Source organism: Neodiprion fabricii, chromosome 7 (genome assembly GCF_021155785.1).
Source record: "Neodiprion fabricii isolate iyNeoFabr1 chromosome 7, iyNeoFabr1.1, whole genome shotgun sequence".
In the NCBI taxonomy this organism is placed as follows: domain Eukaryota; kingdom Metazoa; phylum Arthropoda; class Insecta; order Hymenoptera; family Diprionidae; genus Neodiprion; species Neodiprion fabricii.
Genome location: NC_060245.1, coordinates 15,685,329 through 15,929,121, shown reverse-complemented (window position 1 = coordinate 15,929,121; position 243,793 = coordinate 15,685,329). Strand labels below are relative to the sequence as shown.

At 36.1% G+C, this 243,793-nt stretch overlaps 14 protein-coding genes and 5 long non-coding RNA genes across 43 annotated transcripts; 12 read left to right on the top strand and 7 right to left on the bottom strand.

Annotated features, from left to right (window-relative positions):
- Positions 1–12,894: 12,894 nt before the first annotated feature.
- Positions 12,895–16,212, top strand: LOC124185956 (microsomal glutathione S-transferase 1-like). Its single transcript, XM_046577213.1, has 2 exons — positions 12,895–13,111; positions 14,522–16,212. Exons 1-2 carry the CDS (start codon positions 12,995–12,997, stop codon positions 14,852–14,854), a joined length of 450 nt encoding a protein of 149 aa, XP_046433169.1. The 5' UTR covers positions 12,895–12,994; the 3' UTR covers positions 14,855–16,212.
- A 1,872-nt stretch (positions 16,213–18,084) lies between these two features.
- LOC124185957 (microsomal glutathione S-transferase 1-like) lies at positions 18,085–21,731 on the bottom strand. The gene is made up of 2 exons (XM_046577214.1): positions 21,516–21,731; positions 18,085–19,193 (listed from the first exon to the last, which is right to left on the bottom strand). The coding sequence occupies exons 1-2, from the start codon at positions 21,630–21,632 to the stop codon at positions 18,864–18,866; spliced, it is 447 nt and encodes a 148-aa protein (XP_046433170.1). The 5' UTR covers positions 21,633–21,731; the 3' UTR covers positions 18,085–18,863.
- Positions 21,732–25,646: 3,915 nt separating this feature from the next.
- Positions 25,647–36,734, bottom strand: LOC124186375 (probable cytochrome P450 6a13). 2 transcript variants are annotated; one of them, XM_046578018.1, is made up of 5 exons: positions 36,601–36,734; positions 28,478–29,485; positions 27,984–28,205; positions 26,354–26,605; positions 25,647–25,923 (listed from the first exon to the last, which is right to left on the bottom strand). In XM_046578018.1, the coding sequence occupies exons 2-5, from the start codon at positions 29,340–29,342 to the stop codon at positions 25,757–25,759; spliced, it is 1,506 nt and encodes a 501-aa protein (XP_046433974.1). In that variant the 5' UTR covers positions 29,343–29,485; positions 36,601–36,734; the 3' UTR covers positions 25,647–25,756. The 2 variants fall into 2 exon arrangements, with proteins under 2 accessions (XP_046433974.1, XP_046433973.1); XM_046578017.1 differs by lacking the exon at positions 36,601–36,734 and adding an exon at positions 32,341–32,475.
- Positions 36,735–37,939: 1,205 nt separating this feature from the next.
- Positions 37,940–102,164, top strand: LOC124187051 (probable serine/threonine-protein kinase kinX). The gene is made up of 4 exons (XM_046579298.1): positions 37,940–38,283; positions 96,897–97,809; positions 98,351–100,390; positions 101,940–102,164. Exons 2-4 carry the CDS (start codon positions 97,510–97,512, stop codon positions 102,162–102,164), a joined length of 2,565 nt encoding a protein of 854 aa, XP_046435254.1. The 5' UTR covers positions 37,940–38,283; positions 96,897–97,509.
- LOC124186752 lies at positions 63,375–96,155 on the top strand. 3 transcript variants are annotated; one of them, XM_046578703.1, is made up of 7 exons: positions 63,375–70,687; positions 76,225–76,460; positions 76,684–76,923; positions 84,110–84,456; positions 84,620–84,822; positions 85,039–86,971; positions 88,799–96,155. In XM_046578703.1, exons 1-7 carry the CDS (start codon positions 63,857–63,859, stop codon positions 95,092–95,094), a joined length of 16,086 nt encoding a protein of 5,361 aa, XP_046434659.1. In that variant the 5' UTR covers positions 63,375–63,856; the 3' UTR covers positions 95,095–96,155. The 3 variants fall into 3 exon arrangements, with proteins under 3 accessions (XP_046434659.1, XP_046434658.1, XP_046434657.1); XM_046578702.1 differs by having other exon boundaries at positions 85,039–87,667; XM_046578701.1 differs by having other exon boundaries at positions 85,039–88,189.
- A 1,698-nt stretch (positions 102,165–103,862) lies between the features above and the next one.
- Positions 103,863–106,592, top strand: LOC124186079. The gene is made up of 3 exons (XR_006871545.1): positions 103,863–104,106; positions 105,967–106,001; positions 106,438–106,592. It is a non-coding gene; the product is annotated as an uncharacterized LOC124186079 (long non-coding RNA).
- Positions 105,266–105,885, top strand: LOC124186080. The gene is made up of 2 exons (XR_006871546.1): positions 105,266–105,298; positions 105,651–105,885. It is a non-coding gene; the product is annotated as an uncharacterized LOC124186080 (long non-coding RNA).
- A 5,025-nt stretch (positions 106,593–111,617) lies between the features above and the next one.
- Positions 111,618–170,456, bottom strand: LOC124187207 (CREB-regulated transcription coactivator 1-like). Of its 10 annotated transcripts, none has more exons than XM_046579570.1 (15): positions 170,211–170,456; positions 155,954–156,409; positions 130,521–130,833; positions 129,456–129,558; positions 128,120–128,270; positions 126,240–126,338; positions 124,833–124,880; positions 124,028–124,162; positions 123,816–123,920; positions 121,520–121,678; positions 120,829–120,834; positions 119,063–119,125; positions 117,787–117,861; positions 117,507–117,657; positions 111,618–115,961 (listed from the first exon to the last, which is right to left on the bottom strand). In XM_046579570.1, exons 1-15 carry the CDS (start codon positions 170,322–170,324, stop codon positions 115,771–115,773), a joined length of 2,169 nt encoding a protein of 722 aa, XP_046435526.1. In that variant the 5' UTR covers positions 170,325–170,456; the 3' UTR covers positions 111,618–115,770. The 10 variants fall into 10 exon arrangements, with proteins under 10 accessions (XP_046435526.1, XP_046435530.1, XP_046435528.1 ...); XM_046579574.1 differs by having other exon boundaries at positions 123,861–123,920; XM_046579572.1 differs by having other exon boundaries at positions 130,533–130,833.
- LOC124187211 lies at positions 169,142–170,217 on the top strand. The gene is made up of 3 exons (XR_006871788.1): positions 169,142–169,279; positions 169,361–169,718; positions 169,789–170,217. It is a non-coding gene; the product is annotated as an uncharacterized LOC124187211 (long non-coding RNA).
- Positions 170,457–171,963: 1,507 nt separating the features above from the next.
- Positions 171,964–176,408, top strand: LOC124187209 (mucosa-associated lymphoid tissue lymphoma translocation protein 1-like). Its single transcript, XM_046579581.1, has 9 exons — positions 171,964–172,507; positions 172,635–172,792; positions 173,198–173,378; positions 173,541–173,802; positions 173,899–173,994; positions 175,024–175,249; positions 175,316–175,499; positions 175,613–175,818; positions 175,909–176,408. Exons 1-9 carry the CDS (start codon positions 172,359–172,361, stop codon positions 176,016–176,018), a joined length of 1,572 nt encoding a protein of 523 aa, XP_046435537.1. The 5' UTR covers positions 171,964–172,358; the 3' UTR covers positions 176,019–176,408.
- Positions 176,409–176,457: 49 nt separating this feature from the next.
- Positions 176,458–181,341, bottom strand: LOC124187210. Of its 3 annotated transcripts, XM_046579582.1 has the most exons (4): positions 180,927–181,341; positions 180,747–180,811; positions 180,482–180,671; positions 176,458–179,556 (listed from the first exon to the last, which is right to left on the bottom strand). In XM_046579582.1, exons 1-4 carry the CDS (start codon positions 181,219–181,221, stop codon positions 179,294–179,296), a joined length of 813 nt encoding a protein of 270 aa, XP_046435538.1. In that variant the 5' UTR covers positions 181,222–181,341; the 3' UTR covers positions 176,458–179,293. The 3 variants fall into 3 exon arrangements, with proteins under 3 accessions (XP_046435538.1, XP_046435540.1, XP_046435539.1); XM_046579584.1 differs by lacking the exon at positions 180,747–180,811 and having other exon boundaries at positions 180,482–180,688; positions 180,927–181,340; XM_046579583.1 differs by lacking the exon at positions 180,747–180,811 and having other exon boundaries at positions 180,868–181,338.
- A 2,772-nt stretch (positions 181,342–184,113) lies between these two features.
- Positions 184,114–189,717, top strand: LOC124187001 (alpha-endosulfine). The gene is made up of 3 exons (XM_046579239.1): positions 184,114–184,544; positions 184,694–184,813; positions 188,278–189,717. The coding sequence occupies exons 1-3, from the start codon at positions 184,491–184,493 to the stop codon at positions 188,446–188,448; spliced, it is 345 nt and encodes a 114-aa protein (XP_046435195.1). The 5' UTR covers positions 184,114–184,490; the 3' UTR covers positions 188,449–189,717.
- A 376-nt stretch (positions 189,718–190,093) lies between these two features.
- LOC124187000 (very long-chain-fatty-acid--CoA ligase bubblegum) lies at positions 190,094–215,477 on the bottom strand. 3 transcript variants are annotated; one of them, XM_046579237.1, is made up of 13 exons: positions 215,320–215,477; positions 210,524–210,594; positions 203,364–203,430; positions 201,070–201,277; positions 199,625–199,759; positions 198,973–199,168; positions 198,544–198,645; positions 198,154–198,300; positions 194,708–195,183; positions 193,790–194,004; positions 193,364–193,515; positions 191,948–192,073; positions 190,094–191,593 (listed from the first exon to the last, which is right to left on the bottom strand). In XM_046579237.1, the coding sequence occupies exons 2-13, from the start codon at positions 210,587–210,589 to the stop codon at positions 191,399–191,401; spliced, it is 2,085 nt and encodes a 694-aa protein (XP_046435193.1). In that variant the 5' UTR covers positions 210,590–210,594; positions 215,320–215,477; the 3' UTR covers positions 190,094–191,398. The 3 variants fall into 3 exon arrangements, with proteins under 3 accessions (XP_046435193.1, XP_046435192.1, XP_046435194.1); XM_046579236.1 differs by lacking the exon at positions 215,320–215,477 and adding an exon at positions 213,243–213,386; XM_046579238.1 differs by lacking the exons at positions 210,524–210,594; positions 215,320–215,477 and adding an exon at positions 207,860–207,986.
- On the top strand, positions 197,730–198,192 carry LOC124187003. Its single transcript, XR_006871763.1, has 2 exons — positions 197,730–197,954; positions 198,104–198,192. It is a non-coding gene; the product is annotated as an uncharacterized LOC124187003 (long non-coding RNA).
- Positions 215,478–223,885: 8,408 nt separating the features above from the next.
- Positions 223,886–225,738, bottom strand: LOC124187002 (U6 snRNA-associated Sm-like protein LSm6). The gene is made up of 3 exons (XM_046579240.1): positions 225,582–225,738; positions 225,139–225,229; positions 223,886–224,689 (listed from the first exon to the last, which is right to left on the bottom strand). Exons 2-3 carry the CDS (start codon positions 225,227–225,229, stop codon positions 224,541–224,543), a joined length of 240 nt encoding a protein of 79 aa, XP_046435196.1. The 5' UTR covers positions 225,582–225,738; the 3' UTR covers positions 223,886–224,540.
- A 1,243-nt stretch (positions 225,739–226,981) lies between these two features.
- LOC124186503 lies at positions 226,982–228,291 on the bottom strand. Its single transcript, XM_046578264.1, has 3 exons — positions 228,080–228,291; positions 227,779–227,943; positions 226,982–227,683 (listed from the first exon to the last, which is right to left on the bottom strand). Exons 1-3 carry the CDS (start codon positions 228,214–228,216, stop codon positions 227,356–227,358), a joined length of 630 nt encoding a protein of 209 aa, XP_046434220.1. The 5' UTR covers positions 228,217–228,291; the 3' UTR covers positions 226,982–227,355.
- Positions 228,292–228,390: 99 nt separating this feature from the next.
- Positions 228,391–230,056, top strand: LOC124186518. 2 transcript variants are annotated; one of them, XR_006871682.1, is made up of 2 exons: positions 228,391–228,820; positions 228,917–230,056. It is a non-coding gene; the product is annotated as an uncharacterized LOC124186518 (long non-coding RNA). The 2 variants fall into 2 exon arrangements; XR_006871683.1 differs by having other exon boundaries at positions 228,897–230,056.
- A 1,255-nt stretch (positions 230,057–231,311) lies between these two features.
- On the top strand, positions 231,312–236,645 carry LOC124186329. Of its 8 annotated transcripts, XM_046577948.1 has the most exons (7): positions 231,453–231,689; positions 232,135–232,323; positions 232,555–232,638; positions 232,738–232,998; positions 233,262–233,315; positions 233,397–233,523; positions 234,228–235,949. In XM_046577948.1, the coding sequence occupies exons 1-7, from the start codon at positions 231,625–231,627 to the stop codon at positions 234,264–234,266; spliced, it is 819 nt and encodes a 272-aa protein (XP_046433904.1). In that variant the 5' UTR covers positions 231,453–231,624; the 3' UTR covers positions 234,267–235,949. The 8 variants fall into 8 exon arrangements, 7 of the variants coding, with proteins under 7 accessions (XP_046433902.1, XP_046433904.1, XP_046433905.1 ...); XM_046577946.1 differs by lacking the exon at positions 231,453–231,689 and adding an exon at positions 231,312–231,446 and having other exon boundaries at positions 233,262–233,523; XR_006871628.1 differs by lacking the exon at positions 234,228–235,949 and adding an exon at positions 233,778–233,856 and having other exon boundaries at positions 233,262–233,628.
- A 358-nt stretch (positions 236,646–237,003) lies between these two features.
- On the top strand, positions 237,004–238,603 carry LOC124186326. Its single transcript, XM_046577939.1, has one exon. It carries the CDS (start codon positions 237,017–237,019, stop codon positions 238,130–238,132), a length of 1,116 nt encoding a protein of 371 aa, XP_046433895.1. The 5' UTR covers positions 237,004–237,016; the 3' UTR covers positions 238,133–238,603.
- Positions 238,604–243,793: the final 5,190 nt, after the last annotated feature.

Genomic DNA, 243,793 nt, shown 5'->3' with positions numbered 1-243,793 from the left:
GTTGAACGTCCAGAAGCGCTGCAGTGCTTATGACGTAACGAAATGTATACATATGACAAGCCAGTTCGGCGGCCCCTGAATTACGGCAATTGCTGACAATGAGTTCAATTCTTGGACCGTGATGCAAAGTGAGTACATGAGGCAAGCGTGCGTACTTCACGTTGGCGTGGAAAGGTTCAACTTCACCTTCATCGACGAAAATGATAAGGGAAAGTTTGAAGCCGCGACGAGGGAACAATCCGGTCACAGGCGTAAGTTCGCCGCTTCGGAAGACTCGATAAACTTCTGCAAGTAAAACGTTTCAGCTCTGGTTCAGCTTTTGGTTTCAGGCGCAGCCGGACCATCTGTCGCCTTTATCGAGATCCCAGCACCCTTCCGTTCCCTCGGGCAAATCGCTCCCACCCACAAAACCGCCCAGCTTTAACCCCGAAGGAAAATCTTCAGAGAGATCTCACAGCCTCGGAAAAAGAGCGATATCCTCTGGAGGCTGAATTTGTCGGAGAACCCGTAAGATCTGATAAAAAATCGTTCGTTTACACAGCGAGCCATTCTGTCAACATTCCAAAATGCACGGATGTTTTCAAATGTCGTTAATAGAAGGTTAAGTTCGGCTAGGCAACATCTACCTCGGATCGATCGTTCGAAACGTACGATTCTTCCAAGGATTTTCATAAAATATGTGCAACTAACTCCTACGTCTTGGCGGGAAAAACTTCTGGCCATCTTTGTTTAACTGGAGCTCAAAATTAGGATACAATTTTATTACTACGAGGTATAGTCGTACGAATAACTTTTCAACATTTAGATACCGTCGGTTACTTTCGGTCTTTTGGGAATACGAAGAGATTGAAAAAGTTGTTCGAATTTTCGAGAACATATTTATATTATCGAACGGTTTCAGTGCACAGCTTATCGATTGAGATCATCCTTTGACACAAGGATAATTAAAAGCTGGCGGTATCATCCTAATATCGGAATTATATGTTCAATTGATTTCTCTAATTCACGATTACGGCTGTCAGATAAAAATAAAAAAATTAACTTTGAATAGGTTGCAGATTGCAATAATTGCTTGATTGTTTGCTAATAAAATTTTGATAATTTGCTATAAATGTTTTTCATGGAATAAATCATAGGTTTATATATGGAGTATTTCTGTCTACCAATTTTTAGTATATAATACCAGAATTTTAATGTTAAGGATAGTGCTAGTCGGAATTTACGAATTATAACGATCACTTTATCCCATAACCAATCCAAAATTCATCGTGAATTCTTCTTTATTCGTCACCAAGAAAACCCATTACGATGTTTTTTCTGTACGTTGTAAATAATCGATGAACACAATCTGATAAGTTTTAGAAAACTGTTAACCCTGTCTGGGGTACATTTTTCATTTGTACGAATCATAAAAATCATCAGTGAGATTGAGGTTTCGGAGGTCACTGGTTTTTTTTCTGCAGTTAGAATTGAAAAATTTCAAATGGTAGTTTCAATATTGCGACTGTTTTTATTGATACCAGATTCGGATTCGACGCGTCTAAAACCTTAGAATACCGCGGAGGTAACGACTTGTTGGATCGACACGTCAATTCTAAGGTTATATTCGACGGTCATCGGTTATGTTATGTTTGTTGAGATTGAGTTAGTTTCCCGGTCAGCTGACTATGGCGCTGTAGATTTCTCTGTGTTGCCAATATAAATGTCTAGTGGAAAAAATTAGCCGTCTCAGATTCATTGCCCCAAGTGTACATACATCATCGATTTACTGCAGCTGAACAGCAAATTCGGCCATGAAATATGAAAATTGTCAAACATGACTAAATCCACCGAGTAGTTGGGCACGACGGTTAGGGGTTGAAGAGGGGGTGGCTGGAGCCAGCAATCTGTGGCAACTAGTCCTCGCAACCACAAATCACTCCGCGTTGTCCGGTTTATTCTCCCCCTCACTTCCCCCGTAACCAACACCTCCTCTCTCTCTCTCTCTCCCTCTTTTTCACTCTCTCTTCGGTTCCCGTTTTTCAATTTTATTTAATACTAGCTGCCCGTTGCGGCTTCGCCCGCATCCAAATTTAATATGATAAAATGAAGATTCTATTCAGTTAAAAGATCTTTCTTACAGTTCCCAACAATCGGAAAAGAATAGAAACGGATTAAGAATTTCAATACGACCTATCCCGACTTCTTTATCCAAACGGATGTTTCGTACTCTCTGAAAAGAATTGATAATTGCCATCCCTTATTCTCAATAAATAATTGAAACGAACAAGCTATTAGTGGTGGCATTGTCGCAAATATGACGGGATAGGAAAGAACAGATAAAATCGAATAGAAACGAATAAACAGATTAGAACGAACAGTGTCTCATTGGAATAACTCATGCTTAATTCGGAAACTCAAAGAAATGGATTTCATAATTCTGCTAATCGTTCCGTTTCTAGTCTTTTCCGATTGTTGGGTTAAGAATATTTGAGTGAAGACTGAGAATATCTAACCTAACCTATGACCGAACATAACCTCTATCTGTAAGAGATTAGTCAGCGTTCGCTTAAGTATGTTTTCTCGTACTGACTTCGCTTACAAGTATCCTTTCTTGTCCTAAACTATTTATCTCATTGTAACGAAATATATGCCTACAACGTGGTCAGACTTTGTAGCTATTCACAGGAAAAAACATCAAAATCGGTTTAGTCGTTCCGGAATCGACATGAAACGACTCACGTGCCACCTACTGTGAAATGGTTGTAATAATTCATAAGCCTTCGCTGTGGTGAGGGAACGCACACAGAAAAGACGGACATTTATTTTTATATAGCTTTCGACTCTGTAGCAATTTACCGCCGCTTGTTACTTTGTTTCAAGGGAGTGATGTCCCAGACCGTCAATGAATTCTTTTCCGCAATTCTACTCTGTCCCTCCCACTCACTCTCTATTTCCGGATGAAACGCGCACGAAATGCCAACCGTTCCGCTTTCAAATGAAGGACGATTATCGGCTGGCCATTCGCTCGCCAGCTCTGTCTACTCGTTCCGCGATTTTATCCGTGACGTTTCCAGCTTCCAATTTGATTTATATCTTTCGGGAAACCACGCAGGTAACACGATTGCTATACGTGATCTACTTCGGGTCATCGGTCCAGTAAATTCAATTATATGAGATCTCTTCGCTACGTCACTTCATTTTGTATAATCCAATCCTAACCTAACCAAACCAAACCAAACCAAACCAAACCAAACCAGACCAAACCAAACCTAACCAAACCTAACCAAACCTAACCTAACCCAACCCAACCAAGTTTTGTGCAGTCAATGCATTTTGCTGCTTATATCAACTCCATCCTGGCCCAAAATAACTATCTTCATGCAGTGAAATCGATCGATCATTATTCCTCGTACGTGGAGGTACGTGGTGCCCAGGGTGAACGTTTCAACGTCTTTTTCTGGAATTATCTTGAGTATTATCATTTTTACCTCAATTAAAGTATATTGTTCTTAATTCAATCACAAATTCGATCACAATTTTCGCCAAAACTCTAGGAGAAGACGTTGATACTGTCCACCCTGGGCACCAGGTACCTTGGAGACGGTTGCCGTATCGATATTCGTATTCAGTGACCCCAAAAACCCCCAAGCAACGAGTTTCGACAAATTCGATCACAATTTTCGCCAAAACTCTAGGAGAAGACGTTGATACTGTCCACCCTGGGCACCAGGTACCTCGGAGACGGTTGCCGTGGCGATATTCGTGTTCAGCGACCCCAAAAACCCCCGAGTAGCAAATTTTTTATTTAGTGTCTCTTGGAAGTGCACTTGCAAAATGCATATTATTAATGCCATAATGCATTTTCAAAAAATTAATTAAGCAATTTAGTTCACAAAGTTTGTAGGCGCTCTTACGAAGCGAATGCAAAAAACCGCATTAAAATCCGTCTTACTGCTCAAAAAATCGACAGTCCATTGCTTTATTTCCTCGACTACCTGCTCACAACCTGCGGGCAAAATGAAAAACTTATAAGGGCAAGACGGAATCCACAGGGTAAATCTACATTTTACATTTGGCACAACGAAACAACCATCTTCTATATCGGTACACAGCTCGTGTGTCTATAAGTGGTTCCGTATATTGTTCGCAATAAAATAGACAAAACACGTCATCTTGCCAGTGCTGCTCCGGATGTTGCAAAATTTTATCGTCTTAGAAGCTTATTGTTGTCGTTTTAACTTCATCCATCGCTTTCTGCATCGTTTCTTCGGTTCAAGATCCCGTTTTACTATTCCATTTTGCCCTAAGATGCGATTTTCCATCTTTCCCATATGCCTATTGCCAATAATAATATCAAAACTACTCGAGCTTCATGTCACGTGGTTCCGTTTTACAGGTAGTTTCCATCTTGTCCTCCCTTTCCCTGCTTACAATTGGTGAATTTTGACAGTATAACTAAGGGAGACGCGTGTAGAAGATTTACAAAATGGACATTATTATTTCCAATTCACTGTTAGGGCAATTTATCAAAATAAAAATCCGACTATTAGTTACTGCCATTGGGCTGTCATATTAAATTTTTTTCATTAAGAAATATTGAGTGAATGGGCTGAAACAAATTTGCAAAGAATATTCAAAACTTTGGGTTTTCAAATCGCTCCATGATGGAACCGGTCTAGAAATATTCGAGGTGATAAATCAAAGTTTTGTAAATTTAAAAAAAAAAATTTCAGATCGTTTGAACAACGTTTTAGTTAATCAAGAGAATTAAAAGTAGTAAAAAAATGTTGTAAGACAACCGCCCATCATGGTCTCGGTCTTAAAATGTCAACCTGACAAAAAAACTGCTTTTGGTTGAGAATTTTAGCGCATGCGCGTTTTCTTAAAGGAATGCTGAATTACCGACCGACTAAAACAATCGCGGTTCACGGTTTTGCCTTTCTGAGAAAACAAATCGTTCTCAACTTTGGGAAACTACAATAATTGTGCTTCTGTCGGCATTGGATGATGATCGGAAAATTGTCGGAAATACAATGTATACACTTTCAGCCGATTCTAACTTGCTTTCAGGTTATCGCAGCTGAATCCCACATCTTTTTTGTGTTATTTCATGAATTATCCAAGCTTCCTTTGATTATCACACAAGCACTATCATAAACCTTATCATGATTTACCTACTGAAACTTGAAGCTTTCGTATCCGCTGAACGTCTCCCAAATGAAAAATGGTCAAAGAACGTCGACCTTCAACGTCGCTTTGACTTTCAGGCTTCAATCCGGGCCAAAAGCGGCGCTCAGCTTGTAATGACAATGCGAGTCTGTCTAAAACTGCTCACTAATTGCTTGGAGCTTTCACGGCCAGTCGAAAACTCTCACGAAACAATACAGAGGCTAGAAAGAGAAGTAAAAGTTGTGGGTGTAGTTCAGAATCATTCCTCTTCCTCCCCGTCGATCCGAGCTCTTCCATTGTCCATTATTCCTTCCAAATCATTTCGGGAACTTCACTTTAGGAGTGAAATCATGCACATCTAACCGAGTTTCGCTTTGACCAAATTCTTCAGTTCACTTCAGTATCCATATATTTTTGGGGCAGGGTTGAAATTTCGAATTTGAAAAGCTCCGAATGCGCCGTATTCCGAATTTTTTGGTGCGGGAACTTAAAGTAAAAAAATCAAGCGTTCGTGAAAAGTCAAAGTTTTCAATGTTTCGAAACCAAACGCTCAAAGTTACGAAAAAGCAAAGTTCCCAAAGTGCAAAACGAGAAAACTTTTAAATCCGATGCATCGAAATTCCGAATGATCTAAGCTTTTCAGTTCTGTGAATTTCTGAGTTGGGATAATTTCACCACTTTGATTTTTCTTGGATTTGGATTTTCGATATTTTTACGCTCGGAATCCTGGTCATTCTGAATCTCGGTTTTTTCGACTTTTTACACCTGCTCGTTCAGTAAACTACGCTGTGTGAGTATATTTAACTTTCGGAATTTTACTCTATCGAAACTTTATTCTTCGGAATTCTGCTCCATCGAAACTTTACTTTTTGGAACTTTGCTCCATGGTAACCTGAATTATCGGAAAGTTTACTTCGAAACGTTGAGCCGTCGGGTTTCCGACCATTCGAAACATTGTTGTTTCGTAAAAATTTGACTTCACCACTTCAAATTTTGCCAAAAAATAATTCGGAATTAAGCGCTTTCCGATCTTTTCAAATCGGAACTTCGACCCTGTCCCACCTTTTTTATATCATATTACATAGTTTCTCTTTGGAGTGTCGTGGGTACTATTCGCGGCTCTTGTGTAGCCGAAAGCGCTCGCAGAGGACTTCCTCAAATGACGTTTAATGTTTAGTCTGCTCTGTTTCACTATTTCACGTTGTAGGTAGGTACAGAGGAAAGGTCGAGTCAGTGCAAACTTGTTACCAACCTCGCACTCGCTGTCAAGTGACTCTTAAAAGCGTGAAAAATTTCCATTCACAAAATCCGGCCGCGAGGATGTAATTTGTTGGAAAGCTGATCGAAATTACTCGCAATTCATAGTTATCAAAATTATCAAATAAATATCTCCTTTGTATCGAAGTCGAATCGTTATCTTCGAACTTTTACGCGGTTAGATTTATAAGGGATTCTCCGTGAACCTCAGCCACTACTTGCAATCCTCAAGAACATTATTCACGCGAGGTACGAACCAGAATATGAATTCTGTTCCATTCAAAACTTTGTAACAAAACGATACCATTTTTTGTCCCACTATACCCCTTGCTAGGATGGACAAAATATTTAAAAAAGTACACACACATTAAATGTACTTGAGAGTGGTACCAAAATCTGGTCAAATGTGCAAAATATTGTGAAGGGGTGAGAAATGGTGGCAGAATTCGTGGAGAATCTCTCTTATGTATGAGTGGAGCATTTCATGTATCGTGGCAGCGTATTGTACTGTTAATTATTACATTTTATACAAGACTGTACTATGTATAATATGGACACAAATAAGTCTCAACGCAGCTTGTCGTATCAGTTTGCACCCTTATAGCCTACAATTGGACAAATTTTTTAAAACCCTATAACTCAAGTGATAGAAAGATCGTTGAGTACAGCTCGAGAATTTTTAAACTGAATTAAAAATTAGAAATAGAGAAGAAAACCATTTAAAATTCTCCAGCAACGCAATTTGCGTTAATAATAACGAACACGAATAAAACAATTTTCTTTCTGTATGATGGAAATAAATCTGCCCAAATTCGAATAACGCAATCTAAAATATCGATAATTCTAGAAAAAAATAATTATAATTGAAACCTTAAAATTCATTAAACCTCGATACATTTTATTCGGTTCTGATGTTTTTGGGTCTATTTTGTTTACCATCGAGATCTCCAGCCACAACCTAGAAAAAAATTTACATAGAAATTTCTCCGGAATGAACGAAAATATATTTGTTCAAATTTAATCATTTTGAACGTTGTACTTGAGAAACCTTTTCACAAATTATTAATATCTGAGCTTATGTTAATTGAATTTGTTGAAATTTATGTTTATTATACAATAGGGATGTTGTGTTTCCGATGTTTATCATTAGTGGTGGATATAAAGTTGCTGAGATATTTATAAACGGCTTATTTTCTTTCCCAATCTCTGATTCAAACGGTGGGAAGCATTTATCCTTAAAGGGGAGCTTATGCTGTAAATGTACCAAGACGTAATGCCCGTAGAAGCTTGCCAATTTTTTTCAGAACGATGTTCAACCAACCAAATAACATACATCATAGCCCAAGAAAAAGAAATTGTAGTTTGGTCGATTGACCAAGATTGAGAAAAAATTACATATCAAATACCTGATACGCTTAATTTTCAGAACAGTTCACTGGATATATATTTATACTCCGAATTTTAGCCAAAAGCATCGAGAATTGTAGAATTTATTCACCTTGAGTAGGTAAAATTAAGGAAAAAATAAATCTAACAAATGAAATATGCAAGGAAACCGTAATTAAATGTATTTTCCTAATCTAATTTCCTAAAGTCTAATTTAGAGCGTAATCTAATAACCGTCGAATCAGCAATAGTGTTAGTCTCGCTATCACTTACATCAATTTCAGTTTTCAATCGTTTATGGAGTAGACGGCGGTAATAATTAGATTTTTTCCCTCCAGCATTATTTGGCTTCTTCAAGTTTTCACAACAAATAATTAACTGAATAATGAAAAAGAATTATCTACTCCATAACCTCCATAAATATAGAAAAATATAAACGACGCTTATACGTGTTAAGAAAGAATAAAGTTTGTTGTAGGACTTATCTTTATAAATTTACATATGGTGAGTGCAGTTTTTCCCAATTTCGACTTGCATGAACATATTTTGAAAAAATTGCACCCGTCCAAAGTGAACAAGTTCTGCAATTTTCAATGTATTAATTAGCCGAAATTTGTTGTATAAATTCCGTGCGCCGTACTGAACAATGAACAATATCAGATTTTCGAAACCTAATTTTTGAAAATAGTCATGTATTAATTTATAAAACGTTATGACTGAAATTCACTGTAATTTATTACACGATAAATTATATACCTATACAAATTACATTATCAATGACAAAAGCACGAATCATCAGACATACTATATCCAAAATCGTGTAAAAATTATACAGTTCAAACTTTCAAAGTTCACCACATGATTTTCGATGTGGTATATCTGATGATTCGTGCTTTTGAAATTTATAGTGTGGATTTAAAAATATTTTATTCAATTCACAAGATAAATTATATAATAAATTACACATGAATTTCGGTAATGATATTTTATAATTTAACACATCATCATTTTCAGTACGAAGGACAGTATTAATGAAAAATTAGACAAGCATCTTCTTACACCCTTACTTCTCAAATGTACTTTCATACCGTAAGCCCCCAACCTGAACTGCAAGTGAACAGCGTTTTATTCCTCTTTTCTCGGTCAAGTCTGGGATCCTATAGCGGAAATTTCACCTCCTTACATAGGATATGAACAATATGCATCACTCAGCCTCTCAAATGAAGAGAGAATCTCGGGAGAGTATTGGAATATTTTTGAGTGCCCGGCTTTCGAGTGACAGATAACTGCACTGCAAGACTCTTTGAAGATTTAGACCGTTCACAATCAGACCGAAGCCTACTTGACCTGAAGAAATTCGGAATCGATCTGCCATACGTGCTGGAGTAGCGTCGGATTAGTTTTACGAAACTAGAGAGTAAAAAAAAAAAAAACCTGCTTTAAAACGAACTTACATTATTAATTAATCTTTTCGTTAAAACAATAAATTGTGAGTAATAATTAGGAGAATGAAAAATGAATCTCGAGGATGGAAATGTGTATAAACAAAAGAAGTGATCAAGTTGAACAAATGAACTGACAATAACAACAAAATTTTTCATCAAGCACCAATTTTCATTTTCATTTATCGTTAATGAAATTTGTTCGTATCAAACAATTAGCAAACTTAGAAATTCGGACTCGAATGAACTTAATTTACTTCACTTTTCATTGTACTCCCAATTACCTACCTTGAAGTTTCACATATTTTATGAGATCACTTTACCACAGCACAATATTGTGTAATGCCGATGTATAGAAATAAAACTAAATACCTACAAATTAACAAAATCGGTGTTCAATGATCTGAAAAAATGAATCAACAAAATTTTATTACCGCTTACTTTGTACAATCCGCTAATTCCTGGTCGCTATGAACGCACGTCCAACGATCGATTCTTCACACAAGAGAGGAAAATAATTTATGAAAACAGGAAACGGTTCAAAGTATAAGGACTCCGTAAGCAAGCAACTACAGCATCGCTTTAAATCGAATTGTGTTGAAAAGTTAGTATGAAAGGAATTCGTGGAGGAAATTTTCCTCATCTTGAAACAGGATTCGTAAACTTTGTGAAAATTTTATCAGCAGTTTATTCGGGCTTCCTGGAAATCTCGTCACAATTTTTTCAGGAATTACTTGTCGTAGCGTTTATGCAATTTATATGACTAAAAATTATTCGTATTTTTGCTAGCGGTTCTTCCGAAGTTATTTACAGACTGGCCCACTTCGCGATACATTGTAATTTGTCAACTTAACAATAAGCGCAGTTGTTCAGTGGGAGGAGAACGAATGAATACAAGAATCCGAAATACCTTTCAATATAAAAATCTCTGCAATTCAATTCAGATGAGCTCCGGAAAGGTTTTCAGTTACACAAAAAAGTTGTAAGGCTTTTGTGGCAGTGTACGGTAAAAGGATGGTCATTTCCATTAATATTGAGGGCAATCTGTTCGTTTTGAATTGAATGTGGTTGTCAATTTGCACAGCCAAAGGAGAAGAACGATAACCGATAAGAAAACGAACCCTCTCCATTACCAATTGTGTCGCATTTCTTTGCCAGTTTAAGTTCGTGTCGTCGATTATGCTGAACCTAAATCTCAGGAACAACGACGCATACATTGAAACAAATTTTAGTCTTTCCGAAATTTTTCATTACATTTACAGTAAAATATATAAAGATTATCTAACTGAAATAACACTATACGTATCAAAATATTACTAATTGAAACTAGTTATTGATAAACAATAATTAATCTCTTGGTGATATTTAATGAGAATGCCAGGGAAATAAATATTAAAATGATTTGAAGGAAACATTTGTTAGAAAGAAACAACGATTTGATGAATGTAAAAAAATTCACTCGCTATTTATAAATGTAAGATGTTTTTTCAGTCGCCTTGGCTGAAATATTTCAATTAAGTTGAAGAGTCTTGATGAAAAATCAAAAAATCCACGCCTAAAATGTCTAGTACTGAAATATTATTTCAATAATTATCGATAGCGAGATTCTTATCTTCTTCTTACAGGAGAAACCTGTGAGTTGATACTCACGTCTTCGAAATCAAATCAAAAAGAAGTCTTTGCTTCAACAAACAAGCAATTTCTCTGAAAATTCTTAGAAAGAAATTAACGAGAATAAAACTGAAATCTAGTAATAAATAAAACTTGAGAAAAACAAATTCACGTAATTACTCTATCCACTACAACACAAGATACTTCCGAACTTTAAGAACGTTTAAAGTTTACAACAAACTCCAATTAAATTGCGAATATTGTGTTCAATAATCTTATGTCTATTTAATCAAAATGATTTCGGCAAACTGTTACTTTCCGAGAAAATCTGTTTCAATGATGTTGATGTTACAAAACAACATGTTATAAAACTACTGCTCAATTTCTCCTGAGGAATACAGTAAATTTTCAAACCGCAATATTGGGCCAATTTCAATGTAATCACACCGCATCTGGATCGTAAATGAATTAAATACATTTAATCACCCCAGATTAATTTTTCCAAACCTAACTACTCAGTTTCCTGGTCTATTTCTCTACAATAACAACTGAATATCCTTAATTCGGACTCTCGATTTTACAATTTTTCTTTTAATTGAGGAGAGATTTGCTCTCGTCAAATTCACCTCGATTACCTTTTATTTCATGTTGTGAACGAGAATGGTTCGAATTCCAAATAGCTCGAATTTCAAATTTCTGTAACGCGGATACGAATTTCCCTGAAAATTGCACGTGTCGAATTTAATAAAATACAAATCTCGCACTTTTGAAATGATTAAATTGATGAGGAGTCTAAATACGTATCGTAAAAAAGACCCTAAATGAAAATGTGAGGGTGAGCAATGCTTTACTTTACCGGCGCCGTTGAGACCGCCTAAAAAGATAAAAGACGTGACCAATAAACATGTCGTTAAAAATCTCGTGAAAAAAATAATCCAAATCCGGATTTCGCAAAGCGGTCGCAAAACTAAGAGGAAAAGAAAAAAAAAAGAACAATCGTAAGAATTAGCTCGGTACTTTTCGTCATTTTCCTATAATTATGTACCACGTTAGTAGTTGAGAATTATTTTCTACTTTCGTACGAAGATGCCAGTTGTGTAAAATTTTTAAAGCTGATCTGTTGGAATAGTTTTAAGCTCCTATTTTACTGATTGCAATCTTTTGATTCGGCGGCTAATTTTTGTAAAAATCAAGCAGAATGTCGGTAATTTTTTGAATCCATTGAAGATTATTTACTTACCGTTTTCCTGTTTCCGGAGAAATAAAAGGGCAAGGGAGCTTATCGTAACCACGTTTTGAGGTCAAGACTATCCTCTTCGATCATTTTCAAGTGGACATCGCATGTTTGATACATTTTTTTTCCGGTAATATTTCGAACACTCGTCGACTTAGAACTGATAAGATTTTCTATTCGATCAGCCGAGTAGTTCTCCACTTGTTTAAATAGCAATTTAAACAAAGTATCAACGAATAATGTTTTCTGAGCTCAAAATTTTCTTCGACAAAATTAGCAAGACATTATTTCTTCCATGCCTTTTGAATTATAATTCTAAATATCATAACGAGAAACAGAACCATACAATGAAATATTATTCATTACATTGACCAACATGACGAATATTTGCTCATTTGTGCAAATTAAATCGACCGCAAGTCTTACTATTCGACGCGAATCACTTATTCTCCTTGTCTTGAATTTCTTTATCCAACAATACTACACAGTTTCACAACGATTATAATCCACACAACAGCGATCTGCATTACCGGCGTTAACGCAGTGACTCCTCTAAAAAAATCTACCCAACGTCTGATCAAGTGTAAACCTAACGCGATTTGTGATTTATCAAACGCAAAGAATACCGTGAGCAAATAAGGTAGACTTCTCTACATTACATCTACAGTCGGTAATGTTGCCACTAGAGTGAATGAAGATTTTTCCGTGTCGCATTCATAGTTGGTATTATTGCCACCAGAGTGAGTGACTATCGGTACTGATTTGTAGCGTCATCTTACACGAAATATGCATGTAGCAGGGTATTATCAACTTGATAATATTTTACAAACATCACGCATGACTCGTCAACTTTGTCGACTAGTTTGAAATATCATTTCATACCAGTGAGCTGTGTGATCTAAACAACGACAAAATGTCTCTGAACGTAAATCCCGAAATTGTATCAATTTTTAGTTTTTGGGGCGGTATCTTGGCTCTGAAAATTTTGGCCATGTCATTACTTACTGCACGTCAACGATTCCGAAAACAGGTGAGTTCGAATTTTGTTTACCGGGTCACTCTAATCATAGGACAGGCTAAGGCTAACACCTCTTATTTCTGAGTCCGAAAACCGGTTTCGTGTTCTCTCCTCGTTCGCTTGCTTTTGTTTTTTCTTCTTTCTCGGATCGCGTACAAAACGGAGAATCACGTTACTCGAAACAATTTATAGAAAAAAATAAGAATATTAAAATGTACGAGGTGACCGCAAATTATCAGTCACTATGGGAATTCTTGTCGGGAAAAGTCTGTAATCAAACTAATTCCCCAATTCTGATCCCCTATCGAGACCTTGAGATACCGTTTATTTTTGAAATGTTTCACCATTTTTTTTTTGTTCCAGTCTCGATAATATTGTTGTGTAAGACGGATTATATAACGATTAATTCGTGTTAAGTACTGTTCATATCTTACATGGACTGACCAGTGAATTTCAAAATTATAAAAAAATAGACCTTGGATAATATTGTGTTTTATTTCGAGTCAAACGATTCCTTTACAATGCAGAGCAAAATTATGTATTATATATATTGGAAAAAACGTCATTCACTGCAGTATAATATATTGAATTGCTGAAATTCTCTTCACTTCTTTGTATCTTGAAAAAAAAAATTCAGTTGGAACTAATCAAGAATTACAAATGTATATCTGTGTTATCTACAATTTCTCATTTGACTTTTGCACTTTTCTCCCAATCAACCGACGTTAATCATCACTATCAAATCTGAATCGCAAAACATCCCACAGACATCCCACAAAATCCCTCTTGCGTATAAAAAGTTCTTAAACCATTAAACTTCAACTATGAAAACCTCGTTGTTAAGAACACCATGGAAATCGCATTATTCTACTACTTTCTTCACTTAAAAAATCATGTATTTTCTCTGATTCTAATAAAAAGCAGCTCATTTTGTTAGAAATTAGGAAGAAATACATTGTTCTTGTCCACAATTTTATCTCACAGACAATTTGTGAAGAATTTATTAACGACTAAAATTAGATATTGTTTATTGGAATTGAACAAGGTACCTATATGTATAATGGATTTTTCTGTGAAAAAGTAACGGAATAGTGTTATTTCTGTGACGCTGTTCGATGCGATGTTTACAGAACATCTTCGTCGTCAGTGTCTTCAACAAATTTTCTTATATCATGGGAACTTATTTAGTTAGATCTCACTAGATAGGTTCAAAGATACTTTCACAATCTTTTGTCTTATCACGTTTGTGAGACAACACATTTTTGAACCAACTGCACGTCCCACAACATCAGCAAACTTTCTTGAATTATAAAAACTGCTAGGAAATTTTTGTTCCAAGGTCTGAAAGTAAAGAGAAAATTACAGTGTAAATAGCTTGGCGCTATACGCTGCTTTGCTAAATAAAAATGAAACTAATTGCAGGTCTTCGCAAATCCGGAGGACACATCACTCGCAAGTAAAAAATCAAAGGTCGTCTTTGACGACCCAGATGTCGAACGAGTCCGCAGAGCACACTTGAACGACCTTGAAAATGTTGTGCCATGGTTCATCGTCACTTCGCTTTGGATAGGAACTGATCCATCAACATGGCTGGCCAGTTTGTTGATCCGAACTTTCGTCATCACGAGGATAATCCACACCATCGTCTACGCAATCGTACCGTTTCCACAACCTGCAAGAGGCCTCAGTTTTGGCGTAGGATTTTTGACCACCGGCTACATGGCGGTTTCAACAATAATGCACTACTCATCTTAGAGAAAAAAATTTTTCATTTCCCTACACGAAGGGAAAGGATTATTTCAGTCAAGTGATATTCGTTTGATTCAACGAAATGATTTAACGCAGCGAACGCAATACTTACTTAGTTCAACGAAATACTTGTGTCAACATACTACAGAAGTGAATCGAACCTTTGAACGATCATGCTGACTGTCAATTTATTCAAGATAACACGGGGCAAGTTCTTTGCGATAATGCGACCTCTTTATCAAGAAAATCCGTAATTGGTATGATTGAAAATTTGAGTGAATGCACCGTAATTGTTTTGTTTCAAAAATACGACATTTTTGTATCGTTTTGCATTGACTGAACCTTACTGTTATTCAAGCGCACATAATGTGTTTTCCGAAATGATATCGTTTATAATTGCGTCGACTACAAAGCTTGTGGGATTTAGACCCGAAAACTTATTGTTATGTACGTACCAACTATGAATTGAACAAGTGCCAACAGCCTTTGTTTATTTACAGTCATCATCAATTTCGGTGATTTTAAACTCGTCATTATACTTCATTTCCTTGCAGGAAGTCTAGTGGTAAATTTACCTCACCCGATCTGTATCTGATTTCGTACCCGACTATTCGATTTTATAACCATCTCTAAAGCTACTTCCGTAGCGCGAAGGTTCACCGCCTAGTGGCCGTTTATGGTACTAGTATACTGATGCTTACGTCGAATATATACTCTACTTTCTTCAAAGCATGTAGCGTTTCTTTTTACTTTGTAAACAAGTAATGCTACTAATTTAACCAGTTATGCCAAACAAGCTCCGATTAGATCAACAAATTATGGAACTCGATCGATGTAAATTTTTCGTAGGCTAGATTCGTGTACTTATTTTATTTGAAGTACCCAATTGTTTCTGTCAACGAGCATGCGACTTGGAGAAACAAAATACATAAGCGTTAAATGAAATAACATTTAGTTGACTCAATTTCGGAAACACATGAAACTGAGTGAGGTTCACTCGAATCAATTACTTAGATCGTGACAGAAAAGACTTTCGTTGAATCAAGGTATTAGCTTGACTAAATCATTTTGCCAAACTAACTAAATAGAAAATGTTGAATTGAAATCATCATATTTGGAACAAACAAGGGATACCAGATTGAAGTGAATGCACTCCAACAAAATCTATTTTGCCTGTTCAAGAATTCCTTTCCCTCTATGTACGGACTTACAGCACTGAGTGCAATTTCCCTAGGATTTTGCTTCTGCTATCGGTTTGAAAATGGGTAAATCGCACTCAATACGTAACAATGATATGAATTCCAGCTACCTTTGTAATACATGCTGTTATTAATAATAAAATCGGTGACGAGATTAATGCATCATTTGTTTAGCATATTTGTGCAGATAATTGCATGATTTTACACTAACCTACGCACTTGATGTAACGCCAAGTAAAGGCACGGAAAAATTAAACCACTCAAAAGATCATTAGAAGATGCAGTTGGTCAGAAATCACGTCTCATTAAAACTTTCCAATTTTTTTTCTAATTATCGTAGTCTTTCGTTGATGTAAAAATTATAAAATAATAATTAAAAATAGCTGCAGTCTGTATTGTGACACTCTGGCGACATGAACTTTGTACAAAAATTATGGTCGTTGGGCGCCAATTGCTTTCTGAAATAACAATTGAGTACGAAGCGGAAATACAGAAGCGGAGAGTGACAAGATCCTACTCCGGACGTTTGGACTGTATATATACCACGAGCTATGAATAGATCTCGAGTTAGATAAATGATCGTAGGCAAGAAATTGACCAGACAAGACAGAAAATTTGTACGTGATGAAAAATCGAGGTGTTTATTCAAACAATTAACGGGATAAGAGGAATACATATGATGGGTTTGGAGTAAGAATGTTGGATGTTTAAAAGTTAGCACAATTTTAAGTGTATTTCGGATGGGTGAGTATTTAGGATAATTCCACTTCCGCTAGTGGATAACTGGACATGTAAGTATAATACTGAACCTCTAATATTGGAAAATTGTACACAGGAACAGATTGGTAATTGATAATAAAACCTCCGCTATCGGATGGTTAGAGAATAAATAATGCTTCCGCTTTCGGTTTGTTCCTGTTTATCGTTATGAGGACCTACAGACTAACTTTGTAATTGAAATTACAAAGGTAACAAGATGTCTTTCACTCTTGATTAAATGTAGCGCGACAAAACGTCGTTCCGGAAGTTATACGTACATTTCATTTTACTCGATCGAATAACACGAAGCCAGGACATGAATTAAATATTAAGATCTGCCGCTTTTAAAAATCAATAGTTTAGCGAGCAGAAGTACCGAAATCAATCCGGACGTACGACTGCTGATTTAACTCGTGATATCAGAGTGAGAAGAGTTCACTAATTCAAATTCAAACGTTGAAGGCAAATTCAAACGATATTCAAAGGCAAAAGGACCGAAGTATAATCCGCGATGCGTCGAATTGACGCCTTGAGTATCAAAAGCGAAACGTTATTAAAAATATTGGGTTTTGACAGGCAGAAAAACTGAAATACGATCCGCGATGCGCCATCTCAATATGTATGAGCCACATTGAAAATGTATAAAACTATAAAACATAGAAGAACGAATAGTACGAGTTTTACATATTTATGATAAAAAGTGAATTTTCAATTTTGCCTTTACTCTTCGATTCTTGGCCCATACAGTTTGTGTTTTTTTTTTTTTTTTGTCAAAACAATAGTACATGTATCTTTTGTAGACGCTCTTCTTGATTACCTGGCTTCTTTGGTTGCTTGCTTAGGGAAATCAGCTCTAGCGCTCTGTTCAAACCATTGTAACTCGGCATGATTCTTCTTCTCTGAGCTTACAACATTTGAATTCATTCGATAAAGTTTCCTATACTTTTTCTATGAACAGTACCGAATCGACCATCACAATTGAATTACAATTTCCAGCTAATCTTCATCAGTCTCACAGCTTTATAAATACGTTTGTTATGGTTCTCCAAATAAAATAATGGAATAGAAAATAATTTCAATTCCACGACTTTCAATAATTCAGAGAGTACATTCATTCGACGAATAATTTCGTTAAAATACACCCACGTACGTGATGAATCCTCCGCCTCTCTTCATATTTGCACTTCCTTTCAGGTGCTATAATTTTTACGTTTTTATGTACCTAAGAAAAAATCAAGATATCACATGTGGGTAAGTGTAAATGAATGATACAACCACTTCATTTCCAAATATATTTTCTGAACAGTAATAAATCACATAATAATAATAGCTATGGTACAAACATAACGTAATAAAATGATGATTTTGAAATGCAATATATTTTTACGAGGCTGAAGTTACCCTTGTAACGGGAAAACCCCCAACTTTTTTGGGCTAGTTTCCAAAGTTGCGGATAACCCCCCGAAATTCTGAACGTGTAGCGCGAATCTTTTTTTCAAAATGTAATTCTTCATCCAACCGTATTCGAGGGTGAACCCTCACGTTTGAGAATAATTACGCAACATTTCGGGGTCAACCGTCAACAATGGGGGTAAATTCGTTTCCCCCGCCACTTTGTTTGTATAGGTCGATCCCACGGTCTTCAAGTTGGGGTTGCGAATTTATCTCAAAAGTTGAGAGTAGATTTTAAAATAAATTGTGAGGTTTTCTCCCGTCAAGGCATAGTGACGATAACGCAAAGAAATATTTGTAACAAATCTCTAAACTCTGTGATTTTAGAATGACTTGAATTTATTCAAGTTTGCAAAATACACAAGTGTGTTTTGCATTGTAACAGCTTACAGAATTTTCCACTATCCCACAAAAGTTGCAAAATCTCGATTCTTCGTGAAAACGCATCGTCGCATATAAAGTTTACAAATTTCAGCCTCATATTTATTCGACACGAGTGTATTATAGTTTATACAGCATCACTTGAACTTGACACTTAGTGCGTTATAAAAGTTTACCCTGAATCAATTCAATTGAAAGACAGATGTAAAAAAATTATAACCGACTCAGTAAGAGTAATACAATATCGTTGAGGCTGCCATGTATAAAGTGACGAAATATCCTAGGAAAAAAGCAATTGCCCTGGAAGGCTGGGGGAGAGGTACAACTGCATATACGACGGTATGAAGAATCCTGGACAGGACGAAAACTCGGATCAACAAGCCGGCCAGCCACGTCGATGGACCCGTTCCTAGCCAGATCCAAGTGGCTATGAACCATGGCACAACGTTCTCAAGGTCATTCAAGTGGGCCCGACGAACTCGTTCCACGTCTGGATCATCGAATGCGATTTTTGCCTTCTTGTCCCTCGCGGCGTCTTCCGGATTCGCGAAAACCTGCAAACACAATTGATCACGGAATCATGACGAAGTGTGCGATTCTCATGCTGATTAGAGGTGTAACTTTGACCCTTCGGGGCACAGAGTCTCATATATGAAACACCTTTATTGATTCGGTTATTCAAGATTTATATTCAGTTTCTGAGATATCGCTCTCACTTTTGGTTGTTCTATTTTTGCATAATTTAACTTCTAATATGTTAATTTTGATGTTTTAAGAGGGATTATGATGATTCCGCGAATATGGTGAACTCTATAAATACAGAAAGTGTTCAAAATGCCTGTTTTCACAGAATAAATGTAATTGTCGGAAGGTTATGGGGACTAAAAAGGTGGAACTCGGTAATCTTGAGTTTTTGGGGTCGCTGAAAATGAATCCGACGACAAAAATTCAAAATTCAAAATAGCGGATCTAATACGGTGGACTGATGATATAAAAATTGATCCCATTCGTTCGTATTAGATCCGCCATTTTGAATTTGGAAAATTTCTCAGATCTAACCCCATTTTTAAAATCAGTGACCTCGACAACACTTATATACCCAGTTTCAAGGAATTTGACTGCGAGAAAAATGTATACTTAATTCAAAGCATTAATTGCCTACTAGGCGCAATTGAACGCTGGTATTCCGTGTTATGCGGTAACGCACAGTCTTATATGCAACCGAAGCTTTGTCAGATGGTGATTATAAGGTCGTATAACAACGTATATTTCAATTTGGTAAAAACATCAATACTCATTTCATTTCGAGGCATTTAGAGTTAAAAAAAAGCGTTATACTATCCAGAATTCCGGACTTGAAGAAGAATCGTATTTAGCCGACAATATTCGGAAGTATAGAGTATTATGAAAAACAATATTGTACAATCTTCTGATATTCATGGATAGTCGTTATAAAAGTCTTGTAAACGTGAGATCAAAGTAAAAAACACAGACAGGTTTTATTTCAAGGTAAACTAGGATGATATAATTGCCAACCGTTTGTTAAGGAGGTTCGACCGGATCTTACGTAAAAAATAATTTCCAACTTTGTGCTTAGAAATTAAGTATACATATAAATGAATACGTAATTTATCATATCCTAAAATTTGAAAATGATTCACCGTTTAGTTATTTGGATATTAAATTTCAAAAATTACACTTAATCTCTCCTTATACACGGGCTCTTATGGCAGACAAACTTTTGTCGAGACTATTTTTATTTTTTTCAATATGAACCTCCCAACTTTAACGAATAAAAAACTATACACAAGAAACTTGAACTATTGTAAAATATAAAAAAAATATAAAAATATTACATTACCGATATAATTTTGGAAATATTTAAAGTTGAATTTTATTTTTTTAACTCTTTTATCGACGGCTATTTACTCGAATAAAGATTTGGCAACGCCGCGTCAACGGCTGAGAAAAAATAAAAGGATAGAAACATAGTTACAGAGAGAGAAAATACAGAAAATGACATAATGTTTTTACTAAATTTTCCCTGGTAACGACAATGCATTTTTTTTATTCAAATGTCTCACTTACACACTCATGCACGTCTCCGTAATGGATATAATCAAACGCGCTGTTGCCAAATCTGCTTATTCAATTCGGCGAGTAATAAATACGAGTCATTTTATTACTTTATTTTATTGAATAAATAAAAATTATTAATTATCAAATTTTTTCAATAATTTTAAATTAAATTAATGAATTTTAAGAAATATTAGGATAACTGAAAGTTAAAAAAAAATTTAAACATTATTTTGACTCATAAGTTGCGGTCGAACCTCCTTAATAGCTCCGATAGTTGCGTCGATTCACCGAAACGCCGGTTGGCGTGTACATAATTTGTGAAATAATCAGTCATGAAAAAAAAATTAGATCGCTAATAGCTGAAAAATATAAGGTTTATCGTCTTATCGAGAAATTATCTCACATTATATAAGCTCCGACATCGTCACCGTCTGGAATGATTAATTATTCCACAATTCCGTAGGCGATGCGCCAAAAAGTCATTAATTAAATAGATAATTGAGAAGGTTCTAGCTGGGGTGCCAAAGTAAGGCGTAAGGCAAGAAACGAGGCTGAAGTTAGTAACGTTACTCTGTCGAAACTTTGAAATAAAAATTGCTATTTAGCACCTTTAGAATAATTGAAAAAGTTGAATTTATAAAAGGTTTGTTAAATTTCAGGTAATCCTAAAGTTCCAAGATCCCAAGTTCATCTGACATGTATCTTTGATTTTATAATTTTCTATCCCTGCGTGTAATTATTATGCTCACGGAATAGAGCTCCACGCAACAATTAGCTCGGACAAAATTCGAACTCACCTTTTTCCGCATCCGCTGACGGCCCGTAAGCACCGCCATAGCCAGGATTTTTAGGACTAATATACTGCCCCAAAAACCAAAAATTTTAAACGTCTCCGCATCTATGCTCGGTGCCATTTTGCTGTCACGCCGGTACGCGCCGATCTCAGTCGTGTTTACAACTGAACCTTCTATGACCGGCTGAAATGTAACCAGGCGATCCTAGCGATGTGCCGAGTCATGTATCGAAAGCGATGAAGCCACCGTTTCACACGCATGCCGGTGATACCCTTGAATCATTTCAGCCGGTGGCTCTAGCTAACGACAGAAGTGCAGACTATTTAAGCTGATGTAGGATTTCTACTTGACCGACTAAATTTAGCACATTCACAGTTTTTCCGAATTCTCTCTAGCCCTTTCATGCATGTATTTTTCCTTGAATGCGATTCACTTGAAACTTTGTATACGTGGGCGTCGACTGATGATACATAAAGACTGACAACCCTGGATTATTTTTCGTAACGGTTTGCCGGGTTAGGCCGGGTTTGGGGGCCTTACCAGTTTCACCAATTATCAACCGAGCAACTGACCACGCCGGTAAAAGAGGTTCTTTATGACCAACAACTATCGCGTGCAAAACGTTGGGAACATACCATCGTCATCGTGATATTGACAAGTTGAGAAAGTCCCGTACAAGAAATATGTACGACGAAATAACACAACTTTGAGCTGCAGATATTTTGGAAAAATTTTGAAAGGCTCCGTTTTTAGTTCCAATCATTTCAAGAATGTTCATATGAAGGATTTTTGTTTGGTTTGTTGAGCACTTTTAAAATGATGAGATGAAAATTTGGATATCTCAAGTTTTGAAAACATCCAATAAATTATGAAACTCTTTTCTCTATGCTTAGAAGCACGTTAAAGATATGTAGAAAAATCAACGTATTTTATGAGTTTTTCTTAGAATTTGGAAGCGGCAATCGGGTTTTAATTAAGAAAACTTACGAAAGTTCTTGAATAAATATAAAAATGAATAATGAAAATGGATCTATCATGAGGTTCGTTGCAAATTAACTAGACGACTTATAGATTTACATATAGATACTATAGAAGACTTGTGGATTTATTTGAAATTTTGGTAAGCTGCTAAAATTGTCTTTCAGTAATACATTTTTTTAGAAACGTGACGAAGAACAGCTGAAATATTTATTTCACTTTCTGTATAATATTAATGCACTTATGAAAGCATATTTTTCGTCTCAACTGTTGAAATGCTAAATATTGCAATGCAATTAGTAATTTTTCAAAGCCGTAGAAAAGATGGGAAAAATCACTTTCTCACAGGGCAAATTTTGAAATATTCAGAATTACATAAATAGCAATACTGAAAAATCAGCGATTGTTTTTCAGTAACTGATTTTCAATCCGATGACTTTCAAATCATTCAATCCTGTTTCCAACGCAACATTATCCGTCAAGTCAATTTTTGTCCTGTCATTTATACGTACAACCGTTTTTTTTCCCGCTCTTCGGTCACTCGGAGAAAATGACCAAGAACTTAACGCGCGCACAATAAATCGGCGTCCACGATGTACCCTGGACCTAAAACAATATCGCGAAATTTGTTGGGCGCCTGGCGTGATTAACACGCCTCGAAATCGGTAATGCGAAATACCGCGACCATATACTCGATAGCTCAGTACCGCGGAGAGGGGAGGGGTAATTTTTAGGTAGAGAAAGATACAACACACGTACGCCAACGCGTGGTTTGGCCAAATCACTATAAAATTCCAATAATATATTTCTAGCCAGCGATAACACAAAAAAAAATAAAAATAATAATAATACTGCGAAAGTCGTTCTCCGCGATTCCAAATACAAATGCTTAGATTTAACCAAAAAAAAAAGAGAACAAACAAAATAATGAAAAAAATGAATAGATCTAGGAGACCTCTACGTCCTACGTGCGCTAGTCGCTGTCTTAATAATACCCCAACTCACAAAAAACTAAAAACAAAATTTTGACTCGATGCGCTGCCCGCGATCGTCCTCTACTAACTACGACGCTAATCGTCACTTAACCATGAACCGCTAGACAAAAACGTAATCGAGATCATAATCGACGCGCTAATCGCGATCGTTATTAAATCTAGGTGATATCTTACTTCTGCGTGCGCTAGTCGCCACCTTACTGATACACAATAATTCATAAACTAAACCAAAAGGACGTGACTCGACGCGCCAACCGCGACCAAATTAATAAATCTAGGAAGCTTTTCTTTTCGTGCTTGTGTGTAGCGTATTATGACGCATCCGAGCTCCAGTCGTAGTCACTATTTCCACAAAGTTCGCAACCCGTCCCGCTAAACCGAGCATCTACGCACAGTGATACGCGACCCACACGAGAGGTGACACTTTTTACATACGCAGACTCGACGAGACCCCGTGCAGCGGAATTTGGCCACACTCAATTTCGAACCGAAATTGTTCCCCACTCGAAACCGTGACTTTACGCGAGACTTTACAGGGATCAACTTGACTCTACGCGTTATCGCGAAAACTCAGGCTACGGTCATCATAAAGGAGATCGGCAAACAAATTTCGAGCGCTGCTCTAACTCAATAAATAAGTGGGCCGACCGTTTACCAGTGCGCCAATCTAACTTGTGCTCGAAATATGTTCGCAAAGAATTACAAGCGCTGACCGCTTTGCATCCACACGAGGAATTCTCCGACACCGGTCTCCGCCATGTCGCACACAATTTTTTTTCAACTTTTGCTTGATTCAATCGTAACCACCGCGAAACGTCGCCAGGACTCAAGTGACGAGCTCTGCAAATTCGAACATGCCTCGAACATAGGCGCTATCCGTAGTCAAAATTCTCCCGATCTAGTTGGGGTTCTCGTTACGAAATTCTTACAGCCCAGCTTATCGCTATCGTTGAATTCCGCTGTCGCGGGGTGTTGATTGGCTGGCCAGTCTCTGGTACCCCGTAACTCGACAGTGGCGTGGTGACGACTTCGCGAGGGTAGCCTCGTGTGAGGCCCTCTTTTCGTCGCGATCCGCCGCGATTGCCATCCGGTAACGTCGTTCGAATTTGCTGCCGATCTCCTGTCTGAGGCCGCATTTACTCGCCACCCAAAAAAAAAATAAACGAAAATCCTGAAAAGTCGTATTCGCTAGACCGACAAGGGTCCCCTCTCAGAGTCTCGGATGCGTGACCGTTGTCCTGGCGCTCTTTTTCGAAATGAGCCGCGGTCTAATCCGCGGGCTCCGTAATTTTGGGTTCCGTCTAGGGTTCGGAGAGCCGTGTGGAACGCGCAGTAAAAATGCCACGTTACAACTCTTATACATTCCCGCACGCTCACCACATTCCCGCACGCTCAGCTACATCCCCGTTCGCTCAGTTGCATTCCCGCACGCTCTCGTCAACGTGTGGGAAAGTGGTACTTTGCGAACGCAAATGCATGCGCAAAATCGAACTTTGCGCACGATAATAGGAAAAAATAATTAAAGTAGGGAATGTTAGGTGTCGGTGATTTTAATAGTACATTATACGAGAGTATTGTAGCGAGAGTCAGATGAACGTGCACGGGCTATAATGTACACTTGTGGACAATGAATCTGAGACAGCTAATTTTTCACACTAGACAGTTAAGTTGGCAGCACAGGAAACCTACAGCGCCACAGTCGGCCGAACGCGAAACAAACTCAATCTCAATAAACATAACACAACACATGACCGTCGAATCTAATCTTAGAATACGTGTCAATCACGGTGTCAATTAATACAACAAGTCATCATTCCCGCGGTATTCGGTATTCAATAAATGTGACCAAATTTGATTAACACAAGCTAAGGCATCAGCAATTTCATGAAAGTTTTATACCTACAACGTTTAATATGATTTAACTTTAATACCTTTTATTCGATCCTGAAGTTTTTGGGTTTATTTTGGTCACAATACAGAGATCCTCGGAGATTGCTCGAAAGATATTTTACATATAGTTACCTCCAGAGTCGATTAAAATACTACCACTTTCGAAATGCCTTTTGCAATGACTTACATAGTTTTTGGATTGGCTGGACCAAATTATTCCTCGACGTTTAAGAAATTCGGTTTCGACGGGAAACGATTCATAAAGACTAGAACTTTGTGCGAGTCCAGTTTTATTTTCTCTGATATTATTGTTTACTCGTTACTCTATTATTCATTAAGTATTATGTGACTTATTGTTAGTGATATTCTAGTAGAAATATTTCATGAAAGGTTCGTAAAGTTTAAATAAATACCATCACGAGCGGACAGCACAAAAGTTGTCGGATCAATATCATACGGAACTTTCGTCTTCGAACATAGTGACACTTTGAAGTTTTTTAGTATCTGAATGATACCCATCTTCGTCTGGTAAACCGCAAATCGGGCGCCTGAAAATATATAAATATCATTGCTTTGTAAATCTCTGATGTTTAAACAACTGCGAATAATTGACGATTATATAATGACGCTCGAGGTGCCTGAAAAGAAATAGAAAGTTTCCCGTAACGACAAAGCTACCAGTACTAACCATGAAAACAGAGTTCTCAAAATGGCTAGGCTAAATTTCACGTACAACTGTTACATACTTAGATATATCTTTAGCTTCATATTCGGCTCAGAATTTTTGCTCGTCGCTTTAATGATTCGTTGCAAAATCCTCTGGTAAGTCAACAGAAGCAATTCTTCATTTATTGAAAAATTTGTCCTGAATTTCAAAAGCTCAGTACGAAGGAAAATCGCACTTTTACCGAGATGCGACTGATTAATTCGACATTAATTATTAATGATCGATTTTCTAACGGATATCGCTTGTCTTACCAATGCAGATTCGCGGCCCTTCTCCAAATGGCAAGTACGCCATCTGAGGCCTTTTTTGAACCGCTTCAGCCGCAAATCGTTCGGGATCAAACACTTCAGGGTCTGGATAATACTGCGGATCGTGGTGAAGACCCAAAATCGGTATAAAGATTTTTGTACCACTCGGAATATGGACCGTTGTGTCAGGTATCGTGTAATCTTTGACTGATCTTCGCGATAGAAACGAAAGGGGCGGATGTTTTCTCAATGTTTCTAGAATCACGAAAACAATGATTACCGATGTTTGTTAGATTACTCTTTTGGTAGCACAAGTATTTTTGGTCCTACCCACGGTCTTACATACAGGTCTTGCGACTCAATAGAATTCCAATGGTAGAGAGTGGCTGCTCTGTTGAAGAAAAATCCAGATGGAGCTGCGATCGAGGGATGCATCAACATAACCTACAATGTTTGACTAAGCCTTGACGACTGATTCCACGCCCATGTGACGCGCGAGCGCGACTATCGTCATCCTTGTCGCACCGGGCATCCCTCGATCGCAGCGACGCTAGCGGCTTGACACGTTAAGCGTCCCACGTCGAAACTCAGAGTCGCAAGACCTGTATGTAAGACCGTGGCCCTACCTGAAAAATTTATTGTACTTTTGGAGACAATGAATCTGAGACAGCTAATTTTTGACACTGGACAGTTATGTTGGCAACACAAGGAAACCTACAGCGCCACAATCGACCGAGCGCGAAACTAACGCAATCTCAATAAACATAGCATAATCCATTACCGTCGAATCTAACCATAGAATACCGTGAGGGATAATAACTCGTTGAATTGACACGTCAATTCTAATGTTAGATTCGACAGCAATGGGTTATGTTATGTTCATTGAGATTGAGTTAGTTTCGCGCTTGGCCGGCTATGGCGCTGTAGGCTTCTCTGTGTTACCAACATAACTGTCTAGTGTCAAAAATTAACCGTCTCAGGTTCATTGTCCCCAAGTGTACATAGCAACGAAGAATCCTAATAGGAGGACGTCTCTGAAATTCAATTTTGAGAGATCTTCCGCGGAATTCAAAGTTTTCTCATTTAAATAACACAGGGAATATATCTTTTTTTTTAAGGTACCAGGCAGGCACGTTTTATATTATGGACTTGAGCCTGAAGGGAGTTATATTCTGAATACACGTTTGTCACGTGAATTTTTACTGTAAGATCAATAATTTATCAACTAAAGACGTTTCGGTATAAATTTTTTAACTGAATTGCCTTTGGAGCCAAGGCTTATAACTTCTGAAGCGTTTGAGCTACGGATTTGGGGTGACAGTGGTAACAATTAAAAGAGTAATGACAGGTTCCCCATGTTATCTCAATACGAGAAGTTGTAATTCCAAGAGTAACTATTCAAAATTAGATTTGAGAGATATTCTTTTGAGAAGAGGACTTTTTTTTCCATAGTTATTAGTGCATAACAAATTTTTCAGGTGGAAATGGAATAAGAAACTTGCGTTTATATAAAAAACGCGCGAATGTTTATTCTTCGAGGTGTATCTATGTAGGAATTATAGGTAACAGACAACAAGGAAAAAGATATGATTAGCCTACAAGTTACCACGATTATAATACACGGTAGTTGTACCTTGAAAGACTTTGTCCAAATACTTCAGCTCCTTGATCACTTCGAAGGGTAGACTCCCGTTGTGAGTTTTCAGAGCACTTTGGATTTCATCACGCAGTTTTTCTTGAATACTTTCATTCTGCGCTAGTTCGTAAAGAGCGAAAGATATTGTTGTGGCCGAAGTCTCGAATCCAGCCAAGAAGAAGATGAAAACTTGAGCAGCCACCAGTTCGTCCGTCCATTCTGAACATCAAAAGATTTTTTCACACGTGAAAATGATGTACTCTCAGATTTGTTCGTTGGAACAATACAATTGCATAAGTTGAAGAAGTCTGTCATACGGAATCGTAGCTATCCCATTTTTAATTATAGATAGCTACGGGTCAGTTACTTATAAGTACGAATGAAGTTAAATTAGGGTAGGATCGTTCAGATGCTTTGCTCAATGTCCTCCCAAAAGACAATAAAAGCATCAGTATAATGAACTGACAGATCCAAGTAAGTCCATAACGTACCAAAGTCAGTTGGATCCGCATCTTTCCGAAGTTCCATCAACAAGTGGATAAAGTCGGGCCGAACAATATCGTGTTTGATTCTGTACGCAATGGTCTCTGCTGTACTGTTGACGAAGAATTCGGTCATCTCGCGAGAAAAGACTCTTATCTTTAAGAATTTGAATAGGACTGGCAGACTGTCCCTCATTGTTCTTACTACGCTGTCTCTGACCGACGGATCAAAAACCTTCTTCCCCATCTTTCTAAACTCGCTATTCTCGCTGGTTAGAGCGTTCATGTTGAGTCCGAAGGCGCAGGAACCGATAACGTCGGTGGTGAACTTAGCTGTGATCTCTTTACACTCGATTGGATCGCCCTTGGCGGCAAGGTCAATGACGTACTTTTCAAAGTGATCCGCGCATTCGGACAGAAGATGGTACATCTGCTTGAGTTTCCCGGATGTGAAGACTGGCGACAGCTTGCTTCTGAGCCTTCTCCACCGATGACCCCCGGTACTGAACAAGTTGTTGGACAAGGGGTCAACATCCTCGTTAACGAGAAGTCCTCGGTCGGTGAACGTTGTGAAATCCTTTACGAAGACGTGCTTCAACAGCGTGAGATCACTAATCATCACAACCGGGACTGTTCCGTGGAACAATCCGATGAACGGTTTGTGCTTCCAAACTTGGTAGAAATCGCGAAGCTTTTCGGCAAGCGATGTCTTCATAAGAGCAACGTCCAAGAAATTACCGTATATCGGCAGTGGCTTTGGGCCTTCCACATTCTTCCCCGTCCAATAGGAGTGTTTCGTGATACTGTAGTAGTATAAAAGTGTCAGAATGGTCACACAGCTTATGACGATTTCAAGAAAGGTGAATTGCCACATATTTTCAAGCCGCTCTAAAGACGGCAATCGGTCCAAATGCTTTGTGAGCGATTTCACTCCTTTCAATACACGAGATGCCAAAATCGAATTCGAGCAAGGTTTGTCGTGCCGTTCGATTTGTTGCTTGTATTACTTCTTCAAGACTGAAATAATTAAAGACTTTTTAATTTTCATTGCAAATTCAAATTGGATTCATGCTGCAAACGGCAATCGAAATTACTGGTGTGCAATACGAATAATGAGAAATGAATGTAGCGTCACACGTCGACACCGTCTTCATGTGGCTAATTCCAAAAGGGATAGCTTTGTAACGATTTTAGGTTGTGCTAAAATCTACGAAACGAAATCAAATAATCACAGAAAGACAGGAAATCAAACACCAAAAGAAATGGAGTATTTTATATAATTTTGGAACTTCTGTTTTTTTTTCCTTTTATTTATCCACTGTCAATTAAATTCGTTCTTTTCTTTTACAGTATAAAAGGTACTTTACGCGTCGCACGACCAAAAAACCTAGCCTGTTAGTTTAACCACACACATAAATAAATAATGAAGTACACATACCGGTATAAATAAAAATATAAAACGATGAGCGAGAATATGATTCAAAATGATAAATGACAAAGTCGATGGTTTATCTTAGAAAATTGAAGGATCTGACCGTTTGCGTAGATTGTGAGAGGAGAAAGTTGTCAGTGAAATAAAATTAATACGAGCTAAGACTTTGGTGATCTGTATAGCTACATATATATGTATGTACATACTTATGTGTGGTATTCACGTGAAATCGAACGGTCGGTTTCCCTGATCCATTTTAATCCGATTGCCCTTTCACATAGTCAAAGTACATATTGGAAGGATGAACTTTGAATTTTTTCAGATCCTTTCGACACATGATTTTTTCACGACAAGTCATCAAATGAATTAATGTCAACAATGTTCTGATTTTTTGCGCCTACGTAGTTTACAACCTGGACGACATATGAAAAAAGTTCCTTTACAAAAATCTTAGGTTTTCTTGTGAACTTCTCAAGAGTATTTTCTTCGGATTTTTCATACTCCGTTTCAGTGTAGTTTTGATACAAAATGCGCACAAATTATTCGTAACTGCATAGCGCCCTAATCGAACGGGCTACAATTTATACACAGCATGCCTTCTTCAATGCAAAAGGTTGTCTGAAAATTTCATAGTGTGCGATGCAGTGGTTCGGAAGATGTATCAACAAATATTCACACAGTAACGAGAATTCGGTTCAAACTTCGCGGCGTGGCAAACTATTTGCTTACGCTGCGCGTGACGCTGCTGCGCACTTGAGCGCGATCGTCAATTGTTACGCGTGTTGTTTACAATCTCGGTTGACGACTTTGTCTTCAGGAGTATATAATTCAGTCTTAACAGTTTGTTAGACAGGTGAATTTATTTATGCTGATTTGATGACAGGTCTGCAACTGTTGATCGGTTGTTTCCGATCAACCCGAAATTGCTATTGGCTCCCTATGCAGGTCTGCTCAGATTGTTTTCGTAAACGAATCCACTCACATGTACAAAACCCCCGATGCCATGCATCCCCAATTGCATTAGGCGACTTATTTTGCTATAGTTATTATTTTCCCGATAGTAGAAGAAATTCATAGCTTCGCTATAAGTAGAATTTCTATGGCTTCAGGCAATTAAAAACTCGTTATGATATTCGAGCCAGGGATATAAAATTCAATCCCGGAGATTCTGTCTGGCTCTTTCAACCTCGAAGACAGAAAGACGATGTCCGAAACTACAAAGAAACTGGGAAGGCCCTTACTTAGCGGTTCACCGGATCAAGGATTTACAGGATCCGAAAAAACCTATTTTTTCTCTGATATAACTCTCCTCGAGTTCTGTTCCATTACTTCTGCTGACATGTTTGCCAGTATGATACATTTGAAACGATACTCAGTCTCACCTCTGCGTGTCGATTTAGAGTGCCGTATACACAATACGCCAGCGCGCGAAAAAGACAATTTCCGTCGGGAATCATCTTGATAATTTTCGTTTGCATGTTTGTTTTTTGTGCGCCAGAAACAGATACCTATAAAGATATGTGTCAAAGACTGTCATAAACAGCCGATGACAGCTGTGAAAAGAAGTTTTGTTTGCTAGATGGTTTTCGTTTTGTTTTCGGCATCTCACTCCACCGCCAACTTCATGCGTATACTATTGTTATTATAATCTTTTTCACCTGTTGCTACTTCTTTTTCAATTGTTCAGAATTTTTTTATTAGATGTTTATTTTTTGTGTCTCAGAAACAGATACCTATAAAGATATTTGTCAAAGACTGTCATAAACAGCCGATGACAGCTGTGAAATTCATGCGTATACTATTGTTATTATAATCTTTTTTATACTATTGTTATCATAATCTTTTTCACCTGTTGCTACTTCTTTTTCATTTGTTCAGAACTTTTTTATTAGATAGAGAGATTCCTGACATGATATGTGAGTTCCGTAGCGCCGAACAATATTTTTTAAGCATATTCATCCGAGGTATCGCAATACCGACTGCATAACTTTCACTATTCATACCGCCACATTACAATACTTATGGATAAGAAATTTCACAGTTTCATGTAAACTACTACTTGTAACTTTTCAACTACTTTTCCGCTCACTACGAAACTTATAGAGAATCTTTGGTGTTGCAAAAGACATGCTGTGTAAAAATTTCAGCTAATTCGATTACGGCACTATTTTGTTACAGAAGATTTTCGAAGATTTTTTTCTCAAAACTATACTTTAACGGGGCAAGAAAAATCACACAAAATTATGTTTAAAAATTTCATACAAAGATGCGAAACTCTTGTGTAAGAATTTTTTTCATATGTCATCTGAATTTCAAGCTATGTTAACTTGAAATATGTATATATAAGTATATACATGATGGTGAAGATGTTTAAAAATGGATAAAAGTTTGCTAGTGAAGTCCTTTTCTCTCTGTACTATGTTCCGTTTAAAATATTTACCTGATCAAGATTCACGCGTCAACTCACTTCAAACACGTCTTATCATATTGAGGTACGTGGATCTACTGACAATGAGCCTTCGTTCTTCTTGACCTAAGCTCGTCGCTCTCTCCCTCTCTGTCTCTTAACTTATTTTAAATATAAATCGTCACAGCTGTTTAAAAATGAATTACTTGCACCAATGTTGGGAAATTAAAATTTATTGGGTAAGGTATGAGCGGGGAAGCAATAGAGGAAAACTGCAAAAGTCAACGTACAACTGTTGTAAAAAAGATTGAAAATTTCCAACTTCACGAGTGCATATTTGGTTTCCAAATATGCAGCTCTAAAGTGCAGAGAATTAATTCAATGGGTTGGAAACTGAAATGAAAACTACCGACTGCTACTAAACAAACCACAATTCGAAGAACTGACAATGGAATAAAATGAGGCGAACAAGCAGTGCAGAAACGAAAAGTCATCATCGACAAGCGCGAAAATGTTCACGTGGACAGGATAAACCACATCTAGGAGGGGCAATACAACAAAAGAAGAATGTAAAACTATGATGGAAGAACACGGAAACAAAATCAGAAAATGCAAAATACACGCGCAAAACGCAAAAACTCAAACGGTAGTATACCATAGATGAAATAAACTCAATTCTTAACTATTCGGGCAAATGCCAGCACCTTCTTTACTGTCCCTAATGGTAATTGTGCTGTGTTGATACATGCATGTATGAACTAATATACTTCTCGCAAAAATTAAGGGAACAACAAAATTTTCGCAATTTTTTGGTGATTTTCAACAGGCTGTATTTCAGTGAAAAATGGTCGTGCAAGAAATAAAAAAACAAAGCTTTTGAAGCTTGAAGACTCTAGTTTTTGAATTTTTTGGTTAAAAATTTTTCGAAGCACTATTAGCCATGTAATCCTTGGATAAAGCACGAAGAAAAAATTTTCAAAATTTTTTACATTTTTTTTTTCGCTCTACGGGCATGGAAAAATTTTTCCGAGCTAAACCAATACATAGATCGCATAGCCTGTTTATTCAGCTTTAAGATGCTTTTTTTTAAACCTCGATACGACCATTTGTCTTCGAGATATCGAATTTTGAATGCCAAAGGATCCTTTTTCACTCAACTGCCGATATCTCTGGAACTACTGGTCGCACAGCGAGCCGAAGGGCAGTTTCTTTTTCTGCAGAAAATTTCCTACAAAAATCTATCAAGGTTGATGTCAAAAAAATTTTTTTTCCACTTGTAGCGTTAACGTGAAAAAAGAGCAAAAAAATGCCATTTTGCCTTTTTTTGGATAATCGACTGTATCTTCGTCAATATTGGGGGAAGAGCTTAGATTAGAAGAAAATTTTACAGCCTAATGTACCCCAAAGGTCCCTCTAAATCGGTAGATCGATCGGTTCAGCGGTTTTCCTGGACCGATTGATTGAAATTTTGACAAAATTAAGATTTCTTGCACGACCATTTTTCACTGAAATACAGCCTGTTGAAAATCACCAAAAAATTGCAAAAATTTTGTTGTTCCCTTAATTTTTGCGAGAAGTGTATAATGTTGAAGAAGTAACAAAAACACTATTCATCTATTACGTACGTTGCATGGAACATGACACGCAACAATATGTAACACTAAGATGAGACAAAAAATTGTCTAGGAACGAGGCTTCAGATCGATCAAGCATTTTTTATTTACTTGGTACACAACTCTTTCCAACGTGTCGTTATAGGTCAACGGGTACTCTTTTTACAGATAAGAAGTCAACGTTCTTTGACCTAAATCAGGAGTGATACGTCGTATAATTATAACATGAAATTCAAATACTATGGTCCCCCTACATAATATAGTCAAGATGAAAGTGACAACACTTATTTCTCGGCAAGATACATCAATGAAGAGGATTCTACGTAATCTTAAATTGTTACACATAATTAAAAATTCATACCTGTGTATTGAGTCGTTCACTTTTTGCAGATAGGAGCCAAACGAATTGGAGTTAAAATGTGGAGTACATATAATTTATCACGTGTTTTTTTTTTCGACTGAGTTCTTAAAATGATTGAAGCTGCTTGATGAGTATTCTTTCCCCACTATGCATTTCCGCATCAGGCTACGTTAGTAGCGCAGAAATGAGCCTGTGGCCTTAAAGTTGTTTATCCGGGAGTCAATATCATTATGAAAATAATAGTGACACAGCTCTCCGAATAGAAGTTTTCCACGAATAATACGGGATCATTATTATTAAGGTATAATTAACATTCTGCTTGTTCACTTCGAGAAAATGTTTGACCTATTTAAAAAATCAGCTTGTATATGAATTTTGTTGAAATTTTTCACGTAAGAAAACAATGTATTATCGCAAATGCGAAATATAATCAAACAACTGTTTAACAATTTCAAAAAAATTTAATCGAACAAAATATTGCGGTAAATACAAAATCTTGATTTTGATTGAGTAAATTCAATGAAATGGTACTTTACGTATGTATATATATAAATATTCGTGTGCAAAATGTTTGGATGAATTTTTCGGTTTCTCCGACAAAACCTTTGGTGAATTGGATACCAACTTTGTAATTTATTCACAGATAAAAAATTTCGGAAGTAAAAACTGAACATTTTTCTGAGAGTGTGTAAAAATTCTCAGTATGAAGGTCACATGAATGGAAAGTCAAGATTTGACGTTTCGGCTTTGAGGGGGGCGCTCCTCAGAAAACTGCAAATGTTTTTGTTATTAAATAAGGGTTACATGGCTAACGTTAGAGTGAGATATCCGTGACAAAACATAGATTAGACGTTGGTCATAATATTAATTTTGACATTCTTTGCCGCCAAAAAAGATTACAAAAGAAGACTAGTCCTGGAATTGTGCAACATTGTTGATGTAAAAATCCTTCGTCCAATCACGAGCTGTACTCACCTGCTAACAGAAAATATTCGGTTTTTTGATTTCTGATAATGCTATCATGAGCTATCCTGACCACTCTGCGAGGATACTTCTTTCTAAGCGATCTCCGCAAACCAGTACTCAACAGTCGAATTATCAAAATTATTGTATGAAAATTTTATAAAACATTGTTCAAGTATTGTTCTTTTATAAGCTCAAGGTTTGAATAATATAATTTTTTGATTACATCTTTTAAAAATTAAAAGAGAATGCTTTTTTCACCTTCAAAAACCTGTGTAACCTGTCAAACGTCTTTTAGGCGACCTCAAGTTTTGTGCTGCCTAGGTGATAGTGCAATTTAATGGACTAATAAGTCATAAAATCAGTAACGGTGACGATTCGATTTTCTCATCATTAACCCAAATTGTGTATCAAGAGACGAAGAGAGAAGAGAGTGTACTACAGATGAAAATGTTTACAACAACGGATCAAGGTACGTCCCGATAAGACGATGTTTACAATGCAATAATAACTAATAATCAAGCTGCAGTACTATAATATCTTACCACGACATGTAAGATAACACAGAGCTACGCCGCATGGCGAATCTTAGAATATAAAAATCACACGTACCGACACTACGCAATGTCAAACAAACATAACGAGTTACCGAGTAGTTGTTCAAATTTTCCCGCTTAATAATTTAAATTAATCGAATAGGGTAGTTCCCGCTCAAATTCTTCTAGGCAAATACTCGTGACAGGGAAAGGGAATCGAATTTAATAAATTCACGTTATTTGAACAAAAACTTAAACAGTATTTAAGATCTCTATTTATATGGCGATGTTTTTTCAACCCATGTACCGACATCGTGTACCATAAATAACGATTGACAAAAATTTGTCGTAAATGTACGAATTTTTAGATACAAATAAAAGGATACGATGTACCTATGAATATTCAATTATCTTAAGGTGTCATCAAGATTCGAAAACGTCAAATGATAATAGTTTAACGTGGATTACGTGGAAATATAACGATAAATAAGTTCGATTCGATGCAAAGTGAATCCCGCTCTTTTAACTGCCTAAGTGAAACTACTGTGGAAAGGTTGTCATGGATTCTAACAAATTTAAAGAAAAAGCCTGAAATGTAAAATCTGAGAATCATCGCAAGTATAAGAATTTATACAGACACACTATAACGGTACGCATAAAAAAGTACCAAACAAACAACTTATACAAACATCTAGCAAATACTTTAGATAGATATGAGGAAAAGATTTCAAATATTTAAAAATGAGCTGGTACATACTCGTTTACAGCCAACGATAGACGATTTTAGTAAGGAAATACTTGTCATCGACAAATTGATTACCTTAAGAAAATACTAAAAGCGAAGACAACGAGAAGAAGAGCTTTCGATTTGATTTTGTCACAAAGAACCGGTCAACACACTAGATACGGTGGATATTAGAGGCATCGATGATCGCACTGCACTGAACTCGTTTGATATAGACCACTCTAAGCTTCAACAGAGATCGAAGAGATAACTCATGTAAATGCGATGTAAGAATTGCAGTTATCTAAGAAAAGTTACAATAATACACGTTCACCCATGATGGAAGTTTCAGCAAATAGTTGATGTCAAGTATGTGTCATTGACTCTGAGCAAATTACAGCGAGTTTGCTAGCCAACATTACGTTATCGGGTGATGTAGCCATTTCTACTTTATCTAGTGAAATTGCCTTAATTCACGGTGATTGTGAGACGCTGAGTTTCCCAACTTTTTTTTTTGCAGTTTTTTATTTATTAAACTATACTTATTTGATAACAACTGCTGAGTTTTTTCGGTTCCACGTGGTCCCGAAATGTTTCTGAGCCTAGGAAAAAAAAAAAAATTTTTTTTATTTGTTTGTTCATCGCAAAAATAGCAAATGTAAACAATCGGTCGAAATTCGTTCTGTTGCACGAGAAAAAGCAGTTTCTCCTAATCTACCATGAAAATCCGAATGGCAATTTCCACACAAGCTTTACTACTCCGTGTTCGCTGGCAACGTTTGGTTTACCGGTCGGACATCCTACCTACCGCGCCAAACTACTTTATGGGAAACCATGACTTTATTTGATTGATAATATAACGTTCGGTCCACGCGGGCATGACAGATACTACGGTCACTGGAAACTAATCGATAAGATTATACTTTCAGACTTCGTACTCACGATACAATTTGAAATAAATTTACACGAGCATTTATTTTTCGAATTCGGAAAATTTTTCGACAGTTAGTACATTTGCAGTGTAATTATTTGAAATAAAAAATTTGGCTACTAATTAATTCTTTGGGCTTAACTGAAATCTGACACTGTCAATTATTTCGTTTAAAATTTATACACGCAAAACTTCATTAGATTCACAAGAAAAACTCCGGAATTTCCAAAAACTTTTCAGAGTGGAGCGATACACTGTCGTAATTTGAACCCTGTCCGTTCGTTTTGTTTATTTAATATAGGAAGAAATAGTGTCAGGTTTCCTCGGTCGGTAAGGGTGGGAGTTCTACACGACCTTAAGGTTTGGAACAATTCGCGACGTCGCCAGCTTTTGTTTGAGACAAGGTAGTCATGGCAGCTGTTTCCAACGCGGGAACATATGGCCAGTTGCGAAGGTTTACCTGACGGTGTAAAGAACAACGTCAATCGTCGACGTAACCTCGCGCAGTGTACGTCAACCGTCACGTCAAACCCGTCAACGGTGGACGCGATACCCAGATTTTATTTCCACACAAAACTCTGTCCTTGTTTTCTTACTCCAACATCGACGTCGTTCTTCGGGTTCATCGTGCAACGTTCAATCAAGCCGACGGAGTCGCTCTCAGGCTTGCCAACATATGCCGGTCGCGTTCAATTTAAGTACTCGTTCAAATACTAACGTTAAACTTGCTTCCGTGGTCGCTTTAAACCAAACGCGATTCAAGAATCTCCGATAGGCAAACTTTCCGTCCTGTATTACTCGTTCATCGGCATCACTTGCCGAAGATCAAGATCGTGATTTGATACCTCGTAAGTACATACAAGTATCTTCACTTTTACTGGAACAAAATTTTGTGCTTTATTTGAACGTTAAACCGCGTGGCAGTTTCACTTCACTCACGCAAACGCAAGGCGAAAACTTACTCGCGTGAGAATCGAGCTAATTCGAATCAATATATCGTTATATTCTAACCGAGCGACGCTGTGCAGTTCGTGTTTTATATATAAGCTGCAGTGTAACGGTATGAAGCTCCCTTCAAGAGCCACATCATGTACACGATGTCTAACACCGTTTTATTGAACGTGCATGCGATGACTTTGTAACCCTATCATCTATTCACAGCACTATTATGACCTGGAAATCATTATAAAGAGTCATCACTGCAGGATTGGGATGAAATTCAGCTTGTCTATTAGTGATACGATTCACTTTCGAAATTATCCCTAGAATGGTACACTTGTATTTTTATTTTTTCAAATTTTTGTGTTTTTATGAGGAAATCGACGGTACCGTTTAAAAATTTTGGAAAATTTGAAAAATGTGTCAAAATTTGGTCTGAAGAAGAAAAAAAATTGTAAATTATCAAAATCGAGTAGATTTTATTAATTAACATATATTATTCAACAGTTGTACCATTTCGATACAATTTTTATAACATTCAACTTTTTAGAAAACAGCAAGGCAGATTAATAACTACGTTGAAGAATTTCTCGACCTTATCTTGAATTATCTGCAGATTTTCTCGGTGTTGAAGGTCAGCAAAGAGGAAGAAGTCAACATTTTTTTACATTTCCTCCAAAAACTAAAAAATTATTTACAGTAATTATGTATTATAATATTATAATTACTGTAAATAATTTGTTACAGGTATATATGATCGTAAATCAATTTCGAATTTTCGACGGAGACAAAAAGTTAGTTATCTCCGCCAAAAAAGGGGTAAGTGGATGTTCCGGGTCGCATTTAAAAGTAGAAAGAACTAATTTCATTAATTTTTTTGTAAAATGTCCACGACTTTCTCAGCACTCACTCACTGATTTTGAACATATTTTGTTTTTGTGATTTTCGTACTCTATGAAAGTCGTGCGTAATTTCTTGTGGAATAGCTATAGAAATTTATTTAGAAAGACTTTGAAAGCCACAAGGGTCAGCTTTAATTTCTTTTTTCGACATTTTTTTTTTTATCTTACTTGTAAATTTATTCAACTTTGGGTACAGTAGTTCAGTTTTTAGAAAATCTGTCGTGACTCGTGGACTATGTGGTTTAATCGAGGGACTGCTCACTTAGGAAATCATTGAATCATTTTACAAAAAATCAGATAGGCAATCGCTAGGAATTGCTGGAAATCATGCGAGTCGCACGATTCCGCATTTTCTCATAATTTTTCCAAATATACAGGAAATCGCAGGGAATCGCCAAGAAATCACGAGATTTTCGGAATCGCTGGGAATCGCTGATCCCCTCTCCATGCAAACAAGCCTTTGTCCAACGTTTATGCATAAAACGTTTATCGTGAATTTTTTATACATATGAATAAAATAATATTTTATATTTATGAATTTCTCATTTTCAATCTAGAAATCGGTGATTCTTGAAATTTAGGAATCATTCGTAATGTTAGAAGTCAGGAAAAATCGCATGAAATCGCGAGTAATTTCATTGATTCAGGCGTTACGAAAATCGCAATCGAAATCACGAGAAATCGATTCCTTTCGGAAATCGATGAACCACGGAATAAGCGAGTGAGCAGCCCCTCGGATTTAATATTAAACGTCAAGAAGGGGAAAAAGTTGCATTATTACATTTCAAACGTGTCAAAATTTTTTTACAATTTTGTTTACGAGCTTCTTTGTGGTCATAAAGAAATTTTCTTCAGTTCGAGAACGATGAAATTTAAAATCAAAAGTTGGGAGGAAATAAAGTTGCATTACTTTATTTCGAACCGAACAGAATTTTTTTTCGAATCAAATTTAAAAGAAATTGTATGGCTGCAAAGAAATTTTTAAACAAAATTCCGACACCTCCAAAATAAAATAATGCAGCTTTTTTCTCTCCCGAGTTTTGATGGATTTTAAAAAAACGGAACTACTGCTGAAAGATATATATTTTTTTTGTGAGAAAAAATTACAAACGTTTTTTCAAAAAACAAAATTAAAGGGGAATCTCGACCCTTCAAAATCTTTGTGAGAAGAAATTTCTATTACTATATCTCCAAAAATTACGCATGACTTCATGGAAGTACGAAAATCTAATACAAAAAAATTATAAAGAATTTTCCAGGGTGAAATAATGAAGCTGATGCTTTCTTCTTTCAAATGCGACCTTGAACATTCATTTGGGTCTTTTTTTGGCCGAGATATCCAAATTTGTGTTCCGTTTGAAAATTTAAAAGGGAATCCCAAACTTATCGACGGTGCTGCATATGCAGGGTAAGCTTCCGAGAAAGCACTACAGTATGTTGGGTTGCCTATCACGCAGGTGCACACGTACCGGTAAAACAGACCTACCGAATTATCGGTAAGTAACGCGTTTAAGGTCCTCGTGAGTGAGCTGGAACCACTGAATCAGTGCACTGAACTACTGAGCAAGTCTATCGATTCTAGAAGTCGGATCTGGCCTCACTACCTCAGATTTTTTCACAATTTTTCTAACCAAAATTCCTCATTGAAAAAGAGTATCCCGAATTTTCTCAGATTTTTTTTTCGTTTTACTTTCGGAGTTATTGTACAGAGCATTCCATATGGATTTATATTTTTTGTTTTGTTAATTATTTTTCTTTTCTGTGCTCTATTGCCACTATAAAAAATTTGAAAAGCTGTTTTTTTTTTCTACCGTCGCCCAAATTGGGAACATTTTTGCAATATTCTTTTCGGAAAGCTGAGAAGATTTTACCAAATATTCCTATTCTTCAAGGTGGCATCTCCATAAACACACAAAAATAGAATTTATGAACGAAAATTGACGAATATTTCCGATTCATTTTCAGTTGAGAATGAATTGAATGACATGATTTTATAGCGGTTGAAATGTTTAAAAAAAAAAACAAAAACCTATAACATTTTGTGATAAGTCTAGTATTTTCGCTGTTGATCTCGAAGAAAAGTGAATTTTTACACGATTCAACTTTATCCTTGAATAACTTCTGAAAGAGTTTGGTTCTCAGGAAATTACAAGAGACCTTTTTTGTAGAGCACTAAATTCCCTAAAAAAATATCTATCAGACGTATATGTAGAATGCTACGTCACTGAGCGACAAAATTCAAAAATAACTAAAATTATTTTCTCGTGTTAGTTAAATGGAAAATGGAAGATTTCGTTCAGGAACCACTAAATATTAACATTAATTGCTCAAGTTATGTCAGGCGTCTGATTTCCTCGTTCTACAACTATTAAACGTGTGACTTTGAAAACAAAACAGATTTTTTTGCATCACCCTAATATACAATATACACATGAATTGTAATGAATTTTAAAACAAATCACCATATTCGGCTTCCAACGATCCGTGCAAATAAATTTTCAGTAATTTACGTAACCATGCTCGTAACCATTTAAACCAAACTTGGCATCGTTGCAATGCGCTTTCGGATATCTACCGCATTGGTATCGGTTAGTGCTTGTTGCCTGGTCACGCGACTACTCGCAACAATTCACGATATTTCCTATGCAATTTTCTAAACTGAATTCTCGCCCAATTACGCGTTCTTATTTCATTCTCACGTTTCAGCTCATCGTCAAACTTTGGAATAAACTGTGCTCATCTCATTGTCAGCAAAGTTCTGCTGTCTTACAGATGAATTTTGTCGTCAAAACAAGGCCTTCAAATAATGTTTTTCCAACACAAAAGACTGTATTGAAAATCAAACTTTCCACATTTTTTTCTGTATACTTTCTCCAACATAGACTAAATGCATCTCGAGGTGCAGGGTACTCTAAAGTCTGATGCGATCCTAAGGTTAGGCATACATTTGGGAATTATCGTTAAACATTTCTGTCCGAAGTTGGAGAATTCTGGGATAGTCACAACCTACGGCTCGTGTCAGACAGAAGTTTCAAGCAATACGTGTTGAACACAAAGATAAATGGAGAATTGGAATGCCTCATATTGTAAGATTATTCCAACGTTTGACACTTATCTCTTGACGCGTTTCTGTACGACAAAGAATGCTGACTGTTCATGATCCACACGCTACCAGTTGTGTACTCGACTGTCTGAATATTGTGAAAAAATAATGAGTAGTAAGTGCAAAGTGTCAAATGTAAGGCTAGCTTAACCCATGATCTTGGAAAGTCAAGTTCGAAACTATCGTTTCGCCTTTTATTGACGCGTAATTACGTATATGTATCACGCGCCGTATGGTTCGTAGGCGTATAATTGCTGTGGGAAGCACTCATTCAATAATAATATAACTAATTCTTTGCCAGTGTAGAAGTAAGCATCGCGTCGTTCTTTCAGCTTCTCATATGCCGCTGTTGTATGGTATTGGAAATAATTCATTCTCAGCCAAGAAGTAGAAAATCGAGTGAGCCATGCAGATACGTAGTAAAGATCTCTCCGTTGTAAAAAACAATGACATTCGAAAATCCATTTTCCATTTTATAACCCATTTCAAATACCTATTTTTCATTTTACATTTCAAATGATGTTAAGGAAATCATTTCCATTTCATACTCAAAATACACTTTGAAAACCATTTTCCATTTCAAGTGGACCCGAAATACTATTTTACCCAGACCTGAAACCAACGACTAAATGTACTACATCCCAGGGGTTAATCGCTGTTCTTATCTGGTGTACATATGCCCGATAATCTGATGTAATTCTTGTTATCGCTTTTAATCTGATATGAACCTTGTAATCATTGTAATCCGTTGTCATCTCTCGTAGTCTCTCGCAATCTCTTTGTATTTTTTATGTTATCTTTGTAATTCTTGTAACCATTTATAATATTTTTCAACCGATTCTATTCTCGGTGTTATTTATGTGCAATCTTTGTAATATTTTTAATCAATTGTAATCCATTGTGTTCTTTTTGTACTCTGCATGTTTTTATTGAGATTTTTGTAATCACTTGCAATATTTGTGTTCCCATGCGAATTCTTACAATTCTTTGCAATCCCTTTCCCTACAGTAACTTGTAATCTTTGTATTTTTACATATTGAATCTCTTATAATCATCGTAATATCTTTGTATTCTTTATGTTGTCTTTGTAGTTCTTGTAACCACTTATAATATTTGTCATCCGTTTCTGTTCTCAATGCCATCTGTGTGGAATCCTTGTAATATTTGTGATCCATTGTAATCGATAGTAATCCACTGTGTTCCTTTTATACTCTGCATATTTTTATTGTGATCCCTGAAATCCTAATGATTTTTGCAATCAATTGCAATCTTTGTGATCCCTTGCGAATTTTTGTAATTCCTTTCAATCTCTTTCCCTATAATGAACTTGTAACCATTGTATTTCTACATATTGAATCTCTTACAGTTATCGTAATTTCTTTGTACTCTTTTCGTTATCTTTGTAATTCTTGTAACCACCTATAATATTTGTCATCCTTTTCCGTTCTTAGTGTCATCTACGTGGAATCCTTGTAGCATTTGTAATCCATTGTAATCGATTGTAATCCATTGTGTTCTTTTTGTACTCTAAATTTTTTTATCGTGATCCTTTACGAACTCTATAGTAATTCTCTGCAATCCATTTCCCTGTAATCAAGTTCTAATCTTTGTAATCGTGATGCGTGCATTCCATTTTTACACATCGAATAGTCCCTCGACTTCACGCTTATTGTCAACGTTCGCAGACAGAATTGAAACATAACGACGTAGTAATACACCGTCTAACTGGCTGTAATGGCACTCAAAGCAAATCTCTATCAGTCCAGTCTGTGATCGTCGTAAGTCGTAGATTTTGACTTCTTATAGAATTACCGCCTTCGTTCTATTCCGTTCCAACATTAAATCCTGTATGCAGGAAGCACGAATTGCAAAAGGCTTTACATTTTATGGAGGTATGATTGACTGCAATTTTCTATATGAAGTCAGCGCGCACGACTTGAAGAGCGAAGCAATCACTGCGAATTAAAGGAGGTCGTACATTTTCAAGGGTAATACCAACTCCGTTAAAAATTTACCGACCGAGTTAAGCGCGAGCACCTCCGCTTAAATGGTGACGTCCTCTCAATTTCAACTCATCATAAACATTACCGAGAACGTAGGTATAACTTTGCGACAGGATGTTACGCTGTAATATTTTTTAATGCCAGCTAAACACTGGCAGACACCTTCAACTGCCGATTATGTTCCCAAGGTTTACCTTTCCCACGCATCGTACATTGCCGTCTTTGAAAAATGGCCTTAAGAAACTAAGAATGAGGTGAAAGCAGTTCCTTGAAATCCTTCCTTAGTCTCCTTATGGGGAAATCGGCGCGTCGATAATATGACAACTTTGGAAATATCTGTAATAAGAGAAATTACAATAAGAGAGGTAACGGAGACTTTGTTACAGGTAACACAAGTCTATAAAAGAACATTTTATTTGAACCGCATGGAGTGTTTTTCGTAAACATTATGCTTTCGAGTATAATGAATCCATTATACTCAAACAGTAAAAAAACCTGTGTAGTTTTCTGGTTGCAGATTTGTGCGATCCAACAAATTACACCGGTTAACATGAACTTTGAGTTTGGGTTCTAGATTTGAAATTTTGATTTCTTATCTACGTCACTAATAAATTCAAAAAAACATTTATTAGATATTTGTTGATATTTGAAATTACAAACATAAAACGGCAACGTTTCAAAATATATGCGTTGTAAAAATAGGACATGATTAATCTCATCACAGGATTCACGAAAATTAACCTTTCAAAAGAAAAATTGTCGAACCGTTGACTTTTTTTAAATTCGATATACTCGTTTTTCTACCGAAGCTGTTTGAAGAATTTTAAACAATATTGATTGGGATTAGGACTCCTTGAAATACTCGAAAACGTGATGTGCACCGTAATTACACCTTACTTACAAAAATTTTCGTAAACTACTCTATTTTATACAATCTTTGCAAACTCATTTAGATAACGGCTAAACTGTATTTAAATGTAATAATGCACACATATTAGTTCATCCTTTCTTCAAAAAACCTTTAAACGCATAAAGTCCGTCTCCGACCGGACGGCTTAAAGATTCAAAGTAGAATGCCAAAAGTTTGCTAGCCATATTTTTTATTTATACGTAAAGAATCTTTTATTCCGCTGGTAAAAGAAAACTGTCTCTGCATAAAGCCGATTATTGTTATCAATTTTTTTTGTATTAATTCTTCACGTTTACTGATCGTTACTACGTGTGAATTATGGTCCTGTGTTGATAACTTGGATTAGTTCGTAATTTTCTGGCCGTCAGTATTTTAAAGTGGAAAATGACAAAATTAATATTGAACGATTGAATATAATCTTGGTGCTTTGTGAATTTTAAGATCAGTTAAATGCTTTCAATGAAATCATCTTGTACAACAATTGCAGCACGAAATTCTACGAAATCCAAAGTTCTGGAAACAGTTTCCAAATTTTTATTAAGCGTTATTTTCACCTTTTCACCGACGAATGACGTCACCAGAACTTAAAATGAATCGAATGAGCTTGAAACGTTTCAATTTTAGAAAAATCAAAATATCGAAAATCTGTCTGCGCTAGTGATTTTTCAAAGTATATTCTCCTGAAGAATATGCAAAAACTGAGTAAGCCTTGGTACAAAAAGAAATATGGACCGAAATTCATTTTGAGATTTTGATATTAGAAAAGAAAAAAAAAAAAAAAAACGAAGAAATTCAGGCATCACTTACAAATGTAAATTACAGGTAATAATGTGTACAGGAAAAGTACATGGAAGTAAATTCATAATCTGTCGACAGTTTTCCTAGGCTTTTTGGCTTCCAGATTATTTTCAACATCATTGAATTAGTTTTAAAAAAAAAACAAAAAATTCAAATATTCGTAACATAATCATTTTTGTAATTTAAAAAAAAAATACTCTGTCGGTAATATCTATTTCTGGGATTATTGCAATATTACCATGTAGAGTAGGTATGCAAAATTCTGAAAATTAGGCGTTTGTTTCGATGCTTCTAACGTGGGTCCGCTTATTTACACCGAACCGTAAAATGTGTGTGTCGGAATGTGACTTTTCCCCATTAGCGTAATTATATTACATGTATATATTACCTAATCGGGCTTTCCCAGATCGGCTTTTTCGTATCCGGAATCACTAATTATAGCTCGCTCTCGTAAAGCTGCGTAATAATAATATTGTAAAACGTGCAAAGGGCGTGGCCTTATTCAGCAATTGCTAAGGTAGGCCGGCCTCGTTTGACGATCACTGCACTGTCTACCAAAACAGGGTTTACAATTAGTGTCATGGTCATCAGCGACGAGAGACGAGAAATCGTTGTTGCAGGTTTTTCGGAGTTCCTGCACGCAAAGATCAAGATCACAAGAACGGCCAGAAATAATCGATTTTCGATTTTCGATTGAATCGATTATTTTTTCCCCGTCAATCGAGTATCATCGATTATTTTTCAAACTCGATTATTTTTCCTCGTAATGATTTTTTTTTTTTCACTCCCACGAACGATGCAATCCAATATCAATTGATATGATTAAAGTATCAATTATTATCATTGTCTTACTTACTAAGTACCTGTTTGATATAATAAGTGAAAGATCAATGAATATTTTTACCTGACATTCAAAATATTTTGAATGAAACTATAAATCATCAAAAAACTTTTACGCCATTAAGACTGCATGCTGGAATTTACGAAATTTTGTTTTCAAATGCACCGTTTCAAAAAAATGCGAATTATTCAATCAATTTTCACCAATTCAGTCGAGTCGTGTTCGATTATTTTTTTGGACTCGACTAATCGATGGGTCGATTATTTTTAGCTTAGTGGCCATCGCCTATTCATTGCCTTTGTCATTGGAACAAATTAATAAGAGTCAATGGCCTTATGTTTGGTGAATAAACCTTTTCAGCACCAAAATATATTTTAATCTGTTACATTTAAAAATGGTTTAAAGTCGTATCCGCCATTTTTGTGTTTTCTTCGCAAACGCTTTAAAAAACCTTTGACACGTAAGTAAGAATCAGAATTTTTTTATTTTTTCAAAAAACTATATAAACGTAACTGTTCAAGGCTGTAACCGACATTTTTTAGTTGACAACGCTTTAAACCCCTTTGAAACGTAAAGATTTATCGATTCGAAGATTTTTGCATGGTTACTTGAAAGAAAAAACGGTGCGGATGCGACCTTGTAGAGCATCATTTACCGTTAATTAACAATTTTATTCTTATAAAAAAAAAAAAAAATGTTTTTGAACGTATTCTTATCCTTTTGCGTACAGATATACAAAGGGGAAAAAATATACCCATTTACCTCTACGCGTGGTAAATGGTCGTGTAATGGAGCAAACGAATTTTTATCATCAGACTCGCGAAATATTTCAGTTTCCGCTTGTTCTTCAAGTCGGTGTTATGCTTCTTTAAAAGAAGAACTGCATGCGGAATCTCAACTTTAACTGCACGCGTACAGACTGTATCTGTTATAACGATGACATCACTGGCTGCAAATGCCCCCATGCATCTCTTTCGATCAGTTTGCACAAGGTTCTCCATGCGTGTTCTGTTCATTTATCACAAAGTGAATAAATCACGCGTATTATCTACAGAGCTGGATAAAATTCTTTCACAAATGCGTTAAAAAATGAAAATGGAAAATGCTTCTAAAGATATAATTTAAACAGATAAATCGAAACGTATTTTGCCTCAGTTCTATTTTGCTTGAAACGTAAAATATAACCACTTCAAATGAATTATAAAATATATAGAATTATGATATTTATATATATATATATATATATATTTTTTATAAAAATTGAGATACGTTTTGTTCTCTGTCACTTTATATTCTACGTGCAATATTCTTCCTAACCGGAAAATGTAGTTCTTTCAATTTATATATAGTGTCTTTATAGGGTAAGGTGGGGCATGACGGACCCCCTGAACCGCTAATTATTTTTTATGATTTTTAAGCACCGGCTACAATTTATTTAAATTCATCATTGTGTTGCCATGATTTCAAGAAAAAAACAAAAATGTCGGGGCCGGCGAACCCCCTCCAAAAATTGATTAAAAAAAATACTCTTGTTTTTGTTAAGACTTTTGAAGTTTTTCATTTCACCCAAAATACTCTATCTTGTTTGTAAATCGCTTATAAGCTCTCAATTATAAAACTGTTGAACAAAAAAGTTTTGTTTTTTTATATGTGTATTTTTTTTCAAATTTTTCGGGGGTTCGTTGTGCCACACATTCCCATATAATTTTTTTAAATCCAGAACAAGATTTTAATCACAGAAAACTACAGTTTTGATAGATCTAGCTAGTCGTGTTTACTGGAAAAAATATTGCAAAGCACTCATGCAGTCACAAGCTGTTTATTTGCGGAATATCATTCAAAACGCTCTCCCACTCTCTCTCTCTCTCTCTCTCTCTCTCTCTCTAGAAAGAGAGGCTGTACAGGCAGACACGTTTGTTCTTCAGGCGCACAACACAATCAGGATATACATCCAAATCACTTCTTCATCCGAACGAAAGAATTAACGCATTGTTTGAAATATTTTCATCGAGTTAAAAATTAAGTGATGACCTGTAAATTTTATCGTAATTTATTCCAGTCGCAGAGAATTATACTGAAACATGAAATTCATGAAATTCTGGGAAAAGTGCAAAATCAATTTGAATAAAAAATAAGACGTTTGAAAAATGAGAAATATACTTATATAAAGTGCACAAAAATAATGCGTAATAAGTGAATGCATTTTACTATTTCAATTACAAAATACAAAATGTAATTTCAGATATTACTCAGCCGATTACTTACATCATTTAACGATTGTGTCTCGCACGGAATTGAGAATGATTCAATATTCTGCAACGATAAAAGCATGAACAAATAAACGCAATGTAAACAAATAGAGTCGATGTAAGTACGTCAGACAAGGTCACCTGCAGTAATGCCGACTGTTTTCAACGGAATCCGTGACGTCATCTCAACAGTCGAGATACTTGACATGGGGTGTCGCGTTATATTGCATCAGCAGTTTTTCGTCGTAACCGGCAGTTCTAAAAATCGAATACAATTTAAAGTTTCAATCTATTCAGATTCCATATTACCGGCAGAAATTATACACGACGTCACGTAGTACTCCTACCCTTACCGATCGAGCAAATTCTAAAGTCGAATCCTTTCCGTTCGTTTGTTTATTCAATACAGGAAGAAATAGGGCGAGATCGCTCGGTCGGTAAGTGTAGGAGCACTACATGATTTTAAGGACAAAAAATTCGATCTAGAAATCGATGAGTCCGGTACATTTCCGCAGGCACATTGCAGTTACGCATTATAGTTATTCTAATGTTTATATATACGTGTGTATACACTTGCGGATCGTGAAATCGGGGCCGTCGAGCGAGTCTGCGAATGACCATACACGGTTTTAATGACTGATGACTTCACGCAGCGAGAATAGCTTGGAGGTCTGCGATCAGCCGACCAGCGGTTCTCATTCACAATTGCAAGTACACTTTGAAACTCTACAGGCAGCACTGAGCCGACGCCGGATTCTTTGTATCTTTGGACAACGATCTGTGGGCACATAGCAAAATCGAACACGGTACGTGAACTCCGTGTAAAAACCAACTACGATTCATGAATCGCACGTAATCGATCTCGGCAAGGATTTTATCCAAAGATGGCATCCTCGTGTCGTCAGGAACACATTTGTAATGTTTAGAAAAAAATATTTTATTCATTATCATCCGTTACAACATCGCTTTATTATACAAGCAAGTATCATTGCGATTGATTTGTAAGATGATTGTTATACAGACAAAATATTTTTCATGATTGTTACTCTTATTTATCACTTTCGTTCTTTTTATTATCATAACACCGGCAAGTCGTGAAGAAATTATAGCTTTGACGTATCGATTAATACACAATCTCCCAATTTCGTTTAATCTTAATCTCAAGTTTTATTTACTCAGATATCCAGGCGGCCTGATTTCCAGTGTTAAGATATCCTAAAGGTACCCTACCTTAGCTTGTTCTATAACTTCGCGTACAATATGTTTCACGATTATCCCCGAATTGCATATTTTTACACTTAAAGTGTACAAAGGCTTTATTAATATACCCTATAGTATATTAGAATGGTTCTTATTTTGGTCATGTCGGAATTTCTTCGCGTTTATCCGTCAAAAAGTAATCAACTTATATGATAAAAAGAATTGCCCACAACCCTGAATTGGTACGATAACTTAAACACGCCCCGCTAAGCAGTCGAATTTTTAAATAAAAAAATACATGCATTTCAAGTAAAAAAAAAAAATATATTGATTACCGTAAAACTGTAAATTATAAAAAATAGTGCCTATGGCTACCTTTTAGGAAATTTAATGCTCTACAAAAAAGATCTGTCGTAAAATTTTCTTAAATCTAATATTTATCGCGTTATCAGCGAAGAACCGTCTTCGTTTTTCCGCTGCGTAAAATATTCATTCGGATAATATTCATAACTCGAAAAAATCTACTCGTATACAACAAGTGGTGAAATTTCTCAGATAAACGCTGCAATGCGTAACCTAATTTTTTCGAATCGACAGTCTTAGGGTTGTTTATTTTTCACCATTTATGGAATATGTGGATTGAATCGCACTTTCTCCGAGTTTTCCATTATTTATTCAGGTATCGACGATCTGTCGGCCAACATTCGTCTCGCCGTTTCAATTCACCTGAATCATGAAGTAGCCGATGCATGTATATGCATAGGATCGCCGCTGCATTCGTTTCCTTATTTGTCGCTACTCTCCATACTTGCCGAGTTGGACCACCTCGCAGTTCTGCAATACTACGCGGAATGAATAAAAAGTTTCCAGATCTCCGGTCTCATTCCGCATGTAGATCGCTCTGCCTACGTGATCGTTTAATATATATAATTGGATAAAAATCAGGTCAGGTCAACGATAATTAAATAAATATCGAGGCTTATTTTTTCAGAACTCATCACGATATACTACCATACAATCTTGATTCTCGAAAGTTCTCTTCTTACCTTTGAAAATTCATAACGAAAAATGTAGAAAAGGTTTTTTTGAACTTTTTTTTATGTCATTTATAAATCGAGCTTTGCAGCGGAGGATGTTTTTTTCTTTTTTGAAATTGAAAATTATGCATTCTTAAATTTTATGCAAAAATACCTTATTGTTGTTTTTGAAAACTCGATATCGTTAACGAAATAAAAATTCATAAAAGACTTCTCCAACGTAGTCTTTGAATTTTTCTGCGAAATATCTATTACTTTATAATATGATTAATACTGAATGCTTTGAGCGTGACGTTTTTTTGAAATGAAAGTTCAAAGAACTTGCGTAGTAATTGACAACGAATTTCTAATTCTAGTGGAATGTTACTTTGTTTCATTATTTTAACACTGCCGCTTTAGCATATAACAAGATTGTTGCTATTTATTCATATTTGAATAATCAAACCCTCATTGTTATTACTATTATTAATTTGTTATTATTTTATTTTGTCATATTTTGACCTAAACCTTGAGATATATTTTGAACTCCAAATCTTGGTTCTCATCCATGTTAAATGTAATGAATAATAAATTTTCTCGGGAACTTGGACAGAATTGATCAGATTCAATTTATCAAAATTTGCAACGTTTCGTTGGTTTTATTTATTTTCCAACTTCATCAGGCAAGTTTTGAGGTTAAATCGTCGTTAAAATCCTCTGGTCCATAACATCCAGTCAAAATTATGTTTAAATAAGACTAGACAGATATATACATTTTTGTTTTTTTGATAAAATTATAAACTCATTGTGCCAATAAATTAATTTGAATAAAATAAAATGGACAATTAATTTATTTTATTCAAATTAATTTATTGGCACAATGAGTTTATAATTTTATCAAAAAAACAAAAATGTATATATCTGTCTAGTCTTATTTAAACATAATTTTGACTGGATGTTATGGACCAGAGGATTTTAACGACGATTTAACCTCAAAACTTGCCTGATGAAGTTGGAAAATAAATAAAACCAACGAAACGTTGCAAATTTTGATAAATTGAATCTGATCAATTCTGTCCAAGTTCCCGAGAAAATTTATTATTCATTATATTTTGAACTTCGTCCAGTCTATTTTCGACATTTCCTTCCGGAGTTATTATATCTATATATGGTAGGTATGTCGAAAAGATACGAATTGATCGAAGAAATAAAAATTGGTTTGCATTTTACCAGCAGACTCAAAACCCACGTTGTAAAATTTATAGGGGAGACATTTTCCTCTGACGGTACAAAAAAAAAAAAAATTGTTCGTATCACCATGCAACGAATATGTCTCGTCGTATCCGCATCATAACGGCACATTTATGTTCTAAAACAATATACGTTTTACTCCGCGTAATACATTCGCATAGCTATTCGTTTGTTTCGTATTGGTACTTCAAATTTGAACAAATGAACGAGAAAATGAGTTAGTGAGGTTAGCTACAGGAGGGGCAGATATTATTTGAATTAATGCATTTTTGAACCCCAAAAGAGTACATAATGATTATAAATTCAATTGGTTATCCAAGAAAAGTCATTTGGAAACTATTTGATTGACCTGAACCATAGCAAGTCTTCTAATTTTCGTGGATATTGAAATCATATATCTTTTTATACCATTGGATGTTCCAATGTTTTGTTTTTCATGAAATTTAGAATCCTCATTAGACACGATATAAGTCGTATTTTTTGATGATACCTATTTTTCAGAACTACGTTCATTACTCACCACGATTCTATCGATAAGATTTCTCCTATTAGATCCTGGATCATAAAATCAAACATTCGAAATTTTTTTTTTTGTTTTTTTTTGGTATTTTTTGGTCGGTTACTTGGTGCAAGGTTTTGCTTATGAAGAGACAAAATCATCATCAGTTTCAATCATATTTGATAATATTAATATGTTCCACATTCAATGAATTTGTTACGTTACTGCTTGCCTATAAACAATAAGTGTTGAAACTTGAACTTTATTCATCGTGTAATCCGTGCGCCATGACATAGAGTTAGCCAGTATAGTTAGACGTATGTGAGTGGTGCCAGACTAAAGCTCCGTACTGTATACTCATAGTTTTAGTTCAACCACTTTTTCCTTCTTCTCTCGGTACAAAATGTGGTATGCGCACCTTATCACAATTACAATAAAAGTCTATTATCTGTGTCCAATAGTGAGACGTCCCGTTCAAATTACCTCCAAACGCTTAAAACCCGTAAATAAGAACAGTAACACTCGTGATGTAGGATTTCTTTCTGCCTCTTCCATTGTCTCCGCAGACAGAGCGAGGGACGAGTTAAAGGATAAGTCGTAAAAATAACCGATTCGCGCGTTGGCGTGTCCAGGTCACACGACGTGACACAAAAGCCTCGCCCCTCGGAGTCAGAGCGAATCTTACGGCGCGAGTCGACCGGTTCGCCTACTGGAAATCGTCATGTTAACCAAATACGGGGCGCCAGGGACTTGGACGTAGTCGGCTGAGGACACGTACGTTCGTACCGACATATACACCTATTTAGGCATGTGTGCACGCCGGCATATCGCCGAGGCACCCATACCGGTATAACTCGAGTAGGCATTTGTGCCTACACGTCGCCGATCACGCACGAAACTGTAACTTTATAATGTCAAGTATAGCATGAAAGTACGTCAAAACGAACATGGCGGATATAGGCGATGTGAACCCCGTGTCACGGAAGGAAAGGAATTCTTGAACCAACAAGACAGATTTTTATTGGAGTCCATTCACTTAGATCCAGTAACCCTTTTTTGCTCCAAATACGACGACTTAAATTCAACGATTTCTATTTAATCAGTTTGTCAAAATGATTTGGTCAAATATCATTTCATTCGATGCTCATTTATTGTTGCCAAGCCGCATGCTCGTTGACAAAAACAATTCGGTACTTCAATTGAAATAAGTTGATGAATCTAGCCAACAAAAAATTTACACAGATCGAATACCATACTTTCCTGATCTAAGCGGAGCTTGTTTGGCGGAACTGGTTGAATCAGTCGCACTTATTTAATTACGAGGTAAAAGAAACCCCACACACTTTGAAACAAGTAGAGAATACGTTCATCGTAAGCGTCAGTATATTAGTACTATAAACGGCCACTAGGCGGTGAACTTTCTCGGTACGGAAGTAGCTTCAGAGATATTTATAAAACCGGGTAGTCGGCTAGGAAGTCAGATTCGGACAACGTAAGACGAAATTGTCATCAGACCCATAACAATTGGAGAAAGTATAATACTGAGTTCCGAACTCCCGAAATTGTTGTGAAAGAACAATAAACAGAAACTGTCACACACAAACACATCTTTATTTTATACTTGTACATATACAGCAATAAGGTCTCGTATTTGACCCATTATGGAGTATCGAGTAAATCCCGCAAAATTTTGAGACAACAGAAATTGCAACGATACCATTCGAAGAATACCGTTTTGTGCTTTTGAATAACTAATACCCAGTCAATGCGAAAGACTTTTATAACAACAAATTTCATCACCTTCGTTAACCACTGCACGTTTTTCTTGACTCGACAGAACATGAATTACAACAAGCTTGATTTGTTTTATTACAGCAATTTCATATTTTTAAAACAAGATGATCTAAAAACATAATATTTAGTAATTCCAATCTTGAATTCTTGAATATCTTGAATAAATCCACAGTCAGCATTATCATTCAAAGGCTTGATTCAGTTCTATAATAAGTTGTCAGAAGTATTTCGTCCGACAAAGGTATTTTTTTCGATTAAGTAAGTATTGTGTTCGCCGCATTTGACTATAGCATTTAGTTGAATCAAACGAATATCACTTGACTCACACAGTCCTTTCCCTCCGTGTACCATTTAGAGTTTATTATCAGATAAAGTCTAAAAAATAATATTCATCCCAGTTTCTTCGTGGCATCTTCCAAAGTAACCTTGAAGTTCACGGTCCAACAGTTGTTTTTCTTTTTCTAGTCTTTTTCTAGACCTTGCCAGGTCCGTTTCAGTCTGCCATTTTGAACGAATGGTGCAAAAAGTCCTGATATCATCAATACCTGATTTCTAGTTGCGCCAACGTATAAAAAAGTCACTATCAAGTTTAGAAATAATTTGTTATCTCCACTATCACACTCGTATAAGTGTCCCATAGTCTTGATTATTTTCAAAAATTCCGCAAAGAAACTGGAACAACTGTTTTTTGTTTTATTTTTTTCTTACACGATATGCAAATAAGGAAAAGTCACACGGTGTGAGTCGCCTTGCAGACTTTGCGTAAAAATTCTTCGCTTCGGGAGAATTATTTCTACGGTTAAAATTAATGTTTAGACCTTTTTTAGAATGACCAAAAATTGCCCCAATTTGAAATAGTGTTATATACAACATGCATCGACTTAGAAATATAAAGAACACTCACTTTAGCTCATTTTAACGCCTCTTTCCACTCATTATTTGGGTAATCCTGGTGGTATAATATTTCTGACATTTTTTAACAAATTCTGGAATTTTTCGAAAAAAATTTTGTGAAAAATTAGATTAAACTTTGTTTATTTCTCATGATCGTCGATATGTTTATTATTCTCATGTAATTCGTACAGTTTTAGAGATTTCATGAAGATTTTATTATTAAAAAAATTAAAAATTAGCACGCATGAATTTCACAAAAACTACAGGGATATTGCAACGTTTTAAAAATTTCAGTAATTTCTTCCAATGTGTCTCGAGGTTCTTTTATAAAATTTCTGAAACGCTACCGCCGCGCATTATTTCGAGCCCGGTCAATTAATTTTCCAGAAATATCGATTTTAATTTCTTCATAAAATTAACCTTAAGTTTCGATTTTTTATTTGGAATTCTGAAATCCATCTGAAAACTATCTGTAAAATCTGTACCAAAGTATTGAAACGTATTGAAATTATGCGAAAGTGATCAGAACAAGATCAGAAGTGAACAGAGTTGAGAACAAATTAGCCTGAAATTTTTAAATAATGATTAAAAAATATTCCTCCAGAAAACTTTGATTTTCAGAGCTTCGTAATCTCCATTTTAAATAAAACAATTAATTTATTTAAACAGAAAACAAAAGAAATCTCACGTTTCAACTGACAATGAATCGAGTTTTGTTCTTTATCTCGCTAATTGCATATTAATTAAAAATCCTAAAAAATCAGATTTATTCCTATACACAAAAATTGTTCGATCGAAGACCCTATGAAAAATACAAATTTACCCGCATTTTCATGATCCTAGGTTCGCCGAAGTTTCGGAAACACCTGATTTCAAGACTGTCAACTTTATGTGAAACTTTATTTTCTAATTGAATTTATTAAAAGTCATTTTCCTGGTGCATCGCTAGAAGGGAAAACATAATTAAATGTGTACGCACCAAATAATTATTTCAACTGATTCTTTCTCTTATATCAACAACCTCGAAACAAAAATCACTGAACGACACGAGGAATTAGAAAAATGTGTAGTTGAAAATAAAATATCGTCTCTTCGAATGTATCAAGTACAGATTTATTGGAGTGAAATTTGTACTTCTTTTATAAAATGAAATTTTTTAAAAGTATAGCACCTTTTTATCAACTTTTTTGTTACTTTTTCTCAGTAGTGGGTATCTTAGAATTTGGGGTATGAAAAATGTAGAATCTAAAAGAACTCCGTAAGACGAATTTGACATATTGAATCTGAAACCACTTGTCACAATTTTAATTCACTGGATTTGATGTAGCATTATTAATCTTACAACTTTAATTTTGGGTTGAAATGAAATGAAAAATTCTTAAACCACCGAGAGCAAAATTAAGCAAATTAGTAACGAAATTCTGCCATCAGACAGAATCTTCATAACACTCTTTAATACACATTTTAATGCATGTATTACAAGAATGTGTTTCTCAATTTATTGTTTGATAGCCATTAAACATAGTTTCGGCTGCAGCTTTCTAACAGCTGTTTCGAAAAAACTTAATGATAATTAAATTACGTAATCCTATTAAACATCCTTTGCTACATTACCAGTCCAACAATCGGCTCAAATACTCTGTAAAATATGTTTGAAAAAATTGCTATAATATTCTTAACATATTTACTTATCATTTTTTGAAGAAAAAAAAATTGGTTTTTGAAGACTTGAATCCCCTTAAGGGTGGAAATAGGTTTAAAACTACGTTTTTAAACTGATTTTCGTAAATTTTTTTATCAAAAAAGAAATGTATATAATTTATTGAAACTTTGAGAACATTTTATACATTATATATTAAAATATATATCGTAAGTTTTTTGAAATATTTCATGTGAAAACATGGAAGATATAACCTGCCACCCATCCCAGGTCATCATCAAACTTTGCACATTCTGGAAGCGACAGTTTTCATTTAAAATCATTAGGTTTTCAAATTTAGTTTAAGGACATGTCTTCCTTCTATACGAACCTAACTTCCCTAAAAAAAATTAAAAATCGCACTTTTTAGCGGCGTTTAAACAAGTGAGCATTACTTGTTTTCATTTTTGAAAAACTCTTTTCGCAATAAAAAAAATACTTTAAACAATGATATTGCTCCAAATTTAGGTTCCCCCCTTATCGACACCGATTTGAGCCCAATTGGACCCGAACCCAACATCTGATACCATAGACCTCGTCCTCTTTGACAGACCCTGTACAGCTTTCGAGCGAATGTAAGAATGTAATGAAAATCGCGAATCATACACAGTTCGTGGGAAATAATGTTGCATGGCGAGAGAAAACCGCAGGCCGCAAACGTATACCTACCTCCACGTAAATGAAGCCCACGCCTTCAGTCTGGTATCGCTTTTTCTGGAACTGACAGGCGAATAAGTAGTCGCGAGGAGAGTTTCACTCCGGACCATAAAAGATCTACCACATTTATTATGCGTCATTGCGCATCGTCAGACATACGAGCAGCAAGAGTAAGCTGAAATATACCGTATTCAACACGCATGCTGCGGCATTACAATATCGACTCGTATCGATCATGATCCTTTTTACGTGCCATGTATTATTGATACGCCGCCCGTTCGCTTTGCATTGATACAAGGTATATATTTAATACCGGCAGGATAACACGACTTTTTATAGAAATCCGACCTACCGATATATGTACTTGTACCGATCAAAAGTCTCGCACCATATAAGATTCGCGGTGGTGAGATAATTTGTGTCACTGCGGTTCGACGAAATGTGTGTACACCAATAATGCATCATACATACGAGGCATTCCAATGACTTCGCCGTTTTTAACTCTTGGAAGCATATATTTTTCCTTGCAGTCTAATTCCTCGAAACTGGATATCTAAGAGTTGTCGAGATCGATTATTTCAAAATTACGGATCTGATATGTGCGAAGAGGATCAATTTTTATATTTCCAATTCGCCATATTGGATCCGCCATCTTGAATTTTGAAATTCCTATGCCGAATTCATTTTCAGCGACTCTGAAAACCCTGCGAATAACCAATTTCAAGCGGATCGGATCAATTTTTATATTTTGAGTAGCACCATCTTGGATTAGCTATTTTGAATTTTGAAATTTTTACGTCGGATTCGTTTTTAACTACGGCAAAAAATCAAGATCACCGAGTTACACTTTTCTAGTCCCCCATGACCTTCCCACAATTATATTTATTCTGTAAAAACCGGCACTTTCAACACTTTGTTCATTTATAGCGCTGACTGTATTCGCGGAATCATCATAACTCCTTTTAAAACATCAACGTTGACATCTGAAAAGTCTAATTATGCAAAGAAAATGACAACGATATCTCAAAAATTCAAAGTAAATCATGGATAACCGATTAAAAAAGGGTATCACCAATATGAGACGCTGTGCCGGAAAGGGTTATTTGATAGCTTTGAAACCCGAATTGAAAATAAAGAAATTTCTGTGCAACAGTTTCAGAGTTGCAAAGTTTGAAGCCTTTCCGTAATTCTTCGCACCCGTTTAGAATTTCCGGATTTCATTCTGTGTTCTGATCATTTCAAGATCAGTTCTACAACGAATTCATTTTGTTTTTACTTCCATATTCTTCTTAGCTTACCAAAAATTTAAATAATAATCAATTTCACCGAATACTTCATTTACAAGCATATACGTTGAAGTGTCGATTAAATTTGGACATTCCATCAAAATTTGCAAAATATTCAAACTATCATTTTTGTGATTCTAAAACTTAGAGAGTGATGTAAATTTTGATTTTTTTTTCTTTTTTTTACCGACTCATCTTAAAATGATAGAGACAACAGATAAAATTTTGGAGAATTTTTACCTTTAAAGGTGCTACCTGAAAAAGTTTCAACCCAATCAAAATCCTAATGTTACACTTGGTCAAGTTGGCATGAAATAACCCGTACATACGTATTGACTGCGATTATGAAATGATTGCTATTAATAATATTTATTTATTTTTACAACAGCAGTCATACATTGAGAAATGGGTATTACAAGTTGGTAATAAGTTTTTCCGCAAATTCATTGAATATGAAGTTCATCTATATATATATACATTTCATAACAATTTCTCACTAATGGAAAATCAAGAATCGTTACACATTACAAATGAGGAGGACGTAATTCTGGCAGGGGAATATTTTCCATGTTCGCTTTAACCACGTCGGCGATAGCAATTCACGGTAATCAGATTCCGCAATGGTAACATGCACGTCATATAGCCACGGATGGACGTCCTAGGAATGAGAAGGACAAGCCCCTGAATGCATGCATCTGCGGTGTTACAAATATTGTCCGCAAGGAAACGCCGAACCAATTAACGGTTAGATGAAGCTCTATTGATACGAAATTGATAAGATCGGTCAGCAAAAAATTTTCTTTTTTTTTGAGTTTCTATTGAGACAGATAAATTTCGATTCTGTAAATCGAATAGTAACCAAAATCTTTATTTATTGCTTATAAAGTTTGTCCTTGTCGTTTTTACATTGATAAATCAGTGTTAAAGATTTTGGTTGGTAGCTAATATGGGCGCCTATTCAGAAAAAAAAGGATAACGCTTTCACCAAGATGTGATGGACTTTATCGTTATTCACGTTATCAGGAACAGTATAATGAGAGTATGATGAACTTTTACTCACTGAAACCGAGAAAAATACTGCAAAAATTCCATCACGACAGATTTTTTCTTGAACTTGTGTTTACAGTTTCATTTAGAGTAAAACTCCCGTTTAAATGGAAATCCGGTATCCGATTCTTGATTCTAAAAATCCTATGCAAAAATGATTTCTTACTTTCATTTTAACATGTAATAAAGTCAGAGCCAAGAATAAATACAAAGAAATCTTTGGTTTAATTTTGTGCAAAATATTGTTTGCTTCATTGTAATGAAATGGTTATTTTTTTCATTATTGGCATGCTTTTTTTTATGCAACCACCTTGTACTTTTCGCAAATACTGTACGTGACGGAGGAAAATAGTAGTCATTTTTGGGTTCAGCCGACTCGAAAACATGATCGGTATTTACCAAAAACATCCCATGAAGCTGAAATAAAATATTTTATTGCAGACCTGTGTTATAAAGTTGAATGGCACTTAATCTTCTGGTAATATTCTGTATGAATCAGATGATAAGAAATAATTATGTTCACGCTACCAACGTATAACGACGAATGACGAGTCGAGTCGTGAAACTGGTCATTACGGCAACTACGCAGACGTCTCGATCCGAGCTTCTGAAAGTATTTCTCCTCAGGTATAAAGAACCACCGCGCACCGCCTCGAAGCAAGATGACGTAACATAGTTTACACTCGTTGGCTGACTCTGACAATGAGATTTACTGTTACCCGCCAGTGTATTATACTCCACATGTAGGTACTTTAATGCTGTAGAAGAACAATGAGCCGGTTGAGGTTTAATTGCCGAAAAGTACCCAAGTGGATGAAAAGATAAGTAGATATCGTACCCGCAAGACAGAACAAGGAATGTAAGAAACCTCCGCGAGTCTTGACGTCTTGCGCAATAACGAGAAGGAACGGAGGCCAAGGCGGAGCGCCGATAAACAGGTCGAGAATCTAAAAATCGCAATAACGATATTTTTTCGGTGTCGTAGGACCATCAAAAACCAAAGTCTCATTTACGTACGTTTCGACCTTTTAAGAGAGAACTCTAATTAGTTTATTTACAATCACAAAAATCGAATTAACAATTGTAACCGTAGTAATAATAATTTTATCGCGTCATTAAAATAAATGGCAACACCGTAATTGGCGAGGAGTTTAGCATTTGACATATTGGAAGGTTTAAATTACAAAGGTATACATACTTATTTATTATTGAGGATATAATGTACTAGCATGATAGCATCTCTTTCTATGAAGTAAAAATTAATAACTTATCTTTGAAACAACTTTAATATAACCGTCGAGAGAAATAATTTAAAAAAAAAACTTTGAAAACAAAAAAAAAAAACAACTAATCATCCTATACTCGCATTAAGCATACGTGAAATAAGGACTGAAAATAAATGATTCGAAACACAGCTTTCAGAAATCAATCATTTTCGGGCGAGAATAGAGCTAAGCCGTCACCTACAATTTTGAAAGAATCAGGTTAGGTTTACCGTTCCTGTCAACATGCATCCGTCCACCAAAGAAGGTCTTGAATTTTTTTTGTTCGAAATATCCTTACCGGAGTAAAAGACTCCCAACTATTCACATATCTGGGTCTTTCGGCAATATGTTAAGATGTCCGCTTGAACAAGGGTCAGAGCACTCAACGTTGTGCAGTCATTATGTTCGAAAAAAAGGCAAAAAAAACGCGAATGAACCGAAAAAGCTGATTTTTAAATACTGTGCAGGGGAGGGGGACTAGAAAAGCTTGACGGTATCGGTCGATATCTCAACATCGATCAACGGTAGGTGAAAAATTCATATGATCTAAGTTGTAGAGTGTAAAAAAATTAACAATAAATTATAAAATCGCAATTTTCGCATCACGACGGTGACTCGAGTTATCGCAAAAGGAGAAGATGGCATAGAAAACTCATATGAAATCTTGGTCGACAATTGCAAGTTCAGCTTTTCTAAGTACCCCCCTCCCTACACAACATCTAAAAATCAGCCTTCTCGGTTTATTTGCGTTTTCAAATGTATACGCAGAATGACTGGACTAACGTCACCGTAGAGAAAGGAAGGGAGCGAGGAGAAACGCAATTTGACTCGAACGGCAAACCTTGTATAGACTAAAACATGGCGTTTGTTCAACGACATCATCATCGCGCCCACAATCCAAGTATCGAAAGCCGTAATATCCGAGACGGTTCAAATATTCTCATTAATAAAAACAAGAATAATAAACTAGCGGTTCTAACTCGATGTCACGCCTCGTTAACCGCTATGTCGACCAGCGATCACTTCTGTTTACGATAAATGCTAAGCTGCAGCTGAAGTATTTATGACAAAAAAGGCGAGAAAGAGACTGCAGAGCGAAAGATAGTTCTATTGAAAAAATTAAAGGTATAAATATACTCATTCTGTAATCCTGTCGCTCGGTATTTCAGTTACCTAATACGTCAAATGATTATTACATAATACTCCCATCCTCCCGTTGTTGTGAAAAAAAAAAAAATATCTAACCAGCCAATAATATTTCGAAAAGGCTTATCACCGTTTTTGATCGGCGTATAATGCATGGGTCTGCGGCCAGTTACATAGTTTATTCGCCATCATCTTGGGCCTTATATTTATCGTTAAACCGGTTTTCGCAAAGGTGTCCTTATTCCGCCGCTCTCCGTGCGTGGTGCCCACATTTACGTTAGTGTTAGTCCAACATTGATACCACCAGAAGACGTAAGTGTTCGCTGGTGTTTGCTATCTCAGGCGCCTCCTACGGTCTTTTACTGATGCGAGGTGTACGGAGCACCGGAGTGGGGATTACGGCCAGCTTCGCGTTCACCAGTTCGTGAAACTATAGCTAGTACAGAAGAGGCCGGTCCGGTAGATTTGACGCGTCGCGGTGCCGACCATACGGACGAGCGATACGTAGCTGACACGACGTGTTTTTTACCTCTTGCCGCGATATTTTTACGAAAGAGTGAATTAGTGAATGCGAACGGTATTGATACGGGCTGAGAATTAAGGCCAGGAAAAAAGCGTTATCCAAAATTTTTTTATTTATATTTTATTATCGTATACGTTTCGAGTGAGACCGGTGTTGTTTCCTTTTCACTTTGTGCAAATTTTTTAAACAGTTGGACTGAATTTTTCAAGGTTTTTTATAACGCTGGATTATAGTTGGTTACATAAACGACAGTATTTTTAAATAAATTAAAACTACTACGGTTGTGGAAGTTAAACTTGGAAACGACCGGTAACAAAGTATCGCTTTACGTATAGTGTCCGAAACCTTTTTTTATATAAATAATATTATCAAACGGTCAGTGGTAAAAAGAGTGTCAACATGACGATTCACAAAAAAGGAACAGCAAATAAGACGAAAACTAAAGGCTCCGATAAGAATGTGACTGAAGTTGCCAGTACCTCGTCTAGCTCTACAGCTGACGTGTCACAATCCAGCTCAAAAAATGCGACAGTTGCCTCGACAGAAATTGTCTCAACGTCGAGTGTAGTTCAAGAAGCATCGAAAGTCATGAAGAGCGAATCTCGAAGCAGTGTTGTCGAGGTGAGCAGTTCCAGTCGTGAGGTAATAATGGATTCGAAGGGAAATGTTGTCAAGGTAATTGAGCATGCCCCAAAAACAGCCAAACATTCGTCGTCAACGTCAAAGGCCGCGCAGAGTTCAACAGATTTTATTGCCGGAGAGCAAAGAGAGCAAATAAGGCAAACGAAGAAAGAGATCAGTGATGAAAAACGAAGAACAAATGCAGGTAAAAGTCTAAAACAGATCCAAGACGGGGGACATGGTACAACTGTACGGTCGACTAAAGGTGAAAGTACTGATCAGATTAGCTCTTCTCATTTTGAAAGCAGTCAAAAAGCATCTTCCTCTTCAAGTACCGTCGTGGAATCTTCATCATCCGTGCAGGCCCACCTTGAGCAATCGTCTTCAGTGACAAGTTCCGATCAAATTCCTAGTCATTCTAATCCTACGATTCAAACATCTTCAAAATCGTTCGAATCGGCGAGGTCAAGTCAACTGGTGGAGCAAGGTGTAACCAAAGATGGTCAAACGGTCAAATCAAAAACGGAAATACACAAGGCTGGACACAGACTAAACGACAACGGAAAAGTCACGTCATCGAAGACGGAAAGCGTCGACAGTGAGACAAGTGTACTACCAGCTGATGGTAAGGATGGTAATAAAACCTTGCATACTTCCCAAAACGTTAAAGTTATTGGCGAGCGGGCGAGCCCAGACAAAACAACAGGCAATGTAACAATTCGTACGACAGTAACAGATAGTACTGGCAAAAGTGTGACGACGACTGAGCAGATAGGAAATGACGGTACGGCACATAATACCAAGCCCGGTGCATCTACGTGGGACGGAAAGTTTGTCCTCGAAAAATCAGTGAAACAAAATCCGAGGAACACGTCAAGTTCGAGCGCGTTTCGTCAACTCGCACAAGATTCTCCGTCACCAAAAAAGTCTAAGGATAAACGTACTAATGTATCTCGAACAGTCGCTGGAGACAATAAATCTGTAACACAAATACAACAGGGATCTTCGAAAACCACCGAAGTTCGCGGCTCGACTAACATCGATAAGAAACAATCTTCCAGTACTGTAATTCAAGATCATGACTCCACCGTTCAAAGCTATACTTTGGAAACTGTAAACACGTACGATTCTACTGGAAAGCTCATTAGCAGTGTCACTCGCCGTGTGCCTTCGGAAACTAGCGCGTTTACGGATAGTGAAGGTAGATCTATAGATCAACAGACGTCAACAATTGTTCACGAAACTGATTCCAGTGATCAAAACACGCGCTACTCAAAGCCCGGAGATTCTGCTTGGGATGGAAAATTTGTTTATGAAAAACCTTCTCCTACCCAAAAGTGGAACACATCTGATGCTTCAATATTTCAGCATCCTGGCCAAGGTGGCGTAATCGAATCCACGAAACGTATTGACTCGAGAGAATCGAATCTAGATGGTTCCTACAATAAAGAATCTACCACCAACGTACACACCGCTCGAGGATCTACGGAATCATCGGAATTCTTGACGCGCGAACGCGTAGATGTCAGCAAGGAATCTTATGTCTATTCGGACGATGGCAAGACCCCACGAACTGTTGCAGGTCCACCAGAAGGTACCCGAATCAACAAGCCTGGTCAATCGAATCCAAACGGTCAGTTTGTGCGAGAAAATCCGCAAGATGATAGGTCCAAACAATCAACCGATGCTACAGTGGTAAGAAGAACTAAGCCGAGAAATGATTCCGTAGAGGTACAAGACATAACCGAAGAAGTTAACGTCAGTAACGTCTCCGAATCGGTCTCATCTTCCTATATAGTTGAACATTCTTCAAGCAGCGATATAAAAAGCATCGATAAGGTTACTTCTGTGTCGGAAACAATCATCGAAGAAGAGCCTTCTGGAAGAGGAACTATTGGTCATACTCCTCACAATCGTCCTGAAAGCCCTGATAAATCACGAGGACATCCCAGAGACGGTGCACCTGTAAGCTATAAGCCTGGCCAATCAACCTGGGACGGACACTTTATTTATGAAAAACCACAAACACCAATTTCCGACCGGCGCCGCCCACCTAACGGTAGCCCTGTAGATTCTTCGACCAGAAGGACTAACAGGCGAAGCAACATAATCGACATTTCTGACGTCACGGAGGATAACTCCATCAATGAAGTCGATACTGTGTCAACTTCGTATATTGTTGAGCACTCCTCAAGTCAGCAAAGTTTTACAGACTCGAAAGACCATGTAAGTATTTCTTCAATTACGTCAGAAAGAACTGTTTACGATGATCAGCAAGGTAGTCGTCCCGGTAGTGCTCAGAGGAAACATCCATTAGATGGGCATCCAACTCCTTCAGAACGTCTTGGCAGTCCAGACAAGACTACAAGACCCACAAAACCAGGATCTTCGACATGGGACGGTTCGTTTTTATATGAAAACGTACCGGATCAAAAGAAACCGGCTGACTCGAAAAGACAACCTGTTACCGGTGATGGCAAAAAAACAAGTGACAGTAGACAAAGACCCACCACTGAGAATAAAAGACTCATCAGCGGTAGCCCAAGTGAACAAAACCGGAAAAATTTACGCCACGTCAGTGATACTACCTTGAATATGGACAGTACTGTAGAAGATGAAGTCATTTCGAGTTCTATCATTGTAGAACAATCCAATATCCAAGAGAGTTTTACCGACTCAAAGAATCTAGACTTCTCCACGACGGTAACGGAGACGGTAATAATTCGCGATGGCAAACCTGTCGAAAAACAAATGATTCGGTCCATAACTGATGAACATTATCCCGATAGTCCTGAGAAGAGAGGGCCAAGTTCGCCAGATAAACTCATCAATACACCTGGAAGCCCACACAAGAAGACCGCTCATCCTGATGACGCGAGTATTCGACCCACGAAACCCGGCTCTTCGACATGGGATGGTTCCTTCGTTGTTGAAAAGAGACCAACTGCACAGAAGCCCGCTGATATTCGGCAAGAACCCCGTGTGAATGATAAAAGGAAACCGATTGATGGAAGGCAACAACCGATTGACGATGGTAAGAAATCAACGACCAGAAGACCTTCAGATGGCAAGCCAAGCGATGTGGAGCGTAGAACATCGAAACATGTAAGTGACAGTACTTTGAGCGTCGGTAACACAACCAAAGATGTTTCTAGTACTTCCGAAGTCGTCACGAGCTCCTTCGTCGTGGAGCGATCTGACATCCAAGCGAGTTACACTGACTCGCAGAATGTAGATTTCTCTACGTCGTCAACGGTAGTCATTCGCGATGGTAAGCCAGTCGAAAGACACACGGTTTATTCCTCTACCGATCAGTATCGGCCTGGTAGCCCTGATAAGAGAACATCGACTCCGAGAGACAAAACTGATGGGCAAAGAAGCCCAGACAATAAAACAGGCTTACCTGATGAAAAAACTGCTCGTCCAACAAAGCCCGGTTCTTCGACGTGGGATGGGTCATTCGTTATTGAAAAAACACAAGGGCAAAGAAAGCCCGGGGATTTGCGGAAAGAACCCGTTGTCGATGATCAGAGAAAGCCGACTGATGGAAAACGGCAACCGAACGATGGAAATAAGAGACCCTCCACCACAAAGCACGTGAGCGATAGTACTTTAACTCTCGGCAATACGACTAAAGATGTATCGAGTACGTCTGATGTAGTTACCAGCAGCTCTTTTGTGGTAGAACAGTCCAGCGCCCATGAAAGTTACAGAGATTCGAAGGACGTGAACTTTTCGACCACGTCTACTGAAACATTGCTGATACGCGACGGAAAACCTGTTGACAGACATGTGACTCATTCAAAAACCGGGCAGCGTCGACCTGGCAGCCCTGAAAAAAGAATTCCTCTTTCAGGAGAAAATATTATCGATAGACCAGAGAGTCCAACTAAAAAGGGATCTACTCCAGAAGACAAAAACATCCGACCCACAAAGCCAGGATCGTCAACTTGGGATGGATCTTTCGTTTACGAAAAGCCCCAAGAATCTACTCCAAAACTTAGCCAAAAGAAAACACCAACTGATGACAAAAAACGGCCAACTGACGTACGTTCCAAGGACGAGAAATTGGTTGACACGACAAGCCAAATATCAACTACGACTTCCACGGATCTCCGAAAAACTTCAGAAGATATCAGGGATACGTCCGATATAACGACTAGTACTTATGTTACCAAACAGACTTCCATAAGAGACTCGAAGAAATTTGGTTCAACAAGTGTGGCTGAAACAATAGTGCACGAAGAGTCTGAAAATAAGCAATCAAGGGATGACTCCAGAAAATCGAAGCGGCCGGAAGGTCTCGAAAAATCACCTGAAAGGCGACCTGGTCAACCTGGACGTCGACCAGATGGAAAAACGTCCCCCGAACAAAGGCCTGGAGAGCCAGAGAATCCTGAAGACAGGTCAACTCGGCCAAATAAGCCTGGTTCATCTACGTGGAACGGTGCATTTGTCTACGAGCATCCCAAAGAACCAACCAGTAAGCAGCCTGGTCAGAAGAAAGAGCCAACGGGTGATAAAAGACGACCATCTGATGATCAGAAAAAACTGACCGATGGGCGGCCGGAAAACCGAAAGCCCACTGACACAGTAACTCGAAAATCATCTACCACATCCGTCGATACTAAAAACATTTCTAAAGATATTACTGATGTGGTGCTGACGTCTGTGAGTGACTCGAAGAAATTTGGTTCAACGGTTGTTTCCGAAACAATAGTATATGAAGGATCACCAGACAATAAACCAAGGGACGATGGTGGTCAGCCGAAGAAACCTGATGGTGACAAAATGCCTCAACATAAACCAGGTGAGCCTAAAAGGCGTCCCGATGGAAAACCGCTTCCCGACCAAAAGCCCAAAAGGGAAGAAAGCCCCGAAGACAGGTCGACCCGTCCTACCAAACTTGGCTCTTCTACATGGAGTGGTGCTTTCGTTTATGAACAGCCTAAAACACCAACCCCTACCGGCAACAAACCTGGCCAGCAAAAAGAGCCGACCGATGGCAAAAAACGTCCATTAGGAGACAAGAAAAAACCATCCGATGAACGCCCAAAAGATCAGAAAATTACTGACACAGTTGTTCGAAAATTATCCACAACCTCCACTGATACTCGGGATATTACTGAAGACGTTACTGATGTAACAATAAATACTTACGTCAGCGAACAAACGTCTGTGAGTGACTCGAAGAAATTTGGTTCAACGGTTATTTCCGAAACAATAGTATATGAAGGATCACCAGACAATAAACCAAGGGACGATGGTGGTCAGCCGAAGAAACCTAATGGTGACAAAATGCCTCAACATAAACCAGGTGAGCCTAAAAGGCGTCCTGATGGAAAACCGCTTCCCGACCAAAAGCCCAAAAGGGAAGAAAGCCCCGAAGACAGGTCGAGCCGTCCTACCAAACTTGGCTCTTCTACATGGAGTGGTGCTTTCGTTTATGAACAGCCTAAAACACCAACCCCTACCGGCAAGAAACCTGGCCAGCAAAAAGAGCCGACTGATGGCAAAAAACGTCCATTAGAAGACAAGAAAAAACCATCCGATGAACGCCCAAAAGATCAGAAAATTACTGACACAGTTGTTCGAAAATTATCCACAACCTCCACTGATACTCGGGATATTACTGAAGACGTTACTGATGTAACAATAAATACTTACGTCAGCGAACAAACGTCTGTGAGTGACTCGAAGAAATTTGGTTCAACAGTTATTTCCGAAACAATAGTATATGAAGGATCACCAGACAATAAACCAAGGGACGATGGTGGTCAGCCGAAGAAACCTGATGGTGACAAAATGCCTCAACATAAACCAGGTGAGCCTAAAAGGCGTCCCGATGGAAAACCGCTTCCCGACCAAAAGCCCAAAAGGGAAGAAAGCCCCGAAGACAGGTCGACCCGTCCTACCAAACCAGGTTCCTCTACGTGGAATGGCGCCTTCGTCTACGAACAGCCTAAAGAACCGACCAGTAAGAAGCCCGAGCCAAAAACGGGACCAACTGCTGATAAAAAACAGCCCACTGACAGTAAAAAGAAACCAGGCGACAAACACCCTACTGATTCGGAGGTTCAAAAATCTTCTACTCCAATCAACGCCCCAACTGATAAGAGGCCTGAACAGAAAAAGCCTGGAGAGAGTACCGAGAAGCCTGAAAAGTCGAAAAATCGTTCTGAAAAACCTGGAAGTCCTTCTGAGCGTCCTGATGGAAAACGAGAACCCGAAGACCGAAGACCAGAGAGTCCCACAGATAAATCCGACAGACCAACTAAACCCGGTTCCTCGACCTGGGATGGTTCTTTCGTTTACGAAAAACCGAAACCTACAGAAAAGCCAGAGAAGCCAGCTGACGGGAAGAAACCAAAACATCCGAGTTCGCCGAAGGACGTCGTTCCAAGACGTCACCCTTCAGAGCAAAGCCCAGACGAAGTTACCAAAATTACCTTCAGTCAGTCCACCATTGATCTGCAGGACGTAACTGATATCCAGAAATCTTCATACGTCATCGAGCACTCATCGAGTTACACCAGTGTCAAGGACGTGCGCGACATCACCGAGGAATACATCACCACCGATTACACAACGGAAGAACGTCATGACTTGGTGAGTGACCATATAGAAAGGCCGAAAATTCTCGATCAGAACTAACCCGTTGCTATACATATATTTCATTAACATGCTGCATCAAAATAACCGGCGATGATACGTGCCTTAAATCTACTGGTACTGAGCTCTACTTTCACCTGGTTAGAACTGTGTCGGTTCGTTGTACGCGTAACGTAACATGCACGAGTATGCATATAGGTACATATATATACATGTAATAGGTATATGCGTACAGTGGAAATAATACATGCGCACGTGAACTGTTCACGGCTAAAAATATCCATGATTCGCTTAGACCTCACTTGTTCAACTGCGAGAATTACTTAATACCTCAATGAATGTCTAAACTGCATTTGACTTTGATACAACAACGTACATTAGCAAATGAAGTTCTCATCACGAGTGATATATGGTACAGGTACTCACATAAATAATTATATAGTAGAACGTGAGTTTGAAAAATGTTCGTGCGTGGTTCTTTTATCCAAATCCAAACTAAATCAACATTGAACGACCTTTCGATTAAAGTTTGATCATAATTGTATAAAATATTTCGGTAGACAACGTTTGAATGGTACTCGAACATGAAATTCAACGGGAAGTATACAAATGGCTGAATTAGCTACCGAGATTTTTTCCGAGCTTTAACCTCAATCTTTCGAATCTTACCTCGACTCTGCTTATCTGTGCACAAATGAGCCGCTGTGTTACCATATGAGTGTGTGAAATACCTCACACAAGCCTCTTCAAGATCAACGTGTAATGAAACGCAGCACATTTTATGAGTATTTCTTTACGTCATACTTCAAACACGGAACACCGGTTCGAAAAATTCTACGCCTCGCTGTTTTTCGTATGAAAATAAAAACGTTTCCAGTAGTTTAGCAACGACACGGTCAATCCACGAAAATGTCAAAATTACGTGGGAGTGTCCGATTCTTTTTTCCAAATCGAGATAATTTATTATTATACGTCACAAGATATTTTAACTCGAAACACTTTACCTGACTTATATAACGACCACGTTTACGTGATTTTACTCACGATTCTTATCGTAATCTCATCGAATCGAGCGGACCGGTTTAATTCCAAATGAATTTATTTTATTGGCACGTTCATCTTGTGGGTTTCCATGAAACGGAGAAATAAACGTATTGAAAAATTTGCCGTTTAAATAAAGTTGCACTGTAAGATTATATTTTCGTAGCAGCGTTTCGATTTCGCAACAAGGAAATTTATGCCGAGCTCCAATGAACGCGATAAGGCTGCGGATTAGATTAGTAATTGATACAGCTGTTTTCACAATTTTTGTATAATAATCACATCAGTCTAAAAATAATCGAAATAAATAATGTACAATTTTCTATATTTTGTGCACAAAGGCGTAGCATTTTTAAGCAAGTATGATTAATTCAATGCTAAATCAACGAGCCTTTCCACACAGCCGCATCCAATTTCACGGAATTTTTTATGGATGACTCCTTAGACAACTTTCCGCTGTCTCGTGAAATTATTATTTGTTCTATTTTTTTTTTTTTTCCTTACAATGAAACGCATTTAGGAAAAAAATTTCAATTCATTCTCGCTGAATTATTAAATCATCAAACTCATTTTCACATTGTCCAATTTTTCTTAAAAAATTCCTGAACCAATTGAAAAATTTTCTTTTCTATCATTAATCTTTCGTGATATTCAAGAATATCCTGTTATACGTGATATTTTATAAACATTCAATGCTTTAAGTAATACTTTCTACCGACCTTTACAAAGCGCACAATCTATGGGCGTTATTCGTTGGATACAATACGTATATTTCATTTATACATATAGAAGAAACAAAATTGCTGTCACGAAAAACAAAAATAATCTTGAAACATATAGGTGTCAGACTAAGATTCTTAGACATTATCAACTTGGTGCCATAGCGTCGGTTTGAAAAAAAACCTTGACTAGATAAGGAGAGGAGATGTAAAAGCTATGTAAACCTAATGCAAATTTCACTTGAAAAAATCGATCAAGTTACTTATAATGAATATCAAACTCCCTAATATTCGATAACAGTATATTGAAAAAGGACCTTATTTATTCCACATCATTTAACGTTGATGGAAAACAGTGCGTAATTTAAATGTGAAAGTTGAAAAATATTGGTTAAGATTAAATTTATGCACGATATTTCCTATGTATGTGTGCGCTAGATCGTGAAAAATTACAATCTATTACAATAAATAATTACAATTGCAATGCGTAAATAGCAATTGAAATTAGGGCAAGATTAAAATACCATTAAATACCACGTATAATTAAGTGTACCGATAAATTTCTTAGCATTTATCGGTTAAGGTTCTTGTGAGTAAGACGTTGCATGCGGGTTATTATAATGCAGCTTTATAGTTAATATGAACTCTTGGAATTGAGTTCACGATATCGAGGTTACGGAGCCAATGTTGAGCATTAACAAGCAAACCTCATAAGACAACAAAACACTGAGAAGTTTGACGTACCTTATTGTTATACATTGAACTTTGTCCTAGATCTGCCAGGCCTTAATTGATCTGCACAGGTATCTTCTTCAGAAGCAACGGAAAATCTAGTGCGATCTTTATCAATTTGATCATTATCAATTTTTGTTGCTGCAGAATCTATTTTAGTCCGGTGTTCGTGTTAAAATCTCTCAAGACGTTATTTTTTATATTAAACCTCCGTTCTTTCGTTATAGAGAATAGTGAGTGACGTACTATATTCATAAAACTTTCAGCATGACTTTTTTATTCACCATATTAATCAAAGATAAAATCGACAATACTGTAACACCTTATAGTCACAGGAAATTTCTCTTCAAATAATCATCACAGCTCAATGAAAATCAAAATTTTTTCCGTGATTTTTGGTGTTTCAGAACGTAGAATTTACGAATAAAATCATGATTATATTAGATTGGTTCTAGTTTTGAGGATATTTTTTTTTTTTTTTTTTTGCGAGGAGGGGGGATGTTTTGTAATATAATCATGATTTTAGTTGTAAATTCTGCATTCTCAAACACCAAAATTCACGGAAAAAGTCAGGGCACTACAAAATTTTTTTTGTGCCAAGCTGTGCAGTATTTTTTTGATAAACATTGGATATTACAAAAAAAAACGAATTTTTCATCCAACTATTCCTTTTTTGAGTCATGTATGAAAATGTCGATAAGATAAGTAACTGGAGCCACTTTCGAAAAACTACGCTTACTCCTAGGGTCATTGACACCAAATACTACTAATACCACTTGAATATCAATAGTAACAAAACCACTGTTGGCCAGTGTTATTCCAATGCAGTAAGTTGAGCCTAATCGGCCAAGTAGCAAGCATAACGATGTCGTCTGTCAGTTAATTAAATAAATTCAAAGGCTTAAATATGCAACGTATGTTCGTTGTACGTGTATTTAGACTTTGTGCAATAAGCCTGAGATAAACGATAGAAAAATACGACTTGTTAACCGAAATGGTGATTTTAAAAATCCATTATACCATATCACTAACAATCAGTAGCGGCTAATTATTGAGGTTATAAACAACCCGCAGGTTAGACTCGGTTTCCTAGGATTTTTAACGCGCTTCAGAGGGCATATAACCTCCAAATACACTTAAGGTTCTCTTTAATCTTGAAGTGCCTGAAGATCACGGCGACGGGGCATTTCTTGTCTATGTTTAGCCTTCTGGCACGTGAATTCCGCTGTAGCCACACTTGAAAGATCCCCGGCACCAGCCTACTTTGACTCACGAGTTGAGAAACGGAGGTTCAACGAGCTGCAGCCGATGCTTGTGTACCCACGTTGTTCGAGAAAGGGATTTGCGCTTATATTTAGAAATTTCGAATACCTCATGACATATTTCGCGCGATGTTTCGACGCGCAGAGTTCCATGAACAGTAAACTATCGAAGCTGTACATATACAGTAGTCGACTGCTTTTTAATCATCCGCCAGATTCCAAGAACCGCTTCGAGTCATTTGCATCATCCTCATACTTTTCTGAGGATTGTTCTCGCTCTTCGAATTCTACATAAACCTACTTCAACACTATATTTAGATTACAAGGCATTGGTATACAGTAATTTGCTGCGTAAGCTAATTGTGAACCGTCAGCTACATCAACGTGTCTAAATTAATCCTTTGAAGCATACCTTTCTCCTTGCAGTCAAATTCTTTGAAACGAGATAGCTGATTTGAAAAATGGGAAAAAATGATCTGAGAAATTTTCGAAATTCAAAATGGCGTATCTAATATGGCGGACTGAAAATGTGAAAGTGGTCGGAATGACTCGAAAATGCACACTCGGGCGTTTTTTCGGTCACCAAATACGACCCCGAAAACTCCCGAGTAACAAATTTCAAACGAATAATACCAATTTTTATATTTTCAGTCCGCCATATTGGATCCGCTGTTTCGAATTTTGAAATTTTGACGTTGGATTCGTTTTGAATCACCCCAATACCCAGGTCTAGTCCCCATAACCTTCCCACATTTACATTTATTCTATAAAAACAGGCAACGAGACTTTGTTTATTTATAGTTTAGCGCTCACTATATTCGCGGAATATTTTAAAATATCAACATTGACATCTTAGAATTCCAATTATACAAAAGATGACAACGATATCTCAAAAATTGAATGTCAAGCTTGAGTTATTGATTCAAAAAAGTGTCTCATATGAGACGCTATGCCGCAAAAAGTTAATTTTACAATATTATGCTAAATTTTCTTCGGTGTCACAGGTCATTGATTGAAACTCGTCAATTCATTTCCTCCTCAAAGCTGAAATTTTATTGACATGAAAAAATTATTCAGTCTATCAGCAACGGTATGAAAATAACCGCCAAAAAGAGGAAGAAAAGAAATTATTCCCTTGTAGTAAAAATTAGTACTTACATAATTAATACACGTTACGGAAGAAAAAGATAGGAGACAAAAAACAAGAATCGATCATGTCCGGGTCATCGCTAACAGTCGTCAACTACCAACGACAGTTAGGTTAGAAGAATTGTCACAAGCTTTACAATTTGTCATGAGAAAAGTGGTTGAAAAAAACTATACTGAAGAAGAAGAGCTAGCAATTTTCTAATTGTCCTGGTTCTTGAGTACCATTGCAGGTGTTTATGAACCCCATTTTTTTAAACAAATCAGGCGGAGTGAAATTCCACTCAACTATTGTCCGTTGATGAATGGCGGGAAGAGACAAGCTAATTATAAGACAATTTGTAGAGAGAGTGACATCTCAACTAAAATCTGAAAAAATCATGGCGTCAACTGTCTATGATACGACACTATGATTAAATGTTACTAATACGTAATTTATACTTTCTCAGAGTTATGAGTGTTTCGTTATGGTCTTATGCTCGTAGAATGCACGCAGTCATTGTTCTTTGAAAAAATATTCTAGATACCGTAAATATTATGGTTTAGAATAAAAAAATTAGTAACTTGATTACTAAGGCTGATTATCACTCTAATTAATTCCAACTAACAAATGCTTTTGCGGTCTCATTTGCAGAGAGATGTTACTGAGTCAACGACAGAGTTTATCGGCCATGAACAGGTGACTAGCATGGTATCCAGAGACGTTGTGGATGATAAGAAATTTGAAAAAATCACAACGGCCAAAGGGCCAAAAGATACGCCAACACCAAAGCCAATTCCTGCTGCTGGTAAGCCCAGCCGTCCACAACGCCGTGATGAATCTCCGAAAAAGCCTGGCGACGATGCTGACAAGCCTAAAAAACCGAAAAAGTATGTTAATCATGCACTTAGAAGAGTGTCCATTGGTAAAGTTTTTTCAAACATCGAAAGTTTTTGGAAGATCAGTATTACTCAACTTTTGATAAAAATATTAAATATTTTGTTCCGTCATCTTGCTCCAAACTGTATTAAGAAATATTTGTTTTCGTTGTTCTATGTTCGCTAATTTTATGCGTTGCGACCTTTTCTGATAATTCTTTAATTCGTTACACAGACCTTCCGATCGTCGATCTGTTTCTCCGGAGAAACCTGGTGACCAAAAAGCACCAGACAGCAAGCCAAAGCCTGCTGCTGGAAAGCCCAGTCGCCCGGACGAAAAGCCACGACGTGGTGATCAAACGCCAGATTCCTTGGATGAGGAAGAACCGCAGCCGAAAAATATACTGGAGCCTGCTGATGTCCTGGCTAAAATACCACTGAAGGAACAGTGTATTTGCGAGCTATGCACCTGCGGGTAAGTGACCTTAACCTCAATCGTTATGAAGCTAAATTAGTAAAAATTATATTTAAGGGATCAACCTAGTCTAACGGTTTGAAAAATAGCTGATTTTCACGATCAAGTTTTCGACGATTGAAATAGGCTAATCAGCCTGATTTTTTTATGACAAATCGAAGCAATTATGAAGAATAGAAAATAAATTTTTAAACGTTAATTTTAGTTTTTTACATTTTTTTTTACGGTAGAAGACATCTTCGAAAAAATGAAGTACTCGCGGTGTACACGGTTGTGACCGTAACTATTATCTCATGCAAAATTTGTAAAAAGTTTATTAATCAGTAAGAAAGCTTGCTATGGAGTTTTTTTTTTTTTTTTTGACTAAAATTGACAAAATGACGGCAGTTAGAAAAAAAGTATCGAATTCAGCGTATTTTCTCGACAGTTTTACGTTAAAAAAATAGAAAGATTACAAAAACACCATAACAACATAAAGAATGACGTTAAAAATGTTGTATCCAAATTTGAGACGGGTAGCTTGAAAACTCTTCCTTTGAGAGTGTACATCGTTTTTGAAAACCACGTTTCGAGAAAAATGTATTCTAGGGAGAAGACCACTGTGACGGCCGTAAAAGTAACTAATTTTCAAGAATTTTTCCACAGGGATAACTAATTAATAAAGGGATCGGATTGTTGGTATTTTATTAAGTGTATATTATACTCGTTTTGTATAAATTTTTATTAACAAAGATACGAGCCTTGACTTGACGACTAATGAAAAAACTACGCTTTCATCGTGGCATTGATATCTCGGTGAAAGAAAAAACAAAATTTTATCAATATCTATACAAATGTAGCTATCGTTGTACATGATCGTTTTTTTCTTTTTTTTTTTATAATTTACAAAGTGGCGACGGCTTGAATAAAAAAGAGCCTTGAAAATAAGAAAAATTTTAGTCTGTCGCCATTTTGAAAATAATTGAATAAAAAAACAATACAGCCACGTGCAACGATAGCTACATTTGTATAGATATTGATAAAATTTAATTTTTTTATTTCCAGATAACCCTTCATCGAGATATCAATGCCACGATGGAAGGGAAATTTTTTTATTATCCGTCAAGTCAAGGCCCATATCTTTATTTATTTTCAATATTTTTTAATAAATACTTACACAAAAAAAGTTTAATATACACTCAATAAAATACCAGCAATCCGATCTCTTTATTAATTAGTTATACCTGTGAAAAATATTCTTAAAAATTGGTTATTTTTTCGGTCGTCACAGTTGCCTTCCCCCTTAAAGTTTCAAGCGCGGAATTTCCGTACAAATTGTCTACTTACGATCAATCAGTGATCTCAGGTCCATGCAATACCCCGTCTATATTATCGCATAGTAAAAAGAAAAAGAAAAGTTTTGAAAATTTTACACTGGAATGATCCCTTAATGCAATACGTAAGTCAAAGGAAAGGTTTCGGTCGTTGATTGCCAACTGAGAGCGTCTGAGGTGAGAAATTTTATAATGATATTAGTTGAAATTAAAAACAATATATGTATGTGTATACAGGCTGTTTTCTTTGTGATAACTAAAGCATGAACTACACGTTAAAAAGATTACAATCAAACCTGTGATTAGACGTGATTAAAAATGTCAACAATAAGTGTCACGCGATGTAAAAATAATGAGATAGGGCGTTGAGAAAATAAACGAGATGAAAAACCAGTTCGTTTGTAATGACCGCATGCCTCAGGAATGCTTTCGTTCGAATTATAGCTTTATATCAGTGATTACGCAAAGCGGCGATACCGCGATTAGAGCAGGCATAAAAATTTTACACCACACGAACTCGAACTTATACCGATAAATAATAACTAAATCGAACACTTGACATAGAATTAGAAAAGCAAGAGTATCTGTGTACAACTAGGTACCGCAACTTTTTACTATATCACCCTGAACAACCTCGCAACATTATAAGATTTATGAACAACGAAATGTGTAGAATGAAATTCTATCGTACCCCGCACCTAATTTAAAACAGTTCAAAAAACAATTAGTTATTAATCGCACCGTTGGGCTTAATTCACACCACAACATATCCGCGTTGCATACACATTTTAAATTCCCCATTCTTCGTATTCTCGAATCCTCTGTATTCTCTCCTCTGCTGACTTTTCAAACCATTGGGTTCAAAGTTTGTATTTCGGATACATAACGTAGTCTTCAATGTAAATACTTGTGGTTATGTAACCTTTTCGGTTTCGTATCTATCGATTGCATAATTGACTGCACTTACGATGCACTTGTTCTTACCTTTTACATCTGTACTTTTCGCGTATAACTGTAACGCATGTCGTTTTTATTATTTTACTTATTGTTAGCTTTTCTTTTATCACGTCGAGTACTCTCTATTGAATGCAACCTCTTCTGCTGACCTCAAGCGACCTTGGTCCCAGGGCATTAATGCACGTCTCTCCCCCCCCCCCCCCCTCTCTCACTCTCTCTCTCTCACTTCCCCTGACATTCTTCATCGCCGATCCCACAACGCACTACGGTACTAAATAACAATGAGACGTTTGGCAGCGAGTTCGGAATAAAAATTTCGACGAGGCATCCGCTTCGCGGGGCAACAAACATCTTTATACCCATATCAATCGATCAATATGTCCTCCAACGAATGAGCCTCGGATATATTACCAAGCCTGTGTTTATATATTGTTTGAAAAATTCTTACAACAACGCGTTCAAATTTAATGATGACATTTTCGAAGCCGCTTGACCAGACACCGAAATATGTATTCCTCTTATCGTGTTCATTACGTAATTCGTAGAACGATCTAAAAACTGGTGCTTCAGGTCTGCAGAGTGCCTGTATATCGTGATAGATACACGGGACTACCATTAAATACATGTGAAATCTCCATGCTAGCAATGCTGTGACGCGCGATTCCCGTCACTAACAATGACGTAATCGGGGCCATCTACTCGTACTGTTCAGCCCACACTTGTTACAACAACTGAATATCGTTATGGTAAAATTGTCGATCCGGTTTGGTTAAGGCGCCGCGTTGCGGCGAGTGAGGAAATGTCACTGATAATTCTGTATTGGAAAAAATTGTTGGCCAAAATGATGACCCATCAATAAGGATAATACGACCAATGTTTCTGTAGCTTGATATGGTAAATTACAATCGCTTGTAATTTACTATAATTTTAATTTCACTTAGACTGAATAGATAAACTCTATGGGTGATTGTTTTTTGTTTTGTAAGTAACAACAATCGTAATGAGAAATCAGATGTGCATGCGCATCTCTGTCGAATGAGTTTCAGCGAAGGTCGTAATATGTAAGTAATCCTCCTCGAATTAATGACGAATCAATTTTCACTCACGTACAAATATGGATAATAGGATAAATACAAATTCTTGCAGTATTTATGAGACTCTGTTACGGGTAATATACACTACCGAATTATTAGATACACTACGTTTTTTTTCCTGCACAAGACGGAAAAAAGTCAAGGCTGATTATCTTGCACGGTAATATGCGAATCAAATTATAGGTAAGACCATAAAGGCGACCGCCTTGCTTCTCAACTCCTTGTTAAATCATACAGAACCGAATGTTCGCAGATACGTACTATACATACGTATGTATGTATCGCATAAATTCGTTTTCTAATGGATGCAGGCAACAGAATTATAATATGTATCTAGTTTTTCTGCCGTCACGTCGGGAAGTTAGAAAAAACAAATTGGTAACACGGCGCACGGTCAGAGCACACCCGACAATAGCGTTAATAACGTCAACCTTAATTTTTCACTACAAAGCAATCTTTCAATTCAATGACACGCCGCGCCGTCGCGTCGCCTCAAGCGGGCCAAATATTTTTTTACTTTCGCAGATAACTAGACGAAACTGGGCCGAACCATAGCGATAAAATTAGCAATTTTATTATCGTTGTCAACATATGATTTGGTCCTCGTGCTCCCACGAAACGAAGCAAAATAACCAAGTTAGGTTAGGTTAGGTTAGGTTAAGTTAGGTTAAGTTACGTTGCGTTCCGTTAGGTTAGGTTATGTTAGGTTAGGCTAGGGCCGTTTTAAACCCTACGAAATCCTAGGGCTTAATCATGAAAGTTGAATTTTTCGGGACCTAGCAACAGCCATGCTTAGTGAATAACGCGAGCCTCACTGTCACGGAATTTTTGTCGGCGTCGGAAGATTCGAAACTGCAGCTTTCTCTTTCAACCGGTTCGTCACTTATGGGTTCTATACCGCACGATCGACTACCATAACGAACAATTACTCCCTGACAAAGAACTTTGTTGCGGCTAAACAAAAGGCGGAACGCGAAATTTTGGGTGTCCATGTTTCACAAAAGAAAGGTGACTCTGACTGCGGAAGTATAAAACGTGTATTATACATAAGATTCAACCATACTTGCGGTTACTGAAACACCGGCAAACATCACTGACATCTATAATGTATAATAAGCATTGAGAACTCGAAAAACATGAAAGTGCTAATCAAAATTCAAACTCACGCCGAGCAAAGTTTTGATGACAACTACCTACTGAAGCATTTTTATTAGCAAATTTAGCGTTTTTTGTTTGCTAGTATAGCGAAATCTTCAATGTTTCTTCCAAACACTGGTAGAACTATTTCATCTTCACACTCGTACAAATTTTCAATAGAGATGCAGCAAACTTGTTGCCAAGAGTTAGCTACTCCGCTTCTATCGCAGCTACTGTTAAATTCTTACATCGGTCTTCAGCTCAGATTAAATGAGATAAAATGACACGGTAGTATAGAGAATGTTCAAAGTATAGCCATTACTACTCACCAATGTACAAAGCGTTTAGTATTTATTTGACGACTGCTTACGGTTGCGTCATTTGAGGTACCCAGGTATGTAAAGTATGTCATTGACACCTGAAGTTCCTTATCCAAAGAGGTGAACCAGCCGATGAAACCAGCTAACATTAACATTAATAGTATCGATGTCGCTAGGTATACAAGCATACCTTCATTCGAAATTCTGTTCGTTCTTTGATGACTGGATCAGCGTTGCTTATGGCGGTTATTATTGATTTATCGTTGAGTTGACCCGTACGCAACATTCAGAAAACAATTGAAATGACTGAACACGTTGGTAGCAAAGAAATGGTTAACCTGCTAAAAGCTGTGTCACGTCTGAACGTAATCCACGAGTCCTATGGAAACGCTGACAAATCGTAAGGGCTTGAATTCCGGTGAAACAAAGGTCTGCTACTATATATAATATAGTTAAATTGAAACGCTTGGTTGAACAACTAAATAGCTACATAACATCACAGAAGCAAAATCATTGTCAACGTTGTGCTATGTAGTTGAAGACTAGTTGAACCACGTTTGGCAGTAGTTCTCCGTAATGTGCTGCAATTTACTTGTGGAAATTTCAGGGGCAAACTGTGTTTGACTGAATCAAACACAGGCTGATTTTAAATCTCTGTAACCCTTTGTGTGTACGTATTACGAACCTGAGTCCGCTGGAGTAAAAGACTGAAGGGGTTACCCTACTTAGACGAGCGCCGAAACAGGCTAATTTTCAGAAATTAACTTCGGAAAAAGTGCTGATGCAATATTAATAATTTTTTCAATATTTTTGGCTCAAAAACACGTTTTATTATTATTAATAATTACTGAACAACAATTTAAAACAATAAAATTGTAAATCAGCCGAAAAGCACTATTCCTGTGAATATGTGTACCAAATTTCAAATCAAATCATCGATTACAGCTCGAAATATCGTGTACATTGTTTTAAAAAACATGGTTTTGACAAAAACGCCGTTAACGTTTAAACACTAGTATCTCGAGTGATAAAATTACCGTCTAAAAAATGCTCTAACTCAAAAATCATTTGAAACATCAACATAAAACTTATCGGAAATATAATATTAACCGTTTAAACTATTTTTTAAAGGAAAAAAAAAATTTAAGTTTTACACCAGTGTAACCCCTTAAGGCATGCGGGGGCCGCAGAGCCAATCACCAGCTGAGAAGCTAAGTAATTCTCTTTAGAGGCAGCTCCTTCTATGGTGCAGTGCAAGAGTTGAACGGGGCTAATCCGAGTCTGCTTTTACTATGTCGTGGTCGTTCCATATGCGGCAATGCCTTGAGAGGAGATTACGCTTTCAATGTATATCATTCTAACGGGGCAACATTTTAACGGATGTAATGCATAAATTGAAGAAAAATATAGTATTTCACGTTCAAATATGATATTACAATTCATTAAGACCATCGTTATGGCTTTCTTCACAGATTAGTTTAGGCGACAAATTTGTACTATAATTAAAATTATGAATAGAAACTTGTCTAATAAGTTCTTTTTTTTTTTTAAACCAATCCTCACAATTTTAATTTAGCTCGTAGTAATGTTAAAGACTCCCTGACATTTAACTGCTGCACAGGCGATTTCGTACAAAGTATCCAAGGACAGCTGCGATCGTGAAATCTGAATCCAGAGACTAGTGTAGCTAATTATTTAGAATCACTTCATTGTAGACTCAAGAAACTAATCCACAAAATACGCATAACACCATGATTTGTAATATCTTAATAGTTTTCGAGAGTCCAAAAACAGCCGTTAATATTCAAAATGGCTGTCAATAAGTAACGTAGGATTTAATATCTCGCGGTTATATATAATTATAGTCAATTCTTTGAATGAGTTGATTGCGAAAATCGCGTGGTCGCAAGAGAATTAATAATAGACCAGCATAAGCCAAATAAGAAAGTGTAATAGTGTGAGCGTAGGACACAGTCAGTATAAATCTGGCAGGAATTGAACTAAAAAAGACAGTGCGCGTGTAAGTAATGATGCATAACTAATAACTATACGGTTAGAAGCACCCACGTGGATAGCCTCCTCTGCCACCTGACTCATTGCATGACTGATGTATCGAATGCCTACTGCCAAGTTATTATAATAATACTGAATCAACGCTAAATGTATCCTTGAAACTCAGACCAGCTACCGTGAAAAAAAACTAATTATAGTTCCATTGCTCTTGTGAGATTAGAAAAACCGAAAATTTACAACACATGCAAACCGATAGAAAAATGAAAGTTCTTGGGAATATTATTAATTGTTCTACCTCAATACTGTAAAATAATGCGACAACAATTAATTGGCGGTGTACGAATTATTTCAGACGGCACCGATGTCCTCACAACGTTGGCCAGGACAATTTTGAATCACCTCACGAGCCTATAGACAGCGTAACGTCTTACCGCCACGAATATGATGAAAAACACGTAGATAGACAAGTGATAGTTCACCATGAAGACCACCTGCACCTGGAGGGTGAATTCATTGGAGAACGACGTACTGACTACGTCGTCACCCACGGAGACCGAGCTCCGGTTCGAAAACCTCAGGATAATCTACATCCTGAAGGAGATTTCTACGGACGTCCCAAGGAAGAAGCGCCCACCAAAGGCGAACGAGCGCCTGTTAGGCGCCCCCAAGATAATTTGAGGCCCGAGGGTGATTTCGATGGTAAAATATTATTCCCATTTGTTACAAGTGTGTGAACTACATTACCACTATATGCAACTGTTTGAAGGTCTTATCACAGTATAGTTCGATGGTAGATCTGCATCGCAATGACGTTAGTGATAAAATAATTATATTTATGGTTTTTGTTCTCCATTTCTTTCAGGCGTGACAACAAAAGAGCTGGCCTTCCCCGGGCTACCCGGCGAACGACCAAGCCCTGTGCGTCGCAACACCTACACAAAAGTAGAAGGTGAATTTATAGACGAAACAACGAGCCGAACTGAGTATATCGATCATCGAACTGTAGAGCGAGCGGAAGTAATTAGACGTACAGATAATTTGATCATTGGCGAAGGAGAATTTACGGTGAGTAATTCTAGTTCCAACTTTTCAATTCCCGAAATTCTTCAAGACCGTAGGCTGCATCTTCGTGATTTAGTTCATGATAAGGCGAAAATTCGGGGCTTTCAGATCTTGTATGATGATTTCAAGACTTCAGCATTAAAAAACTTGGAATTACTAGATTTTTTGGTGGATAAGAATGAAATTGTATTAATCAATCTTCTTCTATTCCATTTCTAGGGAATCTCTCACGTCAAAGAAGACTTTCCAACTTACGAAATTGTTGAGCACGACGGACCCACCCGTCACAAAACAACAACGGACGAAGTCGACCGATATTATGGCAGGACGGACATTATCGAGAACTTTACAACCACCAATGAAGAGTACCATAACTTTGATCAAACTGATTACGTGTCTACAACAATCATCAGACGCGATGACAATCTGAAGCCAGAAGGTCCTTTCGAAGGAACACCTAAGTCGAGGGATGATTACGTGCCAATGCTTACCGAAAGACGAGAACCGCATAAACCGAAGGACAATCTGAAGCCCGAAGGAACTTTCGAAGGACGTCCCAAAGACGATTTCAAACCAACCACGGGAGATCGTGCGCCAGTTAAAAAGCCTCAGGACAACCTTAAGACGGAAGGGCCGTTTGAAGGGCGTCCTAAGGATGATTTCTCTCCGAAACAAGGTGAACGTCCCGAAGTTAAGAAGCCCAAGGATAATCTTCGCCCAGAAGGAACCTTCGAAGATCGGCCGAAAGACAAATTTACACCGGCTGAACGACGCACACCCATTAAACATGCAGACAATTTGAAACCTGAAGGAGAATTTGAGAGACCTGTCCAAGAACCGTATGGCCCAGGTGAAAGAGCACCAATCGTTCGCCACCCTGACAATCTGTTCCCCAAGGGCGATTTCCCCGATAGAGAGCGTCAACCATTTGAACCTGCTGAACGCAGGACCCCGATAAAGCCTGGAGATAATCTACGTCCTGAAGGAGACTTCGATGGCCGTCCTAAAAATGACTATGGACCGAAATATGTCGAAAAACCTGATGTCAAACGACCCCAAGATAACCTCAAGCCTGAAGGACCATTCGAGGGTCGACCAAAGGACAAATATACTCCTGGAGAACGTCGCCAGCCGATCAGACATCCTGACAATCTTCATCCCGAAGGTGATTTCGAAAGACCTGAGGAGGAACCCTTTGGGCCCGGTGACAGAGCTGACATTGTTCGTCATCCAGATAATTTATTCCCGTCGGGAGAATTCTTGAAAAGAGAACGTAAGCCCTTTGAACCCGCAGAGAGAAGAACGCCAATCAAGCATCCAGATAATTTAAAACCAGAAGGTAACTTCGAACGTCCAGAGCACGAAAAGTTCCGCCCTGCTGAAAGGCCTAAGGTCACAAAGCCTCAAGATAATCTTAAGCCAGAAGGCGATTTCGAACGACCAGAACCAACTAAAGTGGGTCCGAGTGAAAAACGAACACCAATTAAACATCCGGATAACCTGAAACCAGAAGGTGATTTTATTGGCAAACCAAAAGATGATTTCAAGCCCACGCACGGAGAACGTGCTGACGTTAAACGGCCAGAAGATAATTTGAAACCGGAAGGTATATTTGAAGGCAGGCCTAGGGACGATTATAAACATGTAACAGTTGACCGTGTCGATATTGTCAAGCATTCTGACAACCTGCATATGGAAGGTGAAATTTCAACTTATAGATCACGAGACGAGTATACTGACTTCTTGGTTAGAGAACGAGTTGAAGTGACGAAACATCGGGATAACCTGCGGCCGGAAGGACCATTCGAAGGTCGACCTAAGGACGATTACTCGCCAAAAACTGCTGAAAGACCAGAAGTTAGAAAGCCTAAGGACAATTTGCGACCTGAAGGAGAATTTGAAAGACCGCAAAAAACACCATATGGCCCTGCTGAAAAACGAACACCAATCAAACATGACGATAATCTTCGACCTGAAGGAGAATTCGAAAGACCTGAGCATGAAAAGTACCGCCCTGCTGAAAGACCCGAAGTTAAGAAGCCGAAAGACAACCTCCGACCTGAGGGAGAATTCGAGAGACCAGAAAAAACGCCTTATGGTCCGGCTGAAAAACGGACGCCCATCAAGCATGATGACAACCTTCGACCTGAAGGTGAATTCGAAAGACCTGAGCATGAAAAGTACCGCCCTGCTGAGAGACCTGAAGTCAAACGGCCAAAGGACAATTTACGACCTGAAGGAGAATTCGAGAGACCCGAAAAGACACCTTACGGGCCTGCTGAAAAACGGACGCCGATCAAGCACGACGATAATCTTCGACCCGAAGGTGAATTTGAAAGACCCGAGCATCAAAAATACCGCCCTGCTGAAAGACCCGAAGTTAAGAAGCCGAAAGACAACCTCCGACCGGAGGGTGAGTTTGAAAGACCAGAAAAAACTCCGTACGGTCCGGCTGAAAAACGAACACCAATCAAACATGATGATAACCTTCGACCTGAAGGTGAATTCGAAAGACCTGAGCATAAAAAGTACCGCCCTGCTGAAAGACCCGAAGTTAAAAAGCCGAAAGACAACCTCCGACCTGAGGGAGAATTCGAGAGACCCGAAAAGACGCCTTACGGACCTGCTGAAAAACGAACACCGATCAAACATGATGACAACCTTCGACCTGAAGGTGAATTCGAAAGACCTGAGCATGAAAAGTACCGCCCTGCTGAGAGACCTGAAGTCAAAAGGCCGAAGGACAATTTGCGACCTGAAGGAGAATTCGAAAGACCCGAAAAGACGCCTTACGGGCCTGCTGAAAAACGAACGCCGATCAAGCACGACGATAATCTTCGACCTGAAGGTGAATTCGAAAGACCTGAACATGAAAAATACCGCCCTGCTGAGAGACCTGAAGTCAAAAGGCCGAAGGACAATTTGCGACCTGAAGGAGAATTCGAAAGACCCGAAAAGACACCTTACGGGCCTGCTGAAAAACGAACGCCGATCAAGCACGACGATAATCTTCGACCTGAAGGTGAATTTGAAAGACCTGAGCATGAAAAATACCGCCCTGCTGAGAGACCTGAAGTCAAAAAGCCAAAGGACAATTTACGACCTGAAGGAGAATTCGAAAGACCCGAAAAGACACCTTACGGGCCTGCTGAAAAACGAACGCCGATCAAGCATGATGATAATCTTCGACCTGAAGGTGAATTTGAAAGACCAGAGCATGAAAAATACCGCCCTGCTGAGAGACCTGAAGTCAAAAGGCCAAAGGACAATTTACGACCTGAAGGAGAATTCGAGAGACCCGAAAAGACACCTTACGGGCCTGCTGAAAAACGAACGCCGATCAAGCATGATGATAACCTTCGACCTGAAGGTGAATTCGAAAGACCTGAACATGAAAAATACCGCCCTGCTGAGAGACCTGAAGTCAAACGGCCAAAGGACAATTTACGACCTGAAGGAGAATTCGAGAGACCCGAAAAGACACCTTACGGGCCTGCTGAAAAACGAACGCCGATCAAGCATGATGATAACCTTCGACCTGAAGGTGAATTCGAAAGACCTGAACATGAAAAATACCGCCCTGCTGAGAGACCTGAAGTCAAAAGACCAAAGGACAATTTACGACCTGAAGGAGAATTCGAGAGACCCGAAAAGACACCTTACGGTCCTGCCGAAAAACGGACGCCGATCAAGCACGACGATAATCTTCGACCCGAAGGTGAATTTGAAAGACCCGAGCATCAAAAATACCGCCCTGCTGAAAGACCCGAAGTTAAGAAGCCGAAAGACAACCTCCGACCGGAGGGTGAGTTTGAAAGACCAGAAAAAACTCCGTACGGTCCGGCTGAAAAACGAACACCCATCAAACACGATGATAATCTTCGACCTGAAGGTGAATTCGAAAGACCTAAGCATGAAAAGTACCGCCCCGCTGAGAGACCTGAAGTCAAAAGGCCGAAAGACAATTTGCGACCTGAAGGTGAATTCGAAAGACCTGAACATGAAAAGTACCGCCCTGCTGAAAGACCCGAAGTTAAGAAGCCGAAAGACAACCTCCGACCGGAGGGTGAGTTTGAAAGACCAGAAAAAACTCCGTACGGTCCGGCTGAAAAACGGACGCCGATCAAGCATGATGACAACCTTCGACCTGAAGGTGAATTCGAAAGACCTGAGCATGAAAAGTACCGCCCTGCTGAGAGACCTGAAGTCAAAAAGCCAAAGGATAATCTGCGACCTGAAGGAGAATTCGAGAGACCCGAAAAGACACCTTACGGTCCGGCTGAAAAACGAACACCAATCAAACATGATGACAACCTTCGACCTGAAGGTGAATTCGAAAGACCTGAGCATGAAAAGTACCGCCCTGCTGAGAGACCTGAAGTCAAACGGCCAAAGGACAATTTACGACCTGAAGGAGAATTCGAGAGACCCGAAAAGACACCTTACGGGCCTGCTGAAAAACGGACGCCGATCAAGCACGACGATAATCTTCGACCAGAGGGTGAATTCGAAAGACCTGAACACGAGCGATATCGTCCTGCTGAAAGACCAGAAGTCAAGAAGCCTAAAGATAACCTTCGGCCAGAGGGCGAGTTTGAAAGACCAGAAAAGACTTCTTATGGTCCTGCTGAAAAACGAACACCAATCAAACATAATGACAACCTTCGACCTGAAGGTGAATTCGAAAGACCTGAGCATGAAAAGTACCGCCCCGCTGAGAGACCTGAAGTCAAACGGCCAAAGGACAATTTACGACCTGAAGGAGAATTCGAGAGACCCGAAAAGACACCTTACGGGCCTGCTGAAAAACGGACGCCGATCAAGCACGACGATAATCTTCGACCAGAGGGTGAATTCGAAAGACCTGAACACGAGCGATATCGTCCTGCTGAAAGACCAGAAGTCAAGAAGCCTAAAGATAACCTTCGGCCAGAGGGCGAGTTTGAAAGACCAGAAAAGACTTCTTATGGTCCTGCTGAAAAACGAACACCAATCAAACATAATGACAACCTTCGACCTGAAGGTGAATTCGAAAGACCTGAGCATGAAAAGTACCGCCCCGCTGAGAGACCTGAAGTCAAACGGCCAAAGGACAATTTACGACCTGAAGGAGAATTCGAGAGACCCGAAAAGACACCTTACGGGCCTGCTGAAAAACGGACGCCGATCAAGCACGACGATAATCTTCGACCAGAGGGTGAATTCGAAAGACCTGAACACGAGCGATATCGTCCTGCTGAAAGACCAGAAGTCAAGAAGCCTAAAGATAACCTTCGGCCAGAGGGCGAGTTTGAAAGACCAGAAAAGACTTCTTATGGTCCTGCTGAAAAACGAACACCAATCAAACATAATGACAACCTTCGACCTGAAGGTGAATTCGAAAGACCTGAGCATGAAAAGTACCGCCCCGCTGAGAGACCTGAAGTCAAACGGCCAAAGGACAATTTACGACCTGAAGGAGAATTCGAGAGACCCGAAAAGACACCTTACGGGCCTGCTGAAAAACGGACGCCGATCAAGCACGACGATAATCTTCGACCAGAGGGTGAATTCGAAAGACCTGAACACGAGCGATATCGTCCTGCTGAAAGACCAGAAGTCAAGAAGCCTAAAGATAACCTTCGGCCAGAGGGCGAGTTTGAAAGACCAGAAAAGACTTCTTATGGTCCTGCTGAAAAACGAACACCAATCAAACATAATGACAACCTTCGACCTGAAGGTGAATTCGAAAGACCTGAGCATGAAAAGTACCGCCCCGCTGAGAGACCTGAAGTCAAACGGCCAAAGGACAATTTACGACCTGAAGGAGAATTCGAGAGACCCGAAAAGACACCTTACGGGCCTGCTGAAAAACGGACGCCGATCAAGCACGACGATAATCTTCGACCAGAGGGTGAATTCGAAAGACCTGAACACGAGCGATATCGTCCTGCTGAAAGACCAGAAGTCAAGAAGCCTAAAGATAACCTTCGGCCAGAGGGCGAGTTTGAAAGACCAGAAAAGACTTCTTATGGTCCTGCTGAAAAACGAACGCCAATCAAACACGGCGATAATCTTCGACCGGAAGGTGAATTTGAAAGACCGGAACATGAAAAGTATCGTCCTGCAGAAAGACCCGAAGTCAAGAAGCCAAAGGATAACCTCCGACCAGAGGGAGAGTTTGAGAGACCTGAGAAAACATCGGTTGGACCTGCTGAAAGACGAACACCCATTAAACATTCTGACAATCTGAAGCCTGAGGGTGATTTTGTTGGCAGAGTGAGAGATGACTACAAGATAATTAAAGGCGAACGTGTTGACGTAATCAAACATACTGATAATCTTCGAATGGAAGGTGACATACAAACTTATCGATCCCGTGACGATTACACAGATTTTCTGCTTAGAGAACGTGTCGAGGTTACTAAATATGAAGATAATTTACGTATGGAAGGAGAATTCATCGATATGAGAACGCGCGATGATTATAAAGTAGTTAAAGGAGAACGAGCTGAAGTCAAGAAACCCAAGGACAATCTTAAACCAGAGGGAGACTTTGAAAGGCCGGACAAGAAACCCGTCGGGCCGGCGGAGCGGCGTACACCAATCAAACACGCTGACAATCTAAAACCGGAAGGGGACTTTACGGATCGCCAGCTAGAAGAAGCTCCGAAAAAAGGAGAACGAGCGGAAATAAAGAAACCCAAAGATAACCTTCGTCCTGAGGGTGAATTCGATAGGCCTGAAAAAACATCTTACGGCCCAGCAGAGAAAAGAACACCCATCAAACACGCTGACAATCTTAAACCCGAAGGTGATTTCACTGGGCGTCCAAAGGAAGAGACTCCAAAACGTGGCGACCGAGCTGACATCAAGAAACCAAAAGATAATTTACGTCCGGAAGGAAATTTCGAGCGTCCCGACAAAGCAATCGTTGGACCAGCTGAGCGCAGGACACCCATACGCCATGAAGACAATCTTCATCCGGAGGGAGAGTTTACTGGGCGTCCCAAAGATGATTTCACTCCGAAACGCGTAGAACGTCCAGTGCAGAAGAAACCTCAAGATAACCTCAAACCAGAAGGTGAATTCACTGGCAGGCCAAGAGAGGATTATGTTCGAAAGATTGGGGAGAGATCCGAAATTGTTGTGCACAAGGATAATCTGAGAATGGAAGGTGAAATTGATGTGCACAGATCCAGAGACGATTACACCATTTCGAGAACCGAGCGTGTTGACGTTGTCAGACATGAAGATAACCTGAAGATCGAAGGAGAATTTATTGACGTGCGTAGACGTGATGACTACAATATAACACGTGGTGAACGCACTGAGATTATTAGGCACGAAGACAATCTTCGTCCAGAAGGTGACTTTGAACGTCCAGAAAAAGCTCCGGTGGGTCCAGCTGAACGCAGATCACCGATAAAACATCCAGACAATCTGAAACCAGAGGGAGACTTCATTCGTCGACCAAAAGATGCTGCGCCAACCAAAGGAGATCGAGCTGTTGTCAAGAAACCTAAAGACAACCTTAGACCAGAAGGTGACTTTGAAAGGCCAGATAAATCACCCGTTGGTCCAGGTGAAAGGCGGACACCCATCCGTCATGCAGATAACCTCAAACCAGAGGGTGATTTCGAGAGACGGTCTCCAAGTAAAGTGGGACCAGGTGAAAGACGTACCCCGATTCGCCATGAGGACAACCTGAAGCCTGAGGGTGATTTCGAGAGACGGGCTCCAAGTAAAGTGGGACCAGGTGAAAGACGTACCCCGATTCGCCATGAGGACAACCTGAAACCTGAGGGTGATTTCGAGAGACGGGCTCCAAGTAAAGTGGGACCAGGTGAAAGACGTACCCCGATTCGCCATGAGGACAACCTGAAGCCTGAGGGCGATTTCGAGAAACGGACTCCAAGTAAAGTGGGACCTGGTGAAAGACGTACCCCGATTCGCCACGAAGACAATCTTCATCCGGAAGGTGACTTCTACGGGATGCCGAAAAATGAATCGACGCCGAAGAAGGGTGATCGCGCAATTATCAAACGCCCGCAAGATAATCTGCGATCTGAGGGTGAGATGCAAATGACACAAACTTCTAAAGATGATTATAGAGTTGTAAAAGGCGATCGCTTTGAAGTGCGTCGCCGCGAAGACCATCTTCGAATGGAAGGAGAGATTGATGTGCGTAGGTCAAGAGACGACTACAAAAAGATCACGAAGGTCGAAAGAGTGGATGTTGTGAGACACGAAGATAATCTTAGAATTGAGGGTGAATTCGTTGATGTCCGTAGGAGAGATGATTACACCACACATGTTGGTGGTGAAAGAACCTTTATTCAGAGACAGTCTGACAACTTAAGACCTGAAGGTGACTTTGAAAGACCAGAGAAGAGTCACGTTGGTCCCGGTGAGAGAAGATCTCCAATCAAGCATCCAGATAATCTTAAACCTGAAGGCGATTTTGAGCAAAGAATACCGCAACAAGTTGGACCTGGTGAACGTAGAACACCTATTCGTCATGGAGATAACTTGAAATCGGAAGGTGAATTTGACGGTCGACCAAGGGACGACTACTCTCAGAAAAGAGCAGAGAGAACAGAAATAGTTAGAAGAGAGGATAACTTGAAAATGACTGGTGATTTCCGGGATACGACTTCACAGAAATCGGCATACAAAGTTATCCGTGGCGAACGCGTAGAAGTCAAACGCCACGAGGGCAACCTGAAAATCAGTACCGATGCAATGGAATCTAAGACAACTTCAAGAGATACATTTACACCAACCAGGAAGGATTCAGCTGGCATCGTATCCTACGATCGGCCAGTAAATCGCCAAACACACATGGAGTCCTCAATTTCACTTGGTGAAGACACAAGCACAATGTCGACAACAAATCAGCGCAACTACAACACATACACGCGTAAAACTGGCCGTGAAGTAGCTACTAAACTGGACGATGTGCAATCAGATGTTAAACGAGCTGCAACAACGGAAACTAAAACTATGCCTGACGGTTCAGTAGTAACAGTAATTAGGGAAACGACAACAAAACACACGGGGCAAAAGTTAGTTGGTCAAACATCTCACCAACAACATGCACATCATACAAATGTATCGGAGCGTCACGCCACTCGAGTTATCGATAATTCAGTAATTGGTGGTGGTCCCAGCGGTCCAAGAGGAGACTCATCCGTTAGTAGCATAGTCCAAGACAATGACATTTCCCGAAGGTCAACTACAGCCGTGGATAACCAGCGACATGTTAACGAACAACATCACCGTACAAACAACGAACAACGTCTGAGATCCGAAAATGTGTCACAAACCCGTTACGTGGTCGATGACAGATCAATAACTGATGTGAATAGGCATGCTCGTAACCAAATCACACGAGACATATCATCAAATACGCGTCACTTGGCAGACAATAGGTCGACCAGCATTCAAGATATTCAGAAACAACAACAAATTGAACGACATCAACGACAGCAGCAGCAACACCAGCAACAGCAACAGCACGAAATTTCCCGGCGTGATTACGTGAATACCGAATTAGTTGACAACAGGCAAACAAACTCAGCACGTCATCATCACAGCTCGATGCATACTCAGCATACCGTTGCCAGCCAAGCACGTTACAACACAAATCAATCGAGCAGCAACGACTTCAAACAAATCATTGGAGGATATTCAGGACAATCAGCGGTGGATTCTTCTACCAAGACCAGTCATCACAGAAAAAATATCATCTCTTCATCGTCCGCAGATGTCAGCAATTCAGTACTGCATCGCAGAGGAGTAACCTCATCGACTGAGGCACTTCACACGATTTCGTCAACTGCCGCGGCTCAACGAAAGAGCATATCGAACCTTGCTGACTCTGGGCAGTATATCAGTAATTCGAGTCAGAGCAGCGATCGTCGCAGTCTGACCTCCTTACACCGCAGTACCAAGGATGGCAACCCTTGGGCATCGGCGACATACGAAAGGCCACAACGCGTCGTTCATCGCGATAACCTTACGATTGGAGGAAAATTCTACTCTCAACGCGAAGCCAACAGTTACGGTAACTTTACTACGCAGAAGACCGAGCGCGTTCAAAGACGCTCAAACGTATCGCACATCGCTCTTGGCGATGGGAGCGCAACTACATCAACATCCTACAAGAAGGAGTTCGTTCCGAAACAACAGGGTCCATGTCCAGCTGCACTATTGGAAGCTAAGAAGGCGCCCTTCAAGCACACAAGAGACACGCCAAAACACAAGTTCTACATGCCACTGATTTCCAATTAATCAATTAGGTTACCAGTCCTCAAGGTCGTACACAAAAGCTGTAACTTTTATCGCACTTACTTCACTTGGTGTTACTTCAAGTAAGCCTAAGTCGGCGAAATTCCTTTACGACACTCTAGAACTGTGATAAGAATTCAGAATTTTACTATTCTATATGTTATATTGATGTGATCATCTGACTATACTATACGGTTACATTTTTTGCAAAAATATTATATATTATATATACACAATGATATTTTATCTATACTGTGATAAATTATTGTTGAATATTATTTCCCGACAAACTTATATCTGCTAAAATCTGCATTAATTACATACGATGAAATTTATCTCGTTATTGATATACACAATATACACGTATACTATATACATGTTATATTTACATAATATAAATATTATAAATCATCGCATATAGGCCTGTTATAACATGAAAGCAAGTAGAAATAAACGTGACTGATAGCAAAAGTGTATTGCAAAACAAAAACTATAGAGCTTAGAAAGGAGAAAAAGTTGAGCAGATTAAAATCAAAAAACTATCGAAGTTGTCCAATCGTCGATCTCAACATGGACCTAAGGTCAAAATAATGTTATTCTAGGAAGCATTCCAAAATTAGAATTGATTTTGAGCCTTTGACAATCAATTTACAAATTGATTTACATACTATCTTTCGCAAATAATTGTTAAAATATCTTAAATAATAATTCCACTGGAGTCCTTATTTAGTAACGGTTCGCGTTTGTTTCTCAGTTGGTAGAATAGCAATAACTCACATCAGGGGATCGTGGGGCACAACGGCCGCCCTGAAATATTTGTCAAAACAAAGTTCTGTTCAATAGTTTTATAATTGCGAGTTTATAAGCGATTTGTAAACCGAATAGAGTATTTCGGATGAGATGGAATACTTTAAAAGTTTTAAAAAATAAAAGTATTTTTTTAATCATTTTTTTGGCGGGTATCCGTCATGCCATGTAAATTTTTTTTGTTGAAATTATGGCAATATGATGATGAATTTGTTCAAGATGGATCAAAGCAACTTGTACCCGGTGTTTCAAAGCCACAAAAAATAATTAGCGTCTTAAGGGGTCCGTCGTGCCCCACATTCCCCTATATCACTATCACTACTTTGCTATCATCGTTATTATAATTATCGTGCTACTTGTTATTCTTATTATTGCCTTCATTTTCATTGTTATTATTTTTTGGCGTAATTTATTTTATCCGTATCGTAGATACATGATATTTGATTTATTTACACAGTTGTACTTTCATAAAATAAAAATGCTTTTATTACTTGAGTAAGACTACTATGATTATTATTACCATCACCACTTACCTCATCATCGTATAGCGTAAGCGAAAATTGTCCGGTACATAGGGTCCCTATAAATCCCCACAAAAATCTATGAAACAACCCTTCAAATTTGAAGGCTTTCTGAAATCCATAGATTCGAGATCTCCATATCTGATGGTATCATATTTCTCATTATTGATTCTACTTTCCATGAAATTCTCTTAGTGAATTCTTCTGGTTGTGCAGTTCTGAAAATTTATCTGGTTATGAAATGGTTGACTTGCATTTCTAGGTGCATCTTTCACCTTTTCACATACACAGCATGCGTGAGTAAGAATTGAACTAAATCGAGTGTAAACGAGATACGTAGGAGAAATATCTCCGATCGTCACGTGTACGTGAAATCTGTGTTGTTTCCTATAGCTAGCCAGCTATTGTTTTGTGTTTAATATTTATTCCTGAAATGCGTTGGAAAATAAATAATTATGTTTGTTCAATAACTTGAAGACGCAACCTAAATCGGTAATCCCATTCGTGAGACCTTCCAACATCTCTGCAGGTGGGATTATAATACTTGGTGATGGTACAATCACAACGCCTATTATGAGAAAAGAAGTACTGCTTAACTACCTGTATTTCTGTGCCCTGTCAATATTATCTCAATCAGCTAGCTGTCTAACTCACACATTGGATTCAGCCACCAGGTAAATATGGTCCTGAGAAATTGATCACAGAATATTAATTTTAGATTTTACTGGACTTCAAGAAAACATTAGCAGATCGATTATTAGTAAATGACATTCAAAAACGTACATCAACGTTTCACTCCAGTGTAGTTCCTTTTTAATAACTGAAGCCGTCTCAAGAAAATGTCGATTTGTAATTCTTGAGATGTTTAATCTTGAACATTTTATCAATTTAATCTTTGATATGAACGTAAATTTCACATTTACTTGTACTGTATTCCAGTAACGATACTAACGCGGTGTACAATAAAAGTTCGTAATCAAATAACGATACCTTAAATCATTCCGATGATACTTGTAATATTAAATTCGTTTGAAGCTCCTCTGGCAGTCAGGTCTACCATAACTTGAAACTAAAAGAAAACACGAGACGGATGAGCGATGAAACGGATCAAAACATTGAATATGGTCAGCTAACCAACAAGCAAGACATTAGCAATGTTAACGCAGTACCGATTCGTCGAAAGCGGGCAATTCGAGACGCGGGGAGTGCCGTCCCTCTTGGTGGGTCGTCAAATCCTTCCCGCAAGGCAGGGCTGATTTCCGGAAAGCAACGATTCAAGAAGGCCAATCATCCAATTGATGGCAATGCTGGAAAGCTGTTAAACGACAAAGGGGATCTGAAAAGGAATTCTCCCGCGAAATTCGATGGTTCGGGAGATCGTGCTGATCAGGTACATTAATTGGCATAACTATACCATTTACAATTGCATACCGAGAGAAGACTGTGAAAATTAACAGAAACTTGTATACTGAGTAAGTGACTGCGTATAAAATCTTTTGGATCGCGAGATAATACCGCGGCAAAACTTTTACCTGCGAAACAAAGGGAGCCAACCAATCGACATGTAGCACGAGATGTCAAATTCTTCTACTTCAAATTGCCATTTGAAACTACGTTGTTGTAATGACTCGAAGCAAGTCATCAGTCATCACCCAATTGAAAATGAAGGCTTGCCACGCCTTCCCAAATTACTATAATCATTATTAGAGATCTCCTGGGCCTGAAAAAATTTGCATCACTTATATAAACTCCATAACACTTGTTTGGCAGCTTAAACTTGAGGAGACTAACCTGCGTGAAAACATGACAATACTTGCGCATGTGTAGTTAGATGCTCAACCTGTGAACTTTCACAGCTTTTTCTCGGTATAAATTTCATAAAGGATAACTCATTTTATTTCCCTTAACTTCTCGATTTTGTCCTTTGTAAGGATAAGAGAGATCTTCGCAAGCAACAAACCACATCTTCGGAATTGTCGCAATCCAGGGAGGAGGATAAAGTAAAGTCCAGTAAAAAGGAAGGGAAGAGAAATTCCTATTCAATGAAAACAATGAAGCCGAAATCCAGGGCAATTAAGCAGAGTGATCTCATGACTCGGAGCTCTCTTGCAAAGGTGAGAGGCCTCGTACACGACAAAGGTGGTTATTCTGCTGTAAAAGATGACGCAAAATTGCACGAGTCGGAGTTTGACAGCAAAAACCTCGGGGATGAAGCCGACCTTGAACAAAAATCTACAGAGTATGAAGAAACGGGTGATGATGAAGACTTAGAAGCACCGATTGGCTACAAAGAAAATGCACCGGAAGTTTCGCAGAACAGTGAAGAGTCTGAAAAAGTTGATCTCCCTCAGAATTCAGCGGAAGATGATGATTTTTATAATCAAGAAGTCGATAAAAGAGAAGCAGAAGTCTTAGAAGAAGAATACGAGGGTGTCGATGATCAAGACGAACCGTACGGGGATACCGACGAAACGGATGATTCTAACGTCCAGGGCGCAAAGATTAGACCAGAAACGTCACTTTCAGAAAAGGCCGAAAAATCCGATAGCCGGGTGAAGAGACACGACACCGAAGCCAATGGAGGTAGTTCTGAAAAAAATGACACAACTAACCTGAGCGACGATGCAAAAAGACCTCTGGAGCGTCTTGGAAACCTGGGTGAGGAATCTCTTGATAATTTGAAACGGGAAACAGATGAAAATTCAGTCGCGGTATCATCGAGTTCCAGCCACGAAGCACAAGAAGACACTCTGAAAGGCCGGGAAGAAACAAATGAAAGCTTAAAACAAGAATCGATGAATGTTGATACAAAATCCGACGCAAGCGTGGACTGGGATGCGAAAAGAACCGGGGACTCTTTTAGTGATGATATGAAGAAGGAATCTAAAAACTTCGCTAATGATGACCTGGACACTGATTACGAGAAAAGAGTCGAGCAACAGATCCAACAGAGGATAGACTCAATAAAAGAAGAAATCAAACGGGGTGTAGAAGAGAAGCAAAAAATACGCGAAATCGAAGTGAACAATGCAAAGTATGATGCAATGCAGAGCGAGGATGAAGAGGACGAGGTTGAGAATAATCAAAGTTTAGATGCACCAAGCGAGCGGAAAAGTGTTTCAAAACGATCAATCATCGACGGGATTCGAAGGCCACACCAAAAGGCTAAACGACATATTTTAAAAAGAGTAAAACGCTCGAGCACCGCAGATGAAAGACAATTGCGTGCTATCGAAGGTGTCGAAACCCTGGATCCCGACGTCCTTGTGAAGGCTAAGCTGCGCCACGAAAGCATACGCAAACGGTCTGCGCCAACTTACGGCGCAACTGACGAGGACGCTTCCAAAATGTCGAGATTCCCAATCAAAAAAAGCATCGTCCCACGCCAAGTTTACCTCGTCAAGAGTGAGCCGCAAATATCATCAAGAACGAACAACCGAGAAATCAGGAATCCGATAATCATACCCGAACAAGCACAGGCTAATATCGATGATGAACTGCCACCAGGTGTATCATTGGACCAGAGTTTACTCGAGGACACTTCTTCTGCTGTTAATAATAGACTCAAACGTAGTCCAGAACGGTTTGCGCGGCGCAGACGTGCTAGCGCAGTTATTCCTGAAAGCGGAGTCGCCTTCCTTGGATACAGACCACAGGACGACGACGAGATTGACGAAGGAAGTGAGTTTGATGATGACAGCTTCGAGGACGGAAGTCCGCACCTTGCAGAGGACAGATCAAGCTACGCCGAACCCTACGCTATTCGTGCCCAGTACCGTGGTGACGAAGCCAGAAATGAAAGCCCATCTGAGTTCCTTTTCACTGGTGGCGAGGATGAGCAAACTGACTTTCGGATGCGGCGCAAGCGCGGTGAAATTGACGAAGATGAGCAACCAGTTCGACTTCATGGAGGTGGAGCTCTTGCCAGACGGCAAGCGAAGGCGAAGTCAAATCAGATGCAATCATCACGGGTAAATAGTATATATCTGGGGGAAAAATGACTGGATCAAATTGGTACATCAAACCTGGACCAATCCAATTGGACCTAGTTAAATATAATTGTAGATTGCTTGGATCTGGTTAGATATGTTGTCAGACCTATCTATACATATTGCAATAATGGCGGATGCAATTATAGTAATAGTTGGATCTGATCAGACCACGGGCCTGATTCTGTGACTTGTATCATCGACGACAGGGGTGATAAAAGTCATTCTGACTTTGAAATCTGACACTGACGTGAAATCAGTGATAAAAGTCGTTAAGATGAATCACGAAGCAGCTGTAACCAGAAAATTTCCTTGTCTTCGTGGAAAGAAGTACAGATTCAAACAGCAACTCTAAGCGGATAGAGTTTCAACAACAGGGATGCATTTATCCGACGCGATATAATTATATCTGAACCGTTTGACATCTTGTATGAAATTTTACAATATCAGGTTAAAATTAAGCAAATATAACCTCGTATTCTGCTAACTTCAACAATCCATTTTCTTATGTACCTATGATGTTTAAATCAGATTGTCGATAAAGACAAAATTTAGATCCAATCATATCTGGTGGCTTCAATCAGGACAATCTAGATCTACTCATCTTTTCACGGGATTACCATAAATAAAACGAGAGTAAACAGCGTAGGTGATGTCATTGAATAATTTTTTGTCCTGAATATAAAAATACTTATCAAAGTCAAATTCTTGGTGGTGCAAACACGGGAAGTCATCGCATTCTACATCTGCGGCAAAAATGTAAAATGTCGATGTCAAGCGACTTCAGTATTCCATGTTGGGATTCCATCGCACGAGTTCTTCAAATTTTTGCATTGCTCTAACCTGAATAACCACCCCACGTGGATACATTTAATGCAATGGGAATATTACTCGGGGCGTAGCGAAGTAACGATAAATATAAAACAAAAATTCATCTGTGAACATTTTAACCTGACATTTATACCCGAACATCCATTTGACTGTATAAGATGATAATCACTTCATCCATAGAGACCAAAATAACATAGTTTTCGCGTGAATTTTGCAACTGTCAATGAATTCATATAGTATCATATTGACTAAAAGATTTATTTAAATGACTGTTCCTGGGTAGCTATTTCGAGACGATCATTTTCAAAGATGTGATACAGTTCAGGGCATGCAATATCTGGTATACATCATTAATCATCTTCCAGCATCTGAATTACACAATTTAGCGAACGAAAAATTGGTGGGAAAAGTATTTGGTTCGAGTTTGAGGTCATATTAATCTGACACTAAAAATTTGAAATTTTAAATCTGCACGCTGTTAAAATGATTTTAATGTGAAAGCATGGCGTGATTGATCACATCACTATCGTATTACACGTAATAATACAACTTTCTTCATACAGTTTGTACGTTCGGTTCAAGCGACTTTCAAAGACCTCAGTACTCGTATTCTTTAATAAAATTCATTGATATAGTTGTGATATTTTAATACTCGTAGTATATGGCTAAAGTATCATACTTTTTTCACCAATGGATACAGATCACGTCAAGAAAGAACGTGATGGAAAGAGATAAGCGGCACTCGGTAAACATGATTGACGAAACAAAGTCTGATTCCGTGGCATCTTTGGTGGGCAGCTCACAGGAATTGAGCCCTCGACTGGCGTCCGAATATCGAGAAGCCTTCGGCGGCCTGCAAAGTGATCCTGGCGGGGGGCTTGCCAGATTTAAACGTGTCAAGCGTGCTGTTCTTCGCAGCTCCTAGTTTAGACTTTTACTATTTAAACATTAAGACTATTATACCTTATACTGTATAAGTCGCATCAGCTCAACTATACATATCTATGTATGAAATAAACCGATATACAGAGACAGAATTAAAATAATACAAGCAATATACATTCGAATAAGATTTATTTTTGAACAAAAAGCCAAATCATTGTACGAACAGATTATGAAAACTTATCCTGCTGTGATCGGCTGCGTATGGGAAAAATAATTAAATCTTTCGTCTGCAAAGCAGGGGAGCGAAGTTATTCAAACTGAAGAATGAGGTATCAAAATCAAACGTGTCAATTGCCAAACTGAAATTATGTTGTTACAACTCTATGAATGGCAAAGGTAAGAAGGACTATCTCCGTGTATATAAAGTGTCCGTAAAGTAGAGGGAAACTAAGATGGCGCTGCTGCAGCAAAAGGTCCACACAGCGTTAATCAGATTAAACTCGATTGAACCCTGATTGCTAAACGCCGATCAGATTGTTTCCCTTATTATTTAAGAGCGCCATTTGTGGTAACTTGTTGAACGACTACTGCTTTTTGGTGGACACTTTTCGATGAAAAATCCATATCAGATACTTCTCCTTACCTTTACCCTCCATAGACAACTCATAGCAGTACTCATTCAATTACGAATAAAACGTTGCCAAACTCTCCCAAATCACTACATTGACTGTTTGATATCTACTATTACGATTATAAAAAAAATACATAACCTAAAATATAACCTACAGCTTGATATGACCGGCTTGCATGGAAATCCGAGAAGGCTTTCACCGTTTCGTCGTAGTACATACGATATTCTTCTGCACGACAGTATGATTAGTGTCAAGGACGTATTACATCACGAATCCCCGTGAAATCACTCATGGAAGAAGGGCTGCATCGCGGAACATTCAACTCTTCTCTGTAGCATCATTAGAAAAAAATATCTAGTAGTAGGTGTATGTTGTTAGTGGGAATTTCGGATTTTCAAACGCAAAACTATAGGTTTAATCTTCCAATTTCAAGTAAAAAAAGTGTCGGAAAATCGGTCGACGGGTTTGGATTTCATTCATGTTTTAAATCTGTTCAGTTTTTTTGGCCCACCCGGTATATTTATTCTCGTTAACCATTCAACATGCATGCGTCTTCTGATCCGATTGGCACGAACATCGACCTTTGATGACATCGCATAGTGAATGCATGAATCCAGCATAGTCGAAGAGTACAAAATTTTGCCAAATTCATGTCAATTCCCTTGGGGTTTTCTGGCTATTAGTTCTGAACATTTGATTTACGAAAATCCAATACTATGTAAATATTAACTCCAGTCTACTACACCAAGTAAAAATTCCAGTGGTGGTAACTATTAAACAGTCGTTAACTGTTTAACTTTTTCGCCCTAACCGAAAAATTACATGGTTTTCGATACAAAATGAAGACGAATTTTGTAGCCAAGACCATGTGAAGCACTTAGCATTAGTCAGTCGCCCAATGCTGGATTTTACGGGCGTCAAATTGACGCGGAAGCGCCACGCCGTCGGCGGTAAAAAGTGTTAATATTTTTAGCGGATGGAATATACCATGAGGACAAAAAACAGATATTCACCCGAGTCAATTTTACTCATAACTTTATTGCATGCATGATACCAAAAACGGAATTAAAGACAGAGTTGCATACGTCACTTACGCCGTCCGCCATATTGTTACACTTTAATTCAAATATGCGATCTATTACTAATGTTTGCTACATTCCGTTGACTGAAGAATATAAAGACTGTTGCCCTAATGGGCTTTGATGTGACAACCGAAAATCGTCGTACGCTTGCGCCTCCTGAGATGTTCCAACGGTAGAGTTGAGAACTTATTGCGGAAACTCAGAGAGTTACCGATTTTGACGTGATGCTGGCTGCATTCACCTTCCGAGTAACACAGTCTTCGCAATGGTAAGCCCAAGCCAGTACTTAACCTGTGCGTGCTTACCGACTTGTCGGCGATACAAGAAATTTTTAATGAGAATAAAATTCTTCCAAAATTCGTAGCAAAACAGTAATTTAATTAAAGTATAGGTACCCGAGAGAAGCATGTATACACAGATTACAAATAATAATAGATCAAATGTAATAGTGATGCAAACACCAAAATGTATATATGTATATGCGGTCCATGTACGATATTGATATATATGATACATTTAGGATTAATACGTGATGCATACTATAAATTTTATAATTTTCCAGGAGACAAACTAGATTATCTACAATAATACGGCTATAATATGAAAGGAGAAGAATTATTCACTTGGAAATGGGATTCTATTCCACACGCGCTCGATGTATTCCATAACATAAGTATTCAGAATTATTCCAAAAACTTTTCATTTATTCTCTCGATCTTGAATTTTCGTAAGCATAGAATCGAGACGCTGCTTTAGCTAGTCGCAAGTGAAGTATCTACGTTGGGCAGAGAAGCAGAATTTTTTTTCGAAAATTGTTCGGATGGAAAAAAATTCAGAGTAACTGTAATACATCACGGATGCGCTAATTTTGATCGAGATGAAATGGATGCTCCGTATATGAGACAGTATTTAACGTAGTGCAGTGATTTAAAGACCTAATAAGGTGATAGGGACAGAAAGAATGAAGCTTCTTAAAATTTCAAGTGTATTTTAACACACATTTGAAAGGTACGAGCAAGATTTTTTATCATCCAACTGTCGCAGAACGGCAGCGTTATTAGCTGACCCGTTAACTGAAAAATATATCTCTAGTCAACGACTGACTATCGAAGGGTTTGGCCGCTTGCGTCTGGAATCGGCAGGAAGGATGAAGTGCGTATTTCTTGTATGAAATGTGAAAACCAAAATCATTATACATCATATCATATCATATCATATCATCATACATCATACATCATCACACACAGTATTAAAGTTCGAAACCAAAGTTTGGATGTTCTGATGTTCAGAAAGTGACGTCACCCAAATTTTTTTTTCTCTTGACGTCATCGATCTGCTTGAAAATCTGCTAGCCGAATTCCTCAGTCTGGAAACCACCACGCAGTAGAGCGGACGGATAAGAATCACGTTCCGCAGATTTCGAGTACCGGGTTCTCTACCTCCTGGATCCTGCGCTCCGGGTCCGCTTCCTGATGCAACTCGACTTCAGGGACAAGCGCTCCGTAGTTTCCGCGCTCCGGGTCCACTACCTGGTGAAACTCAACTTCCAGGACAAGTGCTCCGTAGTTTCTGCGCTCCGGGTCCACTACGTGGTAAAACTCGACGTCCAGAACAGGCGCTCCGTAGTTCTTGCTATCCAGGTCCTTGACCTGGTGACTTTTGACCTTTAGGACTAATTTTCCGTAGATCTGGCTATTCAGGTTCTCCACCTGGTGGATCTTGACATCTAGGAACAGCACTCCGTAGTTCTGGCTGTCCAAGTTCTTAATGTGATGACTTTTGACCAAGCGCTCCGTGGTTTCTGCGCTCAAGGTACGCTACCTAGTGGAACTTGACTTTCAAGACAAGCGCTCCGTGGTTCCTGCGCTCCAGGTTCGCTACCTGGTGGAGTTCGACTTCCAGGACAAGCGCTCCGGGGTTCCTGTTTCATGTTTACCATAGATTATTTCAATTCATTTTTCGCGCAAGCCCAAATTCAGTAGCTGTCAGTGCGTTAATAAAATTTCTACAATTTTTCATAATTTTCTCATAATCTTCTTGGTAAAATTTGTCAATAAAAAAATTGTATTAATCCTTACACAATATTTTTGATATGTTGTAATACTGAAAACATTTATTACTATTCAAGGTATAACCCGAGGTGGGAAGCGGTGGTTGTTGGAGGTGGTTGCAGGTGGCCGGAGGTGGTTAGGGGTAGTTGCGGGTGATCGAGGTGGACGAGGAAAAGGACTAGGAGGAGGAGGAGGAGGACGAGGATTTGTGCACGGTGAATACAACATTTTTATAATATTTAATGGCAATTGCAATTATACTGTATTAAAAATTTTTCAAACCTATCATGTTTACAATAAATTATTTCAATTCATCTTTCGCCCAAGCACAAATTCAGTAGCTATAAATGCGCTAGTAAAATTTATTATATTATTAATTATATTAATCCTTACACAATATTTTTGAAGTGTTCTTATACTGAAACTATGTATTACTGTTCAAGGTATAGCCCGAGGTGGTTATCGGTGGTTGTTGGAGGTCGTCGGCAGTGGTTGGCAGTGGTTGGCAGTAGCTGAAGGTGATTTGAACTAGTGGGAGGTCGTTAGAGGTAGTTGGCGGTGGTAGGAGGTACACGGCGGTGGTCGAGAATGAAAAGGAGGACAAGGAGGAGGAGGGGGGAGAAGGATGAGGTGGACAAGAAGGATGGAGGTAGTCGCAGGTGATTGGAGGTGGTAAGGTAGTCTGGGATGTTGGGATAGTGTAGTGTTGTGGTGTTGGGGTGTTGGGTTGGTGTAGTGTTGGGGTGTAAGGTGTTAAGGTGTTGGGGAGGTAGGTGGAGGTAGGAGGCGGCAGGGGGTGGTAGGATGTGTTTGAAGGTTGCAGAAGGTGGCAGGCGGGGTTAGGCGGAGGTTGGCGGGGGCAGGAAGTGTTTGGTGGGGGTTGGAGATGATCGGTGGTGGTCGAGGATGATGATGACGACGAGGAGGACGGGGGGGGGGGGGGGAGGGAGGCGGGGGCAGGAGGAGGAAGAAGACGGCGACGAGGTGGACGAAGAGGATGGAGGTGGGTGGAAGTGGTTGACGTTGGTTGGAGGTGCTCGGTGGTAGTTGGGGTGGTTGGCGGTGGGCGCGGTTACGTGTCTCCTCATGGGGATCATCGAGCTCATGAACATTTCTAAGTCGCAGTCGACAAATAGTCTTACGGACTCACTTTGTGCCGACTCAATCTCAAGCTTCCATACCGACTCTACTTTGGCTGCTAGGAATGACGGTGAGAGCCCGTTAGGTAGAGTCGATAGAGAAGAACCCTCCGACGCTCCCAGGCCCACCTGGGCCAACTTGCCCGCCGAAAACTGGACGCAAAAATTTACGCAGGGATATTCGTCTTTATATTCTTAAGTCAACGTACATTCCAACAAAAAGACACTCATGAAAATGGGTATCGACGCAACGGCAAAATGCCGCTAGTCTAAACCACGTGGTTGAAGCAGTGGTTCTCAGTTACGTTTTTATCCAAAGAATTGAAAAATATAGAATTGTTATTTGAAAGTGTGTAAACAAATGGAGAAACGAAGAATCGAGAAGAAAATCGAATATAACGGTAGCATTTTTTCGAGGCAAGAAAGTAATCTGATTCATTCTCATTATTCCTGAATCGTGAACTCGTGTATACTTATGCATTTTAATACGCTTATTACCGCATTGTCTATACTGGAAATATTGCGGTGCGTCCAGAGCCTTTCTTCTGAACAATAAACAATACCAAAGATATGAATATAGAATACACTGCGAACAACGTATCAAGAGTTACCACGAAAAATCCAAGATTTCGTTCGTAATTCCCCTGCTGTTGGTCCTACGCTCGTTTGGATGCCTTGGTCATATTCCTGAGGGTCCAATTACTGGACAAAAGTCCTGATGAACAATTCTAAAACAAAAAGTTTCCAGCTTCTGATAATCGCAAGAACTCGTAAGGCTGTAAGACTGGTTTTTTTCAGGCGAAGCTTAACCGATTTCAAGGAATAGGTGAATCATATCTTTGATGCACTATATCGAGGTCATTTTTACGCTGTAAACAACGGATCAAGACTTATAGCCAAAAAACGAAAGACTTTTGCCATTTCTCGGCTGCTGGTCTGGTCTTCGTAATTTCTCTGCCGTTGGTTCTACGCTCCTTTTGGTGCGCTTTCTGCGTTTCTGAGGATTGAATTAATCAAAACAGAATCATTCGAATCGATTGAGTCAACCGATTTTGAGCTAGGAAAAAAAGTAAGGCTAACGTTTCTATGTTTCTACTTTAATCTATTTTTTATTCCATTTGTTTTATTTTCTAACATCGTCTTTGCCGTCTTTCACTCTTCCAATTTTTGCATCCTTCTATCTCTATATTTCTACTCCTGTCTATGTCGTAGTTCTCTGTCTTTATTCTGTGCTCCTCTTTACACTAGATATCAAACTAGGTTAAGATTTTGGATTTGAGACTCTGAATATAGCTCAACTTTGTATACCTTTCTTGTTATTTCCCAACATTGCCATGGGAAAGATCTCAATAAACCATCAAACCATCAAACCCCTTTAAACTTTTAGTAAAAATTTTGACGACTTTCAAAAGTGCTGGAAACAATTCTTTGATGCACTATATCGACGTAATTTTTCGAGAGGAATCAATAGCGCATATTCCAAATATACTGCGAGCAATGGAGCAAGAGTTACAGCCAAAAAAGCTTTTATAAATTTCAGTATTTGGTAATGATTTCGACGTTACCGACAAATTTTAATAACACGCTCTGAGAGATTTCCGAAAACCACGTCTCGTCTTCGTCACCTCACATCAGCCTTCCTCAATTACATATTGATAGTAACATATCTTTTTTTTTTTTAATTATTGTTAGACTTATGACAAAAAGCATGCATATATATATACATGTATATTAACTATAGTAAATAGTTACATCGTCTTTCTGCAATGCAAATAGCGTATTAGTAGAGTCAACAGATCTTACAATTAGACAATGTAGATGACTTGGAATATTGTACGTACGCATATTTAAAATCTGTAGAAGACTTTTTGAATACCGAAGGATGCTATGATGAAAATGATGAGAACTGTGTTTACACGTATTATGCATGACATCATATTCCTAATGATGTCTCTACGTGATACACTTGATTTGGTGTGACTGAAATAGATTTATTTATCAAAAATCGATGTCTTGAGAAATGGTGTTCACAATAATTATTCATAATTATAGTATAATACATATACAACATTATACATATTTCATTATTACTAATAGTTATTAACCACAATAAACACTTTCTATTTACAGATATTAACAATTCTTTGAAAATGAAATAACAAATGCTAGTACAACAGTTTTAACTTTACTATCGTTCGAAATTTTTTTTTTTTTTTTTTACACATACATACGATATAAAAAAATTTTCCGCAAAATTTAATTGATTGTGCGTGTAATTATGCGCATTGATTGATAAACCGTTAAAAAAAACGCGTGAAATAAAAAATTATAGCACCAAGGATTGAAAATTTTTTGAACAAAAAAATTTTGAACCGAAAGTAGCGTGTTTTAAAAAAAGATTTTTATTATGACTAATAGATTATTGCAGAGAATGTCGATTTATTTTATAACGAAACAACATTGTATCATTTGAAAGATTAATGGATTGAAGTGAGTTGTTATTAATATTATTGTTACAATATTGTGAATATAATGTGTATTTATTCATATTAATCGACGTTATTTTGCGCTTATTCTGAAAAATATGGATGAAATAAGAAAACCTGAATGATTCATTTCTTTGATTTATTCCTTGATGGAAATACCGTAATTCTAAATATTTAAGTACTACACAGAGAACGGTCATAATTTTTTTATATATTGAACTGTCTTTTATACATCTAACAAAGACGTGTTTTTATGTTTTTCAATTTTTTTAATTTTTTTTTTTTTTACTCATCATTTTTATGCTCATATGGGATGGGGCACTGTATCTCAGTCAAAGTTACTATAGTAAATTGACATCTCAAAGTGCACGACTTAATTTAGCAATAATAGATACACTTTTGGCACTTCTTAATAAAGATAGTCATATTATAATATTTTTTTCTTCTTATTTGTTTTTCTTGTTGGTTTTTTTTTTTTTTTTTTTGTTTGTTTTTTTTTTCTTCTTCTCACGTTGCTATATCATACGACAATTGTAAGAAAAGTTGCAAAATATTAATCTACTTCAGTAACCTGCCAAGGTATATTAAGTAAATAAAGTATTAAAAATTTGTGAGAGACAAGGTACCACAAATTCTATGATAATTTATAATAATGCATTATTATATGCATCCTGAAACTGCATTTTTTCGCTTCTTTATTACTCTCGATTAATTGAGATTTTGAATGATCTTGAAAAATCTGATCTAAATACTTACTTGCCGATAAAAAAAAATACAATATGTATATGTACATACACCAGAAACCCTTCGTCGAGGATTTCTAATATACACCACTAACATGCATAAAAATTTCTTACATATTAAAAGACTAAGTTTAAAAAAAATTATTATTATTATTCATATTATAACTTATAAATAAATAACGATCTATTCTAACGACTATAAAAATTATTAACAATATAATTATTATTATAATTATTATTATACTATCTTAAACAAAATATCGCTCGATCAGCAACAATAATAATATTCGTAACAATGGATAAATAAAATTTTGTCAATGGCAAAAACCTTTTATACACTCCAATGTGACGATAGGGTCACCAATAATTTTGATTAATAAAAAATAACCAGGTATGTGCATTCAATGCAAGCATACATGTACCTGTACGTGTTTAAAATAATTTTTGAAAAATCATCATTTTTCGAATTTCCATGGAGCACTTCTTTGTTTTCAATGTATGTATGTATGTGCAATGGTACATTGAAGAAAGATAACCACAAATTGCTTTCATTGCTAGTGAAGTAGAGAAAGAAGTATTGTGATGACTACGCAAATTATATAAAGTAGTAGTAGCACAAGCTTCGTACAGGAGACAATATAAATACATATACCACGTACCTATATATAATCCATTTATCTGCCCGTCCATTGAAATTATCGTAATACATTGAGATTCGAAACTGAGAAATAATAGTATTACGAAAAACAGTATATTCAAGGTACATAAAAAAAAAACAAAAAAAACTGTTAGAAATAGAAATCTACTTCATGGTCTAATTCTATCTTGATTATAGATTATAAATGGACAATGTTAAGATATTTTTTTTCACGTATTGTATAGAATATGTATGAAGCTTTCCATGTCAACTCGACAAACAATTTTCCCTCGCCATTTTTTCCGATTCTCCTATCTTAAAAAAGCACTCCTGAATTTATTCAGATTTTTACCTACAACAATCAATTTTTAATGATTATTCAGACCCATCTCAAAATTGGCCTTTTTCAGAAAACTCTAAAATCGTAGTTTTCACACCGATCACTCTGACACCCGACCAATGATGGGAAGATTTCTAGTCTTTGTGACCACTTTTGATTTTTTTCGTCAGTTAAAACATTGTGCAAACGATCTGAGAATTCCCGAAAAATTCTCAAAACCTCTATTTTTTAAATCGCTTCACGATAGAACCGATCAGAGTGAAAAACATATTATTGCAGAACTTTTTGAGAATCTTCAGACCTTTTAAACAAAGTTTTAGTTGACCAAAAACATAGGAAATGCTATCAAAAAAAAAAAAGAAATCGTTCCATCCTGGAACTTGTATCAAAATGATCGGAGATTTAAAAAAAAAACGATTGTGATACGCGTCTGAACAAATCTGAAACAGTTTGAAAAAATTCAGAAATACCTTTTTGAGATAAGAGAATCGGAAAGAAATCGTGGAGCGAATCAAAAAAAGTGAAGTAAAACCATCGTTTGAGTTGACATGGAAAGCCCCGTGCATAATATATCGTGCAGATGTATTTTTTTCTTGTCGTATACTACTTATTATTGTATGAATGTGTTTTTTTGTATCTGTATGTGTTAAGGAGTGTACACATTTTACTAAATAATCTCCGTCAAAGCAGAACAACTTTCAAAACTAATTATAAGTGATGTGTTTAACCATGTTTGACACAGTTAACTCTGTTTTGGAATATTAAGTAGTGTCTCAAGCACAACTACTGGAGGATAATTCGTATTCATTTCCCAGGGACCGTGCATGCTAGCACAGATTTTAATGACTCTTTACAACTTTCCAAAATGTCGCATCTGGTTTATATTATACAATAACACAACAATTGCCACTAGAACCTGAGATCAAAAGTGACAGATGAAAAATTCGATTTTGCAAACAAATGTATATTTGAGAAATCACTCACTGGAAAATTTTCAAAACGTACATAAGTGAGGTCTTCTCAAAAAATTCACCAATTAAACTAAGAATAAAGATTAGAAATATTAATTTTCAAAAGTGCCTGCTCTGCTGGAGAAACTCTCCAATTATGCTTCGCATATTGTTTACTGATGAATTTAAGATTCTCCAATAAACACATTTACCCAGTGTTCACAGAAGATATCATATTTACTCAATACATGCGCGTCCAGCGCGCTGTTTTCTGAAAACAAAAAAAAAAACAAGAAACAACTAGAAACAATGCATAACGACTCAAGTAAAATAATTCTTTAAAAAACACATCATGAATATGGTTTCTTAACAGATACTTTGCAATTTTGTTCATTAGAAGAAAAGTGATAATTGAAAAATTGCAAGAATCATGTTAACAATAAAACTTTACCAACTGATACTTTGTGTGAAAAACAATATTCCAATTTTCGCATGTTCACAAAGTAGAGAAGCCTAAGATGATTCATTCGTATTTTTTCTTATCCATTGAAAAAGGTCATTATCAATGCAAATGGCAATTAAATTTTACTTGTAATTATCGGGTTTGCATCGGGTCGGGTTTTTTGGCAATGCCAAAATCTCTGGATAGTTTGAAATCTCCGAGTACCCGAAATTTTCACTGAGCCAAAAGTAATCAATTTTACCCGACCTGACCCAGAAAATTTCAGTACCAGCACACCCTATTGGTCGATAATAAAATTATTTCACGGAGATGTGCTAATGAAGCAGATATGAAAGAATTCGAGGGTATATTTTTCGGTGAGCCTCTAGTCTGATTTTTTGAGAATAGAACCTGCAGAACTCATAATTCCAGACGGCTATTAAATTGTCCTTCAGATTGTCCGGAATTTCGAAAACGACACAAGTCCGAAATTTTGGAAAATCTGTTCACTCTAGAAATCCCGGTATTTTTGGAGAAGCGAAAACAGGAGTGACCAGATTTCAAAAACTCCGCAATTTTTCGGCAAACCCGAGATTTTCGAGGAACTCGGGTTTTTTGAGTAACTCGAAATTTTCGGATGTCCGAAATTTTAGATTAATCCGAAATTTTTGGGTACGCGATCCGAAAGTCATCCATTTTATCCGATCCGATCCAACCCGCAGAATTTCAGTACCGCAAACCCCTATTTGTAATGTATCGTTATCGATAGATTAACATGATCGAAGTCATGTTTTTTAAACACAGGCATTATCGCAATAATTGTTCAATTAGAAGAACAAAAAAAGCGAAATAATTACCTTAGGTTTCTTCACTTTACGTACATAAAAATTTCCAATATATATATATATATATATATATATATATATCCAATTGTGGTACAAAGTATTATAAATCAGCTTAAATACGCTTTCACCTTATCAGCGCTTGATAAAAACCATCAATTTTTCCCGGAATTATATTAATCAGTTATTCATGCGATTACATTAAAATTTTTTAAAATTTTAACTCTTTTGTTGTTGATCGAAAAATTTGTAAATCAGAAGAGTTATACAATAGTGAGCAGAAATTGGTATCCACCCCAGTCTTTCTTGTATTTGAAATTTTTTAGAGCATAACTCTCAGATGAGCTTCGCACTTGATTATGAATCGAAGAATGTCAATCGAACGATTGAAGTAATTTTGAGTCTAAAAAGAAATCAAATACGTAACATTGTTCTCATCTGTTCAAATCTTACGACTGTGAATAAATTGCTTTGAAATGTGTACGTTTAGTCTTTTATGTACCTGCTCCTGGGAAAGAGATAACAATTACCTCAATTTTACAACGGAGTCGGTGACTTTAATATTTGCCAAGAATTTTAAAACGTTCATAAATAAAATAGAGAATATAAAACAAAGAACCTGTGGTGACGATTGACTTGACGCTAAAATCAGCGTTAGCTCAAATTGTTGACTGTGAAGTAGAGCTAAATATACCTGAGGTATGAAAATTTGTTTAACCGTGACCTTGAATTGGGTATATATTCTATAGCTAAACGTGATATTAAACGTGTTAATATTTTTTTTTCTACCTAATAATGACCATATCATTCAACCTTAAACTTATTTCTATAAGTGTATACAAAATGTGCCCAGAAAATAATAATGAATTCAGAAATCACGATCAATTTTTTCAACATCGTATCCGTCCCATTAAAAACACACGGGTAATGTGTTTTATATTTTTAACAGTGTGTCTTTATGCATTTAGTGCTTCAGTTCCAAAGAACCTGCACCATATATATGTATATATGTATATATGTAGATTTGTTTTCATATATATATACACATATACTCATGCTTGTTTGGAGACTTCCACGTGAAATAGACGAGTCGAAAAACTCCTTACTATCCGAGTTTCGATCGAAGATTTTTTGTGTGATAATACTCTCAGACTTTTCTTTCCATCCTCTGTCAATATTTCTTACTTCAACATTGCACTGACGTAAGTGATACGCAATAAGATGTTAATACAGAGAATAATAAAATATTGTTAATAAAAGATTGTGACATGTATGTTGTATTACAAAATAAAAAATTGTCACTCAGAAAAATGGTTCAATTGTTAATGTTTGTTCTTTTCATCAGTATAAAAAACAGAAGGTCTTACCAATGTCAATTTTGATGACAGAATTATTTAACATTTTATAAAGACTATCGGTAAGGGCGTAATTTTGAACTGGAAAAAATTCATAAATCGCACGCGATTTTAATAAAAAATCTAAAAAAGTCAGGAAAGTATTTCAGAGGGTGTAAGACTATACAAAAAATCACCCGCTAAAACTGAAATGCCGCGGATTTTCGAAATGTCGATTTCACATGGAAAACCCCGTGTATATATATGTATATATGTGTATATACGTATATATTATATATATTATGTATACATTTGATAGTAGTTTACTATAATTTGCGTATGACAAAAGCATGTATAAATCAGTTAACGGTTTCTTTTGTGCATCCTTAGAGATCATACATAGTACAATATACAAAGTAGTATAAAATGAAAGAAAAAAAAAAAAATAATAAAGTTGATCAAGATTTATGTTACTTAATCTTTAATTAACGATTTATCACGAACGGGTTTTGAGATCCTGTTACAAGTTCTGGTAACTTTGTTGCAAAAATTCCATTATGCTATTGAGTAAATGAAAATCACTGATCAAAACTTACACGTATCATGCTTTGAACATTATGAACTTTTTGAGCGGGTACCAATAATCGATAAACTACAAGAATTAGACGGTCAATGGAGAGCGAAAGAGAGAAAGAGAGTGAGACGGAGGGAGGGAGGGGGGGGGGGGGGGGGGATAGATAGATAAAGAGAGAGAGAGAGGTATTGAAGCCTGTAAAATTCAAATTTAGTCTTCTAGACGAAAATGTTTATAGTATAGTATTGCATTCGTCAAGTTACTAGAACTGTGAACAATATTCAAAATACCCCATTAGCTCAAGTGTCTTAAGTCATAACACATCAAGTCGTCGTTATTTCATCCTATGATAACGCAATCGCACAAATTAGTCACAGTATTTTCAATCTTAAAGTCAATCTAATCTAAAGTGATGTTCGGCAGCTGGATCAGATAACACAGTGCTCGAATCAGTGAGCATTTGCAAATCACCAAAATCCAGCGGTTCCAAACCATGCTTAAGCACGTCGTCTTCGGAGAATAAATTTGGATCAAAGTCATCTCTTGGAAAGTCTGGAGTTGACAAGCCATGATTTGCTGAAAAATCTGTCACAAAACAACGTGCAATACATTAAACCTCTTGTAACGATAGTTCATGCATTTCTTGAAAATATCTAGAAAACCACTTTTACCATCAAAATTTCATTGTTTGGTGTAATCAAAACTGAATTTCCAACAAAGGCTCAAAAATTGAGTCATGTTTTACTAGATTTTTCTGAATTTATTCATATTCCAGGAAACGGGCGTTTTGCAAATAGCAAATTAAATCATATCTGAAATGTGAGTGGTTATAAATATTTGGAAAAAGGCACTGTTTTTTGTCCAGTATTTTCATTTGAAAAATCTTAGGGAATATCTAAAGTCTCAACATCCGATCTTGATAGATACCTTATAGAATACTTGACTAATATGACATATTTAAGGTTTGGAAAGAAGAAAAACTTCAATTTTGGATACGTTTATAGTTACAGCCGATTGAGCGTATTTTTATTCTTGTCTCAAAATTCAACAAATCAAATATTTAAATAATTTACCGCAATTAACAAAGGAATGCCTTACACGAAAACTTCTTGAAACCACATAAAATGACCTGAAACCCTGTGTATTTCTCATACAAATAACTACGAAAATTTTCAGAACTGTACTAGATTTCTTAGAATTCTTATCAAACATGTTGAGAATCCCGTAAAAATTCTGAAAATTCCGTGAAATTCTGACTTTCACCCCTACAAAAATTCCAAGTAGTGGATTTAAAGAACCGAGCATTCAAAATTTTCAAATTTTTACTTCAGATCCATAATCAGTAGCTTCTAAAATCTCTGCGTACTTAAATTAACTTGAATGCAAAACAAATAACTTCTTTAATTTTTAACTACCACGTTGAAGCCACCATTTTAAAAATGGCTTTCGATAACTTATATGTACCAGCAAAGTTTTTATAGCCCAAGAAATAAATTGAAAGGTAATACTTTTTAGAAATGGATCCGAAAAAACTTGATCTAAGAGTAATTCAATAACGCTGAATCGAATGGTGATACGAAGAAAAACATAGGATACTTTTTTACGTTTTTTTTTTTTTTTTTTGTCCGCAACAACTTTTGTCTGACATAGTTATTAATAAATTTATTAGGTTCGGAATGAAACGATCTAACCTTGTTGTTTATAGTGATCTCTGGGATTAATTGCAAAATTATTATCGCAATTCCATTGAGCGTCATAGAATTACCCTTAAATCAAGTTTACAGATTCATACCAAAAAGTACTACCTTTCATGCTTATTTACTGGTCTATTAAGCCCACTCCTGAGCAAGGATGTATATTAGAGGACTGACAACTCCCGGCAATATTTGTAAATCGTACGTATTATGAAGTTTGTTTCGTTTGTTTACACTTCGACCAGGCGAAGTGACTGCCAGCACACCACAGTCAAAACTACGGTACAACACAGAGCTAGCCAACAATAAGGGAGACCGATTGTAAGACGGCTCGCATAGGGAAGATGCCAGTCCTCTAATATACTTCCGTAATCTTTAGATGAGGTGATGCTTGAGAAGACATTCAAGAACTGAAGAAATGAAATTTCATAAATACCGGTGAGTATAATCCTAGGTGTATTTGGTGTTTGAGGTGTTAATTGTTGAGTCGACGTTGGTGTCCGAGGTTGATACACCAATTGCGGACTAGTACTAAAATATCCGGCGTCTCCACTGCCCAATTCTCCACTGACATTGATCATGTCGCTCTGAGGGTAAAAATATAATGTGAGAAACTGATTGTTTCGAAAATCTCATACAAGACCTGAACCTAATTCTTTTTTTTACTATTACGTGAAATTCATTTTTCCATTTGCGATAGCATCGGGTCAACTTACTTGAGTATAATTGGTAGTGTGATTCGGAGAGCTGATATAAGTAGCCAATGTCGTCGTTGCCACAGGTGAGTCCATCTAAATATAATAAATATTCCGATATAATTCAGAGCGTAGCAAACGTCGAAGTAAAACTTCATACATCTGTTTTACTTCGAATTGGTTAATTTCTTTCATTGTTGCTTGAACTTGGAAAGTACTGAACTTAAATTATCGTAAGACATTATTCACTAGATATGCATATTGATGAAAAGATCACACGTCTAGTCGAACATAGTTAAGAAATAAAATACGTTCTTTAACAATAGCTCAATTCTCATACTAATTGACTAATGTTCGCGAAAAACTAAAATACTAATCATGAAACAACTTTTGCGACATATTGCAAATACTTTCCACCAGGCCATATGTGGTAACTTTATAATGCCTTGTCGTATGTCTGCTAAAATTTATAAACAATTTATAATTATAATCTACGTGGCATAAGGTTGTATATTTATTACAATGTGCATATTTAGGTTCAACGTAAAAGACAAAAAGCGGTGACATACGAAATGTATATACAACAATGTTTTCAATTTGAACGTGCAAAAGCATGTGTTTACAGAAAATGATGATATGTGAATAGAAGTCACAAAATGTAAGCAATCGTTTGTGAATTTTTGCTCTTTACTATAAATTCTTGGTCATAAAATTACAACGACTTTAATCAAATTTCCAAGACTTTTTTCAAAAGCTGAACATTGCTTACAAAATTTTTAACAAATGTTGTTATACTCGTATTTGAAACAAGGGCAACTAGCGGTGAATTTTTTTTTTTTTCATTTATCTCGTATTTCATTTTACCATTTTTACTACAAATCACCTATACACCTATCAATTTTTCATTCACTACGTAAGATTTTTTATATCAAGTAAATGTGACGACAGCCTGTGTAATAGCGATTGATTTAGGCTTTTTTTTTTCGTAGATTAATTAAATGTTCACCCAACAATATTGTAAAATTCATGTATTAGATAGACCAGAATTATAAAAAATGAACAAGATTTAATATTAAAATATAAGATAAATCGTGCAGAAAACTTTTTACTCGTTCGATCAAGGATTCATTTCAATTTCATTACTTTGCTAAAATTAGACAAGTCAAATATAAGGTGAACTGATAACCCTAGAAAAGGTATAAAAATAATAACAACGATATCACGTATAGAAAACCTAAAAGCGACACACGGAATGGTATTTTTTCAGGTTCTGAAAAAATTCTTTGGATCTTGTCACCTCTAGCTGTGTGGTCCATGTGCAGCCAGATTCCGCTAGATGCTGGGCTATTTGCGCCCATTCCTAACAGGGCAAGCAGGTAACATATCAAGGATAACTGGTTTAAAGATTTTCAATTAGAGATCATGTACAAAATTAAAATGTACGTAAGCACCCGACTTTATTACTCGGTAGTTAATACCTGATATTTAATATTTGAAATTGAATACATCTCTTTCAACCTATGTCTGTTGATCGAATCGAAGTTACTTACACACGAACTATCTCTTAAAGCACTAACGTTATGTGAGAAATACATAATGAGATACAAGAACGACACGCACACGGTTACAAATAGGCAAAAGACAGAAGAAATATAAGTGGAATTATGGTTTAGGATTTAATAATGAATCGGTCAAACCGCCTGAATCAAAAGTATGAGTGAATTTAAAACCGTTTACAAAATTTTCAAGCAGTTGTATTTGCACGAAAGATAACGGACACGAATGAAACAACATCTCTACAATGGAAGAGAAATAAATGTGAGAAAATGCGAATAACACAAACTATGACATTAACAACTTGAGAAAAAGTTTCACGATTCGAATTTTTTTAATTATTCAACTTTGGTGTTTTTAATTCAATTCTACTTTTTTGCTAATTTTATTTGCTGACTAGTTGCCGCAAATTGTCCGGAAGACAATCAATAAATCTTGCATTATTTTATAGTTAAAACACGCAACTGTGATTGTTGACGAACATCTGTCGCACAATACTGATACAAATCTATTTTTATTCACTCTGGAAATCTCTTCGACTCGCTCTACGGTGAATAAAAAAAGCCCAAACCATTAGAATTTGATTAAAAACACCGGAATCCAAACATTCTAAAGGTTCTAACGGCAAAACCTTTGCTTGTACATTTGATATTTTAGATTGTGTTCTTCTAATTCGCTCAGATTCATTTTTATTATAGAGTAAAGATATTATTTTACTCTTGTCCGTTATCATAGGTCCAAGGAACACGGTCGAATATTCTCTGAACGGCTTCTTTTGCGTTTTCACTTTTGATTCAGATGATTTGACCGATTCATCTTCAAAGCGCTAAATGTCCAAAGAGCCAAATTAACTCCGTAAACTCTGTATGAACGTAACGCAAGAAATCTGCTTCCAAAACAGTATGAATATAAGTTTACGAAGTCGTCACATCTCGATTCAACTGGAGAAAAAAGAATTTCCATATTCCTTCCACATACATTTGCTTAGAATAGAATGATTAATACTGATCATTGAAGTATGACTCATTTAACATGTATGACGAGTGATAAATGTAACACATCAGATCTAAGTAATTTGCACGCCTACACTGATAGAGAAATAGTTTTCGATTACAAACAGATCAACTATTTGTACAAATATTCCCTCCACATTGAATCTGTTTCTTTTGGTTTATATTCTCTTCCCGGCGAAAGTACGTACATTGTTCATATATAATGTATTTGTGCATTGACATATGCATAATAATTTGCATCGCAATAATTCATTGCTAAAGATGTTGGTACAGGCAACAATAAGATGTGCCTAATTAAATTCTAACGGTAAATTTCAGACACGTATTCAAGATTGGAATTTATGCTCAAATTCGGAAAAGTTCCGAACGCACAGTCGAAATATCTTTGTATTAGTCTCCTGGGAACAATAAATATTCTCTTCAGTAGCAAAATCTACGTCTGCTTAATTCATTTGTATCATTTAGTTTGGGTAGTGATTTTCTGTGTCATACTTACCACTCCCTTGATATGCACAAAATCAAAAGTATAGCATGATTAAAAGTGAACTAATGAAGGTACTATAAGGGTTACATTTTTAACTCTTTAGAGACAAGGTCGCCCATAAACTTCAAACTCTATTTGAAAATCTTTGTAATAACACATAACAAAACAGGGCTTTCAACTGGTGTGTTCCCCTGAAATAACCCTAGATTTCCGACCCGTACAGTTAGAACTCTAATTTCGTTCGTAGGAAGACTGTGAAAGTAAATATAGCAACGGCATCTTCAGAATCTTCTTTTTAATCTAAGGTAGATTTGCATTCTAGGGAGTAACTCAATTTTATTTCAAACAAAACATATTTTTCCATTCACGATTTCATAATCCGGTCTCTAAAGTGTTAATTACGTCAAACAAACTATTCATAAAAATTTACATTGCTAGCTGTAATGTTTGTTTCGAAACTGCAAAAAAGCACTCGTTTTTCGCGAATTTAGTATTAAAAATGAAAACATACATCATCGACTAGCTCTGTGGTATTATTTATGGAGATAACGAGTACAATTTTGCAGTAAAATTTTTTCTTATCAATCACGTAATTATAATTAAGGAAATGACGAACATACTCAATAGATTCAGTGTAAAATGACAGTAAAAGGTATGAAATTTCGAGATCATAGTTTGATTGAGGAAACATTGATTTACTTACCATGGTGAAATGCTCGAAATGCTGTTGAAGTGCCGCTGCCTGCGTTTGATCAGGCAAATAAGTATTTTGATCTATACTGTTTGTGGGAAAGTTCGGTTGACCCAAGTGTCCTGTCGGGCTGGGTGGTGCTGATGGATTGTTACTATAACTTAACGGGCTCTGTAAAAATAAAATATATTTTATTGCCTAACGGAATGGAGAATAGAGGAACAAAGCAAATATGTCAAGTGTCACAGTTCCAAGTAAAGTGTTAAATACAGCACAAAAAATGTTTTTTATGTCAATGTACTTGCAGATTTTCCATGAATTACGAGTCAACTAAAAACTGAATAAAGTGGGGAGTTCGTGAATCTTGTAATGAAACTGAAATTCAATTATGAAAACCGTCTTAGCCCATTTTTCTAACAATACTTAGTGATTGTGCTCTTTTATACAGTGATCGATATATGTATAAAAAAAAAAATTTCCTGCAAGTAGCAGAAGCAAAGTCTTAGGAAACCGAGTGCAGCCATTGAATCATCGAGTAAGTGGCAAATTCACATAATGTTGTTACGATGACTCGTAGTAGACGTCAATCATCAACCACTTTACACTAAAAGTTTACAGACTCTTTCCAAATCACTTCATATAAGGCTCATCTACAATGAAGTCCTTAATCATGTACATTACCGTAAACTTTACCATAATCGTAACTGTGTCACTTTACTTTAGAGTCCATCTACGATTGGTCCGTAGTTGAATACCATCCCGATAGACTTTTGTCATATAATAGGGAACTTGCATGTTTTTTAATTTTAATTTTATTCGAAAGTAGAATGAAAAATAATGATTCCCCAAGACAGTTTTGTTTTACGAGCCATATTAACGCCAGAAAATAATTTTTAATCCTCTAAATTTTCTCGGCAAATTTGAATCGGCAGCTATTTTGCTGGACCCCTCTATCAGCGCCGCCAGGTGTCACGTTTGGGAACTATGCTCGGCTTTAAACACTATCTGCTTTGAGCAAGCCGGAATCCTAACTTTATTATACACCATGTAAATGTAGTTTGCATCGCACCAAGCCTTTCGTTTTAATACATTATTTGGCACTCGGATAAATATCTTTTCTGGAGTTGAACTTGTTATATTTTTACAAGATGGTACAAAACAATACATGTACCAATCTAAATTTGGTTGCGGAGCTGGTGGATCCATTGTTGTCTTTTTATTTTAACCAAACTAAAAGTTATTTACTGAGATAAATACAATTTTGACAACGCCAACTATGCTTCAGAGCTTCAAATATTAATATTGCAGGTTAGGATTCCGGCTTGTTCGAAGCAGACGGTGTTTACAGCCGATCATAGTGCCCGACCGTGTCACCTGGCGGCACTGATAGAGGGGTCCAGCAAAATGGTTGCCGGTTCAAATTTACCGAGCAAAATTAGTGTAAAAGAAAAAATTATTGCAGCGTTAATGTTGCTCGAAAAAAAGAAACTGTCTTGGGAAATTCATTATTTTTCATCCTACTTTAGAGTCCAATAGAGGAATATAGAGATTTCAGATGCATGCAGGTTCCCTATTGGCATTGTTTTCCAACAGCGCTCATGAAATCAAAATTGAATCTCTCTAGTTCAGAATTCATTGCAGATCAAAGTTTTTACCACCAATAAATCAAATAATAACTGTGACGTGGAGTCACTCCACAAACTGGCATGGATACTCTAGTCACTTTTGTCAATACTATCGTTAAAATTGAAATATTCCAACTTTCAAATAATCTATAACAACCGCCTCGCTATTGTAGGCAATTGTATGCCAAGCCTATTCCCCAACATCCTACGTTTATGGTTACAGTCAAACGTATGGCAACGTACATGATTATTTGACAGGTGAAGCTTAAGATGGCCAGTCTATGTAAAAAGAGGACAAATCTCGCGAATGCGCAGTTGCTAAGTTTCGTATAAAAAATATCTAGTGACTACAAAATTTATTACTTTCATTGATCTTTCTATGCCGGACTCTTTGCAGTTATCTGCTCTTGTTGCAATTTTGAAATGAATATTATGTTTCAAAATTCAGTCATTTCTTTGATTCCAAAGTTTAATATGATAGATTCCATTCATTTATGAATTTTTTCAATTTCCTTGGGATGTTATAAAAACAAAAAATAGGGATATTCAGAGTGTTGGGGGAAAGGTCTGCAGTAATTCACATTACCCTTAAGCGTGAGAAGATTGAAAATCCAGAGATTTCACCTGTACGTAATTTGAACCACCCATTAGTGTTTTTTCAATCTAGTAATTTCAATACTGACCCGAACGGTGAGACTTGGCGACGACTGAGGTGACGGCCTACTCACAGTTTGAGGAGTTCGGTATGACCCCAAAGAATTCACTGGTTGATGTGACTGCGACGACTTCTGTAAGAAAATAATTTAAAAAGAATACGATAATCGCACGATGCGCAAGATCAAATTAAACAATCTTGCTTGTTAAACTATCTTGAATTACATTTGTAAATACTTACCGGACTTTGTGGTTGCACCGGACTATGCGGCTGTTGGTAAATAAAGTGTTGAGGGCTGTGAGCAGGCGGTGGTGGTTGCGTATAAGAGTGAAGATCTTGTTGTGAAGTACTTGTGCTGTTGTCCAGTGCAACACCCTGCTTTGAACACATTTGAATTAGTCTTGTCACGAAACGAGATAAATAAAATTTATGGTTGGGAAAGAGATATCTAACTTTTCCAGTATTTTAGCTACTTCAGATACAAAATGAACTAAAGGAAAGAAGATACCTAATTCTAGCTTTAAGAGGATGCTCTAATCTATCTTTACCGACCGAGTAAAGCATCAGTTATTTCATCTATTATGAGTCTACACATCACTAATATGAAAATGCTGCACATAGCGCAATTCCACATGCAATGCCGAACAAGAATATCTAAAAGAAAATGATGAGCTATAACAACTCATGTACAAAACTAATAATAATTCATGTATATTGGTTGTTTAGGCTAATACTAATTTATACACATATTTCTTTAACTATCGAAATTGTACATACAAAATAATGTTACAATTGTATGAAATGTGGAGTGAAGAAAACACACCTACCTGTCCAGACCTAACAAAAATATGTAACGTACTGCGAATATTAAGTGAAGCAGCCCTCGCCATTTATATTTTGGATTCACTCCACCCATTATTCACATTATGTATATTTTCATTTATATTGGAGAAGGGTGAGTGCGAAATGATTGAGGCAAAGATGTTAGTAAAAAAGACTGTTTTAAAAAAAATTTACAAATATATAGAAAAGAACAGCTACTGACCTTGCACGTATGGAGAAACCTAGAGTTAACAGGCACTGATAAATGGTTCTGGAAAATAACAAAAAACGAGAAACCACTACAACAGAGGCAAAAAATAAAATAAAACGTAAATTAAAATAAGCACAACTAAATACAGCTACTGAAAAATAAATGCTATGAAATTTCAGAAATACAATATTTTTCATGCAGAAGAAAAAACGATTATTGAAACGGACAAATATACGTGAAAATTAGAGTATGTGTTGAAACCTGAATAAAATATTTCTTAATAATTCGTTGAGAAATTATCTACTTTCCACACTTATCGCATAATAGTACATTGTGTTACAAGGGTGGAAGGTAGGCCATTTTCAACGAGTGTGATATGACGGCACGAGCCGAATGTGATCCTAAATATCGATACTTCATCTGAAATCACTTCATAATGCTCAAACACCCAGTAGGTTTCATCTATTTCACTGTACGATTGTTCATTTTATGCAGAAGATTGTTTTCTACAAATTCGGTTTTTTTAATCACGTTGGCATCGTTCACTAAGTCATTTTATAACATTGCAGTGACGATCGGATCTACCAGATTTTGAACCATTTGGAAGCGATTTGAAAATAAGCATCAACATTGAAGCCTTTACATATAAAAGCAGTATTTTTTATTTTTGTATATTCAAAAAAGATCTTTGTAGCTTACCAATATAGTAATTTGATAAATAATAAATATAAGACTATGACTATCTCGTGATAAAATCGCTACAATTGACCCCAATGTTTACACATATTGCATATATGCCTCCAAGCACTATAGTTGAATCTTATTGCTCTCCAAACTTAAATTTCACAGCCAAAGGTAAAATTGTCGATCCAACTAGTAATGAGTATTCAACAATGTTGCAACGAATTTCACAAGGTCGCAAGAACCCATTAAAAGAGATATGCCTGTACGATGTCAAGATGAATTTTCTAGTACCACGCAGAGAAAGAAAACCATTTAAGCTGATCGTAAGCCTGAACTGAGCGAAGAGGAAAAGCTTTGATTAGACTGCATGAAAAGCTGTGCAGCTAGGAAGTATATGACGTAGCGCTATATTGATTTGGAATGGAATATACATGACGGACGTTTAGTTGTCGGAAGTAATAGTCGAGTAAAAATGGTGTAATTCAACATACATACCCAAAGTGAAGTTTCTGCCAGAAATAGATTAGAAGTGACGAAAGAGGAATTGTTTCAACTAATCTATTGCACAAATAATAATGCTCGATTCGTTACTAGACGAATTGAAATGTTGAAGAAGAAAAACTACATAAACGCAGTAGAAAAATAAGTACCAAGACATATTTAAAATAAGAAAATACAGTAAAAATGAGGCACAATAACTATATTATCATTCTAAGATGTCTTGAATATATTTACTTGGGCATGTGCCGGACTATGATCTTGTGAAAAAGATAGCCTTCGAGCTTGTTGTAAGCTGGTTGGCGATAAAGTCGTAGGACTGCTCGTTTGAGGACTCTGAAATCCATGCACAATAAATTTTAGACTGTGGAGGCGATTTCGACTTACACAAAAGATGTATGAAATAGATTTCCGATAACAAGCAACAGCAATTTTATGAAATTTGATTGATAAAACTTGCATAAGAAATGCATTGTTAATTGGATTAAAGTAAACAAACTGTCAACAATACTATCATCGTACTTTGAAAAAATATGATTGAATATTGCCAATAATAGATAGTGTTTTCTTTTACTTTTTATTTCACTTTTTAGAACTAAGCATGTTGTGTTAGTCTGCAATTGACGCTCTCAAAATTTTAGCTCGAGATCCATTTCATTAACAATAAGATAAGAAGTAAAAAGCGCATTATATGGGCAAGCATAGGCTGCTTTCATGAGACTGAAGTTTATAACGTTAATGTGAAGATGAAATTTTAGGAAAATACGTTGATTCACAACTTTAAGACTGACCAAAATTTAGAAAATCTTACTACAACGTTGACACACTCAAATTTCTAATACTTGACTATTTCAAAATCATTCCAAAGCTGAAAGATTGTGATTTTTCATTCAATTTTTCGTTAAGTTAAAGTTACTAACTCAACATCATGTACTTTTCTACCTGTTGGATTATTAGATTGAAACTACAGCCTAAGATTTCTTGAATGTTTCTCAAAATGAGCCAAAACATTAGAATCAGATCAAAAACATGGGGTTAAATATCACTTAAAGCTCGACAGTGTCAATCGTTCATCTTCCAGCATGAAAGTCGTGAAACCACATTAACCAATGGAACAAACTGTAATTATAGAGTGTTAGTTTGGTCACTCATACAAGCGGAAACAATAGCTGACGCCAGAATATCTAGAGCTGAAATTGTGCGAGAGAACTTTTTCGACTTCCTTAAAATGGATGATGCAACAGAAAATACGCACTGCCACCTCACTTTTGTCAAGTTCATTCACAAAGACATTTTCATGAAAACAAAACCTTGAAACAAACATTTGGCACGATCATTTAAAGCGTATCTCCCTTACATTTTCAGTTGCACGTCATAAATTAACTACTCATATTATAATGATGTTTCTTTTTTTTTTTACGTATATGAACATTTTCATTACATTCAATTAACATTGTGCATAAGTGAGTACTTCGTGCCTGTTCTGTATTAATATATTGTAATAAAAGTAAAAAATATAACAACGGCTGTACAATAACATTAAAATTTAGAATTAACAAAGTAAGGGAAACAATTCTTGAATAATCATGCAAAAGCTTATTTCAAAGTTTGATTACTAATAAAACGTTTTAACTACCGCTATGACGATCATTTTCACGACTAAAACAACAAAGAGTAACAAATGATTCGAATCAATTATAATCTCAGACATCAAATACACAACCATGCTAAGAAGTACAACGAAAATGTTACTGTATTTTGTCTCGCGAGACCAAGATAACACACTTTTTTAAATCAATGTGCGGTAGGTAGATGGATGATTCTCTGGAAAGAATTTAATTAGCGAAAAGTTTTTGACAGTTTCCATTCAGAATTAGAAACAAAACAGGTTTGAGGATTTCAAGAGCAGAAAAATACCACCTACTTTCATTTTAAACACCCCGCAGCATATCTATAGACAGTCGATTTACAATTAGTATTATAACAATACTGATCCAGAAGCTTACGATACCACTATTGGCACATATGATGTGGCGTTTCTTGTCTTCTGACAGTCATCGTAGATGAGAACTTTACAACTAAGGACAAAAACATAAAAATGAACAAGTTCAACTTACGGTACTGTATGGCGTGCTACTCGAATGATCCTCTTGATCAAGAGGGGCTTGTAGCGGTGGCGGAAAATGAACGTTGCTTAAATCAGGTAAGGATCCGGTGTTATTACCAATCGGTATCTGTTGCCCAGGTGGTTGAGAACTTGGATAAATACTGAAATAATAAACAGGAGTACGTTAATATTGACAATCAGAAGCCTCTATACTCCGATTGTATTTTAATTAAAAATATTATCTTCAACCCAAACCCTAACCGGGGTGGCCACTAATTTCGATGGCGAGAATCTTTGACTTTGATAGGTTTTCCAAATACAAAATTGTTATTTTCCGGATGTCTTTTCTCTATAAAAATTAACATGATCAGTAAGGAAATTTAATCTAGGATTACAAATTATATTTCAAATATTTTAAAGTTTTGGTAGTTCACTCGTTCGAAAAATCATGGAAAAGTCATGATGTTTTTCCTAAGTGTTTCATTAAAACTTGTAATAGTTGGAACAATAGGAAAGTTTAAATTTCAACTTTAAATTTTTCCAGTAATTCGACAAAACGACATGTCTTTTCCATGATTTTTCCAGGTAAACCGAAACTCCTAACTATTTCAAGTTTTATAGGTTTTCAAAAACAGTGACCTAACTCCTAGTGACATTAATAACTATATGGTAAATATTAGAGCTGTGCAATCAATTGATGGATCAAGCTTTATTTACATATTTTTTTCTAAGAATCAATTAATACAAAGTATTGTTGTTGAGAATAAAGTCAACCGTTTCGCTCGATCAGACTTTTGCAATGCCCATGTTATCTAAAAAAAAACGGCTCAACTAATTCACTTCAAACTTAGAGATAGTTTTTTTGGATAATTTGGCTTTGCTGCTAGAGTTCGAATTTTTTTTCTCAATAAATTAGTGACCATATCAAGTTGAAATTGGATTTTTCATAAAAAAAACTCACAACTTTTGTTTATTTAACTAACAACGATGATGTAGTGATTTGAAAATGTGGGATTGTTTTAAGAAGGATAAACTACCCAAAAATATTGTTGCCTTTGAAATCGGTTGAGCTGTGTTTGAGATATCGTGAGCACTACAAGACATGTCACCGAGCGAAATGATTGACGTTATTATCGATAACAATCTTTTCTATTAATTGATTCTGATAAACAAAAAGATGCAATCGACCCAACCGAAATAACTAATTGCTTGTTGAGGTATAAATTCATAAAATTCACTAACTCTATTAAAAGATTAATAAAAAAAATAATTAATTGAAGTAGTCCGAATTAATCTATTGATCGCAGAGTCTAAATAATTATTGATACATGATTAGAGTTATATACTTTATTCCAGGTACTCTGGGCATTTCACAGGAAGATCTCGGCCTCTCCATGAAGCCACGATGCGATTCTCTGTGCTCGGAACCCATGCCTCCCATATGCGGATCTACAGATAACATTGCAAAGGAGCTTTATCGTTAGTGAATATATTGTGGATTCATGTAGTACAGAAAAGGACACAAGACAAAATGATATTATGATAAATAAAATCGAACTTTGTTCTTTCAATTTTAGTTCAGCAAAGAAGGTTATTTTAAAAAGAAAAACTTCATCAGATTACAGCTGCAGTGTTGTACGTTTTCTAAATGATTCCATTTAAGATAATTGTCTTGTTGTTAGATAAATTCGCCTCATCTTTTATATCACAGAAATAATTGTATTAAGTTCATCTTTCATCTTTATCTTGATGAATCAGTTGTTCATCTTCACCTTTTTTATGGTATAAAGATAAGATGAACCGCTTACTGAAACATAGGCGATGTCATTTAAAGTCAAGAATGTAAATTCATTTTGGGAAAATATATCGTGCAATGAAAAAGTCATTCTGAAAGAAACTCTTGCGTTGATACACCATTGCTAAAAAATTTCAGGCAACAAAGTTCTTCACAATCTACTACGGTGAAAATAAAAAAGAATCGTTTGAGACAATTCACCACCTACCAAATTACATGTAGTGCTTGAATTAAATTATACTTGATATCGCAAAATCTTTCGTTGTTTCGAAAAAATTAAACCGTCCAGTAGATCGGACCAAATTTTTCGTTGCCTAAGCGAAAAAAAAATGTCCGCCACCCACAAAGAAATATTTTTTTCACCCAACAATTCTTTTCTCACTTTTTCATTATCTAGATGAGATAATTGGGATAAGATTATGGTTTATATGTAAATATAATTGCATGACACGCGATCCGGTTATTTGCTATAGATGAAGTTACATGCATAATCTCATCTTCATCTAGATAACGATCCTCGTAATTATCTTGTACAACACTGACTATACAGAGTATAGTACACGTATACGCAGCAAAGGAATTGAATTAAAAATGAAAAAAAAATATAGAAACCGACACGCATCGCTACCTCGCCGGTGAGGCATGGAGGAAGGCATCTGGCAGGAATCGTTCACACTTTGATGAAGGGCAGAGTCTGAATTGGTTCTGCGCCAAGTATCTGGGGGAGGGGACAACAAATAAGGTACACCACTGTAGGGCGAGGTGTCATGTCTCTTCTCCGCAGGACGCGACCTCATTGGACCAACCATAGATCGACCACGTTCCATACTCTGGTCCATGTTTCGGTCCATGCTTCGGTTCATACTTCGATCCATACTTTGGTACATCGTTGAATTTGCTTGACTCTCCTCGGCATTGTTCAGTGTAGGCTGGAAAAAATAATTCTCGTTAAGATCCGACATGAACCCTGTGCGATTTTAACCAAACAAAAATGACCAGCTTCGATCAAAAACTATATAGCGAGTTTGGGTGACGTAAAGGCGAGGGGTGATCACCCCTGAAGTTGGGTGCACACCTGACTTCTAAACTTTAAAAGGTTTCATGTCTTCAACCTACAAGTTTACATGATTTCAGGTTAGGTCACATAACTACACACAACTTCACCCGACATCACGTGATTCCATGTAACTCCATGACTTGGGAATGACTTTACGAGACTCCAAGTGACTTTACATCATTCCAAGTTACTCTATGACTTGGGAGTGACTTTACGTGACTCTAAGTGACTTTACGTCTTTCCAAGTGACTACATGACTTGAAGTGACTTTAGGTGACTCGGAGTCATTTTACGTATCTCTGAGTGACTTCATGTGACTTTACGTGACTCTAAGTGATTATATGTGACTTTAAGTGATTTCACGTGACTTGAAGTGACTTTACGTGATTACGAGTAACGTAACCAGACTTTGTTTATGCTGCAAACTTAACTTCAGGAGGGCATCGTTCCCTTGCATAATGGTAATTCGGTTCAATAACGGTAAATAAATTGCTATTAAACATATAAATTTTTTTTAGGATTTGCTTCAAGCGAAACAGTGTGGTAGCACTATTACAAAGTCAATGAAATAATTCATCGAGCTCTAATCAGTCGAGCATCTGATTACGGAACTTCTGTCAATCACAATTCTGGAGTTTCCAGAAAAGATGATATTTCATTTAAAGTGTAACTGACATATTGATACAATATTTCAACTCAATCGTTCTTACGGACATTGAATTATTTCTAACGCATTTAGTTTGTCTCGACTGAAATGCTTTTGCAGCAATCTTTGAAACATTAGATGCTGCATGGGATCGTTTGATGAGTATCTTGACTATTTTTTTTTTTTGCTATTTAGTTTCAACGATAGCATTGCATTATTTCTTCTGAAATTTTGACTACAGATTGAATTTGAAATATTCGAAGAAAAAATGCAATAACGGAAATGAACATATGTGCACCAGATTGCAATTTGTTTCAACTTCATTTCACAGTATAGCAACGTTATCGCACTTTTTAAGATAAGAAATGCTGATTTGTAATTGAATGCAGTTATACGAACGAATCAACATGGTTTTATAAGAGATTAGCATAATTTTAACAGCTTGATATAAACTAATTTTTTGCATAAATTAAGCAATAAACTGAGCGTCAAAAGCATATCAATAATATTCACACAACTTTTTACGGTATTGAAATATTATGACTAAGAAAAAAGGTACCACGTCAAAATATTAGATGAAGATATAAATGAACGACGTTCATTTTACCGTTACAACATACAGAAGCATGTACAACAAATTCACAGTACATTTTTTTTAAGATACTAGAGTCGTAAATTTTGTACATTATTTACAAAATTTCATTTACAATAAATACTTTCAGTATTACAGTCATAAAACGTTATGACCAAATTTTTATACCGTTATAAAAACAAGGAATTGTGATTATGAACGGTAATATAAATACATAATTGCGCAGAATTGGTTAATAATTGGATAATAAAGTCATTGTGTGTGATAACATCACACACGTTCGTATTTACACTGATATGCAACTATTTGTAATATAATCTCTTACCCGGCAAATAAGAGAACAATAATAACAACAACAATAACAATAATAATAACAATAATAATAAGCAATTGCACCTTTGTGTTTTCGTTCTAATTAGAAAATTACTTTTACTTACAGTGCTTGTTATTTCAATACAAGCAGTCAAATATGTGATAAGTCATCAGTTTTACAGCGTGTAATAATAATATTTAAACGCTTTGTACCTATTGAGCATGCTCTATGTTACATTTCACACTTGTTTCCAAACAAAACGCCTATCTATGATTACTCAACAAACATGCACTACTTTCAGTTCACGTTAGGTTTACTATTTACTTGCTCTTGAAAAAAGGACATGTAAATATATGTATAATGTACCAATAATTGAACAACGTCAGATGAATAATTTTGTTAATTATAATCTAGAGATTAGTTTAGAAAACGGTGACGATATTATTGAAAATAATCAGTATAACATCGTAAAGTTGTCGCAAGAATTTCAAGAGATTCGGGAAGCTCATCGTTCAGAAGTGAAAATGGTTTGAAAAAAAAAAAATCCATGAAATTTTCATTCAACAGGGAATATTTTCATCGAATACATTGGAAATTATTTTGGATTTTAATTACACGTGCACACGAGGTTTCTGAATGACATGAAATATTTATACATCGAAGTCTTTCGTCGAGAGAAATTAGACGTGGAAGAATTTTCTTTAAGAAGAATTTGTAAGTAATAGCCGATAGTTTAAACTTCTAGGCTTAAAAAAAGATGTTTTCAACCAAGTATAATGAAGATTTTTCAGTCCGGAAAATCAATGCAACAAACGGAGTTGCGAAAACAACGAAAATAAAGAAAAATTAAATAAAAAATACATCGCAATAAATTCATAGTGGCAAATTTTTAATCCAATCCCAAATAATGATATAAATTTACCGTCTGCCGGGCCAAAGTTCAAGGAAAACTTGCGGCGACTTGCGTTATATTTGTTATAGACATATTATTGTACTTGTAAAATCAAACATGAGCGAAATGTACGATTTTATGCCTGTAGGTACGTTGTTAGATTTTTTACGACGCAAGAATCGATAATTATATAAAAATCAGATGCAACAAGTAGAATTTTTCATGAAACTGTGCGATGAATCAATTACATAGCAGACTTCGATTAATTGAATTATTGATTATTGCTTCTAAGAGCAGATTAATCGATTAATTGAAAAAACCGAGAAATCAAAAGGGCTGATTAATCAATCAATCGAAAAGTCGATTAATTGATCAATTCAAAATACAAATAACCAAAGTCAAAGATTAATAGCACAGCCCTGATTTTTAATAATCTATCACAAATATTATAGCGATGTTATTGTTTGTTTGACCCGCGTTGATGCTTGTAATGACTGGCATGTTTTAAATGATACAAACCGGTTTCCTAAATTTGTTATACAAAGTCTTTTCTGTCGCCTACAAATATATATACATATATGGGGCATTCCACGTCAAAGCAACGGGTCATCGGCCTGATTCCCTGGGATTCTCATGACCAATGGGTTTTTTGTTCAAAACAAAATTTCAAGAAAAAAAAGTATTAAAAAAATTTATTAACAATACATTCCTTGATTCAAAAAAAAAAAAAAAAATTCATGAATTTTAAAAATGTCGATTTTTATGTCGAGCGTATTTCCTCACTTCGCCACGCTTTTACAAAATCCTGGAAAAATTTCAAAAAATTACAGGTATTATTTTTGACCGAAACAAAGAAAACAATCCATTGGGTACCAGAATCCCAGGGTTGGGTCGATGAACCATTGGTTTGACGTGGAATGCCCCATATACATCTCTGAGTAAGGAATCCGTATGGGATACGTATAATAATAATGTAAATAAAAAGTGCAGCCGATGTTTTGTAATAACGAATTCGATATAATCCGATATGTATTAAAAGAATACAATATAAACAGTACTTGCGTATAAACTTAAACTCGTTTAAGTGATAAAGCGGCGTGTCTAATAAGACTCCATTTTATTTATCTACGAAAATTTTCATTATATTAAATTTCTTCCAACTGACAAATATTGAAACCATCTCAAACTTCCACCCGTTCAAAACTGATGAAAAAATACTGTTGAAAAATTTATTTTCTGTTCCAATCATTCCGAAATTCGTCCCATTATGGAATAATTTTATCTTTCAATTCTTTTCAGCAATGTAAAAAATTACATCTATGAAAACCTAATATAGCTTGTGTGTCTTTAAAATTTTGTAAAAAATCAAAAATATTCCCTTCACCTTCCAAGTAATTGTATTAACGTGCTTTTCACACAGCGAAAGATGTTGCAGAATTTTCGGGATATTTTCGAAATCTTAATCGTTTCAAAGTTTCCAAAGAACCGAAGAAAAAAAAAAAAAAACTAACAACCAAATTATTCCATCTTGGAACAAGAAATAGAATTTTAAAGAAGTTGTCGAGAATTTTACAAAATGTGAATCTTTGATAAGTGTAGAATATTTATAACTAAAAATCGACTACACGGAAAAAATAATAGTTAGCGTGCTTTAAAGATGCTTGTATCTCCTAATAAAAATTCCACAAAATCAAAAATGTTAAGGTCCGAAATTGTTCGATTTGCCACGGAATGTACCATATATTCTCCGAGTAATTTTTTTAAATTAACGGATCTATATTTCACTCCATCTAAACGCAAGCCACCACGTTGCACAGTAAAATCTGATATCACGAGCGCATTGCTCACGATACTAATTCGTATTTAATTGTTCGTTAACAATAAGTTGTAAAATCTGCGAGATTGACCGAGGTCGTGTTGATAGCGTGTATGTTGGACCAATTTGCGAAACCTTCTCTGATTCCAAATGTTTTACGACTTTTGAAAATTGTTAAACGGAGTTAGATAACGATTAACGTCAATTCCTTCATTAAGATAGAGAATTATGTTAAAAAATTTGAAAAACATCTTCTCTAAATAAATACGAATTTGGTACAACGTTCTATCGCTTATTTGCGAATTTGATTTACTATTTTATTGAACAGATTAATTATCGATCTACAATAAAGGATGGGATTCGAAAACAGTACGATAATTTTCAAATATCATTGCAATATTTGGAATAATATTTTGGAACTTTGAAACATTAGTAAGAATGGACGAAAGTTTTATTAGCATAATTGCTAATTTTCCGAGTCCCGGGGAATCTGAAAAGATATACTTCGAAATCGAAACACGAGATTTCGGAATGCGTGTAACGTTTGAAAAAGAGAAAAAAATCTGTTAAGGCTCGTTTTTAATTGAGATCGTTTAGATCATTACACGTAAGGTACTTCACGTGAAGTCAACGCGAAGTTTCTAATATTTCCCACGTCGAAAACAAACTCAACTTTTTTCCCATAAAAAACATAGATAATTTTTTCATCAGCAGATCAAATTTTTTGTGTACGTTTTGAAAATGATTTAAACAACTTATCAAGGAACTGACTTCTCGGATGAATTAAAGTTTATTGTCAATTAACGTATTCGAAAATATTGAGAACTACTTTTTTCGATACTTGGTAATTTGTCAAACAAACCATTGGATTAACTTTGACATGTCAGAGGTGAAAGTCGCCTTATGACGTGAGAATTTTCGAAATTTCATACCTTTTGAAACTTGAAATTCCGAACGGACAAAATGCCGTAAGGGCATAACTCCGAAAAGTCGAAGTTCCGAAAGTGTAAGAATGAGAAAATTTTAAAAATTTGAAACGTCGAAATTGCGAAAGATCGAAGATTTTCAATTCTGTGAATTTCTGGCTTGGTGAAATTTCACCACTTGACCTTCCTTTGTTTTGAATTTTCGATATTTTTACGTTCGGAGTCCTGGTCATTCCAGTTTTAGATTTTTATGATACTTTTACACCCACTCGTTGAGTAAACTACACTGTGTGAGTATATTTTAATTATCGAAATTTTACTATATCGAAACTTTATTTTTCGGAATTTTGCTTTATCGTAAGTTGAATTCACGGAATCTTGCATTTCGGAACGTTGAGCCTTCGTATTTCCGACCATTCGAAACTTTGTTGTTTCGTAAAAGTATGATTTCTGTAATTCGAGTTTCGCCACCAAATAATTCGAAACATTCGCGTCTTCGGGATTTTTCAAATTCGGAACCTAAACCACACCCCTTAAAAAACAAATAAAAATTTCAACACGACTGTAACTTATCCTAAAAACGGATACAGTATTTTCATATGGAAAGAGGAGTACGTGTAACACATTTTACTTTATACATGTTACCATTGACCATTACAATGTTGATAGTCATAAATTTTTGTAATATTACGCAGTTCATAAATAGGATAAATAGTTGAACAACTGGTTGTCTACTGGATTTCATTCCCCGTGCCTATATCGGATTGCTTCTACACCATGCATACTGAGCTCTCTACATCTTTCAGACTTCTGGGAAATTCTCACCTTTTATGCAGTTCCAAAAGCCAAAACTCTTAAATAGTTCGAAATAACTGATTTCATAGAAGCGAAAGACAAAAATTGTTACATGAAGAAATACTTACGATTATATATAATCATCGGGACGATGAATTTCATCCATGATCATAACTTCGATCATCAAAGATCTCGTATAAATAGGACACCCCATACCAAATCAATGAATTTAGACCTTGACGATTTTTAATTTTCTTGAAACTTTTTTAGGTGACAATATTATTTCTATGAACTGAAAATTATTCATTTAAATTTTTTCATGCAATCACTTTTGACTTACAAATAATGAAATCTTCTGAAGGATCCACCTTTTTTTAAATTTTCGAAAATTTTATCTCTTATGTTTCCATTGTTTTGAGATTAATCATACGATGGCATCTTTTTTATTCTAGACTTTCGTCGCGGGAAAGATCTTAAAATAATCGGGACGAAAGATGAAATTTTAGAAAATTTTAAATATGATTTTTTTTGAAGATACTATCATCACTTTAAAACGTTTCAACGGAATCAAAACTAAAGTTATGCTGAAAATCTGTTAGCTTGGCATAGAATACGCCAAATATACGTACACCTCTATTATATTTATCTACATAGAGAATTGTTTATTTGTCCGACTGAGCAAAATCTTGATGAATGAAAAGGATTCTTATTTCTCTTTTTCCCTGCAATACGGAAACTTCCCGTAGTGATGTCAGAATTGATGTACGTCGTAATTATAATATATAACGACGAGTAAATACTCACATCTATTTGTATTGCCATACACATACCGGTACTAAACCCACAATCGCAAGATTTCGGAACGAGTCCATAGTTCAAATGGGTGTACATAAACAGCGTGGACATGAGGCGAATTTATATACGCGTTGGCAGACGCGCAAATTTACAGGAGAAAGAATTTCATTCATAATTTTTACGTCGGCCGCAAGATTGTCCCCCTCGCTAAACGGCTAAAAATACCGTCGTATAATCAGAAATAACTCCAGAGGTTGTTAAAAAAGATATTACAGGGAACACCAGAATTAGATACGCTACAAAATGCTCCCAAGATCGAGTCTACGCAATAATTAAACGCGGATGAGCGGCAGCAATTGATAAAAGTAAAACTAAGTTTGCCCCGTATTGCTTATGAATTCGAGCTCCGAAAGCGACTGTCTAAAATTGAGAAAAAAATTTCGCTTCCAAATAAAACATTCTTCTGTCTACACAACTGGCCGCCACTACGTTTAATCCAATCTTAAACAGCTGACACGTGTTTGTTTACAAACAACAATATACACCACAAGGTCTTCGCGATAAAGCTGTTTTTATTTATTCTCTTTGTAAGCGACCCAATCACTCTTATAGGCCAGACAAAATAGATGTGAATTAAAGATATTCGGGATACGGTTGCATTTTTATGTACAGGGGATTTCGACGTTCAGGAACTCGAGTCTGAAGTCATTTTTTAGCTGCATAGCCGAATTTTCGAGCAAACAGCAATATTTGACGTTTTTTTCCGTTTGCCCCAAAAACTGCTATGGATAGATGAAAAATGACTCGATCATCGTGTAGAGCGGAAAATTCTACACCGAATTATGTCCTCATATGTCCGAAACGGAGTCGGATTAACAAATTAAGTAAAACGAATTTCATCAAAATTCCCTAGATGCCGTCGATAAGTAGAATTTCTGTTTTCTTAATAAAGATATTATTTCACCGAAATTCCCCAGATACCGTCGATAAGTAGAATTTCTTTTTTCCTAATTTGTTAATCCGACTCCATTTTCGACATACGAGGACATAATTCGATATAGAATTTTCCGTTCTACTCGATGGTCGAGTCATTTTTCTTTAGTCGACATCCGTTTATATATAAATTGTACATATTTTCACTTATATATATATACATATATATATATAGTGACTCTCAGCGCAGTATTTTCTCTTCTTTTTCTCATTCACCAAACCCAATGCGCATATGCGATGACTTTGCACTATTTGCTACGAATTATCTTTATTACAGTTGCGGTTTCGTATAATAAATAGAGCATATAGGTACATACTATACATACGAAACAACAGGAAGCTTATTGTGCATATAAAATACCTACTTAAATAAAATGCGACACACATAAGGGTATGAAAAAAGGAAACGTCAATAAAAGCTGACGTTTCACGGTTTGTTACCCCCTCAAAGTTTTCCCCGTCCAATTTATTACCCTATCAACTACAAAGTCCATGGTTTAGTCTAATTGTAAATTTCCGGTAGAGGTTTTCACAAAATACGCACATAATCAAAGTATTTTCAAACAAGGTGTTGGAATTTTTCTAAATATTTTAGTTTTTTTTATTTAATCAATTCATTTTTCGTCAAACATTTTTAGTATCGTATTTCCATTTTTATATTGATTTATTGCTCGGTTTTTACCTCAATTTATTACCCTAATTCGTACCTAACATTGACATTGCATGAAAAAATTCATTTTCATAATTTAGTACGAAATCTTTTATGCAAAGGACAGTCGCGTCATTTCAGTAAATAGTACAGAGTCTCATTATACTTCATTGGCAGATTTAATCGCTGATTTTATTCATAACTCAAATTCTAAAACGCTTCAATGAATTTTTTCAAACTTTTTCAACCGTTCTAAAATTGAAAAAAGACCATCAAGTAAAGCACATTTTTCAAAATCTGAATAGGAGTATCTAAAACTATCGAAGTAGAAAATCCGGTAAATGAAAATATGATAAACTTTCAATCTGAAGTTTGTACGAGAATTGTCTGAATCAAAAACCAAATAATTTCATTTATGGTTTTTGAAAATCGATTGGAACGGTTTTAGGAGGCATTTTATTTTAGAGAAGTTTTCAGAAATTGTACCATTACAGGAAAAATTCCTGACGACAAAAAAAGTTGGCATACTCGATCAATTCGTGGTTTCTGCATAGTATTGATTGTATTCCATTGACATAAGACTGTGCGAATAATCGAACAATCGTAGATTTCGATGAGTTGTTTTTCCACCGATCGATTAGTTAAAAAAAAACAATCAATCGAAGTCTGATATAAATCGATTAATCGCAGAGCCTCAATTTAGAATTTCTATGAAATCGAGTTTCCAATTATCCTGCACCCGTGATCGAGTTGAAAACGTAAAATTTTTTTGATTTTTCGCCAAAGTTCTTCTGATTAATCAATTATTCGGGTATTCCGATCAATAGTTTTTCCGAATAATCGATAAATCGGTCTTTCGAACCGGGCATTTTTTCGATCAATCGATTAATTGGCAAAACAATTAACTATCACACAGTCCCAGTTTGTTACTTTGAGATGATCGGATTTCCAATTTTGCTGCAACGTGCGTTGATTTGACGAGAAAGAATTTTTTCACAAGGCAGGAATAACGTACCTCTACCTACACAATGTATCTATATAGGTATACAATATACAGGTTTATGGACAAACGTTTGACGATTGACGGATAAATATAAATATAAATATAAATATATATATATATATATATATATATATATATATACGCGACACACAGACCTACTTGCCAAGCGCCTTGCCACGAGACATTATTCTTGCCCCGCGCGTGTCTCGCGTCGTTGTTTGTTCTCTTAATCTAGTTATTTATTTTTCTTTGAGCTCCAAATCTGTAAACGCCCGGGATATCATCGTTTGCTTGCTGCACCAACGGTTTAAGTCACATACCGAGAGGTTCTCTTGAAAGGACCTGCTCAACAATCGTTAATCGTTTATCCGCGTAGCCAACTTCGTAAAAATGTAACATGTTGAAGTTAGTAAAGTTATCGTAACGATTCGTGCTGAGGAAGAACCGTTATTCAACGATTTGTGAACTGTGTGAAATTCGGTAAACCGTAATAAAAGAAAACTTACTTATATTTCGAAATCTTAGTTCCTTGAAAATCACTGTAAAAACGAGAAAATAGTGATTTTTTTCCAAATGTTTCGTTACTGTAACGTTACTAACTTCAACCTCGGAAAAATTTTACTAGCATGATAAGCCGATGCGTAGTGGATCGCGTCGCAGCCTTGACCCAGCGATTCTTAATACGTGAGAGGTTATGGTTGACTGTCACTTGTCGACCAGTCGATTCTAGGGAATTTATTCTTCTCATCGAAGGTTTGCTTCAGGCTGGCATGATCCAATCTGTCAGCCAATCAAAATGAAGCTGGTTGAATCGCGCGCTTTACGAGGAGGTCCTTTCAAGAAAACCTCTCGGTATGCACGCATAGAGATAAAAATATACGTGTAACCTACACACACGTGTGCATGTATAACACCTAACTTCTGTTCCTATTTATATAAAAGTGGGTCCAAAAATAGAGGGCAGACGGTCTTCTTGGTTAACTATAAAACGAGGCGATTCAAACTTGGACACAAAGGTTTTCGACCCAGTGGCTACAGCCTACAGGTCACCCGTCACTCAAGGTCGTCACCATTTCCGGTTGGCCATCTGTGTCATCCGCGTTATACGTGCAGCGCAACAAACGTACCGAGATTCAACTTTTTCACTGATTTTCACTTTTTCACATACTAACCAGATGCGGTATGGTGTAGACACTAAGAATGACCAAAAATAATCGATTTAATCGAAAATCGATTAATCGACGAATAAATTATCAAAACCCTTTGCCGCTAATAAGAAATTTTTAGCGACTTAATCGAATTCGATTTTTTTTTTTTTTTTTTCCTCGATTCATCGATGCACCGATTATTTTTAGCTTACGATTAGTGGCCATCGCTGAATCAGACACTACAGACAATCTTGTGGACTATCAGAAGCTATGTTGCTTGTCGTCAGTTTGTCAAATACAGTATGACGAGTCATCCGAAATCGTATATGTTATATGTGGCTCAACATACCTGAGTGGAATAATTTTCTGTGCGACGCTTGGCTAACGGATAGAATAAAAAAAAAAGTATTTATAATACACTTCAAATATCATAGGATGCTTTCGAAGGATTACGCTGATCAAATTTTGAAAATTCATCAAATTTTTCTATCTATAAATTGCCATAAGAATTTCGATCGATGCAATGTTTAACAACATCCATTTGGAACACTCGCCTTTGGAACGAATATATCTTAAGTCAACGTACAGATAAATCATTCACATTTCATATTTTCAACTTTTTTCTACACCAGTTTCGTAGTAAGTACGATTAAAACTTCACTAAAATTCGAGACAAATAATTTTTCAAATATTATCTGCTTTCAATGCAGTTTCCATCTTTTCCCGCGATACTGTTTCGATTATTATTTGAATTTCCCGTGACATTTGACAAATCAACTACGAGCAATATGGCCGCCTCATAGCTTCAATTCATCACAAGAAAATAACACGGAATACCGATAATAAACGGATGACCTGATTCCATCATGACGACTTATGTCTGTATTATATTGTATTTCTGACCAAAAGATTGCCGCAAACTTGGCGTCGAATAAAATTTTACTCTCTCTCTCTCTCTCTCTATGCTCAAACACTCACGTGCGTGATTTTATTTTTCCAACCCTTCGCTATCTTCTCAAGTCGTTAAAAAAATGAACTCGATACATTTTTCTTCCACCAATTGGGCATTTACTCCAACGTATAATTCGCTGTTACAAATTGTAGCAATTCAACAACAACACGGACGAAGATTCAACGGTGTGAAAATGACTTGAGACTTCGTTACGAAATCTTGATGCACCGGAGACAATTGAAGGTGAAGGAATACGACAATGATTTGCGTTAAGATTGTTTATGGAAAGGGTGGGTTGAATTTCGGATTTTTTCCAAGTCCGAGTAAAATTGGGTTTGATTCACATGCTTGTCATGCGTTAATCAATGCATATTTGTTTAGTATCACTGAACATGGAATCGGTGAGATAATCCAATTGTTTTTTTTTTTTTTTATTAAATATTAATCAATATTTTAGTGTATAAATGAAACGACACTGTAAACAATTTTTGCTTTCCGCGAGTGCTCTACCATAGTTTTCATCTAGTAGGCGTTCATGATATACCGCGAACGAGTTCGCGCTCATGTTTATTACTTCAAGCCATAGAACTTACTATATGGTATTATTGTAAGATAAATCGATAATTTTTACGTTTTCTCACGTTGTAACCTGAATACCAAATAGTTAGACTAAGGTCCGATGAACAAGTTAGACACATGTGTGTACGAGACGTCCTCTCTAAACGGCCAATCTTCTATGGCCGACAACGCCAACCGGCGTTAGTTCGTAATGTGAAGAAATGTAAAAGCCTGTTACTCGTAAATAAATGTTATTCGTTGTAATACGAAATCCCGTGGGATTTTATTTGAACCATACGGACGAGTAACCTCTTAAAATATAGCATCCTCAATACTTAAGATACACGCATAACCTGAAAATATGCAATATACGCTTTTCACCATTCTTGAAAAAACACTATTAAAAGAGAAAAATAAGAGTTTTTTTTTTTTCACCGAGTTTTTTCAGGTTAAACCCAGTCGGTAATTTGGGGCGGGAGATATCGGTCCCATCCTGTTTATGGGTAATAAAAATGGTTTCTATCTTGACTGAAATTTTCAACGATTTCTTCAACCGTGTGACGATGTACCATAGTATCATGTACCGTGTATAGATATGATGCAACATACGCAGGTTAGACATCAAGGCGTACAAACGAAACAAGTGACCAGGATGGGGCTGCACAGGTGGGAATAGAGGTGGACGAGGTCGTCCAACACTTTCCTAGCTGCGGCAGAACGAACGGCGATCAATACTTCGTATGCAACACAAGTCGTACAACCACGTGTTTTGCGTTTCATATAGACGATATCCGTTCGCGCTAACCGGTGTCCGGACTAGAGCTGCACCCACGAAAAAGGATCGACAATCGCATGATTTAAAGATGAATGGGCCACGCCGTCCGAATCGAGAGTCAGGAGAGGATGAAAATGGGTGGGGGTGAAAATATGGAAAGATGAAAAAATTGAGAGGTCAAAATATAGAATTTTCGAAATTAAAAATTTTGAAATCAGGACAATCGAGGAGTAAAAGAATAGAAAAGGTCAGAACGTAGAATGCCAAAATGTAGAATCGTCAGAATTCCTCTCGACAATATAGAATCGCATGGTCGTTCTATGTTTTGAACTTTCTATAATTTGTCATTCTGTACTTCAACTTTCTATTGTTATTATTTTCTGTACTTGGACGTTTCACGTTTTTAAATTTTATGAACAAGATTTTGGCGTCTATTACAATTCGATATTACGGTACTTCTATGTTTAAATAAATAAATTTTGATTCTATACATCGAATAATAACAAAAATTTTCATTTATTGCTTATAGAGTTTGCCTTTGTCTTTTTCACGTTGATAAATTATCACCGGTCACCGCGAATTTTGAGTCTGGATTCTCGATGTCAAATTTTGATTTATTCTACGTAACTGATGAAAGGAAAAATAGTTTTATTGGACAAAGTCTGCTTTTGTAGAAACCAGAACGATATTTCGGATTTTAAGAAAAATTACCTATTTTATGAAACGTTTGTTGTGAACAACAATCGAACAAGCTTCGGTTTCGCATTAAAATTTTTCGATTAAAAATGATTGAAAGGCGGAACTGAAGTTTGTTCGAAACCATAGAGAAAAGGTTTTACGATCAGATCGTTCAGAATTATCAAACTCGGGTGTTTTGGTACCAATTTTAATGTTTTTGGGATTATTTTGCTTATGGTTGAGAAGTCCAGAGATCGCCTGAAAAAAACTTAAAATACTCATCTCCAAAGTGGATGATAATAGATTGCATAAGTAGGGTACAATTACTGATGTTCGTTACAACGATAACAATGTAAGATTTCTCGTCCGTTTTCAGATAATTCAGATCTGAATCATCTGGCTGACAAAACATCAACCCAAAACTTTAGAAACTAATGTAAACACCGAAGTTCCCCAAGCTAATTATCCAAAACCTTTTCGCAAATATTTAATATCTTAGATTGCGTTGTTCGAATATCGTCAAATTCATGTTTTGGATTTTGTTTCAATTGCACGAATCTATTTTGTTAATTTGGTTAATCCAACTCCGTTTCCGACATATGAGGAGATAATTCGATCGAGAATTTTCTGCTCCAGACGATGATTGAATCATTTTTCATCTATGTATAGCAGTTTTTGAGGAAAACGCAAAAGCATCAAATATTAATGTTTTCTCGAAACGCCGGCTATGCAGCTCAAAAATGACTTCAAATTTGAGTTCCCGAGTGTCTAAAACCCCTGTACACAAAAATGCATCCATATCCAGAATATTTTTAATTCAAACCTGTTTTGACTGAGCTAATATTTTTAAATAATACAACGAAAACGTAGACAAGCGTTTCCTCGTTTCTTCTTAAAAATCCGTCGTTCCTCAGGGATTCGGGCAAAAATAGATATGAATATATAATTAGATGGATTATTCAAAAACGGATTTAAAATTCACCCAGAACAGTTTCGCAGAGCTGAGAGCGTAACGTCATTTGCTTGACCGCAAAAGCGCTGTGTTTCCACAATTATAAGCACAATTCTCAAGGATACTTTCTGCGTCGATCAAGTTCGTTTTCTGCTGTTACATACTCAAGTCAAGTTAACTGTGAAACACGGTTTCCCTGTGACGACACTATTTTTCCTTATACATCGTATGAGGAATATAATCAGTTCGCGTCATTCGTAATAACCAAGATAATCTCGGGAATTTGTACGGATTAGATTCTATTCTGAGAACCCCGAAAATGAACACGTCTAGATATTTATCTTACGAATTGAAAAACTTTCGAGAAATTTTTTATTTTGTTGGTTTCCATTTTCCGTTTTATACCCATTTTTGTTCGTATATATATACATGAGAAAAAAATTGTACGCAATCTTTTTTTTAAGTAACCAAAAAAAAAAGTAGGATTTGTAGACTTTTGTGCGCAACAATCACTTGGGGAGACCAAACTTAAGGAGAGGCAATTTCACTGTAGAACAAAAAAAAAACTAAAAAGTTACAATTTTTATAAAAGAATATTCTTTCGTTCAAGCTCGAAAATTAATATGATTTCACGGTTTTTTCTCGGGTTTTTTTATTTCATCGATAATAAAATTATACGTCGATTAAAAGCAATTTTGATTTTTACATCTCAGACAAGAATTACGCACTCCTTCTTTCCCGCCAATTCGAGACTTCTCAAGAGAATTTTCAAGTTTCTGTCAACGTTTAAATAAAAATAGGAATGAAACATTGTCAAAGATTGTTAATTTATGTGATTGTGGAATAAAAATCATTGTGAACTTCGGAATTCACAGAACTCAGAACAATTTCAATATCGTCAAGGATTTCGCTGGGAATCATTTATTACTGGTTAAACTAAAAATAGCCGAAAACTGGTTTGAGACTACAGTCACGATTGATATATTCGAAAATAATTTTTGGTTTTTAAATTACTGTAACTCATACAGTCGATCATTGTATAATAACTTGAAATCGGTTAAATCATCGATAATCAATAAACCTCATATACTTGTGCATTGTAGTGTTTTTTATTGCAAGTGAAATAAAGCGGCGAAAATTATTCTATCCCTAAAATGTGATTTTTAATGTTTTTTTTTTTTTGAAGTCATCTAACGTGATTCAAAGTCGTAAATAAAAGTAAAAGTTATTTAATCCTCTTGAGAGCTCCAAACACTGCGCGAATAATATGGGCGGTCGAATTTTGTAAATACGTTTTTACTTTATTTTCTCCCCCAACGATTATTTTCCATAATCGTGCGACTTATCGGCTGTTTCTTGCGAACATGCTTAAACTATATCTATGGGGAGAATTTCGAACTTCGATAATAAATTCGTTAAATGCCTCTGCATTTCATGTTCGTAGTATCATCATCTATTATCATCTATGGAATGTCTAACTCAAGTATAATTTGATGCGTATACAAAGATTAATCAAACTATCGTTCTAATAAATTCGGACATCTGGATTTAAAGTTCAATAAAAGCTGTCGAATAAAAATACTATTAACTAACTGAGAAAGCGTTGAGAAAAATTAGAATTTCCCGCATTCGAGTTTCTCGTCAGAAATCGCTGTGTTGGTGTATGTTTTTCATCCTTCAGCATCATCTGGCCAATTTTTGAAGATAATATGCAAAACGATGTTGATATTGATATAAAAAGTGATCCCATGGTTTGTATAGCGTGAAAAATCTGACAAATTTATATCGGAAATTAAATAATACCGAATCCAATCGATGAGTTGAAAGAAGTCTAAGAGACGCGAACAAAGCAGAGAATGAGAATGGTCTGAAATGACGAGAATGAAGTTAGGAACGTTACTGAAACAATTCGCACTTTTAGGATTGTCTGAAATTTCGTAAACCATGATAACACTAAAACTTACTCATATACATACATGTATTTCGAAAAACCAATTTAATTCCTTGAAAGTCGTTCTCAAATTGCTCAATAATGATATTTTCCCTGATGTTCCGTTACGTTAACGTCACCGACTTCAACCACGTCTGCAAAAAAAACGATCATGCACGTATACGCATATCAGCGATCTGATCGTGGAACAAGTACTTACATCCTCTTTGTGTCACTTTCAAATACAACCACTATAGAGGAAACTGTTCTATATATAAATAACTCAGTTAAGACGTAACGAGGATCTGTTATTAACAAGCAACTGCGTACGTACCTATTATATGTATATGCGTAGGTATAGCTATCAAATTCATAATCCGAATGGCTATATCGATCCACAATTATTGCCCACAACAGCCTCCGGTTCATGGGAGTGGAAGAGAAATTTATTAGTCGACGCGATTGATAATCTCTGATGTACATAAATGTGTATGTAATTTTATACATTTTTTTTCCTTTCAACTACGGTGCATTCTCTGATGGACATGGACACCCGAAAAACAAGTGCAAAACATTTGAAGGGAAGAATATTTTTGTTACAAAGATTTTATAAATTGAAAAAGATTTCGTTGTGTTCCAACGATTATGATTATTATCTATTGGATATTGACATATTATATTAATTTAGTAAAATTGAATCAGTGAATGGTTTCCGCTTCCACCTCAGATTTCGTTCAATCACTTACGCTGATCGTACGTAAAGTTTGAATAACAGACCGGTTTTAACATCGTGAGATATTAAAGTGCAGACTTTCTAAACGCGAGAGCGAAACTTGTTTGTAAATTTTTTCATTCCGATATTTTAAGATGATGTCTCAAGCTTCGAAATATAACCAAATCAAATGAAATTCTATACAATTTACCACGGAGATTTAAGACCTCGAAATTCTCGAAGCTCATTTTTAATAAAGACACAAGCAGAGTGTGAAGATCCTCTTTGGAAAAGCTAAGAGACGATCCGCTGTTTCAGCTTTAGGAATTTGCCAAAAAACAAAAGTACAAGCCGAATTGTTTCCCATCAGGAGAAAAAATATCTAGGCGTCAAGCGTAATGATTTTTACAAACAAAATCAAAATCTCGCAGTAAAATTTCCTGGATGCATCCACAAAGCGTCCGGGTATTATATTTTTATCATATCTTTATTTCGCACGATAAATTGCAATTTGAATCGGCAGAAAATGGACTTCTCATAAAATTTTTTGACAGGCTATCACTCGAGATGAAAAAGTGCTCACAATATAGGCTGCAAACATCGAACAACGTTTTGTCAGCCTTATTGTCGTAGTACATATAGTCCATGTTCGACAGGTTGACTGAAGATTGATAAGGACAGCAAGACATGGGAATGCTTTTGAAACAGGCGAAAAGGCATCGAAGACGCGAAGGTAATAGTAGCACCCTACATTTACCAATATGCTGATAAGGATTACGATGTCAATTGAGTCGGTAACAGTCGGAAATTTCTATACCAAAGCTTATAAGGATTACGATGTTTATTGAGTCGGTAACAGCAGGTAATTTCTATACCGAAGCTTATAAGGATTACGATGTTAATTGAGTCGGTAACAGTAGGAAATTTCTATACCGAAGTTTATAAGGATTACAATCTTAATTGAATCGGTAACAGTCGGAAATTTCTATACCAAAGCTTATAAGGATTACGATGTTAATTGAGTTGGTAACAGTAGGAAATTTCTATACCGAAGTTTATAAGGATTACAATCTTAATTGAGTCGGTAACAGTCGGAAATTTCTATACCAAAGCTTATAAGGATTACGATGTTTATTGAGTCGGTAACAGCAGGTAATTTCTATACCGAAGCTTATAAGGATTACGATGTTAATTGAGTCGGTAACAGTAGGAAATTTCTATACCGAAGTTTATAAGGATTACAATCTTAATTGAATCGGTAACAGTCGGAAATTTCTATACCAAAGCTTATAAGGATTACGATGTTAATTGAGTTGGTAACAGTAGGAAATTTCTATACCGAAGTTTATAAGGATTACAATCTTAATTGAGTCGGTAACAGTCGGAAATTTCTATACCAAAGTTTATAAGGATTACGATGTTCATTGAGTCGGTAATAGTAGGAAATTTCTATACCGAAGTTTATAAGGAATACGATGTTAATTGAGTCGGTATCAGTAGGAAATTTCTATACCGAAGTTTATAAGGAATACGATGTTAATTGAGTCGGTAACAGTAGGAAATTTCTATACCAAAGCTTATAAGGATTACAATGTTAATTGAGTCGGTAACAGTAGGAAATTTCTATACCGAAGCTTGTAAGGATTACAATGTTAATTGAGTCGGTAACAGTAGGAAATTTCTGTACCGAAGCTTATAAGGATTGCAATGTTAATAGAGTCGGTAACGGTAGGAAATTTCTATACCGAAGCTTATAAGGATTACGATGTTTATTGAGTCGGTAACAGTAGGAAATTTCTATACCGAAGCTTTCAAAACACCCCATTTAGCTGACTGCTTTTAGCAATCTCCAGTCGATGTTCATGTGCATGTTCAAAGAAGAGTAAAAGCTGACAGTCTCTTTTGACAAAGGCTTATTCGGAAACTGAATGTGTCAAAGCGTTCGCCACAACAGTAGTGAAAACGTAGCTTGATGTTTTGTGCTTTCTTTGAAATCTCTAGCACAGTCCGTCCACAGGAAACACTGCTAAAACATCTAGGATAGTTTCCACTGATTTATACGATACATAGGGATCTGTAAATATATGTACAGATTAATGGTAGTTTCATTATCCTAAAATACGAAATCTGTGATGTTTAATTTCATCTCATAGGTTTATCATTAGTTGATAAGTGAAACGCCGTAAAGAATGCGAGCGAAAGAAGGAAAAGAAAAGTGAAACCTGCCGATGGCCTTCAAGATTTATGCATCTGCATAAATGAAGTTTAGCAAACTGTAACTTCGAGACGATCATTCCGAAGACAAAGTTTTTGTATCGTACTGGATTATCTAATGGCGATATTTTTCATTTCATTTTCATTTCAATTGAGAATTGTTTATTGGCATGTCGAAGTTCCATTTGCGAATTTTCTTTCAACTTGTCAAATAACGTAATCTGAATAACTCTTACTCAAATACAGTGTTGTCCATATAATTAGCGTCGCGTATGTAAACTGAAGTTTCTTTTTTTACGTATCACCTTCTTGTAAGTTGAGAAGATAGAGCCTTGTTGTTTGCAATCAGAATCACTAAATTCCGTTCTTTACATCGCAAAATGTTATCTCTTGAATTTTTTGTCGTAAGTGATGGTCTAGACCTGAGAACGTGTGGATCTAATGAAAACTCAACATTTAACTTTCGAGGAGATTGTAACAACTGTTCTTATTTTGTTTTCGTTGAAAACCGGAATGTTGAAAAACTACACAATGTCATTTCATAAGATACCTGGCATTGGACTGTGTAATCTGATACGGTCCATCTCCATTGCCTATAACTAGCCTTTTGCTTTTTTGGTATAAGAAAAAGATGGGTGTCGGTCAAAAATCATATTTTCTAATTTCAACGATCAACAATATTTTTATATATTTCTTATTTCTCATTAAAAAAAAAACTTTCAAATTTGTTTTTATACATCTTGTTCTTTGTACCGGTAAACCTATACTTTTATTCTTTTTTATGAATAGTATCGCGAAAAAAACTGTTTTTCCGGCTTCTGTTTCTTATAGTTAATTACATTTAAATCGCAATAAGCATTCCTACGTAGTATGTCAACTTATCTATGCCCAGAACGATGAGGTTGTCAAGTGATCAAGGGATTAATCGACTGATGCACTTCGGGATTCCCCACACATGAAGTGTCATTCTAAAACGGTTCCCATCCGGAATGTCAATTCTCAAAATTCCCCCGGACAAGATCCCCCCTCCACGAAATTCCCCCGGATAAAATTTCCCTCCCCCAATATTATTACACGTTTATTAATATTCGTACAATTATTTATTTGGGGAAATTTTACCTGGACGAATTTTGTCGACGAGATTTTATCCGGTGATATTTCGTTGCAGGAGAATTCTGAACGGCCACGGTCACTAGGTTTAAAAACCCTACTAAGAAAAAAAGAATTTTTTTTTAAACATAAACGCAGGCACAATAAATAGTTTTGCCGATAAACAGATAAGATTGTTGTGTCAGTATCCGCAAAGTATGCGATACTAAATCATAGATAGGTTGGACGCTTTTACGAACTCATGCATCTCTAATTAGCAGAAGTCACATAAAAACTGGTAAAACAACTGTAAGAAATTAGAAGTATATAAATGGACAAATTAATTACACATACAAATTTGCATTAATAAGGTATGTTTTAGAGCTATCTCATATCATAAAATCTATTATACACAATTTTTTTCAGACATACGTCTTAGTTGTTAGGCATTTTTCCTTATTGTATATTTACGGAGTAAAAGAAAAAAAAAACTAAGCGTGTACGATTTATTTTATTTTTACGTTAGTGTTTGCGAATATTATTTTCGACCGGTCTTAGTTCAACGACGTTGTATCATAATGGTATGTAAAAATCTAACTAATTCTAAGAAGATGCCATGGAGAAAAAAACTCTATCGCGGAATACAATTTTTTTTCTTTTTTTCACTTGTTGAACGAATATCATTATACGGAAAGAACGTAATAAAAATTTACGGTTTTGGAGATTGAGAAAGGAATCGCAAACGTTATCAAAAATTTCAAAATGTATTCGGTGAAACTGAGATGATAAAAAAAAAAAATAAATAACGTGGCAACAAGCAGATAGAAGATAAATTCTGGTACTTGTATGATTTATAATACACGGAAGATGGGTAACGGAGGATAGTAAGAAGAAAAAAGTATACCGCCGTAAACACCGCTGTGATTTATTTATTATTCTTACGTTGGTAGGTATATCGGGTCTCTAATGGCACAAGTTTGTAAACTCCATTCTGCGACCTTTTGCTGTTGAAACAAAGCAAAAAAAGTGTGTCCTTTATTTTTTTTTAATTATATCTAAGCTTAAAACATGAAAATATGTTCAGAAACGTTGAATCTGTTCGTTGATACGAACTTACGCTACTGATTCGTCTAATTCCGCAAGGTCGTATGTGCGAAAAATAATTTTATTCACTTTTCTTGGGCTCAAGGATAAAAATTCATCAACCAAAGCTATTATTCTTATTCCTATCATTGCATTAATTGAGGCTCAATTAGCGTTAAAAAATGCCTTATCAGAAGGCCATTTTTTGCGCGACGCGTTTACATATTCGTTTAATAATGTGGCGGTAATTTTAGTGGAAGCCGTGACCGCTCATCGAAGACCTTTGAAATTTGGCATATAACGAGTAATCTACCGCTTATGTATTATTATGGAAACGATGGGACAGAATTTCCTTACATTGTTGTTCAGGAAATAGAATTTTATAGAATTCGACGAGAAGTTTTCTCAAACTATCCATATATATATAATTATTATGTAATTATGCTAAATTGATATAATTTCAATATTTGTAATATGGGAAATATTTCGGACGGTGTTTTGGAATTCAAAGTAATACGTTGCAAGATCGGTTCGACATAACGATAAAAATTTATCCGTAACGATTTTCAAGACACTTGTGAAAATTTGAATTCTCTTAATCTTGAATATGAAAAAAAGAATTACCACTTATAACAATGTGGTTTGTATATTATATCTTAACTTATCCCGTAAAAAAATTCAGAATTCCCTGACGTTTTCCCACGAAACTTAGGTAATGTTGACTAGTTTTTATGAAAAAAAAAAGTTGGAGAAGTTGTCCACCTTGAACGTATAATTTTAGATTTAAAAAAAAACATAGTATTGCATCGCCTCATACACACATAGTTAGAAATTGAACAATACCATTTCCGAAAGTTAGCTTAAACGAATTTACGAAGCATAGCTGAAGTTTGAAAACTATTTATAAAAAAAAGTACGTCTTTCCCTATTGTCCATCATAATTCCGTGACTTTTTCCGGTAGACGAAGTTCCCAGACCATTTCCGGTTTTCCCGGTTTTTCCGGTCTGTCGTCGTCCCGTTACATCTTATACTTTCGAATCATTCACGAGTGATCGAATACCTATAAATAAACACCGTATCTCCACTTCCCGATTGGGGAAACCCCAGCGCATCGGTTAACTTTATACGAAAAGTCCTACCAGCACGTCACGCGAGAGGTAGGAAATGGATATCGTACATGGTTTGGAAGACTTGTCTTGCAACTCGTGTGATCGAACGTAGTAACGTTACCGTATGGAGGCATGTCCAAGAAAAATCTTTGCCTCGGACCAATAGAATTGTCTAAAATTTAATAAACCATACCGAACCAATGATACCCATATTTTTCAAAAACCAACTTCTTGAAGGTGATTCTAAAATTGCATAGTAATGAATTTCTTCCGGATGTTTCATGGCGTTAAAGCTACTCGATTCAGGCTCTCTGCATTTCTTCCACATTTCTTCGAACTTGGTTAAAATATCCGATATATAATGTATCAGATGCTTCGCAAGTTTATTTTGACTACAGACTATCGGTAACATCACAAAAGGACGTTGTTCTACAACAGTAAACATTTTTATATTAAAACATCATTATCAATATCGTAGTTTGGAGAAGCTGCAGTCCGGCCATTTCTACATATTGCAAACAAAAGCGATGTCTTTGATATCACAGTTGTTCCGGATAAGAGTGGTGACAACGCGAATGAAAATTTTTATCGAACCTCTTTGATTTAGTGCTAATTTTAAACTTTGGAACGAAATCTTACACACGCGTGGAAAACAACTTTTATTTGTCGATGTCTGATTCAAACCTGTTTTTCCATGTCGGTGTACTTTACGTCTGTACATATCGGAACGGCGGACGGTGACCCGAAAAAGTTCTAGTCGTTTTATAGGTTAATGTTCTGCCGCTAAGCGTATCCCAAGTAAGGAAATGTCATCCAGTAGAATCTGGCAACTCTTAGCGCCGAACCAACGTAAAACTTTTTCGGTCCAATGTAGACGAGGTTGATGTTAGCAACGTTATTGTAACGAAAAATTGGGAAACAATCACTATTTTCTTATTTTTACAATGATTTTGGAAGAACTGAGATGGCAAAATATCAGTGTGTTTCGTTTTATTACGGTTTACTCAATATCAAACAGTTCCAAAATCACGACACAACGGTTTTTCCTCAGCATGAATCGTTACGGTAACGTTACTTATTTCAACATGATCAATATACGGTGTTTTCCACGTCAAACCAGACAGTTAATTTTCTCAATCCCGCGCAATTTAATTTTTCTACCCTTCTGCAGAATTGAATTATGTGTGGAACGGATCAGTTATGAATTTTTTTTTTTTTCAGATTCCTTTATGCCAAGAATTCTTCGTGACACCCGTGCGAAAAACAATCGAACTTCAATAATCAGTCGATTTTTTAGATCAACGTAGATTGGGATCTGAGTTGTTCGTAAAAAAAAGTTGTGCAGCTTCGTACGAAATTTTCTTCGGTTCAATTTGTTTTCAACTGACAATATTCTTCACCTTGAAAGTGCGGTTTTTCGGAAAAACTACACAATCCATTTGCAGCACAAACGAGCCCTGTAATAGAATTCACTTAAATATATGCACCGCATCTGTTTTCACTCCCAAAGATTGTCCAGAAATTGGTGGTTTTGTAAGTATGTACCGTAAGCCGCAATACGATATTGAATCAGTGCCAAAGATTATTACTCGTAATCCGTAAACTACTGGACAACGTTTGGGATTTGAAAAGACAACATGCTCTGTATGAATTTCAGGGAAATCGATAAGCACGCTTATATATTACAAATGACTTTCACCGATTTTCCGTAAAAACTGCGCTTTGAAGGTCAAGAGAAAATTTTTTTTTTTTGTCTTTTTTAACACAGGAATCGAAAATATCACACAAAGTTGCCCAAGTTTTTATCAGATTTTTTTCATGTATCGATCGCTCGGATTTGATGCTACAATGATTCATCTGAGAAAAAAAAACGGCGAATAATTGTAATTAAATTTTGCCGCCTGAGCGTCGTAAAAAACCTTTGATTTGTGAAATCTGAGAAAAAGATTTGGCCGAACCTTTACCAACGCATACTTGAATTGTGTGAAATGAGAATGAGAAACGGTCAATGCAAATGGTGAGACAAAAAACTTGCATTTCTACGTTCGATTTGGTACGGAATTACGTAAAGGTGTAATAATCCACAACATCCATCTACCAGCTATCCTCTACCTCTTGACATTGAGAATTTTAAGAAAATGGATAATTAAACAGAACGCCACTCTAGCTACACCACTACAAGCAACAAGAGGAGGCAAGCAAAGCGCGGAATGAATGTGTGAATGAATAAATGAAGGGATGAACGAATGCGAATGAATGAATGAATGAATGAATGAATGAGAAAGGTGTTACTAATTATCTAAATATCTTAAGTGCAGAAGAATTAAAAGCGAAAACAGCCAAGGAAGTTTTTTCACGGATCAATGAATACCTTTATAAGATCAACGGAGTAGAGACCTGCGGGGAAAATATCTGCAGTTTCTTTGCCCGTAGAGTCTGTGGGGTTCTGAGGTTGAAGATGGTCTTCGTCTTCGTCGACGTTGTCACGGTCGTTGTTGTCGTCGTCGTTGTCGTCGTCGTCTTTGTTGTTGTCAGAGTCGTCGTTGTTGTTGTTGGCGATGTTGTTGCCGTTGCCGTGCCCGTTCCCGTTCTTGTTATTCGAAGCTTCGACGCCTCGGCTACGATTGTTGTTTCTGTTGTTGTTAACATTGGGCAAGGAACCGCCAGCCTTGAACTGATTCCCAAGGTTTATTCGGAGGTGCTTTCCGCTGGACTGAAGCGGAGGACTCGCCCCGGCGCTCTTCACCGACGGAGTTACTTCACCGGGTGCCCCGCAGCCCGTTGGACTTGCTACGACCGAGTTACTGGCAGACGCCACTCCAGCCACCTAAGCATTTCATCAGATACCCACACCGTTTCATTCCAATTGCAAAGCCCCAACCACCGTTTCATGTACGCTTGGGAACAACGAATCTGAGACAGCTAATTTTTTACACTAGACAGTTACGTTGGTAACACGGAGAAACCTACAGCGCCACAGTCGGCCGCGCGCGAAACTAACTCAATCTCAATAGACGTAACATAACCCGTGACCGTCGAATCTAACCTTAGAATACGCGTCAATCCAACAAGTCATTATCCCCGCGGTATTCTAAGGTTAGATTCGACGGTCATGGGTCATGTTATGCTTATTGAGATTGAGTTTGTTTCGCACTCGGCCGACTATGGCGCTGTAGGTTTCTCAGTGTTGCCAACTTAATTCTCTAGTGTAAAAAATTATCCGTCTCAGATTCATTGTCCCCAAGTGTGCATGTTCCCGCTACGCTCGTGTTAGCAAAATTCAGGGTCATTCGCGATTTTCGACTCCCCACGAAACTCCTTCTCTTCATCCGCCAACATCAGTTAATTGCTCAAGGTTTCTACTTCGAGGGATTAACCCTTTGAGTCAAACATTATTGAACTGAATATTTTAGCCTGAATTTTCTTACTCGAGGGTTTTTGTTATCGCTGATCACTAATCCGAAGTCAGAATTTCATAATTTCTAAATACAAAATGGCGGATATAATATCGAAAAAAACCATGAAAATTTGATGATTCTGGCAGGAATTACATTTTTCCATAGGTTAACAGTCAAACGAAGTAACAAAGATTACTTAAAGTTGTGAATAAATTTAAATTTATGCGGGACGCCGAGCATCTGACTGTGACTGAAAGGGTTAATTACAGGAAAGGTAGATGGCCCGTTTTTTGCCAATTTCAGAGTCATTACACCTCGTGAACTTTAAGCATCACCCAGTTTTTACACTTTCAAATTACAGTTTGACAATGATGTGCGAAAGGTGGGCTCCGAATGAATTTGGTTTCACGCCATTTTTTCTTTAGCTAGTATTCCAATGTTCGTCGACCTTCTGCAGTTTCTAGTGTAACACGATTTGCACTATTTTTGGCGTGATGATGGATCTAAGTTACACGTTGATAAATATAGGATTGGGGTAAGAATGTAGAACTATCTGAATATAAAAGGGTGGTCATTAATAATATTTAATTTTCAAATAAGCAAAAACCTGTTTCGTAGAAATACGAAATGTGTATATAAAAACGTGCGAAGCCAACAACTCACTCTCACCATTTTTGATTTTGTTAAAAGTTTTTTCTGCAATTCACCCAACTTTGAAACACTACCCTGAATTGTTTTTAGATTATTTATTCAACTGGTTAATTATTTATGAATATTGAGTGATTATGAAAAGGACCTTTTTTACAATTCTCAAAAACTGTATTCTCTTTTCGAATCATTTCAAGACTGGGCACACGATGGGCCGATTTTGTTCAGCCCTTTCAATTATTTGATTCGATAAAACATTCTTCTACAATTCCCAAAAAAATTCTAAAATTTGTTCTAATGAAATGTTAAGAAAAGAAAACACAAGTTTTAAGAATTTTATAGAAAGGTCCATTTCAAAATTACTCTCAATATTGGTAAACAATTAATCAGTTGATTGAAAATTCTGAGAAAAAATTCAGAGAACTGTTTCAGATTTGGAACAATTGCAGAAAAATGTTGAACAAAATTAGAAACGGTGAGGATCAGCCGTTTGTTGGGTTTGCATGGAATTCCACGTATAAAGCCAAAATACAGAATCGTCAGCGAAACGAATAAGAACGTATAAGCAAACCAAAATATATAGAATCGTCAAAATTCGAACGGTTTTGGCTTTCTAGCACTTCACCATTCTACATTTGGACTTTTTCATATTTCGACTTCATATACATTTCAACATTCCATAAAACATACTATCGCGTTGCTGAAACTTCGATACTATGACTTGTGTTTTCTGATCTTTCTACATTTTTACCCATATCCAAAATATTTGATTCGTTGCAGTCATTACAGAAAAATATAGTAGAATCGGTATCGTTACGAAAAGGGTTTAAAAACTGTTCAAATTACGATAAAATGTGGTGCAAGTCATTATTTGGTGTGATTATAGCTATCGATACTAGATTTTTTAGTTATAGTAATTTGAAACTTGTTTCTTTAGTTTACTATATTTTTTCATTTAAGTAAGGCCTCAATATCAATTTATTGTTGTACCAACGTCAAATTATCTCAATAGTTATACGAGAAAATATCGTACTAACGACTAAGAAAACTAACACTAATAGATTTTCAGGTTACAGCTGTAACGAAACTCATTTTTAATCAGTATTCAGAAAACTGGATTGTATAATATCCACATTTATAATCACTTCTCGGTGAATCATCAAATTTAGATTCAAAAAAGAAGAAAATTTGTCGAAACCTTTTCCTAAAAGTAAACCTATAATGGCAAAAGTCAAGTCGTAGCTGACTATTCATTTTCCGTAGAATTACCACAGAGATAGTTGAGAAATTCGCTGATACAGTGAATTTCCTCGTTCTACATCATTCCCGAGCTTCCCGGTAGTAATATGGCTGAACCGGCGAATTTCGACAAGGAGTTTCAAGGAAGTTTCCATAATAGTATAATAGCAGTGGAAACAGGACCACCAAGTTGCGTTGCGCAACAATGCACAAAGCAATAGAAAGATAACGATCGAAGCCAATCGCTCGTCCCAAAATCCATCAAAATAACTCTCGAGCCTTCTTTAAGGTCATGCAGTAGTCCTACCATTACCGACCGAGCAAACTCACCCTTTTTATTCCTAAATTAGTCTCACGATGGCTCATTTTACTCCTCATTCTTTCTGGAATTGCGAAGTATCTCAGCTATGCACTTTTTGGCCGCTGAAATGCGGGAAATGTGGGAAAAGTAAGACGAGTCAAAAAATTCGCACATTTTCTTGACGACTTTCGGAATACGAGTAACTTGCCTGAATTGTGTTAGAAAAGAGCGATGCACCGTAGAAATTTAAACCCTTTCCGTTCGTTTGTTTATTCAAAATAGGGAGGAAACGGGTGAGTTTGCTCGGTCGGTAAAGGTAGGAATATTACATGACCTTAAGTTTCGGCATTACCAACAGGCCAATATTTCAACCTGCCCAACAGATGCGTCGGATTTTTTAACGAGCGACTTTAATTAAACATGTTCGTATATGTACTATATATAAAAGCTGATACATATTTTCGATAAGCATTATGGTGAACATTAGTCAGATGAGTAGGTAAATTATTTATCGTTATTGTTTTTATACTGGGACTGAACGCAGAGCTGATTGACGGGGAACATACATCTTTTCGCAAATCGTCACTAGATCATTCCTGATCCTGGCGGACGAAATATCTTCGAGTTATCAATGAGATAACAAATTGAAACACCGGAAGTTGAACTGACTCTCAGGTCACTTTTTTAACATTCCACATTTCCTACAGCCGCCAAAAAACGCTGTTGGATATTAAAATTTCTATCGCATCCGATGATCCTATTTCATGTTATCGTGAGTATCTAATGAAAAAAATACTTGTGGAAGTAGGTATTAATATGTGTGTTCAGCTTGCCATCCGTCCTCCGCCAATGTAGACATGGGACAAACGGCGAAATAAAAATTAACGAGGTTCTCTCTCGACCATAACTGACACAACTGCCGATTTTTTCCGATACGACTAATAGGGGGACGATGGTAAACAAGGGACCTGGTATTTTTTTTCTTTATTTTTGCTACCAACGGTTCAACGGAGTTATTTTTTACCATTTTTCCGAAACAGAATAAGTACACAAAATTATATCCGGTAAATTTAAATAAATGTTCTATGATACTTCATCCCGTGAATACACAAACAACGGTTATCGATAATATTTACACAACATACTCAGCAGAGAATGAGAAAGAGTTCTTAATAGAATAATTATAATCTGGTCTAAAACTACAGAGAAAAAAGATTCAAGAATTTAAAATACTAAAGATAAAATGATACGTGTAGACATTTTTTACGGTTACAAGTATTGCAACAATGTCAGGAATGCTTTTGCAGCAAGAACTCTATTTGCACAGAGAAATATATGCAATCCGAATTTTTTCTTGAAACGGATTGAAACGGTTCTTGTAAGAAAATTCTTCATTAAATCGTGAGGCATCGACTTGTGTAACCGAATAGAGAAAAAAAATGGCAACCGATTAAGTCAGGATTGCTGTAGAAAGGTATGTACACTTTAGATTGAACTGCCTTAATCGAGAGGTATTCACTTATAGATAGGGTGACAAACGATTAAAATGATATCAACCAATTTCAAGGGATTTCATTCGATTCCAGATGATTTCAAAGCAATTTTAAGTGATATCAAGTGATTTCAAACGATTTTAAAGTGAACGATTTCCAAAGTCGTTTGCGATTTCGACGAATTTCATACTATTTCACGTGATTTCAAGTGATTTCGAATGATGTCAAGTGATTTCAAGCAATCTTAAAGTCACTGCTTTTGAAAGTAGTTTGCGATTTCAACAAGTGAATACACGCACGTTTTCACGCGATTTCAAGGGATCTCATACGATTCTATGCAATTTCGAGTAATTTCAAACGATTTTCAAGTGACTAATTTCCAAAGTAGTTTGCGATTTTAACAAGTGAATAACCCCTCGGCCCTAATATTAGAATAACGATCGTAAGTATATGAACATAAATAAAATTTTGCCTACTTCCAGCTTAATAAAGGTACAAAATGAATACCTATCAAATTAATAAAACTTGGTCGATCGGTGGAAAAGTTTAGAAATTAACCAACCATAATTACAGAGTGACGGTAACGACCTCGAAAGAAGCATTCGTTACTGATAGATCGTTATTTAATTTGACAGTACGTGTGCATATATGTTTGTCATTTATTACCGCGTTAAAAAGCGCGGAGAATTCGGCCTAACTAACATACGGGTTATTTTACGTTTGATTGGAAGTAAAATTTTTACTCATGAATAATTTCTGTCATTTACAATTATAATAATGACACAGTATATAATAAAATAATAAAACAGATTCTACAGTCGGCCGCAAAGTGCGCAGGAAAGTTTGGCGTTCTCATAAAGAGAACACTGCCTCAAGGTCCCTTGCGTGCTGAAGTCCGGCTAATGATTGAATTCGCGAAATGATTCGACATCAGATTCCATAATCGAACACTCGCATATTCATTGTTATTCGCGAGGTTCTTTTATGCTTGTATCCGATACAATGCTACATGTACATTGTACCGGTATGATGACGAAAAGATCCAGAGTTAGTAATCGTTTGGTTCAATGATCATGTCGTATGGATATTGGATGTGAAACTTGCTATTTGTTTCACACTCAATATGTTTAGGTAAATTTTAATGGGCTACTGTCAATCAATTAATCACTTATTGAAATAAAGATTAAACTGGTCATCAAACTATTGTTTTCAATTTGAATTTTGGGATTTGAAAAACTGATTAAGCCGGATTCAAATGTTGCGTATCGTTTTGAATTGTTTTCAATTTCGTTTGGTTGACAAGAGTATTTTATTATTTATTATTCTTTATTATTTCACAAGCTGATCGATGACTATGGATTTTTTTATTCGTACATGATCGGTCTCGCTGCATGTTGAACAACCTTTTACTTTACCATATTTATTATGTGTGCTTGTTTCAGTCGATTGATAAATGCATCGTTTGGTGTACAATTCCATGTTTCTAACTATGTGAAAGTTCAGAACGTTGACTCGACGAAAGCTTTTTGAACTGCAGAATTTTTCGTTCTACATTATCACAATATCGTGTGGATGTGTTTGCCTATTTATTCGTATTTAAGGAAACAAAGTTGTAACGAAAAATTTCTTCAACTATATTTATATCCATGTTTTGTTTTATCAAAATACAACATAATTAGCTGATAGCTGCCAAAAAAGTGGAGCGTATACGAATTCGAATTATCTGTCTAAACCCTATTTTTCTGCACCATACATTAATTATCCACGGATCTATGTGATATGTATTTTAATACCTTACACACGCGGCTGGATACAATAAAGAGCAAATATACTAGGATGCTATTATATGCGGCGCTATGAGCGAGGTACGAAAAAGCAACATTTACTAAAGTGTGTTCCGATTAATAAAGTAGATAAATATTTTTATACGTAATATGAATCATGAATGCAGCTTTAGTATATCATTAACTAACATAAGGTGAACGTACGTCTGAATATAATTAATTAACGACCGGGTTTTATCACGAGGTTTATACTGGAATGAGTGCGATTCAATCGCGAGATACGAAAGCCATCTGGTGAGTGTATTACTAACATAACGCCGCCTCGCCGGCAATGCCATCTAGCAGGCTTAAGCTGCACTACCTGGCTGTTTGGCTAGGATGGTAAGGCAGGCGAGACCAGAGCCGCCATCTCGCGGTGACGGTCATAATTTCCAAGCGCATAGTGTACATTCAGTGTCAAAAGTCGACGTATTTCTCATATTTTTATCATTTTTTCAACTAATGAAACCCATTTTGCAAAACTTATATAGCCTAGGTCACTTTCTGGCCCATAAACTAACTCTACGCGAAAAATCGCGTCGATCCGTTGCTCCGTTGCTGCGTGAAAAAAGGACAAACCAATAAACACACCTTTGCATTTATGATATCAGAAGGGATTTTGATCAACACCATATAACCCGAAACATTTGAAAATCTAAAAGGCATTACGTTTCGGCAATTTGACCACAAGCATTCCTAGACGTTGTTCGAATTTCACACATATATTTGGTAATTTGTGAACATAAAAATTCTTTCTCCTGATTTCCATTTATCGTTGAAATACATGATAAGAGACATCAGCGCGCCCATGAACGCTGCTGCCTTAGGTCAATGCGGAAATGGAAACCTTTAACCGACTATCTCAGTCTCTACAGCAACAACGGAGCTTAAAAATAATCTACTCGACGACCGTAGGTTATGACGTATGGGAATCTGCCGGGAATTCTCAAATCCGTGGAATAACTTTATACTGACGTACGACTTTCGCGAAATTTACAGTACTGTAGAAATATTTTTCTCACGCTTTAGTAATCTCGACTTAGAATAATCTGGCCAAAGTTATCTGAAAATTTATTCTTAAATATTATAACCGCAACGCGCTTGAGGTCAAGAACTTGTTGTTCGAAATCTTGTGGAGTTTTTTTTTTTTTATCAAAGAGTGTAAATTAATCTCCATAACAAACTGGTTTTAGCTAACTTTCTTGTGCAAAGACGTACAATATTTTTACGATGAATGATGAATACGTTTCAGCTTTCAAATAAAAATAGAGAAAAACCATAATGCAGGAACTAATTTCACGTTCGTTATCTCAAAGCCATTAATAAATTTGCACGAGAATCGAATAGGGCTACATACAAAGCGTGTAAAAAAAATGTTGTAATAAAATACTTGGGTTGAGCTTCGAGAAGAAGTTGCAGTTTTTGAAATCCCAAAACCGAGTGTATACTGGAGAAGCAGGATTACGAAATTAAAACAGGGAATTTCTTTTATAAGAAAGTATCACTTTAAGAATATTGCGAAAAATAATAAAACTCAAGTATTATTTCTTTTAATATACTGCGTCACAATAGCAAAGAGCTAAAGACCTAAAGAAATGCTTTTTCTAAGACACTTACGACCGTAGAAATGTTATGCGATAGCAAGATTTATCATTACCAAGTACTAACCAACCGGAAGTACGTTAGGTACATATTGTTGAGAAATCGATAGTTAATCGTGTCACTATCGCGGAGCGGTATGCATAATCGTTGTATAATACATTAATAAAAAAAAATGCTAACAAAAAAATTAATCATATATTTTTCGGTATACGTCTTTTAATCTTTTTTCAATTATTTTATAGAAAAGAAGACAAAAAAAAAAAAAAAAAACCGGCACCCTTTAGTAACTTGAGCATTGAAACTTTGATGATCTTTTTCTTTTGATTCAAGTTTAACTTATATGATTTTTCAACTTGTGGCATAAGAATTTTTCTGAACGGTCCGGCCCGTCTAATTTACGTACGTACTCGCATTACCAGTTTCCTCGATACAGACCAAAAGAAATAGGGTGGTGAACTACCGTGTTAGTACTTCCCCATTATTAACCTGCCGCCTCCAGCCGGGTTTGTACATCGCCATAATTACTAAGCTAGAGGGATTCCTCAACGCGTCAAGGCGAAAGCGTCTTCCGAACTAATTGGTAATTAAACGTTTCGCAATTATCGCTTTTGGCGATTCCCAATCAATGCTCGTTCATTTGAAACCACCGAATTGGGAAAAAATTATTTTATATACCACTGGCATGTTTTCCTAGCTTTTAGATGCCTCCGAACAGGGAGTAAAGTAGTACTTTTAAGTCCTAGGGAGTAAAAACGACTTTTACTCCCTTGGTGCACAATCTACTATCCTAGACGAGGGAGAAACGTTCTAGTAAATGCAATTGTGTCTGGTATGAAATTTTATTTGCTGATGCGACTAGAATTTCGCAACAATAGTATAGCACATGGTTTTCCTAATTCAACAAATCCTCTAATTGTACTGAAAAAAAATATCTCACTGTACTGTAACAAATGTTTTCTATAACCGTTCTTATTATTAATACCTATTTCTCTTTTTGGTCTAACAAATTTTGTTTCCACTGTAGTTTATTCGGAAAAAATGTTGTAAATTATGTGTGCGTGTTTTTTTTAAATTTTAAACAAAATCGAAAAATGTTTTGTCTTTTTTCTATAATTGATCGTGAAAATTGTATGATTTTAAATAACAACATGAATATGATTAAGTAAACGTCGCTATTATTCGCCTCGTGAATCGAATGACCTACATAAACAATATGACAATCTGTGACTGGTAAACGAAAGCAAAATATGAAATGTTTTGTTGGAAACTTTGGTTCTTCACCATCCATCGCAAATGATTCCGTTAAGTTTATTCGTTCCGATAAGATAAGCTGCTAATGCTACTGTAGCTATTAGTTATTTCACGTGAATAATTAGAAACTCACGGTCAACTATAAATGATCGATGAACCGTTTAGCCTCCACGTGGTGCAACAGCCGAAGAATATTTACCAAATTAACGATCGATGGCAGGAATAATCTGATTAAATTCTCGATTAATTATTAATGAACACAATGCAACTAATATAATTTTGCTCGTGGGGAAAAAAAAAAAAAAAAAAAAAATCACAGACATTTGCAAAAAATCGATAAGCAGCAACTGATTTTTATTTTCATCAAAATTTTTCATGTCGATATTATGAATGCAAATAATGTGACGTGAATTGAAAATTTCAATGAAATTATGTAGGGTCAATATTTTTGAACTTAAAGGAAAACAATCTAAATTATCTGAGAAAAAAAAAACAAATGTCCTGAACGGTAAATTTTACGAAGAAGAAGTGAGTTAAGAGTTTAACGTTACCGTAACGAAACATTAGTAGGGGGAAAAAATCACTATTTTCTTAATTTTACAATGATTTTTAAAGAGCTAAGATTGAGAAATATGAGTGTGTTTTGTTTTATTACGGTCTAATGAATTTCAGACAATTCCAAAATCGTGAAATAACGGTTTTACCTCAACATGATTCGTTACGATGACGTTAACAACTTCAATACGATGGAACTACCGCTGACTCGAAGTCTATCAAGCAGATATCATTACGGATATAAGAATGAATGTTGAATCTATCGCGAGCCAATATCATCGGTTAATAAGTTACCGACAGCGTTTAAGTGAGGTGGGAAAAAGTTGTACGCGGATATGCGAAAAAAAATAATTATAGGCGTACGTAAATACAGGTAGTATTGTATTACGACCATTAATTACACATCTCTACAAGATAAAAACTTTTCTTTCTTGCCCTGATTTTTTTCGGTAAATTCTGGTTTTTGAGAACGTAAGATTTACGAATATAATTATGATTACATTAGATTGGCTTTAGTTTTCATGTTATTGTAGTATTGTATTCGACATGACTAAATGTTTAGTCAAATATCTCTTGCAAAATCGGTTAGAGTTAGAAAAATTCTGTCTCACAATCAGTAATTTTGTACAGAGCGTGGAATTTCCTACAAGAATCTGTATTTAGATATTTTACAAGTCAATTCGTTTACGAGAAAAAAAGAAATTCAAAAAATTTTCCGATTTTATTCAGGTGTTATTTGAATGGGAAATGAAAAAAAAAATCAACATTACGAGCTCGTATTTGGCTGAGATATTCTATTTGAGATGCTCTACCGAAATGTTGATGCGCGTTAGGGAAAAAAATTTTTTTTTTTTTATCTCGGAACGACTTACAGGCTCTCTTTTTCATGGTGAGAACAACAAAATATTATATTTTCTACAATTTTTTCACTTTTGTCTAAATAACTTTTTGTTTGTAACTACAAACCAAAGCTACAGACGGTATTTTTATTTTTTATTTTTTTTTTGATCAAACTAGGATATTATAAAGAAAAGAAATCGAATTTTTCATCCAAATATTGCTTTTTCGAGTCATGAATGAAAATGTCGATAAAATAAATAACTAGAGCCAATTTTGAAAAACTACGCGTACTTTTAGGGTCATTGACATCAAATCTTTCTAAGACCGGTCAAATATCAAGGGCAACAAAACCACTGTTGACCAGCGTTATCTTTGTACAATAACGATGTTTGGTGCTACGGTAAGAAAAAAATTCTTCGACTTTGGATGCACTTGATTCAACGCAACGGCAAACTTCCAACTAATCTTTGTTACTAAAAAAAGAAATGTTTACTTCCAAGTATCAAATGATGAACTATTCAAAAGTATTTAAAAAATTGCAGTTAATCCAATAAAATTAATTCATTACTGGCTGTTGATGAAATATTTAGTCGATTTTACACCTCCCAATATATATTCAACTACGTTCGTCAAGTTAGCACAACCACTTACAAATATCGAAATGAAGTCTTAGTCTGCCGGACTATCGACTTTTTCGAAAATTCTGACCCACGGTAAAATTATCCAAAAGACTGCATTTCGATATTTGTAAGTGGTTGTGTTAACGAACGTCGTTCAACTCACAGAATATATACACTTGGCTTTGACGAGTGTCAATTGCTTGAAATCAATTTCTAACTCTTCGATAAAATTCATAATTTTTTCCCTGTAAAATATTCTGTTGTCAACCCGTTGAAATCTATTTTTGCGAATCATAGAAAATGTTCTTAATTCAACAAAATAATTCGTAATATTTTAACTACGAGAAAAAGCGATTTCACCAAGTCAAACAATACTTGTGATAGTTGTAAAAGTGTCAGATTTATCATTACCAAGCAAATAAATAAAAAATGATTATTGCCGCAAGTCTAGCAAACGTTTTTTCTCAATGTATAATCATAATATTCTATACGGCAATACATTACGTTGTATTTTCATGTACACGTATATGTATTCATAAACTTGAATAATTTTCCCCCATACCACGAACAGTTGAGTAATTGACTAAAAATTACTTCATCTAATAGATGTCTGTGCCAAAATTTTTTAACACACATTACAATTTGTGACGGTAAAACGAAAAAAAAAAAAAAACCCAACGTATGATACAGATGTTCCCACAACTGGGTTGCTTACGAGTTACGAACGGAAATGTATAATCTATTGTCTTCGCGAAAAGTGATTGAACGTCTTAATTCGTGATGAATCCACATGCCTACGCATTCCCATGGAGTATACCCGTATAATTCATGCATAATACAATAAATTATTGCGGTTTTTAAATTATCTCATTTCATTTCATTTCTCATACGTAGCTGTCTCTCATATTCAGCGATGAAATTTTTGTTTGTTTACAGACGACAATTCTTGACGGAAATCTATCTTCGTTACGCATATTTCGCAGACAATCACGCAATGGTAACATCATTTATATAATAACAATTTTATGTCCGTCCGATTTTTTTTTATGGGTTGGGGCGGAGGGGGGAGGAATTTCAACGCAACGACGTTGTGTAAAATGAAAAATAAACATCGTATCACCGACCAATAACGACATATTATTCAATAGAATAAAAAGCTGAAGAATCCTGACGTAAACATAAAAGTAGATACAATAAATAAATCTATACTGATAGTGTATACATACATATATATATATATATATATATATATATAAGCAATGTATAAATACACGGGCCTCGACACGACAGCACGATTTAAGGTGACGGAAGAGGAAGAGGAAGAGAAAGAGAGCGAGCGAGAGAGAGAGAGAGAGAGAGAGAGAAAGACCGATAAAAACAAAATAAAATAAAACTTGAAAAAAATCAAAACGAAACAAACAACGAAATCAAACCAATTAAAAAATAATATAAATTGATATGAGCAAGATCTTTTGACAGCATATATAACATAATAAAAGATTGTGTGAAAAAGGTTTAAGAAAAAAAAGCACTAATCGCAATGAATAAACATCATTAAATAAAGCTTACATAATAGAGTAGTACTATTATAGATGCAATGCGAAATCGCAATAAATAATGTCCACAGACGTTTGTTGCGAACGTGTTGGGTCAAGTTATGCGGCATTGTCGGAGTACTATTTTGACATTTGTGTAAATAATGAAATGTGCCTCTCGGAGTGTTTATCGGATTATGAGGTACGATATGTATCTACCGTATATATACATATCTGTCTGCTGCCTGCACACAAATACGTACACACTGCTAATGCACAAACCTGTCGCGTGCACTGTGTGAACACGTGTGTTGTATTGTGCGCTGATCTACATGTATAGGTGTACGCATGCATTCGTTGGTAAACGGAGGGAGAAGCGGACGCGTGTGTTGGTAAGTACGTCTCCTGCTCGTGTGATGCTATACGTGCGTCTTTACGTATGTATACGCGTGTACGATACGTCGCATTTGCAGAGGCCTCGAACGAAGCGAAAATGAGAGAGACACGCAATCACGCGGCAGATGTCACATTACGTTTACCGCCGATTGTCAATTGTCACAAGTGGGAAGATCGAACGAACGTTTTTCGAATGCAACGTAGGAGGTACATTCTCGTTTCAGGCGCCGACGGTGGTTGGCGATGGGGTCGAGTCCGAACCGTGAAACATACCCATAGCAAGATACATGTAACCGGAAGAAGTGGGGGGAGAGAGAGAGAGAGAGAGAGAGAGAAAGAGAGAGAAAAAGAAGGAGAGATAAAGGAGCAAAAACATACACATGGGAGCTGGGCGCGAGCTCTCGCAGAAGCAGACGTAATCGTCGCGTGAAAAAGGTGTGGAAAAGAAAACTGATGTAAACAGAGAATGAAAAACAAAATAATAATAGTTACAATAATAATATAGGAAAGTAACGTGGAGACAGACAGGCGACGGATGGCCGTGTAATAACGAAGATTCGACGGCAACGGTTGGTATTTGTCTGATTCTTTTCTTATTCTTTATTTCCTATCGTGACAATGAAACAACTATTGGAACCTCTTGACAATGAGGCGCGGAAAAAAATCGAAGCAACAATCATCGAACATTGGCTACATTCGTTGCGAAATGGTGTGAGGCGGTTCGGACTGTGCGTGAACATGAGTGAAAAGTATGTACGAATACGATACGTCTATAGATATCATGTAGCTACGGCGCGCTCGCTGCATATAACACGCACCAACCAATACTAGAGAGGAGGTGTAAGAGGTTCGTTGTTTACGTTTTAATGTCCGGGTTAGAGGATACACGGCAGACGTGTCCGAGTGAAAATAAAAGAAATCTCTTACTCTGCTCGTGACGTCGGAAACCTCTCGCATGATTGCCTCGAACGCGGCAGTTTCCTCCGCCTGTTTCTGATTCAAAAGAGCTATCTTTTCACTGAATTTCCGAGGGTTCGCCATGATGGCTCGGCACTGGATTTTTGACTTGCAACTATACTATTCCCACGTTTGTTATACCGACCGCACCAATGAAAATGTTAAAAAAATGAACGCCACTGCCTTCTAGATGGCCACACGAAGAACTGATCAACATCCCTATTCCGGTGTTCTGATTCTCCGCCACACGTCGCTGCCAGTTGCAGTTGGCATTTGCTTAGCTTTCGCACGTACGACGCAGATGTCGCTATACGACGTTCCCAGCAGATTTCCCTAGGGACTCTAGTTTCCACTAGCGCGGCAGCATGCGCGGTTCGCCATTCAAATCTGCGTTTCAATTATAATACGACGCTTCTAAAGATTAATCGGCCAGGTTCGTAACGTTGACGCCCGTGTCGAACTAAATCGTCGGAAATTACGTTAGAACTTTTGCGTGTGGCTCGAATTGAAAGAATATCGTGATAAATTATTTACGAGTTTGCTCGCTTTGCTATAAGTCGAGATTGAAAATGGGGTACTGAATTTCAGCAAGCCACTATTAAATATCATCTTAGGCGTGTAGCTTTGAAAACACTCTGCAAATTACGATGTGAATTGCTTGCGCATCGTTTGCACAATCAAGACGCAGTACCACTTTACGAAGTAATAAAAATAACCCTACAAATTGGTATTCTTCAACCTCACCCGCAGTTGATGCGGAGCTTGTTATTACTATACGCTGCAAGCAGTTCGGTCCTAGGAGACTCAGATTCCAAACATATGGAAGATGTTTACAAACTCTGCGTCGATGGAAAACAGCGATGGCCACTAACGCTAAAAATAATGGATGCATCGATTGATGGAGTCTAAAAAAATAAGCGAACACAACTCGATTGAACCAGAACATCTAATTTGTGGGTTATGTCGACTAGCGGTGAATTCGAAATTGTATCCGAAACAAAATAAATATGATTTGGGTCCAAGTGACGATTATTTCTGATTGCATCTCGATTTCTTTCTAATTAATTACCAATTTCGTCATTCGTTTCCAATGAACCTGGGAAAAACGGCACTGACTTGTTACGTATCAGATGTTCGAGGAGCTGCAGATTCGAATTCGTATTGGTATCAGCTTCAAATCATAGGTATACTACTGGCGATAGATGCCCATGCCGTCAACCTCGCAAAAACTGTGGCCCGTCTCTCAGCTAATGAATGCAGAGTGGGAGAGACGGAGTATCCAGGGTAATTCAGGGACCCCGGGTATATATATACATATATATATCCTCAGTCAACGGTATTCAGATCGTCACCAAGGAATCGCTTTTGTAAATTCTCTTTTCAAATTTCCCACCATCCAAAATTCTGATTGATTCGAAAAGTTTAGTCAATCAATCAGAATGCTTGGATGGTGGGAAATGTTAAAAGTGAAACTACAGAATCAGCCCCCTGACACACGCTGCTAATAGTGGTTCGCAAAATGTCCCTCGATTCTGCCGCCAATTTCCACCACTAGTGGCGCTAATAGTCGCCTGACTTGCTTGCGCGCGGTCAGCGAGGGCAGCAAGCGTGTCAGAAGTCCACAAGCGCCACGTAGAGGAACTAAAAAACGGGGGCAAAATGCGTACAATTTTTTGGTATACGAGTGGTGAGTGTCAGGGGGCTGTACAGAATCAATCCCCAGTACTCGGCAGATAAAGTGAGCTTGGACATGACTGATTCTTCAGGCAACGGCTTGGAGCTATAAAAAATTTTGTCAACGATCCGGTAGCTTCTTTATCGGTAGGAGCCGTGAAACACGTTATCTCGTAAACATGCCGCGATAAAAAATCCGGGGTAGTGGGGGACTTCCCAGAAACAGCAAGGAAAAGTACGAGTACCCTGCATACTTTGCAACTTTAGAAATCACTCAGCTTACTGGATTTGGCAATGAGTTAGACGGCGGTGACCCAGTAAAAGTTATTTCCGATTACATAGCGTGCATACCAAGAAATGATAGTCAATGACAGTGTGATGAAACTATCGAACTTCGATTTGAAGCTTAAATTTTGATATAGTATTTCGTATATTTACCTGGCAATGTACGACGAAGATCTTCTCTTAGAAGAGTTAGATTACGACGTTTTGTCGGAATTGACAAAGGAATTGAATAAAAACTTTGCATGGAAAACAGTAGCAAATTACTTGGTAGAAGAATCCTCAATTAAAAATCCATCATCTACATTCAGGTAAAAATAATGAAAATAACATTATTATTATACAACAAACACGACATCAACAAAGTATCATTATTTCTATACTTAAAATATATTCATTGCTACTGTCATTGTTATTCCTAACAATTTTTTTGCGCAGCAAACGATGGATGTATCGGCTAGAAACAAACAGCGAAGCATCGCCAGCGCAAACTTTATTGCTGGAGTTAAACAATAGATTATATCGGGTTGGAAAATTATGTCACATTCTTGAAGATTGCGAGCTTTATGATGCACTGTATATTCTTTTTGGGCCAGGTAGATAACTAATTTGTTCTTTGGTTATAGTTTATTCTTGTAGTTATGTAGAATCCTGTTTCTATTTAAATAATTGATCCAATACTCAAACCACAAAACTTACATATATTTAAACTGAACAATAATTCATGTGACAGGTTGTACTAAGTATACATAATCAAATTTGATCAATAGATTAATTATTTCATCATGTTGAAGTTTGTGACGTTAACGTAACGACGCATGTTGAGAAAAAATATTCATGTTTGCTCTTGGGATTATACAAAATTCGTAAAACCGTAATAAACGAGAATAAACTTAGATTTTGAAAATGTAACTCCTCCAAAGTCGTTCTCAAATTGCAAAATAATAAGCGTTTTTCTCCTAATGTTTTTTTTATGTAAACATCAAACAATTTTTCATCAGTCGATCTGGAAATCACTGAACAGCCAAATGCCAAGCAACAATCGTACAAACTTGCACTAAATGACACATTCAAAATTGTCTGTAAAGCAAGAGGCATACCAGTCCCAAAGTTACAGTGGCGTCATGGAAACATTGACTTGGAGAATGAAACATCGAGCACCCTTAGCATACTTATAACTAAGTAAGCAAGCCACGCTATAACACCGTTTGCATTTCTTTTTTATATTCTTTGTGCTGTATCCATATTATAATATAAAAGTGGACAATTATTAAAAAATTCAAACAAAGTACCTCATGCTTTTGTTCAGCTGTTGAATAAAAGTTTCGCCACCCATTCTTTCAGTCCTGATCAAGAAGGCGAGTATCGGTGCAGAGTTGAACAACGCACAAGCGACGGCATTTGTCTCAGAGAAAAATATTCAGAATATGTCTCTCTTTCAATAAAAGCCATGCCTCCAGAAATAACAGAACATCCGTTACCTGCCGAAGTGAAGATAGGTGAAGACCATACCTTGAGCTGTCAGGTAAAACCGGACCCAAGTCTAAAGTATCAGTGGTATAAAGATAACAAGTTACTGAAGGGAAAAACACAGAATACTTTACGGGTAAGTTGAATGACATTATTAAGCATTATAAATTAAAAATACCATATTGGCTAGTAGATGAACAAGCCCAATTTATTAATCACATGAAATTTGCAGTTGCTTAATTTTCAATTCGAAGATACAGGACGATATCGTTGTGAGGTATCAAATGGGTATGGTTTGGCATCTTTGACAGCATGCAGTAAATTAACGGTGAGCAATGTTGATGCGTAAAATGTTTTTTTAAAGAACCATTAATCAGTCTGAAAGATTATTGTTGAGACGTTTAACGGTCAGAGAAATTGTAGAAGCAGGAAAACAATAGAAAAGTTCAATTCGTCAGAGTTGTCATCTGGAAAACCTAGAACATTACAACTTTTAGAGAATTTTGTTTTGAATTTTAAAATTCAAAAATGACAAAAAATTGTAATTTTTTTTAATCCGAAATTTTATTTCTGTTTGATTTCTATTATCCAGTTACATAATCTGAGGATTTGGAATTTCAGTTTTTTCTCATCTATCACTTATAATATACGTTCACTTGAATTGTAGCAAAGAACTGGTGGAGTTAATTTCTATCAACCCAAAATCTGAGAGCGGTATTTCATTGAATACTTTTGTTTTGCTTTGAATTACAAAATTTCATTACTGTGGTCATCAAGGAAACCTGAAGATAAGATTTATTTTTGTTCCAAAGAGGAATTACTCGGAGATGATGCGGATATTCAATGTTTAATAAATGATTAGTCATGTTTATATGTAAATTTAACCTGTTCACACAATTTACCAGTCATTTCTGTTAACACTATTAATCAACTTGGTACTCTCTCATTCCGATCGGATGCTTTAAACGAAATTCGAACTTCCATTAGGGATAGGTATTTAATGCCAAAGTACTGCACATGTGGCACAAACATATGTGTTGAAACGATGAGGAAGACCGTACTAATATCTACAACTTTCTCACTATGAGTTGTTAATCTAAAAAACAACATTGTTTTACAGTGATTCAATATATTTAGAGAAAAAAATCAAATAAGGAAACCAATCATCTTGATGTTACCAATTGACTTATTGTTTTATCGGAATCTTCTACTTGATCTTATATTTTGAAACATTTAATTTCGTGTAATAAACTGAGCACATAAGTCTAAAGAGATTGAAAGTAAAAAGTATAGCTGTGTCGATAACGTTGTGATACTAACATTGCCTTGGGCAAATTTGATTGATCTGTTGAAACAGGTAGAGCACCCACCTGAGAAAGCTTTATATAAAGTTGCATTGCTTATCGGTAACCGTCGGTATAAAAGTTATAAAAAATTGTATAAGCCGGTGGCTGATGTTGAAGAGATAAAGAAAAAACTGGAAACAATTGGCTTCTACGTTACCTGCCTACGTAATGCAAGTCTCGCTGAGATGACAGAGGAAATCCAAAAATTCTCTAAATCATTGAAAGAGGGTGTATATGGTAAGATTTGAAATTGACTAATGTAGGTACTTTGGTAATCATGAATTCATTTTCCATCACATATAGGATTTTTCATGTTTGCTGGTCATGGGTTCGAGTTGCATGAACCCTTCTTGATGCCTACTGATATCCCTGAACAGTACCTCAGACGGCACGCTATTTCGAGAAATCAAATTTTACAGTGGACACTTCCCCGCAATCCTGCGCTCCTAGTTGTTGTACTTGATATGTGTCTGACAACACCAAACAAGTAAGGGCAGAAAAAAAAGGGCAGCTTGTCTTGATACCGTAATTGCTATCATCAACTATTAGTTAGAATACAAATAAGTGGAGGTAATAATGTGCTGATTTAATCATTTCTAGAGACTCAAACAAAGCCATTTATGATGAAATACCTGAAGTATTTGAATACAAATGCAATGATAATCTGATAGAAGCATATTCTACGTGTACTTATCGTGAATGTTTTGAATCAAAAAAAGCGCCCTTCGGAAATTATGTGACAGAGTTAACCAAACACATTACTGAGAAGATACCAGTTAAAGAATTGTTCGATCGAGTTCAATCATGTAAGTGAAGAGTTACCTTCATTTTCATTGTATATTATGTATCAAAGTTTCTGCAAAATTTAAAGTCACATTTTTCCTAATTTGTTACAGCTGTTCGTCAGTTTAACTCTGGACTGACCAGCGACCAAATGCCAATGGTGAAAAACGTCTTGTCAAAACAGTATTGTTTAACAGATCAAACGATAAGGCGGTATAGGTAAACGTTAGCAGCAAAACGTTCCCAACGTGTGTTCAACTTCACATCAGTAATCCCACTGATCATTTCAATACGACTTCATTGAACGCAACATTTGCTTCAGGATGGTCCGAAATCGATGATCGTAAATTTCTATCTTTGCAAATAACTCAAAAATACCTCTGCCGATTTTGTTCAAAATGTAGTCAGTTTCAAACGAAATGAAGCCAAACTGACGATTCAAATTTTATTATAATCGCTTCCGCGTTTGCGTACGTACAACCGTTACTCTTTGTATGAACTCAATTCTGATACTTGTAACTTTGGAATGAGAATAAATTGTGATTTAATAGGGAAAAAAAAAAAAATAAACAAACAAACAATCATTCTGCTCAAAAATTCGGAGCCATCAAACTTAATATTATAAAAATATATATTTTAGGGAATCATTTTTGCGTTATAGCCGAAAAAAAGTAAATAATTCATGTTAATAACTCAGAAGTGGCACGATCGATTTTTGTGAAAATCTATACACACACCCATATATCCATCAAAAAATGGTTAAAAGTGATTTAATTATCTCTAGACTGCAAAACACCCAATCTAACTCTGAATTGAAATTTAATTGCACCTCACATACGTAGTTGATTAATAATACGTGAACATGTCAACTATAGATAAATCTTGGTAACAGATCTGTCGCCCCAAATGCACTCGGCTGCATTTACAAAGTTATGTAATAGCATCAAGTAGATATAATTGCGATTTCTCTCATTGACGATCAAATTCACCTATTCATATCTGTTGAGTTATGACCAATTGAAAATAACATTATTAAATTCAAAGATTATGTACAGATGATATTAACAATGCAATTAAATTTAATATATGCATATATTATAAAATTGCAGTAGTGTATGGGGTATTCCATGCCAACTCAACAAATGATTTTCCCTTACCATTGTTGGTTTGGTTCATCATTTTTTATACTATTGTCTTGACTGAAAAGTTTTTAATTATTTCAGATATTTCTCGCAAACGATTATTTTTTTATAAACTTGTTAGAGAGTAAATCGTGTAGACTTCGATGAGTAGCTACCGAAATCTAATCTACGCCTAGCCAAGGTGTTATTTGGCTGTTTTGGGGTTCATACACGTCAATTAAACATTTATGTGCTGCTACTCCCAATGCAGGAAATGATAGAAGGAAGGGATCGGTTTTAAGGAAGGTAGATAATTCAAATGGTATAATTTGTTTATTATTAATGATCATATAATTGAATTATAACAGTGGTCAATGTAAAGGAGTCAACTTAGGGAAAGGTCTTGAATTGGCATGGAGAGATATATTTATAAGTGACTCTTGCTAAAATTAGGATGAAAGTGACGAGTTTAGAAAATGTAGGATACTCGCTAGTTACAGTTTAGAGATGAACCTGCTAACTCGGTGCAGAAACCAAGGCAGCTGGATGAAGATAAGGAGAGGATACAGGGTGTAATGTGACTATAAAACAGTGAAAGGGGAACATGAGATCTGGAGAATGTAACAAATTGTTAAAGTTAAAAAATATGCCATTGTTGAATATTTCAAAAAAATTCTCAAAAATTCCTCAACCAAAGACGATCATTTTAGCCATTTCCCAAAGTGGAAACTATTTTTTTAAATATTTATTACACCAATTTCAAAAAAGTAAAAATTCGTGAATGTGGTGTTACTGGTTTCCAGAATCTTTTCAAACGACCTAAACAATCGTCTTTGATCGATAAATTTTTGAGAATTTGTTTGAAATTTATACAAATCACATTTTTTCACCTTTAACAATCTATAAAAACATAACGGTTTACAATAAAAATCGTAAATAATTCAGGAATCATATTCAGAATCAGGACAATCGTATGAAAAATTATGAACAAAAAATGGTGCAAAAAGATCATTTGTCGAGTTCGCATGGAATACCTCGTATACAGGTCATCAGGTACTCTCATTAAATTGACTCAGTTTTGGAAAAATTTACAGTATTAACAAAAATTAGGGAATAGTTCAAATAAAGTATGCATAACTGAGCTCAAAGTAATTTTAAATTCCTCCAAATTTGTGCCTACTCGACATCTTATACAGATTCAAACATTTAATAAAGCAATGCGACAGAAACAATTTAAAAATCGTTGGTACAATTTTGTTCTTCAGAGTACTCTGAAAACTGCCCACTACGATTTCGTTGAATCTGAAAATCAGTAACATTAAGGCTTTGCAATGTACAACCTTTGAACCAAAAGCTAGTTGGTGAACTTTTAATAATAACAAACTTATACAAAGTTTAATTCCTTCGTTTCATTAAGCATCTATTTCAGTCTTGATCAAGGGCATGTTCGAATGTCTTTCCGATTACTCGATTAATCTAAAAAAGTCGGTTAATTATTACTACCGATTAATCAATTAATAGAAAAGTAACTAATCGTAGATCCCCTTTAATCGATTAATCGATTAATTGGATGGTCTTATGTTAGTCCGATATAAATGCCGAAAACAATATTTTTTTAACTAGAAAATGAAAAATTTGAAATTTCACGTATATGAAACGGATACGCAAGTGACAGCCGACCTTGAGATAAGGGTAGATTTTATCATTTACATTAAAATTTACTGAGAGGCAAAAACCCTGAATAAGCCAATAATAATTTGAATCTGCAAAGTTTTCAATTTAAAACATATGCATAAGAAACAAAGTTTTCAGTTCAAATAAGGCATGCTTTTTTTGCATATTTTTTTCCCACTCATTTCAACAATTATTGCTGAAAATCGAGAGTACACCCTAATTCAAATGGTCGTATTTTCGGTTTTATTTATTTTACACACTTGATCTTAAGTTAGATTGCAATTACACACGAATTAGGCTTTTTTTCTATAGACAATCATATTCTTTATACGTATGTTCTGTGGTGAAAACATGCTTGCAGAATTGTGGAAAAATCATGTCACTTCATAACTTCTTTCCCTTGGAATGCTGAGGGCAAAGTTGTTATAAAAATCTATAAGTCAGATAGTGCTCTGCATATCAATCAAGGCAAGTGCTCAATATCAAAAGAGCAGTCTTATACTTGAGAATATATTTATTAACATGACAAAAATTAAAATAACTTACTTCAGTTATCGCAGATGTAAATAATTATTATATCTGTGTTGAAAATGGCAATTGAACAAATTAATGGCTGTAAACAAAAATGTATCAAGTAGCATTTCCAATCTTATAAACAGTTCTTGATCGATAACTTCACTGCTATATGCAACTATTAAACCATTCAATTCTTCACATCACACAGTCTGAATTGATTAACTAAATCAATAAGCCATGTACTATCCATATGTCCATAGTGTCTGACAAATCTGTAGTTACAAACAATAGCATGCAATGCATAATCCGGGTCCATCATTGCTGCATGCGTCATTTGTAGCCGTTGCATCGGGGATGTTGATTCTGCAATTTCACCAGGCTCTTGTAAACCTTTCCAATTTCGTAAAAAATGGTATACCATCAGTATTTCGACAATCTTTGATGATTCATCTGGAAACAATTGTGTCCACAATGAGTAAGAATAAGATTGTGAATATTTTGTAACAGGTTTCGAAAGATGAGAAAGGATATCAAATAGTACACGTCTAAATATTAGCTATGTAATCATACTTGAGAACAAAAATAACAAATTATTACACAGTGTTAAAAAGAAATTCCAGTACCACCTTGGTGACAATATTTCTTGCAAATTTTTGGATATATTGGGTATATAGTCCAGTTGAGAAATTCGGTATGAAGAAAAATGATGTGATGAAAGCTTATAAAATGTAACTGAAGTAAATAAAGTTGAATTTGAATGAAAACATAAGTCCATTATTATAGCAAAACATGGAAAAGAGTAGTTTTTTTTGCAAAATTAAGCAGAATTGTGGTAATTATCGAAACCTCTGAACATTAAATAACGGATTTTTCTGTAATTCTGAAAGTAACTGCGAACTTGTAGTGACGACTGAAATTCCGAAGATTCTATCACGAGCAAGAACTTTTTCTGGCAATTTTTCTGCCATCAATAATCGTGTCGTGGATATCTTTTAACCTGATCGCCTACAATATTGTGTAAGAACTATAGTATGTCGTTCGAGTCAGCATCCAAAAAGCATCTAAAAAATAATCGATTAAAGTGATTTCTCCTAAGGTGTCATCAGCTGGACTTTCATACCTAATATAATTGAACGAACTAATACAATTTTTGTGATTTTTGAAATATTGTTACAAATAATCTTGACTTTATGAATTTCAGTTGCACTCGAAAGCTGAATACGGATTAAGTTTAACAAAATTTAGAACAGTGCAGCTGGAATGATATTGCTTTTTTCTGTTCAGAGAATGGCGATAAAAATTTTTTGAAATCTGCTTCAAGTTACTGCAAATTCACAAAGAAATAATGTTACCAGGATGGGCTATTAATCCTCACCATCCCGGATATTAACGGTGCTAGGGAAACAGAATAGGAATTCTTTACTGTCCAGGGCAATCTCTGCTTTTTGTTCCTCGCTCATTCGGGATATATTGCCTTTTAGAATCTCTATAGCGTCCGGAGTAACGAGGCCGTCCAAGCTCTCGTAATCTTCTCTAGCCAAAGCGTTTGATACAACGCATACAGCCTGGAACAATGGATAATCTACACAAGGGAGTATTGCTCAGAATAAACTATGGGAATGGATAAAAATGAAAATTACCCAAAAAAGGAAAATTTTATAAATAAATGTAAGCTGGTAGATTTGTTCTTCTAATTCATTATTCACTGAATACCGTGAGAGTATTCCCAAGAAAAATAAAATGAAATAAATGAATACACACTTGTTGTGAACCGTTTATGAATTCATTTAAGTCAAATTCTTGGTCGATTCTAGAAATACCGAATTTGAAGGCTAGAAGGCATTTAAGCAGTTGGAAGATTCCCGCCTCAGGTTCTGCAGGAAAGTCCATAAGCGGAATATAGGTCCTTTTAATATTTTCATTTTGTTGAGTGCTGAAATAACGACGCGTTGACAGTATTTGACAAGGTAAAACCGCATTCACTGCGAATTTCCGGCTACACTTTGCAAGTTCGGTATTATTATTGTTCTTTTTAATAACGGCGGTGACGACATTCAGCCTGCGACAATTTGTGTACATAATGTATCTACTATTACAATATAGTGCCGATGACATTCTTGGGTGTCTTAGACTTTGTATTTCTTTCAATAAGAATCCAATTCTGTAAGGCGCAGTAAAATTAACCTCCAAAAATCAGTTGTATGTATGTTTGCATGCGCGTGTGTGTGTGCGTATGTGTGTGTGTGTGTGTGTGTGTGTGCGCCTGCAGTCTTATTTGATGGTATTGCAACGACAGTGGTTAGGCGGTGACTGAGGATATACATAGACTGATAACCCTGGGTTATTTTTCGTAACAATTTGCCGCGTATGGCCGGTTTGGGGGATATTAGCAGTTTTCAACCAAGCAACTGACCACGTCGGTAAGAAAAGTTCTACATAACCAACAACTGTCGCCTGTAAAACGTTAGTATCGTACCGTCCACATCGTGAAATGGAAAAGTTAGGAAAATCCCGTACAAGAAATATATACGCCGAAATCACACAACGGAAAAATAAATTACAATCACAAACATGAACGTGTATCGTTTATATTTACACGAATATATCAAATCTTTTACAGGCGACAGTAGCATCTTTAAAACGCTCAATTTATTTTCTCAAAGTTTTTTACATAATCAATTTTGAGCTGAAAATATTTTGGAAAAATTTTCAAATACTTTATTTTTAGTTCCTTATCTTATGAAAATTTTTTGTTTGTTTAGTTGAGCTTTTCAAAATTATGAGTTCAAAAAATTCGATATCTCAAGTTTTGAAAATATCCGGAAAATTCTGAGACACTTTTCTCTTTGCAAGAAGCACGTTGAAGATATGTAGAAGAAAGAACCAATTTTATGAGTTTTTCCCAAAATTTAGTATCGGTAATTGGGTTTTAATCGTTTTAATTAAGAAAAATTACGCAAGTTCATGCATGTGCGGCGAACATGGTGTAAGAATAATAGGTGGTCCGGCTGCCCTATCCCCGCAATGCTAAGGCTTGTGATTATTTTAGCATAATTCGTTTTTCACCCACCAGACTGCTACGGATTTGTAGGACCATTGTAAACAATAATGACGGAACGCAGTGTTCGAAACACGTATCTTCAAAATCTTACACATTTTACATTAGTTGTGACTTCCGATTTTATATCTTGAGGTGAACTCAATTTGTATTGCAATTTAAACTAAGCATATCAATATTGTAGTATTTGATATTACATTTTCTTGTGTTAAGCCTATTCGAGCTAGCAAATGGTATCTATATATTTCAGGGACGTTCCAAAGCAAAGCCGCGAAAGGAGAAAATTATCTAGATTGATGAAAACACAAGTTTTAGCAGCTTGAAATTCATAACGTAAACGCAAATATTGTCATAATTGTTAAATAAGCGAGACACAATATTTTAACCAACTTCGAAAATTACGGAGTGTAGTTTATTGTTTTTGAAAGGTTCAACCCCAAAGTTCAAACGTTTTTCGATTATTCTGTTGCGTCAAAATTACGAATCTCAACCTCATCTGTTTATTATGACTTCTATTTATTTTATATTACTTTATATGTTTCATATATTTTATAATTTGTCATTATGTTTGGTATTCTATGTTTTCAACTGCAACTTCTGCTCATATTTTTTTAACATGACACGCTCATCTCATGATTAACCTAAGATTACACTCCTCTCTTTCGAACACTGGATGCCGCCATTATTGTTTACAATTGTCTTACAGACCCTTAGCTGTCTGGTGGACAAGTACTGAATTATGCAAAAATAATCACAACCGCCGAACCGTGGCCAGGTTCATAAAGTTAAGCAGCCCCCTGACACACGCTGCTAAAAGTGGTTCACAAAATGTCCCTCGATTCTGCCGCCAATTTCCACCACTAGTGGCGCTAGTAGTTACCTGACGACAGCTCCCTGACACTCACCACTGCTCGTATACTAAAAAATTGTACGCGTTTTGTCACCGTTTTTTAGTTCCTCTACGTGGCGCTAGTAGACTTCTGACACGCTCGCTGCCCTCGCTGACCGCACGCAAGCTTGGCAAAGTTTATATGTTAAGATTGTCATATCGGTTACTTGTCGTTTTGTTAGTTTGATAGCGTGTAAATATATAAAATTGCATATGTATTATAATTGATTACTGTCGTTATTCACCTGGAGTACAACAGCGATTGTTTATGAGACATAGTAGCTATTTGCTTAACATTATTAGGATCGTGCTGCTGCGAATATTCTTAGGTGTTTGTGTTATAACTATCTTAACAAATTTAGGGTATTTAAGAATTTGATCATACGTAGTTTTAGAGCAGGTTTACATGTGTGCTTTCGTATATAATTCTCTTCTGTAATTATAAATTCTTATATCGATATAAATCGGCTTGAGAAGCTTTTATAACGTTTTTCTCATGTTTGGTGGTTGCCTGTTACTGGGCGTTGCCACGTATGCATCTTTGAGTTTATTGCAAGTTGATTTACCTTCAATCGTTTCGTCGTCAAGTTTCCTAATGTGTTCTCTAGATGAAGCTCTGTATGGCTCCTCATTGGAGATCTGCATTGTCTTCAAAAACGCTGCGCGTGTTGCCTACAATACACGCAGTGATATATAATAACGTATCATAATATTATAGTTCTTTGTAGTGCAAAGATCTCGTAACATGGTTTTTAAGCTTTGGTTAGTGAATGTCATAATTGGTTCCATCTAGGGATATTCCAAATAGTTAGACAGTTGTTTTAATACCTTATGGTTACAAGATTCTCCTACTTCGAGTTTGGTTAGTTGATAAAAGTAATATGCAGTAATAATAGTCGATAAAACATACCGACGGTCCGGTCGGATGTTACACTGTCATGAATACGATCAACCAATCGGGTGGATGGTTTCAAGAGGAATATCCCAAACTCTTGTCATTGATTGGTTGCTTTCTTATACGAAATGCATGAAATCGATGCGCTGTGAACATGGCTTTATACGGGCAAATAAAACCCGCTCTATTAACCAGTGGTTCCGAACTGGTAATTGACTTCTGAATTTGTTGATCCATTGGCCTTCATAAATAGTTCGAAGATTTGTCCGAGTCAAAACGTAGCTTGTCGGTGTGAATTAACGTGATAAAAGCCAAAACCCCATTCGAAAGTAACCTTATATTAATCGGCTTTCGACCGTTCGTAACCTCGCAATACCGAAGTCGAAAAGCTGGTTGAACTAACTATACAGGTTTGGTTCTTCTTTTCGACATTACGGATCATATTTCGCGAAATATCCCGCGATATTTTCCATCGTTTATATTTTTCATCTCCACGTTAATACATAAATTATACGTAAACATACATATACAAACAATCGAGGATGTGCGACAATCAGAAAGGTGAACAAACAGACGAAACAACTCAATCAATCGAGGTAAGTCCGTCTTCACTCTTAATAAAATTTGTACACAGTCACATTATATATATAGCATAATCTGTATTGATGTTAATCGCTGAACCGTTAACTTTTACCATTCTGTTGATGGATAGGTATATGTAATTGACACTTTGTTCTTGTTGCAGTTGTCGTCAAATGACATTGAAAAAATAGAAGAAGCCAAGCTTAGGGCCAAATTCCCAAATACCGGCGGACGCCCTATTAGCGGTCATTCTGCGTTTCTTCAGAAAAGATTAGCCAAAGGAGTGAGTATAACTACAAAATGACCTAGATTCTCAACTATATAATGTGACATATATTTGTTTCATCTTCATGATTTGAGCCATGTAATAGCCTTTTCCCCAAAAATAGAGAAATATATAAAACTTGCAAAGATAATCACAGACAATTTTTCTGAGATTATTTAATTTAATACCTGCAATAGTTGAGTCCAATTTTAAGCGAGAATAGACGGACGTGGAAGATAAATGCCCCTCCATAAGGAAGGCAGGCAGACGTAACAACCAAATGTACCAATGTCGATAAAAATAAGGCAGTGTAGCCTAATAACCAAACTTTTTTCATATCTCATTGGGAGCTAGTACTTTTATAAAATTACAAGTAACACATTGTTTAGGATTATCCTATTTAAATATACCAAAGTACTATATACTTGGGATATTTTTTACGTTGTCGTATGTGAGTTTTATACTTGCCATATCGTAGCCAACGCTCCCTTCCTATCAAATCTTATGATTGTTTTAACGGAGGCTGTTGGCCATCAAAAATTGAGCGTAATTAGTGAATCTTCTTAACAATCTCTCATTGTGAGTGGCGGTAATTGTTATCTATTCTTATTGCTCTTATTTTACTGTATTTCTCTACATTCTCAGATTTGACTTTAAACAATAAGGTTGCCAGAAACGCTGAGTAAAGCAGAAAGCAGCTATAAATATTGGTTGTTCCGTCACAGAGATATATTCAATATGCAATTCTATACTTAGTACTTATTGCCAAAAGCATTCATCAGACTCTAGGAATCATAAGAAGGCTTTCATAAGTTTTAAATCTTGTAATAGATATGTTTATAGTCTTGAATTCTGTTCAATTTATGGAACAAGTTTACTATTTTATTATAGGATGTTCATTCACTTCAGTTCTGTGCTTTCTATTCGCTTATAAAACTTTTAATTACACATTATTTAAAAAAAAATTATATTCTAGATTTCAAAATTCAGCATGCAGTCAGTTGTATCTGTGTAGTAGTCCAAACGTTTTCAATTTAGAATTCAAATTTTTTACTTCGTACCAACATATTCTGTGCAAGATATGTTTACAATGAGCTTCATTTTATTTTTTAGTCCATGTTATGCAATCAATGACTGCAGGCAGAATTAATCCAGGATTTTTTAGAGCTGGGATTAACCAAAGTTTTCTCAGAACAAAAGCGATTTGGTCTTAAAAACGTATCTAGTAGCTCACGGTTGGTAAAAATTGTATTTGTACCGAAACGACCAGTTTTTGTTTTTTTTTCACAAGAGCAACTAAAATATGTAAATTCAATAAATGTAAATTAAACATTTAGAGAATTTAGGTTTATAACCTTGGAATGGATACAAATTCCTGTGCGCTGTCTAGCTTAAATATATTCAAATGATAATGATATGCACAGTGGACTGTTCTATGTAAAAACGATCGATCGGATCTCACAATCCAATTGTTTTCTAGAGTTATGTATCCGTAGGCTGCAAGAAATTACATATTTCTGCCAGACACCGTTTTCAAGGCTTCTCAAGATTATGTAAAGTTATTTGCAGTAAAAAATTTCTGAGAAATCTGTAAAAAAAATCATAATTCCGTTGACAATATTACTAAATCGGTCACGATTTAGCAGTATCACCGTGCAGGGGATAGACTAATTTTGTGAATTTCATTTCCGTTATCTAAATTTTTGTTTTGATTCCTAAATTTATTTTTAGTGAAAATCTCTTAGCGAAATGCTTTTGTGAAATGCTTTTTTGTCCAAGAGAAAATGATTTTTTTTATTAAAAGGATGACAATCAACTCACAGGTTTTTTTCCTGCAATTTACGGACTAGAGTTCTCTGTACACATAATTGTTCATGGTAAACGTAAATAATTTTACGAGTCTATGATCAATTACATGTTCTCTAAAAAGATAAATCAGTTTTGTTATTTAAATCTTTGTTTTACTGAAACTATTAATAGCGCACATGCTTTTCATTTTTTACTTGTTACTTTTACTTCAAAAACAGTGCATACGAACATTTAAATGAGCAATACAGTTGTCAAATTCATAATCAATTGATATGAATTGTTGGCAGTATTAAAAAATTGATTTATCTGTTGTTTTCATACCTTAGTTTATGTAATCACAGGTGATGATTTGTAAAGTGTTAGCCATTCAACTGTATTGATCTTCAATAAAGAATAGCATCTTTAATTGCGATGTGTAAAAGTCAAAATTATTCTGAAATAAATTTGCTTTTCCAATTTTGTACTGTTGTGTACTAATTTTCATAGAATTTTAAAGTGGCAATATATCTTCCGTTTCTGCAGTTTCCATAATTCGTGTCATCCTTTAAATTTTTCTAAACTCCAACCGGCTGCAGAAAGAAAAACATCTATACATGCATACATTTTTCTTTCGACCTTTAAGTTCTCCAAAATGTTTTACATAATCGGGTGACAATGCATATTTAAATTTTTCTCACTGTTCTTCTGGTTGAGCTGGTTGACAATGTATTAACATTAAAGTAAACAGAATAAAGTATAACTTTATTATACGTTTAATTGTTTTTGATTCAGTAGAAAAAAACGAAAAACAAAATATAAAAAGCTTATGTTGATGCCAGTAGGAGTAAAATGTTCATATGCTACGTCATACACATTTGCACACGCGTTAGGTTTTATGAAAAAGTAAAGAAATTTTTTTGTCACTGTATTCGTTGTTCGATATAAACTGAAATGAATCCAACCGATCATTTCCATGGAAAAGTGGTTTGAAACCAGTGATATTTCGAGATTCAATGTAACATGTCTTTTTTAGAATGGGAATGTTGCTAGTTAGCTCGAAGAAAGAATCAAAGAAGTATTGAGATATTCGATTACAAATTTATTAAACACAGTCTATCAAATCAACCAATCTTCTCATCTTTTTGTAATTCTTTAAAATCTACTTGAACTCCTAAAAATCTTGTAAGGACTTCTTTGATTTGAATCACTTGGAATTATTTCTTATCAAGTCTCGTCAAGATATTATTGATTGCTTAAATTTATATTTCACGAATAGAAGTCAACTATTGGCGGAACATTCAAGAATCATCGAACCCACAAAACTTGGTAGAAGACAAATCTTTCTTTCAATCATTAGAACATTGGATATGTCAAAATTTCAAAACACATGATTGCATTCCATTGCCAACTTTTCAGTTCATTACTTAAAAAATTATTCCGTTTTATTTTTAAAATACTCGAAAAACATCTGGAACTCTAAAAAACATAGTTTGATTACTTATTATCTGACAGTTGAGAAAAAAGATTTCTTTCAGTTATGAAACAGGTGGAAAACATTCAAACGTTTCTAATCCCTTTAATGTAAAAAAGCTGTGAGATATCGAGTTGCTATCAATGAATAGATCATACAATATATCTCTTACTTTCAATAATTATGTAATTTACATCGCAGTCTAACAGTGTAATTCTTTCAGCAAAAATACTTTGATTCTGGGGACTATCAAATGGCGAAACAAAAGTCAGCGGCGAAACCAAAACCTGCCGGTGTCCTACCAACAGGGGATGCTATCCCAACACCGGAAACTGTGCCACAACGGAAAACATCGATAATTCAACAAAAATTCAATACATCTACTAGTTCGTAAGGCAAATTATTGCCGTGCGTGTAACTTGGCACTGAAAGAAGATTCGATGTATCGATTCGTTCGTATAAAATCTAAACGCGTTTCACCAGCGCAATCGCATGGTGACCAGTCATCCTCAACAAACAGTCAAATGGACAATTGGATCCTGGCTGAGTTTTTTCTGATTCAGTTTCTATTCGTCTGTTTGTTAATACAATTTTTTTCCAAACTTTGAATGAAAGTTTGCCAGTTCATTGCTTCTGCAATGACAAATATGGCAAACATTACTAGAAATTATCACTTTGAGGACCTGACAGGCAGTAGTGAAGAATCGTCCAGTTATTTTTTACTCATCGGCATCAGCTATACGAGAACGTTGGAAGAAAAAATTGATTCGTTATTTTATATAGCATTAATTCTACAAAATCTGTATCAACAATTGAATTGAAGTTAATTTAGAATTGTAAATGGGTATGATCTGCTGGTAAATGACGCACCTAATTGTTGATTACTTACACACTGAATCAGATTATAGCGCGACATGCATCTATTAAATAACTAATGCGCATGCTGCAGCTTTGATTTTAATCTTGATCTGCATTTTGGATACCACTGTGATTTGCTAATGCTATTTTTCTATAAGAGTTTCGTTGTTACTTTGCATTTTATTTTATTTTTTTTCTTTCTCTTTTTTCAACATACACATGTCTTATTATCATCAAGGTATTCATATCGATGAAGCTCATTTATCGAAACTTGATTATAATTTGTAACATAATAGTTGCACAGCTACTAACTGTATCTAGTTATTAATATATATTATCGTAATATCGCAATTGTTTTATTCTTTTACTCAAATTATAATCCCTTGTCTTTATTTTCCTAAATCTTTTTCCAAATATGAAAGTAATATTCATATCATCCTTAAATGTATCCACCGTTCAATCGCCCGTGTATATTTAGTTTTAAAACTGTTCTTTTATAACTAAAACATGCATTTGCACACGTATAATTAGGAAAATGCGGGAATTTGTTTAAAAATCAATCCAATTTGATATCACGAGTTCTGACACAATTTTTTATAGTTGCCTGTAAAGTTGGAAGGAAAAGAAAAGGAAAAAAAGTCATGCGGAATCTACGTCAGTTGAACCGTTGAAACTCAAAATACACAGAGAGAATAAAAGAGCAGAATTTACTCGAAACTACAGAAAAGAAGGACACATCAGGTTTTTTGGTTAAATACACTTCGTAAAATGCAAAATTTACCCTAGAAACAGAATTAATCTGGTACATATATAGAAAAAAATATATATATAAACATCTACACACTACAGTCTCCTTACATCGTGCATGCAGAGAAGATATTCTTACTCAGAAAAAAATATAGTTGGCATGGGTATTTTTCACAAAAAACCTTGATGTGTATCTCTTTTCCTGCAGTCTGCTCTTTTTCTTCTGCCCGTGTTACTATTCAGTTGACCTAACTACACCAAATGAAAATCATTAAAAGTAACTATACATATATAGATAGTATTCCACCTGTGACATCGAGACAAGTGAACGTGTTGCAGTAGGTTCTTTCGGTGGCATATTATACTTTTTGTAAAATAGGCTCATCGTAACTATTTTATCTGAATTTAGCATAAATGTGAAAATAAAATTATAATTTATAACCAACGGCATCATTTTATTATGAACACTATTTATATATATACACGGCTTCCTTTGATTATCATCCAATTAACAAAAAAAAAATTTCGTCGCAAATGAACCAGAGGCACTTCGATCTCTTCAACTCACAACATAATTATTGCACCTTCGTTATTGTCTCTTAAGTACCCGATTATACTACAATTACTTAAATAACTTGCGAATAATAATTTGTACCAATTATTTAGTAATGTTTCAATTTAATCACTAAGTTTATCTGATTTACAATTAAAACAGTAAGTTGAGTGAAAATGTTTCCCTTCTTATAGTTACCGCGAAAATGATATGTAGGTCTGTTCTCATAAGTAGGTACGTTCTGTCGTGGTTTATTATGCTAGAATAAACTAAATAATGTACATGAAAAGTAAGGATTTCACCATAAAAATACATATAATTAAAAATAAAAACACATAAAATACACCGCGGTATACTATTTTGTGTAGGCCAAAACGGCAATCATATTGTGTCGGCTCAGTTTGTGATTGATTTCGACCGATCCCATGTGTAATAATGGAAGTGGGGCTGCTACTCAAGAAATCTAGAGTTATAACTGTGATGTGTTGGCTAAATAAATTCACAAATTTACTTATATCTCTCTACTGTGATGGTTATGTAGAGTCTCGGCATGGTATTAATTACGGCTGTGCGATGAATCGATCGATTGACAAGACAATTGATCGCAGTCTAAGTGTAAACGATTCATCGCACAGCCCTTGTATAAATGATTGAAAAAAGGTACATGTTTAGTTCTTGAGCAATGACTATTGATTTGTTTTTTTGTTGTTTCGTATAAAAAGGCACTTGTATGCTTGCTCAAAAATTCTATTATATTCCTTAGTTTCTCCCGGATGCCGCTTTGTTTTAGAGCAAATGGAGTGACCGTTAGCCATAAAGTACAGACTACACCTTTTTCCATTTGCAACATTGTATTATTAATTACACCTAAATTAACCGCCAATGCGGTAGGAAAAATTCGTGGTGAAAAATGACATAGTATGTATATAATGCTAGTGTTTTCGTTATATTATCCACCCCGTTTACCCTTTTTCATTTCGATTATTTAAAAAACTTCTTCACTTAGTAAGTTTTCATCAAGACAACCTAAGTAGATATATTGAGCTACCAATAATTTGCACTATTGATTGCTCAACTTTTTGCAAGAGATAACTTTATAACATGTTCTCATAACCGGTTTTATCTGACTTAACATCCGAAGTCTTGCAGCTCTTAATGTCACCCTGTGTACCTATGCTAATTTTCACTATTTATACATCTCTTCAATTAAATCTGCGTACATCTTGAGGACAACGTTTCTTTTTACTTTCAACGTTGGTCCAAGCTCACCCGTTGGGACTGAAAAGTCGTGTGGGAGGATCCGGAACTTCTGCACCTTTTGCGCATTACTTGTTGCATGACTGTTTGCCCTTTTGATAGCTTCTTCGATCTCCTTGTGAATCTGTGAAAAGGAAGGAGTCACTCCAGGTACGGATAATTCTTCACATCTGTTATAAACGTGCATGTAAACTTTTGTCAGTCTATAAAACCTCTCAATCGGCAGAATGAACGAACTTTGTCAAATCTTTGTAAAACCTGTGAAATTAGTAGCAAACATACAGTTCTGAAGATGTTGGTGAAATGTCAGAAATCATAGCTCGACAAATGTGCATGCAGTGTATGAAATCCTTGAATATTTGGGAAATTTAAGAGAAAAAATGGTATGAATTCTGGTTAAGTTCTAATTATTGAGCAACCATGTCCTTATAAAAAAAAAAGTCAGTTTGTGGGGTTTGTGTAGATAAAAAGTACATACAGCTGGGTCCTTGGATTGTATGACTTCCGTTACTGTTTTTGCATTGCTGCCGATTGACTTTGCCCAAGACAGTGTCAATGGTGACAGCGTGTCCAAAGGTGCGCCAGTCTCAGGATTTAGATCAGTCTAAAACAATGATCAATAATTAACCTTTCGACAGTAGATGTTATGATATCATATAACTTGATCCAATAAATTTTCATATTCATTTAAGAGGGCCAGTTTGTTGCGCAAACTGATTACCGTACGATAAGAATGTAAACTTTTTTCTTAAGCAATTAAAATTTTTTTGAAAAATTCATTATTGATGTTTACTGTTGTTGTAGGATCTTGGAAATGTAGGTCATTAATTTAACAAGTTTTAGTTGTCAACGTTTCGACTCTGATTGGAGTCATCCTCAGGACAATTTATTGCATCTATTGAAAACATCTGATTATAATACATTGTTGGTACCGTCGGATAAAAAAGTGACAAGAAACATCTTAACTGTGTTATTATTTTATCAAATTACTTCTCACCGTTTGTAACATTTGACTACTTTATATAAGGTTAGTGTTCCTTTGTTTCTATATACACAGTTTGGTTAATTTTATTATTATTCTATTTCTTATCATATATCATAATGTTGTTCCGACGGTACCAACAATATATTGCAATCAGATGTTTTCAATAGATGCATTAAATTGTCCTGAGGATGACTCCAATCAGAGTCGAAACGTTGACTACTAAAACTTGTTGTTAAATTAATGACCTACATTTCCAAGATCCTACAACAACGCGTATACTACAAGGTCAAGATCATTTTTTCAAATTGATGTTTACTGTTTGAGAATGGAAAACCAGTACGTAGGTCAACGTATAGGTTTATTTTGCAGAAAACCTGCAGTTGATTGTCGTAAAGTTGAATGTACACCATTAATCCAATTTTACTTGGTGAGGCAATTTTTTCTTAAGACGCACCATTTCAATTTGAGTGCACGAGTTTTCTAGTTTTTCTTTTGGTCAAGTTATGTGCAGAATAACTATATATTTTTTTCCAATTTTTCTCGAAGTCTAGTAAATGGGCAATATTTCTCAAACTACTTTTCTTCGGTAGATCTTCACATTCAAGTGGTAAAACAGTACCAGTGCAGTGCAAATTGGACTAACGGCGTATCTTCAACCTAACAACAATCAACTGGTTTTACTGAAAAGTGCACCTATGTGCTGACATGTGTGCTGCCCAGGAATTAATTATGTAAAATGTGGTTTTCCATGTCTTAACGGCAAACATTAACCATGCATTTTTTCAATTTGTCAAAATTTGTGTGATTCAAGAAAAAATCCCATATTTGCATTCTATAACAATCAGTTTTTGTGACATACTGGTTCCCCAACTATGATTGATAACAACGAAATCATTGATATTTACTCACCTGTAGAGTGACTAGTATCGTCAAGTATTTTCTCATATCACCGACAAGAAGTGCATTGCTAAGAGCTGGTAATTCAGCCAAGACTAAATGCTCTATGTGAACTGGTGGAATATTTTCACCACCAGCCGTTATTATCAGCTCCTTGATTCTTCCTGGAAATTAGAAGGATATCACATGTTATTGTACGAAATCCAAATGCCTCATTCTTAGAGGAATGTAGGATACCAAGGAAATATTAATGATTTTGACATGGTACTGACTCACAACCTGATATTTAACGAATTGTGATAGAAGATGAGAGAGTTCAATTTTAATGAAACGATAGTAGTTAAAACAGCCTTTACGATCAAGGATCAGTTCATTTCTTGTCTTCATAGTATTATATATTCTTTTCCGATGAAATCGTACAAAGGTAATATTACATACCTGTCATCCAGAGGAACCCATCTTTATCATATCGGCCTAAATCACCACTGTGTAACCATCCTTCATCATCTTTAGTATCCCTGGTTTTTTCTGGCTCTTCAAGGTATCCCATAAAGGTGTGACGACCCTTCATGCAGACTTCGCCTTCGCCAGTAGCATCTGGTTTGTCTATTTTCAAGCGTAAGCCTGGCATGACTGGTCCGACACTTCCCAATCTGCAAAATTATGTAACATAATCAGTATTGCGCTAGGATATCCAAAACAATTCCGAAAGCGAGATATGTTCTGTGTTTGAAACCATATGTAACTAAGTTCACATTTTTACCATATTCATACTAACAATTAGACTAGCAATAAAGTTTAAAATTTTAAGAAAGCTACATTACTGTACAACCAGTAATATATACAAATAATGAATATACGAAAATATAATGATTGTAATAAATTGTAGGTATACGGCATTACATGTGAATCTTGGAAATTCAACAAGAATCAGAAACAAACTGATATGTGATCCAGATAGTGTCGATTTTGTAATAAATATTTTTATTATCTTGAGTTTGTTCAGTTAATTTTTTTCTTTTGCCCCCAGCCATAAACTCTGTAGCTATGTAAACTTATTTTTCAAACTCTTGAGGTTATAATTTTCGTGAATTTAGAACTTGTTGTAAAGAAGTTTATATGGTTAATATAACAGTGCATTTTGAGAAGAAATCGTTATTCCGCAAGTTTAGGATTGTTCAACATTCAGTAAATCGCAATGCAGTATTTATATACTCATCTGTTGAAAACTCAACTCTCTCAATGTTATCCTAAAGTTGAATAATGATGATTTTTCTTTGAATGTTACATTACATTAGATTAACGTTACTAAATTCAATCTCGTCTCCTTTAGACTTTTGATTATTCGAAAATTACCTGTAATTATCATTTTGGCTCAGAGTGTGTGCGCCAGCGCATTCTGACATTCCAAAAGCCTCCATAATAGGGATATCAAGGCTCATAAAATATCGTTTCACCTCGGTACTCAATGGAGCGGCGGCTGTCACAAAGATATTGCACTTGTCCAGACCAAGAGTGCTCTTTATTTTGCCAAAGATAAGCCATTTAGCTAACAGATAGCTCCAGCTCTTATAGTCCACTCCGTTCATCTTGTTTATGTTATAGTCGAGTGCCTGGGCTTTGGCCCAATTTGCAATCCACGTTTTTATCACTCCGTTATTTCGGGCTACGGCCTGCATTTTTTCATAAATTTTTTCCCACACTCTGGGAACTCCTAAAAAGGCGGTGGGCTTTGCTACCTGCAGAGTGTCTATCAGGGTACCCTTTAAGGCGTTTTTGTCAGCAAAATATATCGTTCCGACGATCGCCAGGCCTGCATAAATATCGACGACCTGCAAGAAATTAGAACAATATTAATGCATGTTATTATTTATGAAACCGCGGTACAGGCGAAATACTGAGGAAAATAAAATGGTTTTGCACGAGGATCTTAGCTTTATACATCAGCATTCATAAGTTCATGTAATTCAAGGTTCTTCAGTACATATGATCTCACGCAAAATTTGTATTTTAGCACATTCTCGGTCAATATAAGTTACGGTCAGTATAAATTCATATTTACACATATATCACGGCACATGAAAACAAATTCGAACGGTGATGAGAGAAATTAACGACAACTCAGTCAAGGCGGCTAGGTGGTCTAGTGGAGTAAGGCTCTGGCTAAGCATCTCTAGACGCCAGGTTCGATTCCTGGCTCCGTCTTTAATTTTTCGAAATCACCAATTGTTCGAATTTATATCTTTCAACAATTATATTCTCGTAATTAATGATATGCATATCCGCATATCAATTATTAAACAGCTTGTCCGTCTTATTTGACTTCCTATCGGAAGCAAGAATGGAAAATGTAAACATTCTCCATCTACATGCATTCTTACATATATTAGTGCTTGAAGAGAAGAATAAATTCATATTTACAGTATAAGTTACTGTTGAAGAAATGCAATTTCATCGATCCGTTATATATACATGAACTTCATATCATTTTCTAACTAGCATCTTTAATTATTAACAGTCAACCATACGTACCCATATCTTTTAGTAACGCATTTACAAGTGATTTTTGCATGCTAAATTCATGAAGACCAAAAGGTATTTATCGAATACATATGGAAAAACAAAATTATTCCTTTAATCTAAATATTTGAGGTGAAATAACAACCGACAATTTTAAATTCGTATTTTCGACAATGTCGATGAAAACAGTGTTTCTCACAGTTAGTATTAGCAACCGTACGATAAGTATCTTCCAACTGTGATAATTACATGTCAAGATGTGATGTAAGATTACGTAACAGTATCGTACACAAATATAGGGTAATATGGAGTATCAAAAACAAACATAAAATAAAATAAAATTCAATTAAAATTTACGTCTCTACGCGAGCTCGCTAAATATTTGCGACTGGTGAGTCTCGCTACGGAAAGCTAAGCCAATCCGATAATTTGTTATTTTTTTTATTTTCATTTAATAGAATATACTTATGGTCAGGGCCGAATTACCCATTATACCAACCACGCCATGGTGCGGGGGCACAAGCTGTCTGGGGAGTGCCTGGTATCTGAGGTTTTTTTTAAAAGTTTATACTTTGGTTGAAAAATTTGTACAAGTTTAAAATTTTTTGAATTAAATCAGCAACTCAAGCATAAGTTCAATACAAAAATACCCTTATAATCTCTTAAACAAACAAGAAGCAGGAAGATCAATGTGAGTATGATTCAATGATTCCACTGCCCCTTAACTTCACAAGGTGCAGCTAGTTACATAAAAATATATCCCAGCTTCTCAAGTACCTGGGATTTAACTGATTCTATATAAAATACTTTCAATCCCTCAAAACTCCAATAATCTTACGGAAACTGAACTCTATGCTAAAAAATTCCATGCTAACAGCAACTTGCAAACCTAAAATACCCAAGGGAATGCTTGTGACTGCGATCGATTTGGTGTAGGGGTGCCTCATATCGTATTCGGCCCTGCTTATGGTGTACTAAAATCGCTAATGCATAAGAAAATATATGTATACATTAATTACAATATATATTTGTTATAATTTTAATATTCATGATAATAAACAACTGATTAATTGAAATTGGATCTACATTGATTTCAATGAAATTTTTGAAGATAGCTGTTTTTTAATCATCCAACCGAGTTGTCAGAAGTTTGTCTCAGAGCGAATAAAAATTCGTCTACAATAGAAGGTGACCAATCATATGCACCCGGTAGCAGCGACTGGCCGCAACCACTTGTGATTAAAAATCACCCTGTACAAGCTTTCGCGCCATGTCATCAAATAACAAGGAGGCAAATTCGGTATTTTCGGGCCGAGCGTAAGTTTTTAATATGAGTCGCAGGTGAGCCGAAGACAAATATTGCTATTACGTGAGGCGCAAAGACCGTTGCCTCCTAATCGTTACATACGATTCACTATATAACAGAGTATGTTACGCATTTTTTCATGAAGCAAGAAATTGAGGTTAGGGTCGCATTATGTCAGATTTGTTCGCGACAGCGCATGCGCGCAGTACAGAAATGACCACTTTTAACTCCTAGGACTTGAACGTGGTTTCTACAGTACTCCACGCATGCGCTTTGTGTACGGAAAAATGCATGGAAACACGCGAAAAACATGCTCGCGTTGTATAAAATAAATTGAGTATTGGGTGCAATATACGGTAGCAATAATTATATTTAAAATATTCTATGCATCATCAATGGACATTTCAATATATTCCAAAAATACCATAATATTTGCTCAAATACGATAAAATTACGTCGCTGGTACAACAGGCGCCATCTTCAGGGTTGCCAACAGATAGATATCAGGCGCATTCGAATCGCATTCGAACCTGTATAAGCGAGGAATCAAAATGGTCGCAGTTGACGCAGTTAGACTCACTTGGAACTTTATTTCGGGCCTTCACTGGTTTTTAGAGTTCGTTGGATATAAGTTATGATTTTACGCCAGACAAAATGACAGCTCGGGTCACTAAAGTTTACGCTGAATTCTTCTACCAACAACTAAATTCTAATATCCGGGAATTTATCCTGCAAAAATCACTTGCACGTTTGTATATGCATTACGTGAAGAAACAGGTATATATTTGGCCTTTAAGATAATTTTTCGAAACATACACGTCATAGATATAATTATAAGACGTTTACTTAGTATTTTGATATGCGTATAGTCTAAAAATCTTGTCGATGCAAGACATGCACCACAATAATCGAATAATTATTTACAGCTGATAAATAATAATGAATAGGTGTTCGTCCTACAATAGTTTCGCCTTACCTGAGCAGCCACGTGCGACAGTGGAAGGAAGCTGACGAGCCTATCAGTCCTAGGCGTTAATCTTGCTGAAGTTATGATCGCTTTCGCATCGTAGATGAGATTGTCATGGCTCAGCATAACTGCTTTTGGATTTCCAACTGTTCCGGACTATAAAAGATGTAGGTTTAAATTTCAACTCTGTATTTCCTAAAGCAACAATGAAAATTTGTAACCCATTATTAAGATCTAACAGATTAACTCAAATCTACGGTGAAAAATATTTGAAATAGATACGTCACAAAGTTAGAAATGACTGCAACTTTTTTGGAAATGACAGCTATGTTAAAATCACTATAAGATATGGCAAGTTATCCAAAGGGTTGTGATGCAAGTTTAGGCTGAGACACTTACCGTAAATACCAAAGTGCAACATTCATTGATGCAAATTGTCCGCAAGACAGAATCCAACTTGTCATCCGACTCATTCTTACCGATTTCCAATAATTCGTCCCACTAAAAGTATTGAAAAGGTCGTTACAAATTTTTATATCTCCAGAAGTCATTATCATCACCATTGATGAGTCGTATCAAGCCACGAATCCGATAGAGGAAAATAGAACAATATGACTATGTACGACATAGTAAGTTTTTAGAACTATATACTTCTTGGGCTCTATATAGAACGGTGTTTTTACAATGCTTCGTTTTACCTTATCCTTATTCTGGATGAGAAGGTGAAAATTATTTAAAATTGTCGCAAAATTGACTTCATTGTCATATATTCACAAATCCTCCCTTATACAGTACGAAACAGAATGGGCGAAATCATAACCGACTTACACTTAGAACACCTTTCTGAGTTGGGACACCGTCATACTGTACGATAGCTTTGAGAAGGGGTAGCTTGCTTTTGATTGCCAAAATTTTCTCCAATTGTTTGGAATCCTCGACGACAATTATATTAGCTCTACTGCGTTCCGCGCAGTACAGGCAAGCTTCTGCGGAGTTAGTTGTATAAATCCCGGAGGCAAATCCTCTGCAGAAATAAAATTACCCAAAACTAGAAGCGTTCTTTTTCCAGCACACTATATCTAATACATGTTCATTATTTTTCATCATCCTTTCAGAATAAGATCAAAACATTTTTGTAACCGAAAAAGATTTTAGCCAAAAGTCGTCCGAAAGATTGAAAAAATATCTAATTGTCCAGAGACTCATCGTGTCGAACTATATACTTCGTCTCGAACACGACTTCATAAGTCGAAAGTAGTTTGTTCATGATAAATTTCATCCAATGACGTCATTCATCTGTCGAGGTCATTTTTTAGAGTATGAACTTCGGGAAGTTACTAAAACAACTTATGTCTTCGCTGCGTGGCAAACAAGTATTAACAATCAGGCTTTTGTCATGTTCATGTCAAAAATTTATGTAAGAATTTCCACAGGAATTGTTCATCATTTTATTCTGCAACTTTTGACGTAATTAGCTCACCCAGCATGTATGGCTGCGAGATCGGAGATAAACCATTCCGGACTGTTGAACCCAAGGATACAGACACTATGGTAGCGCTCGAGTCCAAGCTTCAAGAATGCTCTCGCCACGATCCGAACCTGGTTATGGTATTCTCTGTCCATAAAAATTATAATCTCAGTATGATCACAACAATTGGTGGTTGTTTGCGGATCAGTCAGAAACGAAAAAATATAAATATTGAAACAGAATGGTTTGCTACTTTTTATATCAGAATTTACCAAATTAGTACATTTGTACGATCCGTCTTCCGTAAACAGCATAACCATCTTCATTTATTACAGTGACTTCTTGAATATATATAAATGAACGTACACCTTGCAATTAGAGCTGGAATTAGAGCTATTATATAATTCTAAGTAACATGTAGCATCGTTCAAACTCGGACTGCATTGTCATAGTTCAGAAATAATTACAAACGTAAAACGCAAACGCGCACAAGAGATCAGTCAAAATATCCACCCTGTTGTTTCTCAGGATCGTTCATTATATTATTAGTTTTCAAATGAATACGTAATCACATCAAGTGAAATCGGCTGCAAAAACAACCATCGGCATTCTTTACAAAATCAGTCTGCAGTTCACACAGTCAGAACAGCAGCGTAGTTCACATGGTCCTAATAATTTTTATATTGAAGCTTTCGAATAAAAAAAATGAAAAAAGAAAATAACTAGGGCTTTTGAGAGGAGGTAACCGTTCTTGAAGTTGAATGTACACATGACTTGAGGACTTGAAGACTTCATGATTTCACATTATTAACGTGACTTCGAGTGACACCCGGCCGCCTAAGAGGCTAAAACGGTAAAATACTGTAGCATTTTCCTTATGGATCCAAGACATCAACAGCCCATGGTATTTTTCAGAAAAGATCAAGAAATAAATTCTGCGCAGATAAATATTTTGTAATCATTTGTTATCTATACTAAAGAAATATGGATCGCTTCTTTAAACTGGAATGCATGCTTCATCGTCTGCAGTTCTGTAAAAGTGATCAGACAAGTCGCAATATCTTTTATCTTTTTTCTTTTTTGGACACTACATTATTTCCTTCACCTATCGAAGTGGATTCAAATGTCTCAACACGCGTGTTACTTTTTCTAAGTGAATCCTTATGCGCATAAATTACTGGTGAGGTGATGACATTGTTTAACAAAGTCCGTATCATGCTTAGAATGCCATAATTGTTTCAGACGATTGTAACACGCAATTCTTGAATATGTATGACGTATGCAGAGTTACGAATACTTCAAGGTAATTATAGCGACATTGATAACAGAAAAACTATAAGAATGGTCTAATCATTTGTCAATTTTCCTAATTACTAACTTCGGGTCAGGCAGTGATCCCGCCGATTGAATAGCTGGATTAAAGTTCTAATGCCAATTTAGTTCGAAATAAAACGTACTTGAAGGTATAGGTAACTCTTCGCCCATCGACTCCTTCACGGGATACCAACGCTGGAAAGTCGGGGTTTTCCCTGGCCGTTTTTGCCAGCAATCCCGGCACTGAGATAGGCACATGATCGGCGATTCCATTTTTTTCAAATTCAATGCGAACTCGACCGGCTGCTTCAGTCGTAGATATCGAATCAGATGCAAGTACTTGGTCTGGTCCTGAATCCAACAAATCAATTCCATCGTTATAATAGTAAATGAAATAGCTACAAATATATCAACATCCTTAAAAAAAACGTTATCACGCCGTGATATTGTCCTTTCAACCCATTTCGTTGCATTTTTGATTTCTTTTACCACAAAAAATTAACTCCAAGTGTGAAGTTTCATCATTTACTTTCGTAATAACAACGAGTGAAACTAATTATTTTCGTATATTCGTACTCCAACATTGTAATATATTTTATGATACAGTTGTTTATTACGTAGGTATACCTGACTGAATGACAATTTTATATAAATTAAACTTTGAATGTTAATTAACATATGAACGCTTTCATTAACGATTTTTATCCATCAGAGTTTTTTTTTGTAGAACGTTCAATTCGCTACAATAATATGTATTTTTCATTATTGTCGGTATATCCGTCAACGAATTATAAAATTCCGGAGAGCAAAAAAAGTTTTTCCCATGTTATTTCCATAAGATACTTCGATCACAAAGCGGACTATCTTAAACTTGTTATAGAGAGCTCAAGTTTTTAGGGAACTTTTTTGTATCAATTTGAAAGCGTTTAAGCCCCTGAGAGCATAAAAATTCAAAAATAGCCCTATCAAGGATCACCCTAATGTCCACAGTAATGCAATTATATTTCTCTGCCTGCGGAGGTATGCAGCTAGCGCCAAAATCTCTATCTTGCGTAATTCAATCGATAAGAGCAATCGGAACTATTGAGAGGTGAGTGTAAGTCTCGCCAGCAAGTGCGGAGGAAAATAGTGTGGGCACATGGGTCCGTAGAAAAAGCCTTCCCCTATTACCCCCGCCCGGAACTACTGAGAGGTTGAACTGTATTCAAATTTTGTATCATTCAATTTGTGAAGACACGACAGACAATATGACTGACATCGAAAGAAAAGAAAAGAAAGTCTCTCGGTAAATTCTTACTCGATAAATGCTCTGAATTCAACCGGTTTCTATTTCTTTTAGTGTTGATGGTTAAACAGGCGTAGGAGATAATTGCACAGAAATTCACATTGATTCAAATATTTCGATATTATCCATGAACACAGTTGAATGATTTCAGAACACTCAGAATAAAATATCCGAAAAACACGGTAATCATTGTTTGCATGCTAATTTTCGCGGGGCTTTGATAACATTAAAATCTCCTCACCGTGAATATTGGATTTATATGGTAATCTGACAATAGAGTATGCAATAAAAAAACTTGCAGCAATATAATTATATGTACACAGTATTTCCGAGTAAATGCCGCAGTATGTTGGATTGCCACCACTGAGGGGCACAAATATCGTTAAGACAGACCTACCGAGTTATCGGTAGAATTTTTAACGCGCTATCTGATGGGTTACGTACCGATAACTCGGTGGGTCTGTTTTAACGATACTTGTGCCCCTAATTGGGAGGCAACCTGACATACTGTAGCGTTCACTCAGAAACACCCTGTATATTAGAGTGACCAGCAATCATAGAAACTTTGGCAATCTGGAAATTCGGAAGCCTCAGCGAATTTTATCGCGGCTCTCGATTTTTTTCAATCAAAGCTCAGTTAATAGAAAATTTAACCAAGCTTCGACTGAAGATGAACAAAGACTCTCAGCTCTGGATGAGCCTGCAAGTCAAACTGAGTGATCCTGAAGGTAATTGGAGATCCCTTTGCTAACGACGCTCTGGTGGGAGTGTATAAAAAAAGAGTTGTAAGCGGAGGATACAGAAATTTCGGCCAAACCCCTCACCTCCTCTTGTTTATAAAAATTCATCGTACCGCTTTCACAGAGTTTGGCGATCCTCGAATTATAACGCAAAGTTTTGTAAATTTAACACACCGGCGAAATAAAAATAGGCTGTAAAAGATGGTGGTGTTGAAATCGGCGAAAATTCACCGGTGGCGACTAATATACAACAACATTTGTGGTAAATGCGAAAATTTAACATTACATAATATTGCGAGTAAATGAAAATCAGACTTGGTGTTAGGTTGACACTACATTATACTGCTCTACAGAATTTTGCATTGGCCAATAACTGAACACCCTGTATGTGTATGGTATTCTCGACACTCACCGTCTAGGTCTGTTTGGCTTGAAATGGCGAATTCGACCCCAGAGCCGTTTGCAGCAGCTGTTGATCTCTGAAAGATAGAAAGTGAGGTCAATTTAAGCAAATTTAATACGTGATGATGACGAAATTTGCGATACATTTAGAGTAAGTTTAACGTAATTGATCCACAAGACTTTCTGCGTTAATAGAAAACGTGCTGTTCTTAAGGAAGTGCCTGTTCGAAATAACGTCACTGCTGAATACAGACTCAATATAATTAACTGAAAACTGCAATAAAATTCAATCTAAAATTCATATCTTTTTTGCAATCAACCGATTGTCAAATGTTAAGCAAAGTTTTGAAGGAGATACATCAGACTTTTAGGAAAAATATGTTATTGCTATATTTCGTTAAAAAAGTATACTCATTTGGGGCTTTTGAATATCAAAAAATTCGGAGAGCTGAAGTATGGAAAAACTCGATGAAAAGGCTGCGAAATATTGTTTTTAAAGTATGTATACTTTTCTGGTTGCGAGGTAAAATATATATTATAAAAAAAATTGATTCGATTAGTATTAATTTTTCTTCTCTTCTGCCACTATACATACAATGGGTTGTAAACAAACTATAGAAATCGTGGCTGTGAATATTTATATGATCATTTACGCTCCGTCAGCGTCATTATAAGTGGAATACATGCATGCTAGCAACAAACAAATGAAGTTGACAATGTAACTCACTAACTCAATAGTATAGTTTAAATTTCGCCTGAGCTGGGTATCCATCTCAGTCTATCGGTCTAGAATTAAATCGATCGAATCTTGAAGTATACTTTATACAAAACAAAAAACTTTCGATTAGTTTAAAAAATATGAGGTTCAATTCCGGTCGGATTTCATGTGCTGTTGCCTAAATGCAACAGTAATCTGTTTGTTCAGGCTACCGGTGTTTTCATTTAAATAAGGCCTCGTCTTAACTTTATCGTTAGACTAATTTTTAGGCCGATATAAAATTATTGCAACGTTTGCAAGAAAGTATAAAGTCATTTTCATTTTATACCCAGAACGATATTTTATCAGCTGCGGTAAAAAATAAAAATAGTCCCAGACTGTATGGTTAACAGAACCCGAAATTTTTCTCGGTGTAATCGCAGTTTCAGTCAACGGAACAAGGTCGATAGAATGCTATAAAATACACTGTTCTAAAGTGCGTTTCGCAAAAATGGATCTCGGCATAACATAGCTCTTAATTTTGAAAAACTCCGACTTTGACAACAGATCGCAGCTCCCACACCGACGAGGTATAAAAAATATCAAACGATTATCAAAATACCGTCTTTACGTTACAAATGCAATACGTTACAAATCCAATACGTTACAAAAGCTTGTCCCCAAGCACTCGAAAGCTGCTTCGAGCGTATGCCTCGGATATGTACCAAAGATAGACAGCCTGAGCGGTTTTTTTGTCGAAGCCGAAAAGGAACACCCTGCATACCAGAGAGACACAGAAAATGACCCAGAGCTGCTCGTCTTTACCGACTGATTCGACGACACATTTTTTCCCCATAATAAATTGACGTAGTTCGATATTCAAATAAATACCGTATATATGTGATAAATTAAACGCGCTTGTACCCTTTCAGGTCAGTAAGAACAGTTTTTCGATTCAAAAATTCAACGTCACCCATAGTGATCCCCTTTGGTTAATTAACTCCTTATAGCTATGCTCAAGGCAATGAGACTTTGCTCGGAGGTATTTATGAATCAAGTCTCTATCGCAATGCTAAATTTGTGAATTTATGAATGGAATGAAAAAAGGGCAGCACCGTTACGAGAAATATTCAAAGAAAATTGTCACCCCAGGGGAATAGATTATAAGTAATGAATTTTTAATCGCTTCGAACAAATCGTTAAGAAAGCATTGATATCTTGGAGATTCAATCAAACTGATACATTTTCCGGTAACGGTGTTGCAATTGATAGGTGATTATTTTTTCACTAAATCCAGATTTAGTAGTACAGTAGTCATGGACTAACAACAAGTTTCCATTTGGTTCCGAATCCCGCTGAATCTAAAACCTCAACATGCGGTAAAGATCAAACAATGACAGCATTGGTACAAGAGATAGTTCCATGCAATTAGAGTTTAAAAAAAGGTAGATTTTGAATTGTGTTTCAGATCGAAACGCAGTAATTCACTCAATTCATATAATTAAACAAGAACGGTTGTATGTATATTACAGTTTTTATGTTTACACAATATATGCACCTGGGTTTGAGCTCGCTGATTGGTTGAGGAATAGTTTTGACTAACTCAACAGCTGTGAAATTATAACAGTATGAAAAATGTGAGGTTCAAAATAAACCGCCAGGCATTGTACAGCAAAAACCCGTTACGTTCAACTTTTCCTTGGTAAGAATGCACGACCTTCTCCCACTACTACTGCAAACGCCAATGCTCGAAACATTTCTGCGGGACGAAACGTAATGAATCAAAGTTTCAAAAAATGTCAACCCACTTCACTTGCATCCAACTAAAAAAGTCCCCGTGAGGTACGAATTTTCTTTTACATTAGTCGATTTCGCTAGAGCTAAATACAAATATGACAAGATGATACCTAAAAAACCGCTGAAAATTATAAATTTTTCTCTTTCCAATTATAAATGTTTCGAATATTTAGGTATTTCACTTCAAAGTCATCAATAATGAAAATATCTTGTACGCGAATACTGAATTTTTTGGTACTAAATGATATTCGGAACTCGTAACGGATTCATGAAAATTCGATCAATTACCTAGTTTCCATTGTGTTTCAGATATTTTCTGTATTAACATCACATTGATTTTAGTTAAATTAAACTCGATCAGCTTCGGTTACATTTTTTAAACCGTTGTGCCATAATTTTTTTGTTTGAAGGACGAACATCCAAGTGCAAGAAATTGCGTAATCACGATCAAAGCTTTTGACGAAGAGAACCTGAGAAAATGTAGAGCGACATTGAAAAAGGTCAAAATTCATGGCTCCTAAAAACCGTTGAATGTTCAACGAATTGATGATGCTGAAGCTAGCCGCCGATTTATAAAAAGTTATCACATGCACCGATTTTCATGTAAATACCACTCGAAACAATGGAGTTTTAGATTCTAATACTTACCCACTGATTCGTATAGTTTGATCATGCAAAATTACTATATTACGTTACATGTGCAGAAAGTTGTTGTTTCCCGATGAGTGTAAAGTTTGCAAATTTACCGCAAAAGCGAGTGCTATTTTCGCACGATTCTTTCCAACATATCTGTGAACAAAAGTTTGAATCTAGAAGCAACAAAGGCGCCACTGATGGCGCGTAAAATTTGAATCAGGTTGTCTACGCTGAATGACGCAGTGTGTAAAATTGAATTATACGAAAATGCGCATGCGCCAAAAAAGTATCCTAATGTGTATAACCGAGCATATCAGAGTTGTGCGCGTGCGCCAACGTCGTTTTACAGAACCGTTGGGAAATCAGGCCATTACGCACGCTCAACGACATCGAAAACCGAACTTTTCCGGATGGTGTTGGAAAATTAGTTGCAAAGTTGATTGCACGAGGCGGATGCGACCATTTGTCGCAATAGTGTCACGTACTACTTTTTGTAAAGAGTGCAGGAAAAGTCCCTCTGTTGTTAAAAAAACGTGCGCAAAAGTAACTAGGGTGTTAAGATAGCGTGTAAAAAAGTAACTAGTGGCTATAAGAGACTGTAGTCGATTACAGGCACCAAGAGAAGAACTTTTGATGCACATGTTACAAAAAATACGTTTCGCTATTTGGTAAATTCCACTTGTGGTTACGTCACTTAACGTTTTGCTCGGATAAATTATTCAAATTTATTGCGAAACCGAACGCAAAGTTATACTGAAAAAATACACGGTAATTTCCCTATAAATTCAGCCAGCAACAAAACCTTGATATATTATTATTTCCATTTCATTGCCTGTCCAAAAATAACTGCCATATGCAAAGATAGAATTTGAAATTCTCAAGTTACGACTTACTTCGAGGAACTGCGTAAAAAGCTCAGTCCACAATCAACCGACGAATGATTTCCTGAGTCGATATGTATACTTCAGTATTGACTGTAAGGCTTTATAAAACTGCCGATTGTGAGTTATATATTGTAAAAAAAAAAACATATCCGTAATGACTGTAATATCGTGAGTTAGTTGTAAAGCAATTCTGACTGTACACATTAAATTAAACATAAACTGACGAATCCACGATGAAGAAATAAAATCGAGGAAAAAATTGCGTAATATGAAATTGGCGAATTGACTGCTTTGATCAGCCGATCGTACGATGAGCAGCATATTGATTATAAAAACCACTGTAATATCTGAGTCTTGGCTTAGGCTGTTGAAAGTTCACTGATAAGAACTATGTATGACTTTAATCGCCGTTAACTCTCGATATCAGTATAACGTATCTGAACTGACGCGTTTCTCAATCTTTTATATACTGAAACTTTTTAAACCGCTTACCATTTCTTCTTCCAGAGCTAGGTGGTATAACGAATGCAGCAACGTCGAACTTTGGCGGACGACTGATCAACATCTGCGTCAAAACGCAAACGTTCGACCGATCGTCCCGTCGGTTAGATTAAAAATTTCGATTTCCTAACTGCTTACGGCGTGTCGATCATGATATTCTTGCGTGCTTGCTCTTGGTCATTTTTTTTTTTTTTTTTTAATTTTGTATCTTTTTCTTCACATTCTAGTCGAACTATAATTTAGTGCGTAATTTTAACGAAAAATATAACGTGAAATCCAACCGGCAATGTCCTTACAGCAATGCTTTTGGTACTGTATGCATTTTAGCGACCGATTTTACCGATATTTATACAAGAAGATATACAGGCTGAGTCAGTACAAACTCCGAGAATAGGAGGAGCTTAGGCAATCAATAGTGGCCACCCCGCAGCCAATCAGACGAGTGATCGGATGGATTTTAATGATTTTCGTGAAAAGTGTTCAAACTGAGGGGCGTCTTGTTTTATTCAAAAGTAAAGTTAGAATTCCCTTGGGGGGCGACATTTTGGGCGGTCTAAAATCACACCTGTTTTTAGGATTTTTTTTTTAAAGAATATAAAAACACTTGGAGGAATTTGAGTTTGAGAGCTTTATTATTTACAGTTTCAAGAACATTTTAGAATTTTTTCATCGAAATTGATAAAAAAAAAAAAAATGGCGGCATGGCGCATATAAGTAGCGAACGACTACGTTTTAATCCGATGGGACAGATTTCTCGGTCAATTTTTATCCGATCGAGTTGAAATTTTGACAAAATGTGTAACTTGTTGATCGACTCAAGCTCCTGGCTAAATTTTTCAATTTCAATCCCAAGATGTTGTTATAAAAATTTTTTTAACAATTTTTTTTTTTATAGAAAGAAGAAATTTTGTGTTCATAATCTTCTATAGGCTGTGGAAATTTTTGTTTTGCGGAACAAAAAAAATTTGCTACCCGTTACAAGTTGGACAGTGATGTCAGAAGATACGCCAACGCAAAAGACCTCGAGTTCGGTGTCGTTCGCTACTTATACGCTGCATGCCTCTATTTTGTTATTAATTTCAATAAAAAAAATTCTAAAGTCTTCTTGAATCAATAAATAACAAAGCCCTCAAACTCAAATTGCTCCAAGTGTTTTTATTTCCTTTAAAGAAACTCCTAAAAGTAGATATGATTTTAGACCGTCCAAGCTGTACCCCCCCCCCCCACCTCTCCCGCTCCTCCTTAAAAAACCAGCGGGCATTTGAAGAGAGCAATGATTTAGAACACATTCGACACTGTTGAGTATAACTTGTTTCTGTCACTAATAATTCATCAGAGGAGCCAACTAATTTCACAAACATTTGGGCGGCGATGATAGTTGAAAATGTCGAAGAATTTGTTGACAAGTTTCTTATTTACTCGTTTGATTGGTTGCGGGGCAGTATATGTTGTGTAGCTATAATAAATTCCTTCTGTTTTCAGAGATTGTACCGACTCAACCTGTATACAACGAGAAAGTTGTAATCAATTAATAAACCTGCAGCGTAAACGATCAAGTGCGTCAGTAAATTTAATCACTACAAGACGAGTGGATTGTAAATTATACGTTATCGCATTCATTTATGTAAGTCCTGTCCTTCGATACTTGTATACGTATATGATTGATCGTGACCTTCAGGAAGAACTTGAAAGAGAATCTTGTATATTTCGAGAAATTTCTCATCCCGTCCAAATTATTTGTGTGTACATATTCTCGTGTCATTTGACATTCGTTGCGTTTATTGCATACCCATATATTTTCAAATCTACACATATGCACTCCCAATTATTATGACTTTTTTCTACACCTGCACATTTTAAAAATTTACTCAAAAAGTGAACCCATGCAACACGCAATGTATATTAGGGTGCTTCGGAAAGAAATGACTTACAAATTTTCAAAAGTTTCTCCCCCTCAAAAGTTTGCTTAACTTAGAAGAAGGATTCTCTTTCTTTTTTTTTTTTTTTTTTTTTTTCATATTTCGAGAAACATGTCGCAGCATCTCGATTATTATTTATTTGCCGACATTTATATTCAACCTAACGATCACCATCCGTAACATTACAAGCTGTCGAACTGAAATTTTATTTTCCGTCTTCTTTGCGACGTAAATTCATATTTTGATCGATGTAAGAAATAATACGAATTTTTCTTCACTTTCCTTCGTAAATTGAAGCAGAGAAAAAAAAAATTTTTTTAATAAAGTGAAAAATCAAACGAGAAAGATTTTCCATATAACTTAGAACTCTCATATTTTCCCATAATATTTCTTTTAACATGAACAAATTTTTTTTGGGGGTGCCACGTTGGACAATCGTTATTATACACATAAATTGTTCACTTTTTCTAGACTGGTGATCCACTGATGGCCACATCAGCTAATGGCTCTGAAATTACCTCTCACGGATGCAATATCTAAGATTTGTATTATAATCCGAAAGTCACTTCTCTCGTTATTCCATTAACTAACTCCAAAATAAAATTGTTGTAATAAACCTAATGCATAATGTATGTACATTCAAGATCGTGGCAACACGATGCTTGCCATTATCTGCGAGAATACGAACTTTGATCAAATTCTATATCTTCGTTTTTATCCATCTCTAAAATCTCACCTTTGATTCTGTTACGTAAGCGTTCGTCGCATGGCCGTTTAGCAACAATACTTCCTCCGTCGACATTTTATCTGCAATAAAAATGAGATGTATCTAGTATATACTATATATATATATATATATATATATATATATGTATATATATAAGTTCAATGTATTCATTTAAAATCTACCGATTTATCCAGTTTATCATCATTAATATTCGACATCTTCGATTATATTTAATGTATTACCTAGATGGACTATTCCAAGAAATTTCAAGTTCACCATTACCAATTTTTATTTTAACTTCAGTTTTTTTGTAATACTTTCAAATACGACATTCCGAAGTTAGAATCTGTTGGACTTTGAATTTTAAGGCTACTTCTAAACCACTTTTGGCAGTGTTACCAAATCTGAAATTGCTTCCTAGAATTTTTTAAAATAATTCTCCGATTTTTCAAATTGAGACATAACGGTAGTAAATAATTTATAACTTTTAAACCAATTATAACACCACTTTTCGCAAGGTTTTAAAAATTTTCCAATCTTGCGTTGAAAGTTTTACCGTAATTTGTTCAATTTTCTAAGGGACCACAATTTTATAATATTCAGTATTATACGGATTTAAATTTTGTGACAATTCCACGAGGTATCAGACGATTTTTAATGAGGCTTTTCTAGAAAATTTTCAAACAAATTTCGGTAATCAAATTTTGACGGGGTGCTATGAATTTCCATAGAATAAAAAGAATGTGTGCTCAAAATTCTTCCGATAATTCCACTAAGATTTCAGGTATTTTTACGAAGAATTGAAGGCGAGTTATTTACAATTACAGATATACCGCATACGAATAACTTTTATCCTTTCTCCCACTGATTATTTATGCTATATGTATACCTATACCGCAGCGGATGATGTGACGCGGTCAAAGTCCACGCTAAGATTTTAGCGGTTTTCGCTATCGTAATTATCACTGTAGTCTATACTACGCGAATGCGTATAATACTATACACATATGTGCGATAGTCTCCTACAAAAAGTTGATATGAAAATTTCATAAAAAAAACTTGTCCATCTATTTTCCTGGGAAACTATTCCTATTCATCAGGTTAAACGGTAGGGAGCATTTGAAAAAATGATTGATATTTTTTTTTTTTTGTATACCGATGCGACAATATTGACTTGCGGTATAGTTCCGATGCGGAAAATTTTTTTTCCAAGCAATCGCGTGGCTCAAAAAATATATTATTTAAAACAAGAAGGAAAAACATTATCAGGTTTGATGCGTCGTACAGATACCGATACGCAAGGCGTTGTAAAGACTTTGTATTCTTGATTCTGACGGTGATAATAATAATTTAATCCTTTATACTTGTGCTTGCTGCATGCGTAAAGAATAAATATGTACCTACTTCGGTTTTAAATGAAACAACAGAGATGGTCCAATGTTGAAAATAAAACACAGGCTTCCTAGTCAGTCTTACCTAACATAAATAATTGATCAACTTTTGTTTAAATATTAATTTTACCTATTTATGGTTGAACTTGACATCACAAAATATATCCATTGCCATTGCCCGCGGCATTAGACGCGCATATAAAAATACAGACGTAATATCAAAGATTTACACATGTAAGAACTCGATTAAATATCATTGAAATTTTTAACCTCAACTTCGTGTCGCATGAAATTTTTTCCGAGTAAGGAATTCAACGAGGTTTAAATTAGTAATATTACAGTGACGAAACATTCGCGAATAAATCACTATTTTCTTAATTTTACAATGATTTTGAAGGAACTAAGATCTCGAAATACGAGTGTGTCTTGTTTTATTACGGTTTACTAACTTTCAGACAGTTACGAAATAGCAAAATAACGGTTTTTTCTTAGCATGAATCGTTACGATAACGTTACTAACTTCAATGTAACGAAATTCATTTGTTATTCAAATTAAACTTTTGTAGCACGGATACCTCGACCAATGATTTCGACCCGAAATTATGCACTCATTGTCATTAGAATTTCGTTGGATCAAACAAATGATTAGGTTTACATTTTATATACATATTTTCATTGGGCGTTCAAAATGACTGTAATTTTTTAATCATTTCAATTATATGGTTCAATTATATTTCAATCAAGGTTTTTCAAGCTTTTACCAGCAGGTTTGCTCATTGTCAACAAAAAAAGAAAAAAATATCACTACAGATTTTACGTGCTAGATAAAAAAAAAAAAAAAAAACAGGGTCATACTCTGAACAAATTTGGATATCCCTGAATTTTTTTTTATTTTACGCTTTGGTACAAAATTATTACAATAACAATACAGATATGGTAAGAAAAATATAGTCACATGCAAATTAATATCAACAATAAAACTTGGAATATTTCATCCAAATTAACGAACAGTTTCAACACTTTCAAGTCATCTCTTTTTTTTTTTTTTTTTTATCATATAGGCCACGTAATTTTTAGTCGAACTTTTATTTGTAGTGACGATTAACGGAATGATGTGCGCACAAACAAAACTCACGCCAGAATTTGGAAAAGCACGAGAAAGAAAATCGCGTTATTCGATTCGACACTTTTCGAAATTATCAAGGTTCGATGTTTATAAGTGCTTATTCGTAAATTGTTAGAACACCGTTCGTACTATCCTACACTTATAATATCCGTGGATTAATGATTACTGCATTGGTGGGGTGCAACAATGCCGTACTACATATTTTATATACCTTTGCAAAGTAAAATCACCATCGTAGGTAGCGTAGTCGGTATAATACAAGCACTTCCTTCTCGCGTGTCACCTCATACGATACTAGGGCTAACGCTATAAGGAGTAAACGCGGTGGTGTGACATCCCTGGAAATCAATAGACCGAGGCATCACACCATTATTGGCGGGAAATTTGAACCATGCAGTCGTACGCCGCAACAACAAAAGAAGAACTCCGAAGTGATCTTTGTTCGTACTTTGTACTTTTTCACGTAACCGCGTGTAATCTGCATAATGAAACGATATTAAGTGGTGTCTGCATACACGCATACATAACCCACGTGTTCACGTATGATAAACTATGATTAAGATCTCATGAACGTTTTTATAAGTGTAGGTTAACGTTTGGAAGTATTGTGACAAAACGCGTTTTCACTGTCCTGATGATAAATAAGCAATTACAAGAAAGGTATAATAATGTTTGTTCGCCTATCAAGTACCCGGGGTATTAATTTGTTTTTTTTTTTTTTTTTGTTTTTTTTCCGTTACCTAAGAATCAACGCGATTGCATACAATTTATCAGGTAGAAGTGACGCTGCCGTATTTCTGTATCTGTGAACGATAAAATTGAAAAAAAAAAAAAAAAAAATTCATGACGTGTGTTTTCTCATCAGCAAAGCAGTTAAATTATTTCCGTGCCCGATGATAATCGATGAAATAATTTTTTAAATGCTCTAATTATACTTGGCACCGTAAGCCGATTTTTCATTCTCCGAAACAGATATTTGAAAATATATTTTTCGGTTGTTGATGTTTTACCTTCATTGGTACGATCTATGTCTCATAGATGTTTGCGGTTTCGATAACATTTTTACGTTTCATCACCTTTCGTGATATAAGAAACGTATTGATTTTGGTCGCAAAACGTTTATTATAATTTGATCGAATCTTTACGGTTTTGAACCTTTAAAATACGAAAACCAGGTTACTAGGGAAAGGTCGGTACGTCTGTCTGTCAATCTGCCCGACAAACTGCCGCGACGATCTCGGAATCGGCTAAATGAACAAATCCGAAACTTACAGGATTTTACAAGAAAATGATGGGCGTGAAAAATGATCAAGTCTTGTTTAATTTGAACTTCAGGTTCTAGCGGTAATGAATCGATTTTTAATGTTTTCCCGACAAACCTACACTTTTGCTCTCTATTACTTTTTCCAACTGAACGGTTAGATTTCGACAAGTTTATTTATTTACTTGAAAAAGATTTATAAATTTTTTGATTATCGTGTAAAATTGAAGAAAAAAAATTATGCACATTTTCCCCCGTTTTTCTAGTATCGCGATGAAACTAATTTTTCCGGTTTGTTATACCCAATGAAGTTCATCTATTCGTTGTTTTTCTATTTTTTTTTGCGGTATAAAATCACATATCGTGCGTCGGGATTTAAAGAACTCACAATGTTTGTCTTTACCGTAAAAGTATGTTCCTTATCTGGAACATCACAGGTGTGACGAAATGCAACGCCCCCGACCAATGTAATAAACTAATTGTTATTAATGGGATTTACATTTTACATTGAACGCATCACCTGATTATATCTGTTATAAATATACACACGTACATAGAAACACACACATCCATATACGATACCTCGTGTAAGTTGATAAGATATGCATGACCAATATTGGTCTGCACAACAAGAAGAGTTTTTAATATTTTTGCGTTCCACTTATATTATCACTGATAACTGATGAGGTTTTCTGTACACTATTCCACAACTGTAAAAATCAAATGCTTCACGGATGCTCGGAAACTAAACTACTCGACAAAAGAAGGTCTAATGGTGCAAAGAAAAAAAAGAAAAAAAAAACGCAACACAAAATTTGAAAAGAAAATTTTTTTTTCAAAAGGCAATGCAAAGCAATCGGTAGAATGGTATATTTGCACCTGGAAGAAGGTATACGTGGTATGTGGCAAACGGACTGAATGGAGAAGGTAAACAACGGTATAGCTCAACCAAAAGTGGAACGAGCAACGGTATAACTACTTCATTTATAAACTAAACAGTATTTCATCTCGATCCACGCATACTCACAGCTGTATTGGATGCTGCTAAGTCGGTTGCCTGTAGCCAGCTGAGTTTCGTATTTTTCTATGTATACGCTAAGTCGACGACCGGCGGAGTTCCGCACTGGTTAACGGACGGAGTTCAACTGAGGAGTAAACGGCGCGAGGCATGTAGCGTGTCACGTGACCTCGTGCTCCCACAAGGCAAGGCTTACCTGATACTAGTACACACAGAGGTGATTGAGTACATGCAGCGGTTCTAAAATGCCCGCTACAAACCACATCATGCCATGATTCCTCCCAATCAGAAAACAAATAACTATCTTGGGCTGTAACCACTGGCAACCACCGGCTTTTAAGGCTCCGCGCCACGTGCTGCACGGATCGTCGTCTGCAGCTCGAATTGCAGATCCATTTGGCCACAAGCGAATGCCGGTTGTCCGCCTGTGTCGTGGTGTCGGTACCTAAGGTCATGTAGTACTCCTGCCCTTACCGACTGAGCAGACTCACCCTTTTTCTTCCTATATTAAATAAACGAACGAACGAACGGAAAGGGTTCATATTTCTACGGTGGATCGCTCTTTTGCAGTGAAATTCAGGAAAGTTAATCATATCCCGAAAATCGTTAAAAAAATGTCGGGTTTTTTTGACACGTGTTATTATTCCTACATTTTTCGCATTTTAGGGACCAAAACGTGCATAACTGAGATATTTTGGAGTAAAATGCGCAATCGCGAGACTGTTTTCATGCAATATTGAGATCGCTAGACGGAATCTAAGAATTACAATAATTTCGTAAGTAAAAGATGCTCTGGTCATTTCTTTTACCGACCGAGTAAGATCTCAATTATTTTGACTGTCATCAGGGCCTGTAACCCATCACTGCTGTGAAAATTCCGTGGACAATGTAACGTAATTCTACATGCCACGCGAGAGTAACGTAAAATGTATTCCCGCAATTCAATGATGATCCAGTTACAGGAATACATTGTCTGCCGTTATTATTACGCAAAAAATTATTCTCTTTTTTTTTGCGTGTAAAATTGCACTAGCCTCGATTTTTCTGATCAATGTGATGTAACCTCCGACAATCGCCAAAATAAGTGACATTCAACGAAGTCGGTAACGACTGACTGTATCCTCTGCCACTGGTGGTTGATCGTCGTTTAAAAACGGGTCAACGGTATCTCGGAGAGTTTTCATCGACCGTATCCGACTCCGTACTTATAGATCTATAGCCATCGCCGAGGCTTTTTCTTTCTCTCCCTTCTTCCGCCGAGACATTTTTATTCGTGTCGTCGCGAAGCAAACGAGCGAACGCCTGACAAGTTCTGCAGTACAATTCATTTGTTTATTATTTATAACATTGAACCGCATGTAATGGTATCGTAAAAATGATCTGCCTCATAAAGTATTATGCCACGAAGATTTCGAAACCCGTGTTTCATGTTGCAAATTTGAAGCTCTCTTCGGAACGTATTCGATTTGAGAAGGTCAAACGGTCAGCTGTGTTTTTGACCAACATTTTTGATTAAGAGGATCAGTCCTTACTGACAGAGTAAAGTGCACTGACATGAACATGCCGCCGTCAACGCAATTCTGCATGAAACGTCGATTAAAAACATGCAAAAACTTTTGTTTTTCTCATGCGATAATAAGAACTGGAAATGAATTCCTACAATAAATGGTTACCAATTACAGATCTGCATTTTCTAGCACCACTGTGAGTAAACCAAAACTTTTTTGGGGCATTCTTATTCGGCATTGAATATAGAATTAAGCTAACTACGGCATTGATAATAATCCAAATAAGTGACATTTAGTGCGTTCGGTAAACAGTGACTATAGCATTATTTTAAAGGACACGTCAGTGAGACTGTAGACTTTTTCGATCTCCTTAAAATTCGAACGCATAATAAAGCTCTATAAAACGAGTGGTTTTCACTCGATTCTAATCAGGTACGTTCCATATGTGTCCATATATTATATAAAATAACGTCGAAAAGTGGTGTTTTTCGAAAAGCTCCTCGCGTTACAATTCTCCTTGTAAAAATTTGAAAAAATTCCACAGCCATTGGAAGAGCGTAGAGAACAAAAGTGTAAATCGAAATCGCGATCCAACAAGTTACCACTCAATTGTTTCGATAATTGGTAATTAACAATTTTCACAAAAATTTTCAAAGTATGACAAATGGTTTACAGTATATACATCAAAATCTGCGTTTTCTTCAACATCTCTTTGTCATTTCTGTAATAGTCTGGGAGCCAGTGAATATTTTTGGAACTTATTTTCGTATGCAACAACCAAGGTTTTTTCAGTTCAATTGTTAATGCTTATCATAAAATCTAATAGTCTTGCCATTCAGTTCCGATAAATTCAACGTGTGAGGGCGTTTGAAAAAGTGAAAAAAACGTATATGCATTGAACTTATTTTCGCAAGACTGTTATACTAACGTTTGCGCCTATACAGTAAGTACAGTCTTAATTTGGCACGAATACGTTTTTTTCCAAATGATAGTTTACACTTTAGTGCGCATAAAAAGGACAGTCTGGCTACTATTCTGAATCACCAAAGCCTCGCCAGACTTAAATTCCGCGACTATTCTGGCATTGTATGTAGTTCACAATGTACCTCGGTTCTGTTTGACCATGTCACGTTTATACCGGAACAATCTTTTGAAACTTGAAGTTCAACTGCGCATGCGCGAGTTTTATCGGCTGTTCGTGCAGGCTGGCCATCCTGACTTTCAGCTGTCAAATTGTTTCCGGCGGCGATGTAATTGATACGAATTTTCGAGGTTAAAATCTCAAATAATTGAGGTAGTGACTCGGAAAAGTTTGTCAAGCATTTGTTATTGTGTCGGAAAATTGATTCTTCAACGAACGGTCGGAATTTAATGCTCATGCTCTTTGAAAATTCAAAAGTACGCATTTTGTGTACGTTGGCACCCTGCATCGCAGACAAAAATATCGCTGCGGGAAGATCTCGCCGACCAATGAGATTGAATTATTTGGCTCATGCGTAGTTGATTTTCAAGCTTCAAGAGATTGTCTCGCTATACATTGTTTAGGGCAGTTTGATTTTGCTTTCCATTCAAGTTGATAAATTTTGATAAACATTATAAAAACCATTTTAATACAGGTGACAATGAAGATGATGCTGGACGACATGGAAATGATTCTTAAGATAACGACGCTAGTGATGAAGATTGATAGTCAGACTGCTTTTCTTGACAATTGTACAACATCTATTCGACAAATTTCCAAAAATGCCTTACGTAAGGTTTTTTTTAAAATGATTTTCGAATGTCTGCCAGACTCATTTCTCAACTCCGGGAACCAGCCAGACTGCATTTTTGGTGAAGTTTTAGGATATTAGTAATTATAGTACAACACCTTTCATCTTTGTGAAAATAAGGAGCATGAGTTTATAATTTTCACTCATCGATTGCATCGGAAATCAAGAACCAGATTGTGAATTTCTTGAAAAACATCGTCAATTGACCTGAAACTACTATAAATAGGGTGTGTGAAAAAAGATCACTGGCTTCCGGACTATAAATTCATAATTCGACGGGTCATACTGAAATTTTATTATAGGTAAGTTTCCAATTTTTCTTGATTTTATTAGTGACCTACGTCCTAAAATAATTTTTGGTTGTAGTTACTCAACTATTTTCATTTTTTATCATGACTGAAAAAAAATAGGATTAAAAAATAATAATGAATTTGTAGCTCGAAACAGAAAATTAGTATGTATTACATTTTTCTTCCATTATAATCACCCGTACAACATATTGTTATAAATATTGCTATAATTTGGTGTTGATACAACAATAAATTTAGAGCTCCGCAACAAAAATGAAATTTCGCCGAATAAGCATCGTCCAGTAGAATATTTTTTTAACTTGCTAAAAACTCAGTTTAAAAAAATAGTATCGGTAAATCAGTAAAGAATTTCATTCCGCATCTTTTTCTCAAATCAACTGTATTCATAATTTTTGTAGTTTATAAAATATTTAAACCAAAAGCCATTCTTGAGGAAAGCAAAATTTAATACTTTTTTCACTCTAACTCGCCATAACTTTTTTAAATATTCATATTTCTTTTTGAAACTTTCACCCGATAAACTTGGATATATTCCGTGCCTTTTAAGCCAGATTAGATTCCTTAATATCAAATACAAACAAAATGGCGATTTTTTCGAAAAATTTCATCAAAATTTACTTTCTATGTTTTTAATTGAAAAAGTTGTGTGACGGAAGTTAAAATTTCCATTTCTGCATTATACCAACATTTTCACAATACTTTGAAGAAGTTTTGTGGAAGCTTCTTAGCTCTTATTGTTTAAGAGCATTGGTAATTTTTCTACGAGCGCGGTCGTTACACAACTTTTTCAATAATCATAATTCAAGTTTATCAGGTGAAAGTTTCAAAAAGAAATATGAATATTTAAAAAAGTTATGACGCATTAAATTTTGGTTTCCTCTAAATGGCTTTTTGTTGAAATATTTCATAAACTGTAAAAATTATCAATATAGTTTGCTGTGAAAAAAGATGTGGAATGAAATTCTCTACCGAGCATATTTTTTCAAAATGATTTTAGAGCAAGTTAAAAAAGTAATCAACTGGACAATACTTATTCGGCGAAATTTCGTTACGTCCTCTTTATGTTGCGGCGTTTTGTTTGAATAAAATTACTAAGATTTCTTAAACGAATGTTCTTCATCATAAATATTAATTTTCTCACATTGGAACTCGAACACTTTCGCTTAATTTTCATAGAAAAATGATCGATCAAGAAAAATGAAGTTTTCGAACAGTTCTTAACCAATGATAAAGTAAGATTGTTGTTAAAATAATGCAAAGCACTTTCACTTATTTATTCTAAACTTTTTTTTAGAAAACAATAATACAGCATTACATCACCATAAGTACTGTACAATATGCCGCTTTAAAACTACTAATTAATCATTATCAATAGTAATTTCACAAAGAATAGATCTGTAGTATTCCGCGTACAGGTTGGTTTAGAAATTGCTATATTCTTCACAATACAGAGAGTGAAATATGGGACATTAAGATCGATACATTTGTTAACTAATGTAAGTTTCTGAGATTTCAACAATCTAGTAATACAGCTAATAGCAGCCCCGAATTGAATACTAATTCAAATTTTTCAAATCTGCTGAAATCAGGTAAAAACAGTTAAGACGAAGTTTCTTACTCGAAGAAATCATACCAAAATGTGAAAATTCGTGTTCTATTTTGTATTTCGAAGTCTTTTAATACGCCCATTTCTTTATGACAATAGTTGCGATGTACTTGATGAAATTTAATTAAATAAAATCAGGTTTTTCGGAGCAACTTTGATAAGAATGACGTAGAAGATGGAAATTTACCGGCGTGAAATAACGAGTGATCTTTTTCACATGCTTAACGATCTATACCGGTTGATACATATGGGGCATTCCATGACATCTCGATCAAGATTCTAAGTCAATGTCTTAGATCGGTGTTAATTTTTTTTTTTATGAAAGTACATGACGAAAAACGAATTCGCAATTTTTTTAGAATTTTTTGACCCAGCGTATCTGAAGTATGATTTAAATCTTGAAAAAAACCTACTTTCTGAGCTTTGAAACACTCTCAAAATTCAGAAAAATCTTATAAAATACCACAAAATTTTTGATACCTATTAGAAGATGAAGATTTCATAACTTCAAAAGATAAATAGGAAAAATAAAAATAAAATATCGTTATTGGATTGCAATTTGGGATAAGAATCAACATAAAAGTTCGTTATAATATGGGCTGAAAAATATCTCTAGGAAATTTATCTTTTGAAATTATGAGATCTTCTAATAGGTATCAAAAATTTTTTTGTATTTTGTAAGATTTCTCTGAAGTTTTTCAGAGTTTAGAAAGTGCGTTTTTTAATAGTTTTAAATCATACTTCAGATACGCTGGTTCGAAAAATTCTAAAAAGAAATTGCGATCGCGTTTTTCGTCATGTACTTTCATACAATAAATTATAAAACCAATGTGAGACATCGACGTAGAATCTTGATCGAGATGTCATGGAATGCCCCATACATCTAGAGACTGAATATAGGTGTATGCATATTTAACTAGAGAAGGTTCAAATGCATCGTCTGAATGAGAGTTCGGACTATGATCTTGTGAAGTAAAAACCTATCTCTCGTAAGACCCTTCACATTTACAAGTTTTATTTTTAGAGCCCTCCTATATCATGACTGATAACAAAATGTGTATAACCGTCTTTAGATTGGTGTGTTGTCGACCTGATCGTACAATTTCTAATCTGTGGATATGGCCACACGAAAGTAATATTCCTGTATTTAAATTTAAATATTATAAAATTTACAAATATCACAGGTCACTCCACGTGAAAACATCCAGGCCTATGAACACTTGCATTTTATATTTCGAGGTGATTTCTTCCGTTTATTACAGACGATTCTATAAATTTCGAGGTAAAATTAATCAATTTCAGTCATTGCCGACTATAATAGTAGTTTACGTATCTAGAGCGTAAAACCCCAAGTGATCGGCGTGATTGGACGAGGGTGTAAATCGTTTTATGCTCGTGGTGCAAACAATATTTTTAGCCCTATGAGCCGTAAAATTGGAAAACATTGTATAAAAACTGTAATGAAAAAGAGAAGAACAATAATGCTTTATTATTATAAAATATATTTATTCGTATTTATTAAAAGTAATGATAATATGAATTTTTCGTTTCACTACAGAAAGATTTTGACCTATAAACAAAAAAATAAACTAAATTCGATCGTGTGATTTACAAATCTGATAAATAAAAACTACCTTCAGGGCATGTGTATCAATGTCACTTTCCTCGTAATCAAACACGATTTTCCATGGTATATACTGCCGTCCAAAAGTTTGGATACACCAGTCAAAATTTCTTGCCGCGCTAAAAATTACATAGCGAAATCAAAAATAAGGATCATCAAGCGTTCCAAGTAGCGTTTTAAAGAGGATAAACTTAACTCCACCCGGCTTTTGTAGAAAATTCTCTACAAATTTTTTTAGCTCCGGTACGTATTTTTTAACATGGCCATTTTTCGGCTATTTCTTAGCCGCTGGAAATTAACCCCACATCTTAGGGAATAATGTTTCCTCGGTTCTTTCTATTGTAAATTTGAAAAGGATATTAGAACCTACATTTTCATTTTTCAGGAGATTTTGTACGATATTTTTTTTCTTCCAGTATTGTATTTTTAACTAATAAAGACATGCTTTAGGAAAAAGCTGTAATTCAATAACTAGGGTGCTTCAGAGAAAATGTCAAGAAGGTAAAAAATTGCATAGGCTCATACTAGAGTAGCTTAAATTTTTCAAAAATAGTTTTGGGTCGAGACTCTGATGTGTGGAGGCGCTCGATTTGAGAATTATGGAGTCTGCATGGGACAAAGTATCAAGAAAGAGGATTTGTTTACTTTTTCATTTTTAATTAAGTACCATTTTTCAGATTTTTTTAAAATTATTCCAACAAGTTTTGCAGAATTAAAAAAAAAAATTATTTAAACTGTTTTTGACAATTTATTGAAAATTTTTTTTCAAATATTTCAACAATTTGTTCGGTATTTGTTTTTTGTCCCCAAGATGTGGAGTTAATTTCCATCGGCTAAGAAATAGCGGGAAAACGGCCATGTTCAAAAATACGTACTGGGGCCAAAAAAAAGCCGAATGAATTTGTCATTTTTAAACCACCGCTTGGAACGTTTGATTATCTTTGTTTTTGAGTCCGCTGTCTATCTTTGAGTGCGGCAAGAAATTTCGACTGGTGTACCCAAACTTTTGGACGGCAGTGTTTATATTTGGTGAATTTTTCACCATGACTCACGCGACCCAAAATTCGAAAATAAATACCAGCTTGTTCCTCGTCCAATTTTCAATAGATCTTGAAATTTTCGTGATGGAGAAACAATGGGGTGAACGTGAAAAAAGAGAATTCCAAAATTCGTGTAGCACTTTTTGTACCCATAAGCAGAAGCAGGCATTCACCCGCCATTGCTGTGGTTGTGAGATATTGAAATGAGAAAATTGTACCTTTTGTGTTTTATCAAAATTTCATACCAAAACTGTAATCGCATTAAGATTTTATCGTCGAAATTCAGCTATTTAAAATATTCTGCTACCATATATCTGCTACGCACTTGAAGAAGATTTATGATTAATTTGCCAATTTTATTGTTTTCCTAAAAGTATATATTCTTGGCGCCATAGACAATATTTTTCTGTTCGATCGTAGGTCAGTTGACTCAAAAAAGAAAGGAAGTTGCGTGCAACAATTTATTTTTAGCAAGGCCAATCGCAGAACGCTGTTGGACCCATTGATTTTATGCCACGATCAGAAATCAAAATAACTGCGTAAACTTTGTTTATTGTAAAAGAATGTATACTTATTATAGTATTGTAAATAATAAGTGATTACGGGATTTAATGAAATCAACCTTCTTAAATGACTTTACCGAATCTTCGTCTGTGCATATAGGCTACGGTGCATAGACTGTACAAAGAGAACCAGATTTTCTAATTTTTTACATACACCATATTGTTTTGCAAAAATTCATTCATAACGTTTTAGTGGAAATCAAATGAGGAACACACTAGTATTTTTTCAGAGATTTAGGTAATGCAGATCATGGTGAAAAATCCCTTCGAATAATTGTACTGATGAAAAAACAGTTTCGTCACGAGAGAAGTGAAATTCATGTAATTCGTATACATGCACTTCAGGGTAATATTATTAGCTTTGAAATGAGCTCCATCTGGACTCTGTATGATGAATCGGTCCGGAAATACGACTGTTTGAAATTCCCCGTGCACGACTATTTTACCGTTTTCTTGAAATTTTGGAGTATGAGTAACTGGGAATGATATTAAGAGGAATCACTTCGAAACTACGCCAACATATTTATAACCTTTCGTGAAGTTTGAAATTATCAATGTTAATTGTGCCCCAAAACTGTACTGTTTGATGTGGAATGACTTCCATACAACCAAAATATACATTCGTCATGTCGGATCTGACCGGAAATGGCAGAAGTCTGTGGTTAGGTACAGAAATAGATGAACAGCATGTATTACAAATAAATATTATTTTGAGGAAATGTAATATGACAGTCCATTATTTACTTCTATATCTTTTGTTATCTTAATTATATATGATCAGTTTTAGATACTTGGAATTTCACATTTCATGTCCTTCGTTTCTGTGTGCTTATGTACAGCACATTATTTCCTCGAATGAAGGCATCGCCGTACTTATTCTTTAACTGTCCATTAACATACTCTTCTGTTTGTTCAAGCGCGATGTTCATGTACCCATCAAGACATGCCAAGACGCCTGAAAATTATTGTCGTTTTTACATTTGGATAGACTTTTGCTATAAAAGTATAAAACTGTGGTGGAAATTTAGATTTGTAGAATAGAGTGCCCGTACCAGTGAATGAACATTCATCAGTAAACAAACAATCTATAGAAAAGTATTCCTGTATACAATTATTTTATAATAGTTGTTCATTCAGTCGGGGCATTTTTTAAAACATTCATTCATTGGTGAATTCATCTTGGTAGGAATATTAATTCTATACCTATCATCAAGAATTTGTATTTGGATAAAATCAAAATGTTTCAATCTTCCTTGGAAAACAATAAGCAAGTACAGTTGTATAATCGAGTCACTGTTGTTGGCTAAGTTTTCAGATAGGTGTATAGAACAAAAATGTTAGCTTACAGAATTTCTGTCTACTCATTTTTAGGGTACCAAGTATTTAGATTACTTTTAAACAAACCTCTGTAATCAACACCACTATTTAATTTTACTACTACTGGTCGGCCATGAATTTGTTGTATAAATTGAGAAAGTGCTTCTTTGCGGCTCATCTGAAAACAAACGAACGTCAAATTTCGTGTCAACTTAGGAAATTAACCTTGTAGTTTTAGAGTACGTAAGTTAAAGGGAAGTCGGATGCTCGAATAAGTATAATTAACGATTGCCAGTGCGGATAAAAACATTTCTAAGAACGCCCAAGATAAATTTAAATATGGATCAAGCAAAATAATAACATTCTGTATCCACATGCAGACAAAATGATTGGTTAGGTTCTGTCAAACCTAGATCAGACTATACGAAACAACACTACTGTTGATTAAGTGATACATACTTTCCACGGATGAAGTTTGGAAAGCATATCACCTTAACATTTCAACTATTTATACGTAAATTGATTTTTACCTTATTATTTTGTAAATAAGCGAATTTATTATTGTTTTTCTTGTTCCGATCTGGTGCGTGGTAGCTTCAAACTAGATATTCAATAATTTAAGCCACAGGCATATAAGAATGAAGGCAAGAAGGTGATTCTGAAGGTTGACGTACCAAAGTCCCTAGATTAGGAAAGTCAAGGCACGCGTGGGCAAAATAATTAGTGACAATACGCCAAAAGTTTCGTATGACAATGGATGCTTTCATACAGGCTGGGAACTCAGAGGGTGGGGGGTAACTCAAATAATATGGCAAAGCGTAGTGTTCATTTCCGCCACTTGGAGCAGCGCAGCCTTAGGGTAAGCCCAAGGTCCCTAGATTATACAGGTCAAGGCACACGCGTTCCAGTTTTTCTCACTATAACGTGGGCAAAAATGTTGTATGCGCGTTCGCCCAAAAAATCCGCATTAACCAGTTTTGACCAATCTAGCTCAATTTCTTAAGGTTAAGCATTAACGAGTTGCGCCCTTAACGTCCTGACGTTCACAAAATAAATAGAAACACGTATATATTTTGAGATTAATTATTGTGACAGATCAGGAAGAACCAGACTGGGTGCTTTCCATTTAGGCCGTGTTCGAAAATTCACTGACAGTACTGTCAGCAATCCTTTATCTCTTTTGCGCTTCCAAGTTCGCGAATAGCTCTGACTCTGTCCTAGGGAATTTTCAGTACTGTCAGTCAATTTACGAACACGGCCTTAGACCATAGTGCACGGTCTTATATACAGGTCTGGAAACTCCCTTGCTGGGAGCCACGATTATTCGTGTCGCTTAGCGAGTGCAAATTTAGATTCTAGCGGCACCACCAGTTGCGCTGCGGTCTAGTTACCAGGATAACAATAACTTCATAAATACGATGAGTAAGCGTAGTGAGCGAATACCCATACATATATGCGAATACCACGGTCAGCCCCCTACACTCACCACATATCGCTGGAGCCTCGCTCGTGCCGCCACCTAGCGGTTTCAGAAGCTAAACAGCCGGCGTGTTTATTTGCATTAGAATAATACTGATAAATATCGAAATAAGCAAAATATTAGTAAATGAGTAATATTTTCATTGTAATAGTAAAGTGAAAAGTTGAAAATAATAACGAGTTGAAACTCTAGTAGAAAATATGTAAGTATAGAGTTATGAAGTAATTGAAATTAAGTTTTCAGTGATAATTTGTAGATTAAGAAGTTCAAAACAAATATATTTTGACACATGGATAGATAGACAACATTGATACTTAAAATACTGTCATGTGTACTATAAATCTATAATAAATAATTTTTTAATGGAAAAATCCGTAGTCATGGATGTTTTAATAAGGACAGGATATGAAAAAATCATATGCAAAATAAATTTTCAACCTGCAGCGGAACTAAAAGGCATAAATCTATTTAACGCCGATCATGTTCGGAGTATGCAAGAATACAGGCATAATGGAGAAAGTTTGTTTATTCAAGCTGAAGTTGGTCGACCAGCATCCGTATCTTCTGAGCCACATAAAGTACAGTTAAACGTGAGCAATCATTATTTTTGTTGATTACGATGTTACTGAATAATATGCTTCATAAAAAATTAAAGTTCTGGAAGTTCACTCCAGCAATATCTAATAAATCTTCATCGGTCTTAATAGATGGAAAACCACAGAAACTACGCTATTTCTTATTTTGTTCAACTACAGCCTCGTTAAAACGAACCGACTTATCTACTTTATCTGTTAACGATGTGCCGCATTGTACCCTTTCATCTTTCATTTTTTTTTCCTATTCACAATAGTTTTGAGAGTGGCAATTTCCGGTATTTCAGTTTGAACTTCAGCATCGCAGTAAATAGTCATGTAAATATATCTGTTACAAGTGAAAGTTTTTGTTTGTTCGATACCAGCAGAATTTACAAAATCTACTTGACACTCTTGATCAGTTTTTAAAATTACTTCTGCACTGCTTACATCCATAGGATCACGTCCATTATTATTGACAACATTGTTAGAGTCGTCATTAACTGGATTTCCAGTATCACAATTCACTTCGATTTTATGCTTGTGAAGAGTCTTTCTTCGGTTAATGAGTCGATTGTACCTATAATTAATAGATACCTACATATGTTATCATATAAATATAAATGTATATATTATTTGATTTTATAATTATTTTTTTACTTTTCATATATTTACCTGCTTAAAACAGCTCTTTCATTTAATTGCCTTGCATGATAAACAGGAGGGAATAGAGTTGGCGCGTAGCTTGGACTCGCAGGATCATCTGATTTTTTCTTGCCAATGAAATGACTATTACATATTACGTGATGAGTTTTTGGAGTCCACTTTGAACCATCAGGACTAAAAAAAACAATAATACTTATGTATTTATATAGTGTGTCATGCAGATAGCATAACAGTTCACCTATTGATATAGTTGGCTTTATTTTAAAAACATAGAAAACTAAGGCAACGAAAATAAGGTTATGTTACTTACTTTTTTCTTTTTACAGCAGCAATCCATTTTTGCCTTTGACGTATTTTATGTGATGCAGTTGGAAACTTGTAAAATATACAATCACTAGTTTTACCGTTATTTTTGCAGTCAACAACACAACAAGTGTAATTCCACATACTGTCTATTATTTCTCATACAAAATGCTACCACACACACGCTGGCTCAACTCACTACTCGTCACCCCGCACGCTGCGATCGTTTCGCAGCTCCCCTCTAAGCGGTGGCTCGCAGTACGCGTTTTGTCCCCGTTTTCTATTTCTACGTGGCGCTAGTAGACTTCTGATACGCTCGCTGCTGACGCTACTGACTGATGCCGTTAAGGTTATAATTCTGTTCATTCTGTTTACAAGCAAATTGCGAGCTTGGTGTTGTATTTGTTACAATTGTTCCAATAGTTTGGGAAAATCGACATTGTTTAAATATTTTTTTAGCCAATTTTTTTTTTTCAACGAGTTGCGTTTTTTTACGCGTTTCGTTCGTTTTGTCATACCGACGTGCATTGTGCCCGGCTGTACTTCGGGATACTCTTCGAATCCGGAAAAAGTGCATTTTTTTACAATACCGAAAGATCCCACGAGTAAAAAGTTGTGGAAAGATGCAGTGCATCGAGCCAATAGCTCTGTAAAAGCAGGAAGAGCAGTGTGTGAAAAACACTTTTTGAAGGACGAAATTCTTTGACAGCGTCAATTGCTCGGTCCTAGTGGACAGATAGTTGGAATAGTGAGTTTCATTTAGAGACTGATTTTATTATTTATAGCATTGTCCCAAAAATTGTACTTAATTTTTTGAAATTCAGTTTACAATTCACAATTTTAGGGACAATTCAAAGTACCTCGATTAAGAAAAGGATGTGTGCCATCGCAGTTTTCATGGACGATATCAGAGAATGTGATCGATGAGTCTATAATATGTTTCCCTCTCAATTTTCTTCGCTGGGATCTCTAGAGCAGACTGAGACTTGAACGATGAATATCGAAGAGAATATTATTTCTTCGTCTGAAGCCGATCTTATTGAAGATAGCAGCTGACGACCGTGATGGCAGCACTACACAGATCGGCAATTCATCACAGAACTTTCAACTTTATTTTGCTATGGTTTATTTTTAAATAATCCCAAAATAAAAAAATACACTTTCCATGTAAAAAAGTCTGAACTTTTCGAAAAAAATATTTTAAAAAATATAAAAAATGATACATTGGTAGAAAAAGCGTTTTTTAGATTTTGACCTCATTTTTCAAGGTTTTCCCGACACTGGAGGAAATTGAAAATATTTCTTTCAGAAAGCTGAGACTTTTTTACACAGAAACCATAATTTCATTCATGTTTAGAAATTTTACAAGGGCTGATATTTTTAGTATCTAAAGTCAAGAATTACAAATCTTGCAATTTTCGATCTACTGTATCTTCGAAAGGGTTCGACGAAAAAATTCGAAAAAACTCATGAAAGCTCTCTTTGTTATGTACTTTTCAATCAAATTTTTTGTTATGCAGAGTTCAGACCCCCCGGCACAACTTGTATCAATAATTGGTGGAATGAACCATATACATGAATGCTTGTGTATCATCAAACCCGCTCGCTAAAATTTTATCCTTTCTATTTCATAAGCCCCAACCGCGGTCGCCCCAACTGACAATGCCTAACTTCAGTACGAGAATCTTACTGTAAACCGAAAGTCACTAGATAAAGTCTAGCTACTCCTGTCTAATCATGTATCACTAACTAACAAATTAGACTTACTTAGAAGTCGCGAGATTCGCTTATAGAATCTCAACATCATCACAATTATAATTTAAGTCGTTTGAAAGTATTATTAGCATTAATTACAGTCAACGGAAAACCCTTAGAAAAGATTTTCCCGAGGAAGCATAAACTAACGCCGTATTACAGGCAACCCCTGTCACACGGAGTAGTTCTGTCAGTAAAGAAACCGTAGACGTAATCAGCATCTCTAACCGAGAACATTGCATGTACTCATATCCAATAGTTACATACACATACCTATATACATACATATTTATGTCCATGAATATTTCTTTTCAACAATTTCTTTCCAATAAATAAACGTGTATTAAACCCGAGTGTTGTCATCAATAATTATTTCAATCACGCATAGTGATGGTGGGCAGAACCCAGGCCAGCCCCCTGACACACGTCGCTAAAAGTGGTTCGTAAGATGCCCCTCGATTCTGCCGCCAATTTCCACCACTAGTGGCGCTAGTAGTTACCTGACGAGCTTGCGCGCGGTCAGCGAGGGCAGCGAGCGTGTCAGAAGTCTACTAGCGCCACGTAAAGGAACTAAAAAACGCGGACAAGACGCGTACAATTTATTAGTATACGAGCAGTGGTGAGTGTCAGGGGGCTAACCCAGACTCAACAAACTCTCGTCGTTAGAATTTGGGTGAGCTGAATAAGAAAACTTGAGAAGCTAATCAACAGATTTCCGAGATTCATGTGTTATCTGCAAGATCACCTGTTCTGCAGAAACATGCATCAACCTTGCATAATTCTGCCGCAAAATGCCGCCGAACGCGGTCTTGCATGATCGGATGCTACATGAAATGCTACCTGGGATGTAAGTACACTTGTGGACAATGAATTTAAGGCGGCTAATTTATCACACTAGACAGTTAAGTTGGCAGCACAGGAAATGTACAGCTCCATAGTCCGCCGAGCGCGAAACAAACTCAATCTCAATACGTGTCAATCCAACAAGTCATTATGGGAGCTTTCCAGCAACGACACAGAGCGACACACAGCGACACTGTGTCGAACATGGTGCTTTTCAACAACGACACAGTCGGACACAGCTGCGGAGCATGGTTGGATACTGTGTCGGATTCATTGCTGCCAATTTTTTAGTTGGAGATTTTATTTTCGACGCATGGTATTGCTTATATTTATTTATTAAATGCAATGATAATCTACACGCGTTTCACAAATGTTTTTTTTTCCTGGAGCGCTCAATGTTCCTTGATTTTTCGTATAATGCATGAGCAGACTCTAGTGACTGAATCAAGAACCTCAAAGCGTTCCAACAAGCACCAAGGCACAGATTTCGACCGTGTAACACAGTGTCACACTGTGTCTCCTTGCTGGAAAGCTCCCTATATATGGTCATTATCACCGCGGTATTCTAAGGTTAGATTTTACGGTCATGGGTTATGTTACGTTTATTGAGATTGAGTTTGTTTCGCGCTCGGCCGACTATGGCGCTATAGGTTTCTCTGTGTTGCCAACATAACTGTCTAGTGTAAAAAATTAGCCGTCTCAGATTTATTGTCCCCAAGTGTACATACATACATACATTACATCATGCTCGTTCTATATAGGCTCCGTGGAAAGGGGTGAGTCGTTGGATATTTAGGCACACTACGAATACATAATACTCACACCACGAGCACAGCACGTATACGATACTTAACACCTCGAGTTCTTACACTTGCGGTTTGTGTGGAGTCTCGCATTGTTAGTAACGTGAAAATTTAATGTAAGAAAGAATAAAACCGAATTTCAACTATAAAAATGGTACGGCAGTGTTGTATATGCAAAGCAGAGTCCTCAATACATGTAGACATTTCTCTACATCGGTAATTAATTATATCATGTTACTTGTTTACTTTGTGGTCATGTCAGCGGTAAGATAGGGTGCCCTGGTCGATTTCGACTTTGACGTATATATTTCTCGATATCGAGATTCACGTATTTCAAACGCGAAAAAGGGAAAAGTCCCATTCTATACACAACACTGAACACAATCACTGCAATTCATTTTCATTTGACGCAGAAAAAAAGAAATGGCATAAATTCTACGAATTGATTATTGAGATTTCGTAGAATCCGAAAATGTATTGGAGCTTTTTCTTCAGAATATGTATAGCATGAGACTGCTGAGCCTTTTTTCGTGTTTGAGATACGTTGACCTCGATATTTGGAGATATACATTCATCAATGTCAAATCGAATTGGACACCCACTTAATAAGTTCCCTTGATCCAATTATTGATGTAAACTTTAGCATTATTGATATTTTCAGTTTACCTAGAGATGAAGCAACAAAGCAACAGTGGTTCTTAAACATAGGTCGGGAGGTTAAAAATTGTAGTGCAGTTTGCAGTCAGCATTTCAACGACGATGATTTTGAATATAAAATTTATGGCGACAACGTAAGAAGGTATTTGAAGGCTACAGCTGTTCCATGTTTGTCACGTACTGAGATTGATAGGTATGCTTTTTTTAAATTTTTAATTGAATTATCTGCATCTTTGATATACATAAATAGATTTAATTGTTGAATGTTTATGGATTTTCATCAAGAAAGATCTTTTTTAACTCGATGCCATTAACTATTGAAAAATTATATGTACTCAAAGGATGCATTCTCAATATAAATGTGACAACTCATTAGTATTGATTGTAACTCTAATTTGCGCTGCATTTTACTTTTTATTTTCAGTGAAAATGTAGGTAGCCTGAAAATTGAACACACAATGTCTTGTCATGGGGAATCCGTTGTATTGCCTCTCCCAAATTCTGATATGTACGTTAATAAAATATTGATTTTCATGTGTTATATCGAGTGAAATATTATTTGGAAATATTTTGCAATCATACTAATAATCAATCATCCAATTGATAGTATATGGCCATCAATGCTAATCAAGTCAGAAGATCTCTCCGATGCTGAGGAATTTAGTCAAGAAGGCGACCAGAATTCTGAATGCTCAACATTTTTAAATCCAAGAATTTCCGCTGATGAAAGTCATTCGGATCAGAATTTTACAAAGTTAATAAATGCTGAGAATTTAATGGATATTGATAACAATCATAACTCTGAAGAAACTGCAAACACAGAAAACCGACAAAAGTATACAGCTTCTATAGGGGCCACGATCAAAAGGTTAGCTGTACAAAGTGTTCTGTGATTGGTTTTTTAACTTAATGTTGATCAATATCAGATAATTTAGACGAAAGAATTACAACATATTTTTTTTATTATTAGAGTTGTGAATTTTCAGTTTCCAGAAGTGATCAAGAAAATGACAGCTTGCATATCCAAGTATTTCTGAATAAATTGAAGTGATCAATATACTGATCTTTAAAAAATTTTCTATTCGTCGTAGGTGTATTATACCATGATGGATGAATTGTATTCTTTTATAGGACACTTGATGAATCTCATGCTACAGTAGGTCGGAAGCGCATTTTTAATGCAAGGTATGTTGGAGATTTGCAGCGAAAAGATTTTACATCTGATATTAGCTGGAATATATTTAAAAATTACATGGAAAACACCAGGAGAAAGCAGAGGATGTTAACTCAAAAAGTTCGAAGATTCAAATTGAAAATAGAGAATTTACAAACTTTGTTAGAGCATGTAAAAGAAATTGGACATCTCTCGAATGAAGGTTGTAAAGCACTAGACGTGAGTTAACATACATCAAAATTCATTAACATAACGAACATAATCATTAACATAATTCATATTATTTTTCGATTATCAGTATTGTACAGATATTATGAAAATTACAGTTCAATGATTCTTCAATATTGAGCAAAACATTCAGAATCATTTAATTGTAGTTAATCAACTGTTAGTGTTATGAAGCAGAACATAATAAAAGAATATCGAACGTTGAATTACGAATATATATTCCTCGCACAGTGTTTTAAAATTATATACATACTCAATAATATTATAATAGTGTATTTAATTGGATTCTCTACTATTTTATGCTTTCAACAAGTGCACAGGAATTGGTCAAAGAATTCTTATTCATCAGTTCTTATTCATTGGTCAAAGTTGTTATATAATTTTCATATTTATCTACACAATGACTTTCATGTACACAGAAATTAAATAATACATTTTGAAAGTAATTTTTTACGCTTTAATTGAACTCTTTTGACTTATGTATATATATTTATGTGTAATAGTTTCTCATGTGCAAAATGTTAACGATCATTATCATGTTACAGAAATTATTTTAATAGTTTGCCGTTCTAATCAAGATCTTCTTTTAAAATGAACAAGCTGTTGATTGATTTGGTGAAAATAGTTACCATTGTGACATCCCTTAATTTAATTGAATTACTGTACACACCTTTGTGCTTTCCTTTCATTTACTGTTTTCTACGTCCCCTATGCTACAATACAAAGTGAACTAGAAATACTTTTTCTGAGTTCAATCTTTCCATTTCTACAAGGATTTGAAAACATTGATGCAACACCTGAATTTTGCAGAAAAATGAATGACATATTCGAGTTTTCAAATTCATTAAGAAAGTTCGTTAAAAACGAATTCCAGAAATGTATGAGTATTAACCCTAATCACTTACACCTATGGAAACTTCCCACATTACTTACACGAGGTTACCCAGACCCCAGCGAACTTTGGATCATTATTACTGTACACAATATTACGTTACGCACAGTTACGACTTGAACAAAATTCTGAGACAAAATTTGACATTTAAGAAATAGACTGCAATCTTAGATTTAGCAAAAGAGAATGGAGGATGTGGGAGAAATTCCTGAAGCAAAAAAAGCAAAACAATATGCAATGCATATGTTGGGGTCTCTGAAACACCAAAGTTTCTTCAATCATTCCTCATTTTACTTGCACAAACAACCCTGATTCAAGCACGCTGACTTTAAAATTGTACGTTAAAGTCAGCTCGGGGGTCAACCGGACCCCATGTAGGTGACTAGGATTAAGAATATAATGAAATGCAAATAAATGCTCGTGAGTGTACTGATTATGTAAAATCATTACACAATATCAAAAACTGCACGAAAATTTTGATTTTGGGAATTGATTGTTTTTACTGTAAAAATTTACTAGACTTGCTGAGTTTCTGTTCAATGAACAATACGCGACGTTTTTGTTGACATATAAATTGAGTCAAAACAAAGTCGAGTCATCTGGAAACGTTTTTTCATGTATAAGACAAATGGGTGGCTTTAACAACAATCTAACCTGCTGTCAATTTAGATCTGATCATAAGAAAATGGTTACATACGTAAACTCCATTGTACCCAATAAAGCTAGTTGTACCATGAACAATGATACTGTCATGTTGAAGTTGGAAAATAATATCAGTAATTGTAATGTCGATAATATTTGTAATAACATATTTGACCACGATTATATAAAAGACAATTGGAGTTTCAGTGAATATATTCATGGTATTGTTATTTATATTGCCAGATCCATTGTGCGTACTATGAAAAATGTAATAAAATGTCAAATGTGTCCAGAGCAGTTGGAATGCGAAACGATATCAGCATCGTTGATTCAATGAAAAGATAGCTCACTTTCCCAAAAAGAAGTCAAAGGGCTTACAAGTACATCCCAAAAAGAAAAGAGTGATTTAATTTCTCCCAGCAAAGATGTCATCAGTATTTTTAAAACTGCTGAAAAAGTATTAAGGATGACGCCAAACTTATTGTCAATGAAAAACGTTTTACAGAAAGTCAAGATTCATACTGAAAAATTGTTAATTCCATTGAATTTATTTGTGCATATTAATATGTTTACGGAAAGTACAGTTCTGACAACTCTTGAAATTGATTTGATCGATAACATATTAGACGTTTTCATAACCGTGTATTATCTTTTAGTAACTAGCGAAACAAAAAGTTACTTGTCTTATTTTGTATCGCTCATTTCCATTACTTCTTATCCATAGATATCATAATATATTGAATGTTTCGATTGTATGTTGGCATCATTATGCATCAGTTTCAGTTGTTGGAAGCAATTTTTCTATTTGTATTGTATATTACAATAAGTCTTTGTTCAAAGTTGGTTCAAACTTTTCTATATAAAATTAAATAAACATCTTCAACTGTATTCACATTCATTATCAAATGCTACCTGACTGCATGAGCATATGAAACTAACTACCTTGCGGCTATTGGCCCTTCTTTTCTCAAAATTACATTAAACCCCTAGTTCATCCTCAATCAGAAAAGTAAATTCTCGACTTTTGCGCCACCTGGAGACTGGAGATTGTTGGATTGTTGTTATTGAGAAACAATAATGCGTTGAATAACAAAACCGAACAAACCAATTCCTCGAATGACAATTTCGTAGCTTGAATTGTGTTGGATTCATGTTTGTTGGGTTGTATTAGGTTGGACTAACTGTTTAACAAATTGTTTTCGAAGAATTGGTTTTAACGAATTGTTTTTCGATAAATTGCCTTTGATGAATTTCCCGCCAATCGAGTTCAAAATGTATAATAGAATATAAAAACTAATGTTTTCCTTTATAGTTTTATAAATGCAGACTGTAACTCATACGGCACATTATAAATCAAAGCTGTGATGTTCGTATGAGATTAAAAAAGAAAAGGAAAAAAATCCTAAAGTTTCAACGGATTTATCATATATTCTATTTGATTTGCAGTGACCGCCAAATTAGTACGAAAATTCGAGACCATTACAGTGTGGCACTGCCGTCTAGTATTAAACGGTAGCTCACTCTGGCAACATCGGCCATATTCTTGGTTCGTCAGGTGCGTCACTGCCTGTGTAACCCTCATCTGGACGTACATGAAGTTTTTTAACGGATTACGCCGTAATCGTAATTAAAATTATTCAAATAGTGTTCCGCGATTTTTGCTTAAAATCGATAAAAACTGTGTAATTTCATATGTGTATGTCGTGTCAAGACTGGAATTTTCTCATTTGGACATATGGCAAGGTTAGACTTCCATGCAGTGGTTGACAGTTCAAAAATGACAGTACAGCCAAGCGAAAACTCATCATATCATCTGAAATAATTAATAACTGATGATAAAAACCAAATATAACAACACTTGCCAATTGGCTGGCACTTAGTGCGTTTGTCCCATATTTAATAAGAACAAACAATTGAAGATGAATGACATTTGTCCGCACTTAATATGCAATGGAATTGATAACAATCGAAGTAAGATCGCGCATACGTTCTTGCAATATATTCATCTTGACTCGGGATATTTTGGACAAAAGCTCGATTCAGTTGAAGCTCAAAGAAAATGTGATAATTCTTCGAATGGGCAGCCAAACAAAATTTCTACCACTGAATTTCATAAAAATTATACCAAAAACTCTCTCTTCACTGACTGTCGCCGACAACTGGATCTCCCTCAGAGTGCAAACCCAACCGATCGAAGGTTCATATGGATCATTTAAAACTGAGATAGTTGCTACACCTGGAGATTCGACCATTGATTTTCAAAATAATCCCATCAATATTGAACATCGATTGAAAGGAAGAAACTGTTGCCTGCGATGCTCACGATGTAAGAATGACATCACTAAAGTAGTTTTCTTCAAACGAGTGCTACCCTTACCCTCGAATATCTGCGAACCAAGTGAATGGTTTTGTTGCAATCATGATGGCAGCGATTACTCAGTTATCCCATACCCTAGGGAGTCTGACTGCTTTTACGAAAGGAATTACAGACTGTTGAACAAGGCAATTTTCAAGAAGGAACTGAAAATCGATGAAGATAGTCAAACAGTTACATGCAATAGATGTTTATCTACACTTGGCGGTCATTCTACATATAAAGATAGCATTAAGATATGGAACTGCTGTGTAGAATTTAAATTTTCAGATGATGAATCAGACATTGAAAAAGCTTCAGATCCATTGCAAGATTTCATCTCAATTGTTAGCAATCGAACCGATATCTTTACCGGTAATCGAATCTTAGTCGAAACTTTGGATGGTGAACGTTCCCATTACCTGATTTTGCAGGTAATGGATAAGAATTTAGAATTATTAATTGAGAAGGATTGTGCCATGTTAAGTCAAGGGGATACAATTGAATTGGCATCTAGTCGAGTAACCAAACTTTTATACAAGTATACGGAAAATGAAACGGAAATGAAGAGGTACTGTGTTGACACAGAACGGTGTCAAGTAGCTTTGCCAGTCATGATGGCTGCTGTTGATCATCTTTCTTCATCAACAAAACGATATCCTCCATCGTATAGAATTATTGATAAATATTTTGTGGGCTTTGTTTACTTATAACGATATTTCGTTAAAGGCCCATTCTGACTTATCTTTGGCTTGATTATCATAGATGAGTCCATATGAAGAGCTATTGTCTGGCATTTTGACAGTCATTTAATATTAATAATTATATAATAGGTAATTATTTCCCTTTTTTTCTCTTGAATGTGGTAGGAAATATAAGCAGACGCTAATTCAAATACTCACAAATACAAAATTGAATCATTCTTTTCCTTTCAGGATTTTTAAGTTAATATCTAAACAGCAGGGCACTCGACGACTATTTTCAATATCATGAAAATATGCCACACAGGTGTTTGTTTTATTTAGCACTATCATGAGAGAACATTGTGTCTCTGTCTTTGTTCGATAAACATAAATAAGTACTTATAAAAACTTATTATTTATGAGCCATATTTATTAAGGTAATGAAAAAATTAATTTCATACGCAACTGATTTGATACAAAATAAAACTTGATGTTTTGGTACGTGTAATATTTTCATATCCAGGCATATTTTACTATGCGCACCTTCGTAATCACTGTTAATTCCTCGAACCAAGATAAGGTCAAGTTTGCAAGGTTAACGTAACGATACACCGTTAGGGGAAATCGTTATTCTGCAAATTGAGAACTGTTAATTCAGTATACTGATACTAATTCTAACAAAGTTAATTAGTATACGGATACTAATTCTTCAACTTCATAACTGTCCCACAGATTCTAATCTATTTCAAATTCATAACTCCTTCAATCGTTCCAAAGACACAAACATTGATTTTTGTTTGAGTCAATGTTCGTTACTGCATTCACATAACGATTTTCAACAAATCAAAGGCATGGGTGATCCCCTTTGATCTGAATGTCAAGGTGAAAAAAAGCATAGATCATCCGTTTGACTAGTAACAATTAGATACTTGACTCACGAAACAGTTGTCAGTTTAGTGTCGGATCGTCATGAATTATGAGATTTCACGATGTATAAACGTTGAGTCAAGATGTTGAACACTGCTAGCGTAATGGGGCCTTCCGTAACCAAAAATGAAGGAGATGAATTCATCGTCAAGCGATGAACTCTGCGGCGCGCAACGCAAGACGCTAAACGGTCGGCACGTCAAGGCGAGAATAAATAATGTACTATCACGTGTACACTTGTGGATCTCGAAGATGTGGACAGTGAGTTTGAAAAGGCTAATTTTTTCCCTAGTTTATTACGTTGGCAATGGAGTCTGCCCGAAACGCTACACCGGCCGCAGGCTCAATCTCTGTAAACATAACAGAACGCAAGAATATAAAATTCACATTAATATGAGCGTTGACTGAAGATATATAAAGACTGATAGCCTTATGGAACTTTTCGTAATCGAAAATGGAGAAGATAAATTCATCGTAAGCGGTGCCCTCTGCGTCCTTTCTTGCACGCGCAACTCAAGTCGATAAGCGGTCGGAACGTACAGACGACAAAAATTTATGCTTCCATCCTAACTCCATCGCTCATCGCGTGTGCCCAGATAACGCAGAAACGAATATTGTTGTGCCTACGGAGTGACGAACGGGAACGGAATGAAATTTTCATATAACTCCGTGTGGACGTCGTATGCTTTTCAATTACGCAAATTCATTTGGGCCAAATTCAGCAACGTCAGTCTAACTTCATCGGATCGATAAAAATAATACTACTTAAATAGATGCACAATGAACATGCACCTGGCTTGCTGTTAAAAGAGTTAGAAACATTTTGTTGATGCAAAGGATGGTAATAGTCGAAGAAGTTATTCAAAGGATGGAGATATATAGTTCTTCCTATATGTACCTCATGTAATTTCTATACATATGTTTAATACTTAAATCGTACCGTTAACCGAAATAATAATATGTATCTTCAGTCAACGCTCATATCTTCAATCAGAAAGAAGATGCAGCTAACGGGTAAAAATGGTTCCTACACTGATGTTATATTTCCGTGGTTTTTAAAAAATACAGTTTATTTGCAGCGAAAAACCCAGACCTTTCTACGCAAAAATACTACTTGTAAATATTTTTTGGAAATTAGGTAAGACTCGATTGTTACTAGTGTTTGAGTCCATGCTGTAACAAACACCGATAAACCTCAGGCAATCGTTATCTCAAAAGTAATTTTGAAAAAATTTAAAGACTATCAAGGTTCCTTTTTTCAACTTCTACTCATATTACCTGGTTGTATTGCGACTCTGTCCGCTAACCCCCTAACACAAAGTGTTCAGAAATTTATTATAAGTGGCCCAAATTATAATTACTCATATCTGTCCACTTTATTATACGTTTATGGCAGTGCCGGTATTGATTGTTAGGAATTTTGAGATTGAGAATATGTATTTCCGACCGAATCGATACTATTTTAACCGAAATTTCAGTACTTTTTCGGTAACCCCTAATAATAATATTACCCAGAGGATCCAATTGTGTAATAATACTACAATATATAGGATATCAGAAACTAACGACTGATATCACCTAACATGGATTTTTCGGGTTCTTTTTTACCAGTGTACGGTAAGGCACGGTTTTATCACCAGTGTCGCTCCGGACGTTCTGATCCTATAAATATAGTAATACAGTGATATAGTGACCAAAATTATAATAATTATAATGAACATAAATATGTGCGGCATCATGAAGACTATTATTATATTTAAGATACATATAGCTATCGGTCTAGAGCGACGACAGCGCCGCTGTAGCGGAACCCTTATTTCTCATGATTTCGCGGACACATCTTCAATACAGAGATTTGACTCCTGTACTCTAGCCTCCATGGAGGATAGGTGCAAGTCAAAATTTCTAAATACACGACACTAACGTTACAGTCACGGCCGTTGAAGCATAATCGAACCTCGTCAAAATGGTGGAGAATACATACAATTTGATGAGCGAGAGAATAACGACATCTCGAACATTGGATACAGATTCAACACACAGTCACACTCGGGTAACAGCTGCGGCAGAGGCAACTGCAGTAGCACGCTGTGGTGACGGGTGGTAATATTAACAGTTCTACGGGTGTACAGTGGGACGATGTTGATAGTTTTTTATTAGATACGCACTATCAACGTTACAAATCTTGGGCACAAGAATTTGGAGGTCGTTCTAGACGGTGCGCAGCGTATCAACGTTTAGCGATTGAGAAGAATGTGAAGGTTAACCTCACAGTACCGTGCAAATTTGAAAACGCAAAGCACGATGGGATTGCAGAAGAAGTTATGTAAGCTTCAACACCTCCAACGCGACGATCCTCCACTCGAGCGACATAGACGGTTGGTGTACACGCGCACGGAGCGACCTGCTGTCGAATGTTGAAGATTTTATAAAATACATGATAAAATACAAATTTATACCAGCATTCAACAGATTGGATTATAGATCTTTCACGATTGGCGATCAAACTGATTGTCTGATCATGATGGCCGCCTGTTCTTATGCGACGGATGTTTCTGTCAATTTACTGTGAAACACGCCTACAACAGTCATCGGTAAGATTGTATTATGTCAAATGAAGTGCGTACGGAATCTCCCAAGCTTGAAGATTTAGCCTTTTCAAATTTCAAAAGAAAGGCACCATCCCATTTGTCGTTTACGCTGATCTCCAATGTATGTTAAAGTCCGTACTGGTGCGGTGGGTCAATTCCAAAATCATGCCGCAAAATGTAAAACACGTGAATTTCACAAGCATGTCCGGCACAGTGTAGTATACTATTTACATACATAAAACATAAATTAAAAATTATAATGTAAAGATAGGAATAATGCTAATAAAATATTAAAATTAAATACATAATTCAATATTAAATCGTAGAATGCTGTTTGTGATTTCTATTAAGTAACAAACAAGAATAATACACACAAGTACATACTGTAATATCACATACTGTAATAAAACGTAAAATATTATCATACATAGAGTAATATGTAAAAAAATATTATATTTTCGTAATATGTAAAAATATTATTTTATAAAAAATTTATAAGCATATCTTGCCACGCATATTCTTTTAGGCTCATTTGACTTTGGTGTTTAAGTACTTATAAATAATTTGAAAATACTTAACAAAATTATTGTCCTTTAAAAAACGTGAGCTTATTATTCTGCATTCGTATTCTTTGGCTTTGATCTTCTAAAAGTTTACCTTGATGTTTTAAACGAATATCTATGTATTTTTGTATAATGAGTACAATTAATTGATGATGACGGCCCATAAATAATTCGTGTTCAAGAAAGTGCTCATCGTCATCTAAAATTGAAGTTGGATTAATTTTCAATATTTCTGTAACCAATTGAGCATTCACATTTTCGGTAATTAAATATTTTTGACTACATATGATTCTTTCTGTGCACTTGCAAATAAAGTTGACATCACAGGATGCATATTTCAAACCTCCATAATTTTTTGCGTTAGTTAACTGAGACTTCTGGTACTGTCAGTTGTATCTAATAATAGATCACAGCATTTATCACAGTGAATTTTTTGTGTCGAAATACGTACAATTGAACCTGCAGTATACTTGACAATATCTTCTGAGTATTCAGAAAAACACCAGCCTTCATTTTTAGTTTTACTAAAACTGTGTTGAAATAAATGATAATTGTCATTTTTTAGAAGATCACCAACATTAATGGATTGCGATATACTTTTTTTTTTGCACCTTACTTTTTAGATGAGTTTACTTTCTTATAACTAATTTTTGAGCTTTCATCATTAGTGTATGTACTTTGTTCATTAGTGATATTACTTAATGCTACAAGTTTCTCTTTAGTAGGGCTTACTTCCTTGCTGCAACTTTTTGATGATTTATCATTATTATTTGTACTTTCTTCAGGGAGAACTAATGTTTAATCTAAAGGAGTACAATTTGCCAAAGAATATGTTACGATATCTAATTTGCTAAGCAATAACTTTTTATAGGCAGAGTTATACTTTAAATCCATTTGTTCATATGACTCAAAAATATTTCTTCATTTTTCAATCAATCAATTTTCGATCAATGTACTGAATGACTTTTTGTTTTTCTCCTTCTTTTAAATTAGATTTATTAATACTCATTTGAATTGATTTTTTGCAAAATTTACCACGAACATTTAACAAATCAAACATACCCTTAAAATTTTTGCAAACTGTTGCTGTTGAAGAAGCATTTTCAAAGTCTTTATATTTATAAGTGAATTTTCATAAAGTTAACGCAACTGCGACACTTTTGCTTAGCACTTGAGCTGCCGAAAAATACTTTCATGTTCTCTTTATAGAAATTAACGTGTCAATGACTGATTTTACAAGCTAAATGTCATCTCGAACTTTCTTGTGCTTTCTGTAATTTTTTAATGAATCCCCAATGCATGCACGGCCGAATTACGATATGAGGCATCCTTACGCCAAATCGACCGCAGCGACCATTAAATAATTTAATCCAATTAAGTATCCTCAAATTATAAATGACGAAAAGAATATTATAAATAAAAATACCGTTTTCTTCATGTTTGTGCTTTCCATCCGCATCCAATGCATTCAATTGTCCTCCTAAATCTACAATACCTTTCCACTTATGTGTATTGCCATCCTATTCTCTATGCTACTTAATGCTCATTTCATCAAAAGTAAGATTGAAAACGAGCTTTTTACCCCTTGACTCTCGCTTGATAATATCAGA

Excerpts from the sequence above, each read along its gene's own strand:
- LOC124187209 (XM_046579581.1), top strand. The coding sequence starts at position 172,359 with ATGTACGACGAAGATCTTCTCTTAGAAGAGTTAGATTACGACGTTTTG. Across the intron at positions 172,793-173,197 it reads GTATATTCTTTTTGGGCCAG|TCGATCTGGAAATCACTGAA; the intron begins GTAGATAACTAA and ends ATTTTTCATCAG. Across the intron at positions 175,250-175,315 it reads ATTGAAAGAGGGTGTATATG|GATTTTTCATGTTTGCTGGT; the intron begins GTAAGATTTGAA and ends CATCACATATAG.
- LOC124186375 (XM_046578018.1), bottom strand. The coding sequence starts at position 29,342 with ATGTGGCAATTCACCTTTCTTGAAATCGTCATAAGCTGTGTGACCATT. Across the intron at positions 28,206-28,477 it reads TGCGGATCCAACTGACTTTG|AATGGACGGACGAACTGGTG; the intron begins GTACGTTATGGA and ends TTTGATGTTCAG. Across the intron at positions 26,606-27,983 it reads TTTGGACAAAGTCTTTCAAG|AAACATTGAGAAAACATCCG; the intron begins GTACAACTACCG and ends TCGTGATTCTAG.
- LOC124185956 (XM_046577213.1), top strand. The coding sequence starts at position 12,995 with ATGTCTCTGAACGTAAATCCCGAAATTGTATCAATTTTTAGTTTTTGG. Across the intron at positions 13,112-14,521 it reads GTCAACGATTCCGAAAACAG|GTCTTCGCAAATCCGGAGGA; the intron begins GTGAGTTCGAAT and ends AACTAATTGCAG.
- LOC124187001 (XM_046579239.1), top strand. The coding sequence starts at position 184,491 with ATGTGCGACAATCAGAAAGGTGAACAAACAGACGAAACAACTCAATCA. Across the intron at positions 184,545-184,693 it reads AAACAACTCAATCAATCGAG|TTGTCGTCAAATGACATTGA; the intron begins GTAAGTCCGTCT and ends TTCTTGTTGCAG. Across the intron at positions 184,814-188,277 it reads AGAAAAGATTAGCCAAAGGA|CAAAAATACTTTGATTCTGG; the intron begins GTGAGTATAACT and ends TAATTCTTTCAG.
- LOC124186329 (XM_046577943.1), top strand. The coding sequence starts at position 231,625 with ATGGTACGGCAGTGTTGTATATGCAAAGCAGAGTCCTCAATACATGTA. Across the intron at positions 231,690-232,134 it reads GTAGACATTTCTCTACATCG|TTTACCTAGAGATGAAGCAA; the intron begins GTAATTAATTAT and ends TGATATTTTCAG. Across the intron at positions 232,324-232,554 it reads TCACGTACTGAGATTGATAG|TGAAAATGTAGGTAGCCTGA; the intron begins GTATGCTTTTTT and ends TTTTATTTTCAG.
- LOC124187000 (XM_046579236.1), bottom strand. The coding sequence starts at position 213,264 with ATGGTGATTTTACTTTGCAAAG. Across the intron at positions 198,301-198,543 it reads GTTGCACTTTGGTATTTACG|TCCGGAACAGTTGGAAATCC; the intron begins GTAAGTGTCTCA and ends CATCTTTTATAG. Across the intron at positions 194,005-194,707 it reads AGCCAAAATGATAATTACAG|ATTGGGAAGTGTCGGACCAG; the intron begins GTAATTTTCGAA and ends ATAATTTTGCAG.
- LOC124187207 (XM_046579570.1), bottom strand. The coding sequence starts at position 170,324 with ATGGCGAACCCTCGGAAATTCAGTGAAAAGATAGCTCTTTTGAATCAG. Across the intron at positions 156,410-170,210 it reads TTTCCGACGTCACGAGCAGA|GTGGCTGGAGTGGCGTCTGC; the intron begins GTAAGAGATTTC and ends TGAAATGCTTAG. Across the intron at positions 117,658-117,786 it reads ACACTACCAATTATACTCAA|AGCGACATGATCAATGTCAG; the intron begins GTAAGTTGACCC and ends TTTTACCCTCAG.
- LOC124185957 (XM_046577214.1), bottom strand. The coding sequence starts at position 21,632 with ATGGCACCGAGCATAGATGCGGAGACGTTTAAAATTTTTGGTTTTTGG. Across the intron at positions 19,194-21,515 it reads GTCAGCGGATGCGGAAAAAG|GTTTTCGCGAATCCGGAAGA; the intron begins GTGAGTTCGAAT and ends TTGTGTTTGCAG.
- LOC124186503 (XM_046578264.1), bottom strand. The coding sequence starts at position 228,216 with ATGTGGAATTACACTTGTTGTGTTGTTGACTGCAAAAATAACGGTAAA. Across the intron at positions 227,944-228,079 it reads GCTGCTGTAAAAAGAAAAAA|TCCTGATGGTTCAAAGTGGA; the intron begins GTAAGTAACATA and ends TGTTTTTTTTAG. Across the intron at positions 227,684-227,778 it reads GAAAGAGCTGTTTTAAGCAG|GTACAATCGACTCATTAACC; the intron begins GTAAATATATGA and ends TATTAATTATAG.
- LOC124187051 (XM_046579298.1), top strand. The coding sequence starts at position 97,510 with ATGAGCGATGAAACGGATCAAAACATTGAATATGGTCAGCTAACCAAC. Across the intron at positions 97,810-98,350 it reads CGGGAGATCGTGCTGATCAG|GATAAGAGAGATCTTCGCAA; the intron begins GTACATTAATTG and ends GTCCTTTGTAAG. Across the intron at positions 100,391-101,939 it reads ATCAGATGCAATCATCACGG|ATCACGTCAAGAAAGAACGT; the intron begins GTAAATAGTATA and ends CAATGGATACAG.
- LOC124186326 (XM_046577939.1), top strand. The coding sequence starts at position 237,017 with ATGGAATTGATAACAATCGAAGTAAGATCGCGCATACGTTCTTGCAAT.
- LOC124187210 (XM_046579582.1), bottom strand. The coding sequence starts at position 181,221 with ATGTCATCGGCACTATATTGTAATAGTAGATACATTATGTACACAAAT. Across the intron at positions 180,812-180,926 it reads CCTTCTAGCCTTCAAATTCG|TGAATAATGAATTAGAAGAA; the intron begins GTATTTCTAGAA and ends CACGGTATTCAG. Across the intron at positions 179,557-180,481 it reads CACCGTTAATATCCGGGATG|ATGAATCATCAAAGATTGTC; the intron begins GTGAGGATTAAT and ends AATTGTTTCCAG.
- LOC124186752 (XM_046578701.1), top strand. The coding sequence starts at position 63,857 with ATGACGATTCACAAAAAAGGAACAGCAAATAAGACGAAAACTAAAGGC. Across the intron at positions 76,461-76,683 it reads AAGCCTAAAAAACCGAAAAA|ACCTTCCGATCGTCGATCTG; the intron begins GTATGTTAATCA and ends TTCGTTACACAG. Across the intron at positions 84,457-84,619 it reads GCCCGAGGGTGATTTCGATG|GCGTGACAACAAAAGAGCTG; the intron begins GTAAAATATTAT and ends CATTTCTTTCAG.
- LOC124187002 (XM_046579240.1), bottom strand. The coding sequence starts at position 225,229 with ATGAGCCGCAAAGAAGCACTTTCTCAATTTATACAACAAATTCATGGC. Across the intron at positions 224,690-225,138 it reads TAGTGGTGTTGATTACAGAG|GCGTCTTGGCATGTCTTGAT; the intron begins GTTTGTTTAAAA and ends AATAATTTTCAG.